We start from the raw sequence: 288358 nt of genomic DNA, 5'->3' as shown, positions 1-288358 counted from the left end.
TCTACTCGCTAAGTACAGCAGACCTCACATGTTATGTTTTGAATGAAGCACATGTAATAGCAAACATGTATTTTAATATATATATATATATATATATCTATCTATATATATCACATTGAAGTGTGTGCCAGGTATGATTTATAGAAGGTATTTTTGGCTACTTCACCAATCACATTTTAGCTGATTTATTAAGCGTTTATATCTTGCACATTTGCTCTGTACGATTACAGTAAATGAAGAGGTACATGACACCTTATTATTAGTTAAACTCTATAACAGTTATTTTCTTACCTGCGTATTCTTCTTGTTCAAGTGCTTCCTCCTCAGGTTCGGGGGCAACTATAAGGTGGTAAAGAAACTTGTTATAGACAAATTGGAAAATTAGTGAACAAATACCACCCTATACCAAGTCTAGAACAAATCATGGTTTCAAATGTAGAGTAAAATTAGGTAACAGCATGTGATATTTAATCAGTTATAGCTGAAGTTAAAGTTTCAAATGTTGCTTGACTTCAAACAAGAAACTAAATACAGTAAATGCAGATAAATCCATCAGATATGTGAGAAATGAACCAACAAATTAAGCTTCTGTAACATAATTATTGATAAAAGACCATTAAAATCCCAAGAGCATTTAAGAGTCGGCCATTTGAAGTTAGGAACATAGAGAAAAAAGAAAAGAGAGAGGGAGGAGACTTGGCAACCACCAAACATTTCACCTTCAGCCAAATTTTTGTTCACAGTAAGTTGCAGCAAAAAGATGGGACTCTGCTTAATTTTGCTGAAATAACACTTCTCAGGCAAGCCAAATGTATATTAAATCCCACTGTGTTCTTCCCCAAGGGTGATTTATTGACTCCCATTTAATAAAATTACTAAAAAAGAAAAGAGGTTTGCGTAGCAGGTTTTTCAAACTAAGTGGTATTAAGATTCACCACTGCTTAGATCAATAAAATAGGCTCCAGAGTATATGATTATTATTACTTATTTCAGTTCACGTATGAGCTGGTCTGTCTTGCATACAACTACAAATTCTGGTCCAGGTTCTTATCCTAATAAAACCGATTCGGCACACTACACCAGTAATTGGTTAGGTTTGATTTAATTCTTCACATACTGTAGTAGCATGAAACAATGGGCCTTTTTCCTTGCTACCTCTTTAAATTTTTGACACCCTGTACCCTGGCTAGTCCCATGAAGCTCTAGAACACTGGCCAGTTGGCAACAAAACTCTGACTATTTGCAAAGTGGTAGTGCTTCCTGTTCTAGACTTAAGAAAATGTATTCATGCAGACTTACGTAAATCAATTGCTTCATATCGTGTAAGTGTTCAGCTCTTTTAGAGATGTGGGATGGTTAAGTATTGTACATTAAAACAAATGTTAATAGTCTCATTACCTTCTTCACCAGTGGCTTCTTCCACAGGATCTTCAGCAAATGCAGTCTCCTCCACTGGTGCCGCCTCTTCAGTTTGCTCTTCCTCTGCATCTGCTTCCCCAATCTGTGCCTCAATTTCTTCATACTGTTCTTCCACAGATGCAGACACATCATCTTCCTGTTCCTCCTCTTCAATTCTAGCATCTTCCAAAAGGGTGGCCTCCTCTATCTCCTCCTCCAATGGGGCCTCTGTTTCTTCCTCAGCTTTTTCTTCCTCAGATGGAGCCTCCTCAAGCTCGTTTTTTTCCTCCTCTAATGGGGCCACTTCAACTTTTTCTTCCTCCACACTCTCCTCCTCTGTTGGGGCAGCCTCTTCCAAAGGTGCCGCCAATGTTTCTACCTCCACTTCCTTTTCCTCTTCCTGCTCCTCCACTAGAGGTATGACTTCTTCAGCTGCTTCCACTGGGCGCTCCATCTCCTCCTCCTGTAACTCCTCATATGGAGCCTCCTCCTCCTCTTCGGCCTCCTGGAATGGGATCTGGTCTTCCTCCAGCAGCTCCTCTTCCGGGGCTAATTCCTGCTCCACACTCTCTTCTACAAAGTAAAAAAAACAAGCATAAATTAAAATTATATATATATATATATATATATATATATCTGAAAAGCTCAGGAGTGTAAGTAAAAACGAGCAGCTTTAGAGTTAAGGGGAATGAAAGCAATAAATAGAGAACAATTGGTAAATCGGGAAATATGCAAATTTCAGCACTACAAGAGCATATTTGTATATTTCCTGATTACCCATTGTTCTCTATTCATTGCTTTCATTCCCCTTAACTCGAAAGCTACTTGTTTTTACTTACTCTCCTGAGCTTTTCAGAAGTCAAAGTACAGTTGTGCTTCAATGATGAGCCCAAACAGGGTGAAACATGTCTGCAGATACTGTACTTTGATTTTTAAAACGCTGTGAATGTAGAAGCAGTTAGGCAACTTTCATGCCATTTGATTGGCTCTTGTAATGCTGAAATTTGCATATTTACCCATCTCTCGCTCTCTGGTAACTAATTTACCTTTTATATTGTTTAATTTCTGTAATTCGCTTTGGATAAAAGCATCTGCTAAATAATTAAATACATAATTAATTAATACTTGGAGCTTGCTCATTTAACTGGTATAGCCATGATCAATATAAAATGAACCCACAACAAACTAAACTTGATACCTATAGTAAATGACCTGTATTTTAATTTGAAAATCTGTGTAATGTAGCTTATGCATAAGGTAGTTTTAGTTAAAACAAACACATTTGTTTTAACTAAAACTACCTTACTAATGGTTCAGTAGTACTAATATAATGTATAAAGATTGAATACATACCAGGTGGTTGTGCATTTTTCTGGGCCACGTTTGCAAAAATTGCTTCTTCCACTACATAAGAACATAAGAACATGAGAGTTTACAAACGAGAGGAGGCCATTCAGCCCATCTTGCTCGCTTGGTTGCATACAACTACAAATTCTTGCTTCTTGAAGGACCCCAGGGTGTCAGCTTCAACAACATTACTGGGGAGTTGGTTCCAGACCCTCACAATTCTCTGTGTAAAAAAGTGCCTCCTATTTTCTGTTCTGAATGCCCCTTTATCTAACGACCCCTGGTCCTTGTTTCTTTTTTCAGGTAAAAAAAGGCTTGTTACGGGCTCCCGAGTGGCGCATCCAGTAAAAGCACTCGCTAGGGTGCAGGATGCGCTCTATAGCCTGGACGTCGCCTGTTCGAGTCCAGGCTATTCCACAGCCGACCGTGGACGGGAGCTCCGAGGGGGCGGCGCTCAGTTGGCCGAGCGTCGTCCGGGGGGAGGGAGGGTTAGGTCGGCCAGGGTGTCCTCGGCTCACCGTGCACCAGCGACCCCTGTAGTCTGGCCGGGCGCCTGTGGGCTTGCCTGTAAGCTGCCCAGAGCTGCGTTGTCCTCCGACGCTGTAGCTCTGAGGCGGCTGCACGGTGAGTTCGCAGTGTGTAAAGAAGCGGGCGGCTGACAGCACACGCTTCGGAGGACAGCGTGTGTGTTCATCTATGCCCCTCCCGAGTCAGCACAGGGGTGGTAGCGGTGAGCTGAGCCTAAAAATAATTGGGCATTTCAAATTGGGGAGAAAATAATAAAAACTGATTGGCAACGACTAAATTTTAAAAAAAAAAAAAAAAAAAAAAAAAGGCTTGTTATGCTCAAACTCAGGCTCTAGTGGTTTCAAGAGAAAATAGACTGGCTCAACACTTTGGAGTAAGCAAACTGAATCACATGCATCAATGCAATCATATTTTACCAGTATTTGAAGAATAACCAGAATAAACAAAAATTAACTAATGGCAATATAGCAATTATAAAAATGGAACAAATTAATCCAAATAGAAGACACTAATTCATTTTTATATGATTTGGAAAGCACTGTTTTGATGTCTTAATAAAAACATTTTTTACTTTTACTTGTATATACTTACTGATAATCACACTTGTACAGCATACAGATAAGTTCTAAGCCCAACACAGAAGCAATGAACATGAGACAACACTGTCTTTATTCCCAGTCAGTATATATACCTCCATTTTCTATCCCTTATTGGCACTTAATTGCATCACTGGTCCCCCTCAAATTCTGTTGAAGATCTAGCAATGCTAGCTTTGCTTGCATTCATCCTATATATTCCATTTGCAACATGCAGATATTTCCAAAATTATACACTGAACTATTTGTCCCCAGTACCCAGCCCCTTCATGTATTGTAGTTCAAATTCATTCCAGTGTTCTAGCTGCAACCAGGCCATGTGACCGACAGCAAATTAACAAGAATTGTTTATGTAGTAATGCATTTGAAATATATGAATATACTGGATTCATATTTTAAAAAATAAATAAAAATTAAATAAAATCAGCACAAAAGAATGCGGACCACTTATGGTAATAAAGCTGATCTCAAAATGTTGGTTAGCATTTAATGTTACGCACTGAACACCGGACCTCTTCACTATATGAAGACATGTGCAGGCTAATGCAGTCTGTTTTCCTGAAGGTAATGAGCATTATTCATAAGCATTCAAACAAGTTACTTTGAACTTTGCAGTTAAGTTTAAAATATAATCAATTTATCTCCATTTGTTTGGTTTTCCATGTTAAGCGTACTGAATACTTCTCAGGTTTTCTTGACCCAGAAAAATCCCTCTATTACAACCATGAATGATCGACAAACATTGAGAGAGCTGGTCTGAATGGAAAGAGAGCTTCAGTCTCCAAGTTAAAAGGGACTAAATGAGTAGTGTTGATGGGGAGGGGGTTTCTTCAGTCAGTCAATGCACAAGGGTTTGAATTCATTACCAATTCTGCATACAAATAAATGATGTAAACAAAGTATCTAACTTGTCCATTTTAATATTCATCCTAAATAAAGTTTGCGGTAAAACAGTGTTATTGTTGCATAAGTCTGCCATGTACATTAAAAAACTCCTTACTGTAGTTATGTATAATGCAAAAATAAAATATTTTTCCTAAGATGTGTTCCGTATATTGGCATGTCTTCAATAATCATGACCCACTGTAGTGGAATAAAAATAATACTAGCCTGAATTCAATTCTTTCAACTCTAGTACCACATAACTCCACTCTGTCATTCAGCATTGTTCATAAATTATTCATATTTAGGGTACCAAAGAACGTGAGATGGCTCATTAAAATCCTTAACCTATTTAACAAGGAGACAATGATCTATTCAGGGGTACCAAGTAAGGAGCAGTCAGAGCGAGGAAAAATGGACAAGAAAATCACCACTCCTAGTCCTTGTAAATCATTTGCTCTTTCAATAATTTTTGTCGGTACTGTACCTCAGTCACAACACACTGAACATGTGCTAGATCTCAGGTGTGCTGGCACACAGTAATGTAATGGGCTATTGGTCAGTATAAAAATAGCTGCCATGTATAACAAAACATTGCGAAGAAAAAAATCTGTCTGTAAACTACATTTTCATATTACCTTCGTCTTCAAGTGGCTGAACTGTCTCTTCAGCTCCTCCAGCAGATGTTGAGTCCAGAGGAATAGGTCTTTCTTTTAATCCTGCATTTTTTAAAAAATTTGACATTGACCCATGAAGGCATTATGGAGTACAGGTGTAATTACTATACAGTCTAGCTGTAAATCATACTGGTAGCGTGAGGTGCATTGCCTGTTTTTTTTATAGTTTGTTACATGAAAAGGCTTTTTACAGGCCCAAAATGTGCACTTGGGTAAAAACAATAGTTATAAAATGTACACTGTTGAAGAATACAGTGGAATATCAGTTTCCTTATAGATAAGCCAGTACTATCTCAAGGCTACAGCACTTGTATTGTCTGGAGTATAAAACATAGCAAAAGATAAAACATGACTCAGAATATGTAACCGTTATTTTGCATCATGGGAGTGTTTAGGCACATTCACAGCACCGCTAATAATAAATAAATAAATATGGAAACAATGACAATTGCATTGTTTTTAGCTTGGCAACTTAAATGGATACTAATTGCACAACATATTGCACACTACACAATACAACACTTTGATTGTTGTCCTTTTGTAAAATAGATGGAGTAAAACTGTAAGTTTCTAGTGGGTAGAAACATGTAGTAATTTGAGTTAAGAATAGATGCTCTGAAGATATCTGCTGCAAAAAACACAGGCAAGCCAATTTGTATTGCAGCTTAAAAATAATATTTTTAAAACAGCATTTTAGGCATGTGTAGTGTTTCCATAATTTAACAATACTGTATATTCTAAAATTTACAATATACAGTATTGTAAAAATACAAAAAATGACTGACTTCGGTTCACTTCTTTTATAAATTGACATTATGGTATTGATATAGTTTTTGTTTTTTGTAGAGAAGCTAAAATATGTCCACCCATTTTAATGTGAGAAATACAGTGTGTGTTGTAAATCGAACTCTGACGTTATCAAGTTAAAATGCTTAAAAAAGTGTAAAATCTGACAAATTTCCAGTGTAAACATAACGGTAAATTAAGGAAAAAAATAAATAAATCCCACTGTCCAAGAGAAAAAAAAAAAGGTTTGAAAACTATGTTAACACTATCTATGGCCTACTCACATGGAAATTATATATATATATATATATATATATATATATATATATATATATATATATATATATATATATTAATTTGCTATTGGGGTTACAATTTATTAATTACATTGCCCAGCTTCTAGCGAATGCAGCATGTAGTTTTAATCAAAACTGTACATGACTTTGCATAGCCACTTAGATTTGGATTATCTTCAGTGAATACAACTATATCGTAATTTTTCCAAACAGTACTACCCATTCCTGCAAATGAACATTCCACAGCGACACATTCTCCGGTTGATAATTTTATTTTACATCGCCATACTTGAATATGTAGAATATCTCTCCCACAAGTATGTGGATTTATTATTAATTGATTTAGCACGTCACAACGTTTCAGCCACGTGGATTCGCTTACATACATTACCAAGCCCTACCTATTTTATGACGGTGAAAAACGTGACATGGAGCGTAAAAACTATCTATCTATTTTGTGTACTTTTACCCTGCACTTAATTCCAATGAAGTTATGTGTACCGGTCCATTTTCCTGATGTGATTATAAGCTTGTTTCAATTAAAAAAAAAACACACACACTGGACAGGACTTCTTGATTGACACGCAACAGCAGCCAATAACAACTCTGGGCTCTCCTCAATGATTGGTAAATATGGGCATCCGGGCCGGGTTTAGTATCCTAGGAGATCTCAACTGGTATTGTAAGCGACTGTCCAAAATGAATTTAAAAAAAAAAAAAAAAAAAAAAAAAAAAACAAACAACCTGCAATAATTACTGGATCCGATGGCGTACAATAATTTTGCATTCTACGTGGTGATGGTGCCAAACTATTTTGTACAACCTGCAAACTCGGAAAGCAATTAAAAACGAAAAAGGTTGCGGATAGTGCATTGCTTCAAAACGAAAAGGTTAAAAAAAAAAAAAAAAAAATTCTGAAACAGCGGCACGTGACAACGTACTAATGTTAAATATTATTAGTTCCGCTCAAGACAGACGGCTACAGTTGGGACTGATTTAAAACGAAATATGTATAAAATAAATTAAAGCAGGTTACTCTTGATCTCTGCATCATCATCTCGTATTTCTTCACAGACGCACTCAGTGACTTTAGAAGCAACAACACAGATTACGTTCTTGACAGTAAATTAATATATACGAGACACGTTTTTAATTTCATGGAATATTCGATTTCATTAAAATATTATCGATTTGTTATCTTGGGGTCCTAATCAATAGATAATTTGATTATTATCGTTATCGTTACAAGCCTAGTGTTAATGGGCAACATGCAAACCAATTTCTCTCATACCTCACAATAGTCTGGGGCCCAAATCTTAAAAAGAGGTCTGGAAAATGTGTTACACAATAGATTCCAAATGATTTTGACCTGCTGAATCCAAAAATGCTGCATACCATGCTGAAATTTGTATTCTTGATCCTCAAAATTAGGAAAAACAAAATGGCCACCAACTGTACTGTATACCTCTACAACTTCTGCACTAACTGGGATAGAATGATGATCAAAGTGTCTTTTTCTACATTTTAGGCATCCACCAATCCATTAAAACTAAAATTAAAACTATATGAACATGTCAAAGGGGTTTCTAGGTATAGTCAAAGTTATTTTCAAAATGGCGACCATACAAATATTGATTATCTTGGCATTTACGTACGGCGAGAAGTATATAATTATTACTGTGGATCAAGCCTTGTTCTGCAAGTTGATGCAACTTAAATTGGGAAGTAGAGTATCAAGAGTTTCTGATCCCTAGACTTGGTGGTCTTCCCACTGCAATGCTCTTCATGAAGGCAATAGGCCAGCATTTGCAGTCTACAGGACCTTTGGAGGTTTGGACTGAGTGGCCTACTTTCAATGTCCCCCCCCCCCCCAGCAGGCCTTGGACAAGAAGTTTACAAAGTTCTCAATGTGGCCACAACAGACAAAGCAAGAGTTATACTTTTCAATAAAGCAGTGCACCCTGAACTTCTACCCCTAACAACCAATGCTGTGAGGCACCATATCAGAAGGGCACATTTTCAAGCCTTAACTTGGTTTGAAGCCTCCAACTGCCACAACAATGGAATGGGAACTCAAGGATGATCAAATGACACCAGTTCTCCTCTCTCTTCCACCTGTACCTGTATCCTGTAAACAACTCATAACATGTGGCTGCACCACTAGATGCTCTTCTCTGCGGTGCAAATGTAGAAAATCCAGACTACCTTGTACTGGTACTTGCAAATGTGTAGGAGACTGTATGAACAAAGATAGCAATTAAACACTTATGCTGATATAATTTGCAACAGAAAATTTACTAATACGTTATCTTTATTTTGTATTCTTTGGGTGGTGCATAACCTTATGCATGTGTTAAAATGATCATGTATTCATTTTTATGGCCGTCATTTTGAAATTAAAACAATGTAATCATATTTACAAATTTAGAAAAATAATTTCCTAGGTACAGACGTTTGATAGACCTGGACTGATGCAGATTTGGCTATTGTCATATTCCTGAGCAGTATTGCTTTATCTCTGCAGGATCAATGAGGCAGTGCTTTCATTCAAAGTTTTTCCTAAACAACCCCTTGAGTTGACTCTCCAGATTGATTTTTAAGAAGTTGTATTTAAAAATAAAATGTATGTAAGTAACGCACATACGCCCCTCAGAAGAATAAGAATAATACAGGTGACCCAGGCAGGGCTGAACACTTTGCTACTGTGATGTGTTGGATAGTCAAATCTTTGTATATACATTTAATATAGGTTATTGATCATAATAGAGTATATGAACAGCAAGTTGAAGTAACTTGTTACAAATGTACAAGCAAAGTGAAATTGAGGCAGGCAGTTTTAAAGATACCAAGTAAATTCTGTTGTGCTAAGCAATCACATGCCAGAATTCATGATTAAAAAGATATGCTAAACCTCTGAAAAATGTGTGCTACTGAATGTTAACAGCCTACAAAGTTCTATCACAGTTGTTTGTCCAGTTCTCTACTTAGAAAATCTCAAGTGTGAAATATTTAAGACATCTTCACTAATGATTCCCCTGCAGATGGGAACTATAGATTTCTACAGAACCATCAAAGAGCTGGTAGAGTGAAACACAAACAACTTTAAAAAGTTACCAAAGAAAAATGACATCCATGAAAATCCTGCATGTTTATTCAAGACCAGTACATACATATTTTTCAAGAATTTACACATATGCCTTTTCTTCTGAACCACATCTGCAAGAATTGTACATATCTGCATATTTAACCTACGTCCCAATGCATTATACCAGCACAATAAATATTAAGTATTTTTTCATTTTTAAACATTGTGGATAGTAAAGTAAAAGACCAGTTACCCTCCTGGTTATAAATCAAGACAGTTACAACTTGAATATACTGATAACTTACAAATCAATAGTTACAGGACTGTATTGGCAGAACTTACACTGTATCCTAGTTTAAAATTAATTCAAAGCTATTACACTACACTGTACAAACTACAAGTTTTTACTTTATTTTTTTGTTTTTACTTTTTTTTTTGTTTTTTTTTTTTGTTTATGAACACATCATCTTTGCTTTTTTGGGACAGCGTCGATGAGAAGCAACTATCGAGGCACTACTGGGCACTATGCTTACATTATTAATATTATGCCAACCAGTTCCAGGAGGTGCAGCGCAGCTCTGAGTGTTGATTCTGTATCCGGTTCAATCTTCCAGACTCCATTCTCTATGCAGGTCAAGCAGTCTCGCCTCCACTTGGTTCTCGTTTCCACTTTGCTTATGGTTGCTTCATTTCTTATTTCCCTTCTTTTCATTTTCATTGGGAGACTTTTTTTCCAGCAACTTAGGAGAATTTTTTGCAGATTTTTTGTCATCTTTGTTCTTGGCATCTTTTGAACTTTTGTCTGCTTTTTCTTTTTTACTTGCGTCTTTAGTATTCGTATTGGGTTTCTTATTCACATCTTTAGAGATTTTGTCGAATTTGTTTGTATCTTTAGAGTTTTTACTGGAAGGCTTCTCCTTCTTCTTCTCTTGAATCTTGTCCTTCTCTCGAGTCTTGTCCTTCACTTTCAGATTAGCCTTTTCTGTTCCAGCTTTCTCCTTGGTCTTCGCTTTTTCCTTTTTTACTGCGGCCTCCTTTCTGGATTTTTCTGCCTTAACTGCTTCCTTTTTCTCTGCCTTCTCTGCTTTTGCCTTTTTCTCTATTTCTATCTTTGCCAGATTGAGCTTCACCTTCTTTTTTGCCTCTACTTTCTCTTTTACGAGCCTCAGGTGTTCTTTTAACACGTCTCTGAACTTTTTCCCAAAATCATTTCTTGGTGGAGGAGGAGCTGAAGGTTTAAAATGTAACCATTACAAGAATTTCAAAGTTCACAATTATGAAATCACCAACATCACTCCAAACACTCACACTGCTTTATCCCAGCTGGTGAGTTATAAAATGTGTGATTATCCTCAGCAAAACTTGGAAAGAAGAGATTAGGAAGGAATGTAATAGCCAAGGTTACTGAGTAAATTTAATTCACCTTGACTAATTAAATTGGGTTTACTTTTTAGATGAGATGACTTTTTTTTTTTTTAGTGATGTTAAAAAAATAAAAAATAAAATTAATAATAATAAATCTGGACAATTAAGAGGCAGTGAACAGATATTTTACAAATATACATCTAAAATGTTTTTTAAAAGTGGTACAGTATATGAAAGGAGAGTCACTCCGGCAAAGAAGAAAATATTCAAAAACATCCAAATGTGGTAAAAGGTCTGCTGAAAAATCACATAATATAGCAAAAGCCATTTCAGTAAAGCAAGTAGTGTTAGAGAAAATAAACGGCACACAGCAATTGTTCTGAATCAGGCTTTATTAGTATTATTATACTTGACATCACAATACAAAATGTCTTTCTACACATTCCTCCACCATGCCAAACCTACTCAAAACGGCATTCCCAAGCATCTAGGTCTTGAAGGCAAACAAAGTGAATCTTTAACACGAAGCAATTATTTTGCTTCCAAAGGCACACATTGCAGTTGCCCAAAATAATGAGTGAAGCCCAACAAACGCTTTTCCGATTCCTAGAAGCTGACTGACCCCAGAACTTGATCTATTAGGCTCTTATAGGATCCCAAATGACATTTGTTTTTCCAATCCAGCATATTTACCTTATTTATTTGGAAAATAACACATTATATATTATATATGCAAGTCCCTATTTACAAAGCTTTAGCTCACATTTTATTTAAAAGGAGAAAATCAAGAGCGTTTTACGGTAACAATACCCTATAATAAAAGGTGTTTCTTTTTTTTTTTTTTACTTTGTCAGTGTCTGTACAAAACACCCTCCCCATTTCCTTTTAACTTTACTGCTAGGCAAGTGTTACATTGAACATGATTAGAATATAGCAAGATGAATATTACTATTGTAATAATTATAATTATTTTAGAATGTTTGTAAATGTCTATTAAAACTGAGTATTTTGCAACATTATACAGTACTTCAGGCCTTTAGAATATAATTGATAGGTTTCATGATACCAAACTTTAAAATTAGAATCAAAATAACACATCTGTACCATGCAAATCATGCTTACAAAATTCAATCCACACAGGCTTTGCAGTCACTTTTTCCTTCAATACAGCTTAAAGTGATATAGCAAGTTACCTTTCGTTGTGACTTTTTTCTGAGCAACTCCTTCCAGATTTTCGTCTGGGGTTTTTAAAAGAAAGTCGGTTACAAACTAGTAAAATAGGGTCATAATATCCGAGTATATAGAACTGTTGCTGTGGTTAGTTAACTTGAGTGAATTCTAGTCATTCCCAATGTGCAGAACCCAAAGGTGGATGTTAACAGAGTACTGTTAAACTGGCAACAAAACAGGCTTACTGAAATGAATTGCTGTTCCACAACTTTAATGTAGATGCTGAATTAGGTTTACTTACTTTAGCAGTTCTTTCTTTTGTTTTTTTACTTTGGAAATCCAAGTACTATTCAATTTTTCATGTGAAATCAAACAACTTTGCTTTACATAGTTTTACAAAAAAATAAATAAGAAAAACAAAGTACAGAGGCCAGAATTAATGGTGAATCCCTTCAACCATTACAAATAATCTTTATAATGCAAATCATGCTTATAAAATTCAGTCCACACTGGCTTTGCAGTCACTGTTTCCTTCAATACACATTAAAAAAGCGATGTAGCAAGTTACCTTTCATTTTGACTTTTCTCTTAGCAACTCCTTCCAGCTTGTCGTCTGGTATTTTTAAGAGAAAGCAGGTTACAAACTAGTAAATAGGGTCATAATATCCATGTATCAGTAACTGTTGCTGCGGTTTGTTAACTTGAGTGAATTCTAGGCATTCCCAATGTGCAGAACTCAAAAGGTGCAAATGAACTGTGTACGGATAACTGGCAACAAAACTGGCTTACTGAAATGAATTGCTCTAGATGATGAATTAGGTTTACTTACTATAGAGGTTTTCTTTCTTCAGTTTTGTTTTTTACTTTGGAAATCCAAGTACTATTCAATTTTCATGTGAAATCAAACAATTGTCTCAAACAGTTTTACAAAAAAAAAAAGAAATAGGAGGCCAGAATTAACTGTGAATCCACTGCAACCATTACAAATAAAAATGTAACGTGAACAAAATTGTTGGTAGTTGCATCTCTAATTTGCCTCAAACAAGTAGTTGCCAAGGTTCTTTTATAAAAAATTAAATCCAGATACTTGGGTAGGCCGTTTAATTTCAGAAAACTAGCAATAGCCTCATTAAATCATGAAAGGACTACATGTGTAAATGTAGAGTTTTTATATTTGTGAAAAGCATAGGGCCAAACAGTTATGACAGATACAACCAACATGTTCCCTATATTAAGAGGAAAATAGCAACACACATTAATCTACATTGGAGTGGACAGGTCTAACAATCCATGGTTTTGCATTCTACATATTGACATAGTGGGCGCGTTAAGTAAGTGAGCCGCTCAGAGTGAGAATGCTCAGAAAGCACACTGAGCAGATTTAAATGACTTAACGCTCTGCTCCACGAGAGCGCTGAGCGACTTTTAAAAATGGTGAATAATAATTATTTGCTTGTTTGTGTTTCTTAGGTGATGGTAGATAAAATGGCCCCGTGTGAAGTTACTGTCCCCTGCTGTACCTCGCTGAGTTCGGCGCTCTGTTTGGACTGAACCTCATATCTGGCTGTGTTTAATACCAGCAATACTGACATTAATAATGATAATTATGAATATTAATACTACAAGCCTAATAATAATACATTAATAACTATAAAACAGCTCTACATTTAAAAAAAATGATACAAATTCGAAAACAACTTTTTTTACCATCTTATTTAGCCAATTAATACATAACTTCATAAGTCGAAACCAGTTCATCGTTCTTGACAAACGTATTTGTCAATCCTGCCTGTCATCTCCACTTGTTTCCTGCAGGTGGCCATTCCGTCCGCTCACTCTCATCACTGATGAAAAATGCTCAGCAGCGCTCTGAGCGGCTCAGCGAGAGCGGAACTGAGCGAGTCGTTAAGTTGATTCTTTTACTGAGCCGCTCTGAGCCAATCACTTACTTAACGCACCCACTGTAACACTTAATCACCACACTGGAAAGCCAAAAGGACACAGTACTGTATTTGAATGGCTTTACAAGCACACATTGTCTCTCAAGATGCTACAGGCAGATGCAAATATTTAACTGCCCTTCCTTTTTGTACTGGAATTTGAGAAAAAAAAAAACAAAAGATTAAAAACGTGAAAAAGAAGAAAACTATACCACTACTACTTGTCTAATTTAAAGACATTGTGTTTAGTTGTCGCTATACTAAATGACCAACTAAGCAGCCAAAATTATTCATGTGCTGTATTTTGCTCCATCTCTATAGTAGCATGCCAACTACAAATTCAGTGAACTTAGATTTTGTCTCATTTGAATAAGTCATTGTACAGTTCGAAGTAGATTGAAAGAAACTAGGCCAGAATATGCATCCTACAACTAGCTGAACTAAAATAATGACTATTCTACAGTAGATGGCCAATTGCCACAGATGCTCCGTTGTACTTTTTTGATGGTATATATATTTGCCCGCTCACCTTCCACCAATACACATCACTAGTAAATAATTTTTTAAATAATCTAATGTTGAAGGCCGCCACAGATATCTGGGGTTCAGGTTGCGAATTTACAACATCTTTTATACACGATTAAAAAAGTAGTGTCATGAATTGTAATTTCTGGGAATGACAAACTGGTTGGTGTCCAATTAGTGACCATTATTAGTGAATTTAGATTGCAGTTTATCAAGCTCATGCTTAGCAAGCTCTACACGTTGTACCATACTACCTCACACCATGCAACAGAGGCACAAAAGTCAAGCTGAATGGGTTCAAATGTCCCTGTATTATGATTTTATGTTCACACAAGTCATTTTTTTTCTAAATGACAACGTGATTTTTTGGGGAAAAAACTCAAATGTTTTCTTTTAATTGCTTTGGCTTAAAACAAAAGAGTGAAAGAGGAATACTTGAATTCTACACTTGCAAGTTAAAAAAAATATTTTAGGAAAAAGCATACACAGATTTAACTGCCAATATACTCTGTGGTAAGAAGACCAGCACTCGCTTCACAGCTTCAAAAAAGATGATTTTTTTTTATTTATTTATTTTTTTTAAAAAACAGCTAACACGTAAGCACAGACACATAGCGGTTAGATGCCTTCCTCAGTGTGCGGCAATATACTACAACTCGCTGGCAAGCACCAATTATCCTCACCAAAATTAAATTATCTATTTGGCCCTGTATAAAAATACATAACAGGAAATATGAAAGCCCGGATAAGCATGTTTTATTTAAGCAGACTAACTGTATTGCTGCTGATTACATTCCAAGTGTATGTCAAAAGCCCTTGACGCGTTATACTGAAAAAAAAAAAAAATGTAACAATTGCTCAAGAGACTTATTTAATAGATTCTTAAAGACATTAGTTTCAGTGTGTTCGTACTGGGAAGTCCACAATACAGCTCTAAAATGGATATAGTACTACATGAAATTAAATAAATAAAAAGACCATTTTATCAAAGTATTGATAAAAATAAGAGGTATAAATATCTACCAACGAAAGGAATTTCAATATAACCTAAAGTTTTTTAAATACATAATAAATAATACAGAAGGTGTACTAGACACTTCTGTTCATTCTTTCAGGAATGTAATACAGTAAACTAGAGGTGGCTTTTCTGTTTATAAAGTAGAGAGGTCAAGCAAGTTTAGAATACGTGAAACAAGAACATACATACAATTATATTTATTAGTCGCATTCTACAGTTAATTGTTTTGTGGGGAAAAAAAATGCAGACAATAAATGCAAAGCAGTAAATACATAAGACTGGCTACACACACACACGGATTACACCAATGTGTAAAATGTTAATGCTCCCTATTGCAAACACCACCGGCAGAAGTCCCCAGTAGAATTTACTTTTCTCCTTATTTCTCAACATTAGTTTCCTTGACAGGAGTTATCAGATTTTTACTCCTTGAAGACAACATGGGCTTGTTCGTGAAGCTAAGAAAGCCAACTAGGTCTTCTGGAAGTTTGTGGTGGTTTTTATTTTTTTAGAACAGGGAGGGGGTTGGGGCAGTTTACTATTGGTTTTGTAAATCTAAAATCACACAAGTCTTTTTTCCCTGAACCCCTGTGTTCTGTGACGTACCAGCAACATCCTCTGCAGCTTCACTCTCTTCATCTTCTAGTATTTCAAAAGGAGTCATTACATCATAGAGAAAGGTGAGGAAGCCATAAAACCAATCAGAGCCCTCCTCTGCTAAAATATTAAGGACTTCCTCAAAGGAATCCAAATTCACATTACTGCCATCTTTGCTCAGGCCTACATCAGAATAAAAAGGAAAGAGAAAAAGGAAAGTGGTAATACAGGAAAGGGGATACAGGACAAAAGTTCTAAGCCAGATATCAAAGTTAGCAAGAGAAAAAGTAGAAACGGATGACAATACACTGCAAGTGCACTTCACAAAGAACACCATGCCAAGTTCTCAATAAAACACAACTCTTGATAGCTTGCATGCTTGTTTGTTTTTTTTCTGAACTGCAGACCCCTGATTATTTGGTAGGTGGCTGTAAACTCTGCTAGCTATGATTCAGGACAATGTAGGGCAGGGCATTTTCACATATCTCATACTAGGGTATTACAGTGCAACAGTATAATTGTCTGCTTCCCATTTATAATGTGTATTACTTTGTGCTGGATATATTTCTACAGTGTACAACTACCGTAGTTTTTGGAGTATAATGCACAGATATTTACATATTATTGAGGATGATAAAAAGGGATGCGTGAAATACATCAAAGCATGTTATCTATGTTCTGTTTTTCAAATCTGCCATGCACAATAAACTCTCGAGTGCATGAATATGTCGCCTGCATAGTTCTAGTGTGACGCGTGTATGTTGCCAGAGCAACGCTGAGATGAAAGCAGGAGGAACTCAAACTTTAATATTGAAATATACAAGCTTCGTGGAAAGCGTGCGAGAGCTGATGGTAGTAAAAGCACAATTGCATTACTGTTTTGATTTCGGTATAAATATAGCAAAAAAATGCTTGATGCAGTCTTAAGGTTTGTAAATGTTAGAAGTTCAATAGTGAAAAAAAGTTCATATAAAATAAATCAACTATATTTTACATTGTCAAAGTTTATTTAAAATTTCCCAATTTGGTTCTATCCACATGAATATGCAGAGCTGATTTGCAAGCCTAAATAAAAAAACATCACAGACCTGCTAAATTATTTAAGAAAATAATTTAATGGTCATTTAAATGATTTCTTGAATATTGAGATTTAATGTTTTGACTACATAACCTCATCAATGTAAAATCCCATACTTTGGGAGATCTTTAAAACACTGATTTATTTATTTACAAGAAATGTTAGAAAAGTCTTTGCGAACACCTATGCGATATAAAAAAAAGGGATTATCTTTAAACTCACATTCGTATCATTGTAAAATTCAACAAGCTTGTGTTTTGAATTTGGCAACATAATACTTGTATCATTGCAATTTATTTTGTCCAAATATACTGATTATATTTTATTCGTTTTCAAATGTGATTAAAAAAAAAATCATAAACCTCTAACTATTTTTCATGAAATACGAATTATAAAATTGAAAAGACCTTACTATTACTTTCAAAGGGAAGTTTATTTTAAACTTTTTTTCAAACATATTTCACAAAACAAAATAAAAAAAAATCTAAATGCTCTATGTGTTGCAGAATTTGAACTTGATCAGCTTTTTCTTGCTATAAAAGCAGACGTAGTAGCCTTCTGTATACGGCTTGTTGTTATGTGAAGTACGCAGAGGAATAGAAGTGTGTTAAGAACTGATACCGGGGTCACTAAAACAGTGTGGGTTATCTATAGGAGCGTGTAATACTACAAACTCATTATAGGAATGAGAAAAAGTGCACGGAATGCATCAGAGCATGTTTTACACCTGCATGCAGCTATATCCGAAAATTATGGTACATATCTGAAAGTTTAAAATTAAGAATATTCACTTGATTCAGAAAGTTTGATCTCATGAGTTTAAAGGGGGGGTATAAAGTTTTGCTCGCTGGTATCTTTTGTAGACTGTTTGAAGAAATCAACAGCGTAAAACAGTTTTGATTAACTAACTTTATTAAGGACATCTAAAAGAGGCTTTTAAAAAAGCACAAGTTTACAAATTGGAGCCAATGGACCACATGTATCATGGTGTTCACACTAAAATGCAATCTATATCAGTTTAATAAAGTAAAATAAAACTTAGGATAAACTTACAAAACAAGTAAACTACTCAGTTATTTTAAAAGTACTCAAAAATAGGGCTAAATTGTTTGATGCTGTAACATTTCAGTAAAACTATCTTCATTTCACATAAATGGTACAAATTGCACTGTAGTGTAAAAGATTGTGAAAGCTGGCCCAATGCCGCTAAAATAATAATAAAAAAAACCTTCATAATGACACTTAATTAAAAATAAATACACAAAACACCACATGAGCTCGCATGCTGTCAGTTTAACTATTTTTAGTTGCTTTAAACTAGAATTCAAATTTAGAGTGATGTACTCATGCACATCCAAAACAAGAAAAAGCAATAAACTAGGTTGGCTAAATGCAAGCCACGCAAAACATTTTATTTTATATATATATATATATTTTTATTTCATTTTTTTAAATGCAGAAGTAAACCAAAGTCATTCATGCTAAAAAAAATAATAATAATTAACCCACTTTATCATGTGCAAGAAAAGGTCAAAATGAAGCACTTGCCTAGCAATACTTTGGCATCCTCCACATCAAAGTCACCATCTCCATCGGCATCGTAAACTCCAAGTTTACCTAATAAAAAGGAAATAAATATACAGTAAGGTTATAGTAAAGGGTGTGCTGTTCAGTCAGTCCTCCCCAGTCTCAACCCTTTAAAATAATGAGCCATTATTGATCATATTGGTAGCCTGAATACTGTACAGGTGTCACACAAGCCACCACTGTCAACAAGTCTGCCATACAGTAACTTGTAACAAACAATAGTATCAGAGATGGTTGACTATCCATTCCCAATATTTACATTTTATATATATTTTATATATTATATATTTATATATTTTTCTTTTAATATGTTGGGTGTTTACATTTGTCAGTACAGGTACCCCAAAAATCACGCTCCAAGGCACAGTTAGTAGCGTACTGTATACTGCTTGTTGCTTGATAAAAAGTGTGTGGAATGTATCGGAGCCCATTTGTGTGAGGCTGTATCTGAAAATGACGGTACATTTTTGAAAGTTTAACATTTACAGAATATTCAGTGGGCCCCATTCAGAAAGCTCTATCTCATGAGTTTAGACGGGGTTATAAAGCTTTGATTGCTGGTAGCTTTTGTAGACTTAAAAGAAACAGTGTTTTTTGATTATCTATTTTTTTTCAAATAATTTTGTTTTCTTTGAAAAATGTGATCCTTTGGTTTGAAAACTAGAATTATTGTTGTGGTCAACTACAGTACAGCCTCCATCAGCTGGCTTATTGTAGAGGTTGAAGTGCACATGAACAACAAAACAAAGGCAACTCCAGCAGAATGTTCTACACAAACAAAAATAAAGAACACTCCTGCAGACCCCCGAAGTTGAACTTACAAAGAATGAAAGAAAAGGTCAAGTACTGAAAAAGAAAATTGAAGTAACGTTTTGTTAAAGTATTCATCTGTGAATGTATATCCTACCTTGTAATACCTCTGATATGTTATAATGGAAGTCCTTTGCTCTGGCTGCATGCACAATAATAAAACAATAAAAACACAAAATATTACATGTTAGTAACACAGCAAACAACAACAACAACAACAACATTAGTATCAAACAGTTATACAAAACAATCATTTATATTACCAGGAACACCTAAAAATAAAAACATGAATTGTTAAGGTATTTTTCACAAAACAGGAAATTTATACTGCAACATAATATTTACAGAAACACTGAATGCACAAGACATCCTTCATGTTGCACAATGGTAAAAACAGCCATATTATATAAAACACATAAATAATCATAATTGTGAAGCATTTCTTTTTTCAAATACTTACCTAGGACATCTTCATAATCTACCAGGTCAAACCAAACTACTGCAACTGAGGTCCATACTCCCAATAATGTGATTATCATAAACCATGTGAAGAATGAGCTCCCCATCAGGCCTTCCCCTTTCTTCCCATTCTTGTTTCCTACGGGCTTCCCATCTAAAAAGAAGTGAAAACAGTATTATATATATATAAAATGCATTTTTACTTTGGTACATTTCAGTGGCAATTAATACAATGCTTTTGCAGATACACTTTTTTTATTTTATCTGTTTACCAATTTCTGCTATCGTGGCCTCAGCTATTGTACATTATGTACAGCACTATACACAATGACACAATGAATTGTTGTTAAAGTCTATCCTTCCCAAACCAACGGAGTTACAGTGTCTATAAAAAGTCTACACCCCCTTGAACTTTTTTCACATTTTGTTGTGTCGGTGCCTCAGTTTCATGCATTTAAATGAGGATTTTTTTCCCACTTATTTATTTATTTATTAGCAGACGCCCTTATCCAGAGCGACTTACAATTGTTACAAGATGTCACATTATGCATTATTTCACATTATACAGATATCACATTATTTTTACATACAATTACCCATTTATACAGTTGGGTTTTTACTAGAGCAATCTAGGTAAAGTACCTTGCTCAAGGGTACAACAGCAGTGTCCCCCACTAGGGATTGAACCCACAACCCTTATCTACACACAATATTCCACACTATTAAGGGGAAAAAAGTTTTTATTGAGAACAAAATTACACAAATACAAAACTGAAAGATCATAATTGGATAAGTCTCCACCCCCCTGAGTTAATACTTGGTGGAAGCAACTTTGGCAGCAATTACAGCTGTGAGTCTGTTGGGATAGGTCTCTACCAACTTTGCACACCACAATATTTGACCATTCTTCTTTACAAAACTGTTCAAGCTCTGTCAAGTTCCTTGGGGAGCGTTGATAGACAGCAATCTTCAAGTCATGCCACAAATTATCGATTAGATTTAGGTCGGGGCTCTGTCTGGGCCACTCAAGGACATTTATCTTTTTGTTCCTTAGCAACTCCAGTGTAGCTTTGGCTGTGTGCTTTGGGTCGTTATCATGCAAAGGTGAACTTCCATCCCAGTTTCAGCTTTCTTGCAGAGGGCAGCAGGTTTTCCTCAAGGACTTCTCTGTACTTTGCTCCATTCATTTTCCCTTCTATCCTGACAAGTGCCCCAGTCCTTGCCGATGAGAAACATCCCCATAACATGATGCTGCCACCGCCATGCTTCACAGTAAGGATGGTGTTCTTTGTTTGATGCGCTGTGTTGGGTTTGCGCCAAACATAACGCTTTGCATTTAGGCCATAAAGTTCCATTTTTGTTTCGTCAGACCACAAAACTTTTTGCCACGTGGCTACAGAATCCCGAGTGTTTTTTTGCATACTTCAAAAACGGGATTCAAGGTGGGCTTTCTTGAGTAATGACTTCCTTCTTGCCACCCTACCATACAGGCTAGATTTGTGGAGTGCTTGGGATATTGTTGTCACATGCACACTTTGACCAGTCTTGGCCATAAAAGCCTGTCGCTCTTGCAAAGTTGCCATTGGCCTCTTGGTAGCCTCTCTGATCAGTCTCCTTCTTGCTCGGTCACCCAGTTTGGAGGGACGGCCTGATCTAGGCAGGGTCTTGGTGGTACCATACACCTTCCACTTCTTAATAATCGTCTTGACCGTGTTCCAAGGGATATTCAAGGCCTTTGATATTTTTTATACCCATCCCCTGATCTGTGCCTTTCAGCAACTTTGTCCCGGAGTTCTTTGGAAAGCGCCTTGGTGCTCATGTTTGAGTTTTTGCTTTGAAATGCACTACCCAGCAGAACCTACATGAACTTTTGAATGTATCCTGAAATCATGTGAATCACTACAAATCATGTGAATCACTACAATTTAACACAGGTAGAGGACACTTAACTTGTTGTGTGATTTTGAAGGCAATTGGTTACACCTGAGCTAATTTAGGAGATATATTACAAGGGGGGTGGACACTTATCCAAGCTATTTCAGTTTTTATTTTTAATTAATCTTCCACAAATTTCTAGAATATTTTTTTCACTTGGAAGTTGTGGGGTAGGATGTGTAGGTAAATGGGAAAAAAACAATTTTAATGCATTTTAATTCCAGGCTATAAGGCAACAAAAGGTGAACATTTTGAAAGGGTAGACTTTCTGGAGGCACTGTATATGTAAGTCTATGCCAGATGCCCAGACCCCTTCCACATCACAGGCAAATGAAGATACTGTATCCAGATATGCCACTGCTGTAAAACTGAAATTTGAAAGCTTTCTGAACACTAGTTACAAAATTTAAATCTTAAATCTCAAGAGTTACTCATCACTGATGTGACATTTAAAAAAATTATTTATTGCCACACCAAGAGCAAACCGAATGCATTATATGAACCATGTCATGCACAAAATGAACAACTCGTTAATATTAGCATGCCACAGCATATAGAATAGGCTATACTTCATTCTTACAACTGCCAAGTGGCATACTTTTGTGTATAAACAAAAAGGCTGCTGGAGTGCAGGACCACCAGGACAACTCTATATTGTAGGGTAGAGGAGGCCGAAACAAAAGAAGCGACACAGAGAACACAGAGCCTTTATGCTCTTGCTGATGATGTGTTGGTTAGGGGCGGATTCTCCTTCCAGAAAAGCAACCAAGTTCACAATTCAGCACAGAGAATCCGCAATCAATGATTTATTGATTGCAACTGCAGATGATTTAATGAACTGTGATGGACCCGAGTGAAAGATAAATTTGGCCAGAGGCCTCGTCCATGGGTGCTCAACGGCTACCTGCGCGAGGCCGGCTGGAAAAACATGAACAGCTACGTGGCTATGGGCCACCTCCTCCCAAAAGACGAGACCGCCAAACCGTGAATGGAAATAATAATAAATGATTAACGCACCCCTCAGTGGCGCAATGCCACCTACCCCCCAAATAAGAAATAAGAAATTAAAGAAAATGAGCAGCTGAGACACAGCCCATCCCACAGAGCATGACTGCGCTGGGGGAAAAAGCCCTGCCTCTCCATCCCGACCACACACCCCGCAGAACTAAATATGAACCGCTCAGCACTCGGGTAAAGAAAAACCCCCTACTCGTATATATATATTTTTTTTTATTTGTGATGTAGGGGGAAACCTCAGGGAATCCGTGGCTGAAGGTAGCACTTCCTCCAGGCTCTAAGTGGTCGACTCCCGTTTCGGCTTCCCAGCGCGTGACAGAGACCGAAACAAAAGAAGCGACATTGGAGAATAACACACGGAGCCTTTATGTGCTTGCTGATGACGTGTTGGTTAAACCTTTGCGGTTCATTTATTCAGCGCGTCAGGCGCATCAGGTCCAATTTATTTTCACACGCGCAGTTTATTTTAGACGCGCCGTTTAGAAGTATTGTTTTTTTCACAGTAAAACAACACATATCAACAGGACACTCAGTACTGCATCTCCAGCACCGCCCCACCCCTCGTTCGCTATATTTTTCAAATAACTCGTAATAGTATTACATACCGATAAATCATCTCTTGATCACTCGTTTTATCACCAAACTCCTCAATAATGCGATCCAAGTCGTTATTTTATTACTATAACATCTCAAAAAGCTCTGCAAATGTCTGATATTCTGAGCGCTGGATGCGGAAGCAGCTATCTTGTTTGTGTATGTCCGTGTTATCTATGTGGTGTCGGGTCTATCAGTATTCATGAGATACACCCCTTTTTTTTCGGCTTCTCTCGGCTCCTATAGGTCTCACTCTGCCATTGAATGGTTCTCGGCTTTTTCCGGAGAAAAAACGACTAGAGACCTGTTTTTTGCGTCTTTTTGATGATGTCGGACAGGGTCCGACATTGGATTGGAAAGGGAAAATTGCGATGTCGGACTAGGTCCGACATAGAACACAAAGGGTTAAGGGCGGATTCTCCTTCCAGAAAAGCAACCAAGTTTACAATTCATGTTTAGTCGGGTTTAATGCGTACACACATTATTACTATTAAAATAGTTTGGTTACAGTTCCTAGCAGCGCAATGAACAGTGGAAATTAATATGATAGTATCCCACCATGCATTGTATTTTATTTTAAAATAATTAGCCTAATGTGTTATGCCCCATATTAAGAGGTCTATATTGCTAAGAAATAAAACAAGTATTTTGGAAAAAGTAAATGCGAACACACACACACACACACACACACACACACATATGGCTTGAAGTTTTCAGATTTTATTTTTAAATCGGGTAACATCTCTTTAAACAAATTTAGTTGATTCGGTTTCATAATTAAACTCAGAAAAAGCTGTTAATTACAAAACAAACTTTGCTCTTACCTTCATATCTTGCCTGCACCTAATTCTGGTCCCTTTAATTTTATTTCAATTATTTTCACAGCTGACAAATTACGTGAATTGTTCATCCCTAATCCTAATATTACCTTGCATTTCGTTTTTACAGTCGCCTAATTTAACATTGTGCTTTTGTTGCTTTCCCCACTAGTTTAACAGGGATTTCCTGACATTTTTTAAGCAAAGAAATGAATACCCAGTGCGGACAGTACTCGGATAGCAAGTCAGTTGTCAAATCAGAAGTTTTTTTGCTAAGCAGTCAGCATCTCCTCCATCTACTTCTGACTGTAGAAGTACTACAGTGACCAAAGCAGTAGTAATGCAGAAAAACGCAAACAAAAATATAAGTTCTTATTTTGAATGGGAGATGAAGCATCCATGGCTTGTTTATCGAGACGGCAAAATGTACTTTAGTGGGAGAAAAAAAAAAAAAAAAAAAAAAAAAAGACAGACACAGTGCTTCAAAACTGCACACAGAGATGCATACGTCCAGAAACGTCAGCCAGACCATCCCGCTACCATGCAGGCTGCCATAAACAGGTAAGCACAGTGCACTCCGTTTTATAAGAATCACATCCATCCTGGATGATTTGATTCTTAGAAGCGGCTGACTCTTAAAAGCGGACTAATATGATTACTGTGGTGAAGTGCTACAGAATCAGTAGGTTAGTTTGAGAATGAAATCTGTGTTCCCTGCAGTGTAATGGGTTGACCACTAGATGTCATGAGTTCCCACATGTATGCACAGGGACCACACAAAGTATTGTTTAGTCAGTGCTTCAACTGAAAGCTCGGTTTATTTTGTTGGTTTGTTTTATTAGCGGTTGTTTCCCCATCGCACTGTAAAAAAAACTAAAGCCAACACCGGTTTTAAACTGTAAATCTAGACTCAAGCCTGATCATTTACACTGCCCTCGGCCACGTCACATTATAATTAGCAAAAGTGCCTCTGTGCGACATCAGTTTAAATAGCGTATACAAATGTCAATGGTGTTCAATCACTGAAGACAATACATCAAAACAAGTCCTCGTGGGTAAGCAACTTGTTATGTGATCACGATTATGTTTACTCAAAGGCTGAAGAATCCTGTTTTACTACAGTATACTTGAGATGCAATAGTCTTGTGAGTGCCTAGTTTAACTGCACTGCGGTGTTACATGTAATGGCCTTTGAACTAATTACATTACAGTACAGTATTTTACTGTCAGGACTACCACTGCATTGCATCTGTGGCTTACTTATTTTCTGTTGCGATGCAAATCTCACAGATTTTCATTAAGCGGAGATGCAAAGGTCTGCAATCACCTCCCCGCCCCGCCCCGCCCCGCCCCGCCCCGCCCTCCCCCTCCTCCTCATGCCGTAACGCAACCCCACTCCCTCTACATGCATGTCACACAATAACACTGCTGTACTCGGTATATATTCAATGAATGCGTATTCACTTTATTGAAAACAAATTTTCACTAACAGAGACCACAAAAAACATGCCTGCAGAATGCAGTGGCGCAGTCACGTTTGATTACAAACAATGAGCGTTTCCTGCATCATTGCACGATCCACGCTGCGTATGTGCCCAATTCAAAAACAGCTTTATTGGTTGTACACGTCATTGCATGCGATACAGTATTATCATATTACACGTAGTCAGTTTGCGCCGAAATGATTCATATAAGCGGATGGCTTGATTCTTACAAGCTGATTGTAAAAATGCTACTGGTGCTACTGCATTCACATGCAAAACGTAAGGAAATTATTTTTGAAAAAATGTTCAGCATGTTATATTTCCATAAATTAAAAAGCACTTTAAAATTGTGACTAACAATGTTCTAAAATCACGCTACTAGGTTTGGATTAGCATTTAGTTTTTTTTATTTAAAATAAACCCATTACTTTAAATAAATTAGTAAAAATAGATTTAACTGTGCATTCCATCCATCCATCCATTATCATTAACTGCTTACTCCTTTACAGGGTTACGGTGAGCCGGAGCCTAACCCGGCATAAACAGGGCACAAGGCGAGACTACACCCTGGACGGGACGCCAGTCCATCGCAGTTTAACTGTGCATATACTTCAAAAATATAATTTTATATTTTTCACCATTATGTACATTTTCTGCTTATTAAACTATATATATATATATATATATATATATATATATATATATATATATATATATATATATGGTTGACGTTTAACTGTATAAAACATATGTTATGTAGAAAAAGGAGTTCAACATTTGTAGATGTTCAGCAACATAGAAATTATGGTAGTCTACTTATTTGAGCAAATGTTTATTTTTAACTGAAAAAATTTAAGTTGGAAAATGAAATTGTCCGGTATAATTTTGTTGATACAAAAGTATTAAACTGCACAAGTGTTATGATAGAAAGGAAGATATTCGATACATTTGAGTTTTTTTTTTTTGTTGTTTTTTTTTTTTTTTGTGTGCCCCTACATTTTTCATGTGCACCTAAAAGAAAAGATTGGTGTAGAGCATATATATATATATATATATATATATATATATATATATATATATATATATATATAATTAGAAGGCCTAAGACTCCAAACAAAACTCCATTATAGCCGAGACTGACAGGATCTACAGTAATTTCAAGACGAAGAACAAAGTAAGAGAGGAAAACAAAGAAAAGATCCACAAAGAACAAATTCATGGGACTGTAGCACACAGGCCTACCTGAATATAAAATGACTCCAACTAAATCGCCCACACATGTAAGTCAAATTAAGTCACAGAAAAAAAACACATTAAATCTTTGTATGCACATACAGAAGTGCAGTTTATTCTCCATTTCTTGTTAACTTTCAAAGTTTATTAATGTCTTCTGTGCAGACCTCATTGACTGTACATTCCCTTTGCTTGCAACTATTTCCTCTGCAAGCGAAATAGGCATGCTACTGCTATACTTGCAGCAGCTGGAGATCTCCAAGTTCTGAGGAAGCAGAACAAAATACAAGATGCAAACATGGTCATATTCATTAAGGTACAATACATTCTTAAATACAGTTCCATAATGTATATGTAAAAACAATTTTACAAATCATACAATGTACTGTAACAAACTATGCAGCAAACAAACCCAGCCCTAACTTATACGGCAGGTCTGTGTAGTTACGTATACAGCAAGCCATGCAAAACACATCTTTAAACCACATTTACAATAAGAGCCAGGTTTCAGCACAAACAGGGACACAAACTATAATAACCTTGTTCATTGACCTTGTCAGCTCTTCACAAATACAGCTAAACAGTCATCATTAAAATAAATTTAAAAAAATAAAAAAAGGAATTCTTCATGTCATGTTAAATAGTACATGCATTTAGAGATTGCTCATAAAGAAAATTACTCTACAGGCATTCCTTTACAGTTGTTTATAAAATAGGCCTAAATCAAACAATTATTCTACCTGTATCTTCTGCCGTATCACTAGACTCCCCCATCCATGCAGAAATCTCAGAGAGATATCCTCAAATGTAACCGTAAGAGACAGAAAAGCAAAAAAATGCCCTGGTCGCTGCCCCCAAGACCAAGCAAGCGTCAGCGGTAGACAGTTTTGCAAAGCTAACTCAGCTAGAACCTGAAACAGGAGCTGCATGCTCAACAGGGTATTTTTAGAGCAGCCCTCTTTACCAGCCAAACAAATTTAGGCACTCATATGGAAAGACTCTGTACCTCCCCCCCCCCCCCCCCCTCCTTCCCCAAACAAGTCCATTTGCTATCCCAAAGCCAGATAGGACAGACAGTGTGACCTAAATGCAAAAATGGCCTCTTTTAATCTCTCCGCAGATAGTATATCAGAGAATGGAAACAAAAGAAATCCAAGTGACAGATAATTGGTTATTTCGATAGGCTGGTACACCTCAGTGCTCTAGTTTATCTACTGGACAACAAGGCAAAGAACACAAAATCCTGAATGTGAGGGTCCTCTGTGTAATGCTAGTAAAAACTGGCTCTCCCCCAAAGCTACAGTAGTTTGCCTCTGTCACCAAGATTTTCTTCAACCATGTACGGGCAGTTCTGAAAAGTTCCTCTTGCTATCTATGGCCAATTGACTACAGCATACAGCACACCTTCTTATGTTTTTTAAATACCTTAAACTGTAATGCAGCACAATTCAGTAATTTAGAAGTTTTAATGACAAATAACCTTCATTCTTAACCAATAAGTATTGAGTCGGTTTTAAAAACTTATTTCTAGAAATCTCCCCCAAGAGAAATTTGGGAATCCAACACAAATCTCTGTACTTTATGTCTTATTCCTGTGTTTTCTTTCGGAACCTGAAAGTAAGAGCATACAGTATAGATGTCATAAAATATACAACAATTCAGGCTCACAAACTACACTCCTGGTAATGTTTAAAGTACAGTAACCAGACCTTGAAGTTGCACACATGCATACACACACACACACACACACAAACACAATATAAAGTGTTCTAAGGCTGTTACCAATAAATAAATAAATCAATCAATCAATCAATAAATAAAAACACAAATTGCATTTCCAATTCTATCTTACACATTTTTACACGTGATTCATACTGTAACACATGTGACACATTTGTGCTACAGGGTAGGCCAAACTCTTTACATGCCAAATTCCCAGCAAGCTTCATGCAAAAACAAGGTTTTAAAAAAACTTGTAAAACCCAAGCGGAACTGCATTAGTGGTCACAGCAAAGCCTCAAGGATTTACCAGTTAAAGTCCTCACCGGAAAAGCAATGTTCGTGTTGCAACTTGTGCTAGGGAAATGCACAGGTTTGTGCTGCAATGAATAATTCAGAGTTATTAAACAGGTATTGCATTTAAAAAATAAGTCAACCACATAACAATTGACATTAGGTACAAAGTAATTCACATGTTTAAATTAAAACTTAAAAAAAAACAACAACAAAAAACAAACCAATAATTAGCTTTTTTCATTGAGAATTACAGTAAGAGCTATGGTGAGCTGCTGTGCCTAATGGAGCACAAAAGGTGAATAGAAAATAAGTTTGGGAACCCTCGATCTAGATTAAAATGTAAACATCACATTCATGCCAGTGCCTTCACTGCTGTGTACCGTGGTTTTTGAAGTATAACGTACACCTATTTACATTTTTTTGAGGATGATGAAGAGGGATGCACAGAATGAATCGCAGTGTGCCATCTAGGATTCGTGTTTTAAATTTGCAGAATTTCCAGTGAACGAGCAAAATACACTGGAATAAAGGCACATGCATAGTTCCATGCTGTATGTATGTTGCAGAGAACCGCTGAGATGAAAACAGCAGAGACACCACTAAAACTTTAATAATACTGAAATATACAGGCTTCCTGAAAAGCGTATGTGAGCTGCTTGTAGTGGATCACAGTAAATCTGAGACTGTACAAGAAATACTGCAACCGATGACATAGAATAAGGAAATGCATTTTTGCGTAATGTTTTGCTAATAGTACAGTACCATATTACAACTGATGTCCAGTGCATCATACCAGTAACACTAGGAAAATGTGGTTTACGAAGTTTGCTAAATTAAAATAGATCAACTAAAATATATTTCACTGTATATAATTTGTATACACTAAGTTAGCTGTAAATAAAAGGGGAGGGTGACAAAAGGGAGGGTGGCAATGCATTAACCCTTTGCAATTCATTTGTCGGAACTGGTCCGACATTGCAATTTTCCCTTTCCGATCCAATGTCGGACCCTGTCCGACATCATCAAAAAGACACAAAAAACAGGTCTCTAGTTGTTTTTTCTCCGGAAAAAGCCGAGAAAACCATTCAATGGCTAAGTGAGATCGATAGGAGCCGAGAGAAGCCGAAAAAAAGGGGCTTTTCTCATGAATACAGATAGCCCCGGCATCACATAGATAACACGGACATAAACAATTAAGATAGCTGCTTCTGCATCCAGCGCTCAAAGAATATCTCAGACATCTGCAGAGCTTTTTTTTTTAGATGTTATAGTAATAAAATAATGACTTGGATCACAGTATTGAGGAGTTTGGTGATAAAACGAGTGATCAGGAGATGATGTATCGGTATGCACTACTATCAAGAGGTATGTGAAAAAAAACAACGAACGAGGGGGGGGCGGGGCTGGAGATGCAGTACTGAGTGTCCTATTGATATGCAGTGCCTTTTAAACCTATTTTACTGTGAAAAAAAACTGGACCTGACGCGCCCGAGACGCGCCGAATAAATGGACCGCTAAGGGTTAAACTTAAAAATCTAAGCCGAATATTCATTTCAAAAGGATCAGTTTATTTCAAAACTGAATATTTTTCAAACCTAGTACCCACCCCATGGTGTGTTTCAAACTTTGAACGTGATCTGCTTTTTCTTGCGCTAAATCAAGTTGCTGTTTCATTTTAATATAGCGATCAAAATGACAGCTCCGGTAGTTCTAGGTATATGCGTATGTCCGGTAGTTCTAGTGTTACTAGTATTATACAGGTGGTGTTGAGTAGTTAAAAAGTCACATGACCTCAATTTGGCAGCCATATTAGGTCAATATCATGAATGTATTCCAGGGTTAGAAACTAACGCTCGTCCGTTCGCCTGAGACAAATTAAAACTGATGACTAAATGTCTGTGTCTCAGTAGTCTGGTGGGCAAGTGCTTAAAAGTGTACAGATTAGTGTTCTCTGATACCTCATTTTAGGGAGCATCGATACGATATCATGCACAGTCCATTACATGTTAAATGGCTGCCAAAACTTTTTGCAAGTACATAAGAGGCTGATACACAGTTAATACTACAGCATGGTGGAATATATATATAAAATAATACTACTACATGGATGAAGGCTATATTTACATCCCGAGCCATTTGGGAAAAAAAGGCATAATACTGCAGTAGTGACATCAAAATGGCATATTCATCTAGAAGATTATACTTGACCTATGACCCATATTTGACTCCTGTGCACCCCGACCACTTTCAAACAAAATGTCTCATTTTAAAATCACTGGACAACACCCACAATTCGTGGTTTTTAGGCACTTTTAACCCTTTGCGGTCCATTTATTCAGCGCGTCTCAGGCACGTCAGGTCCAATTTATTTTCACACACGCAGTTTATTTTAGATGCGCTGTTTAAAAGTATTTTTTTTCACAGTAAAACAGGTTTAAAAGGCACTGCATATCAACAGGACACTCAGTACTGGATCTCCAGCCCTGCCCCACCCCTTGTTCGCTGTATTTTTCACATACCTCTTCATAGTCGTGCATACTGCAGCAGTGTGGAGTAGTGGTTAGGACTCTGGACTCTGGACCGGAGGGTTGTGGGTTCAATCCCTGGTGGGGGACACTGCTGCTGTACCCTTGAGCAAGGTACTTTACCTAAATTGTTTGTAAAAACCCAACTGTATAAATGGGTAATTGTACGTAAAAATAATGTGATATCTTGTAACAATTGTAAGTCGCCCTGGATAAGAGTGTCTGCTAAGTAATAAATAATAATAATACTGATAAATCATCTCCTGATCACTCATTTTATCACCAAACTCCTCAATAATGCAATCCAAGTCATTATTTTATTACTGTAATATCTCAGAAAGCTCTGCAAATGTCAGGGATATTCTTTGAGCGCTGGATGTGGAAGCACTTATCTTGTTTGTTTATGGCTGTGTTATCTCTGTGGTGCCGGGGCTATGTGTATTGCTCAGATCCGCCCCTTTTCTTTTTTGTTTTTAGGCTTGTCTCGTCTCCTATAGGTCTCACTCGACCACTGAATAGTTCTCAGCTTTTTCCGGAGAAAAAACGACGAGAGACATCGGACCGGAAAGAGAAAATTGTAATGTGGGACCTGGTCAGACATAGGACATTCCTGTAACACACACACACACACACACACACACGTGTAGTCAAAAGTTTACCTACCCCAATGAAAATTTATAATTTCAAGAAATTTCTCAGACAAATCATTTTAAGAACAATCTTTTGTAGCAAATGTTTTGCTTTTGTGGTTGAGGGAAAATACATCTGGTAGCCAATGTGTTGTTGCTAATCGTGCGGTTTGTTCAGTTTTCATAAAGTTTATTCAAAGTCTGCTGTTCTATAATGAACTACTGAAATCAAGTTGCTCAATGTCAGCATCCATTTGTTTTAGTTTTACAACTTGTCATTAAATCCACAGAGTAGCTGCTATTGTCACTGACTGCAAACACTGTATTTACGTTTTTCGGGCAGATTGATTTGTAACGGTGATTAAACACCAATATATTCGGGCTGGAATTACAGTGGATTAAGGCACGCGTATTGACCAAGGGGGGTGTCAAACAGTGATGTCACTATATAGTATTTTACCTGCCCTTTTTTTTTTTTTTTTTTCTTACGGCGACCACATTTTAAAAGCTAGGAGCCAGATGCCCATAAGGATTTTGCCCAACTTTGAGCCCTGAGGTATGGTGTTCTTTTTTTTGTATGCCTCACCAGACTTTCTATTTCATCACTCCACAAAACCTTTGACCACAACTCATATCCATCATTCAAATGCCATTTTGCAAACTTTAAGCAACTGTCCTTGTGACCATTGAGACCTTCACCATGCAATACTCGACCTATGGTTGAAATGGAAATCCCAGTCCCACTTGCAGCCAATTCACTTTGAATATCTTTGGCAGTCAATCTCGGATTGTTATTAACCTTCCTCACAATTCTTCTACTTGTTCTTGGTGAAAGAACCTTCTTTCTTCCAGACTGAGGGAGCATTGTGACAGTACCACGAGTCTTGTACTTCTTGATAATAGAAACAATTTTTGAAATTGGGATACTCAAATGCTTGTAAAATCTTCTTGGATCCTTCTACAGCTTTATGACAATAAATACTTTTCTGCCTAAGGTCTTCAGATAGCTATTTTCCCATATTGACTAATTCATAATGACAGCAATCATCCTATGCCTAACCCTTTTGTACTCTCTAAGAATGTTCACATTTGTTCACTTTTTTTTCTAGAATTAGGGTCTGCATTATCATACTGAAATTTCTACCACCTTGTAGACAATACTATCATAGCATCAAAGGGTATGAATACTTTTGAATTGGCAATTTGGAGTTTTGCAAAAAATAACAAATAAATAATTGTAGACATCTATTTGTTGTATTGTTCCTCATCCACAAAAGCAAAACTTTTGCTACAAAAGATTTTTCCTAAAATTCTTTGTTTCAGAAATTTCTAGAAATTATAAATTTCCATTGGGGCGTTGGTAGGTGGGTATGTGCAACACTTAGTGTAAGAGACACCATTATATATATATATATATATATATATATATATATATATATATATATATATATATATATATATATATATATATAAATAAATAATACGGAGGCTCGCCACACAGGCACACTCAGGCTCTTTTCCCTTCTATATCCACGACCCAACACACAGATTTGAAAGAAAAGCGCGGATGCGTATTTTAAATTTTAGTACAAAATAAAAAGAAACAAAAACGAAAACAAACACCTAGCTCCTTCAGAGTGCGAACTAAATACTTGGTCGGTTCTCTGACTAACTCGCAGGATGGCTAAGCCGGTTACCTGACAAATAACAAACCTACAGTTTTTACAAAAACAAACACAGCACAGTATTTAAAAATGACTGCTCGAACACAGAGCACCCCTTTCTGTCTCCTACTCAGCAGTCTCGAGTAGACTGGCTGCTGACTATTTATACCTGCCAGTTGGCTCTAATTTACAATAATTGTCAACTGGCAATAACAATTAACAAATAACAGTCAAATTAGGGTTCTTCAGCCCGTGACCTACTGGGAGGTGTAATCCTGCGTCGTGTCATCCCCTCCCTTTTTTTTGTGCCCGGCTTTGTCCCACAGTGCTGGGTTTTGTGGGGATGGGGGAGATATGGGGGTATGGGGGGGGGGGGATACTGGTGGCTACCTCAATATCTATTTTCATAACCGAGCTGGGATGGACAAACATGACTAATCGAGGAGCACAAGATTGTTATACTTCTTCTCATTGTCAGACCTGCTTCCTACCACTGGTCGTACTACACAACATTGTGTTCATGTGTCCCTGAATACTAAAATTGTTTTCGATTCCTATGACTAGTCTTCCTGTCCTAACCTGTTAAATGCACAGCCTGCCTAGATCTATTTTTTTTCTGCGCAGGAGATCTCCACGATACAGGAATCCCACCTTAAAACAACAAGATATAACTAGATTAGCAAATAAATATTTTTATGTGGTCGCTTCCTTATTATACATTTTGTAGTGTTACAACCTGGAATTAAAATGCATTTAATTGGGATTTTTACCAGTTGATTTACACAACATACTTAACACTTTGTAGGTGCAAAATATTTTTTATTGTGACACAAAAGTTAATTAAACAAAAAAAAAAAAAAAAAGACATTTGTTGGTTGCATAAGTATTCACCCCCCTGAGTCAATACTTGGTAGAAGCACCTTTGGCAGCAATTACAGCTGTGAGTCTTTTTGGGCAAGTCTCTACCAGCTTTGCACATCTGGATCCTGCAATTTTTGCCCATTCTTCTTGGCAAAATTGCTCAAGCTCTGTCAAGTTGGATGAGGACCGTTGGTGAACAGCAATTTTCAAGTCTTGCCACAGATTCTCAATCGGATTGAGGTCTGGGCTTTGACTAGGCCATTCTAAGACATTCAGGTTCTTGTTTTTAAACCACTCCAGTGTAGCTTTGGCTGTGTGTTTAGGGTCATTGTCCTGCTGGAAGGTGAACCTCCGCCCCAGTCCCAGGTCTCTTGCAGGCTGAAACAGGTTTTCCTCTAGAATTTCTCTGTATTTGGCTCCATCCATCTTGCCCTCAATCCTGACTAGTTTCCCAGTCCCTGCCGATGAAAAGCATCCCCATAACATGATGCTGCCATCACCATGCTTCATTGTGGGGATGGTGTTCTCAGGGTGATGAGCAGTGTTGGCTTTGCGCCACACATAGCGCTTTGCGCTAAGGCCAAAAAGTTCCATTTTGGTCTTATCAGACCAGAGAACCTTTTTCCACATGTTTGCTGTGTCTCCCACATGCCTTTTGGCAAAATCCATATGGGATTTGATATAGGTTTTTTTCAGCAATGGCTTTCTTCTCGCCACTCTTCCATAAAGCCCAGCTTTGTGGAGCGTCCGGGTTATAGTTGTCCCATGGACGGTTTCTCCCATCTCAGCTGTGGATCTCTCCAGCTCCTTCAGAGTTACCATTGGCCTCTTGGTTGCTTCTCTGACTAATACCCTCCTTACCTGGTCACTGAGTTTTGGTGGACGGCCTTCTCTAGGCAGAGTCGCGGTTGTGCCATATTCTTTCCATTTTTTAATAATGGATTTAACAGTGCTCCGGGGGATGTTCAGAGTTTGGGATATTTTTTTATAACCCAACCCTGATTGGTGCTTCTCCAGAACTTTATCCCAGACTTGTTTTGATAGCTCCTTGGTCTTCATGATGCTGTTTGTTTGGATATGCTCTCTAACAAACTCTGGGGCTTCCAGAAACAGGTGTATTTAATCTGAGATCATGTGACACTTTAATTGCACACAGGTGGACTCCATTCAACTAATTATGTGACTTCTGAAGGCAATTGGTTGCACCAGAGCTTATTTAGGGGTGTCACAACAAAGGGGGTGAATACTTATGCAATCAAGACTTTTCAGTTTTTTATTTGTAAATAATTTTGAAAAATATGTAGATTTTTTTCCCCACTTTGACATTATGGACTATTTTGTGTAGATCAGTGACAAAAAATCCTAATTAAATCCATTTTAATTCCAGGTTGTAACACTACAAAATGTGGAAAAGTCCAAGGGGGGTGAATACTTATGCAAGGCTCTATATATATATATATATATATATATATATATATATATATATATATATAAAATTGATCATTGGTCCTTAATTTCCAGAGCTTCGATTACATATTGGTGCATCAAATTAGAACCCAGTTTGAAGTCTCCTGTTGCCGGTTTGCATTAAAACCTTGAGTGTGTGAAGAGTATGCTTATTTTACTGCTAGCAAGATAGACTAGAGCGTTGCTAGGATACACACTTTAGGCCTCCTACCTTTGCGTTGGACAAGCCCAATCAGAAGTAAGCCTATTGTTTCTTGATTAAATAAATTAAGGCAATATGTTTTTTTGTTTTGTTTTAAATCTACCGATTTTACCTTATTTTGTTTCAAAGCATGTTGTGTTTGGATTATATGGCAATACTATATAAGAAGCTGAATTTAGTACGATACATAAATTAGTCAGGATTTGTAAGATTAATTCAAATGTTTTGCTTTGCTTTTGGACATAAAATGTTAACAGTAATGAACAATCATAGTTCAGATAGAAATTACTTCTGTTAAAATATAGTATTTTTTATTATTACAATGTTAAAAGGGACATCTAATGTGGACACATGAATATTGAAAATACAAATATGTGAGTATCTGTCAATTGTTTGGTTGTGTTTGCACGGAGCATTTACGTGTAGCTATGTAGGTCAGCGAATGAGATTTGTGTTTTGTAGCCGAGCGAGCATGTAAATGAACAGATTGTATGTTACTGTAAACTCTCGGTTGTGATCTCACACATACCGCGCTTGGTAATCTATTTTTTGAAACACAAGTGGGCTTGCATCTTCAAAAAATATCAATTCTTACTTTTTTTTTCATACAATGTAGTGTACCCAAGTAGCCTGCTGAAAAGCACCAACTTCTCTAAAACTAAACATTGTAACACAGCAGGGAGGGGGTTAAAATCCTCCCTGCGTAAAACACGTGTGCAGGCACATTTTTGTTAGTAACTGTTTTGCTTTATTGTTTAGTTAGCTGTGTTAATTGTTTTATTGTTAATTATCCCCTGCACCTGGTAGTGATTGTAAATTAGAACCAGGTGCAGGGTATTTAAAAGAGTGCAGTCAGTCTACTCGAAGCTGCTGTGTGGAGAGCCCGCTTGTCAGTGTGTGCAGGTGTACAAGAAAAGGTAGTGTGAATTTTTTTTTGTTGGAGTGTGCTGTGTACTTTTGTTTTTGTTTATTTTGCAACAGGTAAACGGCTTAGCTCAAAGAGAGCTAGGTGTTTATTTTTGGCTTTTGTTTTATTTTGTGTTTATTAAACATAGCGCATTAGCCCAGTGAAAATCCATTTCTCGTGTCCTGGGTCGGCGTTTTAAAAGGGGCAAAGAATCAGAGTGGGTGCGGTTTTGTTACAACGTTGCTAAACAAAATACTACAGACTGCCATTGAACTTTTTTTTTTTTTTTTATTTCCTGCAAACCGTAGATAAAACGAGAGGTTTATCTGTTTTATTTTTTTCTGATCTTTGTGATGCCCTGCTTCTTGGACATGGTGCCTGCCTGTGTGACTGATTTGACTTTTCAACTCTCTTTATTCTTAAAGGGTGGTCTGTAGGCTACTCAAACAACCAATTTAAAACATCAAATTCTTATTGAAGAAAAAATATATACCGTTTCATTTTGAACACTGTAATAAAAAAAATTGATATGCTGATTTTGTATATATGTACATTTACCCTGGACATGTACATAGATATAGGAACAGTTTTATTTGAGACACCATCTGTTTAACTACAAGACCAGTGTGAAAGCCTGCATCTTAGAGTACTGAATTCTTTAAAAAGAAAAACAAAAAAGAATGTTACATTGGCGTGAATGGAACTTTAAGTTTTGTACTCAAGTAACATTTAAACTTGTCAGCAGTCAAAAGCAAATGTTTTTATATTATTGGTTTTGGTGTACTATTTAAAAGCTCTTGTGTGTGTCGATGTAGCTAAAAGCTACATTATTTGGTGGCCTTTCCGTGATTTTTTTTTTTTTTTTTTTCCCCGCAATTTGCCTATGCAATGTAATAAAATCGTATCCTTAACTATCGTGCACAAGTGTTTTTAGTTATTGGATCTTCTGTTTTTAAAAAAAAAAAAAAAAAAAAAAAAAAAAAAAGTTTATTTTGAAAAATAAAACATCAATGCATCAATTATCGTTGATAAATGCCTAAAGGATAATCAAATAATTTGTATTCTTAATACAAGGGTGGTAAAACACGACCGACGTTTATCTGGGTAACAGAAATCTGAGTGTAAAATGCAGACACTACGTTCAAAGTGTTTCTCTTGCTGCAATACTGTACCAATACAAAAGTAGAACTAACTTATTACAGCCACACTCCTGTTCAGTGCATTAGGCCTTGGTTGCTCTGCAGCTAGATTGCTTATTTGATGTAAAGTGTGTTATTTGTGCAAATCGCAGTACTGGAATAAGCTCTTGCAGAAACTACAACCACACAATTACACACAATGCAGTTTCACATACAAATTAGATATGAATACAGAAAAAGCTAAATGCAATCCTGAACATTACTCTGAAATGAGCAACTTTAAGAAATGCCAATGTTGTCTTAACAAGTCATAACTTGCCTTTAACCAGTGTTCTGCGATTGAAATAGATCTGTGTACAGTAACTCTTGTAACTGTCTCCTCACTGTTTTACTACACAATATTCCACCCCAAGGCTCTGAGAATATTTGACAAAAACATGTTTATGGGCTGTAAAAGGAGAGATGAAAATGTGGTGCCAATTTACTTTCTAGTTTGTTCCTTCCCTCCCACTTATATGAACAAGGGGAAATCAAGCCAATCTTGGATACACACTTGCTGGATACAAAACCTGACCTGATAGCCATGATCAGGCATTTGGGCGAGCAGAAAACCACCCTGTTTTGTTGCCATGGTCAGCTGTAGCCGGGGGTGCCAGGCAGTAGAAATAGGGCACTAATTTACCTTTAGAGCAACTTGGTACATGAAGTATCACATTTTCTTACCTAATGTATTTCTCTGCCTGGTGACTTTCTAAAACATTCACTTGTGTCCTAAAAAGCGCCAAGAGAAACTAATTACAGCGAATACATCAGCGTACCCATTAACCTGCATCCCTGCAACACTACAAACATCAGCAAGAAACACCAGGTAGAACAAATGTAAATTAACTTCATGTTTCCGGGGGGGGGGGGGGGGGGCAGGTGAAATGGTTACACTCAGATCTCTAAAAGAGGCCATGGGGGTGTTTTTAACAGTTTAACTAACTGCTGTTAGTAAAACAAAAAAATATATTCCTGTAACTCATTTTATATACAGATGCTGCAATCCCAGAGGGGACAACAAGCTGCAAGTTTAAAGTACATATTTAATTCTGTGTGCACAAGTTGTTTGTGTATATGCGTAAGTTGTTGACATTTCTAACAATGTACCACTGTACAAATACCAGATACAGTGCAAGGGAACTGTTTCAATGAAACAGTTGTAGCACATGATATCCCCATCCATTAAATATATTAATACTACTGCCATGGAGAATGAAAGGAGCTTAAACAATAATAAAGTAACCAGATGCTGGTGAGGGATGTCCAACCACCACCAGCAGGCTCAATGAGATTTCATTTTGTTGGATGACATGGAAAGAGGTTTGAATGCAATATAAGATACATGTGTTTGCAGGTTTGTACACTGTTAAAAGGAGATTATCAGAGGAGGTATAGTAACTGGTAAATGCGAGATTACAAAATTTCATTTAATTGCACTGACTGCTGGAATAAACACAATCGCACAGGAACCTATGCTCTCAAGAGATAACACAGGAAGCACAAAAGATCAAAAGGGCCATACCAAGATAACACCATCAAAGGCAGTGTGAGCCAGAACCAGTTTTCTTTAGGACACATACATGAGACTCTCCACAGGGGGTTGGCTGGGGTGATTGAACCCAGAAGAGAAGGAAGAAGGGGGGGTTGAGATCAGTGGCTACTTAATCAAGGTGCACTCTGCTCACCTCACTTTTCTCTCTCATTCAGTATTGGAGACTTGTGGATCGAGAAGTCCTGGAGGATCAAACCTACTGTATTGCATTATATTATCTTGTTCTGTTTTGTTTCTAACTTAAGTTTTGCACCGTGCAGTTTGCATATTAAAGTGTGATCTGTACTGTTTTGCTTTGAACATTCTTTTTGTTTCTGTAATTAAGCCTATATATATATATTGAATAAACCAAACTAATATCTGAAGAAAAGGACTGTGCATTTCTTTCATCAAGAAACAACTACTCACTACTTTTAAAAACTACTTCATTAAATAACTCAATTTGTTTTCTCCATATGGCCAAGTCTTTTGCCCTGTGGCTACTGCAAAATGTTTCCAGCAGCTAGATGGAATTGTTGAATTCTAAAGCAATCTGCCATCATGCAAAAGCAATATGATATATCCATACAATCACATACTGTAGTTTATCATTTATTTATTTATGTATTTTGACACTGCTAAAAGTACTAGCATCTGGTCCTTATTCCCCTCAGAAATTAGGCGACAGTAAAATATAACTAACATGGTTGAGGATAATTGATCCATCCTGTCGGGGGTACTTTTTTTTTTTTTGTAAGCATTCGAAATAAGCCACGTGTAACCCCTCCCACAAATTCTCCACTTTTTGACACGTGAGCACTAGTGAAAATGGGCTGTCTGAAATTAAAAATAAATCTTAACAGGATTGTTGAATGACTTTCATTATTATTATTATTATTATTTTTTTTTTTTTTATTATTATTATTATTATTATTATTATTTATTTATTTATTTCTTAGCAGACGCCCTTATCCAGGGCGACTTACAATCGTAAGCAAAAACATTTCAAGCGTTACATACAAGTTTCATCCCGCTGAGGTGGCCTTTTGTTGTTTTATTCACCCTTTATAGTAACAGATCCAATCAAAGCTTGCAGACCACTGGGCTTAGCTGTTTACAGTGTTGCGATTGAATAAATACGTTAGTTGTTTATCTACAGTAATTCACTGGCACAAAGTGGATTTTGCAGAACTTGATCCAGGTATCTACTGTGTCTGTACTTACCTATTAGTACTTACCTACTAGTATAATTAACAACAAAAAAAGTATTTTGATAACTTTACAACTTTAAAATTGCGCTTTTTTGTTAAACATTTTATTCACCGTGTGCTCTGTCATTTAAGTGCCCATTACTGTTACTGTTTGAAAACAAGAGTATAAACACAGGCATGGGTGTTGTGTTGGCTGGTGAAGGCAAATATTTCTGCAGTTCAAACTGTTATCTTCAACATTTAGCGAGTGAATGAATGAATCGACATTGTATCAGCCTGATTAACTTTTAGGCCATACAGTATTATATAAACAATGAAGGAAAATGCATGCTTGTTACCTACCTTTTTTTGACCCCGCATTGTGTCCTCTTGCATTTTTCTTTGGAGCCATGTTATTTCAACACTAATAATGAATTAGAACTTATTGCACCACAAGTACCAACCAAGATAAACCCTGCCCTGCTTCCTCAATCCTAATAAATCCTAGGAAAACCAAATCCGTAACCCCTCTTCAACCAAACACCCCAGCACGCAGTTTTTTTTTGTTTTTTTTTTTGTTTTTTTTTTGACTGGCGCTGGACCTCTCCAGTCAAAAGAACATTTGTCGGTGTGATAGAACATTCTGCCCAATCACATCGAAGAGGAGGGGTTTTGGTTGAATTGTATTTTTAGAAATTACACAGGTTAGCACCGCCCACCTGCCAGCACTGGAACGTGGCAACATGGAAGAGATTGTTCTCGCGAGAGCATAGTTGTTGCTTGCTTTGTGTGTTGAATTTACGACAAATGAAGTATTGAATTCGGTTGTTTGTGGTTATTAATATTAGTCGGATGAGCTTGGACATGGCAAGGTCGAGCTAAGAAAACTTAAATGGTAATATTGCTTTGAGTCGACCATAAAACAAGTTACATGTATCACCACTTAAAGACACTACAGGGACATTTGTTTTGAACAACAACGAGAAGTCTTTACACAGGCAATTAAACATTTTATAAAGTAGTACGTCCTCTTCATACATATTGGTAGTGTTTTATTTATTATTAATATTAATACTACTAGTAATAATTAATAATACATCAAATAATTCTGTTAATTGTCGTTAAAAATACATTTACGTTTTGGCAGTTTTCGTTCTTCCTTTTTTATACTCAGTCACTGCGTCAGTATAGCTCTATCTATTGACGTTGTTGATGTGGTTTAACCTGGTGGATTTGGATGCTTGCACTCTCTTGCTGCGTTGCCTAGTGCCTGGGTTAATCCGACACAAATGAACAGCTACGGAATTCCCGCATTACACAATTGTAGATTAATATTGAATATAAACTAGATGAAAACGCATGGCACACTGAGAAATAAGCACGTATGTATGTCTGTGTTAATCACTTTATAAAAAATAATGTTCTTGATTACCCTATACCCTAAAAAAAAATGTTTTCATTGTAGGTGCCAAAACAAAGTTATATAGGAAGCAGTTGTACTATTTTGACAAAAGGTTGTGGCTGAAAAACAGGAATTTAAGGTTGGTTGGTTGGTTGGTTGAGAAATTTTGTAACACCAAAACCCTCATACTTGCAGAGGATCTATCCTTGCTTTTATACATGTGGCCACTCCCCAATTATCATAAATAACCTAATTAGGGAAGCCACACCTGTGGTTGCCGGCAGGGACAGATTTAACCTTGCATTCCCACACACACTCTCTCTTTCCATTAACGTTTTTCACCCTGCCACAGCCCAATCCTGATTGTTTCTAGTTTTTTACTTAATATATTTTTTTGTGTCTTCAGAAAAGGGGGTGCAAAGACTGATGCAACCCTGTTTGAAATCAAAGCTGATACTACTGGTCCAAAGTACATATGAAAATCAGTTTACTTTGCTTGTCACCACCTCACCTCCAGTTGGAAGTATTTTGTTTAGTAGAGCAATTTAAGCAATTTTAAGCAAAAGCATACTACAGCAGATTATTCTTGATTTCGCTTCTCTGAAACATGAGTGCTAAAGTGTGCCAATAATAGTTTTTGAAAATGTCTCTAAATTAATAATGTAGAAAACACCAAAGCATCAGCATTCATAGCCCCCCATGTGGTTAACAGGAAAGGTATCACAGACGGGTGTAAGTTCTAAAGAGGTGGACTACTACAATGTAGAAATGCAAGGCAGAAATAATTTACTATCTCCCACAAGATGTTTGGTCATTTTTGGTCATTTCTGCAGTGTGGAGTAGTGGTTAGGGCTCTGGACTCTTGACCGGAGGGTTGTGGGTTCAATCCCTGGTGGGGTCACTGCTGTTGTACCCTTGAGCAAGGTACTTTACCTAGATTGCTCCAGTAAAAACCCAACGTGTATAAATGGGCAATTATATGTAAAAATAATGTGATATCTTGTAACAATTGTAAGTCGCCCTGGATAAGGGCGTCTGCTAAGAAATACATATTATTATTATTATTATTATTATTATTATTAAGACAGGGGTCAAGTACTTCCTGGGCAATTCCTGATGTTTAACTAGGTCCAGTTTCAAAAGGGATTACTCTGAGATCCATGTTGAAGAACAGACTTCACTGCAGATATCCACTACCGTAATCACAGAGAATGATCTGTCCAGAATAAAAAGTGAACTTCTTTCATGTCAAATCAGTGGTGCCCTGGCTGTTCATGGTGGCCCAGCAGCCTTCTGCCTGCCAATTGATTCTATTTTTTTGTCTAGCTCTTTTAGTATATGCCGTTAATTCAGAAACTTGGTATGGCAGTTGTTTGCACAATTCATAGAGGGCAGCATCATCATCATCATCAGTACTGACCTGTGATTGGCTGGCCTTATGAAGGATTGTGACAGAATTAATCCTAGTCAACAATCTCCCTCCTGACCTGTGAGGGCACTTTATAACAGGAACAGTGTGCCCCAGACTGGATGGTTTTGGCAATTCATTCCAGGGTCAGTCGGAAGTCAACCATCCAGAAAGGGTGTGGAGTCATACCAGATGTCATCGCCTTAATGTGGTAGGCGATGTGTCAGTCATGGATTGGAGGATACGTGATTGCACTCAATACCGAAGGGGGCGTGACTGAAGGTATATCAGGGGATGTGGCCAAGCAATTTGTTCCTCTTATGGTTACAAAACGACCGTGAGGAATAAAAAGAGACTGTGAGTGTTTATTGTTGTTACTTGTCATTGTAGATGGCTAAATATCCATGAGCTGTCGCTGTTAAGCCAGCATCAAACCCGGACTGCACTGCACCACTGCTATTACTGTTTTATGTATTCACAATACCACTTGCACCTGGAGCACTCACTGTTGGACTGGTAATTGTGCAGGTGTTTAAAATGTGTGTGTGACGAAGTGCCCGCCCCTGTGTGTATTTTGTGTGTTATGTGTTGTATGTTGTGTGTGTGTGTGTTAATGTTGGTGTATAGTCATTGGTACACGGGATATAAATGGGTGTGTGCAGCACGAGTATTTAAATTGTATATTTGTATTTAGGCACGTGCATTTAAAGTATAGTATGTGAGCACGGGGTTGCACAGAATTAATTCATGTGCTGGGATTCAAGTGAATAATTAATTAGTAATTGAATCCTAGCACAACATTATATATAGATGCACGTTTGACTCACTCGGGGTTGGGTGTTCGTGAGTGGAGAACGGGTGAGAGAGAGAGGAGAGAAAGAAAGAAAAAGAAAGATCGTAACGTTTGTTTTTGCTTTACTCACCGTGTTTGTTCGTTTTGTTTGTCTATTTATTTTGGCTTAAAGTGCCGTGTCCTGTTTTGTGTTCAAACCTTTTTATTTTCTGTTCTGTCTGTTAATTATTAAATGCTGAGCGCGATCATGCGCTCAGCTTCACCAAAACCCCAAGTCTCTGTTGTTTATTTCCTGGCTCTGGTCTGACGCCACCCACTCCGGCCGTCTTTGTGACAGTGTGTTATTATTATTATTTCAGGACTGAACCCCGCTGTGTATAGCCATTATTATTATTTAGTAATAAAGCTTATTTTTTCACCATTGAATTGTTGTTGGGTTGTTATTACTGAACACTGCACCACCTCTACACCTGCGCCCTGCAAACAAGGATATAGCTGATTTTTTTTTTTCCCAAGATGTTATTTTACATTCTCTGAGTGGTGATTTAATTGTGTTATTGACACCTTCAATGTGTTATTCATGTCATTGGCAGGAATACAAAATACCTTGAGAAACAGGATAGACACACTTTATTAACACAACCATTTTACTGTGTCCCCAGTACAGAAACTTTATGCAACCCATTAACTTGAACAATTAGCTTAAGGTGAGATGTACATACTGATATGGTAGTCTGATAAAGTGATTGATAGCATACTGATGCACAAAAGAAACGCAGTACTCAGTTCTAATGGATTTAATCAAATATTTTAAACATAGATATCAAACAATCACAGAAAGGGTGAACAAAAATACAGATCAAATAATCATGATAAGTTTTCAGTATGAAACGTGACACACTGTCAGAATGAAAACATTACAAAGTTAGTATCGGGTATGACCTCCCTGAGCATTAACACAATTCTGGCAGCGTTGATAGACCTGATCAGCCTCTGGATAGACTGCTGTAGGATGTTCTGCCCATCTTCCTGTGCAGCTGTAACCAGCTGGCGAAGGCTGGCTGGTCATGGTTGTCTCCTGTGGGTGGCACTGGCGATTTGGTCCCACAGATGTTCTATTGGACTCAGGTCAGGAGAAAAAGCTGGCTACGACAAGACCTCTGCATTGTTTTCTTGAAGTCATGCAATTATAATACTAGTACTGTGTGGTCTTGCATTGTTCTGCTGGAAAATCGACACTTCCAGATTGGCTTGCAGGAACAGAAAAACTGTTGCCTCAAGGACTTTGTCAATGTATCGCTGAGCAGTGAGGCTGTCCTCAATCTGCACAAAAGATGTTCTACTGTTAAAAGAGATTCCTCTCCACATCATCATACTTCCACCACCCCACCGGTTGGCTTGAACAATGCAACGTTAGTCAGCATAACGCTCATCACGATGTGGTGGGCCTGTGTGGTGACCCTCTGCCTTCCAGGACGTGGCCTGTCCCTCACAGAACCGGTTTCCTGGTTCCTGGTTTCTCTGGACTAGTTGTTGAAGCAGAACATCTCATTCTCTGGGCAACTTCTCTTACAGACAGGTAGCCTTCAATCATGCCGATAGCAACCAAAGCGGTATGGAGAAAACCACATGAGTACATGCATCCAACATGCCGCGTGTCAACATTGCAGGCTGGTGGTGGTGGTGTGATGGTGTGGGGTATGTTTTCATGGCACACATTGGGCCCCTTGATAAAAATGGAGCAACATTTGAATGCCACAGGATATCTGAACATCATTGCCAATCAGGTGCATTCCTTCATGGCAGCAGTGTATCCATCTGCTAATGGATTTTTTCAGCATGCCACAAGGCTAGGATTGTCCAGGAATGGTTCCACGAACATGACAGTGAATTCAGCTTACTGCAGTGGCCTGCCCAGTCACCAGATCTCAATCCAATTGAGCATCTGTGGGATGAGATGGAAGGAGCTATTCGGAGTAGAGATCCACTACCAGCCAACTTGACACAACAGTGGGAAGCATTGGAGTCAACAAGGGCCAGCATCCCTGTGGAACGCTTTTGACACCTTCTAGAGTCCATGCCCTGATGAATTGAGGCTGTTCTGAGGGCAAAAGGGGGTGCAACTCAATATTAGGAAGGTGTTCCTAATGTTTTGTACACTCAGTGTGTGTGTATATATATATATATATATATATAATATATATATGTGTGTATGTATGTATGTATGTATATATATACATATATACTGTAACCTGATAACTCATCATCATCATCAAACTCAAATGTATTAAATCTTTTCAAAACTGAGAGTAACCTAGAGCATTTAACGTGTGTAGGGGGGCTGTGTTAATAATCCCTGTGTTAAAATTAATTCTGGTATTCATAATTACTGTTTAGAGTCGCACCTGCATTTTTACCATATATAGGGATGGAGTGTTTATTTAGTTTGTTAGTTAAATTATTAACGTAGTTGGTCAGTTAGTTTATTATTATAGTTTATTAACATAAGCTTGCCTATTGCTTTTCTCTTACTTATTCTTTTCATTTCATATGCTGATGCACATACATATTTATTGATTCATATCACAATTGGCCTTGGCATATTGTGCCCGGTGGTCAACTCTATCTTAAAGAACACTTAAGAGAACACTTGAGAGAACACTTCACTTGCTTCCCGAGGGGGTGTTCTTTTAGCCTGAGATTACTGTATATATAAATAGAATAATATATAGGTCTGAATATATTACCACACAATAATATGTCTTGAGTTGGTTTTCAGCAGAGATAGTTTATTTTGTTTGTGTCACTTTTTCTATTGCTCTCTAATCTTGTTAGCAAGCCTATGTTTTCTCATTTGTTTCTTTTGTTTTTGGTAGTTGAGAGATTATAGTATGTGATACTGTTACCTTTCAACTCAACAAAGCTGGTTGAGCCAACAATAAAGGTCACAATATGATTTCTCTATATGGCCAGGAACAAAAAGCAAAAAAAAATGAAGGATGGCAAAATATTAGTCACGCCCTGTAACATGCAGAGTGTATAATAAGCATGACTGAGCAGCCCTGGGTTACATTCCTTGTATAACATGCAACATTGTGTACTATATAAAGGACTACAACCTGAGTTACTGCATAACTTAGGTATATAGCATGGAGAGATTATACCTACATTTTTATTTTTTCAACAGTGTATGTTATAAAATTGCAGTATTTATTTTTCTAAAGTGCTTGTATACCTCTTGTATACAACACTCTTGTATATATTTGTTAAGAGACATGTTCTCTTAATACTAAAAGTTATTAAAATAGTAACAATGTTTTAGTATTAAAAAAAGGTAAAATATTTCGAAAACTATAACCTGAACAAAAATTCAAAAGGGTTGAATGAAAGGCTTCTGGCTTCATATATGGAATTCATGTTATCACTACCTATCATTGCCCTGTGATAAATGATACCTGATTTGCTTACTTGAGTCACATTTATAGCAGATAATACTCTGCATGACTGAGTGACTGCATCATATACTTGTAAACAGTCAGCTATCCATACCAGCTGAAATTCCTGGCCTTTTTCTTTTTTGCCCTGGGGACTTTTAGTTTTACAGATGTGTTTGAGTTCGTAAACCTGAATAGGCTATGTAAGAGTTAAAGAGAAAATGTTTTTGTTTGTTTAGCAACTGGCGTGTTCATGTAGCTTTCTACTTGATTGCTTTAGCAGCAAGACACGATGGGACTACTTCCAACTGGACTTGCTACATTGCACTTTCATGTTACTTGGTAGAGAGTGCAGTGGTCACTAGAAATCTTTCACAATTTCACCTCCAATGTTGACTTAACACGACTGGGTGATGTCGATGATAATGCTGTGAAGATGGTTCTCTTGCAATCCAGTTTACACTGTTCATTAAGTTAATTGCAGCAGATGCATGCCCTTTCAAGCTGACAGTACAAGATATTGTTTTATTCATCTTAACTTGGTTAACACCTTCGAAAGCAATCTTCTTTCTTTTGTAATTTCCTTTCTAATTCAATTCTGTTCCTCTCTTTTCTTCACAAACCAATGTGATGGCCAAGTGGCTTTATTACATTCTAAAAATAAAGATTTGTAATATCTTGGAGTTGTTCTCTTCCACTGAATATTACCTGAAGACCACGCTTTAGCCTGTAAATCACAGTAGTACACTTTTTGTTAACAGTTATATGGGGGGGAAAAAAACATACTGTAACATTACACATTGTACAGCATATTCCCTAAAATGATGATTGCATTTTAATTATAATTAAAAAAAAAAAAAAAAAAAAAGATTATAGCTTTTGGACAGAACAGTGTAACCATTGGAAAGTGAATAAAAAGTAAATTTACTTAACAATTTGATTAAAAACCTCTCGGTTAACATTAAATGTTGTACAGTGTGATCACTGTCATTTTGAGCTATCTTACTGGTACATTTAAACATGTATTGAAGACCAACTCAGACAAACCCCATGTTTAACCACCAAAATATACAGATCACCTGTCTATTGAGATCACTTTTAGACAATTTCTCATTATAGGTATGACAATAATGTATATTCAGTTCAGGATTGTTCTTTTAAAAGTTTATTGTGGTATACTGTGGTAATGCTAGTAGAAGTATAGTAAGGCAAACTCTGTCTGGCCACTTTATTAGGACTTGTGCATAACATTGGATAGGCCACTTTTTACCCTGATTACAGCCTTGAAATGACATTAGCATAGATTCTTGAGGGATGTAAATCTGTTCAGTGGTTATTAGTTCATGCAATTATCCAGAGACAGGCAGAGGATCCTGATGAGGAATGTGTTGTTCATCCCAAACATGCTCAATTGGATTGACATCTAGGGATTGTGGTGGACATGGAAGATGCCTGAACTCTCTGTCATGCTCAACCAATCGTGAACAATTCTGGCATTGTGGATGGTTACATAAGTAAACTGCAGCATGTGTTCGCCCTTCCAGAACAATGAAGGGAGCAAGGGTATACCAGAACACGACCCACACCAGGGCGATGCCAAATTCAGTTGGGTAGACAGGTCTTAATAAAGAGGCCAGCTTGTGTCCCTTGTGTCCCTAACAATGGCTGACTAGAGTGGCAGGTACCTGGGCACTTGTGCCATCTTCCCTCACCAAGATGGCTGCCTCCTAGTGTGATAGAGATCACGGTCCAGTGTATCCTGGTAAGGGAAACCTCCAGCTGGCTCAGCGCCATCTATTATCGGGAGGTCGAATTACAGACCGGACTCTCCTTTGTCCATCACACTGTTGTGATGAACAAAGATTATGATTTCCATTACAGGAGAGTAGATGTTAAAACTTCATGCTGATTTGAACTCGGCTCTCGCCAAGATAAGCACCAACAAAGACGTAGCTTTACAGTAAACTAATGTGATCCATATGTGTCTCCATCCATTTACGTTTCCTTCCATATGATGATGTAGATATCCTTCTGTCTGGTGTTAATGGCTGAAGTGTAATGCTGGTTCCAGGGATCAGCTTATTTTTCCTCCCTGGCGCATCAGCACACACAACGGCTGCAATGCTGGCTCCGGGGATCAACCACAGTGCGGCCTCCCCAGCGCATCAGCATGACAACCGTCTGGACTGAGCTAAGTAGGGTACCTTCCATCCTCAGTGTTTCGTCGACTAGCCCACGACACCTCAAGAGGGCTCAACGGTGATTCTGGCGTCCCAGCATCACCCCCCTCCGTCCCCCACTCAACTCAGCCCAGCTTACTTACCTGTACATCAGCATTTCTTTCTTTCTATTGTGCTTGAGATCCCCAGCCAGAATCTTTCCGTCTCAACCACAGCCAGTTGCTGCTCCTCTCTGCTGCTTCAGATAAGTTCTTCACTGTGCGACGCAACTCTTGGCCACTGAATCCGACGTCTCTGGGAAACCGGGTTGTAGAGTGTGCCACAAATCCTCGACAACCCACTTCCACTGGGTAAACCCGTACTCTCCATCCTCGCTGTTCCGCTTCAGTGGCTAGTTGAGCATACCGCAGTTTCTTCCTCTCATACGCCTCATCTACAGCATCCTCCCATGGCACTGTTAACTCTACCAGGTGAACAAGGCGTGCTGATCCAGACCACAAGACAATATCTGGTCGAAGGTTAGTGGTGGCAATCTCAGGTGGAAAAATAAGCCGTTGACCAACATCTGCCAGCATTTTCCAGTCTCTAGCAGCTTCCAGTTGTCCTGGGCGAGGATTGGTTTTAACACCTTTTCTTGGTGGTTGCTCTCCTGGGCCGAGGAATGTTGTCTTTTGTGTGTAATGTTCTGATGGAACAGGTGGCAACTTATTGGTCATGTTACGCTTGTCTTCCAATGCTAAGGCCAAACATCGCAGCACCTGGTCATGGCGCCAAGTAAACCGTCCTTGGCTAAGAGCCACCTTACATCCTGTCAAAATGTGCCTTAATGTTGCAGGTGATGAACACAAAGGACATGAGGGATCTTCTCCTACCCAGAGGTTTAGGTTCTGTGGTGATGGGAGAACATCATATGTTGACCTGATGAGGAAACTGATCCTGCTCTGTTCCATTGAACATAGGTCTTGCCAGCCAATCTTGCGTTGTTCCACACTCTCCCATAATTATTTCCCATCTACTATAACAACCTAGTATAATAATAAAACTGATTTATCTAGAAAATCTCAAAGCTTTCCCAATCATGTCTGACTTCCATAATAAAGTATTCACGGTTGCTGTTGTTGTTCCTACTATTGATTGTTGCTCATTTCTTTTAAAACACCATTCTGATTGTTTGGATATTTTAATAAAAAAAGGCTAATTTTTAGAAACACACTCTAGATTGGGGGACAATTAAATACAGCACAGCAATGCTACCAAGAGGGAAGAGCCACCACACTTCTTTATCCTCTCTCATCACCTATTGCAACATAATAATTTGCATAAGCAAATACTCCATACCATGAAGAGAAACAAACATTATACATCTTAAATTGCACAAGAATAATACATTAATGCAATTATACAAAACTTACATTAAAAATAATAAGAAATCAGATGAACTAATCAAGACAATTTTATTAGCACTGGACTGTGGCATTATGGTAACGGAAAAAATTGTTTGGAAATTAGTTCTTAAAAATTTGTTAATTGTACAATTTTGGGGCTCAGGCTTGTATGGGGCTGGCTAGCAGGGTTATAGGACTCAGGGCTGAACGAAGGTCTTTGGGCAAACACCCAAGTGAGCTCCGTCAAGTAAAGCATTTAGACATCAAGTATTTCCAGTTCAGCCGCTTTTAGGAGAGTTCGGTTCTGGGAGGAGCCTGTTGGCTGTATCCTACAAAAATGGCCGCTGGCCTAGTAACCTGAATCTGCCTGGAGTGTGTCTTAGGGTTGACATAATATAGCATACCTAGTGGACATATGATTTAAACATTACCACATACAGTACAATAATTTAAGACAACATCTGTACACTAATGCCACCTTTTGGACATGTAACATATTACAGCAAACTATTTGTAATTACAGATTTGTAATCGCTGAAACCGTTGGGAATGTGAACGAGTAACAATTAATCACATCTATCTGTGAATTAGCAGATGACTCTCTTTGCTTGTTCTTTAGCCACCTTTGTTGCTGGTAAAGAATACCGATGTTGTATAATTGGTAATGAATGATGCAATATTTTTTACTAATAAACTATCTAAGAAAGAATACATAAGCAAAACCTTGACACCTACTACAAAATCAGCAAAAAAAAAAAAAAGTTATTTCTTTCTCAAATAGCAAAGTCCTTTACATGGTAACTAATACACCCTAACTCCAGTGAGCCTCAGAAGGCAATGAAACAAGGACAGTTGAAAACAACAAATATGACAGAGCCTTGAATGTTTAACACCAATGGTAACATTTTCACTATGAATCAAGATACACTTCAAGAATCTGTTTGCCAAACACTGATGCTAACTCCAGTTTATCCCAGTCTGTGAAATGAGACATCGAGACGAAAAACTTTGGCACCAAGCACAGCGCTTTCAAAATACTTCTACCAGGAAACTGGCATTGGATTCAGCTGAACTGCAAGTCTATAATTACTTAGAGATACCAGTGTTGGCTAAATATATGACCTGTTGGCCACATAGTAATTCTTCACAGGCTTTAGCTAGCAGGAGACAAATTCACTCAACTTGCATGCCACACTTCATAAATGTATTCTAATGTTACATAATTATCAGTCTGTTTTGCATGTATCATTACAGTTTAAAGTGCTGACTGGCCTGTTCAAATATGTTGGAGTGTACAGCTATGGACAAAAGTTTTGCATCACCCTATAGAATTAACTAATTTTGCTTCCTAAAGTCGAATGAAACCTGCTGAATAATGTTACGTTAACATATTGAATTACATACTGCTTTGTAGTTTTCCATATACTTAACGGAAATTTTAAAATGACAAAAATGGAAAAATTTGACATTTTGAAATCTAACATTAACTACTGTACTACTATTATGACTTCCGGTAGACTTTTGCGATATCATTTTGTAGTGTCTTTCAATACATAATTTTCATATAGTGGTTAGGGCTCTGGACTCTTGACCGGAGGGTTGTGGGTTCAATCCCCAGTGGGGGACACTACTTCTGTACCCTTGAGCAAGGTACTTTACCTAGACTGCTCCAATAAAAACCTAACTGTATAAATGGGTAATTGTATGTAAAAAATAATGTGATATCTTCTAACAACTGTAAATCACCCGGATAAGGGTGTCTGCTAAGAAATAAATAAATAATAATAATAATCTTTTAATTGTGTTGTCGAAGCTTGTATCAAATGTTTATTTTGGGTCACAACTTGTTTGGTTATCTCAACATGTGTGAAAATTATCACATTTCAGAAAACCTTTCATATCCCCATCTTAAATTGGGGTTTGGCATGCCATCAGCTTTGATATGTTGAGATATTCCAGCAGGAAGCTATTGGTATACACCACAGGTCATTGTAAAACTTGGTGTTGCAGAGTAGGAATGTATTGATTGATTATTATTATTATTTATTTATTTATTAGCAGACGCCCTTATCCAGGGCGACTTACAATCGTAAGCAAATACATTTCAAGTGTTACAATACAAGTAATACAATAAGAGCAAGATTGATTGGTTATTTTGGATTGTTCTAGAGAGCCTGTTACTCAATAAACTGTAGAAATGTAAAGATATCCAGGGCAATATCCACTTGAACCTGTACTTTTTATATCTGCTTATATTTGCACTTAAATCAGTCCATGAGTAATTGTATTAGAACAGACTGGAGACAATTAATTTAAAAATAATAAATACAAAAAAACCCTTTAAATTTCAACACCTACAATATACTGCCCATTAGCAGTAAGCAGACACACACACAAACACCTTTAGCACTATATTGCTAAAAATACAGTTGACCTAATTAAGAAAGCAAAGGGGAAATAATCAAAGTCCCAATTAAGGTGTGATTGCCTATCATTTGAATCAGAAACATACAAGCTCAGACAATGTAAATGTTAAATATATAAAAACCAAATATGACTCAGCCTAAGTTTATGTGTTTTTTATTTGGAGCAAAGTAGAAAATAATATCAAAAAGGAACATGTACTGTAGATCCTCTTCATCCTGTATCGGCAGGTGGTTTCTAACAAACACGTAGTAATCCTTGAAGTGAAATCAACACAGTCACTGTTTTCTTTTGGTGCTTTAATTGTTGGTCTTCAGTTTCTCGTCCGAGAAACCCAAAGCTATTAGATTAACAATTGAAATTTGCTGAGATGTTTCCAATACTCTTTACATTGTGAGGACCATGACCAAATGTTCTGATAGAATGTATTCATTAAAAGTGCTGATCAAAGATTCCAGATACAGAAACAGGCTGGGATCCTGTGCCTGAGTATAAAACAAGCAGCTGAGACTAAGACCTAATCCAGATGAAGGGTGATAGGAAGAACCAGAACTTTCTCCTACCAGTATTTTGCCACTAAAACTGAATTACATCAATACCCCTTGGTCACCAGGCATCAAACCATCGGTCTATCACCTCACATTTCACATACATTTATTTTATTTATTTTACAGAAGAGTTACTACTTTATTTCATACTATCCTTTGTATTTAACCGAGAACCTTCGTTACCTCAAGACCATATATCCATGGTACATTAACTCTCTAAAACTTATCAGATTCTAGTTTCACATATACAGCATAAAATATTATTAGTCAGCTTGTCTTAATGACATGTTAATTTTGGGCCTATGATACTACAGTATTTATCTGCTAACATATTCCTGCCCGTAGTTCTGAAGTAATACTGTAATACTTTAATTAACCATCAGAGGGCGCGCTTTACTTTGTTTGTATGTTGCAGTAAGAGTGCTGCACTATGAGCTGTTGTTTTTCAGAATTCCAATTTTCAACATTTTCTAGCAACAAAGGATTACTTTGCTTTGTTTTATGATCATGTGCCCCATGTCATCTAGCTATACATCTCCAAACTGTTACTGTAGCTAACAAAATTGTTTCCTGCCAAGCATGTCTATTCACTATATATGTCTCAACTGTGCAGTTTTGAAAGAAACACATGGTTTAGCAAACATGAATTTTGATTTTAAAACATGGTATGTGGTACTACACTTGGTTGAAAAAATCTCTGTTTACAAGACATGCTTTCAGATTGTCCCTACCCTTTCAGAGCCCTCTTTCCGGTCTGTAACCAATCAGTGAGTCTTCTGATGTTTGATCTCATTACTGTACTGTATCGTATAGTGCATTTGCAAGATACTGGTGACCAAATAGTGTATAGCAATTTATTATTTATAGTATGTCAATTTAAGCTCCCAATAAACCTGTGTATAATGAATCATAAGGGAGACGAGACGTCCCAGTTTGACCAGTACTGTCCCCGTTTCCCATTAACTGTTGCCGTGTCCTAACATTTTTCCCAGTTTGCAACCTCCCCAGGTAGCACTCCTTACATAATTTACACAAACAAGTTGCTAATCATATTAAAATATGGCTCCAGAGGTTTAAGAAAACGTACTGGCGTATTTAGGAATACAACATTTAAACAAAATGCCATAATATAGTTAAAGTTATATTCTTGAGTATGCTACTATCATTTCTTAAGTCTGGAGTAGAAGATAGAAAGCAACGAATAATTAGGGACCGTCAAATCCTCTAGATGCGAATAAAGACTCAGTATTAATATCAAAGTACCGATTGCCAAGAAAGGCGCTAACTAATCTGTGCAATTTATTAGATCAAGAAATTAGCCATAGATGGATCTTAAGTACCAATTTTGTCCCCTGCTGTGAATGAGCACCTGTACATAATTCAGGAAAGGCTTTCATTACATTAATATTCAAGCCATCTGAGATGTCAAAATGTAATTTGATACCCTGGGAGTAAACAACAATTTCATTTGGGCAAATTGTGGAAGATATTGGTGATGGATGGCTTTCGGGAGACAGAGGGTACGATATTAATAATAATAATAATAATAATAATAATAATAATAATAATAATAATAATACATCTTATTCTTACGCTGGGTAAATGGTGGCAGGAAGAGGTTTGCTATCTGCTTTTCTTTTTCATCTTATAATCCAGTCCTCTCTCAACAGCTTCTTCACCAATTATATTTAGAACCATTTTTCATCTCCCTTCTTCTTTTCTCTTCTTTTAAGCTAAGGCAAGTGATGGAGGAAGTTAACATCAATGAAAAGGAATGGATGGCAAAGGTAAGTAAACTAGACTGGGTTAGGTGGGGGATGGAGTGGGAGTGGTGTTCGAACACCAGCATCACTGTTGAGTCTTCCTGAGGTGTCATTAGCTAGTCGTTGAAACACAGAAGACGGGAGGTGCCCACCTGAAGATCCCTGCAAAGTTTTCCACCCAGCTCATTCCAGATGGTTGCCATGCTGAGATGCTAGGGAGGAGGCGCTTTGATTGACCATTGTGTGGGCTGAAGCACCAGGGAGGCCGCATATAGGCTGATCCCTGGAGCCAGCATTACACTTCATCCATCAACACCGGGCCAATAGAAAATCCACGTTATCTGGAAGAAAAGCGCTGAAGGCTCATATACTATAGTGAACCTACGTCTTGGTTGGTCCCCACCACTATTATCTAATTTTATCTTGGTGAAAGCTGGTCTAATATTAGCATGAAGTAAATAACAGCTACTCTAATGTAATACAAATAATTTGCTGTCTCCACTTGCAATGGAAGAACTTACCAAAAAAATCCACTCTTCTGTGATACTCCGGTAACCAAAAGGTAGGCCAAGCTTATATATATGGGAAACATTTTAATTTATAATTCATTACATATGTCCTACAAATGTGTAAACTATGCTCTAGAATATTACTATAAAATACTACTTTAGTATACAAAATGACAAAAAGCATATGGTTATAATATAGTTAAATTTGGTCACAGATTGGAAAGGGAAGGTGTGGTGGTTGTGCAGCAGTCAGAAGTTGTTATTTTTGTTAGTTTAATGTGAAAACAGTAACACCATAAAAAGTACTTTAAAAAACGTTATTTTGAATAAATGTGGGTTCTGAGCTTTGGAAATCTGGTCATCCTAATAATGAATGTAAAGCCCCTTTCAAACTGGCACTTCTACCTGGGTCAGAACCTACCCGGGTCAGGAACCAGTGTCATGTGGGTCAGGTACATGATTTCACACTGCAAGTAAATAATATGCATATCAATGCTCCGGAAGCAGCTTGTTACTGACGCTTCCATCCAAGCTTCTCTGGATTGGACTGTTGGCCCAAATGTTGATTAAAGCAAAAGTTTCTTCATCCCTGCTGTAATCTGGCTCATGGCGTGTCTTAAGGAACAAAAATATGGCTAAAGAGAATAAACAGAAATGTTTCTTGCGGAAGTGAAACCTTCACGAGAGCGTGGCTGTTTGTTATTGTGTCGGCTCATGAATGGCTGTCAAGCATATTGTCTTGCTCAACCCGGGTCAAAGCATGTAGATCCACATACTGAGGTGGGTCGCTGGGACCAGGGTTAACCTGGGTATGACCGAGGTATGACACGCGTCATAAAATTAATAATTATGCTGAACACATAATAACTCAATTCTACACTTTATGATTTCCTTGATCAAACTCCTGATTTTCAATATAAGGATTTATTTTGGCAGATTGTCTCATACTTTTCAATTTAACTAAATTACAAGAGTGGTTATGCATGACGATTTTATTGCACACAAGCAACATATTTGATTTGTAGTGAGCGACAGCAGAGCATGCTAAATCCTTCCAGAGCAAGAATATAATGTAACCGTACTGGAGTCTATTAACTAATACCGTATTCACACTAACATAAAAATTCACGACCACTGCAAACGTTATTGTGTTTTCCACGTGTGTTGATCTCACATTATTTATGTAGAGTGAATACTCTAATCGGGTGTTACGAAACAAAGGTGTCTTTAATTCAGGTTCTGCTTGTGCCAGGTCATTTTTTCATATCAACACTTGGTGGATCAGTGAAACTGTGTGATGCTCAGTAAAGAGAAATGCTCACACAGAAAGGCTGACTGCATAGACCACTTAAAAGGTTTTTTACTCCAGCTATTTTCTAAAAGATAAAAAAAGAACACCCAGTTGAATTCTAAAACAAATAATGAACAGCTAAAGACAACTTACTAGCCTCTATAAATAAAGTGTCCAAAATGTTTATTTCCAGTTTGGCAGACTCATAATGTGTGTTTTTTTCTTTATGAAAAACTGTGCTAATGATGATGTGGAGTAAAGAGTTACATAACCTTAAATGAACGTTTCAAATTAATATGTGTTTAATGTAAAATGTATACAATGTTACAAAAGCACCATTTTAGAAGGGTGATCCCCTTTTTAATTTCTGTTCTGTATTCTTAGCAATAATTCACCTGAAGATATCCTTTCAAACACCCCACAGCTGAAAGTAGTAGTATACCTATGCTGCAGTTGTACGTCCCTACCTTTGTACTGGAGATAAAGCTTGTAACAATGGTCTTGTTGTGCTCCATATAAATTGTGCCCCATATAAATGATCTGCCAGCACATGTGTTAGGTAGAGAATATAAGTCACAAACATTATATATAACCCCATTAAGTGGCATGAAACAGTGGTCCCTAAAGTATACATATTGTAAATACACATCATATAATTTGCATGCCAATGTATTAATTACCCAGTGGTCTTACTGTCAGAGAATATGCACAGAAAGAAAGCTTGCCTTTGAATGTCAGTTCCATCACTTTCAAGTGTAATTGTTTGTCTGACATTTTTATCAGTAAGTGTCAGTGAAAGAGGATTTAGTACTTGTAATTCATCCATGGTTTCAGTTTTTATATGAAATGCATCACTGGATTTATAACTGTTTTTGTATTGATGGTTGGCAAGGTTTACAGTCGCCCAGTGGGTTGGTAGGAATGACACTGAAAGAATATACTTCATTCATGTCAAAGAACTCCAATTCTGAAACCATGCCTCTGTGGAAGAAGCCTGTAGGGCAGATTAAGCATTTTCAACAGCTGCTTATGACTGACCTGTTGTTTTCTCTAATGGAGAACGGTGACTCATTTTACTAAGCTAAAATATAGAGATGTTCTCAACCTGTCCTAATACTCGATTCTACAGTATATGGTATATAATAATTTGCATTAGTTATGAAGGCAATTGTGTGTAGTTTGATGAACCAACACGTCGGCAAAGTGGTGCTGCTTTACAAGGTCTTCCCCAGTAAAGCATATCAGATAAGTTGTGGGCAACTTGTTAAGAACGATTGAAAATAATGAACATCAGATGTCATGTAATCATCAGTACTTTATACAAGGCCTACATCAATTAATTGCTAGTTATTTGGCCGGTATAAGCAAAGAAGTTAAAAGGGGACATGATTGCGGTGCCCAGTTAATCACAGAATCTATATCCTATACTGCAACTTCAACTGTGAAAAAACAAAACCATTGTGTCACATGTTTATAGGGAGAGGCAAATTTTCTAGAACTACTAATCAGCCAAGAGTGGCTATAAGTGTCCAGTAGGGTAAGAAGCGGGTTCAATATGATTGCAACATTTTAAACAACAGTGTAAATGAATGACCAAATACCCAAAACACTGAATGCATATGCAAGCAAGTTGTATCAGCCAGAATAGTGTGTGATAAATATCTATGATGAATGTGTTTTTATTCTGTAGCTACTGTAAGGCAGGTAGCTGTTTTTATTATATGGTTCTGTATCAGTAATTAAGGCACATAGCTTCAATTATGTTATGTGCTACAGTTATCTAGCAGTAACTAGGGCAAATAGCTATGGTTCTTGTTAGATGCTACAGTTATGTAGCAGTAGTTAGGGTACATACAGTGCCTTGCGAAAGTATTCGGCCCCCTTGAACTTTGCGACCTTTTGCCACATTTCAGGCTTCAAACATAAAGATATGAAACTGTAATTTTTTGTGAAGAATCAACAACAAGTGGGACACAATCATGAAGTGGAACGAAATTTATTGGATATTTCAAACTTTTTTAACAAATAAAAAACTGAAAAATTGGGCGTGCAAAATTATTCAGCCCCTTTACTTTCAGTGCAGCAAACTCTCTCCAGAAGTTCAGTGAGGATCTCTGAATGATCCAATGTTGACCTAAATGACTAATGATGATAAATAGAATCCACCTGTGTGTAATCAAGTCTCCGTATAAATGCACCTGCACTGTGATAGTCTCAGAGGTCTGTTTAAAGCGCAGAGAGCATCATGAAGAACAAGGAACACACCAGGCAGGTCCAAGATACTGTTGTGGAGAAGTTTAAAGCCGGATTTGGATACAAAAAGATTTCCCAAGCTTTAAACATCCCAAGGAGCACTGTGCAAGCGATAATATTGAAATGGAAGGAGTATCAGACCACTGCAAATCTACCAAGACCTGGCCGTCCCTCTAAACTTTCAGCTCATACAAGGAGAAGACTGATCAGAGATGCAGCCAAGAGGCCCATGATCACTCTGGATGAACTGCAGAGATCTACAGCTGAGGTGGGAGACTCTGTCCATAGGACAACAATCAGTCGTATACTGCACAAATCTGGCCTTTATGGAAGAGTGGCAAGAAGAAAGCCATTTCTTAAAGATATCCATAAAAAGTGTCGTTTACAGTTTGCCACAAGCCACCTGGGAGACACACCAAACATGTGGAAGAAGGTGCTCTGGTCAGATGAAACCAAAATCGAACTTTTTGGCAACAATGCAAAACGTTATGTTTGGCGTAAAAGCAACACAGCTCATCACCCTGAACACACCATCCCCACTGTCAAACATGGTGGTGGCAGCATCATGGTTTGGGCCTGCTTTTCTTCAGCAGGGACAGGGAAGATGGTTAAAATTGATGGGAAGATGGATGGAGCCAAATACAGGACCATTCTGGAAGAAAACCTGATGGAGTCTGCAAAAGACCTGAGACTGGGACGGAGATTTGTCTTCCAACAAGACAATGATCCAAAACATAAAGCAAAATCTACAATGGAATGGTTCACAAATAAACATATCCAGGTGTTAGAATGGCCAAGTCAAAGTCCAGACCTGAATCCAATCGAGAATCTGTGGAAAGAACTGAAAACTGCTGTTCTCAAATGCTCTCCATCCAACCTCACTGAGCTCGAGCTGTTTTGCAAGGAGGAATGGGCAAAAATGTCAGTCTCTCGATGTGCAAAACTGATAGAGACATACCCCAAGCGACTTACAGCTGTAATCGCAGCAAAAGGTGGCGCTACAAAGTATTAACTTAAGGGGGCTGAATAATTTTGCACGCCCAATTTTTCAGTTTTTTATTTGTTAAAAAAGTTTGAAATATCCAATAAATTTCGTTCCACTTCATGATTGTGTCCCACTTGTTGTTGATTCTTCACAAAAAATTACAGTTTCATATCTTTATGTTTGAAGCCTGAAATGTGGCAAAAGGTCGCAAAGTTCAAGGGGGCCGAATACTTTCGCAAGGCACTGTAGCTACGGTTCACTTATATGTCACAGTTATGTAACAGAAGATACCATAAAAAAGGTTTACAATAGTAAAATCATGGAAAAGTATAATAAAGTACAGTGAAAGCATAGGTTAGTATTATGTTATGTAGCAGTAACCATGGCAGATAGCTACAGTTCTCTTATATACTACAGTTATGTAGCAATAGCTGGGGCAAATTTAAACTTCTGTGAGACTCTCTGGAGGCTCACATCTTCTTAAACCACAGTATAGTCATGTGAAGGCATTACAGTGGATCGCGTACAAATCCCATTTGCACTCCAATAGCCTGAGTGCAGGCAATTGAAAATGAAACTTTTACAATTTTTATCAATACCTTATCTTCAATGAGCTTTTACAACTTTTATCAAGACCTTATTCTCTGTGTTATAAAACGTAATGGTTGGGGATTTTCAGTAAGGTTGATGTAAGGTGGCTTAACAATACCACCACTAATAATAATAATAATAATAATAATAATAATAATAATAATAATAATAATAATAATAATAATAATAATAAAGTTGTATATCCAGCACTAATGTATGTTGGTTCAGCTTTATTATCACACTTAAAGTAGTCTAAGATTGCCGTGACTTGATATACAGTATGGACTAAAATTGCTACTAAATTGGTAGCAAAGCAAATAGAGTTTTAAAGTATGTGTCCAGTTGTGGTGTCTGATTACAAAAAGGAATTAAGTACTCTGTGTACATCATTTCTTGTCAGAGAGGACTTGTTTATATATTAATGACAGTCCTATTTCTAGCCAGGTACAATATGCCATTCCTTTCTGGTTGTAATAATAAACGCCTCATCCAGGTAAAACTGCACATATACATAATATTTAAAAAAATGTTGCCATACAACTATGCTACACAATACAGTACTTTAAATATACTATTTGTTTTGGGTTTATAAAATGTATTTATTTTATTCTGAAGTTGCAAAATTATGTGATTTGTGTATATCTATCTATCTATCTATCTATCTATTTTACAAATTCTTCATTATACTGGGTTGAAATAATACATCGGCTAATTCCGACTATTCTTTATATTGTCAGCGGGAGCTTTGATTGGGGGTTAAAAAGTCACTCCCACCCAAACCGTCAACCGTGCTTTCATGAATATCATCAAACCCTTGCTATTCCAGTTTCTATTCGGAGACACAGACTACCCATTAACCAAATCCAAGCACAATACAATTGAGTCTGGAGCAGCAACTAGATCACGCCGAGACTTGATCTGAGAACCTTCACACAAAACAACCACAACAGGACATGCACAAGGAGAAACACGGGGTCCGCTTGAACATTGGGTTTCAGTAACGTTTGCAATTTATTCACAAAAACAAACGCAAAACAACAACAACAACAACTATATGTACATGGAGCGTCTCGTGTCTTTATTTATGTGATTCATTTATTATTCCGATTACAGAGCTGAATTCACAAGAAAGGGACAGCACGTCTCCCAGGTTGGACTATTTTTATATTGAAAGACTTCCAGTTTTTATTTGCTGATCAAAATGGGTTGTTGCACAGGACGATGCACGTTGATATTTCTTTGCACTTTGCAGCTGGTGAGTAGAACGCCTTTGTTTGATTATATTGATTGTTACATGTGTAAAATAAACAAGCAAAGAAGTCTGTCTTGTAAAGACCGTACACCCATTATTCAGGAAAGGGGTTTATTTCTCTGTTAAAGCGGTATGGTTTTGTTCTGAGTTGAGGATGTTAAAACATACATAGATTACATAAAATGGATAAAATCCAATGTTTGAAAAAAAAAAAATAATTATGGTATTTGCATTTATGAAGTATAACATAGTGTTTCGGCAGGTACATTTTGTAAAAGATTTTGTAACAGTATTTGAAAAGATCGTTTAGCATAGAATAATACTACAATATTGTACAGTCAAAAATGTATATTATACATTACATTGATTATTTCATGTTATTGTTTTTTGTATCTATCTATCTATATCTATCTATCTATCTATCTATCTATATATATATATATATATATATATATATATATATATATATATATATATATATATATATATAGCTATAGTAGCGATCTCAGTTAATGCAGGCAGGTGCATCACACAGGGCAAGGCAATCCACACACAGGCAGAGGGCAGCTGTGAACCCGGGACCTCTCATAATAAAGGAAGCATACCGCTGTACAAAAGAGCCGGCTTCCTTGCAAGGAGCTTATATCCCAGCCCTGCTGCTGCCATCCCCAGTGCACGCTACACTCTCCCCTGCCAGCCTCAAGTCCACCCTGGACACTCACCAGGCTACAGTCCGATGAGTGCGTGCCTGGGTACCTGCATCCCACTGCTGACACCAATGTAGCAATCTCAGTTAACGCAGGCAGGCGCATCACACAGGGCGAGGCAATCCACACACACACACACACACACACACACACACACACACATATGTATATATAGTAGCGTGCACAGGGGAAGGCAGCAGCAGGGCTGGTAGGTGACGTAATCACACACAAAGACATAAGCCCGATATACACTACTTGCAAAGGAGCAGGCTCTTTTGTACAACAGTGTCTGCGCTATGCTTTAGTGCGAGAGGTCCCGGGTTCATACCCACCCTCCGCCCATGTGTGATGTGCCTGCCTCCATTAACCGAGATCGCTACAATATATATATATACTGTATATATAAAAATATTAACAAACCCATTCCTGTTAATACCACAAATTTCAAGTTTCTATGTAATGTGTCAGGCACAAAAGAAACCTCCCTGTTGATGTACCATTTGCAAATCATTGTAATTGAAAAAAAAGACAAAACACATTTCATGTACTTAAAACGCTTTAGTTTGTTGGTTCCCAAGAAACCGAAATTTGAAAGCTTTGGAAAATAGCTGTGCTGTTGCTTTAACATCATGTTTAACCACCTTGCATCTGAAAGAGTGTAGCCGACCACGCACAGAGAAGCCCTTCTGTTCCCAGAAATAAAATGAAGAATGTATAACTGTAAGTTATATATGTTGTCTTACACTGTACTGTAGTACCAATATTAAACTTTATTATTTTTGTTCATGCTGTAAACATCGATAGTGTATAAGGTAATATCCAGCTTAATTCGAGGTAACCCTTTTTAAGATAGATAGATAGATAGATATGCCAGTGCTGTGATATAAAGCTGATGCATAGCTATAGGATATCTGATGTAAAGCTACATGATGTATAGCTTTAGATATGGATACTTAATATGCATAACTCATAATCTCATTTAAACAATTGGGGAGGACTGGTGAGAATACCTCACTGCCACAGTAGTGTTTGAAATGAAAACCTTCATTCAGAAGTAATAGCAGAGATTTCATTTCATTTAAAAAACATGGGTGGGGGGTTTGGTGCAGGTTACAAAGTTTGTATATTTTTTTATATTTATTTTTGTGGGGGGGGGGCACTTTGATTTAGTACATACTGTAAGGACATACTGAAACCCACCACCCAATTCTGTCTTTAACAACAATAATGCATCTTGATAAAAGGAAACTATAATGCAACATTTCAGTCCTATAATTGTGTGAATAGAAAAAGACCTTTGCATAAGAGACTGATAAGTGATTATTTTTCTTCTTAATTCAATAAAATGCTTGGTCTAAGTTTGCGTGTGTGCGCGTGTGTGCGTGTGTGCGCGCGTGTGCGCGCGTGTGTGTGGTGCAGCATTTAGAACCTCTTGTAATTCCACCTATCAAATAATACAAAATAATCAAAAGTTTCCTATTTTATTGTCATACCAGGCACATTCAAGGGCAGATCTACTCTTTTTTGTCATCTACCTAATAAGGTAGAATTAACAGCCATTATTTTTAATTTATTGGAGGGGACAGGCTGTCATCCGAGTAAGTTCCCCAAATGCATGTATTAAAACAGGCATCTCTGTATGTTCCGCCTGCTGCCATGCAGAGGCAGTGTTCTGCGTATAGATTATAGTACTGTATCACTGTGCTCTGAACTGAGACACAATTTATGGATTGTTGTTCGTTTAGATATCAGCAATACAAGGCATATAGTCTTACGGTAGTAGATATGAAATCACAAGCTTTACAAAAAATACCTTGTGATTATAAATACATTTTAAACAAACAAAAATAGTTACCATGCCATCAAAATAGTACAAATATATAGTATTTCCAAGGTTTGTTTTAAAATACATGCTCCCTTGAGATAGATATGTTATCCATGCCAACATATTGGGAAACCTCTACAATAACATTAATAGGTTATATATTTACTGTATACATTTAGGGAAGTAAAGTGTTCTTTTCAGTGTTGTTATGAGTCTTGGAGTCTGGGTGGGGATTACAGACTCAAATTCTGTACATTATAGTGGCCAATTTGGCATGTGAACAACATTAATAATGTGAACTTCCTGAGGATTTATGTGTTCATGCTTTTGATAAATATTACCATAAATAAAACAAAGCATGACTATTGAAAAGAGAAGGATTGGTTTCAGTTACCTGGATTCAGACCTTTTTAAAGGTGTGAAAGCAAGTCATAAGACATCTTCCTTCAAACCTGTGGTGAGCATACTTACCCACCTGTACATGAGAGATGTGCTTTGCTTCCATTACCTTATCAGTTAAATCAATGCCATGTGTTTTTTGTTTGTTTGTTTGTTTGTTTGTTTTTTTGTTTTAAACTAGATTAATTTAACAATTAACTTTCTTTGGTTTGAAGGGTGAATTAATCAAGTGTTCTTAATATGAGAGAAAGCCTGCTTTAATGGATATGGTTGAATGGAAGCGAAAATTGTTTTTATTATTATTATTCTTGTGACATCTGGGGTACTGAATTAATTCTGAGGAATTCCAGTTGTATTAACTAATATAATATAGTTTGTTGAGTATTTGACCTACCAGAGCACTTGAAAAAAGAGTAGCAATTAAAATACATTATTTTAAGTGCTAGGAGTGTGATATGGTTAACAGAAGCTCAGAAAAACAAATGGAATTGCATTAGATTATTGTGGTTTGATTAAATGCTCTTAAGCAGGAATTTGAAAATGAATTTGCGGTGGTTGTTGTTCGTAGTGTCAAAAGACGGCAAGTTGCCATTCCTCTCCCTCATACACATTGTGATCCTTTAAAAGGCTATATTCCATGCTATTACTCATTTATCTCTGTAACTGTCTGTATCTAATCCTTTCAGTCTGACACTGCACAAACTGGTTCTTTTAAACCCCTTTAACTAATGTAAGCCATCACTTACTGTATCTTGGTGTGTGGATGAAGGTTCTGTAGATTAATAACATTAATGTTGTTTTATATTATCATCTATCCACAATTGTGGGATGTTTACACTCAGTGCTGCAATGGTGTAATGTAGCATTCATGAAAAGAATGGAATACAATACAGATTAAATCAGTTAGGGTACTAGTCAATTGCACTGCCATGGAAGGTTTAATACAGTAACTCTCCTAAAGAGGTTTACTAAATACAGTCACAGGCTAAAGTATTGGCACCTTCCACTTAATATAAGATCATTCAAGAAAACATTTTAATTACAAGCATTTAGTGAAAATTAGCCACTAATTAATATGACAAAGACCAAAATACACAATCCTTACAAACAATCCTTATAAAATAGTAAAAGCATTTAAGCAATTTCAAAAGTACTGGCACTCCTGCTTTAGTATTTTGTGTGTACTTCTTTTGCTTTTATTATGGCTTTCAGATGTGTATGATAATTCCTAACCAGTATGTTACATCTTGTTGGTGAATCTGGGCCCATTCTGTCTTGCATATTTCCTTCAGTTTAGCAGATTGGAAACACAATGCTTGGTTACAGCCTTTTCCAGATCAGTCCAAAGCATTTATATTGCATTGAAATCTGATGATTGCGAAGACCATTCCTTTTATTTTCATTTTCTTCAAAAACTCCAGTTGACTTAGCCGTATGTTTTTGGTCATTGTCGTGTTAGAAGATAAACTGCCTGTCAGCCTACGAGCAAATGGTATCACACTACTTTGTAGAATCTTTTGATACATGGCTGCTGCATTCATTCATCTTTAATCACATGAATGTCTTCAGTCCCTGAACTGCTAAAACACCCCTGTATCATGATCGAACCACTTCCATGCTTAACTGTCGGTACAAGGTTTTCTTCATTGAAGGCTTTCCGCTTTTTCCCCCAAACATACTGTGGTCAATGTTTGGGGGAGTATTTTGTTGAAGAATGTTTCCGATTCCCATTCATATTTCTTGGCTTATTTAAGATGGTTTGTTTAACGAATTATCGTTAAAAGTGGTTTGCAGGGAGGTCTATGTGTATACAACTCTTCTGTGTTCTGTTCTTTGTACAGTTCTTTCATGCACAATTTTGCCTGGTGCTTCTAAATCTTTCTTTAAGTCCTCAGCTTTTAATCTCGCTGCTTGGATGATTCTCCTACCTGCTGTGCCTGCAATTTTCTTTGGATGTCCACTTCTTTCAAGCGTTTCAGTTTAATTTGTTCTTTGGTACTTCTTGATTATTACTGATTGAGGATTTTGAAATTCCTTATTTTTTTATACTGTTCTGTAGCTATTTGCTTTGTTGTAGTTTGCTATAAGTGTGTTTCTCAAATGAGAATACAGCTTAGTTGCTGTGTAATGGTTTTCAATCAATGAATATATTTTAAAATGTGTTTTATTACATCTTCACAGACTTTTAATGTAAAGGGACCAATACTTTTGTCATGAACAGATATTTGAAATTGCTCAAGTGCGTTTGTTTTTTTATAGAGATTGTTTGTTAAGCTACCAGACATTTTGTATTTTGATCTTTGGCATATTAACTAGCGGCTATTCAGAAAATGCTTGTATTTAACATTTTCTTGAATTATCTTATATAGAGTGCCAATACTTTTGTCTGCAACTGTAGTATGAGCCTGTTAATAATGAGTTGTGCTGATAGGTGTTGGGTTGAAAAGAAACAGACTCGGCCCATTGAGTGTGGCATCAAAGCATCTGTCCACTGGGGGATGTAAATGAGGTATAAAGGGTCCATCTATGACAAAGGCTCTGATTACAGAGGAAGGGAATGCCTGCTGCTGTTTGCTAGAGAAGCAGGTGCAGCGTGACACTTTCAGTGAATCCTCCAGCACCTGGGATGAGAAACTGCAGGATGATCACAACCTTTGAAAGTTTCTGTGCTATAGTACAGTAGCTTGAGGGCTTGAATTTATTTATATTTCTAGTAAGCTTAAGAAGATATGTGTGGTTTAGACAGCATATGAAATTCATCATATTTCACACTTGTCCTCTGCTTTTATGCAAGATGATAAAATAGTACTGAAATCATGAAACCGACAATCCAATCTGAGTAAGAATGCTAAAAAATATGTAAAGATGCTGTATATCCTTTAAATCTACTCTCCTTTGGGAAAATACATTTTTAAAAAAGCGATTCCAAATATGAAGCAGTCTTTTGGAACGTTTCTATATTCAGAACTGCCTTGGGTGCCTTTTGAGCCGTAGAGTGAGAGAAGTGTGATCCTGGCTCTATGGTGTGTGTCATTCCGGTCAACTAAGAACTAGTCTGAAAAAGATAATCTCATTTCACCTTCAAATATGTCTTATACAGCAACTTGACTGCTGGCCACTTCCTGAGGTCAATAGCTAAGGAGATTTTTTTTGGCTTACTTATCGCACACTGTAAAAATAAAATAAATAAATAAATAAATACAAAAAATTAATAATTGAGTAATTACTGGTATTGATATTACAATACTGGGCAAAAACCTCTTCCACTTCAAATGAATAGAAAAGAAAAAAAAACTACTGTATCTACACAAGACCGGAGAGCTACTGTGTATATCTGATTAAATTCAGTATGTTTAAATTGATCTGCCTATGGCAGTACCATAATTTAATTTAGATTTTAACCAGGTCTGCATCAGGTATATAAACTTGTTGTATGAATGGTGATGCAACTCAGCTTGCATCCTCTTTTTTATTAGGAATGTTACTTGTGGAAATATGTAGTTTATGAAAACCTACAAATAATTAGGTTAATATTGAATAATACTGGGTTGGGAGTAGAATATATGTTTGCAATGACATTTTTAAAAAAGCCATAAATAAATTTTAATACACTTAAAAGTAGTTTTCTTCCCCTCATATTTCCCAGTTTCAATACATATTAATCAATTTGAAAACCCTTGATGTTCAGTTGTTTGCTAGACATAGTGGTGTGGAGGACAGAAACTGGAAGTCTATTTCAAGGCTTAGTCAGATTCTTTACACCCATCAAACATGAAAGCTGTAAGATGTAAATTACATTCAACTAGCAAGTGGCAACTTCACAAAACTACACATAGCCACCATGAACAATTTCAAGTAGGTATAAGTGTTCAGTGAACTGCCTGCTGAAGGTCTGGTGTGAGTATTGGATTATGTGTACATAACTGTATCATACTGTATTAAACTTAAAACAAAGGTTTTTAACATTAACCTACTTGTAGTATTTGTTAACTAGTTTCCATAAAAATAAATAATAAAAAAATAAAACTCACTAGACACCTTCCAATAGACTGCTATGATATATACTGTGGCTTTTTAGGAAGTAACTACTTTATTTAAGCAAACTACTTTATTTAACATTTAACACTCCTAATATGTTGTAATAAACTCAAAATGGTATGTCATTTAAGCTGCATGTGGCTGGTTGTCCATTCTGGTAGACCAATTCTAAAGATTATTTTAAAAAAGAGTCAAAAAGTTGAAAATGTTTATAGCCCATATGTGTAGAATAAAGCAATTACAGACAGAGCAAGGCCAAAGGGCATGTGACAGAATCCTGGAGCATTCAAACCTAGGACCTCAAAGTGCTCTGTTACAAAGCAAGATGGCTTGGTGCCAGTACCATCTGCTAGCCTGCTGAGACATGCACAACATGCGCCCTAGAACCATGTTTCATCATGTAGTGCTTTGTGTCCCAAATTTTGCCTACTGTATGAGACAGCAGCAAAATCAATTGATTTGACTAAATGTGGTGTACACTTGAACAAAAAAAAAACACTGTAGTAGATTAAAAAGGTAAAATAAATAACTAAATAAATAAATGCAGGGATTCTCGGTTTTGGGTAAGCCTGATCCAATCAATTCTGAACATCTGTCTGCACAGCTCCCATGTCTAGTGGGGGTCCCAGATCTACCTACGCAAACAGTTAGCTCTTGTGTGACGACCCTACTGTAGGTATCAAGGTCAGGAGTTCAGATCTCCTTGTTGTCAGCATAAAAGAAATCTGATGAGATCATGAGACCCACAGATCTGGACCATATTTTGGACTTGAAGTAGGACTAATACATCCAATATTGGTACTATAATAAAATATTAGTTAGTTTACAAATATTTGACTTAGATTAATGTTATTTTATGTTAAAGGACAAGTATTTCTGTAAAACATATATTATCTGTTAATATGGGCAAGACCCATTGCTGCAAATAATTAATTTCCCAATTTTTGCTGCTAGATATCTTGGATAATATTGTGAAAGGAACAGCAAAGCATCTCATCTGGGTATTTAAATATGTGTTTTATTAAGTTTTACGTGAATGATTTGTTATTTCCATATGTAAAGTGTGATAGTGTTGCTCCCAATACTGCTGGGAAATCATTTTTGTTTTGTTTTGTTTTGCAAACACATACAATAAATCAGTGTAGTGATTTAATATAATTTTATTTTAATTATATTTTCAACTAATTCTCTGTGTTTGGATGCCCTAAATTAAAACTTAAATGTCATTGTTACAGAAGAGGCAATGACTTATTGTACAGTGTAGTAAATTGTTACGTTGCTGGGAGCTCAGTTGGATCCATGTTCTGTTCTGTGTCAAAAGGCCACAGATTTAGATCACTTGGACTTAACCCATCTGCTCCTGTCTGGGCCGAGTGTGTAGAGGACCATATTGTACATATGTGCGTTGACTGAAATGTGAAACCCAGACCATATATAAAAATAAAAATGTAGCTGTTTGAGTAGTTAGTTTTTCCAATTCTTTGAAGCATTTTTTTTTTTTTTTTTACAATATTGGTATTAGATAGGTGTTGTGTGGCGTGAATATTTGAAAATTAATCTCCTATCCCAGTAATTGATAAGGGGTGATCATTGACAGTGCAGTTTGAATTGGATTGTCCTACTGCAAAGCCTCTTTGGCCTTACCCTTCCTAAAATGCAAGAGGTCAGAGTGCTTGAGTGATAAGATTGATTGGAACATTTTGAGGCTGACCAATTATCACAGAAACCAGGAAAACTCATCAAGTATATGGTCAAGGCAAGAGGTTTTCCTCCTTCCTCCAAAAGTGTTTATTTGCAATATTCTGCAAATGGGAGGTTTATTTCTCAAGAGAAGATCTACTTTCACACATGTTGGTTTTGATAAAACACCAGCCCAGGGTTTTTGCATATGTGAACTCAAATGCAACATATAGCCCGATTTAAATGCTCTACTTTACGCTAGCTTACCATGGGATGTGTGTAATGTGCTGATTCTCAGGTTTATTTCCAGAGTTTTTAACATTGCCAGTTACCAAGCTACCCGTGACTGGCAAAAAAAATAAAAAAAAATAAAAGGTAATCTAACATTTTAGTAGCTTAGCAGGCTAAAGTGTATCTCAGTAATTATCTTGACTGAGGGCTGTCTTTACTTAATTGCCAGATGAGCATTGTAATTGCCTTTTAAACTATGATTAATTTATTGCAGATTGAAAGAAAAACATGTTAAGTATTAAGTTGAATACCCCACCAAAACAATACAAGTAAAAACTACCCAACCATGGAGTGGCTAACCTTTGTACTGTGCAGTGGCTGCTTCTGTTTTCTACACCCAAACCAAAACAAGAAGATTTTAATTATTATAAATTATTGCCAGCTTATCTAATCTCTAGATTCAATTATTTTAGCCTGTCTGCATATGACATGCCTTTTAAACCCGGAATGATTCTGGTCGCTCTTCTTTGCACTCTTTCTAGAGCAGCAATGTCCTTCTTGTAGCGAGGTGACCAGAACTGAACACAATATTCTAGATGAGGTCTTACTAATGCATTGTGAAGTTTTAACGTTACATCCCTTGATTTGAATTCAACACTTTTCATTATATATCCAAGCATTTTGTTGGCCTTTTTTATAGCTTCCCCACATTGTCTAGATGAAGACATTTCTGAGTCAATATAAATTCCTAGGTCTTTTTCATAGATTCCATCTTCAATTTCAGTATCTCCCATATGGTATTTATAATGCACATTTCTATTGTCTTAAAAAAAGTGCAGTACCTTACACTTTTCTGTATTAAATGTAATTTGCCATGTGTCTGCCTAGTTCTGAATGCTGTCTAGATCATTTTGAATGACCTTTGCTGCTGCAACGTTGTTTGCCACTCCTATTTTTGAATTTAGATTAACCCTTCTACTCTACAGCAATATCCTAGCATTTGATTGCTTGGATTGACAGTGTTTGGAATCATCATTCATATTTTCAGAACTAATACCAAGATCAATAGTATGACAAATGAAGTTTAATTGAGACATATAGCATGGCTGTTAAGTCCTCTGTGGTAAATACAAAAAAAACAAAAAACATATTTCAATACTTTTGTATAAAAAGCACTATATTAATGCAATAAGTAAAATATATAATATATAACAAAAATGTGATGAAATAAAATTGTGCCTGGCTCATTTTTCACACCTTTCTTGAACATGTTATTAATAGCTACATTTTACATGTAAATATTTTTCAGTCTAAAAGAACTGAGCAGCGCTGAGAGTTGCTGGAAATGAAAAATGTCTTTATATTTTCTTTAAAATATGCAGCTTACATTTTTGTGATGATATATGGCTTCCATTTGTTCCCAGGTGAATGTTAGTGTGTATCGAAACCAGATGGGAAAATATCTCCAGGTGTGAAATATGACCCTTTTCTGCTGCAGCCACAGTGTACTATAGCAGTAACAAGTAGCAAGAAAATGTATTGCAAAAGAAAATTATTCAATTTAAAAAAGAGACTGGAAGAAGGAGGTAGGATATTATTGAACGCATTGGAAGTTTTTGCTTTGGAATTGCTCTTCGGATAAGTCATAGAAGGATCATTCAAATATAGCTGTTTCAACAAGCAAGTAGAAGCAAACCTTGTCCCTTCCCTGGTAAAAATGTTGAGGAAAGGTTTAATCAGATTTTCTTTTTAAAATGAAGACACACACAATGACAAACTACTAGCATGGTAGCCTTCAAAATAAGCCCCTGAGGCAGTTCTGCAGTCTTGATATGATTACAAGCAAACTTGTCCACAACAGCATCAAGGTCCAGTTGTTTAGCCAAGGCACTTTCCACAGTAAGAATGGCAACATCAGAAAGACGTTCATTTCCCATTTGGTTTTGCAGATATGTCTTTAAACATTTTATGCATGAAAAGGTACACTCAGCAGCAGCACTGGATGGAGGAAAGGTAATAGCAATGACACACAATTTGTACAGCTCTTGGAAAGCAATTTTGTGGCTATGCAGTAGACTTGTAAACTTCAAAAGTGTATGAACTTTTTTGTGCTCTTTGTCTTCATATCTGACTTTCAGATGAACCACAAGTCTAGCTTCAGCTTCTATACTGTCGATGTCACATTTATAATTCAGCACTGTACTGTTGAGAAAAGTATCACGCCTGGGATCCAAACTGCTGATGCCTTTCAGAATGCTATGGTTTTCACTGAATCAGTTTCTCAGCTCAGTTACAATTATGTCAATAACTTGTAAGTACAAGTTGACACTGTATTCCTCTGAAGTCGATAGTGATCCCTCTTCACTGGTTACATGTTCTGTAACACATTCCTTGAAATGTGCAGGATAGTAGACATCATTTTTGGCTTTGTTGCATTGTATAAGACTATTCATCAATATCATCTTCTCTAGCCAGAGAATTAACTTCCTTCCACAATGCTTCAAATTCAGAAGTCTCCCATAGTTTCTGAAACCCTTCCAAAGTGCTATCTACCTGCATACACGCAGAGGCTAAACTGGATTCAGGATCTTGAAGGTAGTCAGACACTGATTTCAGATCTTTAAGAATTATTGAGAACAAGGTCAAACAGAAGACAAACAAAGTTAAGCTGAAAAAGGAGACCCTGTGCTTCCACCTCCCTCACGCTACCTTGGCTAGCTGTGGAAAGCTCAGATAGCAACTTCCTAACAGGTGTGAAGGTTTTCTTAATTGCACTGCAAGTTGAGCTAAGCACTTTAGCTCTGTCACTCTTTTGTGAGGATTCAGTGACCTTTGCCCTAGAAAATGGAGGCTGTGTGGTCCAGTGGTTAAAGAAAAAGTGGTTAAAGTGCTTGTAATCAGGACGTCCCCGGTTCAAATCCCACCTCAGCCACTGACTCACTGTATGACCTTGAGCAAGTCACTTAACCTCCTTGTGCTCTGTCTTTCAGGTGAGACATTGTTGTAAGTGACTCTGCAGCTGATGCATAGTTCACACACCCTAGTCTCCTGTAAGTTGCCTTGGATAAAGGTGTCTGCTTGTCACAAAGACGGCCAGAGTGGGTTGCGTCAGACCAGAAAGGAATTCAAACACAGACAGGGGTGGTTGTGATGAGCTGAGTGCAATGGCTGCACTCAGCGTTTATTAACAAATAAAAGGTTTTAAACGGTACACAAAACACAGGACACGGCACTTGTAGCCAAAATAAACAGACGAACAAAACGGACTAGACAGTGCACAGACAGACGAACAAAACACGGTGAGCAGATAACACTAATATTTACGTTCTTTTATATTTACTCCTTCTCTCTCTCCCGTTCTCCACTCACCGAACACCTAACCACGAGTGACTAAACGTGCATCTATTTATACTGTTTGTGCTGGGATTAAATTACTAATTAATTATTCACTTGAATCCCAGCACGTGAATTCATTACGTGCAACCCCGTGCCACACATTATACACATTTTATCTGCACGTGAAGTGATGTGCCATCCTCGTGCCTAAATATAACTATACACTTTAAATCACACGTGAAACACAGACCCGTTTATATCCCGTGTACCAATCTATACACCAACATTTACACACGCACGCAACACACAACACATAACACACAAATACACACAGGGGCGGGCACTTTGCCACACTGCTAAATAAACAAATAATTAAAAAAAAAATTAAATAAAATGGGAATGCACAGCTGATCCAGAGATGAAAACGTAAAGTTTCTCCAAAAGTACAATCTGGATGCTTCATTGAATCCACAATTGATCAGTTTAACTGATGATTGAAGCAATGAAAATAAACAGCGTGCTGTACAATCGGATGAAATAAAGCTTGCACACTTTTTATAAAAAAAATATGCTTTTTTTAAATATAGCTTATATGCACATGCCTTCCTGAAAAATAACTGTAACCACCAGAAATGTAATGTGTTGTCACAGTTCATGATATTGTGGCATTTTCGGGAAAATGAAGGAGACTCACTCAGGATGTGCAGGTTCTTGAATTCACGGTTTATTTAGCAGGGGCTCTACACTGGGCAGGTAAAAGCGAGCTGCTTTACCAGCCAGTGGTACAACTACAACAGGGCACTGTAGTGCTACTCAGACTGTGACAAATAATTCAAGAAAGGCCAAAGCACACTGTTTTGGCCATGTGCTACAGCCAACGACGTGCAGTCTCCGGTTCCTTTTTAGTCCTGCTGCAATTGAACTGCTGACCCTTTGGTCATAGAACCTTCCTGAATGCAGTTACAGTAGCCCCAGTGTCGATACAATATTTTACTTTTGGTTGAGAAAAAAAAGGATCCTCTAATGTTAGCACACATTTTCTTTTGCAGCGCACAAGAAAGTTTAGAAAGCACTTGAGCGTCAGCAAGCTCCGGTTATTTTTCTCAAAATATTACGTTTAAAACTTGAATTTGATTGACAAATGGCACAGAAAGAAAGCACCGCGCAGTTACATTGAAATACAATTAATTGTTAAATGACAGAAAAACAGCCCATGCTTTTATTTGTTAATGTATTCCCTCTGTTTGCAAATATCTGCACATTGCATTCAAATACAATACATACAATAACATCTCTAATCCTGTTTCTCATACAGTACACCTTACCACACAAAAAGCTTATTTTAAACTAAAATAAATAAACACAGCTAGATTGAAAAACCTTGCCCATCACACAATACTACTCAGTCTCATTGCGAAATTGGATTAGAAAACGCTGCATATGTCCTACAAATTTTTTGTAGTTACTAAAACACAACTTCTTGAACTAACTAACAATCCTGTTTGACATGAATAAGTATTTTTCAATATACAGCTATGGCCAAATGTTTTGCATCACCTACTATTTTAGGATTGAGACATAACTAAAAAACCACTATATGAACATAATTTACATTATTTAACATCATGTAATCAAAGAAACTACAAAATGATATTGCAAAAGTCTACCGGAAGTCATAATAGTAGTACAGTATTTCATGCTAGATTTCAAAATGTTCAGTTTTTGTCAGTTTTTCGTTAAGTATATGGAAAACTACAAAGCAGTATGTAATTCAATATGTTTACATAACATTACTCGGCAGATGAGATGCTATGAAGAGTATGTAAAACTAAGTTCTAGCTTTCTGCGCACAGCAGTGATGAATATACTGTAGAAACGAAAAATTGTGCAACATACTTAAATATACTTTGCAAAGAAAAACAACCACAACAAAGTAGAGCAGGAAGTGTAAACTATAATATAAAATATGTCACATATTGCAGTAACAAAGTGCATGTTAAACACACTGCTCCAACCTAACTGAACTATTTAAAACAAACAAACACAAACCTAAACTGCATGATACTATGATAGTCATCACACATAGGTTTGTGTGGCTCCAGAGCCGGAGCACTGACACACCTAACGAGAGGTACAGGATTACAGTCTTGTAAACCAGCAGCAAGCTATTTGATTATACTCAGTTTAAACTTAAGCATAACTTAGTGAGTTGGGTAAAAAGTATACAAATTATTTTATTGTAGAAGACATGAAAACAAGTTTCCTGATTAAAGATGTTATTTATAATGAATAACTATGTTAGCAGTATATAATAATATTATGATTTATTTATTTAGCACCTTTATCTAAGACAACTTACAGAGGCTAAGCTGTGAACTATGCAACAGCAATCACTGTTGCAGGGTCATTAGAATAGGACCTTGTGTTCACACCTCATCCTAAAGACACAGGAAGTTAAGTGACTTGCTCAAGGTCACAGAGTGAGGCAGCGGCTGAGCTTGGATTTAAAGCCAGGAACCTCCTGGTTCCAAACCTTTTATTAACCACTGGACCACACAGCCTCCACAAAATATAACTATGAACAGAAAATAAAAAACTGTTGTATAACATTTTCAACTTAAGTGGTCTGCACCACCACACACAAAACAAAGCAAGAAAATATATTCACAGTTGGGCATTCACATTGTAAGAAATTTAATTTAATACACTGCTTCAAGCAACTGCATTTAAAATTAGATGATTTCAATGCAGTGCACAAAAATAACTTTGGTAAAGGTACAGAAAGTACAACATGAATACACATGTATTTACCTTTGTATATGTTGCCCTTTGTGAAAGAAAGAATGCTTTTAGTTGCTTGTAGACCCATAGAAGAAGAATAAACACAAGTACAAAATAGCCTCTTATTAATGCATGATGTCATAATAGTTTTTTGTAAATGAACTTTAGCTAGAGCAATCTGATTTTCAAGAAAAACAGCACCAGTGTTCACAAAAATCTGAGTTTCTTGTTATATAATTGTAAAAATAAATAAATAAATAAATAAATAAATACTATCTGCTGTCAAATTTAAAAGATTAATTATTTCACATCAAGAATAAAATCTGTGCTTTATAAACTGGGAAATGTAAGACATTTCTACACCAAACTTCCTGAAAAGCTGTGTGCTGTAAACTCTGAGAGCTTGCATTGTTTTAAGACTCCTCTAAGCAGCCTGATGTTTCACCATTTTACATTTACAGAAACTCACTATAAATGCAGTGTTTTTTTAAACACCAAATATTAATAGTTTTGTATTACCAGTAAAAGCACCATCTTTGGGCCATCCCCTTCCTACCCTAAAAATTTCAGGCTAAAACTCCAGCGCTAGGCCTCTTAAAAAAATAAACAACCAAACAAAAAAATTATCTCATAAACTACATATCTGACTGGAACGAATTCGGCCATGTCAAGAGACATTTTCACTACAAGACCATTCATGCAAAATGTCATGCCAGTCCATTTAACAGTCTCGAAATTATTAAAGTGCAAAAATTGGTGTTTCACAATAAAGCCTACTCAACCCTAACTGGTGGTACCGCACCACTATAATTAACAGTTCAATTTATACTGTAATACCCGACACACTCAGTTGTATTTAGAGTAGCATTTAATCTGTGAGTAGAAGCTGCATTTTATAAATGCAGTAGAAAGGTAAAGCACATATATGTGCACATAAATCAGCTGAAACAACAACATCTAATGTCAGCAAATACAGAGTCAAATTATTTTATCTAATAAGGTTGTCTGATATGTGTGAGTTCTTTAACGTCGTACTGCCTTTCTGTTCCTGTAGTCTGCACTACTGAACGCACAAGTTATTTCTGCCAGCGAAAATGGACAGTCCTCCCCGCCTTTGAGCAGGACAGCCAGCGTGTTATCCTTTTGATCAGCTTGGTGTGCTTTCCAATAGCTTTCAAAAACATTATTTCATCACCCGAATAGATGACTCCTCTGTACTACTGCGTACCACTAACTGACAGAGTTAAATTATCTTAATATTCATTTACTTGCCTGGTGCCGGGAGGGTTCCAACTACCATTCATCTAACTTTTTTTTTTTTGTAAATTCAGATCCCAGGAGGAGGAGAAGGGGGGGGGGCATGTTCCCCCCTTGCCCTCCCCTGCGGACGCCCATGATCGACTATGTCGGTGTTCATTTGGAATTTACCGACTTTCCCGTCCTCTGCTTTTGACCAACTCGGAGGACATCTGGTTTATAGTCCCGTGCAAATCATGTTTAAATGAGAGATTTTCTATTTCAAATCTTTAACAAATTCAGTGAACCACTTGTGGCCATCTGGAATACTGGTCTTAAGTATTCCTTAAATTTAGGTCTACAGTTTTAGTTTTTTTTTTACAAATACACAAAGCCATAGACAACAATTACAGACATCCATCTTAACATGTACAGATACCCACATAATAAAGCATCTGAAAAAATTATTCATTGTTTAAGGTGAGCTTAGTTACCACATTGAACACTCATAAGTGTAAGATTGTGGGTTTTGTCTCCAAATGTGCTTGATTTATCCTACAATGAGTATGCAGTGAGAAACGCTGTCTCACTCTGTTAGGTAAGTAAAGCCTGCTGGCTTAGTAAAAACTAATTCCCATGGGAGATTGCAGATTTGCTCTAGGTTTTTCACTACAATAGTGGTGGAAGATGCTGCCAATAGAAAATACTTTACCCACAGCAACACATGGCATACACTTCTGTTGAACCTATATGTCCATCACTTCTGACATTTTGGTCAGTATGTTGCTTTTGCTGTCCAAGGACACCCAATGCCAGATTACAATGTCAATAAAGGGAAATATAGCTGGTTTGTGTTTTTTGAGTGAACTTGTTTCAAATGATGTAGCTGAATTGTTGGAGTTTTGTCATTCTGGATAACAGATTTAGGAGGTATGGTGAAAGTGATTGTGAAAACTAGATTTGTTTTCATGATTTGTTGTTGTTTCTTTAGCCTTCATCCAGTACCTGTGTATTATTATGATACACATTGAGAACTGTCAAATGAGAAGGCCACTTGCTATAGTCTCTTCCTTTAGCAATAATTTACCTTGATTGGCTCAATATTCCTGTCAGGTTATGTTTTCAGAGTGATGGATGCTCTGACAGAAGGGTTATCAGACATGCTCTCTTACAGTAAATGGAAGACTGATGGATTAGTTCATTGTTCCATGCTAGCAGGCCCTCATCACACCAGGACTGTGCTAAATGAACTGTGGTGCTTCAAAGCTCTTTGTACCACAGTTTCCCTGTGAGACCGATACAGCATAACCAACCAGAAACAGACAAAGCCAATGTAGAGTCCTTTCAGTGTGTAAGGTCTTTTTAACCACCTTATCTCTCATAGTAAAAGTTGTTTTGTGTTTTTAAATTTGAATTTATTTTCCCTTAAGTAGTGTGGTGAATTAAAGTTTGCTCCCCGAAAGGGGCACTTACTCACACGAATGGACAACCATGGGCAGCTGCAATCTAATACATTAGTAAGTTCTGAGGTAATAAAGTAATAATGTATTTTCATTTGAAGTGTGACCTGGACCTAGCTCAGTTTCACAGTAAGTGCAGACCTCCTCTAACTGTGGCTATGAAGAAGGAACCAACTGATCCCCTTTCAGGGTAAAAAGCATATTTGGGTATTAGCGCCCACTCTACCCAGAGAATTTCTTTCAGACACATTTTATTATTTTTTTTTAAATAGTCTTTGCGTTTACATTATGATGTACACTGATATGAAGGAAAATTGGTGGTTTAATTGTTACATTGTATAGAACGTTATGTCTCTTGGTGTCCTGTAATGTTATTAAGCTTTCCCACCGAATTTAGGATAAAATCTCATTGGAACATTTCAGTCATCGGACCTGTATTTAGCAGAATCATCTAAGTGTCTTTGACCCTAAGGCCCTGTAAATGGGTGACCCAAGAATTATCTCTCAGACACAGTTCTCAATATTTTATGAATGAATTCAGAATCTTGTGTAAATACGGTAAGTAATTAATCATCCCAGGGTGAGGGGAGCTTGTATGAGTTTGTAAATCCAATACAACTGCTAATATTTCATAAACCATTGATTTCAACCTGAAACCTCACAATTCCCTTCACGTTGACCTGTGATCTGCCATATTAGGGTCATTTGACTTTTTGGTTTCCAGATGATAAAGTCCTAATGTTTGGAGCTATTGGTTTCATATTTGGTACAAAACGGTATAGTAGTGTATTATGAGTATAGAACAAAGACAAATCTGGCAGTTACTGTCTGTGGAATCCTTTGACAGCTGGCCTCAGACTTTTAAGAGCAAGGTACTGTTAAGGTAAGCCCATAATTATTTTTTGAATGCCAGGAAGCTGAGTACTCAGTTTGCTATTTTCTAGCAGCCTCATACTGATTTAAGTTAGCCTGTTGAACCTGTTAACCAGAACTGGTATGGAGGTGTTAGAAAATAACAAATAAGAGTGCTTTGCTTCTACTGACATGGAGTCCAGGGAAAAGCCTGAAGCCAGTGAACACTTTGGGCCAGTGAACACTCTGTTTGAAGTAATGGAAGCTGTGAGGGAAATGCCGTTTTTGTGGCAGCCAAGGGACCTATAAAGTACAAAAAAAAACGTCAAAGAAGCACACATAGTAATTAAACATGCATGATGGTTTAGGGTCTAATGGTACTTAAATCCACAGAGCCAAAAAAATGTCAAGAAGGGCAGTGGGCTGTTAGAAAAACTAATGTTATACCATTTTTGATACCTCATTTATTTTTTTTATTTAATTATTGGAACAAAGAAAAACACAGATGCAGGATTAATGAGCTGTTTGGAAGGGAAATTAACAGATCTACTTTAGTATAGAAAATATGGAAAATGGATAAGATGAGGTTTACATTTCTCATTTGACAATCACTTGTCTTTATTTAAAACAAAAAAATAGACCCTATCTTCTATATGGACTGCTGTTTGACAAAAATGCCCTCAACCACAAAGAGTGCCATCATTAGCATATGGAACATGGTATGCAAGGTTGCTAATGGTGTGCTGCTTTGTGCTCAGGTGGCCAAAGATCAGAGGCTGTTGGTTTTAATTGGGCCTGTGAAACATGAAAACTGTGTGACAACCAACCTATTAGTCATTATAGATAAACACGCAACAGCCGATGCCCAGCTGTGCATCAGAAGCTGTAATGAGGGACCCAACCTTCCACCGCGTTTTGTTACTCTGGTACTTGCTTTATCCATTGTTACCAGTGGATGCATTTATATATCTTTTTTTACAGTCATTTTATCGGCAATTTAAATTGTTGTTGTTGTTGTTATTATTATTATTATTATTATTATTATTATTATTATTATTATTATTATTATTATTATTATTATTATTATTATTACCACACATTTAGAGCCCTTCTTCCTTATAAACATGTTTTGTTTTTCATGTTTAAATTCATAGAGAACATTAGGAATAATGTTCTAAGGGGTGTATGGAGGCTGTCTGTCCAGTGGTCTGTATGTACATCTGTGGCAAAGTGGTCTGCATTGTGCATGTGTAGAGGTGATTGTTTAGAAAGATACAGGGTATTAATGCTTGTGACAGTAGCCGTCTGCCATGTGGGTGCGTGCATTCGGTGCTGAGTGACAGGCAGGAAATCGAGATGGAGGTTGAAGATGATACGCCCCGCAGGCGAACAGGATGTATTTACATTTCAAGACACTGAACAGCTCACGTGACACTACCAGCAATGGCAGCGTATGGAGCACATACAACACAGTGTATGAAAAATATTGTAGGATCTACAATAGCTGAACTAATCTTCTAAGTTCAATAATAAACTAACCAGCCAATCAATACTATGCATCGACGAAAGCAACCAATCCTGTACCTGCATCTGCCGAGAGCCAATCACAGACTGTCAGCTCGACTGGAGCACAGACACAGCATCTTTCAGCAACAACAAAGCGAGACACGGACAGTTCAGTAATATTGCTCCATTCATACGTAGATTCAGGAGAGAGAGGTTTTGGCTGAAGGTAGAAACCTGGTGAGTTAGGAGGCATTTTAGAGTGGTATTTAATTAGAGATTGTATTGGTAGTTCAGACTCCGTCGTACACTGACTGTCCAGTAATTGCTCCGTTCATTCCTCAGGCAATGTCCAGATTATAAATAGGGGTGTGGCAGAGAGAAGGAAGCCCGGCACATATAAAAGGGGGCAGGGCAAAGCCCTGCTGGTAAGGCCCGCCTCATGCCGTTAAATGTCCCGAGTCGAAGGCAAAGGCATTTTACATAACAAGAAGGGCCTTACCAAATGGTAAAGCCCGCTTATGAGGGTTCTGTTGCTATTCGAAAATGTATACATTAAAAAAATAACATTTAAAGTCTTCCCTGCTTGTTTTTTTGTGAGTTTATGCAGCACTATTTTTTGTTGCTACTGAATACAAACGTTTTCCTCATTATTCCATGAGTAATGCAGTTTGCTCAGAATTCCATGTGTGCTCTGGTAGCCTTCAGGCTTCATTATCCCAGCAGTGGATTATGTTGTGTCATATTTCCAATAGCTTAATAATACCTCATACTAAAAAGAAAATTATTCTACTTACATAGAGCAATTCAGGGACCTTGTACACAAAAGTGAACATGGTTTGTGAACTGTTTGTAAAAGAATAAAAGTACAGCTAACTTTTGTTTATTTTTAAATAGGATTTGAGTACAGATTTATGTATTTATGTAACTTTCAGTATTTAACTACCATTAGGTCTTAAAATGTATTCGTGAAAAAAATGATAATTTAGTAATTAAAAATATTCAGTAGTCTGTAGGTGCGTTGACATTTCTGGAATGAGCAGTCTACAGGACGTATTCTGGAAGATGTTGCCAGTGTAAACGCAACCGAATGCGTTCTCAAAGGTTGGGGTTCGATTCTGGCACAGCCAGAATATTTGCTAGTGTAACCTCACTGAAGACACATTCCAGAACGATTTGAGAAAATTCCCAGCAGGCACTGCTTGCAAGGCAGACAAGTCATCGCCTTGCTGCCTTCCCGTGATTAACTAGATGGTAGCATTAAGTACCGTGATTAAATATTCACTGCGTTATACATTACACTAACATAGTAAAAATAAAACAAAGATGAAATATCTGTTGCTTACCTTTCCAAAAGTGTTTCTAATCCTCTTCATCAATGTCCACCACAAGCACTGAAGAAAGTAATATTTTCAAATGATGGCGTTTGATACTGTCGTCATCACACCACAGTGTCAAACGTCCCTCACCTTACAAAGTGTGCATGCTTATACATGTTTCACCATTTTAAACAATAATTTTTGCCAAGGAAAGTTTGTCCTGAAAAGTGACAAAACAGTAAACCTTATGGTTTTTTTTTTTCTCTCAAATATCCCAACAAGTACACGTTAGACCACAAAGCAGACTCAGAAATATATATATATTTTTTATATACAGTAGATTACACAACACGTTTTTTTTTTATAATCAGCTAATACCTTAGCAACTATGTTTTTTTTTTTTTTTGTAACTTTACTTGATTTATGCATTTAAATGTCAGGTTAATTTATTAAGAAAGCAGTACAATTTATTTGCTAATTTACAAAAAACGTAAAAAATACCTTAAGGTGCAAAGAAGAAGAAAATTAGTCAGATTCTTGCCATAGGGTCTCTTGGCAGCCCTTTTTGGTTTTCTTTGTAACCAATAGATGTGCCTTTTCCACAGCAAGTCAATCAGAAGTGATAGGGGTGGGACGTAAACACTCCCTAGGTCAGATATCTCGGAAAGAAGAGGTGACAATTGAAACAAAGACCAGCATAATATAGTTTTTAGGAATGTATCACATTCAGAGTATTACTTTATTTAAAATAAATAAATAAATAAATAAGTCTCAAGTGTCGAAAGGTGCATGGGTTGCAATTGAATATTGTTGATAGAGGTGTAGTATTTATCCATGACTGGAAAGCTAGTTGTTTGTGCACAAAGAAGGATATATAAAAAAACAGCAAGGGGCAGATATAACACCTTCTACTGTGTGCTCTCGTCTGGCTGTTAGCAAATTATGAGAAAGTGTTTTTATCAATGCGTTTATCTTATTTCAGTGCTAATGCTCTTCTCCCTTGTGTTCAGTTTCATAATAAGAGAAAACATTTGTAAACTGCTGTGACAGGGAGACCCTGTCACTGGTTCTTGAGTGCACATGTGTTACCATGTACCTTATTGTTTTGCTGTAGATTTTTTTTTCTAAATTTTAATTTCACTTTTTAATTGTTCCTGCTGGAACACTGCAAAACCCTAATGTATTTAATAGCATAGCCCCTAAGTTAAACACCGTACTTGTGTTTTATGGAGCGCTTCCAAAACAATAAATTAGAGAAATTAGTTTAAAGCCTTGGGTTTTACAGCTTTAGAATCAACAAATAAACACAATAACTACCAAGTAACTCTGTATTAAAGCATTTATAGGAACATCTTGGTGCATCAAAAGAGATGGTAAGCAAGAAAGACATATTTCCCAAAATATGGAATCCAGCTGCATAAAAAAGATGCAGTATTTTTTTTTTTCTACTCGTTTCAGCCATGGCATCGGTGACAGATGCATGGTTAAATGACTGAAATGAATTAAAGTGCTGAGATGTCTTATCCATAGAATAAACTTTGAGCAGTTTAATTTGCTGAGGTTGTGACAAGACTTCTGAAATACGGGACACAGCTGCGGATCTAATTTCCTGAGTGTTCTGTCCTACCTCATACATTTTTAATATAATTCAATTGGAAAAGAAAAACAAAATGATGTCCTCACTAGGACCTGTCCCCAAATCTATTTCCCCGATGCACACAATTTCCTGCAGACATTCCTTATTTTCTCCAGGTTCAAAGGTCCATGTGATGACACAGCAGGACTGAATGATTGGGAAACCAAATTGAGACTTTTTCTGAATTAGTACCTGTGCTTGGGGGAAAAAAAAGGAAATAACACACAGTAGCATGGCCAGAAACTATTCAATATCGACAATGAAAATTTTGCAATAAAGAAACGTCATCTGTGAGTTATTGCTTTCAATTAAATTGGAGTGTTCGGTAAATGCTGTAGAGAGGAAGAGCATCCTTCCAATCTCGCAGGCAGCTTTTGATAACCTGTCTTTGATATGTCTTTGATATGTTTCCATGTGCTTGCTGCTAGGAATCTGATGTCAACTGACACTCATTCTGTTCTGTATAATTATTTATAAAGTACAAGCATTGAGTTAGAGATGGGAACATGTTCTGTCCATTTATCTGTACTGAGCTACTGGATCTTCTAATTAAGCTTGCATGGACATCATTCTCATTGATGGCTGGCTAGCAGCAAAAATGTAGCTCTTGGGGTTTATGATTCTATCCTGCATGGATGATTCTTAAAGGTATTTTGTTTGGTTTTAAACTGATTTTGTTTACCTATTTGGAAATACAATTTTAGACCTCCCAATCAAATGGTTAGCTTTTTTTTTGCATACACACAGACTTATTTTATACCAGTACAATGCTTTCTCCAGAATGTGTGTTTATTTACAGTGATGTATTTCCTTGCTGTATTTATTCTGTACACATATTTATTTAATCTGTGTGGGTTATTCTTACAGGTTTTCACAAATGCTTTTTGTCAGACTTATTCTAATGCTAGGGTGACCAGGCGTTCCCGGGTTCCAGACATTATATCTTAAAAAAAGTCCCGGTTTTCAGCCACTTCCTGTAGCACGACACATTTTGTCAAAATAACGTAACGTAAACAACCGCTTCCATATAACTTAATTTATGGAACCTGCTGTGAAAACAAAATAAAATAAAAAAAGGTACTAGGGTAATCAAGAACATTATTTTTATAAAGTGATTAACACAGACATACATACGTGCTTATTCCTCAGTGTGCCATGCGTTTTCATCTAGTTTATATTCAATATGAATCTACTATATTACAGTGTAATATGGTTATTCCGTAGCTGTTCAGTTCTGACCGGACTTAGCGCAGACACAAGGAAGAGCAGGAAGAGGGTGCAAGCAGCCAAATCCATGAGGTTAAACCACATCAATATCGTCAATACAGCCACCCTGACGCAGTGAGTAAAAAAAGAAAGAAAGAAAAATGCCAGAACGTAAAAAAAACGTTAATAACAAACCCAATAAAAAAGTAGCAATACATATATAACACAACATGGCAACTAATTAGTCATAAATGATACACCCAGGAGTGTACTGAAACTACCTAGCTTCTTAAAAAAAAAAAGACAAAAAAAAAAAAAGATAATATTGAGAGTGAGCGGCTGGCTATTTAAATAACCAGCAAATAGCCTAGATTTAAATAGCTGAATTAGTCTTATCAGTTATTTAACAATGTGTCCCGGTTTTGAGCTTTGAAAATCTGGTCACCCTATCTAATGCTCCCCTGCGCCTGAAAACCCTAAGAGGCTATTGATTAGACTGGGGTCTGGAATCCTATTTGGTATTGTGTCACAATGACTGTGACCTATGTAAATGCCTTGCAGCTTACAGTACTGTAAATCTATGAACTACTGCCTTTTGAATTTGGCACACAAGCAAATGTTCAGAAAATCCTGCTCCCAGTTGCACACGCTCTGTAAATGTAGCTATAATGGAATAAATTATGAGGGAGTTCACCTGGTAGCATACAGTACAACAGCTTACACGTAAAATACTGCTAATTCATTTATGAAGTGTCGAACATTTGCACCAGAGAAATATGCCATTCTGTCCATCAGTGCTTATGCTTATTGAGCTCAGAATGTTGTCTTGTAAATTCTTAAAGGATCCCAATGATTCAGCAATTTGTTAGCTAGACTCTTTCCAAAGCTGAAATGTAATTTTTATAATGTGGGGACAAGTATTTTAAGTGCAATCTCATCAGTGCATTTTACAGCTTTATCATATCCTCCCTTGGTTTTCAGTCAAAACCTTTCAGTGCACTTCTTTATGCAATTAAAAGCTATTTGTATATTTGCATAGTACACAATAAAGGAATCACAGTACATCATGGTACATTTGTTGCAGATTCAGTCTATTCTATTTCCAGTCTGTTTTAAGTTTCACTGCTTTCTTTCATCATGCATTGTGATTCACTATGCATCATGCAGTGGTTTACCGGTATGCTTTTAATGAGTTTAACATCTTGGGATTTTGTACTGTTACCGACTCCTTTGTAAATCTGCATGTATAATAGTGTCAGAATGCTCCGGAGGACAGGCAGGCAGCATTTGTTTCAATAACTATCTTAAGTGCCTACACTCTTTCTAGAAGCCTTTGTTTGGTGGGTGTTTGGTTTAATGAGCTGTCGTGTCAGGAAGTTCAGTAAACCAATTAGTTGTATAGTTATTCCCATAACATGCACTGGGATTGAGCCAAGAAGAGCTCTGTTCTGAGAGTTCTTTTGACTGAGCTCTGATAAATCAGCTTAAGCCCCCCTTTGTAAACCGAGGGCTTACATTTCTCAGGTCCTGGAATTTTTCCAAGGATCTTGTTAGATTCATCTGGTGTGGCTGGAATCTGCTCAACCCCAGTTAGACAGGAGCATATATATATATATATATATATATATATATATATATATATATATATATATATGTTTTCGGGCTGTGTGATCAGGTGGGCTTGAGTGGTGTGTGTGGTGATGTCACAGACCAGGAAGAAGTGCAATAACAAAACGAGTACAGGGCTGAAACTGAGCGCTCATTGTTTTTATTTAATTAAACAAACAAAACAGTTTAAACAAAACCTCAAAGAAAAGGCACATTGGCCAAACAAATAAATAATAACAAATAATCAACGTTCACAAAAATGAGTACCTTTTACTCTGCAGTCGTGGTAGCATTCGCTCTCTTTTTCTCTGCAGTTGCGTGTTCTCTTACGCTCTCCTAAGCTCTCCACCTAATGAGCCAAGAGTGGGTCCTTTTATATTTGTGGTTGGAGCCTTAATTACCCATTAATAAATTACCTTATTATGGCTCCAGCCACATTCCCACGAGAGATTTTAGGGATGGGCTATTAGCCCCATCCACACTGGCTATACATTACAAGACCAGCTTTTCGCCGGTCTCAAATAGTAAATAAAAATGACATACGGCTTTCGTCCACCCGCACACAAACACACTATATATATAGATATATAGATAGATATAGATATATATATAAATACTACTACTACTACTAACAACAACAGCAGCAGCAACAACAAATGAATACATACACACAAGGGGAGGGCACCCCGTCACAGGCTGTCAATCGATTAAGATTTTTGATTGGTTAATTCATGAGCATTAGTTGATTAATTGGTAAATTAATCGGTAGATTAGTCTGTAATCATTTTCGTAAATGTAACACATTTTCACAGAACAACCGTTCTTTTGGGTCACTGTCAGTCACATACCTGAAAACACAAGACAGCTGAGCTTCCAACATCGGTTGTTTAATCTACCATTACAGCTACTTACTTGGCTTCCTGTACTTCTGCATTTAGAAGAACCTGAGGCACCGAAGAGATTAAGACATTCTGAATCTTATTAGAGGTACCCTCGAATACTGTGGCTATTGACAAGTGATTGCTTAACAGTCTGTCTAGTCAGAAATCAGAGAAAGTAATTCCATATAATTACCTGTATTTGAGGAATTGGCCAATTCTTCCTTGCCAAAGTAAACAACAGAATCAATCAAGCGTTTAAGAACCTCACAATTTTTTCTTACTTACTCATTGTGATGTGTCTCTACGCTTCTGCTCATTCAGTTGAACATCAATCCGGGTTTGTCCAAAAGTTTTGAGTGTTACAGTGGCTCACAAGTGACTTTGGGAACGCTCATGTTTTTGTGCTGACTTCGATAAACATCCTAGATTGCTGTAGCCAGTGCTGTTCCATATCACCTTTTCTGTACTGAACAAAAGACAGTTCCAGCAGCATACTTTTTTAAATTGACAGATACCGGTAACCCACAGATAGTTTTTAATAATTTTAATTTTGGAAGTGGCGAGTATATCCCTTCCCTTCCTATGTCAGTTCAGGTATTTGTGATGTATACCTCCCTTTTTTCTGAGAAAGTTCTTCTCGAAAATTGATTTGTAACCAAATTCACTATGATGTCTCCATTGTCTGATGACATTTATTTTTGATAATTTGTAGAAAGCAATTTGAAATATTACTTTGAAGTTCTCAATATGATTCTCAATAACGGTCTCTATAATAAGCAATATTGTGCGAAATTCAGCTGCTATTACACTGCTTATCCAAGCATTTTTATGTCCCGCCTCTGTTCACTAATGACTGGACAGCTGGATCATTCAATTTCAACTCAACCAGAACTTCCCACCTCAAGATTTGGATTTTGCTTATATTTTGTGTAGTGGAAGATACAGGTCAGGTATTAAACCAGGCCAAATGCTCAATGATGAAGATTTGCTCAGATACACCCTCTTTAGTAAGGGGGGGGGGGGGTGGAGATAGTCATACTTCCATACTTGAAACACATCTCATTTTGGAGTGATTTTGAGGATCTAAAAATGATATTTAGAATGTCAGTGGCTCTATGAATGCTTCTGTACAGGTAGCCAGGTAGGTCTTCTGTAGAATTCAAGTAAGTACCGCTTTAGTATTTCTATGTTGCTGGGGGCCTTATAATTGAAAAATTGTCAAATTCCTGAGTGGTTTTTAAGTGCATGTTTCTTCTAAAGTAGAAGAGTTATCACTTTCAAATTGCTTAGGTGTGCTCATAATTTAACTGACTTTCTGTATGTAGCTCTGCTACTGTCTACCTACTTTACGGTCTGATTTAATGACCACACAAAAAGGCTTCAGGATGAAAGTATCGAAAATGGCCCCATCTTTGATCAATGTATCTGCGATCAACTTTTTAGTTAATGAATCGGTCTGATTAATCTGTTAATCGGAGCAATCCTAATATATATATATATAGTAGTGGTAAGCAAATGAGAAGGAAGAGGCAATGAGAAAAGACCAAAGGAGAAAGAGGGGTCAAATTGATTTTCTATATTTATGTGGTCCAGGGTAACAATTAATAGATTTCAAATATCTATTTTTCATATAAAATGGAAGCATGTCTGCTTTAAGCATGTCATATAGATGTCTCTTTCCATTTCCTTGAAATATTGATATATACTGTATCTTGATACATGCCCTTTTGAGATTTATGTCTTTATCAAAGCCCGATTTTCAGGGACAGAAAAGCATAAGGATAGTCACTTGGTTTTTGCCTTCAATGTTTTACAAAAGTATTGAAAAATATGTTTGGGGGGTTTTATTTCTCAACTTTCCACCCTTCAGTGCAACCTGTTGAGTGAGATTGCTTTATTAAGCACAGTGATAAAAGCAAACTGGAGCCTACAATTCTGTCAAAAAGGGTGGACACCAGGGTTGTGTCATAAATGAACCACAGAATGTCTAATTGATGATTCTCCTTTAAATACCAAATTCATTACAAAAACTGATGATAAGTTTAATAGGTGTCCTATACAATATTGTGCTCCATGAAGTGTGGAAGTCCGTAAGCAAAGATTTTTTAAGAACAACCAATGTTTTTTAAAGACCAGAAATTGCTAAGTAAGTGTTATATATTGTGGGTTCGGTGAGACAAACTACACACACACACTCTTTATTTAGGGGATATTAAAAAACTGCTGAGGGCTTCTTTATTTCCTTATTGCAGGCACTCATTATCTTAACAGGCTCTTGGCTGGGTCTTCTATATACTTCTGTGTTCCCCAACTAACACTTCAGGGTTCCTACCTTATTCACTATACAATACAACAGTAAGGAAATTTGATTTTGTAGCATCACATCAGTATAAACTTGTTGTCCTTCAAAATAAAGTAGTAAGATAAATTATTGACTACGCAATTCAATGGCTTTAATTCACCAAAACATTTTAGTAAGTAGCTTCAAATGTAATGGTGTTTGCATAAAGTGGTTTGGGGTTTATTTACTCATATATTATGATTTGTCTCTAAATCAGCCTTTACCTGGCTCTGACCTTGTCTAGGATCAATGAGACCTTTCAAACCTACCAGCCCCACCTACTCTACATATAAATGCACATGATTGAACTATCAGGAGAGTATGCCAAACACTCATTCCCACTACTGTACATTGACATAACATATTGAAAATAATATTAATGCATATACAGCATTCACTGAACATGTAAAGTTTGCATAAAGCACATGAACGGCAGTAGACTGTAATTAAAATATGTGACAAATCAGATTAAATAAACATATTTTCTGTAAATAAAAAAACAACACCAATTTAGACTTTATGAACTATGAACTATAAGTCATTAAATAAAAAGTGCATTGCTGAATAAAATATGTTTAAATGGTCCCAAGGAGAATATGTGGTTCAATTGAGGAAAAGCAAAGCTTACATATCGCAAATAGGTGACATAGAACTAGGCCCACCAAGAGAAAGACTTTGGTGATGTAATACACTGATTGCTGTCAGCAATCAGACAGCGTGAAGAACAAATAACCTGACAACATACAACTAAGCCATATTCTTCTGCATACATGTAAGTCAAAACAACTGAACTTAAAATCTTAGCTTTCATTTTCTGATCAAAAAAGAAACACTAAGAAACAAACCAAGGATACTGGTTTTAAACTATTTTAAGAACATAAGAAAGTTTACAAACGAGAGGAGGCCATTCAGCCCATCTTGCTCGTTTGGTTGTTAGTAGCTTATTGATCCCAGAATCTCATCAAGCAGCTTCTTGAAGGATCCCAGGGTGTCAGCTTCAACAACATTACTGAGGAGTTGGTTCCAGACCCTCATAATTCTCTGTGTAAAAAAGTGCCTCCTATTTTCTGTTCTGAATGCCCCTTTATCTAATCTCCATTTGTGACCCCTGGTCCTTGTTTCTTTTTTCAGGTCAAAAAAGTCCCCTGGGTCGACATTGTCTATACCTTTTAGGATTTGGAATGTTTGAATCAGATCGCCGCGTAGTCTTCTTTGTTCAAGACTGAATAGATTCAATTATTTTAGCCTGTATGCATACGACATGCCTTTTAAACCCAGGATAATTCTGGTTGCTCTTCTTTGCACTCTTTCTAGAGCAGCAATATCCTTTTTGTAACGAGGTGACCAGAACTGAACACAATATTCTAGATGAGGTCTTACTAATGCATTGTAATGTTTTAACATTACTTCCCTTGATTTAAATTCAACACTTCTCACAATATATCCGAGCATCTTGTTGGCCTTTTTTATAGCTTCCCCACATTGTCTAGATGAAGACATTTCTGAGTCAACATAAACTCCTAGGTCTTTTTCATAGTTCCCTTCTTCAATTTCAGTATCTCCCATATGATATTTATAATGCACATTTTTATTGCCTGCATGCAATACTTTACACTTTTCTCTATTGAATGTCATTTGCCATGTGTCTGCCCAGTTCTGAATGCTGTCTAGATCATTTTGAATGACCTTAGCTGCTGCAACAGTGTTTGCCACTCCTATTATTTTTGTGTCGTCTGCAAATTTAACAAGTTTGCTTACTATACCAGAATCTAAATCATTAGTGTAGATTAGGAATAGCAGAGGACCTAATACTGATCTTAATCAGCTGGGCAATTTGGTTTGAGATCTGTGGTAGGACTAAGAAGCAGTGATCAGCTGCTGATGAAGATTGTAAATGTAGGGCACCCAGTCCTTGGAAGTAACCGTTGGGTAACAATGCCATACAAAATGGTTTTGGTCTCGGTATCCACAATATAGGCTTAAACAATAAAATATTGATTAGGTAGGCTTGTGTTTCAGACCTTCACTTTCTTAGGAATAGTAGATAGATACAGAAGGGAAGGGCAATTAGCCATTGATCCTTTGCTCTGCCTCAGCCCACGTTCGGTAGGAATTTAAATGACTAGGCAACTTTTCAGACGGATGAGAATCTGACACATGTGCTCCCAGTCATTTGACCCCTCCATTGCTAGGGATGATTTTGGATTCGAGTCGAAGAGCTTGCAGCAGAAACAGAAAACCTTATCAATTGACTGTGTAAGCAGCTAGCGCCACTTCAGAACTTCGCTATTTACAGGCTTTCTGTTTTAAAATGCCATAGAAAAATGACGATTCTGCTCATCCAGAGGAAAATCTATCTCCTTTACTTTTGGAGGCCTGTTGGTCACTAGCAGATCTCAAATTTTAGGTATTAGATTGGGCCATAAAGCAGGATCAGAAAGTACATCACTAACACCTATAATAGGAATCATCTCATCTCTAGCTCTAGGTAAGTGCAACATTTTGTTTCCTGTTATGGTGTTTTATGAAATAAAATAACAGAGGCCTGCTAATGTAATGTAGGCTAATGTTGTCCGCAACTTTATTCCGAACCAGAACGAGGCGATTTTTTTTCTATTAAGAATAACTGTGTGGCTCACTCTAGAGGAAAGAAAATACTTAAGGGACAATTGCTTATTCAGACGTTATCACACATGCTGTTATATGGGCATCAGTAAGTTACACTAAACCCTTTGAAAATGCTTTTTTTTTTTTTTTTTTTTTTTTTTTTTAACTCATGGCGTGGTGCCCTGGCTGTGGCTGCCCCCATCGCCCACCCCTAAGGCTGGCCCTGCTGGTCAGGTTTGTGTGGATTGCAAAACCACTCACAAATCTTTCTACTTACCTATAGCAAAGTATTAGCTTACTAAAGGAAGCAACCTGCTTCTCAAATCCAATGAAAGCAGTTGTGAGTAAAATAATTAGACATTTTTTCTTCTAATACCCTGTTGCATATCTAATCAATAGGGATTACAGGGATCACAGTATGTATTTCATCTTTATTCATTGGACTTTCAGCCTCCAGAGTGTTAAATGTTGTTCAGAGACTGCATTAAACATTGCTTTAAGCTTACAACCCAGGTTAACTGTGGTCAAAAGTTTGCATATTAAAACATCAATAGCAGGCAAAGAGCAGTTTGTGTTGTAAACTGATTTTCCCCCACTAACGTGTCTCAACCCTGTCTTTTTGTGCCTATTTTTGTGATAGTGTATACCACTGGCTCCCATTCATCTATAATTTATTTTAAAAAGCACAATAAATACCCAATTAAACTGAATATTGCTGCCTTAACTTTGTTTTGTCACAACTTGTCAACAGCTCTAGAGAACACAATTAAAAGGGAGTTAAAGGTATAAAAATGAAACTATAGTTAGAAGTTATGCCATTTAAAGATGCTTAATTTAACTTGCTGCAAATGCAAAACATATTTTCTCCTTGAAAATTAAATAGTCAAATCTTAAACTATTGTAAAAAAAAAAAAAACAAGCAAAGAACCAACAGATTTTCATCACAATGAAGGTAGGTCTGCTATTCATGAAAACACAGTGGCATGGCTAAACCCAATATTTTCTTCAAAGGTTTTGATGCCCCATTGTTCTGTAAGGGATGCACACCCTCTTAATAGTACAATAATTAAAAAAAAAAAAAACCCACATGTTTTAACTAAGAACTTCTTATTTTACTTTTTTTTTTTTTTTACTGCAGAATGTTCTAATTTGTTATTATTGCTAATTTGTTACATGCAAATGTGGTAATGCGTAAATCACACACATTAAGCATTTTCACACATTTACTACAGCAATAACATCAATTATCATCATGTAATGACCTTGTTTTGTTTGGTGAGAGTGACTATCATTGTTGATGCTTATTGGGCCACCAAGCTGTCTATTGTTATCCTAATACAAAAAAAAATAAAATAAAACATAGTGAAGTAAAGAGACAAACAAAAGGCAACAATCGTATCATGCAAGTGTGAAGAACCTAGCACCGCTGCAAAGATCAGTGTTTGTATTGTCAAACAATGTTTTGTATCAGAAGCCCTAAAACCAGCGATTATGCAAAGAAATGCAGTTGCCTTATTACATTCACTGAACCATTAAATGAAAGACTTGCAGTGCATTAAAATGAATAGGGCAGTCTGGAATCTGGCGTGGTTATTATAAACTGGGTGATCAGCTATCAAAATATTGCAAATGTAACAGTGATGTGTGATGAATCTGTGACAGCAGCTTGCAGTGTTTCCTTGATTTCCCCTAGTAAAAAATCACAGCTGGGTGGGTCCTCTAAATAAATAAATATATATTTTATCACTTATGAAACACAGCATTTGTCATATTAGTAATTTATATGAAACAGCACTAAGTGTTAATACAGTATGTTGCTTTAATATGCTAGGTAGTGAAATATACTTTATGTTTGTATGTGTTATATGGATATTTTATTGTCTAGATTTAAGAGTAAAAAAAAAAACACTGAAGAGACAACATTGGATTTATAATAAAGGTACTGTGTTACAAATATGGAAGAGAATAGGAACCAAATATGTTCTTAACAATTTATGTAAGTAAAGTAGTACTTACCTTTTTTAATCCCACTATAAACTGAAAAACACATATTTTTGCTTAATAGTGTTTGAATGTTTACTTATAGAGCACACCCATGACTGTGGTTTATGATAAAGTAGACACTGGTTCCAGCTTCCTCAAACATCCTCTAGTAGTTTATTGTTAGTACATAGTATATTATTAATATAGAGTACACTCACACTACACACACACAATACACATACATATATGTGTTGGGTTTTGTGCCCTGTATTTGACTGATACATGCTGCTAAATTCAGAACAATCCAGACCAGTATTTTGCTGATATTCAAAACCAGAGATCCAAAGTTTGGTGAATGAATGAAATTATGGGAGAGGTCTTATATGAACTCCAAGGATTACTTCCATGGCAACATTGACAGACGCAAAGCAGCACACAATGGCAACACAAGGGCCTCATGAATAATGTGGCTCATCAATACTTAATCAAATCCTGTCACTACAGAAATTGTGTTTGCTAATATAATGATCAGAACTGGGTTAGATCAACACAACAACAATGCATATCAAAAGGTATTGATCAACATTAAAAATTCAGACCTGTTACCATGGGCGTCCACAGAATTAATTCTAGGGGTGGGGCAAGGTGTTTGAAAGCAGTCGGTTGACGTGGTTTTGCATAATAATTCTTCTAAGCCTCAATTACACTAACTTAACCAAAATGGTAAATGTGCCTCCATTAGGGTTGCTGGCGGGCGGGGGGGGGGGGGGTCTGTTTGTAATTTTATTTAAATATAGATACTCAGAAATCTTATCCAGTAAATAGTAAATGAAAAATATTGAGTGAAATAGCTCGCATCACTCGATTTTCAAGGTGTGGTATCCGAAGTATAATAAACAAGTACAGGGAAACATCATCTGTAATTGACAAACTCAGGACTGGAAGACCCATAAAGCTGTCTAACAAGGATGGGTAATACTTGAAGATAATATCCTTAAGGAATAGAAAGAAGACAAGTGCTGAATTGACAACAGAACTGGCAGAAGGCACAGGTGACCTTGTCCATCCATTAACAGTCCAATTTTTCCATAGTCCAATTTCTGTGTTATTGCGCTTATTTGATCCTTTTGTCTTGTTCCCCTTTCTTAACAGAGGTATTCTTACTGCAACACATCCTTTAAGTCCTGATTTTTAAGAGTCACCTTCGTACTGTTGATTTGATGGACAACGACAAATAGGGCGTGACACTTTGGGAAATACCATGTGCAGACATCTCAATTTTCCTCCTGTAAGTCTGGCCAAATTACCGAAGAAGCATGTGGTTGCTCTAGTAATTTACTGTATTCCCTGTTTCCTTTACATGGAATGATTTGGATGGATGGATGCATGATACTGCTATATCAAATTAATAGATTGCTTGGGGAAGCATATCACATCAAACCATCTGGTTGTGTGGGCTTGGTAGACTCAGTAGCAGTACTGGGAGAACTTAGTCAGTCATGCATTGTGGTTTGAGTCTGGGATTGATAAGTGTACAGTAATCCCTTAAGTGTACAAATGGTCTTGTACACATGGATATACTGCAAATATGGCAAGGAAAATATACAAGTATAGATAATTGCTGGGGTAAAAAAAGACTGGGTTGTTTAACAATGTTACAACTATAAGTAGACAAATGTTTTGGCTTATGCTATTTTCAGTGCTTAACAATGGACGAAAAGTTTGTCTACTTGACTTAGTTTCTTGTATTTTTTATCTTAGATTTTTGATTGAGATATTTTAAGTTAAGGATATTTGGTCAAAGGTAATTATAGTTTATGTATTCTCTAAACAATAATTAGTAGAAAACTAAACACTGATGTTTATACATTACAAAGTGGCAGTTTTAATCAGGTATTAGTCTCCCAAGGGGAAAATGAAGAGAAGGATAGTGGATACATTTAAGAAGACTAGAAGTCGCCCCAACTAACAAGGAATACCTACGCTTTGGGAGATCGGTGCAGCCGGACCTCCGAGACAGAGCCACGCGGGGCGACAGGAATTCTGAAAGAGAGAAGAAAATGAACATGCAAAAAAAGGGCTAGAGAGGAACACGGGCATAGATGAAAGCAAGTTGTTAATAAAGAATACAGGGTTGCCCCCTGGCTCATGGAGATGTTGCCCTCTTCGAGGTGAGACCAAGCCGATTGGCCTCCAAGGCTGGGAACATGTATGCTGCCCCCAGGGGGAACCTGGAATGATAGAAAGATTTTTAAGATCGATTTGGCCGGGGATCCCCTCTGGCTCTCGGAGAACCTTCCTTTCTGAGGTTGAGGCCAGTTCGATTGGGCCTAAGGTTGGAAAGTGAACATCACTTGTCCCCAAAAGAGGACCTCTGTGCCACCAATGCAAAAAAAAGCAGGGTTATTAAAGAAACATAGGTTAATTTGTGACAATCAATACAGGAGGACTTTTTTTATTATATAATTAAGGACTAATCTCATCATTGCTCAGCGGAGTGCGTCTATACAAAGGAATGTGTGTGTGGTGGGGCGGGGGGCGGGGGGGGGGGGGCGATTTGAGAGTTCCTGTTTGATGTAGTGAAGGAGGAACAGCCAGTTGCGTAAGAGGAGCAGGTGGATGGAGCAAGGGCGGCGGCCATATAATCTTGTGTGAAACGAGGAGATTGCGAAGAATTTAGTTGAGTAACAGATTACTGAATAGAGGAACAGGGGGAAAAGATGAGCTGAGGGAACCGGGTCTGATCTGGGAGATCTGTAGATGAGAAAGAGCATCGGCAGCATTAGTTATACTTGGAAGATGACAAGCTTGCAAGATGAAATTATGGATAACAGAAATCCAGATAAGCTGGCGGAAGAGTTGCATAATGAGGGAAGAAGAAGCAAGGCCTTTATTAAAATTATGCACAGTAGATTGATTATGAAATTATTTATTTATTTATTTATTTATTTATTTATTTATTTATTTTTAACACTAGAACTGCCATGGCATTCATTTTGACGATTTGAGGTTTTCAAATTTAAATTGCTTTGCGTGTCTGAAAGTTATGCGTTTGTCCATTCATGACTTTTCCTAAATAGATGTATTAAATACCCTGACGGCGTTTGAAAGGCAGGATCACGAAAATAAGGAAGTTATAATCCCGCCCACCTAGAACCGCCAGAGCAGTCATTTTGACAGCCTTTTACAATATATGTTTTTATTTTGAATATAACCTACAATATTCTATTTTTTATATACAAGCCTGTTGCTATCTCTACTGGACCTGGCAGCCATCAATTCCTTCGTTTTGTACAAGGAATGCACCAGGGAAAATAGCAGTAGGAGAGATTTAATCTAGAAGCTAGCCACAACGCTTTGGCAGAAACAGAAGCAGCAGGCTGCTACAGCTCAACATGGATTCAGTGCTGCACCGAGTGGCACACGCAAAGAGAAAACATATCTTACTTTCGTTTTAAATAAAAAAAAAACTTTTGTTTTTACAGTTTTGTATGAACATATACATGTTTACACCTATTTACACACTAGGTTCTTTTCAAATGTTTACTTTAGTAGTGCTTTATATGTGGTAAATTAGAAAATAAACCCTTTTATTGTGCAGAATCCCAATCGCATCATACACATGGGAGACACCAACACCACACGACCATCATGGCAGTAAAAATACACATGATGAAGCGTTCTTAGCTTTGTATAAGTTAGTGATCAGCAGATGTGTCAGCCGCACGAAGAGCACAGTGTGTGGTTTTCACTCTACTCTACTGTGCAGAATAAATGATTTTTTTTTTTCTATGGGTAAATATCAGGACTTTCTTTCTATGCACCACATTTGCTAGGAAATCGGGACTGTCACGACCATATAGGGACTTTTGGCATGAATGTCCCAGTAACTTTTTTTCTGTGCATTATATATATATATATATATATATATATATATATATATATATATATATATATATATATATATATACTGTTTCTACAAAAGCTATCTTTATGGTTTGCTGCCTATCATTCTAAATAAAGAAATACATAAGTAACGTGGGTGCTGGGTGGGTGATTTGTTCTTGAATTTTTATTTTACTTCAGTAACTAGAGGAAAGTGATTTACACTGCAGGCAAAAGTTTTATTTTTCAGTAGGTGGTAATAATCTTTTTTCTATTTCCTATACTACAGAAAGAGAACGGCCTTTTACGTTGATAAAATCACCAACTTTAGTATTTATAGGTCACAGGAGCTAAGGAGCATATAACAGCTATCAAATTGTGGGTAACAGAATATTACAGACATCGGCAAAAGGAACCAGTTGTTATAATAATAATAATAATAATAATAATAATAATAATAATAATAATAATAATAATAAATAGGTTAGGGAGAAATTAATTTAGTTTATTACACATGAATGATGTTATCATTGAAAAGGCCCAATACCAGTGGTTGTTTTATGAAACTGAAAGTTTGTTTTACTGAAAACGTTAATTAACTTCTCAGTATTCCTGTATCCTAACAGAGCATTAAACAGACTAAATATTCAGTAATTATCAACATGATTAAGTGTTCAGTTACATTTTCTTTTCCCCCGAGAGATGATTCATATTCATTTCACAGTTGTAGCACAGAACTAGATCAAAACATCCATTCTTAAAAACAGCTAAATATTGATGTATTTTTAAACAATAATTGGGTGTAATTCCTTTTTGGTCCCATCAGAGATTACATATTATTTTAAATGTTAATTGGAAACACAGAGTTCAAACATTCGTAATTTGCAACCACTTGGCTGATTTAGATCATCTTCAGTGCTTCGGATTGGCCTTTGCAACAATGTTCATTAACCAGTCTGTGTTCTGTTTTTCAAATCCTGGAGTTCAAACTGTCAACTAGGTGAAATGCAATGTGCCTTACCAAAGAATTTGAGGATTTTTCTTTCAAGGGGCATGGGGGCTAGTTGACAAGTATGAAAAATTAATAACGTATCCTTGTTTCTTTTGGTAGTTGTTCTCACCGTAACACTTTATGAGACTGTTCTATTAGAATTCTATCTCAGGTTCCCCAAAAATGTCAAAGAATCCATGAGGGGTCAAAATGGAACACACTATTAGATCTAAGGAATGTACGGCCCGTAATTCACAAAGCTTTTATTCATGTTATTTTAAGACTGTTTCCAAGTGTCCAAGTCTGGTTTGATGTAGTTGAAATATGTTATCAATAATGCTGAAATGGTCAGTTTACCACAGTCTTGACGAAGCAACCCGATGGACAGGCAGAGTTTAGGAATTAACCAGTGATGAAGCACTTCCCAGCACTGCCTCTTAACGACTGCACAAGAGAGCCAGGATTGTTTCAGGAGTTATAGTTGAAGTGTGGCCTCCTTTCCACCACAGCAGTTTTTCTCATACCAATACTCACTAAGTTTAAATAGGAATTCAACAACAGAAAATAAGAGTTTTATGCATATCAAACCTTTACTAGCATTTTGCAATCTTTGGAGAAACAAAACATTGGATGAGCAGGCGGAGGGCTCTGCGGTGAAACTCACACTGCTGTAGCCTTATTGTTTCTGCATTATTTTATTAGCGTGACAAACACGTAGATAATCGCATTAACTTGCAAACATTTTGCACCAAAAAAGTCTCCTGAAATGTATTCTGTGGCAAAAATGACCATGTTCATATTTATTTATATAATATTATTTTACTTACTGTAATATGGCACAAAAGTTACTAATTAATTAAAGAATAATCATATATTAATTTACTTTAACAGCACAACCTAATAATAACAATAATAATAATAATAATAATAATAATAATAATAATAATAATAATAATAATAATAATAATAATAATAATAATCCACTGTATCACTAAATCATTTTCTTTGTTCCCTGTAACAGTGTAGCTTTCATGGAATGCTTTCAGAATTAAGTGGTTTTGCACTGCAGAAAACAAAGAACATTTTCCTGGATTTTCTCATTGTGCTTTGTTTGAGTAATGATTCTGTGGGTGTTAATAATTTGAGTTACACATTTAGTTATTATTATTGTATAACTGGGTTTTATTTGTACAGGTTTATGGAGGTCTTTGTCTCCCTTTTATTAAAGCACAATGAACACTGGGGGAACTATAAGGATGGAAACATAGGTCACATACAATAGATCGAAGAAGAGACATTCTTCAGTCTGCTAAACTGTATTTAGATCTTGGCATAGTCATATTATAAGAAAATATAAAAAATGTAAAAAAATCAACTAGCATACAGGGCGGAACACAAAATGTAAAATAGAAAACACTTTAATGGGCTGAACAAATATTAAAAAATAATTGGAAGAAAAAGTGTATAAAGAAGCAGTGCAAGCACATACACATGGTCTTCATTATCCCACAATAAGCGTAGGGTTATAGTGAAACGCATACTGAAACTTCTATAGGATGCTAGGCGTGTATAATAATTTCTGCTTCAATTTAACTCTGACCTGAAATTCCTGTTGGTGTCAACAAAGAGAGACACTGCTTTTTAGTGAATCCTCCACTTCCCAACTGATGTTTTGATTTTTTTGTGAGCGTCTTTTTCTAGTGCATTGGAACCCAGCATAATTACACATTAATTACAACATTAAATGGTGTGCACATGTTTTAAATCAGGGAGTAACGAATGTTTTGCTTATACAACACATTTCCCCTAAGTGGACAAATGTCCATAATGGCACAGAGTTAAAATGGGACATAAGAAAATTAGGCACTACTAGTGAATACAGTAATTATTAAAATGATATGCATTATATTGTTGGGTATTTACAGTGTGTGAAAACATCACTGGCAAGGCTGGTTACCAGTAGGAGAGAGACTGAGACACAGCGAGCTGCAGTCAAGCGCACATTTATTAATAACAAAGAAACAGGGGCCACAATGAAGGGTTTAAATACCCTGACAGGTCAAAATAAAAGATGCCTGTAGGCTAGGCATTGGCCACTATAGGGTCAAAATCACAACACAAACACAATTCCTAACTCGCCCTAAACTCCTCCAAACAAAAGGGGTTTCTCTCCCTTTATATACAGGTGGCCATTCCCCAATTAGTACTCAATTACTCAATTTTTTGTCGGCATACTGTTTGAGCAACGCATTCATTTTCACTATTAGGCAATGTTTTAGCTACCGATTGTTGTTCCACTGAATTTATATAAAAAATCCCCCAAATTCTCTATGCATGGGAATATAAAGTATCTTAATGGATAGAATCAGTGTTCTATAAACTAAAGTACAGTATTCAATATGACTTGTCAGGTATTACTATACTTTTAATTATACATTTTATTTAACTATTTAACTGCCCCACATGTCTGTCTGTCACTCGCTACATGGTGAACACAATAACTACATTCATTTGGCACCAGGCCTCCTCTAGCTTGTATTTTATTATGCACTCCTAGCCTCCTATAAAAGCTTCAGATTGCATTTCTCTATAAAGTTTTGCTTATTATGGGATTATGAGGACCCTTTCTATTTTATTTTTATATAATTTTTTTTTTTTTATATATAATTGATTTATACCAGGAGATTTTCCCATTGAGACCTCATTTACAAAGGGGGTCCTGGAAAACAATAACAATACAACAGTTATAGCGTAATTGTCTTTTTATTGTGTTTAGTCTGATTATTGGTAACGCTCTTAAAATAACTAATTTACAATTAAACTACTTGTATACTGTGTAAGGGTGGTGGGCAATTCACTGACACACACGTGAGACAGAAGTTTTATTTGAAAGCACCACACTGGTGCCCAGTTTTATTAGTTTTGGAATATTTTTTTTCTTTAAGCCCGCAGAGGGTGCTGTTGTCCGTGGCCTGAGTACCGGCAACGGGACACAGGACCACAGGAATACCAATACCGGTAAACACTGGCGCAGTCACAGGTGCTCAAACTAATAATGAAAACCAAAGCGAAAGAAGAAAGGAAAATAAAACACAGTAATAAAACTACAAAACAAAAGTGTTGTTTACGCAGTGCCCCCACTGCCACTAAGCCGGTCAGAACGGGCCTCCGACATATGCTCAGCTGTCCTATGCACTGGGGTGGCCAGAGTCCCCCGTACAGCTAAACACGACCCCTCGGGAACGTAATTATTTATTTTATTTTTCTTTAAATTATTTTAAGGCAGGTTGTCTCCCCCAGCCGGGCTTGCCTGTTCCTTGATTTACACTGACATTTTCTGTCAGTGTCACTGGATATTTCCAAACACGGCCACCCGAAAGCACAACCAAGCACAGTTCTTATGGGCCGAGCAATCTCCCAAGGTCCGCCTCTCAGCCACTCAGAGAGAGGGAAATCCCACACACCCTCTTCCCCACCTCTGTGTCATTGCCATGACTAACAGGCGGATCCTACGAGACTGCTGCCCTCTTCCTGCAGTACCACGCATGTGCCAGATAGTCAGTCCAGATCTCCCCTGTTACATATATAAACTCCCATTTATAGGAAATGGAGGAGTGTTCCACACATCTGATGGGTATATTCTGTGAATGCACATTTATACTTTACAAACATTTTAATTGTCCTCAGAGCAGTTTACAAATAGAATATTAGTGCAGTTAGATAGACATATTACCAGCTGGTACACAAAAGCATGGAAATACCTCTACAAGTGGTTAATAAGAAGCAAATGGTGTTTATTATATGTTCAGACAAAAAAGGATTGTTTTTGATGCAACAGTCTAGTTGGATTATAACTGGGAGAAAATCAGCTGTCTGTCTCAACTATAAATAACATCGCCTCATATTGTAGTTTCACATTCAGCTATACTTTATTGGAGCATACGTAGGTTTATGACTGAGGTTATTGTGAACTTCCTCAAGGGATGTGACTAGATCCATAAAACTGCCAACAATGCTTTAATATGCCCAGTATTTACTGTGGTAGGGTTTTAGCAAGCAGGGATTCAACACAGATATCATAAGCTTAAACAGTACAGTACAATTCATCAAGGTCTGTCACCCTAATCAGGGAAATTGATTGTTGGTGCTGTTCCAACAAAGACTATGCTTGACATCTTAACTATTATTTTAAATCAGAGTTTTGCTTTTAATTGGGCAAACATGTTTTCTGTTTATAAATGATGGCATGCAGTCTAAAGCAATAACATGCAATAGGTTCAATTCATCATTTCGTTCTTGCCGCTGTGAGTTTAATAAAGGCGCTCACAATATTTCCATTTCATGATGCAGGTCCCTCCTAAGGTTTTTCAGTACATAGAATTTACATTTCTATCATCAAGCTGGGCTAAAATCTACTATGTATTTTTTGCTGACACTCTATTTATACAGTGCAGCTCTGTATGCATCTCAGTTCATTTTCATACAGACTTGGTCCCTTGCTGGGTTCGGTATATAAAGCTGAATTAGAATCCATCTCTTGTTCAGTAGTTCATGTAGTCTGCTCAGCCTCTATACATAAGACAGATTTAAATCTTTCCTTCAGGGGTTAAGGTCCCTATCACCCACCCACCATGGCAGAAATTTAAAATATTGAATATTTAGGCTTACATATTGCTTTCCCCGAGCTGAATTCCAACCGTCGAACCATTGCCTTCTAAGGCTCACGTCTCTGTAAATCTACATTGCAGGTATGATGGTGTGCAGTACTTTTTTTTCTTTCTGGAATGTGCTGATATGTGGCAGAAAATTGCAATGGAGCTTTTCCCATAAGTCTCAGTTATACAGCATGCAGAGCACACTTCAGGATATCTGATAATTAATAAATTGGGGATTTAGTTCACCAAACTACCAGTGTCTCAACCTAAGGGGGAAGTTTCTCTAGGTATCCCCTGTCCCAGATCTTACTCACATAGGCAGGTGGTGGTGAGGAGGATTATTGTCAATAATTGTCAGATAACGTAATCCTTATGGCATTAAGGTACTCAGAAATTTGAAGATGCACAAAATGAATATCTCCCCTCCCTTACTTTGCCCAGGGGTGCAAATTTGGCACTATGGTGCTAGATTTTTGCTCAAGGGAACCTCATATAGTTCCAGCAACATTACATTCTGGCACCAGTATTTATGTATTTATTTTATTACTTCGCAATATAGATGATGATAGTTTCTCATTGGGTCTGGACTACTCATATGACCTAAGCACACTGATCGACATACACAGGAGAGAAGGTTTGTGTCATGTGGGAAGTTAAGAGGGGAGCTTGATTAGGGTGGGGTTTGATAATTTAGCACCAGTAGGTTCTCTGGTGCTAAGCTTTCAAAACAGTTTAGCACCAATTTTCTAAACGATTTGCACCCCTGACTTTTCCCCAGAGCGTTACTCAAGCGTCTAAAAATCCCTATAATGCTGTTCTGCTTAATGATGATGCTGTAGCTATTTAACTAACATTGTAATTTATGGCTAATAAAGGGGATTCAGATTTAATTCTTTCACTTCAATTATTTCAGGTTTGTTTTGATGTCATGTGTTTTTGATGATGGTATGAACAATTACCACAGATATCTCTGGGCTATGGTTTCAGCTATCTGTTAATACTGGTCAAAGAGCAGCAGTTAGAAGCCTTAGGCAGAGATAAGCTCTCATCTAGATAGGGTTGTGTTGAAATTAGGCTCATTTGTCACAGTGGTGATGCCTTGGAAGCCTGAGGCATCTAGGAGGGACTTTCAAACAGCAGGCCATACATACGAGCAATCAAGATAGGTTTGTGATTCAAATGGAATATGCTGCTCAGCCATACTGTTTTGTTTTCTTAACAGATACCACTGATCAAAGACTGTGAGATAAAAAGAAGGGATTGCCATGGGACATTTTAGATGTGCCACACTTATCTTTCTCACATGGAAAGTAGCAACTAGAAGACAAAAATACATAAGTCAGTGCAACAAAGAAAATATGTATAGTTGCACAGCCCTCAGTAAATTTCCACAGTTATTTTACAGTTTATTATACATTTACCATGCTGATAACTGTGCTTAATCGTGTTTTTTAGCAACTACACACACTTTAAATTAGCTGGATTATTCAGGTAATTTAGAGAGTTATCAGAAGAAAAAAAAACAAAAAAACAATTAAAAGGCTCCCTGTAAAATTCATTGCTAGTATTGAACTTACTGCACAACCTGGGTTTCTGTTTTGGGAATTATGTTTTGGGTCACATTTGTTGTATTCTGATACTATCAGCTGGCAAATGTTATATCTTAACTGATAGTATACCTCTTAATGTTTAAGTCTACCTGTTTGTTTTAAAGGTATGCTGTGTTTGTTTATTTTGTATTTGTGTTGTAGTATTATTATTTAAATGTACTGTTTTATGTGTGTTTGCTTCTCGCCTCTGCCAGACTATATCTTAGTGAGAAAGTGTGGTCGGCAGCTAATGAATTATTGACAAATTGGCTGTTGGCCACACAGATGAGAAAACCCGTGTAGAAGGTGGTTGAGGGATAAACTAGGTAATTGATGGCCAGTTAATCCCTCGACCGCAGTATACTGGGGTTGGTTGTTCAGAGGAGGAATGTAAGAGAGAGATCTATAAAAAGTAAGAATAAAAACAATTGCTACTTGTGCTGCCTATAAACCAGCATATTACTTGTTTAAATTTACGGTCTGTTTATTTAGTTTTGTATCATTGTTCTGTTTTGTTCAAACCTTTTGTTTTGTAATAAACAAGCGCACCAGCGCTTCATACCCCGCAGTACTGCCTGTTGTGTATCCATCATTTCCTGGTCTGACATCACCAAGTTGTCTTTGTGACATTATGCATAAGTATGTTTGTCTCACTTTTGAGTTTTACATATATTTGAGTTTATGCTGTATACTGTGGCTTGTTTCTGCTATGGACAGTGTCTTGAAATATATTTTTTAATAGCTCAACACTATATAAATACACAGAGTTTATAATTTAAGAATCTGTATAAGTGTGTATGTATTTTGAAATGTGGATGGGATCTAACATTTAGTGTAGTCAGGTGTACAGTACATACAGGTTTACAGACCATATTCTACAGTTCAACATCCCATGGCAGGGATTTTGTATTTGCTTTAAGAAAGCTGACTTGAATGATAATGATATTTTTCATCATCTTTATTTCTGTCTCCGTTGTAGTTAGTAGGACCTTGAAGCAATCCCTGCCTATCATAACAACTAGGTAAGGATGAAAAAGCATCTTCTTATTTTCATTTGAGTTTCATATCTCAGAGTCTATAGTCTGTGATGGGACTTTGGCTATTAATACAGGTTTCTTAGCCAGAAATGTGTATCGATGACAGACTGAAACACCCTGAGAACATTGTGTAGAGCTACAGTAAGAGGGTGGGAGCAAAGAAAATGCGACAAGATAAAGATTGCTTCAGGGTCCGTCTTTCTTTCTTCCCCTCAATGAGGATATTTCAGCTGAGATCCACTGAGGTTTCTTGCCTGACCAGTCAGAACAGTGTGTCTGCTTTATCACTGGCGGCGTTTACATGCACAAGTCATGACAGTTTTCCTCACGATGTGTTTGTTGTACTTTTCAGGAAATGCGTTGCTATGCAGTTCTGATTTAGGAAAAAAAATCATCCGTACCAATGCAGATTACTCAATTCATAGTCATTTAGGGGAGGGGATATTTAAATGCCCATGTCTGCTTACTAAGTAGGAAACGAACGACTCTGAATATCGCGAGGAGAGCTTCATGCGTTGCCATGAAGATAAAAACATTTAACAAGAGAAATTAATTCACTTGTTGTCGTGCACATTCTGAATTACACCGTGCGTTAGCTACTTGTCTGGTTACCTCTCCAATACACACACAACCCCACACACAACACCCACACCCACACACACACATACACAACATTATATAAAATATAATTTCTACTAAGTACAAGTTTTACTACTTAGAATTTATATGTGTGTGTGTGTGTATGTTTGAACATCTAAAAGTTAAATTTCATTAACACTAGAACTGCCTTTTACAATACATGTTTTTATTTTGAATATAACCTACAATATTATATATATATATGTATATGTGTATATATATATATAGTATATATATATACACACACACAAGCAAGAGCAATCATATGTTACTTTCGTTTTAGATTATAAAATACTTTTGTTTTTACAGCTTTATATGTACATAAACCTGTTTACACACTAGTTTCTTTTGAAATGTTTATTTTATTATAGTTTTTCATTTTTTCAAGTAGTGCTTTATATGTGGTAAATTAGAAAATAATCCCTTTTATGTTTAATTGTTCATTTAAATACAGCATTTCGGCTGTGCAGCTGTTTGATATGATGTGCTTGAATAAAACTTTTTGTTGTATCCGATAGTCTTTCATTTTAATATTGATGATGTTTAAAATGTACCGTGATAATGACTGCCATCGGCGGTTGTAGGTATGAGTATAACCGCGGCAGTTCTAGTGTTAAAGTAGTCCATAAATGTACGTGTGTGTGTGTGTGTGTGTGTGTGTGTGTGTGTGTGTGTGTTGGGGTGTGGAGATTATGTGAGATTAAGTCAGAAGAACTGGATCTTGACTGCTCCGGTTTACATGGCTTTTTACAGCTATTTTTTTATCGTGGAAAGCGATTGACCCTGCCCTTAAAGTCACGCTGCCAAAAGGACGTTCTTTTGCTGTTTCACGATGTATTCACGTGACAACGTCACACAGTCATGACTGTAAAGTCGATTTTCATGTGCATGTAAACCCAGCCACTGTCTCTGCAATGCATACATTTTATGAAAATAATTGCTGCTGGGCACACATTAAAGGATTTGTTTCTTTTCAACAGAATCATTACATTTATTTCTGAGACCAACACAGATACTGTAGAAGCTGCTATGCTAAATGCAGAAATCAATACCTTTCTCATGTAAGCTGCTTCATTGCGCTCAATACTTTTAAGGCCATGTGCACACTATGCATTTAAACTGTATTAGTTGCTTTGAAATCGGCTTAAAAGTGCTCAATACAGTTAGAATCTACACTACAGAGCGTTTAATACCGTACTTGAGAACCAGACTCAAGACCAACTTGTGGGAAAAAATAACAAAAGCACAATGATAAATTAGGTGACTGCAAGAATGAAATGAGAGTTAAAAGTAAGACTGGGGATAAGCAATTAATGTAATCTGTCAGTTTTGTTTGAAATAAAAATAAGGCAAAACAGATTGAGGCTCATTCAAGATATGAAATAAAAACAAGTTGCATTGTTTTGTAATTACTTTTTCTGAGTTTAATTAAGAAACAGAATCAGTTCAAAATTAGTTTAAAGGGACGTCACATTATCAAAAATAAAACCTGAAAATGTCAAGCCTTACTTATATAGAGATATGTGTATCTCGTGTGTGTGTGTGTATCTGAAACAAGTTATGAAAAGTGCCCAGCCATTTAAAGTGGAGATATTAAAAACACAAGCCAAGTTTCAAGAAACCATTGGGGCAACACAAAGCAAATAGGCATAACTATAAAAAACCGATGGGGGCCAAGGTTGCCTCAATTGTTTCTTCTAACTTGTATCAAAAACACAAGCTAAATTATAAGAAAGTGTTTGTATGCATTAAGCCAGCCTTAACATGAAACGGTTCTTCGTTGTGGGCGCTTTAAGCTGCATTAATTCGAACATTTTCGAGTATGGTTCTCGAGATCGGTTATGTAGTGTGAGCATGGCCTAAGAGTATTAGAATAGCCATGGGTTATAGAGCCTACAGTAAGTGTACCGCAAAAATATGAGCATTGCAAAAAAAATCTTCAGATGCAGAAAAAGGCTCTCACTCTTTTCCTGGCAATTCTTCATGTTGTTTAATTTGAGCCTCTGCCGTTTGAGAGGCCCTCTTTACTCCATAGTTAAAGGTCATGGTCTCTAGATAACTGTTACCCTAGAGATAGTGTCCTAAGCAGCTTCAGCTGGAGACAAAGCTTTCTGCATTAGCTGATAACAGGTTCATTTTTATCAGGCTTCTGACTTAATAATGAATGTTGAAAATATTACTATGTAGTCAGTGCATTTCTTTTCATTTCAATAACTCCCTTATTCATTGGTATTTTAGTTCTGTCAAGCACAATTTACTAGACACGGGCAAAATGTTTTGGTCATACAATATTAGCAGTATTTGGGAACAAGTTTTCAATTTCAGATATTATTTTTTATTTTTGTCCATTTTTTGTTTTCAATGTCCATTTTTTGTAATGTATTTATATAAATCTGCACATCTACTTTTTTTTTTTTTTTTTTTTTAAACTAATTCCATGATAAATTGAAATTTCATGAATTGTGCCTTTTACATGAACTGGTAACAGGAACACAAACGCTGGTTGTCTTAAATGAAATCAGTTTCAATGGACATATGACAAAAATGTATACTCTATTGAATTAACTTGAATTTTTACTATTAAATCTTTTATAGGCCTGAAAGAAATTGTTTCTGTTAGAAATAGCTCTGCACTGAACCAATTGCACTGAACTCTCTATTACACTGTAGTCCCTCATTGTTCAGTGTGCATATTTAGAATGTTATGATGAATTTTCACACGTGGGGCTCTGTAATGTAGAAACCGTGTCTTTGAGCAGTGGTGTGATGATCCTATGCATCAAAAGGTTTTGAGTTTTTGAGTTCACACCTGGATTGGGATTGAAGTTCAATACAGAAACGAGACGCTCAACTGTGCTTTGCAGTATGACCGTTTCTTGTCAGTGAGGGTTACATGTTATTAGCTGAAAAAGCATAGTTAATTTATCCTGGACCAAGAGATGGTTGCCTTGGTTGGGAATGGATACAAGGGATTTTTACTTCACTGCACTGCTTCCTATGTTACTGTAATTGTTGGCATGTCTCCTGTAACTCCAGAGGAATTATTATTTATTGGTTAGGAAAACTGAAGAACAGTATAGCCTGTGCCAGTGTCAGTTAAGAACAGGTGCCATGCAAACTTTCTCTTGTAGCTCTGGGAGCACATCTCAATCTTGACCTGAACCTCCTGAGTTGTGAGAACCCAATTTATCTCGATCTAGATTTGAACCCTGGCCTCCAGACAGATTTTGACCTTGAAATAAAAATTTATGAAGTGTTTTCTTTCTTCAATCATCACTTCTTTTACTAGTCTTACTGAAACATCTGTGTTTTCAGTTACTGGTATTCCAAATATGCCCCACGAGGAAGAGCTAGGCTTGAGGCCTGCTTGAATATAATGCTTTTGTTGATCTGAAAGTGGCGATTAAAGACAATGTTGTAAACAGTTATTCCATCACTGTAGCATCTGTTTCTAGCATTATATGTAGCTGCCAAGCTAACCTTGTTTGCTATTTTGTAGAACCATCATGCATTGGAATTATATGCTATTTAATATGTTGTCAACAGTGGTCACTATGTGTTGCTACTATTTGGTGATGATAAAATTCTGTGGTTGCACAACACACTATCAACAGTACAGAAGCATTTAGTGTCAAATTAAAAAAACACTTCAGGATGTGTGCTACAAAACCATCCTATATCTCTACCAAATGTGTCAGAAAGGTTTTTTCTGAACCCTTTATTTCCAGTTATATTGAATAACTGAATAACTAGAATTGGGAATTATTGAATTGAGAAATAACAAGGGAGCAATGTACTTGGAAACTGCACATCTGAAGGTAGCAAAAGACTAAACAGTGTATTCTCTCCCCAGATGGAATTAGCAGTTTTAAAATAAATATATTAGTATACATAATTGCATTGCCATTAAAATGCCAGCAAATTACCCTGAAGTCAATTGCAGCATAATGCATTAAGAACAGGATTCAGAGACCCAGTAATCTTGGACAGACTCTGAGTATCACTAAGTCTTGTGCTAATCAGGGTCTTTCAAACCAGGTTATAATGTACACAGTCATGCTGGTAAAATAGAACTACGGTTACTGGTATGATGGTTTTTCATGGTTTTTCATTGGATTACCAATATGTAGTGGTAGGTTCATACTGTACCATTGTGATTACCATTCTACCAATGACAATTGTAGCTGTCCTTGTCCTATTGCATGTCTATACCCATTACATGGCACCTTTCTTATACTGTTTATTTTTCATACAACAGTGCTTTAGGTAATGGGTCTTAGGTGCTAGGTATGGAGGCTGTACTGGACTGTCGGTGTGTGGGTTGGTGCCTCAGTATGCATGTTACCATTTAGAGTTTTACATTTATATAGAGGACCACTTATTGAATGTTGCTTCAGTCTTTGAGTAATGTGCCCATGTAAGTCATACTATGTTGCATTTTTACATTTACTGTACATACAGTAGATGTAGGTTATAGTTATTTACTTTTCCACAATACTGATACATCTAGATTTGCATTTGACTACAGTTTGAGGCTGTACCATGGCTTTGGCATAACATTCAACAAGAAACTTAGTGTTGGTTCAGAATACCATGGCATACCTTTATTTTGGTAATTTCAAAGCAGACCAGACAAACATTTCCCTCCGTTCTTCCTGAAGCTGAGAAAGCCTGAACTGCTGTAGTTAAATTGTCTGTGTCAAAAAAACAAAAAAAAGCACTTGCCGAAACACACAAGAGGCTCATGTTTCAAGCAGATGGCACCTGTCTTTAATGGATTACAAATAAGAAATCTCAGAACACTATACAGAAAGTATGTGAAATTAGTGCTAAAAGTAGATGTTAATGCTTAATTAAAACTTAGCAGCCTCTTTCTCCATTGCACAACATATTTCTACAACTGACGCATTATAGATCTATATTGAATGGAGAAAAAGGCTGGTGAAAAAGGCTGGTGAGTTTTAATTAAGCATTTACACATACTTCTAGCACTAATTTCACATCCTTTGTGTATAGCGTCTTTTAATAGGGTGAACATTTTCTATATGTTTTATAGCAATGGGGTGAGGACCCTTTAACAGTGTGGAAGCCCTGCACATGTAAATAGTGTTTTGTGTATTTTGTAATTTAAGTTTGGCAGGGATGGGTTTAATTAAACCCATCCCTGCCAAATACATGTGTGGAATGTGGCTGGGTCTCAATTCAATAATTGATCCCAGTCCCAGCCACATGGTATATATGTTATGTATGTTTGTTGGAGGTAGTTTAGGAGAAAAGAAGGGAGTAGCAGACGGTGCTCTCAGCAATCGCACTGAGATAGCGGTTTGCTTGGGTGGTAGTTTCTTTTTGTTTGTATTGTTGTTTTTGTTTGTTTAATCCTTTTATTTTTGTTTAATAAAAATGTGTTTCAGTGCTTTAACTGCAGCTCTCTGTCCCTGCCGGTAACCGGCCTTGCCAGTGACCCTATCCTTTCACATAACCTTATTAAAGTTTACCACAGTAAACATATAGTAAAGTTTAATAAAGCAGTGAAAGCATGTTAAAAAAAAAAAAAAAAAACGAAAACATGGCAAACCATGTGGAACTATGATGAAAGTATAACCAATAGGAAAAGCATGGGAAAACTTCCAAATCACCCTGCGGATTTACTGTTGTAAACTTTTTGTAAGGGCAACATGTTACATTAAAAATGCAATAACTCTCTGTATCTATGTGACCTTGGAACACTTCTTTTTTAAAAAAAACAGTCACATTTGGTCAATTGCAACAAACTTCAGAATTTAGTGCTTAGTTCTGTACTAAGCTGAGTAGTAGCTAGTAAAGCTCTGTACTATCTTAGTACCAATTGCAGTGCTAAGTACCGGTATCTAAATAAATGTAATTGTATTTTTTATTTACATGTCAGAATTATAGTAACTCAATGCTTTATTAATTTAAAAAGTAACCGCTTTGTTTAATACGCTGAAAATATACATAAAAAAGGTTCTGTTCATATGAGTAATAAGTACAGCTCGTCGTCAAAAGAATCACTGGACTAACTTAATACCTTGTTTTACAATCCTCTAGGGGACAGAAGACTGATAAATTATGTTTATTGCAATCGAGAACATCTTAAAACCTAGCCTGCAGTCTATCTGGAACCACGAGATTTGTTGCAATAGATACTATCGTGCAGTCTATTATTAGAACTGTCCTCTGTACATCCCCAGTTAGTATGCTAATTTTAGTTCATTGCAATTCACCCATTATTAGGATGTATTCAGTAAATGAGATTTCATGTTACATTAAAACATTTCTGTGACGTCACCCTTTGATCTTTTGATTGATTAATTCTATGACTCTTCTAACTAAAAGTGGCTGCGTGGCTTTGAAGAGAAGGGGATATTGTTGATTAACGAGTCCACAGTTTGTGTTACGAATCCACAGAAAACTGTTGATTCGTCAACGAAACCACAGTCAGAACAGTTCACCAGAAAAGCAAATACCATTTCATTACGCACTAATCATTTTAAGCACTAGTTAATTATAGGATTACACATTTCAAACTTGGAAAAGGGCTTGAGATTTCAGTTTAGCATTTCCCATTTCATATAGCTTTTGCATTTCTTTCATTTAACCATTGTTCAAACAAGCTTACATCCCACTTAGACTGAGTACATCTCAAAAACCAATTGCTAGCAATGATATTTAGTTCTTCATCTGTTTTAGGTTCGACAAAACGATCAATAACTTTTCCATTCCTGATTCACATTCCTTTGTTTTTTGCAGTTTTATTTTTCTAATGCCACTTTCATGTTCAACATCGAAAACATAGGCCTCACTATTATCTTCAGTTACAACAGACGCTTTTGTTTGTGTAAGTGGGATTTCAAACTCAAAATCAGAGGAAGTCATGACAACACTCCCAAGTGTAACAAAACAAATTACCAAATGAGCAGTCAATTGAATCTCATTATTGAACAAGTATCTATTAAACAACTCAGTGTTGAGTTGGTAAACGGCACTAGAAACAGTTAATTATTTTCACAGATTTAACACTTATCGTAGTTTATTCCTTACGTAAGTCTTGCCTTAGCCATGTGTAGTTCATTCCTGTTAAGTTGGCTAATGGCAGAAGACATGCCAAGGATCTTTCACAGAAAAGCATTTATTCTTTTTCTCCTCTTGTTATTGTTGTTGTTGTTGTGCTATTGAAGTACAGCAGGTTGAGTATCTCAACAGGAGAGCTATTCTACTGAGAGGTGTTACAAGTCTTTGCTGTGTGGTAAAGTACCCTTTCAGAAGCTGGGCAGATGCCCTCACTTGTGATTTTGTTTCTGAAAACTTTTTTCTTTCAAAGGCACTTTACCGAATGATGGCAAACGAGTCATTTTTGACACTGAGCACTTCTTGATATTTCACAAATGAACAGAGGACCCCTGAGGGATGTAGGACTTATTCAGATTTACCAGCTGCTAAACTTAGTGATGTGTGCAGTCACATTAAAAATGTATTAACTGGCTCTCAAGCTTCCCATGAGTGAAGGACCTTGGGAAATGTGGCACTCACTGTATATAGGTTGTTGAAATACTTCGTTTAGGCTGTCACATACATTTAGGTATTCATATGCACACATGCTGTTTAAAAGGGCTTTAATGATTATGCCAAGAAATGTGGAGTCCCATTGAAGCCAACCTTTTGACAGAGTTGTGGTGTAGCCAGCTATGAGATATGGGCCATGTAGTCTTACTAAAGTACAAAAGAAACTTGGGGGTTAGAAAACACTTAGAACTTGATTTCAGACTTATGTTTTTCTGTTGGCTAGCAAGAATTTACTCATGGCTGCCTAGCAAGAAGTTACACATGGCTAGGATGTGTAAAGCAGATAATGGCTCTAATTAATTACTGGTGAATGGGAAATGAGGATCCACTGGTACAAGTGCTTACATTATAAAAACAAATTAATAAATTGTGTGCATCACTGTTACAAACATACTGTATTGCAGCCCTAAGGACCCAATTAGAAGCCAAAATACATATGGAAAATGCAATGTAGTATTGATGCCACATTTAGTACATCTTTGCCCTTGTTTTCTCAAACTATAATCCTCGAAATGTTTACACTAAACATAAACATTGTGTAATACCCAGTAAATACTGTATAACTACACTTCCTTCCTGTGGTGGTTTGCAAGCATACTTATGTGCTTGTATTCTGGATAGGGTCATGTTGCAGACATCCATGTTCTGTGTGCCTTTTTCTGTGCTTTTTACATTTTCTACACTAATCAAATTGTTATTGATAGTTGTGACAGAAACACCTCAACTAGATAATCATCATGTTTAACAATTATACTACTCACAGAAACTAAAATGATATCCTTATTATCATAATTACCAACAGTGTTTAACTAAAGCTACCAACATCCCCTAAACTAACCTTTTGCTGTTGCTCCCGAAGTCCCTGCGACTCCGGGTCGTTGTGACGCTCCTGGCTGAGCAGCCTTCACAGGGTTCCATAGTAGTTTTCCTGCAGAGCGCACACTCTCCTCTTGGATGTAAACAAAGGGGCTTTCGCACAGCGCCCGCCAGCCAATCTGGACTTCCCGATCAGCTCAGAGCTGGGCTAGCCCACTGCTCAACTGGTTGCTTAGCAACGCGTCTCCTGTTGCGCGTCACAGCTGCTTTCATAAAGGCACACATACACTCCACGAACCAGTGGCAGGGCTCTCCCTATTTTGTGTTAATTGTGTACTAAGTAGGCTATGATAAAAAAAAAATGCACAAAAATGATTTAGTTTCACTTTAAAATAATCTTTTATTATTTTCACATTGTACAGTAATGTGTACAATGCAGCAGCAATTTTACCACTGGTCTGTATAGGCCAGCTGTACAGCTTTATCTTTTTACATAATATAAATTGTACAAAGAACACATTAATGCAGTGGTACCTAAACTTTTCAGCTGTCAACAGACAACAGGATGCCATAATGCATGTGAAAGTGCAGCCAATTAGTGTTAGTGGGTGGTGTCATTAGCAATGAGTTTGAACAAGCTTGGTAAATATAGTTGTATGTCTTAAAAACTAATGGACCTTACAGTGAAATTGAAAACAAAATACAAAAATACAGGAATGTGTGCATAAAAAAAAGCATTTTGTATTATTAGATTTGCTTTGCGGCCTATCCTAAATATCATAACTCAGCCCTGCATGCTGTTAATAATGTCTGCATTTTCTGTTCAATTTACCAGCAGAACAAACTAGCCTTACAAAATAGCACAAGTGTATGCATACTCTGGTATGGGTATATGTGCCAGTAATTCTTGACAGCGGAATGCTGCAATAAGCTGCTTTTTTGGCTCTTGCTTGCTCTGTTGTTCATTTTTCATTCTGGAGACTGGAGCTGAGAGATGAAGATAAAGGATGTTGTTACCAATGGGAATTACCTTGAGAAGGGTCATAATTTGTAGGCTCCTTCTGCTTCTTACAATTTAAGTCCTGTTGGCGGTACTAGGAATTTCAACAGTGCATGTAGGGTATTGGTTGAGATAACTTTTTAATTAGAAATCCATGTCCTTTTTTAAGATTTAATTTAACATGGTGTGATACTAAGAGGATGCATACACTTTTCAGGATGGACACATTGATACATTTATGCGTAGAAGACATTTGTGAAAAATAAAACCTGGCTCAAAAATGGACTGGAGTTGAGGTATACAGTGGAAAACTATTGTTGTACCATTTTACTGTTTTGGATTAAAGCTGTATTCCTCAAATCCCCTTGCACCTGCTGTAGAATGCAATACATTGGTTTATTTGGTTTATTGAGAAGCCTTGGATATTTTATTATCCTTATGTTATCTGGAAGTAAAAAGATAATAATCCAATGAATTTCAAATAGGAGGATAAAGTGATCATGCTGTGATTTTTTTCATTCTCTGGGGGTAACACCTATTTCAGGACCAACGATGTTCTCTCAATTTGTTTCTGATAGCTACATTCTAATCTTTTCAAATACAATATTATTTCTTTATTTAGCAGACGCCTGTATCCAAGGCAGTTTACAGAGACTAGGGTGTGTGAACAATGCATCAGCTGCAGAGTCACTTACAACAATGTCTCAACCAAAAGGCGGAGTACAAGGAGGCTAAGTGACTTGCACAGGGTCACACAATAAGTCAGATTTGAACCGGGGACCTCCTGGTTACAAGCCCTTTTCTTTAACCACTGGACCACACCTCCTATATATATATCTCTACAGCTATGGCCAAAACATTTGCATTACTAATTTCGCTTCATAAAGTCGAATTAAACCTGCTGAATAATGTTAAATTAACATATTGGATTACGTACAATAATTTAGGTGGTGGGTGTTACGTCAACTGAATTACTATATGTACTCATACATTCTTTGTTACAATCACAGTTTATCAGCCTCACCATTTCAACTTGCTTGTAGACAATGCCAGATTAAGATTATGCTGATCACTTCTGGCAGCTATCTTTCAACACGAGCTGAAAAAGACACGAGCTGCCAGAACATTGCCTCCTCCATAGGCACCTGCTGTCCCATCTTCTTCTGTTTGAAGACCAGAATCTTTGTGCAAGATACATGTTGTATTTACTTCTATTTAATGCATTTTTAGTGTCCAATTTGTTACATGTTTCATGTGTTGCCCTGTATCTAGCATTGTCCTGCAAAAAATCCAGATTTTCTTATTTATCTCTGTGGAAGGGTGCCCCTCCCCTGTGCGTATTTTGTGTTTTGTGTTTTACGTTGTATGTTGTATGTAGTGTGTTATTGTTGGTGTATGTATTGGTGCATGGGTGATTTAAAATGTATATTTATATTTAGGCACAGGGATTGCACAATCACTTCACATGCAGAGTAAAATGTGTAATTCCTGGCCTGACATCACCGCCAGCCAGCCTGTTCACAATCCCACATAAAAATGTCAGCACCACATCAACAGCAATTATATTTGATTGGTCTAAGGCAAAAAGCAAGTTCGAGTTGAGCAGTCAATAGATTCCATGTAAGTGTGGATGGCTGCAGGTCATTGCTAATGTAGGTCATCATGAATTAAGAGCTCTGCTTCTTCCAGGGAGTGATGACTCAATTGACAAGCCTCTCATCAATTGGAGGTGGTCAAGTTGTTTTTTGCAGGCTAAAATCTGTATGAGTTTTAATATTAAGATGACTAATCTTTGATGAAACAGTAATAAATAAACATCAAATGAATTATGGATGTAAACAGACTGTCCTTCAGCAGTGCTTATGATAATGTAAGACCTCAAGTCTTTTCCTTCCAGCTCTTTTCTTGCTCTGATTCAGAGTTGCTTGTTTGTGTTTCACAGGAATTGATACTGTCTGACTGTGCAGAACAGTATGGCTTTGGTGTGTTTTAATGTGCATTATAGGTTATAGAGAGTGAAAAATTATAGTTCCAACAAAAGTACTGCAATCTAAAATGAGAAACCTGAAAGCAACACTGGGTTGTTTTGGATTTTTGAAGGTTTATAATAATAGACTTACTAAGACAGCACATGGCTGTTTCTGTGCATGGCTTGCACAGGCACTGGTAGTTATTGTGGCATCTGCGTTCTGTGTCACACAGGCTGATTGCCTGGCCTAGAGGAAACCAGGTGCATAACGACAGGGAACAAAAACATAAAATGAATGAAAATGCACCAGGGATGTCAGCCTTGGATGCAAGCTTACCACAGATGTGCTGCTTTCTGCTAACACAGAAACACAAGATGGCCTTTAAAAAAAAAAAAAGTGTGTATATATATATATATATATATATATATATATATATATATATATATATATATATATATATATATATATATAATATATATATACAGTGCCTTGCAAAAGTATTCAGACCCTTGACCAATTATCTCATATTACTAAATTACAAATGGTACATTGAAATTTCATTCTGTTTGATATTTTATTTTAAAACACTGAAACTCAAAATCAATTATTGTAAGGTGACATGGGTTTTATGTTGGGAAATATTTTTAAGAAAAATAAAAAACTGAAATATCTTGCATGCATAAGTATTCATTTGTAATTCAGTAATATGAGAGAATTGGTCAGGGGTCTGAATACTTTTGCAAGGCACTATATATATATATATATATATATATATATATATATATATATATATATATATATATATATATATATATATAGGGATTTTTGTGATTACTAGGTTCCACCGGACAACACAAGACAATACTGTGCATTGATTGTGGATTCCTTTAGACTTTTCCTTTAATAGTGATTTTGTAAATCCAACTAAAAGTTCTACATTCCGCAGTTCACCTTTGGTCTCACAAGAGTGTAATTCAAAGTAACCAAGCCTTCTGTGTTTTTTTATTTCTCACCAGGTACGGTACATGTGTCTTGATAGGGATGTCGTTTAAAGTTCAAACACTGCCCTAGAACCAGTGGCTTTCACGTGTTGCTTCATTTGCGTTAGCTCTATATCATGGAAGGCAACAGTAAATAGCTCAGATGGAACATCACTGGTTCAGCAGTCACCTCATAATGTATTGAATGTTACACCTACATCTAGTGGCCTGGAGTGCTGTGTTACAAGCAACAGTATACATCATGGATGAGCTTTGTTGCAGGTGTAACTGTACTACTGAATGTATTTTTATTATTTACAGAAAACCTGGTCAAATGGAAAGGGGAACAGAAATTAATTTAACTAGGATATGGCAGTATGTGTAGATGTTGTATATAGTACATTAGGTAGCAGAGAATGCTAATCGAAAAATAATAATCCTGTTTCTCTAGCTGTTTATACCCAATCACAAAGTCTGTGAAAAAGAAGAAAACTGCAGCACTCAACATGTAGGTACTGTAACAAATAGCTTTCAAATTTATTACGGCCAGATAGCTTTTCTGAGTGTGTTCAGAAGTGATAGAGGATAGTATTCAGCATCCATATTTTTTAATTTCTACAGTCTGTGGGAGATACATCTTTTTGGTAATATTTTATCGATATTGTTTATATAATACATGTTTACTGTGAGAATTATTTTTATATTCAATCTTTATTCAAAGTCCCTTCCAAATAGGTAGGTAAGTGTTGTCGTAATAGTTGCAAACCAGTTGCAAACGAGTCGGAGGTCTAGGGTGAAATGTACTAAACAGGTGCAATGCTGTTTGCGACTTTTTTAGGAAATGCTTTGCGGCAGCAGTTTTTCTTTGTGGTTCAAGCTCAGATGTATATGTAGTTATGGGCTTTCCTGCATGTATTCGCAAAAAGGGAGTGGTGATCAGGGTTCTCAAATATTATAATGAGATGTACGAAAGATGCAGACAGTTGTGACACTTACAATTGCATCATTTTTTTAAGAACTTTTGAAAGCTTGTTACAACTGTTGCTAGCATTTCTCAGTCCGCCTTTTCTCGTACATTGCCAGTTGTGCTTAATGCATATTGCGAACAGCGAAATACTTATTTTTCCCAAAAACCAGGGAGTAATAGACTGCACACATGTGCCGCTAATCCCTCCAGCTCATTCTGAGCATCTGTATAGGAATAGGAAACACACCTATTCTATTAATGTGCAGGTGGTTTGTAATTGTGCACAATTTAGCACTGCACCCCTGACTAACTTAAATAAATCTGACAGTATACATTTGGCTTGTAGGCTACTCATGATAATACAAATTAGTGGTATAATGCAAAATTTGTTGCTGGTCCCTTGAAATTCGTATTAATGAGAACTGACTGTCCTCCTGTAAGTATCATAACTTGTCAATGCGGCACCATCATCTATTTTGTGTTAATTGTCTAGGCTGCCAAGTTAATAATAATAATAATAATAATAATAATAATAATAATAATAATAATAATAATAATTAAACAAAAAACTAATGCTAAAATCATTTAGCTTCAATTTAAAATTATATTTTATTCACATTACACCAATGTGTGCAATGCAGCAGCATGATTTATTTTTTGATGCCATAATGGTAGCCTACAGGCTAAAGTAAAAAGAAAGTGCGCTAGGTCTTTTGATTTTACTGCAGTACTGTATACTGTATAGACGTACTGTACAGATTTATATATTTTTTCATAATTATTATTATTATTATTTATTTCTTAGCAGACGCCCTTATCCAGGGCGACTTACAAGATATCACATTATTTTTACATACAATTACCCATTTATACAGTTGGGTTTTTACTGGAGCAATCTAGGTAAAGTACCTTGCTCAAGGGTACAGCAGCAGTGTCTCCCGCCTGGGATTGAACCCACGACCCTCCGGTCAAGAGTCCAGAGCCCTGACCACTACTCCACACTGCTGCCCTTAACGTAATGTATATAATGTAACGTGTAGCCTACCCAAAACACATTAGTGTTATTTCAGCGCAATGATTTATACATTTAAAATACATTGAGCACTATAAATATGTGTGTGTGTGCGATTTTTAATTTTTTTTTTTTTAAACCCGATACTAATGTCATATCCGGTTTAGTGAGGGTCTACTCCTGTATGACTATGAAAAGCTTTTTGATAAAAACACATTTTTTATTTGGGGGTGAAGGTGGGGGGACCCACTTTAGCTTCGGATGGGATTAAACTACCTTTCATTTATATATATACAGTATTAAAATAGGTAAAAAGAAGACGGAACAGAATGTATTGTACAGAAGACATTTACATTTAACAAAAACAATGTTATTTTGATTATTATTTAAACATTATTTGTCGTATGGCTTTCACAATGTATAATACGAGAGATCTCGCTAAGAAGACACAACACATATTTAAATTAATATATTGCGGCTCTTCATTAACATATTTTCTCTCAGTAGCCCCATTCATTTTTGTGCACGGTGCACCGAAGGTTAAGTGCATATTACTGAGGCACCGTAAAAGCCACCTACCTGGTTCATGGCTTGTTTAAAAATACAGACTCTGGGTTTTCCAATGACATATTCAGTGACGTATGACGTATTCAGGTACGCCTAGTGCAGCACACATGAATATCCCCTAGAAAGTGTCCAAGGGCATCAGATGATTCTTAATGGTTAGGTTTAGAGTTAGGTATTGGGTTTGAGGTTAGGTTTTAGGGCAGGGGTTGCTTAAGGTTCGGGTTGGGTTAGGGTCACAGTGGGTTGATTTCATAGAGTTGCCGAGCTCTGGAAGTGAAAGGTGGGAGTAAATGGCAAATGCCCTCGAATCATCTGATGCCTCAAGGACACTTTCTAGGGGATATTCCTTTATGCTGCTACTCCTAGCCAGAACTACGGTTGCCTGAAGGGAAGCCTCTCATCATGTGACAGAGTTCATTTTGAGTCGGTTGTGCCGTCATTTTAACAGCTAGACTGAAAGGGGCGGTATCGTTGGAAAGCTTAGAATCTCAGCAATACATAGTTCAGTGAGAGACTTGGAGACACACAGTGTGAGAGCGAGAGAGAGTTTTATCCATTGTGTCTTGTGACAGACAGGAACTGCTTTACAGAGTGGCACAGAAAGTAATGGGACATGGCCTGAGCATGTACAATTGTAAATGGTTCTCTTCAGTGTTTCATATTTGGTTTTGTTCAAAAGAAAGTTGTGATTATGCTTGGTTGGTAAAAGTGTTACTAAAACAATAGTTTTTCACCCAATCTGCTTCATTTTTTCCCACATGTTCATTTCACATTGAAGTTCAATGGTGCAGTGTTTTTGAGCCATCTATGATTACAATATATAGCATATATTCTCATCTCTAGCACATATAGTATGCCTGATCCTGTTGCAGCTTACATAATATGAAAGGGAATTGTGTGGCCTTTCATTTGGTATGTTACATGCATGCAATACAAACTATCCAGTAGTTAAACATGCATAAATGAAACAGTGAAAAACAGGCGGAAATAGGGCAACGAAAATACAAACTGCGGTATGTTTGCGCTGCTACTGGCCCATCTTAGTACACCTACCCCATAGTCTTATACAGTATTAATTTTAAAGTATGTTGTAAAAAACATTCTAATACAGAAGATGATTTTTCTGTGGTTCCAAAGATTCACAAAATCATTTAAACATTTAGAGAATGAAATAGCCTCTAACATTCATGGTTTATATTCTACTGTGCCCAGTCACATGTGAGAATCATGTCCACGACAATAGTAAATAACCATATCATCCTTTGTTAAGCCTGTTTATTAAGTAACCTCTTGTCACTAAACAAACACATAACTGCTACAGCTTTCTGCATGGGCTGCCCCCACTGGCCAGCAATGTATCTGTTCTTGCTCTTTCCACTGATATTTCCTGAGGTCCACAGCAGCAGTGCATGTTGTTAGGGGAGATAATGACAAATTAACCATTAAAAGTCATACAATGTGCGAATGAATGGGACACCGGTGGCCATGTTGCTTCGAGCTGCAGCTTTCTTGGTTTCTTGCTGTGTCTAATTGATGGCAGCTGTTGTCCAAGGCAGATATGAAGCGTACAATGGGAGAGGCTGGCTGTTCAAGGTCCCTGAGGGGAACTGGAAGAAAGATAAGGTTAATAATTGTAGCTAATTGTATTAATGGCTCCAATACCACCAACTTCTCAGAAGCCCAGGAGCCAAATGGGCTTGAACCTTGCACCTCCTGTTGTGAAGAGGGAATATGACAGTACTGTAAACAGCCCCCCACTCATTCAGTAGTTCAACTTTCAATACATTTCTTCACTTTGCAATGTTTTGTAAGGTACTATAGAGCTACTCTTTCTTCCATGTCGGTCACCAATGCTTTCTATGCTAGACCAAAAGAGTCACTGACCATTTTAGGATTTTACAAAGAGAAACAAACATCAATCATAATATTTTTTCTGGTGCTATATCTGTAGGCTGTTGACAATTCATTCACTGGGGCTTTTTTCATTTTGAATCCAGAGTCTTAATTAAATGACAAAATATGTTAATCCTACAATGCAGTATTTTGACAGGAGAGGATTTTTGTTTAGGAATGGGGCAAGATAAATACATTTTTAGTTGAGCCTTGTCATAATAACTAATTTAGAAAGCATGTTTGTGATGACAGTATCATAGCTAAAGCTCATTGCATAAACTGTGTATTCTCCTGGTACAATACAAGCCAGACTATGGACATAAACGGCAGATATTAACCCTCTCTCTCTCTCTTTCTCTTGTGTTTCTTCTTTTCTAGCTGGCAGCGTTAGAGAGACAGATTTTTGATTTCCTTGGTTACCAATGGGCTCCTATTCTAGGAAACTTTCTTCACATAATAATTGTCATCTTGGGCCTGTTTGGAACCATTCAGTACAGGCCAAAATACATTGTGGTGGTAAGTGTCTTCATTGTTTGTTTGGAAGGGGGTGGGGATTGGCACTGGCATTGATACAAAACATGGCAACTCTTTGGATCCAATAATATATATATTGTAACGTAGCCTCTCTGTACTTGGCTCGTTTGCCCTTTAAAGTGTAGACCCAGACACAAGAACTGCACAGTGAAGCATTTTCATGCACTTTCATTTTTACAAAACAAAAATAAACAAAACAAAAGCCATGCTCAAACATAGAGACTAACTGCACTTTAAAACAGTCCCTGACTATCAGACTGGACAGCTAAACCATTTACCAGTCACAAACACTTTTCACACACAAGTGTAACTTTACACAATACCTTTCTTTGAAAATAACCCATAAACCAGCTCCCTAGTGATCTCTCTCTAATGGAGCTCGAAGCTCTCTTTTATAGTATGTGGCTGTTCCCAATTGACACCAATTACCTTGTTTGGGAACAGCCACATTCTCACATGTTTTTGGCGGGGACAGGAATTAACCCCGTCCCTGCCAACCACCACCAAAACACAAACAACATTCAGACTTTATTTACAAACAGAGTGCTAGCTCTGCCACTCTCTCTCTCTCTCTCTCTCTCTCTCTCTCTATATATATATATATATATATATATATATATATATATATATATATATATATGCAACTGTTCAAGAGCTGAAAACAAGCAAAACGGTCTAATTAAGCAAATTATCAGTTCAAATAAGGGTCTAGTTAAGTAATTGAGAGCTTGGTTGGAATGAAAACCAGCAGCCACAGGGGGGTCCCCAGGACCGAGTTTGAGAAGCCCTGATCTAGACAATGTGGGGAAGCTATAAAAAAAAGGCCAACAAGATTCTCAGATATATAGTGAAAAGTGTTGAATTTAAATCAAGGGTAGTAATGTTAAAACTTTACAATGCATTAGTAAGACCTCATCTAGAATATTGTGTTCAATTCTGGTCACCTCGCCACAAAAAGGATATTGCTGCTCTAGAAAGAGTGCAAAGAGCGACCAGAATTATTCTGGGTTTAAAAGACATGTCATATGCAGACAGGCTTAAAGAATTGAATCTATTCAGTCTTGAACAAAGAAGACTACGCTGTGATCTGATTCAAGCATTCAGAATTCTAAAAGGTATTGACAATGTCGACCCAAGGGACTTTTTCGACCTGATGAAAGAAACAAGGGGGCATTCAGAACAGAAAATAGGAGGCACTTTTTACACAGAGAATTGTGAGGGTCTGGAACCAACTCCCCAGTAATGTTGTTGAAGCTGACACCCTGGGATCCTTCAAGAAGCTGCTTGATGAGATTCTAGCATCAATAAGCTACTAACAACCAAACGAGCAAGATGGTCTGAATGGCCTCGTCTCATTTGTAAACTTTCTTATGTTCTTATGTTTATAGTAACAATATTTACAATAGTTAGTTACTTTTACAGTATCCCAAAATGTATTTTTATATAACAGGATTTAACACTGTTCTTCATATAGTTATCTTCAAATTTCATGCAATCATTGACATATCCTTATATATATCTCTAGTGTCAGATCTGTGTGTCATTGCAATAGTATAACTCTCAAGGTCATATGAAGCAATACAGCCAAAGCAATCTCATCTGTCAGCACTTCATACTGGCACATTCTTATTACTTCCCCAGTTTAATTTGTTAAATCTAGTCTTTCAGACTCTTACAGTCTTGCTTTACTCTATAAATCCACCTAGGTGCTCCCCTTGTGCTTTTAGTATTGCCGGAATACACAGGCCTTCCAAGGTGTAGAGAAAATAGAGTTCAAAGCCGTTATCATTGGGATCAAGGATCATTGGAAAATGATATGCAAATGATAAACTCAAAAAAATGTAGCCATGCTGCTTTTGTGAACTCCCACAAAAAAAGGAGTCACCTGGCTACATCTACAGTTTGGCAATATGGTTCTTATTTTGAAAAAAAAAAATCTGTAAATTATCTGTGCACTCTGTTCATGAATAGCATATAAGCTGTCAGGTTCCGTGACACCAAAAGCTAAAGAAGTGTAAGTTAAGTGAAAAGAAAGTTCTGCTCAGCAAACTTCAAGGTCTTTTTCGCAACACAGAAACCTGCACATAAATCAGAACTGGTATATTTTGTCAGGAATGAAAAATGACAAATTTTTAAGTAACTGTATTCAATTGTACTGTATGATGTGAAGCCTATTTGCATAGGGTTGACCAGGTAGTCAGAGTCCTTGGTCAACTGTCTGTAATAAAAAAAAGAACTTCACAGGTGTATCTCTTGTTCAATTAAAAAAAAACAAAAAAACGTAGCAATCTTCTTCAGTTTGTTTGCAGTTAGTTCCACTTTCACAGGCAGATTTCAAGGTAAGGTTCAGCTGATGCCAATGACATTCAAACATAAATCTATTGGTAACAGACTGATGGTGACATATGCTGTATGAACTGGCATTAGTGTTAGCTGATAGGTCATAAAGATGTGAACTTGGCTAACCTGAACTGTAGAAGCAATTCAGAAAGCAATGGTTAACCCTTCTTTCTTGTACTACAGCAAGAAATATCCCTCCCTCTTTAAAGTAATAATAAAAAAAATATCCATACCAAGCATTGTTTTTTACAATATGGTGACAATATAAATAAAGGGTTGAAAAAATGAGTTGCTTTTAAAATTTCTGGGCATCAAATCCATAATTTCTTCTACTCTGGATATAACAAAATGTAGTTGGAACATTCTGTTTTAGAGTCTCTCACCTTGTGGTCTTCCCTCTCCCATGGTCTCTGTATCTTCTGTATCTTTATCCTTCAGTTATGATCTAGTGCTAGCCTTGTTAGTAAAATAATACAAGGAAATCCCCACTGTATCAATTTATTTCATGTTCTTCCACTCATGTAGCCTGTTTACATGGTATTGATCAGGGGAAGTTCCAGTTGATGACCAATTATGTGTGTGGCACTGTTCATTTATGGATACACATCACTTTCTCATAGGAACCTTTTTGGCATAATTTCTCGATGAGTTATCACTGAACACCAATAAATTAGAACACATACTGACATGTGAAATGGTACATGGTGAATTGGGAGGGGGGAGGGGTCTCTATACATCCAGGACAAAGTGTCCCATATAAGGACAAGGACAGTTATTTAAAATGAGGTTTACAAAACCCTGATTCCCCTGCGAGAATATTCAAAAGTCTAATTTTAATCTCCTGAAATCCCACTCTCATTTATCACTGGTGTGTGGTGTAACCAGTAAAACAGAAGTGCCTGCATATCAAAACTGCATGATTGAATATCTGCATGGTGGTAGTTTTTAAACCTTCTTGTTCATGTCCTTATTACTGACACGTATTGAATGTCCTGTTACCTGCCAACCGGATTCCCCAGAGAAGGAGCGGTCAGCCTCATTGGAAAAAAAAGAATAACAACACAACAAAACTACTATGGGTAAATCTATTGCCATGTACAACCTAACCCTGACACACACTTTTTCCTCAAACTTATACCCCTCAAAATCAGGGTTCTGTATGAGGCTTGTTCCTGGTTAATTTACACTGCCTCATAATTGGCAGAATAAATGCAATAAAATAATGTCTGGGTAAGCAGAGCAAATTCAAACAGCAAGTTTGCTGGCTTATGTTTTAGGGAAAATAAAATCTAATTTTTACAAGTCAATATTGGGGGCAGGCGTGGTATGGATTTGTAATTTGCTGCAGGCAAGGGAGCTGAAGAGAGGGTAGGCTTCCCTAATCCTCTGTGTATAATGTCGCTCGCTCTGCTTAATGCTTCCCAATGGAGATGCAGTTATTGACGCTATTTTTACTTGTATCGATCCTCTCCATGCTCTTAGCTCTTCCTTAAGGGTTTCTGCTTCTTTCTCCTTCTCTCTAGTACTCTGTCTGGACCGCTTTGTGGGTTGCCTGGAACGTGTTCATTATCTGTTTTTATTTGGAAGTAGGAGGGCTTTCAAAGGTAAGCATGCAAATTCACACTGTGTTTGTTTTTTTCTCTTCACCAACAGTACATGGGTGTTTAAGCAATTATTTATTATTAGAAATGATCATACATTGCAAGCCGGTTTGGTTTATTATGCTGGTCTGTAATTCTGGTTATGTTCCTCGCCATTTGTTTTCAAACACTTAGACTGACATGCTGAGATGTTTTCACATTCCACAAGATAATAGGAATAGCCAAGACAAAAGTGCACCAGGGCCAGTTGAATCTGGTTTTACTGTAGCCATGTGCAGTCATACTGCCTGTGACTGGCAGTTGCATTTATCAAAATGCATTTTTAAAGTGGCAGTATCTCATAAAAAAATGCAGAATCTAAGACCTGAATGAGTCAATAAATGTAGAAATGTAATCACCTGTCAAGTTATGCAGGGTAATAAGGCAAGTGAAAACAACTGTTTCAGATAATAACTATGGCCTTTGGTGGCCATAGTGACTGTTAATCAGAAAGTCAATGCAATTTATAATGTGACCCCAGCTGGATATTACGAGCAGTGATAAGTCCTCTAATATAGTCTGGGTTATTAGTATAGTCTGTTTAGTGGAAAATAGAAGTTAACTTGTTTTCATTTGAGGAGCTGATAACCCATAAGGCTTGAGGTAGGGGCAGGAAAAGATGAAAGTCTACAGAATATGTACTGTATACAATGTACATAGCTTAGATCAATTGCCTGTCAGCTGTATTTGGGTTTGGAACTTATGTAGTGGAGATTTTTGATGGACTATTTGACAGTAAGGTATGTCAGTTTGTTTTGATACAAATACAGCATCATACAGGCTGTGTGGTCCAGTGGTTAAAGAAAAGGGCTTACAACCAGGAGGTCCCCAGTTCAAATCCCACCTCAGCCACTGACTCATTGTGTGATCCTGAGCAAGTCACTTAACCTCCTGATGCATAGTTCACACACCCTAGTCTCTGTAAGTTACCTTGCATAAAGGCGTCTGCTAAATAAACAAATAATAATAATACAGTATCACACACAACAGCTTTATACTTCCTCGATTTTAGTACTGCCAACATTATTCCACTTTCATTTTTTAACACTTTATGTGGACATTTTGTTTCTAATAATGCATGTGAAATGGGAAAAGGATCTTCCTTACATATCTTCACTTTGTTTGTCTCTGGTGCCTGCCACATGGTGGCCACATATCATCTTCCTGTACTAGCCTAAGGTTGTTTCTACTACATTGCCAATGGTTCATAAATAATGATAGAGTGTATAAACAATAAAGATCAATGAGCACACATATATTGTTCTATATTTAAAGAGAATGTGCCGTGTACTGAACTGAGGTGATTGTCTCAGTCACAATGCTCTAGTTATTTTAGTACACTGGCATTGAGGTACAATAGTGACCCCAGCAAATGTAATATTCATTGGCACATAATGAGCACAGTGTTGTTTTTTTACAAGATTGGCAGTATACTGTCTTCAAATAGTGGTCTTGGCACCTCTGATGTTAATGATTCTCTGGCACACTCTCACTACAGCACTATTTTTAACAGACTATCTTTGGAAAGCTGTCTCAGCAGTAAGCATCTATTGGCACATCATCCACAGAGCACTGTTTTAAATACATTGGCAGTTGGATTCTATTGGTTGGCCCATGGTGAGATTATATAATATCTTTATATAGCACCTTTCATAGTTGACCACCATCACAAAGTGCTTTACAGAGATTATATGCAGAGTCACTTACAATAGGACATTGATTTAACAGCTCATCCACAGGATGGATGGTTAAGTGACTTGCTCAGGGTCACACACTGTGTCAGTCAGTGGCAGAGGTGGGATTTGAACCGGTGACCTTCTGGTTACAAGCCCTGGACTTTAACCACTGGACCACACTGCCTCCTTAAATGTGGTTTGTGATATCTATGGTTGTATTCGTTTCCCCGTCAGAAGATAGGGCTGTGTACAAAATCTGATTTGAGCAGCTGAAAGAGGTAATTGAAAATAAGCCTGTAATGCTAATCCATGTAATTCAGACCCTGTGTTCCTGTCTCATGATGTCTCATTAGAACACTGCTCAGAGATTAGTGGTGATGTGGTCAGTGATATACTGTATAGTACTGTTGGTGGGAATATGGGGGTTATTTCACAGGAACTGCTAAATTATATTACATATTAAAACCACTCTTACTGGAAATAAAATATTTTTAGTAGTCAGTTTACCATACATATTGATCTGACACGTTACAACCAAGGTTCAGAAACCAAAAACATGGTGCAGGAGTTTCTAAACATGATTCTTGCAACAATTCCCCAAGTGCAGTGATGGAAATTGGAAAACTGAACCATTCCTGGTGGGTGTAGCTGGAAGACTGTAAAGGGAAGAGGTGTGGAATAACTTCATACTTTGGGGACAAATGAGCAGATCAAATAACAAAAGAGTGATGAAATAGTCACATATATTGTATATGAGTGGTATGAATAGTATATTTAATGACTTAAGTTAATGGATATACTGTAGTTTTAATACACCTTGTTTGTTCAATTTTCTGTAAACATTCTAAACCGAACCAGTCTCCATGCATGCAGCACTGGCACAATCAGGTGAGAATAGGTATGTTCACTGGTACCTCCTGATAAGCAAGAATGTGTCAACCCAAAAGCAGACCAATGACTGCTAAGAGTTATCCTTTCAGAAGATGAAATCCCCATGCATTCCCCTGCCACGGCTGTAAATTAAAAATGAAAGCCAGTATGACAGAAAAGGTGATGGCTATGACATTCTGTATATTAACAGTATGAACAGAACAGTTTTGAATAAGAAAGGGCAATACGTACTGTAGTTTAATGAAAATTGCATAAGTGGTATTTAAGGCATATATGTAATTAGGCAAGCACATGTTAATAACATGGTAAAGTGTATTAAAGTAAAGGACTAATTTACAGTATGTGAATTACCTTATTTTCTCAAGATACATGTAAAGATAGCTACATGTAGATAGAGCTATGTAGATATATGTACAAATGTAGGTGTATTTCACAGCTTGACACATATATAATAATTTATGCTAAATAGTGTTTTTACCAAGTTTGATCACAATTTAATAAGCAGTTCAAAACGTGTTTAATCCTTGTAGTCATCTTTTAGGTTCAAATTCCTTACATAACCCTTGCATCCCTAGCATCATTCAAATATAACCCATGCATTTTCTGTGCATGTATGTAATCATTCCTTATTCTTGTACCATCCTGGCATAGTTCTTGCTTTAAATCTGCCTTTAGCATAATACTTGCATTTTGTATTGGTATTTACCCAAGTGTGGATTTCTTTACAATTACACACTCCAGATGACTGATACTTGTAGAACATGTGAATTCAAGTGCAAAAGCTTTGCTTAACATGTTAAATATAAATATGATTATTCTGTTTCCCTGTGTGTTGTGTTTAGAATTAAATGTTCAAACTAGAATGTATCCATGTTCTTTGTTGATTTGCTTATGTATTAATTTTTGTTATTTTTAAAATGACAGTTTTATTTTTGTATTTTTCTTGCAAGCCCAGACACATTGGATAACCAGTCCAGATGTCATGGAATGAGGACTTATTAGGGAGTCTGTGTAATGCTTCTCGAGCTGTCTTAAGCTTGGCATATTTTTGTGCCTCCATACTACCTACCTTAGAGGCATCTGTGCCCTCTAGAGAAATAAAAGTAATTAACATATGCCACATAAAGGCTGTCATATGTTGTGCATAATATAATGGCATGATGGTCTTTCTTGTATGGTCTTGTCCATAACAATAATATGAATGTGTTAATATGTGCTGTTCTACAAGAAAGTTCTATGATGTTAAATTATATTTTGAACAAACTAAAAAGTAAAAGCATATCAAACACTGTGACATAGATGGGGTATTAAGGGTATTAAGGAGCTCTCTGTTTAGCAGAAATTTTGTGAATTACTGTTCCTTTACAATGGTACTACCCATAAAAGGAGGAGAATACAGCGATTCAATGATTCATAAATGTGGATATGACAAAGGCCATATTAACAATTGTCCATTTACTATACTATTTTATATGTAAGGAACCTTCATTAATCCACTACCCTCAATAATTCAATATTTTTTTATGTAGTGAAATACACTAAACATACTCTGTTGTATTTGTAAGGAATTTACATTTTTGTGTTAGAGTAAATTACAGGCCTTTTATCATTCCTATAATAGTTTTAAAGCTAGAGTTATGCTCTCAAAAAGCCATACAGTACAGTATGTATGTCTTGTTGAATTGTAAATGACATGAAGAAGTTACTGCACTGTAAATTGTAAAAAAACAAAACAAAAACAAAAAAATGTGTTCACTAAGCAGCTGAACGGCAGGCTTTCCATTGTCAGCCACAGGGAACCACACAGCTAGGACCAGTGCTTCTATTATTCAAGGAAGTAATGTCCCATCTGTTAGACTGATTGGTTTGTAATCTGGGGCACCAGTTTGTTTTCATTAACATAGCAAATGAAGTGGAACAGATTGTATTGTTTGAAATCAAAATATCTCTTCATCTCAGAAATGTGAGTTGTTGTGTTTTTGCTTAATTTCTTGATATTAAGTATTTATGGCATGTGGAGGTAGCAGTTTGACTCCATATTAATGTAGTACAATAAGCAAATGAAAAGCAAGACTTGCAAGTAAATAATTGCATCTTTGATGTCAAAATAGAAAGCAATGTTGTTGGGTGTGTGAATAATATTTATAAATGACTTGAAGATACTTTTTTATGCTTAAATACAGTGATGCATACAAATTATTTGCAGACTATTTTGTCCTATTAATTCCCTCAATCAGTTTTTCATGTTTCTGTGTTTTCATATCTCTTTCATGTTGTCTTCCACATGTGCATGTCATTTCAAAAACTGGAAACTGACAGCCAGTTGAATAGTTTGTTGCAAGGCACTTAGCTAAAGAATGCATGAAAGAACTGAGTGCAGTTCTGGCTGATATTTTTAATGCTCCTGAAGTGTGCCGACCATGGTGAGTTTAAAGTATGCAGCTTTTTCTGAAGCCAGGACAAACAGTGTTAGGGATGGTGGGGATTACCAATTAACTGCTGATATACACTGGCCAAAAAATGTAGAGAATAACCTTAATAGCCCACAATGCACAATGTTTTGAAGGTTTTGAAGGTAGCCTGTTTCTTGTCACAATACATTGCACACGTTTGTGGATCCTATCCGTCATGACCAACTTGCAACCTTGAGTGGTGCGTTTTTTTTGCAGACATTGTGTGTTTTTTTTTAAGACATTGAAACCTGTCCTACTGCTTTCTCGTGTTTTTTGCTGAATAGCTGCAGACAACTGACGCAAAGCATCTTTACAGTAGGTATGCATTGTAGGCTAGGGATTTTTTTTCCCTTTGCTTATATTCCTCAAATAATTACATTTATTAAAGAAAGTTCACACCTGTAATAAAATAGCCGCGTCTCTTTTAAAAAGAAATAAGTACCGGTATTTAATGTTACTTATATACTTATACAGGCAAGTCCACTGAAATGTAATCTTATTCACAGGGACATGGTGACCAGTGAACAGTGAATCAATAGTAGATAATGTCTGCCTTCTATGCCTAAAGCCCCCTTTCACAGTCGCATGCTCTACCTGACATGCTGTGTTTCTATCAACAAAAATATGGCTAAACAGAATAAACAGAAATTATCCTTGCTGAAGTGAAAATTTCACGCAGGCATGGCTGTTTGTTATTGCGTTGGTTCACGAACGGCTGTCATGCATTTTGTCCTGCTCAACCTGGGTCAAAGCGTGTCGACCCACGTCCTGAGGTGGGTCGTTGGGACCCGTGTTAACCCGGGTGCGACCCAGCTATGTGGTTTCACACTACGCCGGATTGTGACTCAGGTAGGAGTGCCAGTGTGAAAGGAGCTTTAGTTTCAGGAAATTATTTGTTAGCTAAAATCACTTTAATGTAAGCTCCCTTTTGTAGGGTGATCTTTGTATTAGCTAGTTTCACTATATCTGACATCTAACTTAAAAAAAAAACATGCTGATTGTGCTGTACTGTATAATACTAGGCGATATTCTTCTTTAACATTAATATAATCTAATTTAGAATTTTAAGTGTCTTGAAAATCCCCTGTATAAAAAGACGATATGCAATCTTAATGCCCGTCTGTTTGTCTGGTAAACTTGTTTTCTTTCAGACAATCCATGAGGTTTATAATTATGCTTAAAAATGTCTTGTTGGAGAATCAAACTTTTGAGTTTCACTATTGGGGAAGCAAAATATTGCAGCTACTATCAATATAAATTAACTTTATATATTCACATATTTTTTGTACTATGTATTTAATAAATTATTAACAACTCAGACTTATTGCTAATTTTTCCAAATTACATTATTTGCAGTATGATGTAAGAATGTAATTTATTTATTTTTTCTCTCAATTGTATTATGGGAAAGATGCATAAATCTTGATTAATTCGTACACTGCAGAAAAATCATTAGAGTTTCAAAGGTCAAGTTGATTAGGGATGTGAGGAGGAAAAGGCTTGCTTTATATGAATGGATTGAAACAGCCCTGTGTTCTATTAAAGATGGCCGATGGCTGCATGGTGTGCAATAGAACCTTGGTGACCATTTTCCATTGATTAAGAGAGGTTCAATACTGTTTAGCTGCCAACCCCCCACTGGAGTTACAGCTAATTAGCTTCTGTGGTTTTGATATTATTGGGTGAACAGCCTTTTACAATTTAATTAAATGAAAAGGGCAGCAGCAAGCCCAAATAATTCTTTTTATTTGTATATGTGTATTTAACCAGGAGATTTACCTGTTGAGACCAAGACCTCATTTAAAAAGGGGTCCTGGAAAACAATAATAAGTACAAGAAAAGCAACAAAAAAATAATCTAACATGAAATTAAATTCAGTAAAAAGTGTAAGCACCAGATACATGTTTTTATAAAAGACAATATAACCCAGTCTCTCAAATAGTTTAAGACTGCTACCCTGTTATAACGTGACATGTTATAATGCAGAATCGGTTATAACACAGTAAGGTCGTGGCTCCCATTTCCCCCATAATGCAATTTGACTCGCAAACGTTTGATGAACGTTCCAGATACTTTAAGTTATCCTAGTGATGTTATCGTGTTTGTTAGCAGGGAAGCGGTAAGCTTGCCTCAGCCGGGATTGGTGGGTTACGTCTGGGGAGGCGGGTACATGAAAGCATATAGGTAAGGCCTTGTGAAAATAGCAGAAATGTTCTTCAAAATACACGGCAGTGTCACAGATAATGTATTGTATTTTGCTGAATGTGCACTGAACTATTTTATAGAATATGTGTACAGGTAATTTTTTTTTTTTTTCATCAAATATAGAGATACATACACTGACATTAAAATCAATGTCAAAGTTATTCAAGCACTTTACAATAGCATGTGAAATGGTGTTGAACGATGCTGACCTTGTGCATCAGTCGACTCGTCAGTGACCACTGACAAGCAACCAGACTGTTTTACCAATTCCATAATCTCCTGCTTGTGATACTTGGCAACTAAATATTCATGTCACAACTGGGCTGATAAAGGAATCACTCCACCATGTGCTACACTCAGTCTGAAGAATTTACATAACTTTTGGTTGTCCAGTTTTTCAAGAGGGATATTTGCGCAAACAAACGCCTCTGTCAAAATTGAATGTGTTTCGTGCTTCACAGTTTTCAGTGGACTTTTTGAACATGGAAGTCACCGTTTTTGGGTTCTTTGCAAGTAAAGCAGTCGCAGTACTGCTCTGGATTTCCACCCTTCTCTTTTCGTGAATACTTGAATCTAAATGCCTGTCAACAGGAAGTACAGAAGAGCTTACCTCCATCGCTGTGTAAAACTCCTGCTGGATACTGCTTTACATGATCTGCTGCAGACACATTTTTAGCCTTTTTAGAGACATCCATTTTCTTGTTTACAGTGTGTAATATTTTAATTTCCAGCCTAGATTGCATATAGTCACATGACATAATCACTGCACAGCACTATGTGCATGGTGAATAGTACACGCAGGCACACAGCAGAACTGTACAGTTTCGTTAATGTGATTTTTTTTGTATGAAATACAAATAAAAATTATGAAATAATTTATTGTAATTTCTTAAGAATATTGTAAAAATCATGGTATTGGGTGAATTTCTCGATTACCACACAGCCCGTGAAATCACGATTTACACAGGGCCTTACATATAGGGAATGTGCTGTGCGAATGTGGTGCTGTGAGAGTGCAAGGCTGTTGTTTTTGGTGTGGCCCAGGGAATAAGCGTACCAATAAACCATGGATTCGAGTAACTGCAAATTGTGTGTGTCCCCTTCCTTCATTTTCCACCATGCGGGACAGTTTGGGACAGTTCAGGCTTTTCAACTCACAACCCAATGCATTCTGGTACATTTTACCTGTCAACCCAATGCATTCTGGTACGTTTTACCTGAGTTGAAAAACCTGAACTATACCAAACTTGGGGAGGTCTCCAGTGGCTAAATCACTAAAGCAGTGGTACACAACTCAGGTCATGGAGGGCCGGTGTCCCTCCTGTTTTTTGTTCTAACCATGCCCTAAATTAGTTAATTGGACCAATTAAGCTTCTAATAATGTCCAATAAAGTACTTAAGGGTGCAGTTGGAATAAAAACCTGCAGGGACACCGGCCCTCAAGGACAGAGTTGTGGACCACTGCACTAAAGGGACTTCCATAGAGTGCATGGTGAGTCATGCCATGAGGAGCTCTTAGGGGTTAGGGAAAAATTTAATCTTGGAATAGTTCAGTGCCTCCTACTGTTACTGGCAACTATCCAGACTGGACCAAACATCCTGAGTTTCAAGTTCAAATAGGGGATTTAAAAAAAAATCCTAATCAGAGTTTATCTCAACTGTATAATTAACTAGGAATTTTTGTACAGATTTTTGAAGAAACTATAACAAAGCAATTCACAACAATGCAGTAACAGACAGCAACAGGAAGTATATGAATACTGTTAAAGACAGGAACATTAAATCAGTTGATAAATGTAGGTGTTTGTGACAGCTTCAAGTTGAACAATTGCTGTATTTCTGGCAGTTTTTTGGTTTATTTGTCAAACAAATTAAGGTAACTGAGTATATATTAAAATAATAATACATTATTTCTCTTGCTAATGGACTGTATGAAATACTGCATTATTGTTTCTTCCTGGAATAGGCCTATCAGTCATTGTTGTGGCCAGTGTGCTCTTCATTTAATTATTTTGCTCCTCCTTTTTTTAGCTACATTAGTGGAAGCTGTGTATAGTACATTAATACAAAACACTCAGGATGCACCATGTGATTTTTTAATAGCACTACCCTGTTTGGATTCTCGCTACTGTCACATTCACAGACAAAGGTGTTTTTTATTTAAATTTTTTTTGTACATTTTTTTCCTTCAGTGTTATCCTTTCTATTGAAATTGGCAACTGTAACTACTGCTATTGCTGGTCTACAGGCAAATGTGCCTTCCTAAAGGCTGTGCTGTGTTTGACTGTTTCAAGACTTATTTTTATGAAAACTGAAACCGATTTACCGAAACATCCAGTTTTTACATAAAGGAAATCTTTAATGTTATATTAAAAACAGTTATAAGAACAGACTGGTGTTCAGTTACTTGATATTTAGCATGGTGGAGATTTTATTATAAAATTGACCATACTACTTTTGCTTTGGCAATAAACTGCAGGTGTAGTGACGTGGGGCCTACAGCAGTGAGGTGTTCTTAGTAATCTTTATCTGCTCACATTAAAAAAAAAACAACAAAACAAAACACCTAGCTAGTGGTTGTTTCTACATACAATTTGATCCCACAAAATCAACTGAAATGTCTGCTGTTGCTTGAAGATAGACGACTAGCTACTGAATTGATCAAAGCAACTGTGGGAGTGATAGAGACAAAGAGATAAAAAGAACATAGTCCAGGCGTCTTTTAATTCGTTAAATAGCAAGAAGGTGCTGTTTGGTCTTTATGAGCAAGTGTGTGCACTGAGGCAGAAAAAGATAGTTATGGTGGGAACAACAGGCCTTTGTTTATCAGAGGGGCTGCACCATTGACTGGTTAATCTCTTCTTTAGCGTGGCCACAAAGGGAATGGTCCCTGAGAAAACCAAGCTCCCCTTTTCAGTACACAACAGCCAGGCCAGGGATGAACACATTGTTTAGCTGAATAGGACCACAGCACAGAAAAACAACAAAGAGAAAATGGCATTGCTTTCTGTGGTTCTCTCTTTTTTGCCCACTGCTTTGTAACTCTTTTATTAAAAAAAGACACTTTACACAGTAGCCTAATATTAAGCTTTCTCCTGTAGAACGTTAATAAAAACGGGATTAGACACGTTTGGGGGGAGCATGAGTGGATTTTTTTTTTTTTGTTGTTCAAATAGTCAAGTAATTAAATATAAATATTAAAATAATGGTATATTTTGTATCTGTCAGCTGTTCCAGCATGGAGAAATCTACTTGCCTTGCATTCAGTCCGTTCTTCAGAGAATCAATTGTATCTGTTTTCTCCAACAAAATTACAAATGGTTTGAATTACGTGGTTTGAATTGCCATTTGAAAGAAGGAATTCAACACAGATGAATGAGAACACATGCACAACATGGGTTTTCTTTTTTGTTACTGGATTATTGGTGTAATTGTCCTCCCATGCTATGTTACTTTGTCTTAAAGGGATACTTTATATGATTTACATTTTCCTGATAGTTGATTTCTGACCATCATGTGTGTTTTTTTATGATTCTCTGTTGTTATTTCTCCTTGGATACTTGCTTATTTGCCATACTTACTGACTTTTCATGTCAAAAATGGTGCTGAAGATTCTCAAGGCTGATACTTTTGAAGGACCTGTATATGGGTTGCACCAAATGCTCCAAATGATAACTAGTCAACTAGAGCCAGTCCCTTTCGGTAGGACTGAAACCATTAGATTTACAGCCCAAGATTAATAACTGTTCTCGATTGAATGTGTGTAAAAAAGCACTATTTGTAGTGAAAACGCATTGATTGACACCCTTGAAAATACTGACATCCATTGTTACTTATTCCAGCCAAGCTCAACATTTGAGATATTTTAGACCTAATTGTGCCAAACAGTATTGCTGATGTTAAACTACTACTTTCTTGACCAGGTGACCTGAAGTGTACACTTCACAGAAGGGCAAAAGAAGGACTGGCGCTGTAAATACTGACCTGAACAACCAATGCCATTCATTTCTGGCCTCTCTCAAACAATTGTGTTGAATTGTGCAAAATTATCAACCATCGCCATGTGTGCCTGGGTCTGTCAAACCCTATGGCCTCAAACCCCTCTAACTGTATTTATCTTGAGTCCCTGAAAATATAGTACCAGATTTATTGATGGCAAATTAAAATGTGCCATAATCTACTGCAGACACAAGTTGGTGATATCAAAAGCAGAAAGGTTATAATAATTTAGCAGTCCTCGCTGTGCCCGAAGAAAAAGAGCTGTCTGTAATAAGGGTGCTGAATGTCAGAGAAGCTGAAGGTGGAAAAGGCAGCACTGTCATTTTCTGTGTTTCCTATTGCAGATTTCCAGTAGTCTTGCAGCATTATCTTAAGCGCTTTGTGATGGTGGTCCACTATGAAAGGCGCTATATAAAATAAAGATTGATTAATTGATCTTTGACTTGTCGGGAGTTTTCCAACTGGAAACCGTAGCATTGATCAGATGTAACTCAGTTTAGAGAATGCATTACAATTGAAAAGTTATGTAGTTTGTAGAAGTGTTCTTGTTGCAGTTCTCTCAGGATCTTCCAAAAGCATAACTACTGGCTTTGCTTCAGTTCGTTTCGTTTAGCTACATAAAACAAAGACCCGCTTTCCGATTAATGAGGTGTCCTGCTGTTAGCTGTTATCTGGCAGGACAGAGGGAAGGGCCCTTCCTCAGAAGATGATTTTAGCCATTCTTCAGGACATTGGTTCTTCCTTGCCTTCCGTGAATTTGAGCACTTATACTCCCATGACCTAAGAAACTTTCTTCAGAGCAGTTTAGCTTTCATTTCATTTCAGACCTCACCAATTCCCCTCAGAAGCACTTCTCATGATTGTCAAAGAGACTTGTTTCTCTGTGTAGAGCCTTAGGTCTCATGTCGGGAGCATTCTTTCTTGTGTGTGTCTTTCTTTCTCTTGCCTGGAGCGCTGTTCTTTGTGTGGAGCACTGTTTCTCCTGTGGGGAGTGCGCTTTGAAAGTTGCACTGGTTCTTTTTGTTATCCTCTCTTCACCCGTGTGATTGAATAGTTTGTTTATTTTGGGCTGTGCCCGAGTCCACGTGGGGTGTTTCCCAGACGGACCTTTGTTCTCAATTGGTCCGCGGTTTCTCCCCCCGTCGGCTGGATTCATGAGATGGACTGTTTTCTGTCCGAGGTGTCAAAGCACTCAAAACCATCTGGTTTGTACCCTCTGCAAGACACTGCCGGCGCCAAAAGATTCATTCAGCGATGGTGAAGATAAACCACTTGTCCAGTATTTAGTTTGCGACTCTTTTTAAAAGCATTCTTTGTCAGTGGGGGAGTTTGTGAACAGAAACTAAGTAGACACAGAGAATGGCTTAGGACCCCTCTCTGTATATTTCAATTCTGTTAATTCCATACACAGAATGATATTATTAACCACTCTGACGCTACCTCTGCAACAAAAGACGTGACTACCCGAGTACACAAACAGCAACGTGACTTACTGCTGAGAAAAGATGAACAAAGACGTTACTACCCGATCTTGAATCATCCATGATATACAGCACATAACTGTAATGCTCTGTGTGATAGCAGACTGCCTCCATATGCGTGATTGAGGTTGTATTTTTTGTACATGCGTATTTATTTGATGTTTTATTTTTTCCTCAAATTGAGGGTGGGAAATTTGGGCTGCGTCTTAAATTCAATGTTGTCTTAAATTTGAAGGAATACGGTATATAAGAAATAATTGATTGATTGATTGATTGATTGATTCCTTGCCTTATTTCCAATGCTATTTTGCATGCAGTGGTGTGGCGAGAGGTTGAGGCGGTGGAAGCTTGTTCATATGTTGTACTATCACAAACTGTAATAAGTCTCACGTCCACTGCTTTGTGTGGAAATGAACTTGTGAGTTGTACTGCTTTATAAAAACAAATCAGTTATGAAGGTTAAGTATGTTTAAAAAAAAAAAGTCCCTGGGTGGTACAGACAATTGTTTAAGAATAAAACTTACGTGTCACTCAATATTAATTTGTAAAATGAGTATCTTCTGGCACCCCTTTGGAATGTAGTTAAAAGCCTAAATGTACTGTCAGCAGTATTACATGAAAGCAAAATTGTGCCTACAATAACTTACTTCACTCCTGTCTAATTTACATACCGATAATCTTGTATCTAAGGGATAACCTAAATTATTTTTGGTCTGATGGATTTGATTGAAGGCCCATACAAAACTGCCTCTTGGCCACTATGATGATTGTCATAAAGGATTCTTCATTACCTTGGATAATGCTAATTGACGGTATGTGTCAATTTGCAGTTTTTATTTGACTTTAACCTTATTTATTTATTTATTTATTTATTTATTTATTTATTACTACTTTATCTCTCTTGTATTTCACAAGGAATACCCACATTTTTTGTGACACTGTTTTGGATATTTGCTTTAAGTAAGTTTTCAAAGCTTTGTTGGAGCATGAAGCTCATACCACTACTGGAGCCAATGAATGTCATAACTGTGTAGCTAGTAATGACAACAAATGACAAGCGCTGGCAAGTTTGTCAAACTTGTAATAAATTACAATTCAGAGGAATTTAATCTAACAAATTGCAATTTTCCCTTGTATGTTTGTTGCTGACTTTTCCTGGCAAACAAGGGCTGGAGAGTGGGCTGATTTTATTATTATTATTATTATTATTATTATTATTATTATTATTATTATTATTATTATTATTATTATTATTATTATTTATTTCTTAGCAGACGCCCTTATCCAGGGCGACTTACAATTGATACAAGATATCACATTATTTTTACATACAATTACATTATTTCTTTACACATTATTTTTACATACAATTACCCATTTATACAGTTGTTTTTTTTTTACTGGAGGAATCTAGGTAAATTACCTTGCTCAAGGGTACAGCAGCAGTGTCCCCACACCAGGGATTGAACCCACGACCCTCCGGTCAAGAGTCCAGAGCCCTAACCACTACTCCACACTGCTGATTTAAAACAAACAGCAAGTTTTTTTTTTTTTTTTTTTTTCAGTTTAACTTCAGCTCAGTCATAAGAGAAAATATCAACACACCTCAGTCATTTATCATGTTCTTTTATAAATTTAAAGCCCCTTTCACACTGGCATGCTGTATCCGGGTCAGAACTTACCAGAGTCATGCGGGTCGGATACACGATTTCACACTGCTTCTGATAAAGCAGGGTTGACCTGGGCGACAGACGCAGTGCACAATGTACTTCCATCCAAGCTCTTTGGATTAAACCGTCGGCCCAAATGTTAGAGCAAATGTTTCTACATCCCTGCTGCAATCTGGCTCATGCTGTGTCTCAAGCAACAAAAATATGACTAAACCGAATGTGCCTTGCAGAAGTAAAACCTTCATGCAGACATGGCTGTTTGTTATTGCATCAGCTCACGAATGGCCGTCATAGATTTTGTCTCGCTCAACCCAGGTACGACCCAGGTACTTGGTTTCACATTGCACAGGATTGTGACCCGGGTACCCGGGTCTGGACCTGGGTAGGAGTGCCAGTATGAAAGGGGCTTAAGAGTATCATACTTACTGTCATCAATGTATTTTAAAGCAAAAGTCAAAAATTGTAGTGATTTTATTTGCATGACAAGAAATTGACATAGGGTGCAACACAGCCTGCTACTGAAAAATGGTTGTAAATATGTTTTCAAGTCAGCTGTCCATTAGAATACAAGAAAAGTTATTCTGAAATATTTATAAAAAACCCTTTGATATATTTATATATGTTTAAATAGCATTTGCAAATGTGTAATCTTTAACTCAATTTAAGATATCTTAAAATAGTGTGAGCTAGCTACTGTTGCAAGGTCACCAAAATGGGACAGGAGGTGACAATTTAGGCACTGTGATATTAATAATCCTTGCATAGATTAGATTACTCCCCATTTAGCTGCCATTATAGAGCTGGGCTCTCTGTGGGGCTATAGTGTTGCTGTCATGTCTAATATAAAGACTGACACTGGCCCTTGCTCTGCCTGGAAAGTGAGTTATTTCCTGTGCTGGCTGTTTTGGATTCTTCAACCTTTGTTGTGAGCGATATCCTCTGCAGGTACCTTGCTCACAAGAACATGTGTTCAGGCTGATTTAATGCTTCACCTAGCAGTCTATTTCAGTCTGTCTACCCTGACTTTAGATGATTCCAGGGCAACGTTGCTGTTGACTTTGAAAGGATAAGGGATTTTACTAAATGCATCAGTAAGCTGATATATAGGGGGAGGGAGAGCAATCTATTGACCCATAGAACTCATCTGTCTACAAGCCTATGTTTACACAATATGTGATTAACACAGAGCACACAAAAAATGCACATCAAGTAATGACTTTCTGAGGGAAGTCATTTTTAAAAACAACTTCTCCTGAGGCAAACCTAATAGATTTTTTTGACTTTGAATGCAATTTTCAATGACCTTGATAGTAAGTGGCTTTTGAAAGTTTATACTTTACTTTTTCTTACTGATATACAGGATAGAAGGAAAGATGCTAGATTGCTTCACAATCCTTTGTCTAGAAAAGGTATTCACCAACTGTGAAGTCATGGTAACCTGGCTTAAGACGAGTGTTGAGCTGTTGGCTGAAGCACCCTCTATGACCAACGATGGTAGTCCACCAAGCATTCCCCTAGCTTTTCTCTAGTTTTGCCACTTCAGATAATGTCTATCTATCTCAACTGGGAATAGACATGTATTAAACATTGTGACAGAGATCGAATGATTCTTGGTGTTAGATTTCCCTCCCGACCTGTGAGGGCGCTGTGTAAAGGGAACAGAGTACCCTGGACTAAATGGCATGACAATTTATTCCTTGGGTTAGGTGGAAGCCGGCCATCTAAAAAAGGGGCGGAGCTACGGTACCCAAACTCAATGACCCGGACGGGAAACGGCATGGCATCCGCGGATTGGAGGAGTGGATGCGCTCGTTAACCTAGGGGTCAGGGGGGAGGGTATAAAAGGGGTTGTAATGTAAGTAATCTGTTCCTTTGTAAATGGTTAGATAGACCTAAAAGGAGACCCCTGTGATTGCTGAAACGATGAGTGCTTGTTTTGTGTTTGTCCGTGTTAGTAACTGTTTGTCTGTTAATTATAGACTACCCCTAACACGCTCCAGAGCTGTAGCGTAAGCCAGCACCAACCTGGACATCATCATTTTCACCCTTTTGTTCATGGAGGACTGTCTTGACCCACTAGCACTAATTTCACTGTCACTAAAAACTATGTTTGTGTTCTGTGTTTAGTGTGGGTGTGCTAAAAAGACTGGACTGGGGATTTACAAATACCGAGTGATACACACTGCTGTATCACTCCATCATTTATTATTTACAGGTGTTTGCCATAAGGCTCTGGACATTGTACTTATCAATAAACACCCTTGCACCTGGAAATCGTTGTCTGTCTGTTTGTATCCGCACTGCATTGCATTCACCTGTGTTCGCTTACAACTCTGTCACAGACATTTATGTACTTATGATATAGCAACAAGAAGCTAGAATGTCTTCTCACTGAGCAGGATTTTTTTTAAGCAATGGAGAAAATTGAAGCCTCATCACTTAAGGAGGGACGTCTGGGATCTTACATGTAAAATATCACAAGACATGTTAAACTGCTGGCTGAATGTAGGACTAAGAGCCAGGTTTGCCTTGCCAGGCACAATTACTCCCGGTACTTGAGTGAGTTATCAAGGTGATTATGTGAAATTATCCTGAGTGCTACAACTGTACAGTTCATGCAATTTTGGTTGAGGAATTCTGTTCACTTGATGGTTGTTGTTGTTGTTGCCTTTTTGTTATTTATAATTCAAAAAAACAATTATGCATTGGCATATGATTAAGTTAGATTACTGTTGATTGGGATAAAGTATTGTAAGGATACTCTTTTTATTGAAACAAATATGTATAATGCCCTAAAAAAAAAAAAAAAAAAAAAAAAAAAAAACCTAATGTTTCTGTACTATAATGAACCCAACACTCTCCTGGTGTTTTATAGTTTGTGTATTTTAACCCACCAACTCTAAATTTGACATATCACACACCGTGTTAAGATCTTGCAGTAGTGAAAGGATAAAAAAAAACATTTTCAGTGGCTAAAACAAAGGACTTCTTCGGCCCAGAACAAGGGCCTCTGACACTTTGCTGTTACACCACAGTGAACAGCTTTATATCTCATTTATCATGTGACGATTTGAGAAGAAACTGTCATTGTTATTAGCACCGTAGACTGGGTTAAATAACTACTATTTCCAATAATATTCAAAATGTATTATAATAAAATACATAACGTGGACCTTAACCTTGTTCAAATTCCCTATATTCATGGTAATCTTGATGAAGGTGCCCCTTGCTGGGAAGGAATTGTACTTGGGCAAAGCAAGCCAATGCTCCTGGGAGGTGTAATAGCAGGTTTCCTGCTTCCATCTCCCACTTCATCAATTACTCCAGTCTGGCTCCCGGCTTGCCATCTGTCTGAGCTCTGGGAGAGCTTTGCTATGATGGATGGAGGCACCTTTGATACAGCCAAATGTTTGGATACTGCTCTCACTATATTAACAAACACATGCAAGGAGAAAGACACTTTCCCTCTGCGACAACCCAGCTATGGTGGAGATGATATCTGGATAAAAGGAAACTGAACAAAAGAGGCTGATTTAGTTGTTTGATACAGCATATCAATATAGTGTTGACTATTGCCCGAGAACAATCTAAAGAATGTCTTCTGTGTGTTGCACTGTTTTGGAGCAAACATTGCACAATAGGTGTAGCCAGAACAATCTGAAGAATGTCTTCTGTGTGTTGCACTGTTTTGGAGCAAACATTGCACAATAGGTGTAGCCAACACAGACAATCAATTATTTGTCTGAAAAACTTACAGAAAATATGAATTCTCATTAAAATGGCTTTGGATTTCAGATGTGTAAGACATCAAAACGCACAGTATATGAAGCATTCTATAAATACATTGATTGTAGTGATCAAGGGGGGTTATTTATCTTTCTGTTGTGTGAACATAACCTATTAACCAGGTCTGGTTAAAGACAGTTATATTCATTCATAAAGTACTGTAACTGTGCTGAACAAGTCAATAGTATTGTTCTGCCTGTTACAAAAGTATCCTAAAGCTATCCTCATGGGACTCCAAGTACTGGAATAGTGTTTCTGTAGCCAGAGCTGCTACTGTCAGGTCAGGAAGTCAAGGAGACATGGTTGTCATCAATTGCCCTGTTCATGCCCATGTTGGCAGGTAAACTGCAGCCATGTGATCAGGGCATCGTACAGAGCCTAAAATACATTAGTTGCTAACAGAGTGAAATACTTGCTAATAGAGCACCATGGCAGAGTAGAACCTTTTAAAAACGCTTGACTTTTTTCCAGTCAGGGTTAATCTATTTGCCCTCAACACTCTTCCCTTGAATGAGTATGCTTTCAGCTGGGTGCTGACCTGAAAATCTGTGAATGTGCATACTGAACAGGCCAAACAAGTAAAATAAAAGAGATGTCAGCAATAAGATGTCTCTTGAGTGTACAGTAAGTTTTCTTTTTATTCAGAAACACAGCTACATTATTCTACTGACTAGAGTACCCAATATATAACAAATCAATACATAAAAGCAGTAATAACAACAGTGATACATCACAAATATTAGCAGTGTTGGGTATATCCAATCGTAGTGCTGGCTCGGTATCAGTATTAGTTGTGCATGTTTCTTTAGACTCAGTACACAGGGGTTTTATGCAATTATATTGTTTCTTTTGCACACACTTTATGAATGTAATCCACTTTAAGGTGTTGTACTGTAAGTTTATTTCTGATAGAGAGACATAAAATAGGGATATATAAGGTAAAACACAGAAATGTCACTTGTGTAAATATAAATGATTCAGTACTTTTTATGACATATGCATTTTCCAGTTAGCTTTTTAAATCTTTATTGAATACTAAGGGTCTTGAGTATTTAATTTGTGTAACTAAATGTCATTACCCTTAAACCTGTTAACCTGTTCTTCCCACTATTGTATAGTGATCAATTGATGTTAATAGGTGGTTCAATAAAATAGGGAAACACTAGCAGGATAAATGGTATTAAGATCCACCTGTGTACAGATCACTAAAACAGACTTTAAGCCCTACTGGCAACATTTTGGAAGCAAAATCAGTAGTTTTTTTTATGACTAAGACCACTGAAAATGGAGGGTTTTATTTAGAAATAAGTACTGGTGGGTGCCTGGCTTAGTGAAAAAATATGCATTTTCTGTTGGAATTTATATAAGAAATGAAGCAATGATTACACAATAATTGGGTTTCAGAAATACAATTGAATGTGCAATAAACTGAACTAAAATGAAACCAAAAAATAATGCCTAGTCTATGGCCTAAAGCCATTGAGTATGCAGGTACTGTATGGCCTGTGAATCCCTGCTGATTGTTTTTGATGACTTGGGCTACTATCCAGTCCCTTTACAGTTCAGTGTTCCGCACAATCTAGTAAATGACACTCTTGTCTTCGTTTTTGGCTGTAAGGCCATTTTTCTTCATTTTATTCTTCTGAGTGTTGTTGTCAACATTCTAGCTTGCCCTTGTTGCCTACACACCTGACTACTTTTTCTATCATCTCTTCTTCTGATAGAAACACTGCGCTATTGGTTTTTCCACATCCAAATCATGAATTCCCCATTCTATCATCATTCAGTTTGTTGTTTACACACATTGGTATGCCTTTCTGAGGAAATGTTTAGTTCAGAGAGTAAACTGCCAGGAGAATGAAAATAAATGGGTCCATAAGCTACAGAAGTAAAATGACTCCAAAACTGAAGGATAAGCTTTTTTTTAAGAATGACTGTGGTAATAACTCCCACTTAACCTGTCTAAGCTTCACAAAAATATCCTGTGATGGAAAACGTAATTCAAGCAGTTTCAGGGGGTCCACATTCGATATTTTTTGATGCCTTTTTACTTATCATTTAGATTGTTTCTAAATCACTTACAGTGTATTTTTTTAGAGGGGGGGGGGACGACTCTAACTACTCTTGTTTGATATGAACTTCAAGTAACAATGATCAAATACAGCATTTGTATTTGTTGGAAGTTGAATGTTCCTATTGTGACTTTTAAATTAAATGTTATAATTAAACAGTTATAACACCTGTCACCTAAAAAAATACCTAAAAAAATAAATATACATGATGGTCATAGATTGAGACAGTGATGCTGCTGACACAGTGTCACATTGCTATGACACCTGCCTACATTTTCAAGTCACAAAATAAATGTCAAGATTATGAACACATTCTCCACATGATTAAAATGTCAGCGTACATACCAGCAATCTAAGGATTTCCATACACGTTGTAAGTAATTATTGTGGATGTTCTAAACTATAGTAAGAACATTTGCAAAGCATTTTTAAAGGGTTATTTTGTTTTGTGGGGTCACATGTTCCACTGTGGGGTTCAAAATGTTACTGAAGGATTTTTACTGCAGTAAAAACGGCCTTGCATATATGCAGTAGAAAAATGCTCCTGAAGTGAATTTTAACACTATATCAGTTACTCTGCCTTCACAGCTTGCAAGGGGAAGTAAAAATAAACTAATTCCAACTCTTTGAGCTTTGGACTCCAGAGGCTCCTGCAAGTGCACTCACATAAATTCACTGCTAATTGTGGGTTTTCTATGGATATTACCTGGCCTTGCCCTCTGTCTGGTAGATGTACTCAATTACTCACTGCATGTTGTATTGGAAAAGTGTGCCTATTCTTTGTTGCTCACTTAAATATGAATTAGCCTGTCTGGAAAGCTGCTATCGTGTGACAAGCAATAATTACAGGATTTAGTGTTTCTATTGGAATGCATATAAGATTAGGAGAAAGAAATTAAACAAAGAAGAACATGAGAGAAGATTCTGCAATAATGTGACTGATGTGAATTTGAAAAACACTTTACAGGAACCATGAGTTAACACTTACAGAGTTAGTTATTGCTACGACATGTAGTCTGAAACAATTGTATTGTGTCTGTTCCCAGGATGCGGGCTGTGAATTTGTGTGCTGTTTTTCACTCTTTATTCTGGTCTCTCTTAAACCAGGGAAAGTGTGATGACATTACATGGTTCCATCCCCTTCAGTATCAGTAGGTTATTATTAGTTGAGACACTTATTATTTTATACTTCAGTGAAAAGATTTCCTGCACTCTGTTTGGCTGAGCTCGAGGGATATAATCCATATTAGAAAATGGATATTAGATTTCCTTTAACCTGATTGGTCAATATGAGGTCCCTAATCTCTGGTAAAGGATCTTGAATGTTATTGTTCAAACTATGTTCAATCTCTGTTCCAAATCAATCCACCGGAAAATACATTTAGAGCTCAATTCATGAGTTTATTTCTTTCAGTTTAAGGGCAACTTAGAAAACCCTGTCCCGTCCCAAAGTATTTCCTGAATTATGGGGCCAGATGGCAACCCTACTTACCGCACAGAAATTAGAAATGTATTATGTATCCTTCCACAAAATAGTCCCTGAATTTTATTTGCCATAAACATTACATTGAACATTCCCATTTATAGTAAAATTTTCGAGATAAAATGCCATTTGGGAATTGAAAGCAGACTGATTTTCCACATCTGAGGGAGGATTCACAGAACAGCCAAACACTAATAATAAATTAAATACATTCAAATAAATTAAATACATTATCAGAATATTTTCAGTATTTGTCTCATGAAGTTGACTGTACCAGGGAATGTACAGTTTTCTAAATTAAATGGATGTTGGACAGATTGTGCAGTAGGTGGCACTGTTTGGTGAGTAGGGGAGTTTGTTTCTGCCTTTTGTTTACGAGTTGACGACGGTACTGCAGAGAGGATGTAACTCCAGGACTTCCTGGTTTCTCAGCTGGTGCCCAATAGCTTCTTAAACTACGTTATAAAATGGGTTGGGCGATATCTGCGTCCTGAGTACCAGTGATTTTAAGTTTGTTTAAGTCTGTTTGGGATACAGCAGGGTGATGTTGTGACTTGTCTTTTTGTTGTCGCATGTAGATGAAGACGCTGTTTGCTGTTTTAAAGTGGGTATCTGAAATTAGGTTTATATAGATCATCCCACTGTGGAAGAATTTTAAAAAAAAACGATTCAAGCCAGCTCACAAGCTTGCGTAGCTGCTAACTGAATATTGTGTGCCAGCTGATGTTATCACTTCAGCAAACAACCTTCTTAAAACTGTGTTTATTTCAGTCTTAGATGCAGTTTTCCAGTCCATATTATTTTGTGTGTATGCTGACCAATCATTAAAAACTGACACAGCCCAAGCGGTTACTTTTTTAGTATTCCGCTCTTCTTTATTGGCTTCAGTTGTATTAATTTCAGCAGTACTGAGAGAGAGAGGTGTCTTGTAGTACTCGCGGTTTCATTTTTAAAAACAAAATTTAAAATGTTTACTGTCAGTTCCGTTACCGAACTGTTGCGGTCTAAATCCTCCTGGAATGTGTGGACATTGGAGTCACCAAACAAGTTAAAATTTACATGGAGGAAGTCTGACATTGTATTATTATTTTGTTTTTAAAATGGTGGCCAATTCAATTCAATTAAAAAAAAAAAAACGTTCTTAAACGCTCGGTGCAATATTTGTTTGTAAAGCGCACCGCATGCAGCCCGAGTCTGTCCCGAATGATCTCATCCGAGTATGCACGATTCTGCGATTAGTTGTGCTCAGTTTTGGTTTGACGTCACAATTGTTCCGGACTGGGTGTCGCGCACTGCTAAAACTGAATTACTGACCGCAACTAGATCCTGGTGATTACTATGTATGCAGATTTAATTAATACTGCCCTGTACACATTTTTGTATTAACTTAGCCCAACATAGCCACCCTCATATTATGCATAGCATCGTATGCTGATTAGACGGCGGAGACAGCGCCGCGAGGCAACCAAAAGAAGTGCTTAGCCTATTAATTTAGCTATTGACCATTTACACCGTGCAAATGTTTCAGACAGTTTGACTTTTTGTATAGTTTGTCTACTGCACTTTAGCCTGTGGTAAATAAAATCCAACCTGTTGATTTTTATTTGAATTTGGCGTTTTTTTCTCAGCATGTGGATCTAGCCGGGCTTGTTATTTGTGACCTATCGGTTACGTCTGTTTTAGCGCAGTAAGAAAATATAGGCTGCCAGTAGATTGATAATAAAAAGGTAAATTGATAATTTAACTTTGATTAGTAAACGCCTAAAAAAAAACGATTCAAATGTGCACATATCTGGTATTTTTTAAATTCGGAACACTCAGAGCAATTCAAGACTAATGTATTTTTACCTGTGGAACAAAAACTGTCAATATTCCATCTTGTATGACAAGTTACATGACAAGCTACGTCACTTAAACCTGCTTCACCATTGGTTGACACCCTTATGATTAATCGGTCTCAGTCAGTCTTGGTCGGCAACCACTGCACACAGACAGACTGATCACATCTGAACGAAACTGCGTCTGAAAAAGATTCAACATGTTCAATCTTCAAATCTGAAGACATCCCGACTGAAGTCTGCATAATCTTGGTTTTAAGGGCACGCACACTGATACGATTCATCCAAACTCTGTACGACCAGTTGAGATGAGATGAGTCGGGCTGTGTGCGGCGGGCTTTAAAAGTCTTAGTTGCTGGGACTTGTTTTTTCCCGTTGGTTGTACTGTAATAATTCAATGGCTTGGAATGCCTATTAGCCAATCAGGATGTAGATATCTCCTAACCCATTTTATAAGTAGCATTAAACCATGTAGGTTAATAGATATGTTTTATTAAGTTTTTTATTTTTTTTATTTTTTTATTTCATTAATACATTTTAGGACCCAATGGTAACTTAAATAGTGAAACTTGCCCAGAGTTCTTTTACATGTTTTACCCAAACAAGAACAGCTCCATGTAAGTAGGAGATATTTGTTTTAGTATTTAGGTATTATTTAGGCTATACCCATGACGCAGCATCGTCCACCGCTAGGGTACTAATGTCTGAAGGCTGCAAGACCACAGATGGAATTCTGAGCAAACCACATTACTCATGGAATATAGGAAAACGTTTAGTAGTCATTAGCAACAAAAGTTAGTGCTGCATTAAATCACAAAAAGAACAAACAGAAACCCTTTTTTTTATGTATACATTTTGAGATAGAACCCTCATAAGAGGGCTTTACTTTGTAGCAAGGCCCTTCTCATTATTTAATGGCATGAGGTAGGCCTTACCAGATGGTAAAGCCCTTCTTCAGGTTCTATTGATTAAGTTTATGCCCTTAGAATGTTTCTAACCACACCACAAAAACAAAAAATCATAACAACCCCCCGGACACCTTAAAATTAAACTACTGAGGGAGAATTATTATTATTATTTATTTCTTAGCAGACACCCTTTTCCAGAGCGACTTACAATTTTTACGCATTATTTTTACTTACAATTACCCATTTATACAGTGGGGTTTTTACTGGAGCAATCTAGGTAAAGTACCTTGCTCAAATGTATAGCAGCAGTGTCCCCACCTGAGACTGAACCCACGACCCTCCAGTCAAGAGTCCTAACCACTACTCCACACTGCTGCCCTGAATGTATGTGCCCTGATGATCCAAAATATCCCATCAAGTCACTGGAGAAATATGTAATGAAATATCTGAAGAATCCGCCAGCTTTCTAACTTTATCCACAAACCGGACTAGATCCAACCAATGTGAGCAACAAAAATATCTTACTATATACTTGCAGGCTATTAAGAAAAAAAATGATGGTAAAAATGTGTGTTGCTGCAGGTTTAAGCCATTGCTACACAAATCATTCATTTAGGTCCACAACAATCCAGTTATTGTTCAATGCTGGTTTACAAAGCAGGGAAATAATCTCTGTGACTAGTCATTGATGTGAAAGTAGCCTCAAAAGTTAATGGACCTTCAACAAAGAGCAAAACCTGGTCACGCATGTCTGCTGCAGGAGACGTTCACCATCATCTTCAGCAAGTAGCACCACTTCTAAAGGTCACATTCCTTCTACTGTCCAATTAACACTGAAGTATTAAAGCAATAAGACCCTCCACTTTGGGCATTACCAGGCATTATGGACCATCTCGATCGACCCTGAGCAAGTCAATTAACCTCCTTGTGCTCCGTACTTCGGAAAACTATTGTAAGTGACTCTGCAGCATAGTTCACCCCCAAGACTCTGTAAGTCGCATTGGATAAAAGCATCTGCTAAATAATAAAAAAAATAATAATATAGCACCCATGACTTTGTTTCGGGCCCCATTAATGCCATCTGTGTCAGGTCTTAATGTTTTTTAGGAGGATCATGTTTAACAGTAGGTCTAGCTCTACACAGCACTTCATGTTTCAGTTCTTAAGTTATCAAAGCTGATGACAGATGTTTTTACACCGCAGCTGCTTTCAACTCTAAGGCCTCTGAGTCAATAATGAAATGGCTGATGAATCAATTTTGCTTTAGGTACTTTACAGTCCAGACATGGGTCAATGCAATTGATACGACAAGCAATGATAAATAAAGTCCATGTCAAATTAGGGTATAGATATATTTCAACCTTTTTATATCAATGTCACATAGAAAAGTGAATTATTGAGGGAGTCACACAATTTAAATTAATTGCAATTGCAACATGTGTTGATCATGCATTATTTCCAGTAGGTAGTGTCGCATATTCCTGTAGGGTCTTTCCACAGTAAAATATAGTACATCTACCTTTTACTATCAACAAGGACGAAATAACAAGATTTGCAATTTATCAAACCATGAAAGAACTACAATCTGTGATGTTAAGCTTCTTTTGTTCTTTCAATTAAAAATGTAAAGATAAAATACAAAATCTAAACGCTTTTTCGTAGCAACACTCCAACACTCTGTGAAAACAACCATTGTGGTTCCTAAAGTCGAAATGACCAAACAGTTCTATTTTATCTTAGGATTGTTTAGCAAAGATTTTGAAAAACAACAAAACAAAACCCCTCATAACAGCCATGTTGCAAATGATCCTGCAATAAGTCTTGCTGACTTAAGCCATTAAATATTGGTCGAAGTGACAGACGCTACACATTTAGCACTATTTAATAATGCAATAAATAAAAACTTGAAGCCACTCAAATAGGGTATTTCAATGTACAGTAGCTGTTATTGACAGCTTTTCTGTGTATTTTGTTTAGGATGCTACAAATATTTTTTGTACAACTTGGCTGATGTACATAGAATATTTAAACAAAGGTTCTTATGTACCTTTTAGAAGTATAAGCTCTATTATTTTTGTCACATCACAGCAAATATTCACTTGTTGCCATGCATGTGATGTGTCGCAATATCTTAGGTTAAAAAGAAAAGTTTTACACATACAGTGTTAAACATGATCCTCCTAATAGAGATAAACAAAGTTATTTTAAAAAAATTGCAATGAAACAGAGAGATTTATCAAATATCAGAAACTTTAGAAATGTATTACTTTTTTCATTGATAATTATCTCTTTAATTGTATTTTTCCAGCACTTTCATCTGAAATATGCTTCATTATGGTAATGTATTCCAGGAGAAATCATTAGGTTAATGGGGTATTGTACAATGACAGCACTTTTGCATTTAATTGCCTCTTCCAAGAACACAATAAATGTATTAATTTATCACATTTACTTAGAATGTATTTTATAGCCAGTGTAATTGGATGCCTTTCTGTTGTAACAGTCCTTTTTTATCACTGCTGTCAGAGTGTCCCCACCCCCTTCTGTCTTTAATTTTATGATGTGATTTGTTACCAGATAACAAAATTAGAAAAAAGTAAGCCACTTGAGTAAAAACAATAAATTGTGCCGGATAGAAAGCTTTCCACATGAAAAGTGCATATCTGTGAACATGTACTGTACTGTTGATTTTAAATGCCTACGTTTTTGGACCCAATGGTCACCTGTGTTGTCCTCACTGTTGAAAATAATAAATCCATGAGACTCTTGCAAGTAAAGTAAAGGTCCCCTTTTATTTGTAGGTGTTGTTAAGATGATCTGAGTGCAACCGCAAATATGACAAAGCCAAAGAGATACTAAGTAATCGCTCAGTACAACTCAGCAAATATGACAGTGACAGAGAGATGCCAAATGCAGAAGTTATGACAGAGTATACCAGAGTACTGGACTGCTCTCTAGCTCTTCTTCTCATCGCATATCCCCAACAGGACACCATGCCTTGAACTCTATCCACTACTTGGGTGTAGATCAAATGCACGTAATGTCAGTTATTAACTCTTAAAGAGGTAGGCTATGCATTAGACAGGGGTTCATTATAATCCCTTCACAAAATTACGAAGACAAATGTTTCTGCAAATCCCTTACAATTTCTAATGAGCTACATTCATATATTTTAGGTATGTAAAATGTGTGTTTTATCCTCAAACATGTGTTATGCTATTAAAGATTATAACGTGTGAAATACAGTGACCCAGAATAATAGTTGTGTAATCATATATAGTAGGCTATCCAGGATTTCATACTGAGTCACATTTCATACTGAGCCACATGTGTGGCCCAGTGGTTAAAGAAATGGGCTTGTAACCAGGAGGTCCACGGTTCAAATCCCACCTCAGCCACTGACTCATTGTGTGACCCTGAGCAAGTCACTTAACCTCCTTGTGCTCCATCTTTCGGGTGAGACGTAGGTGTAAGTGACTCTGCAGCTGATGCATAGTTCACACACCCTAGTTTCTGTAAGTTGCCTTGGATAAAGGCATCTGCTAAATAAACAAATAATAAAATAGTAATACTGCATATACAGTCAAATATATGAGTGTCTAAGTGTTGTCTGATTGTACAGCTCTGGAAAAAATTAAGAGACCACTGCAAAATTATCAGTTTCTCTGGTTTTACTATTTATAGGTATGTGTTTGGGTAAAATGAACATTTTTGTTTTATTCTATAAACTACTGACAACATTTCTCCCAAATTCCAAATAAAAATATTGTCATTTAGAGCATTTATTTGCAGAAAATGACAACTGGTCAAAATAACAAAAAAGATGCAGTGTTGTCAGACCTCAAATAATGCAAAGAAAATAAGTTCATATTCATTTTTAAACAACACAATACTAATGTTTTAACTTAGGAAGAGTTCAGAAATCAATATTTGGTGGAATAACCCTGATTTTCAAGCACGTCTTGGCATGCTCTCCACCAGTCTTTCACATTGATGTTGGGTGACTTTATGCCACTCCTGGCGCAAAAATTCAAGCAGCTCAGCTTTGTTTGATGGCTTGTGACCATCCATCTTCCTCTAGATCACATTCCAGAGGTTTTCAATGGGGTTCAGGTCTGGAGATTGGGCTGGCCATGACAAGGTCTTGATCTGGTGGTCCTCCATCCACACCTTGATTGACCTGGCTGTGTGGCATGGAGCATTGTCCTGCTGGAAAAACCAATCCTCAGAGTTGGGGAACATTGTCAGAGCAGAAGGAAGCAAGTTTTCTTCCAGGACAACCTTGTACTTGGCTTGATTCATGCCAAAGCTGCCCGATTCCAGCCTCGCTGAAGCACCCCCAGATCATCACCAATCCTCCACCACATTTCACAGTGGGTGCGAGACACTGTGGCTTGTAGGCCTCTCCAGGTCTCCGTCTAACCATTAGACGACCAGGTGTTGGGCAAAGCTGAAAATTGGACTCATCTGGGGGTGCTTCAGCAAGGCTGGAATCAGGCAGATTTGTCTTTGTGAAGGACACATGAATCAAGACAACACTGCATCTTTTTTGTTATTTTGACCAGTTGTCATTTTCTGCAAATAAATGCTCTAAATGACAATATTTTTATTTGGAATTTGGGAGAAATGTTGTCAGTAGTTTATAGAATAAAACAAAAATTTTCATTTTACCCAAACACATACCTATAAATAGTAAAACCAGAGAAACTGATAATTTTGCAGTGGTCTCTTAATTTTTTTCCAGAGCTGTATATGCTGCATGTTCTCCCAATATAATGTGTGGAATTATACTTAAATGGCACTTAAATTGATTAGATTAAGAGCTCCATGCATTGACAAAATATGTATTTTTTTGTAATACTGGATGATATGGGAAACGGTTGCCTTGTGACTAAATGTGCTTAGTTCTGATGAAGCATTCATTCTACAGAATCCTTTAAAAATCACCTGGGATTGTCATCATTGTTTAAAAGTGATGTCTGATTACATTCCAGTGAAGTGCCCAAACAAAACATCTATCTGTCAGTCTTACAATACGTACAATATGGTTATATAAGTAAATATATTGAGAATTCCTTATAAATGAAATCCAAAACATGGTCTGCATCATATTTAATTTAGGAACGTTACTTAGCGTCTTATATGTTTTACCCCTGTTTGTTTACTTGCAATAGGAAGGTGTTTATTAGTACCACTGCCTCTGAAGAAATTCCAAGCCTTGTGTTGCTGGACAAGGTTCAGATCCCTGCTATTCGTGGTGTCTTGCTGCTCTGGCAGAAAGAGCAGGAGCCCAAATAAATTACCCACTGACATTAGTGACAGTCCCATGATAGGACTGTCCCTGCAGGAGATGTCAGTGCATGAGGCATGTGACAGCAGAGGGAATTGTACGCTGGACAAAAGCCATTATCTCCAGAGCTATCATGCCAAGGCCAGTTGGTAACCTGACTAAACTAAACCCATCAATCATGGCAACTGCCCTCTGAGCCTGTTCAACTTTGACATGTATTCCAAAAGCTCCCTAAGGACAGCACAAGTAACAAATGTAAAAGGGATTGTCAATTTTTTAGTTTTGTTTTAATACATCTCCTTTAGTGTGTGTATAGAGCAAGTTAAGTGGTTCTTGTGATCAGTTTGTTATCTGGGGTTGTAAATTGTAGATTATTAGCGCTGCAGTATACTAGGTGTTTTACCCATTGAAAACAATATGAATTACGTATTTTGTTTAAATTTTGTGCGTAAGGAATATGCATGGATTTTGCTGCACAGCTTGAGTTTGCATGTTATCAAGCTTCTTGTACTTCGTTGGTTCCCGGTGTCTCAGTGGTCAGTTGTGTATATGCATGAGGTAGCTAGAGAGTGGATCCTAGAACGTGACCATTAAGTCCAGGTTTTTAATGAAATAGCAGATAAGTAAATACAATAAAATAAATAAATAAGGTGCGATTGAATCCGCTCATTTGCAATGTGTGTTTGTGACCGGTTGAATAAGCGACTGGATTATTGATCCCCGACGCTGTCTTCGTCCTTATCAACCTAACCTACCAATTTACCTCTCTGTCAACTGAATTTTTGGAAGGTATATCTATTTAATAAATACAATATTCTATGTTTAGAGTGAGTCTGGATGCTTTATATTGCTATAGCAAGATGAGCAATAAGGAACACAATATTATTGTTTCTTTATTTACATTAGTGCAGTATCGGTACAGTTTTTAAAAAATATATTTTTGGACAAATTTGGTGGTTATACATGTTTAGTGAATGAGTCAATCAACGTGGAAAGGGAGAACACAAGAGAGTGAGAAAGGAGCATTTACAGAAAATAACTGTAAAAACTGTAACAGCCTAGAACTAGTGAGAGGAGACTTGGTGAATGCAGTAGCAAGCTTCATCGAGAGTAGCAACTTCCTGATCTATAATATTGTTAAGGCAGGACTAAATAGCTGTGAAAAAGACACTGTTTAATTTTTTTAGGTGGAAAATAAGGAACGCCATATGTACAGTATATATAAGGTACTCATGACTTCAAGGATTACTCACATAGGCCCATATGCATAAAAAATGGGCAGTATTTAACACACGATTTATAAAACTATTGCCTGGCTATTTTACCAGCCAGTAATGTGATTTACCATCACGGATTGTTACCAAGAGATTTTATCTACCAATTGTCAGAGGTATGCAAATGAGCCGTGTCCCCAATGGCATAAACCAGGGCTACGGGACATGTCTGAAATATCGAGATGTCAGATTTAAAACAAATTAATAAAAATTGCACACACAGTTGCTGTACGTGACTGAGGGGTTAGGTTAGGGGCAGTGTAAGCTTTTCAATTAAAAAAATGATGACATTTTTATATAGCTTATATGCATGTGCCTTCCTGAAAAAGAACTGTAACCACCAGAAATGTATTTTTTGTCACAGTTCATGAAATTTTACTTTTGGTTGAGAGAAAAAGAATCCTCTAATGTTAGCACACGTTTCCTTTCCAGTGCACAGAAAGCACAGGAGAGTCAGCAAGCTCTGGTTATTTTTCTCATGTTTAAAGCTTTCATTTGAATGACAAATGGCACAGAAAGACAGTATGGGTCATCGTCATATGCATCATACACATGGGAGAGTGCATACGCAAAAAACACTTATTATCATATAATAGTATCCCCCCAACTCAACACCACACGACCATCATGGCAGTAAAATAGACATGGTGAAGCGTTCTTAGTTTTTTAGTTAGTGATCAGCAGATGTGTCAGCCACACGAAGACTCTACTGTACAGAATAATTGATTTTTTTTTTCTATGGGTAAATATCAGGACTTTCTTCCTATGCATCGGGACGTGAGACATTTGCTAGGAAATCGGGACTGTCCCGACCATATAGGGACTGTTGGCATGTATGGTAAAGCTAAGTACTACCTGCTTTCTGCGCACAGACAGTGATCAATATAGGAATGACATTTTTTTTTTACCTGCAAATACTCACTCAGATTCAGATTCCAAATCATGCAGTGAGTTTGTAACTTTAATTGATACAGGAACAGCCCTGTTTCTAGCAGTTCAACTCTTCAGTTCATGTTTTAGTTAGGGTGAATAATTGTGCTCCTGTTAAGTGGATACCTGCTACGAATCACATCATCAGAGTAATCCAGAGGGTCAAATCTGCGGGGTCTTCTTCACTCTTCTGGGAGAAACAGCCTCCATGATAGCTCCCTTCTCTTGATGTACAGTCCACACAAGCACACCAAAGCCTGCCATTGTCTCCACAGAGCAATGAATAGGCAACAAACCTGATTTTCATGTTTTCCAACCAAATTTAATGTATGCGTTACAAATAATAAAATACTTAAATTATCTCATTATTGGATAATTAAACATTTTTATTATTACTATTGGCTTAAATACATGTTCCTAAGCGCAGAAATTATGCTAGGAAATTAGACCGTTAAGACACATCTCATTCTCCGCCTGGTCTGAGGCACGTTGTAATTATGATGCCAGTAAGGGTCAATTAACGGCACCATACAGCTTTATGAATCAGACGAATAATATGTTTATGAGAACATTGGTCTCCTAAGGCACGTTATTCTTACATGACGATGAGTGCTGTTTTTCACTGTAAATGGCTTTTATGACTCCCCCCAATGAAATACTGTCATGTTAAACACTATTGCTGGCACAATAAAGGAGACTAAATTGGATATTAAATTAATCAATGACCCAAAACCTTATCTGGAGCACATATTCAGAACAAATTCAGTGAGTGCTAGTGCTCACTTAAGGTTGACTTGTTAATGGTTGAGAAAAGACACAATCCAGTATGTCTCGTAGTATTTGTATTGCTGTGATGGTCCTTCAGACCACCGTTGAAGTTTCTATTCATTGGAATATTGTTGGCAGTCTCTCACAGGAGCAGAGGATCAGAAGTCCCCTGTGCATAGTAACTTAACTACCCAGTTGCTTTATTGATTCACTTTGGCAGGGACGTGCACTGCCATGCTTTTCGTGCTGAGTAAAAAAATGGTGTCCGCATACCTTTCTTTCTGCATGGAGATGTGTCAATATTAACCTGAACTGATGTTGATACTTTACTTGCCAATAACATCATTTGCATAGTACATTTGCTTTGTAAAAGTTAATAACAGTAAAATGTAGTATTTAGCTCTTGGATTATCTTTTTAAGATGTTTATGTAAATGTAAATATCATAAAACAATATTAAAAAGCATAATGGAAATGTGAGGGGGAAAAATGGCCTGCTTATTTGTGAATTAGTTTGTTGTTTTTCCTAGAGAGATTTAATTTTGCAGTTCTAAAATCCACATTACACCTATACTAAATTAGACCTTGGAAACGTGGTGATTCCGTGAAGTAAACTAATATTGATCGCCAGGCCATGCTTACAGTGATGCTGCGTTACAGCTTTGACAGCAGACTGCAGTAATGAGGGCTGACAAAGTGATTGAGACTGAGAGAAGTGTTGTGAAAAGGGTTGAGTGTATTATCACAGCCCTCCCGAGCTGATGAAATGGAGTGTAAAAGTTAAGGTTACTTTGGAAATTGTTGGCCCCTAAAAGCAGATGATGTTCTCCCTTTAGGGCAGTCTGGAACTCTCACAGACTCCCATTAACATAAGGGTGCTTCATTTGCATTTAGAATGAATGACTAGTTCAGACTTTAAAGGATGGGTAATTCGTCTTCTCATGCTAAAAAGCCGTACAATTGACCAAAAACTCTGGGATTTTTGCATGGAAACATGTCCGGAAGTCGTTGCAATAAACACATAAATAATGAAGCCATTTACACATACTTTCATTATCTTCGTGATTGGTCATTGGAAAGCTAATTGCTTTAGCCTTTTCTGTCCCTTAGCAATAAGATGCAATTCTTTGTACACTAGCTTTAAGTAGCATCTATAATGGGTACCTACAAAGGAAAAATATAAGTCACTGTGAAAGGATAGCATTACAGCCAAGGCAGAAGCAGCAGTTTAATGGTGCTGTTGCACACTTTTCTTTTATATAAAACAAAGAAACAAGCACAAGGGCCAAAACAAAAGGTTTAAACAAAACACTTCTCAGGCTGGGCATTCACCTTCACTGACCAATTGACATTTTAGCCTCAATACAGCACAACACAGCACAGCACACAGGTTACTCACCCAAACTCCCTCTCCCAAACAAAGGATTTCTGGCTCCTCATATACAGCAGTTACTGGAGCCTAATTAATCATCAATTATTCCATTATTCACTTCCAGCCACATTCTCATGTGGAGTTGACAGGGAGAGATTAACAAGCCCTGTGCAGGACCTCTGCCCAGCCAGTCAAATTTGTACCAAAATATGTATATTAGCATTGCTACCGACAAACCAATATACTGGTTCCTCTAACAACAATAATTATATACCACATTCTACTGGCCTTGCACTGTCACTGCAGGATGTGGATTCAGGTATTTCCTGTTATTATTATTATTATTATTATTATTATTATTATTATTATTATTATTATTATTATTATTATTATAAAAGTAACATGTAGTGAAAGGCGAGTAGGGTAGTCTGGTTTAGTAGTGGTTAGGGCTCTGGACTCTTGACCGGAGGGTTGTGGGTTCAATCCCAGGTGGGGGATACTGCTGCTGTACTCTTGAGTAAGGTACTTTACCTAGATTGCTCCAGTAAAAACCCAACTGTATAAATGGGTAATTGTATGTAAAAATAATGTATAAAAAAATAATAATGTAATTGTATGTAAAAATAATGTAATATCTTGTAACAATTGTAAGTCATCCTGGATTAAGGTGTCTGCAAAGAAATAAATAATAATAATTATTTGATCATTAACCTAATTTTTTTTTTAGCTCCGTTCATAGACTATAAGGATCAGGTCTGCTAAAGCTACAGTTCTGTAGGAAATCTGGTATGCTATAAATAGGGCTTCTGATTTTTGGTTTTAAACGATAAAAAGCAGTAAAATACCCCTGATACAAAAAAAAATGAAATCGGTGTATAGCCAATAAACACTGGAAATGGTTACTCAATTCATGCTGACTTCACCCCTTTGCCAAAAAAATAAATAAATACCTTTCCCAGTGCAGCTGGGCAATATGTTCCTCCTTCCTGAATTGTATATATCATTGATTCAATCTGAATACTTTAAATCCATCCCAGCTACTGAGTGGCAGCAAATTCCTACATTTCTATTGGAGACTCTGCTTGCAAGATTTAAAACGAGATTACAATTAGGAACAGAGACTTGTTCACAGGATTTAAAGCTATTATTATTATTATTATTTGTTTATTTAGCAGACGCCTTTATCCAAGGCGACTTACAGAGACTAGGGTGTGTGAACTATGCATCAACTGCAGAGTCACTTACAACTACGTCTCACCTGAAAGACGGAGCACAAGGAGGTTAAGTGACTTGCTCAGGGTCATACAATGAGCCAGTGGCTGAGGTGGGATTTGAACCGGGGACCTCCTGGTTACAAGCCCTTTTCTTTAACCACTGGACCAGACAGCCTCCTATATTACAGTTATAGAGGGATGATTTAAAATAAAATTTAAAATTGTGGCAAAATGCAAAAAAAGGCTAGACACACAAAAACCCCAGAAGAATGTGCCTGTGACAATAAGGATTTCATTGAGGAGGACAGCTAAGGAAGAAGGTTCAACTTAAGTGTGCAAATATTGTCGAGTTACTATACATATTTGCCCTGAATATCAAAGCTTTTTTAACCATCGGGGAGCGCTTTTGTGGCAGGGTTTTAACTTTCCGACTGTTTTTCATGTTCCGAGCAAAAATCAAAAATGGCCAGGAAGGATGAGAACAGTTGCAAAATCTCAATTCCGACTGTATGAGGAATGTTATGCAAATGAAGTGGGTACCTAATTAACATACCCCCAGTGCAAAAATCTAAAGGGTTGATGTGGTCGGAATGAGTATTTTCCATCTCAAATGGTTCTGCCTGTTTCAAAGAATCCTAATGAATCAAACAGGCTCCATCTAAAATAAACCACGTTTGGACCTAACAGAATAGCAAGTGCTAAAAAGATATCGAATGCAGAAGGCTACCATATTGCATTTATGTGATGAAGTTAAAGAGGATTTAGGCCCAGATTTATAAAAGGATTGCGCACGTTTTACGACCGTAAAATGGGCGCTGAGGGTTCTGAATTCTTGGATGGGATTTATAAAACACACGCAATGGCATAAACATGCAATTAATACGTGATTTGCACGGGCAATGTCTCTGTGCGCTTCAGCCCTTGATGCACATGTAATTCTGTATATGCATATGTAACTCTGGGGTGTTTCTGAATGAAACTGCTAAAATTGGGAGGGGATTTTGCAAATGAGGTCTATTAAATATTCTGTCTAATTTATTAAAGCTGCCGGTAATTGCGGACCTCGTATTTGCTTGATTATTTTAAGAACTCTGAAAAGCAGGCGTTAATTTGCCACAGTCAGATAGTAGGCTATATAAAAGGCAAGGTGATGTGGGAGAGTTGTCTGCAGCAAGAAGGAAACATCGTTTTCAAGGACAAAGAAACATTTAATAACATTATGCAAAGAGCACATTTTTTAACCCTTCTGATCAAGTCAGTTTGTAAATTATGGTTTTTAATACTGTATTGTTTTGCAAACTCTAATTTTCAATACATATTTCATAGCTTACATGACAAAAAAGAAAGTCTGCAAATAGAGAATATAGAATCCATGTAAAAAAAGGTTCTTAGAAGCACCTAAAAAGGTCTCTCCACAGTGGCAAAGCAAGGTTCTAACGAGAGCCTTTACTTCTAGGGTGTAGGCATTATTATAAGAACGGTGGAAGTGATTAAGAAAAGATGGAACAATATTCTGAGGCGCACTAAAGAAAAAGTCTCATATACATGTAATACAATGAGGGCTCCTCCTCCACCGTTATTTTAGTAATTCCTACAGAATTTATGTTTTGTAATATGGCATTCTGGTATTTAACAATACTGGTTCAGGCAGTATTGTTAAATTCGAGTTTGAAAGAAAATGGTAAAAAAAAAAAAAAGGACAGAAGGACAGATGACGCAGTTAGTTTGTAGCTAGAGCAAATACAGTACAGCTGGTTGAAGGCACATCTGAATAATGTAGCTATATTATAGACCATACAGATATGCTTTAAAATCATACAGAAATACAGACATACATAAGATATAGGAGAGTTGTAACTGCATAAGAGTTGAAGCTGTATGGAGTTATTGTTGTTGAACATATTGCTGTACAATGGAAGGATTTTCCACCCGTTTGACTACCATGGATGTAAGTAAATAAAACGTGATGTAAGTAAATAAAAGTTTGAAAAGTCTATACGCCTGGAATTATTCTATATGAAATAAGAAGTTTAACTAAGCACAGTAACTGGATAATGCATCATAATGTATAAGCAACCTAGAATACAAACTCTGAAGTGGTACATTTGTTTATTAAGAAGCCACCACACATTCCATGTTTTATTCCTTTGTCCTGGTGATGTATTTCGAGCTTGTAACACATCTTCATGTGTTACAAGTACTGCTTGTACCAAAATCTCCAATTCCATATTGGCTAGTACCAGGCTGAGGTCTTTGTGTGCCATTCATTTCCTTTTGGAATGTGTAGCCTACACACGCAGGGTTGACCCAGACCTGCTATTTATTGTGAGAGGTGTGTAATTCTCCACCGCTAATTACGGTGAGGGGTGTTTAAATGGTTTGATTGCGGAATCACCTGCTTTACCTAATTAGTCTTATAAAATAGGTTGTTATTTTGACGCTGAGTGCGGCCGTACTGAACACGTACATTATGTGGCTTTTTACAGTCGGTTTTTCCCCTTTATAAATTTGGGCCTTAAAGTTTAGCACCCTGAGGGGTCATGCATTGCCAGTATCACCCACAGCCCTGTCACTCTTTGCCGCGGTTGTTCGTGTGATATCCTATTATACACTCACGTGTTATTAATTTTCATATGTTTAATCAGTTGTGGAGGATATTTTATGCCAAAATGAAAAATAAATAAATAAATAAATAAATAAATAAATAAACACAGGTCTACATATGCCTCTGTAGTATGTAGGCAACATATTACAGCTGTCATTGTGTCACAGGGTTCATGTGACATGTACAGTTGGGTGCACTGTATTCCTTATATTATTTAGCACTGCTTGTGGTGTAGTATGGTATATCACAGTGTCTGATTTTATAACCACACAGTATCAAGGGGAGTATTACATTTTGTCTACTGTAATTGCCACTCCAGTACTTAATATATGCCTTGCCTTATCAATTTCAAATAATGATCATTTAGGCATGATAAAATGTGACCATTTATATTATGGACAGCAGTGTGGTGTAGTGGTTAGGGCTCTCCAGACAATTCTAAGGCAAGTTAAAAACTAGGTAAAGGCAGACTAAGAGAAAAATTAACCTAGAGCCACTCATAATGCTAGCAAACATAAGTCTGAAGTAAAAAGTTGTAACATCAATTACACCCACTGGTTCATCCAGTATAAGGTAAATACTTAATTTCTTGACAATGATAATAATCATTTGTCTGGAGCAAGACCTCCATTGTTGAGATTAAAACAGCAGATTGCAACATTTTCACAGGGACACACAGCACTTCTTGGCTGATTGATTTGCTATAACCTCCCTGTAACCTTAACTGTCCCCTATCTTTCTCTTTCTATTTCTCTCTATGTCAGGACACTGATTTCATGACCTTTAACATCTCTATGCACCGCTCCTGGTGGCGGGAGCACGGGCCAGGCTGTGTGAGGAGGGAGGTCCCGGCGCCAGCCACTCGTAGCCTTGACGACCACTCTTACATATCTGTGACTGGCTGCATCGTTGAGTTCCAATATCTGGAGGTCATTCACAGTTCCTTTCAAATACTACTGGCTGTAAGTATGACTTGCCCACTTTAAGCACTATTACCATTTTTGGAGTAACAGTACTGATTAGTAGGTCTGGCAAATTATGATATTTTTAAGGTGTATGTAACTTTTTCCTAAAACAGTTCCAAATGATCAGAGACAGATAATTAGGTTGGAGTTAAATGAGTCCTGACTGCAACACAAAATGAGTTGTCCTTTACTTTAGGTTTCTGTCCACTGGAAGTACTGGTGTTTAGACAGGCTTGCATATCATTCAGAGCTCATGTGATAATTCAAGATCATGTGATAAATATAAACAAGCTATATAGGTTTGTTCCCTCCAATATGTGTTCCCTCATTTTGTGATACCTCCTGCACTTCCCTCTGCTCTCACTAGATGGCAGCATCAGGCATCATAAGAACATAAGAACATAAGAAATACTCTTTTATTGAGATTTTACATTTTTTACATTTACACCCATTCGTTTTTTCATTCATTTTACATTTCTTTTAAAGATGACATTCATGCATACAGACATACATTTTGTTTTAAAAGCATTTAAAATACATTTAAAAACACCAAGACAATTGTGCTTTGTACATGGTTAAAACAGACACAGATTAAAATCAACATGAAAAAAACCTGTGCTGTTTTAAAAGTGACTGGAAAAAAAGAACCATCTATAAAAAACCAGTGCTTGTGAGGGCCGGGGAGTGCTCTCTAAAAAAGTGAACATAAACCTAGATCTAAAACAGGGACAGGGGAAAAGGGACAGTGTATAAACAGTGAGTTAAAATTCTAAAATTTTAAAACACTTAAAATGTAACTTTTAATAGTTTACATTAAAAATCTTAAAGATACATAAAACAAAACAAAACAAAATCAAATAAAACATTCAAATTAAATCAAAGGTCCATAAAACTGAAACAAAAAGACTACATAAAACCAGGGCACCGTTGAAAAACGGTCATGCCAGCTAAAAAGGGCGGAATGCTGGCATGACAAAATAAATAAAAGGCTTAGCGGTGCCCCGTAGTCCCGCTCCTAGGAGCTAGCGGTTCCAGTTTTTTCCTTTATTCCATCTTCACGTCCTGAAGTCCGGCGATCCTCCACTCCGCGCAGGCCTTGTCCTTCCCGAGGGTCCGGATGTCCAGAATTACAAAGTCCTTGATAAGAGTTTGTGCCCTTCTGGTCGTGGTGATAGTGTCTAGCTCCTGCTTGTGATAGACACAGACGTTACGGCCTTCCCACAGGATCTGCTTGACAACATTGATGACACGCCAAACGCACTTAGCTGTGCTGGTAGTGATTCCTCCCGCAGGCCCATAGAGCACAGTCTCAGCGGTCATCTTGGCCGTGTCAGCAAACCTGTTTAGGAAGACAGAGACAGAGAGCCAGACACTGCCAGCCACATCACACTCCCAGAAGATATGGGCTGGTGTTTCTCTCTTGCGGCACTTTGCATAGGGGCATGTTTCTACTTGGGCTAGTCCCCTCCTGAACATGAACGCTCGAGTGGGGAGTGCACTGTGGACGGTGTTCCATGCTATATCCTTCTGGACATTACTGAGGCAGCTGTGAGACACATTCTCCCAGATTTTTTGGCTTTGGGTGAGGGAGAAAGTAGCTACTTTTTCAATTTCCTGGGAACCGGCAAGATATTTAGTTACAGCCTTGTATTCCCAGGAGGCCAATTTTGCTTTATCTAAGCCCAATTTATATATAGTGTCCCTTAAGGTTCTATAATACAATGGGGGGTCCCAGGAGTACGGCACGGTGTTATCAATAGTGCAGAGGCCCAAGGCCCTGAGACAGGTGGCAAAATAGAAACGATTCATGTAACATACCTTCCTGTCCAGGGCCTGGATGTTCTTGATAGTTTGCGTGAGCCCCTGCACTCGGGTGAGCTGCACAACGTCCGGGACCCCCTTACCTCCCTTCTTGTCGGCTTTACTCAGAGTGGCTCGCTTTACCCTCTCCATCTTGCTGCCCCAGATAAAGCGGTGGATAATGCGGTCCACCACTTTTTTGGTGGTCCTGTCTGGGGGAAAGATTTTTCCTACATAAGAGAGGATGGGGAACAGTATAGACTTGGTTATTAATACTCTACCCGTCATTGTTAAGGATCTTGTGCTCCATCCGCCAATCTTTTTACGGACCTGGTTAATGGCCGCCGTCCAGCTCTGGGCCCCCGAGCTATTGTTCTCGAAAATGAGGCCCAGATTCTTGATTTTGTCCTTTTTGACAGGGTACATGTCCGACAGTTCCCTATCTACCTGCCAATTTTTAGACACGTAGACTTCGCTCTTGGACTTATTAATCACTGCCCCGGTCGCCGTGCAGTACTTCTCAAGGATATTACTAATCCGAGGTACCGACGATGTGTTGGTGCAAATGAGTGACACATCGTCCATATATGCTGTTGTTTTGACCTGGACCCCGTTGGATCCAGGCAGCTGGAAACCAGTTATATTGGTATCCCTACGAATTGCCTGCAGGAGGGGTTCAATGCACACGACATATAGCAGTGGGGATAGTGGGCAACCCTGTCTGACCCCTGACTGGATAGATATTTTACCAGTCAGGTGCCTGTTCACCAAGACTCGGGTACTAATGTTTGTATATATGGTTTTAACCCACTCCCTAAGTCCAGGAGCGAATTTCATCTGGTCCATCACTTTGTACATATATTCATGGCTTACCCTATCGAACGCCTTCTCCTGGTCAAGGTTGAACAGGCAGAGGGGATGGTTCCGTTCTCTAGAATAAGCCAGAATGTCCCTTGTTAACATTAAAATATCCGTGATGGACCTCCCTGGGACGCCACAAGCCTGGTCAGGGCCAATGACCAAAGGGAGGTGTACTTGTAGCCGGAGCATCAGAGCTTTGGCTAGTATCTTGTAATCCACGCAAAGGAGGCTGATTGGGCGCCAATTCCGTAGATCTTTAACTTCCCCTTTCTTATGAAGGAGAGTAATTACACTCTCCCGCATAGAAGGGCCCAACCGCTTCTCCCTGTAGACCGCTCTGTAGACCTCCGCTAAATGGACTTTTAGCGTGTCCCAAAAAAGATGGTAATACTCACCCGGGATGCCATCTGGACCTGGCGTCTTACCGGTGTTCATGGTCTTAACCGCCTGGGTGAGCTCCTCCAGCGTGAGTTCTGGGTCCTTCTCCTCCTCCTCGTCGTCCCGCACTGAGTCAGGCTCCAACTGGCTCAGGAACCACTCTATCAGGGTGTCATCTGTAGCTTTGATGTTATATAGGTCCCTATAGAAGTTCTCTACCACTTTTTTCACTCCCTCACTATCCTCTGCTATCCTCCCCCTGCTGTCGAGCATGGAGGACATCAAGTGCCGCTTCTCCCTCGTTTTCTGGAAGAAGAAGCGAGTACACTTTTCGTCTTCCTCCATTTTTTGCACTTTTGAATTGTGCATGACCTTTCGTTGTTCCTCCCTACAAAGCACTGAAAGATCTAGCTTGGTCTGGGCTATCTCGTCGCTTACAGGGAACCCCCGAAGCTGAAGCAGGCTCAGACGCTGGAGGGCAGCATTCAGGTATTTATATTTGGCCCTCCTTTCTTTTGCTTTCCTCTTGCCTGCTGCTATGAAATAACCCTTAGTTCTCATTTTGACCATCTCCCACCACTCTATAGGGGAGTTGAATAGGTCACGCAAAGTGGTCCACTCAACAAGCCTGCTCTTATAGGCTGCAGCTATGGAGGGGTCATCGAGTAAGGAGGTGTTTAATTTCCAGACCCCTGACCCCATCTGGGAGGTCTGAGGGACCTGCAATGTTACCTGCAGGAGCCTATGGTCAGAGAAGAAGACGGCCTGGGTGTCTACTGCCGTCTTCGTAAGGGAGTTGGTATGCAGGACGAGATCTATACGGGAGAAGGAGGTCCCAGATGAGCTCACCCAGGTAAAGGGAGGCACCAGGTCCTTACCTGCATCACACAGGGAGAAATCAGATATTACGGAGGACAAAACTCTACTAGAGCGGTCGTTGCGTGGCCTGCTCCGGTCTACGTCCCTCAGAGCACAATTGAAGTCACCTGACACGATGACGGGTACGTTCCCCAGCAGGAGTGGACGCAGCTGTGGAAAAAATTGAACTCTTTCGTTTTGGTTAGTGGGTGCGTAGACATTGACCAGTCTGAGGGGAGTGTTGTTGTATGTCACATCCACGCTCAGAATTCTACCAGGTTCTACCTCCCTGCTGCTGCGGGAGGTAATAAATGGGTTTTTAAACAGGATACCTACTCCGTCGGCTCTGGCTATGTTGGAGCCCGACCAGAAGGAGTCCCCCAGGGTCCAACTCTCCTTCAGGTCCCTATAATCAGGGCTCGACGAAATACCACACTCCTGCAGAAAGATGAGATCTGCTTTCAAGTTAGCTAGATAGTTTAGTACATCAAATCTTTTTTGTGTCTCCCTGATGCTCCTGACATTAACAGACACACATATCAGGGCCATCAGGGTAGCTAACAAGAAAAGGAGTCGCTGCGTCCACCCCATAGCGACTATGATTGGGAGGTCGGGACACTCTTCCTACTCTTAGCTCTACGCTTGCTTCGAGGGGGCTTGGGCTTATTTGCAACTCCCATCACCCCTGAGAAGGTACTCACTGCTGCCTCGTCCAAGAAGGCACCGTCTTTATATGCACAGTATGTGGAGTTGTTGGGGCTATTCAACTCCCCACAAGGTAAGTCTGGTGGAACTTGCTCAGGGCCCCTCGGAACGTGTGGGTCAGCTTTGTCCTGGGGGGGGGTTATGACAGACAGCATTCTTTGGCTGTTACCGTCTGTTGAATTGGAGCTGTTAGCAGACTTCTGGCTTACCGCGTCCAGGGGTATTCCCATGTCCTCCAGTGCTGTATCTAGGAGGACCTCTAGGGGGCCCCTGGTTTTGCCCATACAAGGGAGGGGGTCAAGGATGCTTTGAAGGGAGGCCCTTCGCTTGAAGAGGGTCATTGCTACCGAGGTACTGCTGGTCAGGGAAGGTGTTGACCCCGACCTCTCCCTCGGTGCATTAGTGAACACCTCTTCTGCGAGGTGTGCTAGGGTTTGTGCCAACGACTGGGAAGGCTGGCTGGGGATGCCCTGGCTGGCTGCTACCTGCCCACTAGGCGGCAGTGTAGCCGTCCCACTCGCCTCCGTCTCTGCCTGCGAGGGCAAGACTGGGGACTTTGTGTGGACATTAGCTGGTTTTGGATCTATGGGGGCCACCTGCAACTTGCTGTCTTTGATCCTGATCTTCTTTCTTTTCCCCCCCTCGTCTCTACCCTTTCTTTTCCCCACCCTCTGCTGGTTCTTCACTCCCTTCCCCTCCTTCTCACTCTCACTTTCACTGTCGCTTTCGCTTTCCTCCCCCACGGACTCAATCCTTATGGCGTCATAACGAGAGCCGAGGGGGAGTGCTGGCGCTGAGAGGGCCCTACTCAGGGGGGGGCCGCTGCTGGGTCCGGGCTCCCTCCCTGCCTCGTGTTCTGCATCAGAGGAGCTACTGGAGGAGCTAGTGGAGTAGCTGTTGTACTCTCTCTCTGGGCTGGGGGAAGGGGTCCTCGTAAAACGGGACATGTCTCGGGGGCGGGGGGGTGAGGGGGGTGCTGGTGATGATGGTGGTGCTGGAGTCTGGGTCTTGGATACTGTTGGTGGTGATGTGGACTGATCTTTGTTACTTGCTCCCTCTTCCTGCTCAGGCCTAGGCTTGTTCGTATTTGCCTTGCTGGCTCTGGCCATGTTGGCATAGGAAGAGGGGCAGTCCTTAAACAGGTGCCCCTTCTTTCCACACAAATTGCACTGCCTCTCTTCTCTGCAGTGGCTGGTCTCGTGGGGGGCGCCGCAGTTCCTGCACTTGACTACAGTACATGCGGCCGCCAGGTGTCCTAATTCCCCACATTTCCTGCAGAGTTTTGGCATCCCATTATAGAATACCAGCCCTCTGTTGGGCCCTAACACTATGGAGTTTGGAATGTGGCGGACGCCTCCAATGCCCGATGGATCAACATTAAGGCGTACCAGCCACTTTCTGGCTCCTGTCCAAACCCCATCTTCATCTGTAATTTTCCTCCCTTCTGATGACACCCTCCCATAGCGGTTAAGCCATGTTGTAATATCATAGTCGCTAACAGCCTCATTGAAAAATTGGACAGTAACAACTTTCATTTCTCTGTCTGTCAGTGCATCCACACAAAATTCTTTGTATGGAGCGAGATATTTATTCTCCCCCCAAAAGGACCACATTTCTTGTAACTTTTGGGGGTTCCTAAAACTGACCTCAAACACTTCCTTAAGCCCTGGCAATTTCACCAAACAATTCAAGTCAGAAGGGGAAAAACCCATACCCCTCTGAAGAATGGTCCGGCTGAACTCCAGTCTCGTCAGTCCTGGTTCCGTTTCCTCTTGCTGGGTCCTTGTGAAGCGCACCGCATTGTGCCTCCTAGTCTCCTGGGTTGGCCGGAACGCCATCCTTCAGCTGGCTCCTCCGATTGGGGTGGGAGAAGCCTCTGGACGTCCGGGTTGTCTCTCTCTACGGAAAAGAAACAACGTAAGCAGCAAATCTGGGCAGTTGAAGGAACTATTATTTTAGTCCCTGAGGAGATGGTCGCCTCGCAAGAGGGACCCCCTCCCCAGGTGAACGGTGTCCTTCCCTGGCGGAGTAGGGGGCGCTGCTTGGCACCGAGACCACGTAGGAAGAATCGTGGCTGTGACGCCTCCTCGGGGTCCGGGGCCGCCCTCTGCTCCTCCCAGATGGCGCCCTCTGCTGGGCGCCTGCTGCTCTCTCGGTCTGGATTTCGATTACAATCAAGGGCTGGGGATGAGGTCGTCTAGGTCATCAAAGGGTCCTCAAAGGTCGTCTGGATGGTAGGTCCTCCTTCTCTCTAACTCCAGGAACGTCTGGAAAAGCCTGAAAAAGAAAAAAAACTGGAACCGCCTGAAAAAGAAAAAACTGCTCTCAACAGTCAACAAAATCTTGAAAGACCCTCGGCCTGGATTGGGCAAGCCAAAACCAGACTGAGCATTAGTCTTCCAAAAAGTTGCCGAGCTGAAGAAAGCCAGTCAAAAAAAAAAAAAAATTCTGTTCCTCCTCACCCGAACAAACCTCTCACAGACCCTCGGAGGGAGCGGGCAATGCCACTACCCTCTAAGCCTTAGTCTTAGAAAGATTTATTCGAACTGAAGAGAAACCAGAGTATATAAGAAAGTTTACAAACGAGAGGAGGCCATTCAGCCCATCTTGCTCGTTTGGTTGTTAGTTGCTTATTGATCCCAGAATCTCATCAAGCAGCGTCTTGAAGGATCCCAGGGTGTCAGCTTCAACAACATTACTGGGGAGTTGGTTCCAGACCCTCACAATTCTCTGTGTAAAAAAGTGCCTCCTATTTTCTGTTTTGAATGCCCCTTTATCTAATCTCCATTTATGACCCCTGGTCCTTTTTTCTTTTTTCAAGTCAAAGAAGTCCCCCGGGTTGACATTGTCTATACCTTTTAGGATTTTGAATGTTTGAATCAGATCGCCGCATAGTCTTCTTTGTTCAAGACTGAATAGATTAAATTATTTTAGCCTGTCTGCATACGACATGCCTTTTAAACCCGGGATAATTCTGGTTGCTCTTCTTTGCACTCTTTCTAGAGCAGCAATATCCTTTTTGTAACGAGGTGACCAGAACTGAACACAATATTCTAGGTGAGGTCTTACTAATGCATTGTAGAGTTTTAACATTACTTCCCTTGATTTAAATTCAACACTTCTCACAATATATCCGAGCATCTTGTTAGCCTTTTTTATAGCTTCCCCACATTGTCTAGATGAAGACATTTCTGAGTCAACATAAACTCCTAGGTCTTTTTCATAGTTCCCTTCTTCAATTTCACTATCTCCCATATGATATTTATAATGCACATTTTTATTGCCCGCATGCAATACTTTACACTTTTCTCTATTAAATGTCATTTGCCATGTGTCTGCCCAGTTCTGAATGCTGTCTAGATCATTCTGAATGACCTTTGCTGCTGCAAGTGTTTGCCACTCCTCCTATTTTTGTGTCGTCTGCAAATTTAACGAGTTTGCTTACTATACCACAATCTAAATCATTAATGTAGATTAGGAATAGCAGAGGACCTAATACTGATCCCTGTGGTACACCACTGGTTACCTCACTCCATTTTGAGATTTCTCCTCTAATCAGTACTTTCTGTTTTCTACCTGTTAACCACTCCCTAATCCATGTGCATGCATTTCCTTGAATCCCTACTGCGTTCAGTTTGAGAATTAATCTTTTATGCGGGACTTTGTCAAAAGCTTTCTGGAAATCTAAATAGACCATGTCGTATGCTTTGCAGTTATCCATTTTCAATGTTGCATCCTCAAAAAAGTCAAGTAGGTTAGTTAGACATGATCTCACTTTCCTAAAACCATGCTGGCTGTCTCCCAGGATATTGTTACCATATAGGTAATTTTCCATTTTGGATCTTATTATAGTTTCCATAAGTTTACATATAATAGAAGTCAAGCTTACTGGTCTGTAGTTACCTGGTTCGGTTTTGTCTCCCTTTTTGTGGATCGGTATTACGTTTGCTATTTTCCAGTCTGTCGGTACAACCCCTGTGTCAAGAGACTGTTGCATGATCTTGGTTAGCGGTTTGTAAATAACTTCTTTCATTTCTTTGAGTACTATTGGGAGGATCTCATCTGGCCAAGGGGATTTGTTTATTTTAAGATTTCCTAGTCCCTTTAACACTTCTGCCTCTGTTATGCTAAAGTTATTGGCTCCATCTGGTGAACTGTGAGTTTGACATTTAATGTGTTTACTACCCCCATTATCTGTGGTTTTCATTATGTCAAAACAATGAGTGTGTATCAAATTAGGACAAATTAATACACATCAAAACACAGACCTGAAAGCAAGGTAATGTCCAGTTAGACAGAATAATGGATTGAAATTATGCAAGTTTTAAGCAAAATAACTCTGAATTATTCAAAATCATTGTGAACATAATAAAAGGGTAAGCCATATAGTGAATAATACATGGGGTAGTGTGTGATATGAGAATGTAATGCTACAAGATTATCCAAGCATGCCACCCCGAGTGTGGACATTATTATTTATTTTTTCTTATTATTTATTTCTTTAGCAGACGCGCTTATCCCGGGCGACTTACAATTGTTACAAGATATCACATTGTACAGATAGCACATTATTTTTTACATACAATTATCCATTTATACAGTTGGGTTTTTACTGGAGCAATCTAGGTAAAGTACCCTTCTCAAGGGTACAGCAGCAGTGTCCCCCACCTGGGATTGAACCCACGACCCTCGGATCAAGAGTCCAGAGCCCTAACCACTACTCCACACTGCTGCCCCATTACATTCTAATTTATCAGACGCTACCCCATGCAGTATTTTCTTATAATCGTGATCAATTTTTTTACCAGCTGAGAAGCGAGCGAGAGAAGACAGCAGCTATGTGAGGTACGATTGGAATTCCTTTCAGTTTGACAGCTCGTGCTGGGGTTGCGCTCTGTTGCTGGGGTTAATGAACGGGGAATATAAACTGGATGAGCCCATTGAAAAAATCTCTACTAATCACCAGTTATTATAAGTTCATTAACAGATGCTTGTGCCTGGTTTTCAAATGATCTTGTGAGCAGGAACAGACCTCAGACATTAAAGTGTTAAAATAGTTTAAGGGTTAAAGACAAACCACTTAACCTCTTCTTGCTGGAGATCTTGCATGCCATCATTGTATTTTAAAATGACAGAAGCAGAAATAGCTCTTTACAAAGTAATTAAATTAAAGAAGACAAAAAATCAATACATATAGCAGTTGAAAATTCAAAGCCTAAGGTAAGCTCCAGGGCAAGTGATTCTTTATGCATGGTTGCTGGGTGTTAGAGGCACAGCGCTGAAAACAAATTCGCAGTCCAAAGAGAAAAAAAAAACACCTGCAGCAGAAATACCCTAGTTTGAGAATCTCAAAGGGAGTAATACAGGAGGAAGTAGAATAATGTTTAGGGATCTTGGGTGTTGATCACAATTTTGAGTTTGTTTTGAGTTTGTTCTGCATCTCAAAATATGAAAAAGGAATATTCTTTTTCACCTATGTGAACATTAAAGTAGTGTGATTGTCAACACATTTCAGGACGATGGTGTTTCATTTCCATGTTCAGGTCCCTGTGGGTATATTTAAGATTTTCGACCTCTTCCCTGAATGAGGTCAAGCAAGGTGAAGCAGTTGTTTAAACAATTAACTGTTTAGGTAAGATATGGAACTGCAAAAATCTAGATACAGCATGGTGGAATTTTGTAATGTTTTCTCAATATTTTTGATTGGATGAATAAAAAGGTAAATATAGGAATGGGGCTGGTCAGGTCTGAATCTGGAGATTTCAAGTCTGACTACGCAAAGATAGAAAACCTTCACAGGCATGCAAAATCAAAAACGGATCCACAAATTATCGGTTGAATCTACCATAAGAGATGTTACAAAGCTTCTCTGTATTGAACCGTCGGCCCAAATGTTGATTAGAGCAAATGTTTCTACATCCCTGCTGCAATCTGGCTCATGCTGTGTCTCAATCAACAAAAACATGGCTAAGCAAAAGTGTTCCTTGCAGAAGTGAACATTAGTAACATTTGTTATCAGTATATAAATATATATATATATTGATATATGATTTATTTATTTATATCACAGAATGTATTCTTGGCGGCTTCAGCGGGATTCTAAAATAGTCTTCTCAGCAATGGTCATCTTCATAAATTATTGGTACATTGCTAATTTTAAAGAATCTGCATGACATTAATTATTCAATGAGAAAATGAAAAATGGCATTCAGAGGGCCTGAATATTATCTCATCAAAGGAAAGACATATTTAATTAAAAATCAGCTGTGGCAGAATAGCAGTTACAATGAAGAGCGCTGAGGAGCCTGTAAATAATTTATAGAAGCAATTCTAGTGTGTAGGCTTCTGCTGGAACAGTTTTGTGCTTAAGCTTTTGACCCTTTGGTAGTTATTACAGGACAGGGACAATGGTGCTCTCTTTTTTTTCATTAGGTATTATAAATAATGAGAACATTATAGAAACAAACCAGCAACTACCAATGGTTCATGTATACATTTCATTTAGAGTTAAAGGCTGTTAATAAATGTAGCAAGCAGTAAAGATTTCAGTTACAAAATGTGTGAATTACCAGGGGTGTGTGAAAATTTCGCTTTGGAAATCGTCTTTCAAGGCGTACGAGTCCATATTCTAATGATATAATGGAAATTCATCAGCACTATTGGAATGTAACAATGCTTACTGGTTATGCATGTTAGGAATGTCTTTCTGTTTCAGTCATAGCTTTACACCGGTGCACAAATTGCACATTTTCCCCTTTAAAAAGGTAAAAAAAAAAAATTAAAAAAAAATCTATTAATGCTGCTGAACAATACAGGCTCCTTAGTGCACTGTAAGTAACCTCTACCAGAGTCATTTTATGACAATGATGAATAATAAATACCAAAGATGCCAATTTTTGTCAGTTCTGATATGAAAAATGTGGGCTATTGATAGGTTATTTTTGAATGATTACCATTCTAGCAATCTTTATTCTATCACACTTAATAATGAAAAATAATGCAGATTTATTTCAAGAATGACAGGGAATACAGACAGAGAGGGGTTTACAGAGATTAATTGTAAAGTCATATTTTTAGATGGTTAATAACTAAGCTTGCTACTATTAGATTTTTATTTCTATGCCAAATCTATGACTAATATCGACATTTATTTTTTAAAGAATTTACCCTTTTTTTTCAATCTTTATTTTTCAATTCAAGCAGAGAATGGGTGAAATCAACCTTTATACTGAAAAAAAACCCCGGACTGTTTATTCCACCGCGAAGCCCCTTTATTATTCAACATGCAACAAAAGCATGGTCACCAACATTCGAATAGAACAACATTCTAATTAGAATGACGTTTGGTCAATGCAGAGCTATGCCTTGTATAGATAAAGATCCTACACAATTAAAAATAATGTCTCAAATAAACCGCAGAAAATTGAGCATATAAACATTTATTACACAGACTTTTATAGCATACATTTACTAGTAAAAATATGCACAGAACCAGGGCCGGCGTAACCATATAGGCAGAACAGGTGGCCGCCTAGGGTGGCACATTGAAGGGGGCAGCAAAAACGGTACATAATTATATTTTATACGTCACATTTCTTGTTCTGCAAAACTTATTGCTGATGTTACGGAACCATATCATGAGCAGTGGTGTAGTGGTAAATCTGGAAGTACGGGAACGCTGGCGGGGCAGGGTGATCGTGCCAGTGCGAAATCTAGTCTCCCCTATGAACACCAAAGTTACAAACTGACTGGCCTACCGGACACCCCACTTTCAACCGGAAGTATGCAATCACTCAACCATGAGTGCAATACAAACACATAGGCGGTCTTATAAGCAGAGTACTGGTCACAGAGAATGAAAAATTACTGTACCAACAAATGTATCCAGAAAGGTGATGCAGATTTCAAAGCAAGTACAGCCAATTTTATTGGAACATTTTAGTTTTAAACAAAGCACAGGCTTTTTTTTCAAGCCAAAGAAGCCATGCTGCATGAATGCATTTTGTTTAAACTATGCACTACCTTAACCGAGGTTTTCATGGACGTTTAAATCTGTGTTTTTGCTACAGTTACGATTTCAATGGTAACTTAAATGTAGCATTTTTTCTATTTATAGTACTTGAAGCACGCTAGGAACCTTTGTGGTCTGGGTCCCCGTTTCTGCAGGGGACTTATTTTCCAGCAGTACCAGGGCAAGTTGGGATGGGGGAGGGGTCCTTTCATTTAAAAGCAGGTGGCCTGTGTACAAACGGCGAAACCGACTGCTTGGGGGTACTACAAGAAATAGCTCTTACACTTTAACACTTTCCTCATGTGGCTTTGTATAAATAAACTATTTTATTTTGTTAAACTTACCCAGTGCTGTTTGTCCCACTTATTCATTTAAGTAAAATGAATAAGTGGGACAAAGGGGTGTCTCTGTGCTACATACTGTTTTAAAGACTTTAGAACCATAACAATACGAGTACTGTATTACTGTGCTGTATCCTTGTATTATTCGCCAGATTGAGGTGTAGAGAGCAGGTGTGCACATTTATTAAAACTCGTTTTCAGAGTTACAAACATTTCAGACTTACGAACAACCTCCTCAAGGTAGATATATAATACATGGATGAAACCTATATTTGCATATTGAGCAATTCGAAAAAAAAAAGTGATAATAGCACAGTAGTGACGTCATAAAATGATAATTCTAGTCTAGAGGAAAATATACTTGAACTTTGACCCATTCGATTCCTCGAGACCATCACTTTCAATTCAAACACAAAATGTCTCATTTTCAATCACTCGACACCCACAGTACAGAAATGTTCATTAATGATCAACAAAATGAGAATACATTAAAAAAAAAAAAAAAGATGTAAAACTGGTACATTTGCATCTAAAAAAAACTAACTGTACTGCTGAACCTCGTCTTCTTTAATATTAGCATCACAAGGGTATCCATGTATTATAAAAAAATAATAGATGGGCCTCTTCAGTGAGTTACAGGAAAACAATTCCATCTCGGGTTTCTGTGACAGTTTATGACGTCACAGAAACCATGGATGAAATTACTTTCTTGTAACTCACTGAAGCCCCTCTATTATTTATTCTCTCTCTCTCTCTCTCTCTCTCTCTCTCTCTCTCTCTCTCTCTCTCTCTCTCTCTCTCTATATATATATATATATATATATATATATATATATTTCTATGTTACCATGACAACAGACCCCTAAACTGAAAAAAAAAATCCAGAGATTGGTTACATTCATTCATATGAATGTGACTAATATTTTTTTGTCATGTACTTTTGTCTAGCACCAGATGCAAAGTGCAAAAGCTGTTTTGTGGTTTGCAAATTTAGTATTCCACCAACTGACTGAATGTGACTGAGGATAATACATTGCAATACTAATGATTCAAGCTCCTTATTCACTGAAAACCCTTGCTGAAAACACTTGACTGGCCATTCGAAAGAAGCAGCAAGTTTTGAATAACTTTCCATAAATCTGTAAAAGATTGATTATTGGCCATGTGCTCATACAGAAGGACATCAACTCTGTCATTCATATATATATATATTTTTTTATTTTATTTTTTTATATACAGCAAGCACTTATCCAATTATGATAAAACTTAATAATAACAGTCTTTAATGCAAGCCATTGAAAATCAGAATCTAGGGATATGCAGAAGGAATATATGGAGGAACCTGCCTGAATTGTACTGTATGTCACAGTTAAATATTTTACACTGTAAATATGGTGGATGTAGGCCATAAAGATCTACTCTTTTATTTAACTGATAGCACTAATTTTGTATTTAAACCTCTGTTAGGAAATATATATTACAAAAGTCTAGAGCTGTTTGTTTAAAAATAACTTGTATTTAGTGTAATGAAAGCTATTTAACTTTAATCCTGATCCTGTATGCAGCCATGTATATTAGATGCTTGATATGGCCAGTAGGCCACCATTCCTTGAATTCTGTAGAATTCAACATTTTTATGAGGACACACAACACCTCAATTATTTATTCATTTTTCTAGCAGGAACAGGCAAACTAATGATGGTTATAGTCTCCTTGTATAAGAACTGAAGTATCTAAGCTTTTGAGAGAAATACAACATTTGATAAGACCTAAAAGTAATCTGTAGCTATGTGGCAATGCGCCCCGCCCCTGTGTGTATTTGTGTGTTATGTGTTGTATGTTGCGTGCGTGTGTTAATGTCGGTGTATAGATTGGTACACGGGATATAAACGGGTTTGTGTTTCACGTGTATTTAAAAAGGTAGATTTGTATTTAGGCACGAGGAGGGCACAAATCACTTCACGTGCTGGTTAAATGTAATATGTGAGCACGGGGTTGCACAGAATTAATTCACGTGCTGGGATTCAAGTGAATAATTAATTAGTAATTGAATCCCAGCACAACAGTATATATAGATGCACATTTCATTCACTCAGGGTTGGGTGTTCGAGAGTGGAGAACGGGTGTGGAGAAGGAGAAACTAGAAAGTGAAAGAAAGTGAAAGAAAGCGTAAATATAAGTGTTTGTTCTCACCGTGTTTGTTTGTCTCTCCGTGCACTGTTTGTTAAGTGTTTAGTACGTTTTGTTTGTCTATTTATTTTGGCGCAAGTGCCGTGTCCTGTTTTGTTTTGTGTTCAAACCTTTTATTTTCTGTGCTGTTAATTATTAAATGCTGAGCGCGATCACGCGCTCAGCTTAACCAAAATCCAAGTCTCTGTGTGTTACTTCCTGGCTCTGGTCTGACACCACCCACTGCGGCCGTCTTTGTGACACGTGGTGTCAGAAGTGGGATCTACAGCGCCTCCAGGACTCAGGCCAGAGCAGGAACAGCATTTTTGGATTGAAAAAAAAAAGAGGAAAAAAAAAAAAATGGCAGAAGACGCCATCAAAGTGCGGGACTGGATGCTGGAAAATGCTGGGCTGGAGGCCCAGTCTATACCAGTAGTCGTCCGGTTCCTGCAGTTTATGGATAGGGAGCGATGGGAGGCATATGCGAGGGAACAGACCCTAAGCACCTGGGAGGAAGGTGTGGGGTTGGTCCTCAGCTACCTGGAGGGAGTTATAACTACAACAGCCCAGGTAGCAGGTCCACCAGCAGAGGAAGAAAGCCTGCTGTCCCCGTCTCCACCAGCAGAGGAAGAATGCCTGCTGGTTTTGCCTCCACAGCCCGAGCGGGAGGAGCCAGAGCGTCCACAGCCCGAGCGGGAGGAGCCAGAGCGTCCACAGCCCGAGCGGGAGGAGCCTGAGCGTCCACAGCCCAAGCGGGAGGAGCCCGAGCGTCCACAGCCCAAGCGGGAGGAGCCCGAACGTCCTACACCTGAGTGGGAGGAGCCCGAACGTCCTACGCCTGAGTGGGAGGAGCCCGAACGTCCTACGCCTGAGTGGGGGGAGCCCGAACGTCCACAGCCCAAGAGGGGGGAGTCGGTGCGTCCACAGCCCAAAAGGGAGGAGTCGGTGCGTCCACAGCCCAAAAGGGAGGAGTCGGTGCGTCCACAGCCCGAAGAGAGGGAAGTCGGGGCTTCCACAGCCCTAGGACCCAAGCTGCCAGCAGAGGGAGAATACCTGTTGGTTCACCTGCTGCTGCCGTCCTAAGAGCCAGAAGGGGAGGAATTGCAGGCTCAACCCCCTGAAATTTTCTGGGGGGGAGAAGGGCAGGATGCTGGTGTCCCCCAGCAGCCTCTAGTTATGCTGCTGAAGGGAGCACGGCGCATGCCAGCCCAGCCGCCACAGCAGAGGGAGCCAGCACCGCCACAGCCTCCCTCTGAGTGGCCAGCATCAGCCCCATGGCCTCTGCCTCCACCGCAAGGAGCAGAGCAGCAGGAGCTGCCTCTGCCTCCGCCACCTCCACCGCTTCCTCCACTAGGAGCAGAGGAGCAGGAGCTGCCTCTGCCTCCACCACCGCCAGGAGCAGAGCAGCAGGAGCTGCCTCTGCCTCCACCATCTTCACCGGCAGGAGCAGAGCAGCAGGAGCTGCCTCTGCCTCCGCCACCACCACCGCCAGGAGCAGAGGAGCAGGAGCTGCCTCTGCCACTTCCAGGAGCAGAGGAGCAGGAGCTGCCTCTGCCTCCACCACCACCAGGAGCAGAGGAGCAGGAGCTGCCTCTGCCTCCGCCACTGCCAGAAGCAGAGGAGCAGGAGCTGCCTCTGCCTCCACCACCACCAGGAGCAGAGGAGCAGGAGCTGCCTCTGCCTCCGCCACTGCCAGAAGCAGAACAGCAGGAGCTGTCTCTGCTTCCCGTACTTCCACCACAGGGAGTACGGTGGCCGGAGCCCCAGAAAGGGGAGCTGTCGGTCACGAAGAAAGGGGAGGAGGTCTGGAGACCTGCTCCCACTGCAGCAGTTTCGCTGCCGGAGATCGGGGGAGAGGTCAGGAGACCAGCATCCCCCGCAGCAATTTCGCTGCAGGCGTGGACCAGCAGGCTGTCAGCCGTGCCACTACCGGCAGGGGTGCTGACAGCATGGCCAGCCATGGGCCCACTAAAGCCTCCCTTCCCAGCCCGAGACTTTGTTCTGGACTGCTGGATTTTTAAGGGGGGAGGTGGCCATTGAGGCCATGTGTGCTGGCATATGTGGCAATGCGCCCCGCCCCTGTGTGTATTTGTGTGTTATGTGTTGTATGTTGCGTGCGTGTGTTAATGTCGGTGTATAGATTGGTACACGGGATATAAACGGGTTTGTGTTTCACGTGTATTTAAAAAAGGTAGATTTGTATTTAGGCACGAGGAGGGCACAAATCACTTCACGTGCTGGTTAAATGTAATATGTGAGCACGGGGTTGCACAGAATTAATTCACGTGCTGGGATTCAAGTGAATAATTAATTAGTAATTGAATCCCAGCACAACAGTATATATAGATGCACATTTCATTCACTCAGGGTTGGGTGTTCGAGAGTGGAGAACGGGTGTGGAGAAGGAGAAACTAGAAAGTGAAAGAAAGCGTAAATATAAGTGTTTGTTCTCACCGTGTTTGTTTGTCTCTCCGTGCACCGTTTGTTAAGTGTTTAGTACGTTTTGTTTGTCTATTTATTTTGGCGCAAGTGCCGTGTCCTGTTTTGTTTTGTGTTCAAACCTTTTATTTTCTGTGCTGTTAATTATTAAATGCTGAGCGCGATCACGCGCTCAGCTTAACCAAAATCCAAGTCTCTGTGTGTTACTTCCTGGCTCTGGTCTGACACCACCCACTGCGGCCGTCTTTGTGACAAGCTAACAAACTAATTTCATAAATCTTAGTTGCTTTGCAATTCTATTAGTTACATACTTCTCAAATGTTCATGTTATAGCATGTTAAAGAAACACATGTTATAGCAAATGTGTATTTTCATCTTATAACATAATACCTGATACTACTTTAGGCTAAAGAAAATTCCATGCTTTATTATCAGGATATGTGTTACGACTTGCACTTCCTGGGCCATTTATGTTACTGGCTGAAATGTTGTCAGTCATTAGAGGAAGGAGCTGATTTGTTAATGAAAGGGAAAAAGTAATTGAAAGGATGGGGACAATTTCACCCTCTGGGTGAAATGACCAAGCAAATTGGAGCATGGCTCGCAGACATTGATTTAGTACCAGATATCATGTTTTAAAATAAAAAGGTTTTTTTTTAGAAAAGGGGGTGGGGGGGGGGGGGGCAACAGAGGACAAGCATTCTGTATTAGTGTTTAAACTCATAGATTCATATTTTATTCCGCCTGCATACACCTGGGGGAGTGCTATAAATCAATGAAGTTTTTGAAAAGTTGAGAGGAGAGTGCTACCTTTTTTAGAACCCTGCCTTTATACTTGCATGAGTGATTTAAAAAGCCTCTTCAGTTGTCTCAAGAGATAGAGGGAGGAATGAGTGTGCCATTCACTTGTGGTTCCACCTATATTACTAGATTAAAAGCTACTGGCTGGTGTTTATGTGTATTAACCAAGCTGGTGGCATACCATCTGCTTTGCCTATCCAGCTGCCCCATCCCTCCCCCTCTACCCACCACCTTTTATATGAAAAACCAGACTATTTAAATGTAAAGTTCGTGTGGATATTCACTAGACAGTGCACAGTTTCAAAAACTGTAGGCTCATCAAGAACCCCTTTTGAATTTGTCCGTAATCCCAGAGCAATCATGGGGAGCATATGTTGGCTGCAATGTGCAGTCATACAGCTGCTCTGCTTCCTGATCCCTGAAGAAAACGGATTGCAATTCTGGAATTAGCAGATTTATAGCTTACAAGCAGAAATCCCCTAACAATCCATACTCTGCAAAGAAAACTGGGATATACTGGAAACCTTTTGACAGCAGTGTTGTACCAAGGATTAAAAACTTGGCTTTCGTAGCCGGGAAACCTGGTGCTTGTGACTGTATAGACACTGGAGCCATTGAGCAAAATGAATAGTATGGACCCTAAAGGGTCACCATGTTATTAGTTCCTGCACATAATTACTATTAAGACTGCCTTAATATTTACAAACAGATCACCACACATCCCATAGCTTCATCTGCACTCAAGGAAACATAATCTGCTAAATGTTTTGTTGATTGGAATTACATTACAACAGTACCCGTCAAAACTGGGACACTGTTAAATTATTGATAAGACTAATTAAACCATTTAAATATAAGCTATTTTAGCAGTTATTTAAATAGCCATCCTCTCAGTTTTAGTACTTTTTTTAAGCAGCTGGCTAATTTCAGTACACTCCTGGGTGTATAATTTGTGGCTCATTAGTTTAAGTAGCCATATTGTGTTATACATATTGCATACTTTTATATTTGTTAATAATAATAATAATAATAATAATAATAATAATAATAATAATAATAATACATTCAATCATTAAAAATACATTTACGTTTTGCCATTTCCTTTCTTTCTTTTTTATACTCACTGCGTCTGTATAGCTCTATTGATGTTGTTGATGTGGTTTAACCTGGTGGATTTGGATGCTTGCACCCTCTTGCTGCTCTGCCTAGTGTCTGCGTTAAATCCTGCCAGAACTGAACAGCTATGAAATTACCATATTATAGATAATTGTAGATTCATATTGAATATAAACTAAATCTAAATATATGGCAACTGAGGAATAAACACGTACGATAAACCATATTAGACACAATTGTGGCATTTTTTATTTTTATAAGTCTGTGTTAAGGTGCTTTATGAGTTCAGGAAACTGCACCTCAGTTTAGTTGCCTCCCATAGATGTATTGTAGGTTACATCAGCCAAAGTCTTCAGCAGCATCAAGATCACTGTTGTGTCTTGCCAGCAAAACAAAATAAATCTTGAGCCAAAGTGGCAGATCACTAGATGGCGCCGGCTCTTACTACACCAAATACACTTTGGCTGATCTAGCCTACGTTACATGTATCTATGACAAAGGCAAAACATATCTGAGTAATAATAAGAACCATTGCATCATAAAATGTTAATGGACAGTAACAAAAATAAATAATAATAAAGCTGCTTGCACGGACCTTTCTGTGTTTTTTCGACCCCAGTTCCTATAATGAGACTGAGGTCTTCATGCCTACTTTGTGTGCTTGAAGGTTCTCAGAATTATTATCGACTGGTTTGTCATCTACGCTGACTCTTGCTAGAATCCTGCTAACACCCAATTAAAATTATAAATTCATTTTGACATGCCCTTGAAGTGAACCACCACAGCTTCTTCTTCTTCTTCTTCTACTTCTTCTTCTTCTTCTTTTTTTTACTGAAAAAATATATTTTACTGCAGCAAACATACAGCATGGATTCTTTGAATTAGGGCTTTTGTAATGGAGTTACTGTGGAGATGCCCAATCATAACAGCTCAGTTGAAACAACAGCTTGTGATTTTAATTATGTTCTTACAACACAATAAAACAAGATCTTTTAAAATGTCATTATTAACAAGCTGATTGAAAAAAACACAGAGGAGGCTGCAGATGCATGTGAAGCAAAATCTACTTGACTTGAAATGGTCTTCTGCAGTACTTTGTTCAGTTATTTACTCTTTGGGGAATTATTTTTTCAATTATTTATTTATTTTCTTACAGTGTACAGCTTTGCATCATCCTATAGAATTAACAAATTTTGCTTCATAAAGTCAAATAAAACCTGCTGAATAATGTTATCTTAACATATTGAATTACATACCGCTTTGTAGTTTTCCATATACTTAATGAAAAACTGACACAAATGTAAAAATGTGACATTTCAAAATCTAACTTGAAATACTGTACTACTATTATAGCTTCCTTTGGACTTTTGCAATATCATTTTTTGTTTGTTTCTTTGATTACATGATGTTAAATAAAAAAATCTACATTATGTTCATATAGACCGCAAAGGGTTAAAGTATACTCGCCGTTAAAGATGTTTTCAGAAGTAGAAAATCAAGTTGTACCCAGATCTAATCCTTTCTCCAAGCGGGCTTTCCGATCTCAGAGCTCCCAACAACCACTCGTCAGTAGTGGAAACAGCTCAGCATCTTAGTGCAAGCATTTTCTCCTGGCTGGCTCGCCAACTGTAGGGGAACTAAAATATATATATATATTATTCAATTCAAATATATGTTTATTTGTATAGCTATAGCTCAGAAAAGAAAAGAAAAAAAACTTTAAGTGGACAGAGCTGCATGCTCTGGGCTACAGCAAGAGCTAAAACTGAGCAAAGAACACAACAATCCTTGCAGTTTTATAATTGCCTGCACACACCCTTGCAGTGACGTATTTGGGGTGTAATTTATGACGCCCTGTAGTACCTCTATTCAGTTGACTTGGCACTTTCTATTATGCCTGGTAACAGCCCCCAAGAAAAAACATTCCTGTATTCCTTATCCATGAATGTACTTATTCCCCTTCTGCCTAAAAGCCTGTTTTACATTCCTGAAATCAAGTACCCTACCAAGCTTGTCTGTTGTTGAATAAAACATTCTAAAGAATAGTTTGTTCAAATTTATAAACAACTACAAAATTCCTACAGACTTCATCTCCCTAGTAGTATGAGTTTCTGTACACCAAAGATTGGTAGAGATGCACCAAAGTTTTCACAGGAATTTGGACCACACTTTCCAGCGTTAAAAAGGTATTTCCTAGCATTGTGGCCCAGAGGAGATATAAAAGCTTTATCTCCATGTTGCAAGTCAGTTAAATCATGGTGGAAAAGACAGCAGATCTAAAAGCTGTTGATAATTAGCTATCACTGCACAAATTCTTGACATTTCATGAGGAACAGTCTCAAAAGTAATTACTGTACTTTCTAGAAAACAGACCACTGCAGATTTCCCAATGATGCAGCTGTGCAGTGACACTGTTGCTGTTACCTAAGAGCGTGCAACCGCAAGATTCAATATGTTATTGTCGTATGTCTATAGACTGCTAATGGAGAAGTCATTTATATAGTAGGTGTTTATTGTTCAACCCCAGTGGTTTGAAATTAATGCTTCTAGATGCCTGTGAATACTGGATTATCTCTATCACCACCAGACAGGGAGTCAGCAGGGACCACTCGGTTTAGAGAATCAGTAACTGTGCACTATGCTCTATTCAGCCCTCAACAAATTAGTAATTAACAAGACAGTCAGTCAGGTTTGTGGAAGCATTACATCATTGTGAACATGTGGGTTGCAGTGCGTAGGTGTAGGGGTGATGTAGGTGCTCCAGACAATGACAAACACAAAGTTCACAGTTCAAGTTATTTTTCTTTTGCTTTTGTGGTCTCCTTGACTGTTTAAATAATAATGCTGGCTTTACCCAACTATGGGTATGGCCAGTGTATAAACCAAGGGGTTGCAGTTCCGAAATAATAATACAAAACACAGACACACAACACAGATACAGACACTTCTCCAGACAGTGCGTGCTCTAGGTGCAGGTGTGGTGCTTAAAACAGTGGTGCTTGCTTGTGTACAGGTTGAGTGAAGTCCAGGTTTCTTACTGGTTTGAAGCGGCAGCTCCCAGATTTGTATTAGCCGTCTGGCAAAGACAAGTGTACACAGTTATGAAAAACAAACAAAACACTTCACTCACGATTTCATAGTCCTCGTTTCCTCCCATTAACCACAACAAAGGAACCGATTACAGTGTCACATCCCCCTAAAGTACCCTAATCCCAGCCCCCTCTGATAGCTAGTTCAATCACGTCTCCTCCAATTCATGACTGAAACTTCGCTCACCATACTAGGGCGAGGACTCCTGGTACTGTGATGCCGCCCCCTTCCTGAATGGCTGGCTTTCGATTGACCCTGGAATGAACTGCCCAACCATTCAGTACGAGGCACACAGTTACTGTTGTACAGTGCTCTCACAGGTTGAGAGGGAGATTGTTGATTCAGATTTATTCGCGCTCTGTCACAATTATACATTAAAAAGCAATTCTGTTAATCGAATTGGAAATACATTTTTTTGAATATATATATATTTTTTTAGTGGCACAGTGTAGAAGGAATAGGAAGTTATAATTGAATTTATTTGGGTCATTTTATTCATGCGGTGCCTGGCTTGAGAGGATGAGATTGAGTTGCACAACTCAGGAACATGCTGCCTTTTTGTAGATATGGGTATCATGCAATAGATAGATAGATCAAAATGAAGGAATATTCTCCTAGTCATAATATTGACACCTTGTGATAGAGAGCGAATGAATCCTAGTCAACAATCTCCCTCCCGACCTGTGAGGGCGCTGTACAGTATAACAGGAACAGTGTGCCTTGTACTGGATGGTCTGGCAGTTCATGCCAGGGTCAGTCAGAAGCCAGCCATCCAGGAAGGGGGCGAAGTCACAATGCCCAAAGTAATCGCCCTAAAGCGGTAGGCGATGTGTCAGCCTTGGATTGGTGGATACATGATTGCACTCGCTACTGAAGGGGGCGTGACTGAGGGTATATCAGAGGATGTGGCAAAGCAATCTGTTCCTTTGTTATGGCTACAAAAGGACCAGTGAAGGAGTACTGAGTTCTAAAGAAACCATGAGTTTTTGTGAGCGGTTTTGTTTCTCTATTAAACTGTTACATTTGTCATTTATAGAAGGCTAATATCCGGGAGCTGTAGTCAAACAGCATGTATAAACCCATAAATCACTACTTTCACTAAGTGTGAGCCCTCGTGTGCTCCACATCTATCCTTGTTTATCATGTATATGCATGTGCTGTATAAGGTTGCTGAATATTCTTTACAATCTATTGATATGCTTATCAATAAACTGTATTCCATACTTGATTTGTCCAGCTAATTGAAAAGCATACCAAAGCAGCGGTATGCAAACATGGCAAACTCTGCAGGAATTGTGCTTTATAAGAGGGAACTATATCCCAGTTGCTGGAAGTTCATGTCTTGAAACCAAACCTCAGGTTTGAACCCCATACTGTCAGCCTCATTGTCCAGTGGATTTTACATTGTGTGCTCTCCTGTTTCCTTCCTTTTAATCATTTAACCTCTGTATTGTATACAGCTTAGCCTTTTACTTTTACTTCCCAAGTCTAGACTTTTCCTACAGTACTTATGGCATTGGCAAACAATGACGAAGGTTAGAAATTGAATCATTCTTTGAAACCATTTTGACTCTTAATCAGTTTTTCCATTATCAATGCATTATTCTGGATTGTTGTAAAAATGTTTACAAAGGCATGAATCAGGTATCCCAGAGTCTTGACTCAATTGAATAATGGTGAAATGGGTTATCTGATTAATACAGTCATATTACTTCTGACACCTAGTTTTTCTTGTGACTGATGTCATTGTCATTGATTGCATTATTATTGATAGGTATGGCAGCCTTGCAGTCTTTATTTTGACAGCTGTTAAATATAAATATTTTTTAATCACTTATATTGTTTCTTCTTCTTCTTCTTCTTCTTCTTCTTCTTCTTCTTCTTCTTCTTCTTCTTCGGTAAAACTGTATACAATGATACACAAGGAGGATTCAAATGTAAATGTTTATGAAAGTTTTCTTAATATCTAGCTTCAAGTTATATATAACAGTGTAGTTGGAAGCCAACAATTATTTCTATGTAGTATATGAGAGACAATTAGAACCAAGCCCATTTCTACAGGTCTGGAAGTAGCGGTTAAACCCCAGGGCCACAATCTCTCTTGTATCCATCACTGAGTGCCCTCTCAACTCCTTCACAAGCCACATTTATAGAAGAACAGCATGCAGGTGGGAAATACAATGGCATTTTAGTTTAGGGTCAGCATTGTGACAGATATTGAAATGTTTAGCCATAATGGTAGGTAAGGAATATCAGCCTTATAATTTATGCCTGAATTAAATTAAAATGCTGTAGTGATATACATGATAAATGTGTTTTTCTGGCAGTGTTACTAAGATATATTATGATCTCATTGTATTTTCTCTTCCGGCAACTTATTTTTAGAGGAAATGCATGTCACCTTTGCTAGACACCTTTTAGTATTAGCAGCCTTTGCTACACAATACGCCTTTGCTAAATGTTGTAAAGGTTGAATGGATCCATATGTGAAACACTTATGCTGTTCTAGGAAATGTTTATGCCGTTTTATCTGAGGTATCATTTCAGATTCAAAGAGCCAGCCAACACAGATTTATAACTGAATATAAAAATCCTGTGGTTTTATCATAAGCTGTGGATGAAGATTTATCTTGTGCTCTGTTAACTTTTTGACTTTTCATTTTTTTAATAAGCACTCTACTACTCTCGAGTTAGAGAAAGCATTTCCCAATCCTCTCATGTGGTTGATCTCCTTGGTAGAATAAGTCACTGTGTTTACCCTGTACACCACTGAGTGTTTTAATGTTGTTGTCTGTTTTCTATAACCATTAGACAGAGAATAAAAAATGCATGAGTTTTTAACAGCACTCTTATTGCATTTTGACTAACTCCTCAAGAAATCATCCCTACAAATTTGGTTATTCAGCAAAAAGCAGCTTGGGATTAAATCACACTGTTCAGCTAACTTTTTTTAAAATGCATTTTTGCATTTAATTGTTAGGTATGAAATGAGTCAGAGCCAAACCGATGATCAGACTTTTTTTTTTACACAAAAAGTCAACAAACAATAGAAAATGTGTTTAACCAGACTATACAGCAGTTTCATATTTGTGTGCTCATTAAACATGTTTCATGATTACACACACACACACACACAAAATATAATTTTGTTTTTTACATTCTGACTTGTTTCTACCAGAATCTACAGATTGTCCAGGCTTAACCTCTACTGTATATCAAATATGTTATACAATCCTGAAATAAAATGACTCTAAATGTTTTTCTTTGCCTCTTTTCTCTGCAGCTGATTGGTTTTGTATATGCCTGCTACGTGATCAGTGTCTTTACAGAGGAAGAGGACAGCTGTAAGTACTGACACCCTCCAGTCCGTCTCTGGAGCTCTCCAGGGTGAGACATAATCTTGAACTAACCAAGAATAACCCATTTCAGCCAATCCATTAGTATTCTTTCACTCTTTTGGGTGCTTGGAATCTGAATTAGGTCATCTGAATTAGATAATGTCTTTTAAGAGCAGTAATATTCACAAGCATCAAACAATAGGTCTTCTAAATTTAGTGAACTCTTAGTCAATAATGTGTTAATTAAAGTTAGTCTAAAAGCACACATGATTTTGTCTGGTGTGTCTGGTGACAGGTTGCTTCAGGCAGTCCTTGATGTTATTGAACTGAATCAGGGAGCTGAGCCTTTGTCATGGTAATTTGGTGTGCTCATATAAACAGCAGTAGCTCAGAGATAGCACTGACACTAAAGGATCATGCATGAGGAGAATGCATTAATTGTCACCCGTAGCTTTTTGACTTCTGTTTTATGTCACACTGCTTTATGAAAAAGTTGTGTGCTTAGAAAGACCTAAACATACCAGAAGCCTGTGTTTATTTTACTTTACTGGCATGTCAGTTGTCAAGTCTGATTCATGAAGTTTCTATTTGCATGCAAAAGAAAATGTAGTGTTGCTTTATATGTCAATAAAACACCCCCACACCTGTACATGTCAAGATTTCTCTGTTGACAAAGAAAGAAAAATTAACGGAGATTGAAGAGATCATTTTAAAAAGCCACGTCTTGTAACCTGGCATGTGATAATTGAGCTTAAAAATTGAAGCATTTGGATGAAAAAAAACAACAAAATATGCCTTTTTAAAGGATTTTTAATACTATATATAAGGTGATGCTTTGCGATGCATCTGCAAGTTAAAGCCATGGATCAGAGGGGGTGTAGGATCTACCTCATGGGGTGCACTTTTTCATGCTACACCGGTTTTGGATCGCCTATACATGCTTTCCTATTTATAGTTAATAGCAATATTGACCATATTTGATACCTGTACAAAGTTATAAGCTAATATATTATAACTTACCAAAAACGGTAGCTCGGATTTATGGGCATGTATCGAAGAGGGAGGAAGTAAAGTCAAAATAATATCACGGTGCATGCTAATTTTGTGTAGGTAGCTCATCCTGAGCGGTAGCTCAGATTGTCAGAACAGCGGCCCGCTTTTTTTGGTTTGTTTGTTTTTTGTTTACATCAAACACATGGAGGGGCGTACTTACAACGCATTTTCAAAACTGATTCGCTGAGGGACCAGCAAATCAGATGCTAGTTAACACGAGCAGTAAAAGAAGAACACGCCCACTGCTTGTCTTGCAGAAATACTGGGTGCGTTCAGGGAGATCATTCTGCGCAGATTCTGTGCCCATGTTCACATCAAAATGTATGTTAAATATAAGCTCAAACATTGGTGGAGCGGGGCCCACGTTCCTGAACATTGGTGGAGCACGGGCACCACGGGCCCATATAACTCACCGCCTATGGTAATATCTACATAGTATATTGAATGGAAGTTGTCCTGCAGAAACTGAAGCTATTAGTACAGTATGTCTGGCTTGGTTGAGAAGATACAGCCATGCATACAGTATAGGTTTTAAGAAATTACACTGAGTCAAACACCTATAATAACCTTTTGAAAAATACAACCATAGAACTCCTCTTCAGTGTCGTTACATGTAGTGTTCACATTTGAGGTAGCCTCAAATATTGATAACACCTTGCCAACAATTAATTCATATTGTGGCAGAGAGAAAGCAAAGAAAAATCTTTAACACTTATGACTAAGGCTTTGTCACGGAGGTCACGGAAATCGAAAAATGTCAGTGAAATCTTCTAAATGGATGTAAAACAACTTTTGATTAGGCGCTTCCTTTATTTAAAAAAATGCAGTATGTCATGCACTGAAAATACAAATCTGCGAGTATCTGTAAATTGTTTGGTTATGTATGCACACAGCATTTACATGCAGCTTTGTAGGTCAACGAATGTTTTCTGTAAAGACAGAACAAGTGCACAGGAGAACAGAGGCTTTCTTTACAACATGCTGTTTATTTCAGAATCGTGAAAAACTGGTATTAAAGTCTGATTCATACAGTACTTCTGTTGCAGATGAATGCAATACGTCAGGCGCAGACAGCTAAAAGCTGTGCAGCTTCACTATTTGTTGTACGGGACACGTCGTGTTGCAGCCCTTTTGACTGCACAAAGTAGTCACAGCTGTTGTTCATACTTTAAATACAGACTGCATTTGCAAAATTGTATACATTTACATTTAAGTAGATGTGCTCAGTTTCTACCCCTTATACAAGAGGATTAAAAAAAATAAAAAGCGACATCGTTGGTACATGGGACCAGAAATTATGTTGAAGTATGTACTGTAAGTTTTGTACTCTAGATTAAACATTTAAACTTGTCAGTAGTCAAATGCAATAGTCTTTATATTATTGGATTTGGTGTACTATTTAAAAGCTCTTGTGTATGTTGATGTAGCTAAAACTACATTATTTGATGAACTTTCCACAAATTCTTGTTTTTTTGCCTCGCCTCACCTAGCATTATTTTGTGATTAGGCTTGCCTATAAACACATAAGAAAAATCCTATACCTTAAGTTTAAGATGTTGGAGCAGAGTTGGCAAGCTCGCATTGTAGCTGTATTACCTTCTGTCCTGATAAACAGATGAGGCTGTGTCGTCCAGTGTTTAAAGAAAAGGGCTTGTAACCAGGAGGTCCCCGGTTTAAATCCCACCTCAGCCACTGACTCATTTTGCGACCCTGAGCAAGTCACTTAACCTCCTTGTGCTCCGTCTTTCGGGAGAGACGTAGTTGTAAGTGACTCTGCAGCTGATGCATAGTTCACACACCCTAGTCTCTGTAAGTCGCTTTGGATAAAGACGTCTGCTAAATAAACAAATAAAAATAATAATAATAATATTTTAATTCTGATTTCCCAGACATTGGAGCTCTTTTCGCCTCATTATAGCTCACTTACTCTTCATGTTGATTAAGATATCCCAAACAGACAGCCACTTGCAAACACACCCTATTCTGCTCCATTAGACAGAATGGATGTTAGCTCCTGTCATTTGTTGTCAGGCTTTGCTCAATTAAATCAGCTTTACCTCTGGGACTATCATCAGGAGATTCATGTTTTATTTTATTTTATTATTACAGCAATATCTATAACACAGGAAGCAGTGACTACTGTACAAAAGTAGTGTTTTGCTAAAAATGTTATACACAGTCAATAACATTTTAAATTATTAAGTGCAGTTATTGCTGTTATTAATGGCTGAAAGAGTAGAATAGGTTTTGGTTGCATTAAAACCATTATCCTCAAACCACATATCTCTTTTTTTACACTAGATGTGTGAACGTTTCATATTAGATTTCCATTTGGTGGTTGGCAATATTGATTCAGACATTTATCAATTAAGTTCACTGTTCCTTAGTCCAGTACAATAATGCAATGTGTAGGCCACAAATACAAGTGGTGACAACTTTAATGTTTTGGTTGTACCTGTGCCAACAGCCCCCCCCCCCCCCCTACCCCCCCCCCCACAGCACACTGTTAAAGTGTGATATCTTTCGCATAGGAAAGGTTCTGCCTGATCATACCTACAGAGCATCCCTCCAAAATGTGCAGGGATAATCAAAATAAACCTCATCAGTAACTGACAATATATTTACAATAAACAAAATACATTATACGTTTAGGGTCCCCAAGTGTTTTTTGGCCTTCAATAAAGAACCCTTTCATTTAGTGGCATGTTCAGTTTCCCTGCAATTACTAGAATTTCACTAGAATTACTGGAATAAAAAATACATGGAAAAGTAATCTGCATATTTGCTATATATTTAGTTGCCTATTAATGTTAGTACCCTTTCTCCTAAGCAAATAGAGCACAATTAAGTGCTGTGATATATAGGTTATTATAATCCAGGGCTGGCAAATGAAACGTGAAACAAGCAATGTGATTGGTCTAGCAAGGTTCCAGCTGTCCATGTATTGGATGGATATGGACAGTTGGAGCCTTGTCACCTATTCTAAATCACTGCGCTGCCTAACAGAATTTAAAGTATCGGACGGTAACCATCTTGCTTTTACAGTTACAGATGTGCAGCTGTAACTATGAAACTGAGTGACCAATTACCTGCGAAAAAATCACAGATTAGTAAGTAGACATGCCTATTTGGATGAAGAACAATTAAATGAACTTGAAGATAGCAACTGCACAGTAGGATTACAGACACCCCGACTTTGTCACTTAAAATAATGTATTTTTTGTGGTTTGTAAATGCTACAGAAAAACACAAAAAGACACCTGCACGTTATCCACCCCTCTCAGACACATACCTTGAAAAATTACTGAAATCCGAGATGTCGTTGTATTTATTTTTATTCCTCCCGTCTGTTCTGCTCAAATAGTGCGTCTGCACTGTCAGTGACAAGGGAAAAAAATAACTCAGTGCTGTCTCAACTCTGCCCCTTGGTGTATCTTTTCAATGGCAATGTCCACAATATCATAAATACAGATGTACTTTCTTTTGCATGTTCCAATAAAATTAATTTACTCAGCTTAACTTAGTGTGTGGTTCAAAGTTATAAATGGGACTACTTTATTGGTGTAAGGATATTTAATAAAAAACAAAACTAATAATTTTTTGCCCTAAACATGATTTATGCTTTTTTTTTCTTCTTCAAATCCACTGTTTGACCTGGATTATAAATGCAATAAGGCCTTTCAGGGTGTCCGTATATGTTGACTATATGGACTTCTCCGAGGCCTCCATATATATTCAACGTATACGGACACCCTGTTGGGCCTTATTGCATACATATACGTACTTACCACAGAAGTACTCAGGTAGCCATAACTGTTTTGTTATGCTTGTCAGGATGTAATCCTACTGTGCAGTTCCTGTCATGTGCAGTGAAAGCGGGGGGTTGTTCAGTAAAGAAATAAAGATGGCAGTAAGTAAACTCTGTCTGTGTCCCCGAAGATTATTACTAAGAACCAGATTAACAAATGTATTTCAAACATTCAATAGCTATAAATCAAGAAAAACAACAAATCCACAACCTGTATCCTCTCTCCTATGCTCTATCAATCAATCAATCAATTTTTTTTTATATAGCGCCTTTCATAGTGGACCACCATCAGAAAGCACTTTACAAGAGGCAGTAACAAAAAGAAAATCCATAATACTTTAATTACAGAGAAATGCATGATACAAGATATACAGTAGAAAACAATGCATAATACATTAAATACAGTGGAAAGTGCATAATACATGATAGTAGCATACTATATGAAATAGTAGCAGCAACACAGCAGATAGTAGTAGATATCAGGTTTAAAGATCACGGAAAGCTAGAGAGAACAGGTGGTTCTTGAGGGTTGATTTAAAGAGAGCGACGGTGGGAGCATCACGCACCAAAGCAGGGAGAGAGTTCCAGAGTCGTAGCCATGAAGCTAAACGAGCGTTCTCCAAGTGTGGTGCACTTTTGCTTGGGGATAACAAGCAGGCCAGAGTCGGAGGACCTCAGCTTGCGGGCAGGGACATAGAGGGTCAGCAGGTTGAGGAGGTACTCGGGACCTGTGTGATGAAGGGCATTGTAGGTGAGCAGAAGAGTTTTGAAAATAATCCTGAACTTTACAGGTAGCCAGTGCAGATGGGCAAGACAGGGGGTGATGTGATCACATTTTTTACATCTAGCAAGGGATCACGTTTTTTACATCTGATAAGGAAAATGAAAGGAAAACACACGCCCCTAACATGGAGCTTGAACCAACTACCCTGGGAATCAGAGTCCGCTGCTCTACCAACAGAGCTAGCCAGTGAAACTCCTGTGCTCTACTCACATTACTTCACCTGTTTCCTCTCCCCGACCCTGAAACTATATCCTGTTTTCAGAAAGTGCTGGCATCAACTAATTAAGAAACAGGATCGTCTTTTTTTAAAGGGATACACACCTAAAAACAAACTTAACACAAAATAAACAGTAAAATTGGCTTAAATAACGATACAAATTAAACAGCAGGTGGAACATTTATGTTTCCACATTATGTGGTACTCACCACAAGGTACCATACGCTATTTGCATGCTGCATTAAGCAGTACTATTGACATTATTTTGAGATATGCACATGTGTCAGTAGTTCACTGCATATTGTCTGTGTGATTACTTACGCTACTATTAATGTATTTTTAAAATGTGAACTTTCGGTATTATAAATGAGATGTACTTTTAAAACATCAAAACAATAATGCACAATTCAGCATGAAACCGTACTTAATACTTTTAGAGGTGTCGTAAGTCAGCATTTATACGCAGAGAAGATTAAATTACTTCCGGATTGGCTAGTGTGTGCGCAGTGAATTATATAAATATTTTGGTTTGGAGGTGGCTGATGATGGCAACAATATAACAAGACCTTGTTTTTCTCCATGGATATTGTGAAGCAAAGCACCACTATGTAAAAGTAAGTTATTGTTTTTCATATGTAAACATCTATATATGTTTCATATTGCAATTGTGTTATTATATTTTTCTGTTTTTTCGAAGACTTTGATATAACTGATATGGAAATACATGCACAATATCGATTTACAATTGTCATTGTTAACCACCCCTAATAATAACAACAGAGAGTGAAAGAAAGCTGTGCTGTCATTATACCATAGCAACAGAGTTTTTATGACCTTACCCATGTGATTTGATGATGGAGAATGGAATTGAAGGATCAATAATAAAGAATGTATTAAACAACAAATGCCTGGCCTCGCATTGACACAGTCTAGTCCATTTACAGTTAAAAAACGGAAGTGCGCATCAGATAATGATGCCATTGTTTTAGGTAAACCCTACAGCTGCGACGACTATAGCACCACTTCTGTTTTTGGTCTCACAAAAGTCATGTGCTAGTTGTTTGATGCAATCTTAATGAAATTCCATTTCTGTCGTTCCCTGGGGAGGTGAATTCAACTTAGAGCACAGTGTTCAGCTGGATAGACATCTGCAAATTCCTTATCTGGTTCCAGGGCAGTCTTTTAACCAGTTGTAACCAGAGCTATCCGATACAAGCTGACAAAAATAGTGGAGAGAAGAATGATATACTGTATCTATTATAACAGCCACCACTGAGCATTGATAAGATTTTCATACATTATCGACATTAAACTACTTTTTGCAATCAATGACCCTGGTCTTTGCTGCCCATTGCTTTGTTGTAGCAATTTTTTAATTTTATTTTTTTAATTTAGAGTGACCAATTATTATTTTTATTATTTTTCCCCCAATTTGGAATGTCCAGTTATGTTTCTTCTCCTCACTGCAGTGTCCCCACACAGCACAGACATTCCTAGGGCGTGTGACTGTCCTCCAATCTCACAAGCCTAAAGCCAGAATGGCTTTTATGCCGAGCAATCCAGAGCAGAGGTGGGTGGGCTGCTGATCCCAGAGAACAGAGATCAGCCCTGCTTTTTATCCACTCTGAATGTGCTCTGTGTCTGGCCAGTAGTGTTCGCTGTTGCGCGATGAGGAGAAGGAGTCCTTGCCGGTTTCCCATCCCGCACTCCGGAGTGTCAGAACCAATGTGATGCCCCCCTTGGGGTCCCCAGTAAAGTTTGGCCTCTTTGCACAGCCTGGACGCGAACTGGGGTCCCCCAAGCTGTGTGACTCATCCTGCGCTTGCAGCGGCAGCACATTAACTGGACGAACCACTTGGGGGACCCCCTATTGCAGCAATTTTGCAGCTTCTGTAACCTCTTTGGGATTTGCATCTCATCCCTCTAAAAGAGAGAATATGACTCCCTCAAAATAACCCTGGATATTTCCTATGTAATACCCATTCTTAATCTTACTGCTCACACAAAAGACAGCAAGGCACTGAGAACAGCCCTATTGTGAACAACATTGAAAAGATAATGCAGATCAATCAACTTGCAGACTATGTGGCTAGCGGATTGGCTGATATCAATGGAACTTTTTCTGACTTACTCAGCCTTCTAGATTGTTCCATGTAATACATACATTTTACAATGTAAACAATAATGTTTTTGAAAAAGAAAGGCATAAACTACTGATTCCAATATGCATTCAGGACAGAAATTAAATAAATTAAACTTTTTTTTTTTTTTAAGAAATGTAATGAACCAGGGAATGTGACAGTAAAAATATAACATTTCGCTTAAAAAAAAAACTGTCAGGATTTCTAGCCTTCGAGCACCACTACTTCTGTCCATAGCAGGTACCCATAAATTATACAGTGAAATGGAATGGATGTTTAAGGAAAAGCATTAACCCAGCATGCCACTTATATAACAGTGAAACCAATTCTGCTGTATATCTACAATACCACAGACCTACCAGCTGTTGAGAAAGGGCATAGGATAAGACTAATGCAATGACACACAGTTCAGTAACCAGAAACAGTGGGGAAGTCTGTTTATCATATTTAATAAAACTCCTAAAGCAATTCAAATCTATCGCTCCACGCTGTGAATTCAAATGAACTGTATATACATAACTTTATTATGAATCTTGTGACATTTGTTCTACTTCCCAGTTACCAAAGTACCAATATATATATAAGATATTTCAGTTTTTTATTTTTCTTAAAAATATTTCTCAACATAAAACCAATGTCACCTTACAATAATTGATTTAGAGTTTCAGTGTTTTAAAATAAAATATCAAACAGAACGAAATTTCAATGTACCTTTTGTAATTCAGTAATATGAGAGAATTGGTCAGGGGTCTGAATACTTTTACAAGGCACTGTATATATATATATATTTAAAGTTAATTGGCCACTTTGTCACAACAATACAAACTTCCACACAAATGCGGCCTATTAAGCCCTCCTCACAACGAACATGGGGTTGCACCAGGGAAAGCAAACCAGTAATTAATGTAACTCCTTGTCCATTGCTGTTTTTACACACAATCCTGTTTTTTGCCTGGTCAGTTCCAAAGCGTCTGGGGAGAACGAGAAGAAAAAATAAATAAAAAGAATCCATTTCAGCAGCCAGTGTGACTGTTGCCATTCAGATATACTCTAGTATTTTTCACCACACGTCCGATGAGAGGAGGGCTTAATCATTTTGATCAGTGTGAATCATTTGTTTTCTACAGTTCAGTGGCATGCCATTATATTCACTCTGTACAGGTCTTCAAATAAATACAAATGGTTTTAATAAGCTGTCTTAAATAAGCTGTGGTACCCCATAATGGCATCCATTTTGTAGGAATGAGATTGGCTGGAGGTGGGATATTTATTGCCCATTAACCCCCTCAGAACCCTTGTTTAATAACAATTGTAGTATAACTGAATAGATAACCACTTCAAAAATAGACAGTTTAAATGAATAACTAAAACACACTTCCCAAAACGGACTTCCACAATATTAACTGACAAGTCAGGTATTATCCCAATTGTTGCACCATTGTAGAACTCACCTTTCGGATATCTATTTATTTCTCGTTGAAATTCTAGAAAACATCAAGTTGGAAGACTTGGATATCTTTTACCGTATGAGTGTTTTTCTTTTTGTTTTACTGGATCTTATTTTGGAATTTATCTTGCAACACACAGAGTGAATGTATGTGATACTGATAGCTTTATATTTGTATTTAAAACTGGGTAAGGGGAATATATTTTACCAACATACTTTACATTGCATTCAGGTGCATTTGAGGACCCATGAGTCTGGGTTTTCAATTTAAAAAATAAATAAATAAACGTACGATTGAATCCACTCACTTGCAATGCTGATTTGTGGATTTCTCCGCGCCATCTTAGTCCCACTCAACCTAATCTACCAATTTACCTTTCTGTCAACCAAATTTTTGGAAAGTAAATCTATGTAATAAATAAAATATTCTGTGTTTGGAGAGAGTTGGGATGCTTTATATTGTTAGACTACATTCTCCCAATGAGTTAAAGGACTAATAATAAGCAACAGCAATTGTCCCTAAATAATTATATATAGTTATTTTATACATTGACCACTGAGCTGGTAAATCTACACATTTACCGGTTAATCTATAGATTTACCAATTTTACACATGAACTGTAACATATATAAACGTAATTCTTTGTAGACCCACGATCAACCCAGTAATTATTAGCCTATTATATGCCTCATATGGTAAAAGCTCCTCACTGTTTAACTGAGATGAACTCACTGGTGGTTAGGAAAGAACCCCTTTCTCTGTGTCCAGTTAAGCAGTGCACTGTGATTGTGAATTAAAGCTCAGTTTGTGAGCTTTAATTCATGTCTGTCATTCTGCCTTGAAGACACCCATCCTATTTTTTAACCGGTAGGGTGAAGCTCTTACATGCACCTTATTCCACCTTTTAGACGGCTTCACTTATTTAGGATGAAAGCTCACTTTCTTGTAGGTCAGCGCGACCACATTTAACTAAACCACGCCGCCTTTCACATGTGACCCTGACATTCCTCCCTATGCTCTGAATCTGTGCCGAGAATGCACGTAGCAGTTCAGAGGGTGTGTAACTTACGCATAAACCAAGTGAGACTAGGGCCCATTGTGTCTAAATTGGAGAATAAATTACTCAATGACCCAAAACCTTCTGTGGGACACTGCATTTACCTGTACTGTAGCGCATGCATTAAAATAGCAGGTTAATTGCTCTATATAATGAGTGGTATTATATAGATCAATAACTAAGATTAATTGTTATTTTAGAGAAATAATACATTTCTATTTTAAATACATGTGCTACTGTGTTAAGTAGTTAAATAATTATTGTAGCATTATTGCTGTGTAAATATTAGTAAGGATGGAATCTGCTGCAATTCATTGTGTTGAATGTGCTTACTTTCTGCTTAGTCCTTGGGTGACCTGACCTTTGACCTGTTGGAAAGGGAAGAGGCCATGCTTTTAGACAGGAATTGAGTAGAGAGGAAGTGCTGGTCTGGCAGCAAGCACATGGCATGAGTGTTTGTTTATTCTGGGTGGTGTGGTGTTTCTTAAAGAAAGATTCAAACTAGATATAGTACGTTCAAGGAGAACTATTGTAAAAGGAAGCATGTCTATGGAATGAAGACATCAAACATGAGGCTGGTGTGCAACTTTATTTAATTTAAAAGCACTTTTTTTTAAAAGGACTCTTTGTTTCAGTAATCACTGTTACTTGGAAACACCAGTAAACGTTCTCTTCTGATACTTACCAGTTGGTTGCCTGTGAAAAGAAAACAATAGAGAAATTAATTACTGAAGAACCGAGGATTCAAAAGTGAAGAAATGAAATCATAACAATACTCACCTGAAGAAAGAGTGAACACCTTGGAAAAGCTTGTGTTAATTCCTCTCAGAAAAAGAGTTATAAAATTGAGTTGCAACAACCCAAAAGTTCACCGATATGTTACGTCACCTTTGACCACTCACAGAAGTACATGCTAGGTTATATATTAGAGAAGCAAGTTCTCTATTATACTTTAGTTAGGGAGCCAGTTATGTTTAGTTAGACTCCAGGGGGAGTAGTTTCTTGTTTTGTTTTTGTTGGATTTGTTCCTTGCTGGTGGCTTTCCCTGTAAAATACGGAAGTTAAACTTCATTAAAAAAAAAAAACAGTTGTTTTACTGCACATTGCTCAGTTTGGACATTCTCATTATAGCCACTCGTTCATATTGGTTACAATACCTATTGAACACATTAATATACACAAAGCAATTATACCAGTGCCAAGGTTGCAGCATGTTTTTGTAAAAGGGAGAAAAAACACTGTCGTTCCAGAACAACTAAGATGCATATACTGTAGAAGCTCTTAAATCAACATTTAGTTTTCATTTTATAAAAAATGCTAGTGTAAACACTGGGATACATGCGTTGTGAAGATGAGCCTACAGAATGGACAGTGTCGTATATGTAGGACTTTATATTTGGAAGGAGATCAATTCATATTTTAGCGAAGAGTAACATAAAATGTTAACAGTGATCTTAACATGGACTAAAATACCAAATCACAATTGGCTTTACATATCAATTTGCATGACATGTCGTTTTGCATGCTGTACTGTTTGTGTGTTTGATTTCCCCTTTCTTTCCCTTGTGTTTCATCATTGTGTTTTCTGTGTGGTCTTTGTGTACTTATTGTTTTGGTTATGTTGTGATTTCAGTTGATTTTATAGATGGACTTGATTCATACACCTACCACCACCACTCACCCCAGAAAGCTTCCCCTATCCAGTTAAAGCCTGTTTACCTGTAAGTAAAGGAGCTGGTGTTTTGAACAATACATCTCCTTTTCTAACTAGACTAAATGACTAACCCAATAAGTAGTTACTGGTACTAACTACTGCTGAACAACCTCTTAACATAGTGTGAACACACTGCTGCTTCTGATACATATCAGTAATTCACCCAATATTTTATGTTCGGAAATAAAGGCTGACCACATGATCAATTTCAGTGCTTTATTTGGTAATGCATACACATGAATAATTACAATTAATTACTTTATTATCAGCCTCATTGGACTGCCAGTGCTAAATATGTAAAATGATTTAGCAAAGTTATTAGCGCTGGTGAGACATGGGCTACCAGCGCTATTAGATTGGTGTCTAAGCCACCCTCCTCCTGTTGAACGAGGCGTGCAGCATAGTGCTGGATTGGGAGGTAGAGGTTGATTGACCAAAGCGACAAGAGTATAGAGAAAAAGGGGGGTTATTGCTTCAACACACAAACTCTTTCAAACCATCTTGGATTTTGGAACAACAGTCAGTACTAATGACTAATTATACAAGTCACTGGTATCTACATATCTGTAATATCTGTAATGTCTGACAAAAAGCGTAGTGGGATACTGTACTACTTTTCTGTCGTTGACAAAAAGCCTAAAAACAACTTTGACAGGTAAGTTCAATTTCCATATTAGTGTAGAATACAAACAGTGGGATGTGACTGTTACAGTATGTACACTTTAGCGCTGTATGTGCATGTTTGTTATATAAATTCATGAAGACCTTTTACACTACAATGCACTGTTTACTACACTGTTTATACATATATATATATATATATATATATATATATATATATATATATTGTAACACAGCAGGGAGGGGGTTAAAGCCTCCCTGAGTGGAAAACATGTGCAGAATGCACATTTGTTTAGTTTAATTGTTTTATTATTAATTATCCCCTGCACCTGGTAGCTATTGTTAAATTAAAACCAGGTGCAGGGTATTTAAGAGAGGCAGCTAGTCTGCTCAAGGCTGCTGTGTGGAGAGCCCGCTTGGTTGTGTGTACAAGTGTAAGAAGAAGAAAGGTAGAGTAAACCTGTGTGGTTTGTTTGTATCGGTAAGCAGCTTAGCTGCCCGATGGTCAGTCAGGGACTGTATTCTGTTTAGTTAGTGCTCGTAAAGAGCTAGGTGTTTATTTTGTGTGTTTGTTTATTTTTGTGCTTATTAAAAATAGCGCAACCGCGCTGAAAACTCAATTTCTGTCTGCTGGGTCTATTTTTAAAGGGGCAACGAACCCGAGTGAGTTGTGCTTTGTCACATGTGGTGGAGAATGCGGGCATGAAACGCGCCCTACTGACCCAGCACAGTAAAATAAATAAATAAAAAATGGAAGCGCTGCACGAGATGATCCGGGCAATGAAAGCGGCCACCGCTGTTCAGGAGGAACTGAACAGAAAACGGAGACAGGAGCGGGGACTTCCGGACCCAGAACCAACGGAGCTGGAGCTAATGTTCCAGAGATGGGTGAGGTCAAGAGAAGCCCCGCTGTCTCCAGCGCCCGAGGGAGAAGCCCCGCTGTCTCCAGAGCCCAGAGGGGAGGAGCCGCCGCTTCCAGAGCCCAGAAGGGAGGAGCCGCCGCTTCCAGAGCCCAGAGGGGAGGAGCCGCCGCTTCCAGAGCCCAGAGGGGAGGAGCCGCCGCTTCCAGAGCCCAGAGGGGAGGAGCCGCCGCTTCCAGAGCCCAGAGGGGAGGAGCCGCCGCTTCCAGAGCCCAGAGGGCAGGAGCTGCCGCCGCCCGATCCAGAGGGGGAGGAGCTGCCTGAGCTGCAGCAGGAGCTGCAGCTGAATGAGGAAGAGGAGCTAAAATGCCCAGCACCACCACAACCCCGACCTCCACCCCAGCAAAGCAGTCCGGCGCTGGTGGGTACGGTCCCTTGCTCCGTGCTCGTGGACACCATGCCGGAATGCATGGACCTCCCTGTGCTCGACCTAGTGCCCAGGTCGGGGCACCACCAGGCACAGTTGCTCACCTGGTCCCTTGCTCCGCTCCCCCTGAAACCTCAGACGTCACGACGCGGTCGTGTGACGTCACTGGCGTTCCCCCTTCCTCCCGCTGTGTTCCCCCTGGAGTCTCAGAGGTCGTTGCGCCGGTCCTGTGGCTCACACCTCTGCCTGTTGCTGCACCGTCCAGGGTACCAGCCTACGCGTCGGTCGCCCCTAGCAAGCCGTTTGGGTCCCTCCTTGCTGGATCATGGTCCCTACCCTGAAGCGCCGGAGGACTCCATCCATCCTCAAGCCCACCCGAAGGATCGGGAGAAGGTGGAACTTTGTGGACTCGAGGGTGGGTGGTTGTGTTTTAGGGGAGGGGGTGGCCTTGGAATGGCCGATCAGTGTTGCACACTTAAGGGGGGGGAAGTGTAACACAGCAGGGAGGGGGTTAAAGCCTCCCTGAGTGGAAAACATGTGCAGAATGCACATTTGTTTAGTTTAATTGTTTTATTATTAATTATCCCCTGCACCTGGTAGCTATTGTTAAATTAAAACCAGGTGCAGGGTATTTAAGAGAGGCAGCTAGTCTGCTCAAGGCTGCTGTGTGGAGAGCCCGCTTGGTTGTGTGTACAAGTGTAAGAAGAAGAAAGGTAGAGTAAACCTGTGTGGTTTGTTTGTATCGGTAAGCAGCTTAGCTGCCCGATGGTCAGTCAGGGACTGTATTCTGTTTAGTTAGTGCTCGTAAAGAGCTAGGTGTTTATTTTGTGTGTTTGTTTATTTTTGTGCTTATTAAAAATAGCGCAACCGCGCTGAAAACTCAATTTCTGTCTGCTGGGTCTATTTTTAAAGGGGCAACGAACCCGAGTGAGTTGTGCTTTGTCACAATATATATATTATATATATATATATATATATATATATATATATATATATATATATATATATACTCAGCAGCTTTGACTCAAGGCTTAGATGGCAATTAAGGAATCCTCAGTGCATTAGCTCTGTTAAGTACTACACCAAATTTATCAGAGGCAGGAGAAGCCGTTATGAGTGTGAATGAGATCATGATGAGGATGGATGTGGATGAGGATGCGTCATGCTGAAGTATGACTTGTAACAGTGTGGGGCAGCAGTGTGGAGTAGTGGTTAGGGCTCTGGACTCTTGACCGGAGGGTTGTGGGTTCAATCCCAGGTGGGGGACACTGCTGCTGTACCCTTGAGCAAGGTACTTTACCTAGATTGCTCCAGTAAAAACCCAACTGTATAAATGGGTAATTGTATGTAAAAATAATGTGAGATCTTGTAACAATCGTAAGTCGCCCTGGATAAGGGCATCTGCTAAGAAATAAATAATAATAATAACATGTTTATTACGGTCATTAAGCTGCTCGCTTGTTCACCAACTGTTGCTTGAATTTAATACTGGAACATTAAATGACACAAGTTATATGTTAGCTATTGAACATGGCAGAAAACATTTCTAAACGCAGTATAGATAACATGCATCATCTGTTATGAAGTGTGGTTTTAGGCAATTATAATCTGTGAAAACTTTGGTCTTTGGCAATTAATAAGTACAATGTAACCCGGTTAATATCCCAACCCGCTTATTATCACGTTTTTTTTTTAAACCACTTGCCACTCACCGTAGGTTTCTATGTTAAATTAACTCCTTTAATATCACTAGGACCCCCACTTATTATCCCCTCAGCACCCACCAGGCAACATTGCATGACAATACATTTTTCAACCGATGTTCTCTTTTCACAATCAAAACATTTAAGGTGGGATCTGTTCTACTGTTTTATATCGTAAAGTACACTATGTTGCAGTGTTACCAAGCCAACCACACACATTGGTTTTAAATGTGTTTAACGTGAGTATAGGCTAATCATTTTCACTAGCAACAGCTAGCTAGGAAATTGAAAGAAACGGTAACTAACGTTAAATATAGTAACTGAAGCTGGCTTTGTTGTTCCTGATTTTATTAGATTGTACACATAGCGTTGTTTGAGTTATTAGCTACAGTAATTATGTTACGTTACAGCAATACACTTAAGCTTATGGTGCGGTGTGTTTTAGTGGACTGGTTTCCCCCTGCACTGATATCATGTCAGCTAGCTAATTAAGTATGCAGCAATTGTTTGCGTTTGTTTGAGTTATCTAGACATATAATTAATTTCTGCTATTGTTTAATTAAAGTAAACATTCTTTAGAAAAAACTATTTGATGTTACAGTACTGTCATAGTAGTACAATATTGCAATAAAAGACTTACAGATGTGGATTATATTCAGTTCTCTTTGTTTATATGTAAAACGGTTGAATATGGAGCCCTTAAATGTCCCTTACTTTCTACTGCGTGGTGGCACCATAGGATAACATGAGACCCTGTTTATATCCCGCATAATATCCCCAAATAACTCTGCACGGTAATGGGGATATTAAGCGCCTTACATTGTATCTGAAACCTCAAGCTTTTTTTATTATTCTCTTGTAATAGACTCCAAGCCATATAGACATTAACACATATCTTTTTCCTATGTAACTAGATAGTAATCCAGTTGCCAAACTAAAGAAAAACAGCTCCAGTCAGCAGAATGTATGGTTTTGAGCAGCACAATACCAGTATGCTACAGAGGGTTGCAAAGTATTTCTTTAATATTGTATGTTTAAAAGCAGGCAATATCTCTTATCTCTGAAGAGAATGGCAGGTGAGGCCAGATTAAAATGTCATTGCTAATGAAACAATAAGTTGCTATTCACAGGACAGGAAGCAGTTTTTATATACATATAGTTTTCCTTTTGTATGGAAAGGGCTACCTAGACATGTTGTTGAGGCAGAAACAGCTTCTTTAAGACCCAACTTGGTAAAGTTCTGAGATCAATCAGCAACTTGGAATGGGACAAGCTTAGATGGGCCGAATGGTCTACTCTTATGTTTCTTATGGTTTTTTTTTTAAAGAAAACTTTTTTCAATGACTTTCACCATGCACCATCATTTTAAGTGATATTTTGTGTAGCACAACTATTATTCTGGATATGTAATCAGGAAAATCAACAATAAGTATATCAGTACTGTAACAGTAAACTGAAAAGTGTAATTGCTATTTTCATGTAACCTTATATTTGCTTCCATGGGTCCAATTTCAGTGTCTTTTTCTGGAATGTGTTATAATGGTATTGACAGATGGGGCCCCCAATCAGAAATACAGTAAAACTTTCCTTACAAACCACATTTTCCCATTCATGTGACATATATTTGTGGTACTATATCTCCTGGTTTCTGTCAATAGTTGTTGCTTTAAAAATGCATTTTGGGGATGTCAGTCACCTAGATTGTCAAACAACAACATTAATTTTATGAATTTTGAAGCTTGCTACTTTATGTATTTCTGATTTCAGTAAACACTAGTGGTTACCCAGTAACTTGCAAAAACCTGTTTTTAGCTGAAAGCAGAACCTGAGCGAATATGATCTCATGAAAACACGTACTGGTATCTGTGTTACTAGGTATTATTCAAACACACTCACAAAAAAAAATAAAAAAAATCCTAAAAGTCATCATCTAATTGAAAGAAGTTGTAAAGGTTTATTATTTTAGTATTAATGTTTTTCTTGTTTCCTTTTGTCCCTGACAGATCGAAGTAAATGAGGAAAACCAACTGACTCCAGTTGAACAAACATGCTTCAAAAGAAAAGACACTTTATGTTACACAGTTCACTGAAGAGACAAACGAATGGAGATATATCTTGAATACTGTGTGTGCGTGTGTGTGTGTGTCAAATATATGACCAAATTTCCAAACTGCTGCTTGATTATGGCAGCCCTTGGTAGCCCTCGGTGTTTTTTTTTATTTTAATATGAAAGTTGTGTGTAAAAACATGAGAAATGTGTGATGACCTGCTGTGGAAATATTAAGAGATCTGTTTTTTCAGAGAAAAGCAGAACAGGTAGCTGATCTACTGACAGTAATTATTCATCACTGCAGCCCTCAGAAGATATTTACACCAATGCAGATTTTACAGGTTTATTAGCTGGTCATTTGTAATATAATATTAGCATTAATTCATTTTTAATGTCTTGTGATTGTTAAATAATATTTCTATACATGTAATTTGACAAGCTTTCCTTTGCAGTAGCTGAAAATTGTAATTAACACATTATACTGTAGTAACTTACTTTTGTTTTTTAATGGAGATAATAGTGGTAAGAAATATGGGTCACGTAATTCAACACACATTAGTAAATACTGTAAAAGACACTTGGCAGTGGTGATTCTTTTTGTTTTGTTCTTTGCTAAAAGCATCAGAATACTGTTTCCTTGAGTGTTAGGCATATTCCTTTAAAGACTGTGTCTAATTGGGATTGTTAATTTTGTATGAATTCAGATCTACAGAAATACATATGCGTAGTGTGTATATACAGATAAAGTCAGCCAATTGTATACTGTATGTGTGAGACTATAAAAGCGATAGCGTGACAGTACTACTGTAATTGCATTAAAGCCCATTTACTGTCATGCGAATACTTTCGAACACAGACCACTGTGAAAATGTCAGTTACAGAAATTAGAGGCATTGTGCTGGCGATGCTGCTCCTTAAAAGTAGACCAGAATGCTACATGCCATAATTGTAGTATGCAAAATTGAATTCCTAAAACCATGACTCAACAGATGTCATTGTGCTAAAAAATGTGTCAGGAAAAGTTATTATTATTATTATTAGTTTATTTAGCGACTTGCAGAGACTAGGGTGTGTGAACTATGCATCAGCTGCAAAGTCACTTACAACTACACCTCACCTGAAAAACAGAGCACAAGGAGGTTAAGTGACTTGCTCAGGGTCACACAGTGAGTCAGTGGTTGAGGTGGGATTCAAACCGGGGACCTTCTGGTTACAAGCCCTTTTCTTTAACCACTGGACCACACAGCCTTCTATAAAAAAGTTGACCCTTCCAGTCCAGTTCTTTATGACAACCACCAAATTCAAAATTATTCTTTTAAACGTTTTGGAGCTTTCCAGCAGTCTCATTGGATGACAAACATTCCAGGCTCTCTGCTTATCTCAGTACAACTGGACCGCTGTGATGTGATTGATTATGTTACCTATATTAGTGTCACATGAGAGACATAAAGCGTGTATAAAGAATTAGACACAGCTAGGAATGCTCAGCCTACAGACCATAAATACAGTATATACATATTTGGAAATTTAAAAAAAAAACTTGTATTGTGATTTAAAATAATAAATACATAAATAAAGTATATTCTTTAAATATACCGTACTGAAAAGCCGGCATATTTCTACTGTATGAAATGTAAAGTTAAGACATTTTCTATGTGTACAGTTGAGAAAAAACTGCTGTTTGACTGTTTAGTTTTTTATGCCAGCAACATTTAAAGCATGGGGGGAAAACAGATGCATGCTTTAAATTAGGCAACATAAGAAGTTACAAATGAAGTGTTTTCTCCAAGTTTTGTAAGGCTCCAAACAAAACATTTCTGTGTAATGGAATAGCAGCTCCATCTGCTGGACAACATAAAGTACTGAACAGTGAAATATATAATTTCTTATAAATTCAGATTTTTTAGAGATCTGCAATACCATGCTGCTTATAAGTTAAAGTACTGTGTGATAAAATAAATAATAAAAAAGACAAAACATAAAATATGCTTTCAGATCAAAAGCTCTGTGGCAGAGTGAAACTGCAAATGACAGGTGAAGTGAAACTGCATTTGCTTCAGGTTGTCAGGTTGTTTCCAGCTCAGGTCATTAACATTAAACGGACACTTCAATCTGCTCTCAGGGGCCTGTTTAATATCAAACAAATTCCCAGGTGACCACTTTAGGAAAATCACTATTACAGTATGAAGACATCTGCAGGCAGTGTGGACACAAAGGGTGGGGTGAGTAGTATAGGGAGGCAGGGGCTGGTGCATTGTATGCAGATTGTTCTCTGTATGCAGATTAATAGATAATCCGAGTCTTCAGTGCTGTCAACCCAGTGCGTTTCAGAGCACTTTGGAGGCCAGTTGTTTTGCATACTATGTTATTATTATTTTATGTAATATGGTTGAACAGTCTTTTTATCAGATACAGTGACCAGAGAGGATGAGAGGGTGAGTGTAAACATGCTTGTTAAACTTGCCCACTAACAGGTGATGTGCATAAGTGATTCTCGTCAATATTGTTTTTAACCAAGAGGTATATACCCCCTACCCACACCACATGGGAAAACAACATGACTAAAGCTGAGATTTATCTTTTCCCTTTGAATATTGCTAATATACTACCCACCCATGAGATTTTGAATATTCATAAACAACACTTACGCATTAGTGTTCAGCTCATTTTAGTGTGCAAAATTACTACATTGGCAACCCTCTGCCAACTTTGTATTGCCTTTTGCTGTTCTGAGGTTAAACACTCATCACTCCGTAGCATTAGTCAGTAGGTGACTTCCTCCGAAGACAGAGTTGGAGAGACCAATTTCTGACAGCCATTATTATTACTTGGGCTGATTAAATCTCAGTTGAAACTGGTTTATTCTCAGTTTGCTGCCGATGGAAATACATATAAATTGTTTTAACTCCCGGTGGCAGATGGAAATGTGGTATTTGGAAGCACACACTTACAGTGAGCACTGAATCTGACTATATAAAAGTGAAAATAACATGTAATTATTGTAATTTTGTAAGTTTCTCAGGGAAAAAGGTGAACCATACCGCTGTATCTCCAGTGGGAGATACCATTTAAAAATGTGAGTTCATTTTGCATCACTGGTCCATGCTGTATGTACCTCCCAACACTGTCGAGTTTATATAGATTGCAGTAACGTAGGGTTCATCTTTTTCTTTTCTCTTTTATTTCTGCTTTAATTCAGGAAATGTATGTGTGAAGGTTGTAGTCTGTGAATGGCATTTTGTGTAGAATGGTAGATTTTATGCATAAACAATTTTTACCTATGTACATATTATACACATTCTTCTTATGTGATCTGACATAGATAGATAGATAGAAACTCAATGTACACATCTTTCTGATATAGAGGACCCTCTGTGTGGGGTATTGTGTACAAATTAGTATTAATAACAGACAGTATTTGTCATTTATTAATAAATATGTAAAATGGAGTAGCAGAGAATGGTCTGATGGTTTAATTTATTAATGTATGAATTTAAATACAACCTTTGCTTTCTAGTAAGCCAAATGGCAATCTCTTACACAAATTCAGCTATTACAAAACAAATTATGATTTACTTTAAAAAAAATAAACAATAAAATTGAAAACTCTTCATATTCAGTCTCCAATCAACTGTCTCACTAATTAAGTGATTAAGTGCATATGCTTCAGTCATAGTCACTCAAGCGTGTCATGGTCAAGGATGAATGATCGAGTGATTAAAAAGAAACCAAAAACATTTCATCGATGTCCATCATTTACATACCTTATTTTTTTTTGGGAAAATAAATGTGTTATAATAGTGATATGTTTCTTTTGATGCTTGGTATATCTATAGACTTGCACAAATCACTGCATTCTAACTGAATGATTGTAGCCAAGAATTGTGACTACTTTGTAAGTGCTACTTTGCATCCAATAGTGCAGTTAAGCACAACCAGTATTCACCTTGGATACAAAATGAGTTCAGCCAGTTCTAGATGGATGGCACTACCAGTGACAGTTATTGGCTGCAGTGCCCATAATGCCAGTCATTTGTTTCCTGGGATATTTCATACAAATTATAAAACATATTTAACTTTTTGAGCGAACACAGAATTAATCTTCCGTAATTTTCAGTTATTGTCTTTTTTTTTAAACACTCCTCCTGAAAAAGCCTGATTTTAATCTACACAAATAACAATATTATGGCTTAATTTGTTCTGTGCTGCCTCAAAAAACAAAACAAAATGGTAAAATTGTTATTTTTTGCTGCTGGAGGTACAGTAAAAGTTTCGTTTTAAATTGAGTTATGGATTATTTTTGACATTTGAGGGGATTTTAGCGTGGTTTTTTTGATGAGTCATACATAAAGTAATTTTCGGATATCCCTTAACAATCAGAACTGTCTGTTGATCTACACAATAGTAACATATAGTGCATCTGTAAACCAGAAAATGTGGCTTTTTAACATATCCATTCAAGAAAGAAAATTCTGAATTTAATAATTCCAATTCCGAATAAATGTTAATTGTATCTATTTTATTATTTTTTAAAATCTGGCATTGCAAGCTTCAGAAGTCACTTTAAAATATAATTTGAATTAAGCTACAATATTACTAGAGTAGATTAATCCATTTTTAAATTAACAGCACAGACAACAACCTAGTTTGCTGGGTGTTTTTTTTTTTTTTGGATACGGCTTAAATGTGAGCATGGGAGTTCAAATACTTACAGTATCTATGTGATGTAATTTGCATTGCAAGGAAAGGCTACAGCAATGAAGATGTTTTGGAGAATATTCTATCAATTTGTAACAGGAACAACTGTTTGGTGTGTTGAAGTTCCCCTGTACTTGGTTTAAAAAATGAACTTTTAATCTAGAAAATATAGTGACATCTCCTGTATAAGATGGACTGTACTGGTAGATCAGCGATCTTCTTTCTTCCTCCTTGTCTTTAAATTCGTGGACATTTTTTCCTCGCTGCAAAATAAAATAATAATAAAAAAAATTATTTAGATTATAAAAGCTGATGAAAATCAGAAACACACCATACTTACAGATTGAAATATAATGGATATTAGTGTTTTTGTGAACAAAACATACATGCATACATACATACATACATACATACATACATACATACATACATATGCTTTAAATTATATATAAATGAAAAAGCCACAGAATGACAGCCGTGCTAGGTGTTTATATAACCTGCAACCTAAGTCTGCAATTCAAATTGTTCAATTGTAAGATATGTTACAAATGAGGTGCACCAGGTCAAAATAAATCTGTTAATTGTTTAAGACAAATTCTCCTTATTAAACTTGACCAAGATTTAAAAATCTTACCTTCATTTACAAAGAAATCAGGCATATAAATGCCTGGCTTCACAGCTGATGGGGAGTGGGAAATAATTTCCAACCTCCACTCAAAGAGATTTTTCTCTGGATGCCACTGCATTCCATAAAAGGGATACTTATAGTCTGTATCAATGCAAAAAACAAATGCAGTTTGTTAACCTGCAACTATCAATTAAAACATTTAAATAAACATATTATTTTTTAAATTGCATCATGTTGATTTTTGCTTTATTTCTTGAATAGATTTAACTTATTTGCTCTCTTTATACCAATACAACCTATGTGAGACTATAAAGTTGCGTCTTGAAAAGATACATTTTATAAGGGTTCATGTTGTGGTGCTGTCTCTACCATTAAAAGATCTACAATGCCTGCCTGTACTGTACAAATTATGTTACCTTCCACGGAACTCCTTTATATATATATATATATATATATATATATATATATATATATATATATATATATATATATATATATATACACACAAAAATACCAGCAAGGCCATAGGAGGAGGACCTTGCCCCACTGTCAGCATTTCCGCTGACAGCATTGCTACTGGCAGCATTGGCGCTGCCAACATTGCCACGGGTAGAATTTCCGCTGCCAGGATTGCCCCGGCTGGAGGAGCCAACCTTGGTGCTATCAGCACGTCTGCTGACAGGAGTGCCACTGTCAGCATTGCCACTGCCAGCATTGTCCCTAGCAACATTTCTGCTGCCGGAGTGTGCCTCCGTGCTGTCAGCCTTTCCGCTGCCAGCGGTGCCACTGGAGGAGGACCTTGCCCCCCCCTGTCAGCGGAAATGGGGAAGCAGCCTCACCTCACCTAATTGTTGGTGTGTATACATTGTTGCACAGGGTATAAATTGGGAATGTAGCACAAGTGATTTAAAATCACTAGAGGCACAAGTCACTCACTCTGGGTTAGTGTGTTCAGAGGCGGAACGAGAGACGTGAGTCTTGAGATAAAGAAACTAATATCTAAAAACAATTGCTACCTGTGCTGGTTTTACACTAGCACAATACTTGTTTTGTTCCGTGTCTGTTTGTCTGTTTGTTTTGGCCACCGTGCCATTTTGTTTTGTTTTGTGAAAGTCTTCTGTTTTGTTTAAACCTTTTATTTATTATAAAACGCGCAAGCAGCGCTTTCATACGCTGCAGTACTGTGTGTCCATTCTCTTCTGGGTCTGATGTCACCACCAGCCAGCCTGTTCACACATGCCTTGCTAAAAAGTCACTGGTATCTACATATCTGTAATATCTGATAAAAAGCGTAGTGGGATACCGTCCTACTTTTCTGTCGTTTACAAGTAGCCTAAAAACAACTTTGACAAGTAAGTTCAATTTCCATATTAGTGTAGAATACTGTATTTATTAACAATAAATAAAAACAGCAGGGATGTAACTGTTACAGTATGTACACTTTAGCACTGTATGTGCATGTTTCTTATATAAATTCATGAAGACCGTTTAGTCTTTTTTTTCTTCCAGTGGCAAATGCATGAATCCCATCCTGTACAACAACGTTCCTCACAAACTATCAATATGCAAAACTTATATATTTGGCTCCCAAAAATACAACATTAACAACTGCATTAATAAGACCTCATCTAGAATATTGTGTTCAGTTCTGATCACCTTGCTACAAAAAGGATATTGCTGCTCTAGAAAGTGTGCAAAGAAGAGAGACCAGAATTATTCGGGGTTTAAAAGGCATTTCATATACAGAAAGGCTAAAAGAATTGAATCTGTTCAGTCTTGAACAAAGAAGATTATGTGGCGATCTGATTCAAGCTTTCAAAATTCTAAAAGGCATTGACAATATCAACCCAAGGGGCTTTTCTGACCTGAAAAAGAAACAAGGACCAGGAGTCACAAATGGAGGTTAGATAAAGGGGCATTCAGGAGAGAAAATAGGAGGCACTTTTTTACACAGAAAATTCTTGGAGTCTGGAACTCACCAGCAATGTTGTTGAAGCTGACACCCTGGGATCATTCAAGAAGCTGCTTGTTGAGATTCTGGGAACAATAAGCTACTAACAACGAAACGAGCAAGATGGGCCGAATGGCCTCCTGTCATTTGTAAACTTTCTTATGTTCTTATCTTCTTATGTTCTTAACTACAATTATCACACAAACAATGACCTTCAAAACCCATGCATTTAAATTAATGACATGAACATGGTGAAAAAGGAGGCATTTCCATGCGTTTCCGAGTTATCGCGTGAGTTGGCAGAAAATGCTACTGATTTAGCCCAGAAATACTTGCACTTTAAAGGTCAAAACATGAATTAGCTGTAGACGGTATTAGTCAAATTGTCGATGATTTAAACGATAAATCTGTCCAGATAGTTTTACACATTTGTTCACGCATACGGTGTCCATTTTAGGACATCCTCAGTCGTCACCCCTCCTCCAGTCAATCCTCACCCCTCCTTGAGTCTGTCCCTCCTCGAGTCAGTCGTCGTCTCTCCTCGAGTCAGTCATCACCCCTCCTTGAGTCAGTCATCACCACTCCTCGAGTCAGTCGTCACCCCTCCTCGAGTCAGTCGTCACCCCTGCTTGAGTCAACCCTTATGCAAATGGATACCAGGCTTAGGACACATCCCATTTGGATGCAACCAGGACCAATGGGCACAGACAGACAAACAACAACCAATGAGGATGCAAAGATAACAACCAATGAGAACAGACCAGGGCAGACAAACAAACAGCGGGCCACATGGTACGGGAATACACAAACAAAGGCAAACAAGCAGTGGCGGAGTACAACGGGGAGAGAATAACACACAGCGTGCAAACACAAACAGACAGCAGGGTACATAAACACAAATGCACGGATCGCTACAATATGATTGCCAGCATTGCACCAAAGCCTATGGCCCTACTCTGTCAACATTTATTTTTAGGGTTTAAAATATACAAAAACAATACAAATACATGTTATTTGATTTGATTCAGGTCACTCCCCTTTATTTAGCAAATCTCTGTAACTGCACTACAGGGATTGAGGTTCTTTAGGGTCATCCTATGACAGATTGCACCGAAGGTTGTTAGGATGACAAGGTTTACTCAAGGTATAGGACTATTTGTCATATTACGAAATCAATAAATGAGTCACAGATTTGGCAAAATTCCAGTGCAGTGCAGTTTTTAAAATGGGTTCTGTGTAGACACACATCATGTTTTACTTTATAGACTGTGAATGTTTTTGAAAAGTAATTTAAAAACACATATTTGCCTTATTGGTACAACTCTAGCTCCAGGAGATTCCAGAAACTTCACATATGATGCAGCAATATGAGACTGGTTTTGATATTAATATTTTTGTGCCAATACACCTACAAAATACAATTATTATTATTATTATTATTATTATTATTATTATTAATAATAATAATAATAATAATAATAATAATAATAATACATACATACATACATACATACACATCATAACCGTGTGTTTCCATGCACATAAAGTTATGGAAATATATGTGTGGGATTTGATCTCTATCGAAGGAAGGTTTTGGGATTTCACCTGACAGAAGACACACCTCAGTCTTTCAACATGTACCATTACTACCTGAATCAGAAGTAGATGGAAGTTCCATCTTCTGTACATGATTTGCATGAGAGGCTTGTATCTTGCTAGCAAACCATTTTTCCACATAGCTACTAATTGCTATAAATAAATATATGTAAAGTAGTTTTATGTGCTTAACTTAAAAAAAACAATATGTACAGTATGTTTACATTTTGTATATGATGTATAAGTAACCAATTACATTTTATACAACATGTACAGTGCTACAAACAAATAAGTCTTATTATCCATAGTTTTATGAAACTATTTACAGTAACTGCCTACAGTTTTGTAACCTCTATAAAACACTGCAGTCTGATGATTAAAATCATTGAAAATTGGTAGGCTATGTGAATGTACAGTATTGTCTTGTTAAGTTGTTGACTGGTCAAGAACTGGACAAGTCCAAATGGACCCAGATATGGCTTTAAATTGATTTTAAAAAGTAGTAATTTTCCCTCTCATGGGAATATTCCATTGCAAATGACAAAAATGTCCCAGGACCGACCTGTACCAGGGCAATTTAAATGCAATTTAAACCCCGGACCTGAATGGGATTGTTAAGAATATAAAGTCACGTTCTGACGTATTTTTGTCACGTACAGTAGAATGCTATAGATTGTATTGTACAAACATGTGCAAACATTAGGGTAAACGACTGATGGGTCTTAAATGCCATTTTTGTAAATTACCGGTACTTTCCAATAAAATATTCATTTCACTTACCGATGATTGGTTTGTCGTTTATTCTTATCAGGTCAGAAGGTGAACATATGTCAGTGCTGGAGATTGTGTATACAAAAATCAGTCATGCATTTTTTACGTTTGCATTTTTCTCCAGCTACAAAGAAAAGGTCACTTCACCCATCTCTAGCACTGTTGAGCAGCCTTGCATGGGAACCTTTTTTTTTTTTTTTTTTAATAACACCAACATGACTGCCATCTGTGACATACAGTATCTCAGGTGTCAGGAATTTGTAAAAAGCGAGCCATAATCACAAAGCTTTAACTTGTGAGTTATTTACAGTTTTTTTTTTGTCTGTTTTGATTGATTAAATAGGGTTGCTATTAAAAACAAAACAAACACACAGTATATAAACTTGAATAGGGTCCACTACCTTTTAGGTGGAGGTGCAATTTTAAAGGGGGAACATCATAATGATGCTTTAAATATGAAATTGAAGCCACTTCAGATCACATACTGCATATATTTTTAATGAGGTACAAGGAATACAAAGAAAATATATTATAAAATAAAAATTAACCAAAATCCAGTGTGTCAGAAATGTAATGAACACATGAGATGAACAAGGACAACGTCTCTATGTCAATAACATAGATATGAACTTACTGCAGGAACAACATGTACAAAGGTTATTTCTACCACAATCATGTTAATTCGCTGGACCCAAGAGCTCTGCTTTCACACCCTTTCCATGTTTTCTTTTGTTTCATTTTTTTATCTTAAATGTTTAAGGCACTATAGAGCACATATTAACTTTTGTTTTTCTTTTTACTTTTCATGATGTTTACAATCCGAGTGAGGTTCGGTTCTCCCATTATTCAGCTTTACTGAGTTGTGTTCCTTTTCAACTCTTTAGGCTTCTCCTCTGTACTTTTCTATTGTGAACATTCAGCATATATCATGTGTTTATGATTCGCAATTACTTATACAATTACTAGAGTATAAACATACAATACATTGGTGAAATTAGGCTAACCATGGCATCATTATTACAAAAATCATTTGTAAGGTAGAAATTAGATACAATGTCTCTGTCCGCAAGTGTACAGTATATAAAAATACTTGATAAATCTTCAGAAAAAAAACACAATAAACTTACTACTTGGTGTCTTTTGCATAATGGGTTAATTTATACATATACAGTATATAGATGTTTTATTTAACATCACGTAGTCAAAGAAACTACAAAATTATATTGTAAAAGTCTACCATAATAGTAGTACAGTTCATGTTAGAATTCAAAATGTCACATTTTTCCTTTTTTGTCAGTTTTTCATTAATTACATGAAAAACTACAAAGCTTAATGTAATTCAATATGTTTACGTAACATTATTCAGCAGAAAAAAAACAGTGCTTTAAGTTGATAAAAAAACAAACAAGTAGTCTTTTAAGTCAGTTTCTGGAATTTTGTTTAAATGACTACTTGTCTGTTTTTTTGTATTCAGCCGATGAAGGACTTGTAGTCCGAAACGTCCTGATAATTGATTTGTTATCAATTATTCTACCTTTTTAAGTACCTGAAATATCCTTTTCTCTTTTTTCTTATTGATTTTATATATATATATATATATATATATATATATATATATATATAACCTATTTTCTGTAGAGATTCCAGTCCCTGAAAATAACACTTGTAATATTAGAAAACATGTATTACATTTTTCCTTAAACCCTAGATCCCAAAACAACGTGTGTGCCTATCTTGTAGATTCACCTGCACCTCTACCTCTAATTTTATAACAAAGAAGCCACTGATCATTCTGGGATCTAAAGGACAAACAATTAAACTACTGTAATTTCTGCTCATTCAGATGTTGAATCTAAATAATACTGAAAGGCACATGAACAGCTGTATAGTGTTTGAAACAGACCGAGACTACTTAAAGTGTCTAAACCAGGGGTTCTAAAACTGGAGGTCACGACCCTCTGGAGGGTTTCAGAAATGTGTCAGGGGCGGGAGGCTTACGAATCAACCACATCACAAGCAGACTGACTCACCTTATTGTTTTACCTGCTCAGGGAACAGTACGTATTTTAGACAGTGGTTATTAAAGTCCATTTGGTAAAAAAAATTAAAATGTCAGAAATCTACATAGACAAGTTCTATAATATAGTAATAAGGGGTGTAGATCCAAGTCACTTCAAAGGGGGTCTTGGTTATGAAAGGTGGTTTACAACACAAATTTCCCTTTAAGAATTTAAAGATATTCCACAGCAGCAACCTACAGTGGCTCTCAAAAGTATTCACCCCCCCCCCCACTTTGGACTTTTCCACATTTTATTGTGTTACAACATGGAATCAAAATTGATTTAATTAGGAGTTTTTGCCACGGATCAACACAAAAAAAGTCCATAATGTCAAAGTGAAAAATGAAATCTACAAATTGTTCTAAATTAATTACAAATACAAAACAGAAAATAATTGATTGCATTAGTATTCACCCCCTTGAGTCAATAATTGGTAGAGGCACCTTTGGCAGCAATTACAGCCATGAGTCTATTTGAGTAAGTCTCTACCAGCTTTGCACATCTGGACACTGCAATTTTTGCCCATTGTTCTTTGCAAAATTGCTCAAGCTGCGTCAAGTTGGATGGGGACCTTTGGTGAACAGCAATTTTCAACTCTTTCCACATTTTCTCAATTGGATTGAGGTCCAGGCTTTGACTGGGCCACTCCAGGACATTGACATTTTTGTTTTTAAGCCACTCCAGTGTGGCTTTGGCTGTATGTTTGGGGTCATTGTCCTGCTGGAAGATGAATCTTCTCCCAAATCCCAGGTCTCTTGCAGACTTGCAGAGGAGGCTGTGTGGTCCAGTGGTTAAAGACAAGTGCTTGTAACCAGGAGGTGCCCGGTTCAAATCTCACCTCACCCACTGACTCATTGTGTGACTCTGAGCAAGTCACTTAACCTCCTTGTGCTCCGTCTTTCGGGCGAGACGTAATTGTAAGTGACTCTGCAGCTGATGCATAGTTCACACACCCTAGTCTCTGTAAGTCACCTTGGATAAAGGTGTCTGCTAAATAAACAAATAATAATGTTTAAATTGCACAACAATCTGTATTAATAAGACTTCAGCAGGATTTCTCTGTACTTTTCTGCATCCATTTTGCCCTTTATTTTCACAAGCTTTCCAGGCCCCGACGCAGAGAAGCATCCCCATAGCATGATGCTGCCACCACCATGCTTCACGGTAGGGATGGTGTTCTCAGGATGATGTGCGGTGTTAGGCTTGCGCCAAACATAACGCTTAGCATTGAAGCGAAAAAGCTCTATTTTGGTCTCATCAGACCATAGAATCTTCTTCCACTTGGTCTCAGAGTCTCCCACATGCCTTCTGGCAAACTCTGGCTGAGATCTGATGTGAGCTTTTTTCAACAGTGGTTTTCTTTTTGCCACTCCCCCATAAAGGCCAGTTTTGTGAAGCAACCGGGCTATTGTTGCCGTATGCACAGTGTCTCCCAGCTCAGCCGTGGAAGACTGTAACTCCTTTAGAGTTGCCATAGGCCTCTTGGTGGCCTCCCTGACTAGTGCTCTTCTCGCCCGGATACTCAGTTTTTGGCAGCTTTGGCAGGGCATGCAGTTGTGTTATACACAAGAGTAGCTACAGCTTTTAATGACAGGGAGCCTGTGTGTGTGTTTGTGTGAATCCAACTAAACATAGGCTGGGAGAAATCCTAGTGCACTGGACAAATGTGACACTGTTTTTACTTAGTAAAAAGACTGAAGGGACATAAACCTAAAAAAAAAATAATGATATGCAAACACACACACAGAAGATATGAATGCATCGGAACCCTGGAAGTCTTGCTTACTCCCACGATAGACACATAAAAAGATCTTTACGTACTTAATTGCAACTGGCAGAATAAATAACACATATTATTGCTATATGTGTGATCATCGCTGTACTGTATAATCCTGTATAAAAGGAAAGTAAGAAATTGACTGTTACTTCTTAATTTCATACACTATAGCTGTTACTCTTTTTGTTGTTGTGATTTGCAGGTTATTAAATAGGTTGCAGTTAAAGCTGAATGACATAGTTTAAAATAAATAGTTTATACTCTAAAGCTTTCTCCTTAAGGATATTTACTAAAATGTAGTATTTTGTATTTTATTTTAACTGTATACTATTTCATGTGTAAGCACAACTACCTATCAAGTTATCATTTCTGGACTTTTTTCAGAAATGATCATTTTCATAACCAAGTAATTCAGCAAGATGTACTTATTTCAAGTAAGTGAATCAGTGAATCAAATGAACAAATCTGTTGAATTGAATCACTGAACTGAATAAATCAAATGAATCCAGTCAGTAAAAATAATCAAACTGCACATCACTAGTTTGCAGTCCAGAAAAATAATTTTAAATAGCATGCCTATCAGTGGTTAAAGCCTGGTTTCCATACGCACTAATAAATGATCACTTTAATGCACGCACTAAAATGAATGCCTTTCAGTAAATGCCATGTGAATACAGCTCATCTCATTATTATTAGCTGGATGTTCATTTAAATACATCAGCATGCATTACCATAAAAAATCACATATTCATTCTGATTACCATAATGTGAAGCACTAAATTTAGTGCGCGCCATAATATGCCAAGTATCGCACGGAATAATGATTACAATTGCAATAGTAAATATGGAAATCATGAACGTGCTCACTAATTGCAATTAAAACCAAAATGTTTAGTGCCCTTTCGTAAATGAGGCCCATTGTACATTAAACACAATTTAATTTGTCACAATTGGTTATTTACATTTTTATATTTCTGTATAAGTCCAAACTCCAACGTTACAGGACAATCCTTGAGGACTGAGGGAAATGCACTAAGACTGTACATTTATTCACAGCATCTGAGGTGACCTCAAATCTATATCACAGGCTTCCAGTTTTATTTCGAAGTGCCTTCTTTATATCTTTAACTATTTTTGCTGTGGGACAATGGTATAAATAATGTGCCAATTAGAGAAATTCACTTATTTGCCATACAATGGCCAAAGGAATATCCATGCACACCTCATACCACGATTTAAAATCAAAGGATAGCTACAAATGTCTTGTTTAATCTGCCTGCTTGAGCTAGGCATATGAAGGAGAGTTTACAAATGATCCTGATACACTAAAGAAGGCATTATCCACAGCATTTGTCTGCTTGGTTTTATCTCACATGTGTTATTTTCTCTCAGGAATTGGTAATTAAAAAAAAAGAAAATTAAAATAATGTTTTATAGCTTCAAATTAATACCTATTGGCAAACGAGTGACTCTGATCTGTGCCCTCGCTGTCTGAGGTATTGATTGAGAGTTTATGCAGCTGGTCCTCTGACTGAAGGATGAATTCCATCCACTCCTGACAGAGCTCCTCCATTGTGGGTCCTTGGCCTCCGTACTCTGGTGGGAGGATGTTCGCCGGAAAGTGCTGACACAGGGTTTGTTCGTACGTGCTGCCATGCAGGTGGATCTAAAAACAACATCAATAATAATAATAATAATAATAATAATAATAATAATAATAATAATAATAATAATAATAATAATAATAATAATAATAATAATAAATCACATTAGGGAGTCAAATATTCTTTCAAAATGTTTAATGAGCCAGAAAACAAAAGTATATTTCTTAACATAAGAAAGGAGATAAAAACTGTTCTGTACAGTAGAATATTTGTTATTTATTTCAGACTTCATTGATGCATTGGTATCCTTTGCATGGTATCTTTTTGATACAGTTAATTTAGCTATAGCAAACACTTTTCCAGTATTCCTTTTTCAACACTGGGTGTCTACTACTATAGAACAACTGGAGAGGGTTGTGGCTGGTTGTGCGTTGTGGTTAGCTGGAAAACAGCAAACGAGAAACAGCATACATACAAGCTGCTTGAGCTGACTGCTCAAAAGAAAAACCTTGCTCTACCCTGTGCCACGTGCAGTCCAACTGCTCACAAAATGGTGTGGCAAACTCCAAACTCACTCAAATTGGTTATTAACAAGTTGTGCTAAAATACTACAAGGATAGACCCAGCTTGTCTGTAAGATGCTGCATAATGATGATTTAGACAATGGTATTTAGATTGTTTTGTTTGCAATAGGGCTCAGTGTTCAGTTACAACAAACTACATGCTTGGCATGCAGTAGAAACTTTTCTTCCAGAAATAAAGGTGGACAAAGGTATTTCTAAATTGGGAGTCAGTGGCTATTAAGGAGTGAAAACTGTAATTTTAATTATAGTGCTGCATCACATCAGTCCAGTTAGTTACTGATAAAGGCGACTTACCCGCTCTTTTATTTTTTCTGACAGAAAGGGCTTAATAACAGCAAAGGCTGGGTGGAAGAATATTGGCTCATTAATCAGATGGATGCCACGCACTTTCAGTGGGAAGGAATCCTGGCAAAACAGCAATTCAAAAATATTTATTAGGTTTTAGTGTGAAGTATTTTTACCTAAGTTTTTATGCTCATAGTTCTTCCAAAAGATAGAATATAATATAACCATTTTAAATCCCATCCCATTCAAAGTGTAGGGTAATTGTATTAAAGGTCATTTACTTTGAAAGACCACCTTTATATATATATATATATATATATATATGTGTGTGTGTGTGTGTGTACAGTGGCTCTCAAAAGTATTCACCCCCCTTGGACTTTTCCACATTCTATTGTGTTACAACATGGAATCAGAATGGATTTAATTAGGAGTTTTTGCCACTGATCAACACAAAAAAAGTCCATAATGTCAAAGTGAAAAATAAAATCTACAAATTGTTCTAAATTAATTACAAATACAAAACAGAAAATAATTGATTGCATAAGTATTCACCCCCTTGAGTCAATGTTTGGTAGAGGCACCTTTGGCAGCAATTACAGCCATGAGTCTATTTGAGTAAGTCTCTACCAGCTTTGCACATCTGGACACTGCAATTTTTGCCCATTGTTCTTTGCAGAATTGCTCGAGCTCCATCAAGTTGGATGGGGACCTTTGGTGAACAGCAATTTTCAACTCTTTGCACATATTCTCAATTGGATTGAGGTCGGGGCTTTGACTGGACATTGACCTTTTTGTTTTTAAGCCACTCCAGTGCGGCTTTGGCTGTATGTTTGGGGTCATTGTCCTGCTGGAAGATGAATCTTCACCCAAGTCCCAGGTCTCTTGAAGACTTCAGCAGGTTTTCCTCCAGGATTTCTCTGTACTTTGCTGCATCCATTTTGCCCTCTATCTTCACAAGATTTCCATGCCCTGACGCAGAGAAACATCTCCATAGCATGATGCTGCCACCACCATGCTTTACGGTAGGGATGGTGTTCTCAGGATGATGTGCGGTGTTAGGCTTGCGCCAAACATAACGCTTAGCATTGAGGCGAAAAAGCTCTATTTTGGTCTCATCAGACCATAGAATCTTCTTCCACTTGGTCTCAGAATCTCCAACATTCCTTCTGGCAAACTCTAGCCGAGATTTGATGTGAGTTTTTTTCAACAATGGCTTTCTTTTTGCCACTCTCCCATAAAGGTCAGGTTTGTGAAGCAACCGGGCTATTGTTGCCGTATGCACAGTGTCTCCCAGCTCAGCCGTAGAAGACTGTAACTCCTTTAGAGTTGCCATAGGCCTCTTGGTGGCCTCCCTGACTAGTGCCCTTCTTGCCCGGATACTCAGTTTTTGAGGACGGCCTGTTCTAGACAGATTCACAGTTGTGCCATATTCTCTCCATTTCTTAATAATGGACTTTACTGTGCTCCGGGGGATATTCAATGCCTTGGAAATGTTCTTATATCCTACCCCTGATTGGTGCTTTTGAAGAACCTTATTCCGGATTTGCTTTGAATGTTCCTTCGTCTTCATGATGTAGTTTTTGTTAGGAAATGTACGAACCAACTGTGGGACCTCCCAGGGACAGGTGTATTTAACCTGAAATCATGTGAAACACCTTAATTGCACACAGGTGGACCATTCAACTAATTATGTGACTTCTAAAGACAATTGGTTGCACCAGAGCTTATTTAGGTGTGTCATAGCAAAGGGGGTGAATACCTATGCAATCAATTATTTTCTGTTTTATATTTGTAATTAATTTAGAACAATTTGTAGATTTTATTTTTCACTTTGACATTATGGACTTTTTTGTGTTGATCAGTGGCAAAAACTCCTAATTAAATCCATTTTGATCCCATGTTGTAACACAATAAAATGTGGAAAAGTCCAAGGGGGGTGAATACTTTTGAGAGCCACTGTATATATATGTAAACAATCCTGATATACCTGTCACATAAGCCCATCAGAACTACTGGCTATAACACAGCATGCTAGAGGTAATACAATACTCAGAAGACAAAATAAAGACCGCACCCAGGGTACTGGCAAACCCTTATCAGCAATTAACCACAACCTTTACATTCATATAAACTAAGTTTTTGGTTGTGCATTGAAATATTTTTTTATTGCTATTGATAAGTCCCTAACCCAAATCTAATCAGCACCTTTATATAAAGGGTAGCTATTCACAAAGGTTTGAAAGAAACCCATTCCACATGCAGTTTGAGATATTCAGTATTGGCTAGGAGGTCAAAGACTATGGAAGTCAAATTCCAAGAGAGTTATACCTACAAGGGTTAATGTTAGTGCAAATAATCATGCAATGCACAATAAACATGGGAGGTTTATGAAAAAAAGACTTTTATTAAGTTTCAAGTCTGAACTTAATAAAAGTCTCTTATTTTTTTCTCTGCCACTAGAGGCCGCATTTCAGTCAACAGAAAATAAAAATGACTTGCGAAAACAATTTTAAAAAATCTGTTATTAGTTTTACTATAGTGTTGACAAGGTGAACAGGAGAATGTTAAATTGTTTAGACTGGTTTTGTATCTGTATCATAGATTTGCATACAAGCAAGCTTGCACAGATGAAGAAGGGAGACTCAATAGTCTCTCTCTCTTAATAGAGTCTCCCATTAATAAAACAAAAAAGCCCTCGAGGGGAACTAACTAGTGGTCTTTAATAGAGAAAATGCTGGACTCAAACTTTTCAAGAATGTAATGACAAACAAAAAATAAAACAAATGCCATGAATGATAATTGGGTGAGAAATGTCTTAATTGTGTACACCCTATGTATTCTACCTTTTACAAAGATAGCACCAGATATATTAAAATAAGGTAATATAATTATTTGACAAACATTTTACCTAGATGTCTTTATCAATATCATCTTAGAAGAACTTTTTTTTTTTTTAGATATCTAGGGTTTTTTTTTTTTTTTGCAGTATTTTGCAGTATTATTATAAAAAATATGAAAGGAGTCCTTTTGTTGCATTAATTGAAAATAGCATACGTTCCAAAGTGTATTGGTTTTGTAGAATAGTATTACTATACATTTTTCTAATGCATAATAATAAGTTTTCATATTGTTGTTTGTTCTTACTTATCAGGTTACATCTATGTTTAAGTACTGCAAAAGATGCCAAACTTCTGTGACCCGACCATAATTACTTTACATTTGTACATTAACTGAATATTTTACTGGAAAATGTAATGTTGTTTTTTTTTTTTTTTTTTTTCTCATGTCAAATTGTCCTCATTTGCTTAGTTATATTTTTAAAGATAGAATACCAAAAGAAAAAGTATTATAATTTCTATTGATTTTTCTCTGTAAATACTAAAAACCGCCTTGATAAAAAAAGAGAAAGTAGATCATTGAAGATGAGAATTTAATCATTAACTGGTATCTAAATACATTGTGATCAGTTATCAACCAATAAAATTCAACAACAATTTTTTTTTTGTGTGTGTGTGTGTGTTCACAAAGTACAGAAACTTCACACACCTCCTGGTCTGCCCAATCGCCATTACTGTTTATGGGATGAACTGGATTGACAAGGTTACCTCAATCAAGCTTTTTGCAGAATGGTTTGCACTATTTCTATAACTAACCTTCTCAAGCACACACACATGCAAAACTGGGAAAGGCATGCATGACATAGTTTCTATAACAACAATAAAAAAAATAAAATAAAAGGATATACAAAAGAACATTTTATGATGGGCTCAAAATATAATAAAAGTGAATCTGTCTCTATCCAAATTCTAAATGACATAAGAGTGGACTGCTAAACAGCACATATATGTATACCACCATTAATTGGATATGTTTTTTTTTTTAACTAAAAGAGTAAATCAGGTGCCCAGGATAAAGTAATGATATATTTAGTTTAGAGCTGGAAATAAGATGCTTAATGTATAGCAGGTTAACCCATTCCAGGTTTTAACATGAGCTTAATTAGCCACAGTGCATAGGTAACAAGCTCAGTTGTGTCATATTAAATTCTTAGTAATACAGTACCAGGAATGGATAAAACTGCTATGCAACAGGTGCCAAATTTCAACCCCTGCTTGTTTACTTGTTTTTAAAACTATGAGTTTACAAATAAAAACCTACACATTAAGTTGGCTATTTAATGGTTTGGTAACTAATGTTGAGTATATCTCAAGCTCTGAAACTGAAAAAGAAAATCAAAGCAAAAACAGAATATACTTTTCATTTAATCTACAAAAGCAAATCAGGTTAATAGTTATGAAAATGACAATACGTTTTAAAAACAACCCTCTGCAAATCACATTCATTAGATTCAATGTTTAACTTGTTTTGGATATGTTATGTTATAATAAACAGATATAATAAACATATAGAAATGAACTTACTGTAAGTACTGCAGACATTTTTTTGGCCAGAGAGGGGGTTATCTGAAGAGCATGAGAAAATCGCCAGCCCTGGAGATCAAAGATAGCCTTCAGTCCATTCCTCTGGGTCTCAATCTCCTGGACAATCAGTTCGGATGTGATGAGACTGACACGAAATACTTCATAGGCTGTATGGTGTGTTGGGTTCCACTGGCCTATATATATATAAAAAGATTTACTCTATTACAGTTTATTTGGTAAGAAACATAAGAAAAGAACAGGGTATAGCACTGATCACAATTACTAAATTAATACAATACTGGTTATACAGCTCAATAGGTTGCTACAAACATAATTATGAATATTTATAAAATGGGTCTTTTAAATACTGATTGGTTAAAACAGGTCACATGGGGGTGTGAATATTACAGCATATTCTCATGGGTTGGCACTTTTTTTCAAAAATTGACAAATCACTGGCAGATATCCATACGCCACTAGAATTTAAAAACAAAAACGGCAGACATATTGGAATTTATCGCAATAAACATGACTGACGAGATTGATGTAAATGTTGAACTTTTGGGAAACCGAAGTGTACATGAGATATTGAATGAATCTGAATCAGACACCAATGATTAATTAAAGTAGTGAAAAAAAGCAAAAGTATTCAAATAAATTCAAAACTCGCCATTCTATCGCTCTGTTCCTTCTCCCTGAATTACGGTGTTTCCCTATCCCATTTTGAAAATAAATAGTTTAAAAGATATCTCTTAAACTTTCAGCTTTTCACAAAAGATTTGGGTCCCTCTTAAACGAGACTTTGGGTTTAAAAGATGTTTTGTTGCCGTTGCTCCCTGTCTGCCCGTTCTTCAGTCTGCCTGCCTGCTGCCACTGGACCCACCCCCTGCGCAGCTGTGTGATCTGATATATTTTAAATGTGTCCGGGTATGATGGTATCATGTCTTCTGCTGTGCCCTGCATTGTTTTTAATTGTTTCTTAACACTGGCCCAGTAGTTCTCCACGTTGCCAAGCTGTAAATTGCAAAGCCAGTTTGATAAGTAACTGGGTATTCCATGCAAATAACGTCTTTCTCACCACTGTGAAGCTGTAGCACAAATCTGGTATGGATGCCTCCTGTTACTACCCCAGATAACAAAGGATGATGAAAAAAAAAAAACGCACTCTCACCTGATACTATTGCAGGTCTTGTGAGGAAGGGTCTGTGTGATTTAAAGGCAGACTCGTTTGTGCTGTGTCATAATTAAAATGGATAGTAATATTTTACTTTCAAATGTAATGAATAAACCAAGAATTACAAGAAGTGTAACGAATCAAAACTGCACTTTCAATGGCAATGTTCAATTCAACATCTGAAATTATTTTTTAATTAATGCATTTTTGGTTTTATTTTTTTATGTTTTAAGGGACTATTTTTTCTAAGGTCGGGCAGAGGTGGAAGGATATTTAATAAAATTTTTTGTTAATTAAAACATGTCTTCGCCTTGTGACTTATAACGCACCCGGGGCATGTGGATATTAGAGTATATCCCACACCCTGTCGTGCCTTATTGCTTACGTATTCCACATGTAATGTTTTTCCCCTGACGCCAACAGTGCAAAGTGACTTTATAGCGACACTGGAGTACTGACAACAATAAAAATAAAAATACTGCAATCCTAAAACTTTTCCTGAACCTACAATGACTTGCCAAACAAATCAGTACCCCGGGACTGTTGCAAGGTCTCCTGATTCAACCATTTAGTCCAATTTTCATAGGACCAGAACTGAAATTAGATTTGGCAATTGAACAAGCCACTGCTGCGTGGCACTCATATCTGAATATTACGAGACACAGTTCTGACGGCAAAAAACTTTTTTCAGATGTTTTTTTTTTTTTTTTTTTTTACCAAGCTAGTTAAATAGGTCAGATATTGATTTGTATACAACAGTTGAAACTTCAAAACACTTCCCTAAGCTTGACCTACCATCATATAGTAATTCAAGTGAGTCTCTGTGGGATGAACTTGACAGTCATTGCAATGGAATGAAAACCTGGGTAGCCTGCCAGTTGCAGCTACACACATTTAGCAATTTATGTTTGAACCACCAAATGCTGATAAAATAATGCTTGTATTATATATCATCCACATACCATTGCATACTGTAACTTCAATATCTCTAGAATACTGTGCCTCAGTGCAAAATGAATCAAATATAACCAATCAGCAATTATTAGAGTTCATTCGATAGGGTGATGTAAAACTTTTGGCCATAGCTGTATTTGTTATTGGATGATACACATAAACAAACATGACAGTAAGAATCATAAAATACTGTGTATCAGACTGGAAGCCAGTATCTTGGCATTTGGTCATCATCTGGAAAACAAAGCCACAAGATTGTAATATAGTAATATAGCATATATATTGTAATATAGCAGTCATATTAGGTCAGAGATAAAAGTCGCTGGCACAGCTGTTTATATTGAAAGTTCAGCTTTATCACATGACTGCTGTCAAATGTTTCATTTTTATAATATGGTAAATTCATCCTCAAACTTGTCCAAGGCACCTTTGATGCTCCTGCAAAAGTGTGATGTAACAGAAAGACCAATAGAACATTGCACTTGTTGCCTCTTAGAAAGTTGCCTGTCTGGCATCAACTCTTCTGAGACACTATAAGAATACTGTTTTTCAATCAGCAGTAGGTTCCAGGCTACCAGACAATATATCACAAAGTATTACTGTGTTACTGTCATGCTATGTTTGTCTTTTTATAAAACAAGAAAAGGGTTTCATTTTAGACTGCAACATTTTAACCAGAAAAAACTATTTGAAACAAGTAACACATTTGAGCCACTAACTACACTTGAACCCAACTGATATTAGAGTAACCCCTCCCCAGTACAAACTACTGAGTAGTTACCAATTTACAGTATGAGCTTTACCCTATGAATCCTAATGCCAAGTATTTGTTGTTTAAAGAAATGATCTTCGTAATAGCTGGCAGCTCACAAACATATTATTAAGTTAATATGTCTCTCCACTTTATTTTATGTCCTGCTACAGCACAGAATCCAAAAAGTTTTAGGTTTGAAATTAATTGATTTATTAAACATGCTTCTTAGACTTGCAGCCAGAATGCCTTTGTACTTGAATCACAACCTTTTTGCAGATGAAAAGGGGTACTTATAAAGACACGATTAGTGTAGATGAATAAGTTTGCAGAGGTACTGGCTGTATTGGTTGCTGGTATGAATAGGTATGTGAACTTAATTTCATAACTTCTGGGGAGCACGATACACTATGACACCAATAAGACAAATAATCTTTCTAATGTCCAATGCTCCCAAGTGAAAGTTCAGAAATGTTACCAGTCTTATTCCCCAGTTTATTTATGACTCATGATGTGTGAAAAAAATATCAAAACATCCAGGATTAGGTTAAAAATATATTGCATTGATAGGTACAACATGAGACAAAGAATCACAGCATGTGAAATCTACATAACACATGGAACTGAACAAGAGTTAAAGGGTTATAGAATTACTTTTATTTAGATAGTTAGATCTCAAGATATAATGTCAGTAATTGTGCCCCATATCTCAAGAAACACTAAGCTTTTACTTCCAGTAAATGCCTTTTTTGTCAACCATGATGGCTTCATGACCACTACAAGCCATTGCCAGTAAAGATAGCAGTTACTATAGTAACATACCAGGGCTTCATCCTGCTTTCAAACACAGGCCACAGGCATTCCATGTTCACATGGGACATTATTTTTTTTTGCCCATGTGTGTTGCTCAGAGTTCAATATATTTTCAAACAGCAAATGCGTGGCAATGTTGCTAGGTCTCAGGTCAAGCTGGTTTGAGCAGCTTTGGAGCTATGTGAATGTGAAACTCATGGCACTCTTGCTTAAAAAGGCTCTTGATGCAACCTCAAGAGTACTCAAAGTGTAGTGTTGTGACACCAAAGACCTAAATCAAGAAGTACTCAGCACAGCTAGCACCAATTTGCAGGAATATGTACAACATCATCTACATTTTAAGAATATAAAGCATGCTTACCTGTTTATTATCCCCTTATGTGTGTACTTGATTGTTATTTCTGATTAGATCATTATTTACCATGATTTCTGCATGCCTGAAAATGTGGCAACTGAGAGTATTTAAATGGAAACAGAAATCACAATTGCAAACCACTCGTGGTTATTTTTCAAACTTAATAACTTTAGCTTTTGGGAGTGGTTGAAAAATGATTTTTTTTTTTTTTTTTTTTTTTTTTGCTGAGGTAAAGCCTGGTAAACAGCAATAGACAAAAAAATATTAGGTATACACAGGTTTTAAAAATAAAATTTGTGAAAATGTATATAATGTATATAACGTATATAAAAGTATCCCTTTAAAATAAAAGTACTAACCAATTCTATAGATCAAAACTCTACTACCGTTGACATCTCGTGACCTCAGCACACCATGGTAATTATTACGGAGCAAACCAAGCACTGCGGATGGATGCAGATTGCCACTTATTTCAGGACACTCTTTCCTCCACTTGTGGTAGTTAATCAGTAACTGTGAAGAGAATGTACAAGGACATACCAGTAAATATGTGCTGATGTAAAAACTAAACTGTATGTCTAAGTTTAAATGAATCTTTCTTTTTTTTTTACGTTGGTGAAATTGAGTTTACTCCACTTTCCTGGGACGCAAAATTGCCTTACAAAGAGGACATCTGCTCACATTGATTGCAATGCTTATTATATATGATTTACTGTCTTCTACTACAATCAGCCATGCTGTATCAATTGCCGCAGATTTTGGATAATGCCATGACAATTTAATTTACTACAGTTCTACAATTAGAATATTTTCTGTGTGTAGACTTAAACTTAGTGTCATGTATGGTCATTAGAGGAAGTGGAGCCAAAAAGCGAAAAACGTTATTCTTCCAAAATTCTAAGAATTTAAGCATCAAAGGTGAAGTTATTAACTGCTGTATGCAGCTTGCGATTGATCTTAATCTTAAACCCTTAATGTGCAGAACTAGTTGGTTGGTTGTGTGTGTTTGTGTGTGTTTATTGTAAATGTTATTGTTTTAGTCCCATTGTGCCATTGGAGTTCCCTCAAACGCAGCCCCTGCAATTTCTAATGATCACTTTGGTGAAAATTAATAAATAAAATGTAAGCTCTGTAAATAATGATCACTAAAGCAACACATGTACAGCTATGGTCAAAAGTTTTGCATCATTATAAAATTTTAGGATTGAGACATAATAATAATAATAATAATAATAATAATAATAATAATAATAATAATAATAATAATAATAATAATAATAATGAACATAATTTATATATTTTATTTAACATCATCTAATCAAAGAAGCTACCAAATTACATCGCAAAAGTCTACCGGAAGCCACAATAGTAGTACAGTATTTCATGTTAGATTTCAAAATGACAATTTTTAAAATTTTTGTCAGTATTTTTGTCAGTATATGGAAAGCTAAAATGTGGTATGCAAGTCATGTTAACGTAACATTATTCAGCAGGTTTCATTCGACTTTACGAAGCAACATTAGTTAATTCTATAGGGTGATGCAAAACATAGCTGTACTGTACAAATATAGTGAGATTTAAAAACACAATGTAAAGTGGTAATAACTACAGATAAAGTGTGTCCTTGAACATGAGTGTGTATTTATTTATTTATTTATTTATTTGTATTACAGTGTAGCTTCCACAAGGTAGGCTTGCAAATGTAACAGGCAGTGTTTTGTGATGCACTGCCATTACTGATCCTGTCCCCTGTCGGTGAGATGAGATGAGGTGAGTTTAGGTTAAAACCTCAATAACTTCAAATGCAGATGGTGCACATTTTGCATGGTGGCTGAGATCCAGTTAGCGCCCAGGCTCCATACTGATACACAATTAAATCTTGATCCAAGAACATTAGCACTAACACACGTTTCTGACAGGACCTAAATGTTTACTCTTTCACATTGTGAATTTAAATACAGTACTGTATTTAAAAAGCGTTAATGTAATATTGACTTGCACGTTGTCATATAACTATTAAATACAAAATATTTACTGTCCTGTGGAATACCTAAAGTCAATACCTAAAAAAATGAATATATGTCAGCAACAGAAATAGTGAGTAAAGCATTACCACCATTTCTTTTTATCATCTTTCCGCAATTTTCCAGAGTTTTTTCTTATCTTATTTAACTGTGGTGGCATACTGTCCACAGGTTACACGATTTAAAGATGTCATTCCTGTTGATAAACATTTTTTTCTGCTGATAAAACACTAACAATGACTAGCTTATTTGACTGGTAGGTTAGTTCATGAGGCGATGTCAATTTTGTTGGCGCATAAACTTAAAGACGCCAATTCTGTTTGCACAAATTCATGACAACACAAATCACACCGACACCAGCCTTTCAATCTGTTAAAATGCATTTCAATATGAATCAGACACTGTATTCTGGTTAAACCGAGCATTACAACGGCTTTGTCCACTGTATGTTAGAATTATTTTGTTGTTGTTGATGTTGGTTGTTTGTTTGTTTTTATTGGTATTGTGTTTTATTTATTAATAACCGATACAATGCTAGGATTCTTTTGTATTGTTATGCCCAAGAATTTGACATCTCCGTTGGGTGGGAAAAAACAAACAAACAAAAAAAACGTTAAAGACGTACGTTCTAAACTTTTTTTAAAAAAGGTGCCTGTTCTAAACGTGGCCATTCTAAACGTTGCCAAAACTTTCACTACAAACACCCCACTAAATCAAACAAATAGAAGTAGTGTGCGACACACCAGATTAAAAACATATTTTATATTAAACAGTACATACACCTGTCACTTGCTTTGTCAACTATAGCAAGGACGCCTATGAACTTCGTTTTTTCATAATACTTTTCAACTGCCCTGCCCCTCACCCTGACTGTGGCTACTGTTTAAAAAGTAGGGTACTATCTAGGGTTGAACATGTACTATTCATAATCTCTTAAAATGTTATGTTAGCCACCGCTTTCAGTCTTACTTACTTTTAGTGACAAGTCAACATCGAAATCTCTGGCTCTAAGAAACCTTAACAAGAATGTATCACTTAATTCAAGTTGCCGTTCACCCTCCTTTTCTGCTCTCCGTCTCAGTTTGGTCAAATAAGGTTGTACCACAGGAGAATCGTCCGGCAAATCATTAAGTACCACAGGCAAGTCAGACTCCCCTTCCGACATATTACCGGATGAAGTTTCAAGTTAGAGAATGTTGGCTAAAATAAAGACGCAGAACGGACGTCTTCAGAAACTGCAGTGAAACAACAGTCCCTGTCCTTCAATACTGCACATGAAAACTATCAGTGCAACAGTCTTTCAAAAGAACTGGGCAGCGGTCTTATGACATGCCAATCCAAAGTGGGCTTCCACGTACGGTTGTTCACCGCAGGGAATAAATAAACATTCGCATGTCGACGATGGCTGAACTTCAACCCAGAATTTAAGAATTTAGAATCAGTTATTCAACATTCAGCATGCATGCTGATAAGTTTCTGCATACCAATGAGATTTTCTAGCAAAATTCAAATAGGAATAACTTTTATTTCTGATTATATATAGTAAGAATCACATGCAAGTCACATGTTTTAGAATAATGTGTATTATATTGAATACTAGCTGAAACCTAGCGCTGCCCGGGGAAATTAAATATTTCAATATTTCATGCATGACAAATTGGGGAATGGTAGCCTTATGGTTTCCTAGAAGTTACCGATCTTGGGTGTCGCACAATGCGCTCGGACACCTTTCCTTTTTTTTTTTTGGTTTTTCCCATTTTAATTTTTTTTAAAATGTGTTATTATTATTATTATTATTATTATTATTATTGGTCTTGTGGGTTTCTTTAATTTGAGATACATGGCTATTGATCAAGTAATGGGGTTACTAAATAAAGTACCCCGGGGATAAACATTATGAATCCAAACATAGACCTCGACTTTCCCCTGGATGAAAGAGGAGGCCATGACAAGTTGTGGGGTCCCAATGCATAAATGAACAGACAGACAGACAGACAAACTGCCTTCTTTACATATTAAGATAAAGCAACTGAAAATGCATTACTTTTAAACAAACAGTTTTTTTTAAAGCACACATTATCGATAAATATAGGAAACAAAGCCATATACAAAAGTCCTATCATATCATTGATCACAGGCAAACGTAATTAAAAAAAAAACACGGGGTGAAATCAATCAAGAAATGTTACATTATACATTTACAAGCTAATACCATACACAATCAGAAAGACTGAAATCTTCACTTTCTAACTACAGGACTGTCATCATTTATATGTGGTTGCTAATAAAAACGATAGAACCTCTAAACTACACCCACCAATGCAATTGTGTGCGCATGATCACGTGGAGCAAGACCTGGCTGTTCAATGATTCTATTTTGTTTGCCATTTGGCATGTATCATACAGGTGGCTGGGCAACTGTTTTTACAAGCAGATTAGACCTTTTTACACTAGGCCTGTTTTTTCTTTCCCTATCTTCAATCTCAGCACCCTATACTACAAGATAATTCAAGAAAACATGTTAAATACAAGCATTTAGTGAACATTAACAAGAGCTAAAATACTTAATTGTTTGATTACTCTTCAAGTAACAATTTGTTCTAAAAATTCATAGCCAAAATTGGAAGGAAAAAAGAATGAATAAAAGCTTATATTTCTATATAATAATACAGGCATTCCTACAGATTTTAACAGACTAATAGACATTCAATTTTGACAATAATATAGATTGTATAGATTTCCACAGACAATATACAGACATACAATTTTAATGAGAACAATCAAAATCAGGACTTGGGACTTGGGACCCATTTAAATAATCAAAATTCACCCATTCAAGCCAGGGATGATGCATATGCTGCCCCAGCAGGTTTTAACATCTGAAAGAACAATACAAAATCTATTTTAAAAAAGGCCCAAAAAACAGTCTCATTATTGCAGTTGTGGTTTTTACCAGACAATAAACACTTGCGGTCTAATTTTGGGCTGAAATGTACTGCTTAAGTTCTTGTAGCATTTGACATGTTTCACCTGTCATGCATGGTAATAATGAAAGTGGTCTGTAGTGATGGCTTTCTGCATGAGGTATTAATTATGTTATTAATTACAAGTTTTACATTATGTGTATGTGTGTGTGTCTTTTATAGTTAAGTTGTTTTTAATCATTATGTTTAAATTGTGTGTGAATGTCTTTTTATAGTCGTTTTAATGTGCTTACTAATTCAGTTGCTTTAATATGCGTTCATATTAAGTTTCTATACAGTATTGTGTAAGTTTTGAGTTCTTTCACTTCCCATCGGCAAAACCAGCTACGTGCAGTTTTGCATAGCCTAACACGACTGAAAGTCACAGATAGGTGTCTGAGCTTAACGCCAAAAGGCAGGAGATTAGCAGAGATAGTGGGAGATGGGGAGGGGAACTGAAAGTAAAGATGGATGTGCCCTGCTAGGTATAACGTGGTATGCAACCCCGTTATACCTTAATTATCTACCTGGTACTACACTTCTACGACGGATGGCTCAATAAAATCGCTTGCATATATTTGAAGATGGGAGAATTAAGCAAGTAGTTCTGAAATTATACATCTGCCCCAATACGTGTTAGATTCAGCTTTCAACTGTCTTTGCACCATTAAAAAAGATTTCACTTCAGAAGTGTCTTCAAGGTCAGAGAATTTCACTATCCTGCTACACAATAACGGGACCTGAAAGTAAGAAATCCAAACTTTAAACTTTAAGTATATTGCCAGATATTTATTTTAAAAGTGAAGCTACATCATACATGACTGGTATAGGTGATTGTTTCAAACTGTCAGACCTACTTAGACCTACGTCAGGTAATATGTACGGAAGTATTTTGTTAGCTAACCCATTTAATCTTGGGCTGGCCAACTGAAATTCTGGAGTGAAACCATAACGATTTGATAATGTTTAATTGAAAGAGAGCTATTTGATTAGTGCATGTAATTCTAGTATCCAATCGGAACTTAGATAAGGCTGCATATCCGCAAAAAATGTGTCAAAATGTTTAGATAAGCTTAGCTTTGAAATCTGGTATGGTTTTAAAAATCGGTAGTTTACCGCTTAACTCGGTAAATGAAAGTAAGCAAAATGAGGGTAAAATAACAATTAACTTTTTATTACATCTAGTTAAACGTGACCATACATTGCAAAGGAAAGGTGCAGTTGTTGTGCAGCCGTCAGAAGTTGTTGTTATTTTTTATAATAAAAAGCATTCTTAAAAAAATAAACATGGATACATTATTTTATATCTATATGTCATAAGTGTTCCGTGTTCATAAGTGACGTAGCACGACTGGAGACGTTATCGGCGGAAGGTCACAGAGCCGTGGAGCGGAAGTGAAAGTGGATGCTTATCCGCCATTGTGGAAGCAAAAGAGAGCAAGAGTAAGGGAGATTTTTTTTATGAGACAGAAATAGTTCCAGTGAGTGTGTGTGAGTGAGAGAGTTACTCCCCCTTTCCTGCCGGAGATTCGAAACAAAACGAACGTTGACGTCTTTAAAATTTGGGAAACAAATAACACAGTGGAGGGAAAGAAATAAACAAAAAAAATAAAAACACCGCCTTTAATACGGACAGATTGAATACGGTAACCAGAGATACAGGAGAGAACACGGACAGCAACATTAATACAGCAATCCGCTCGGGTTTCTGAAGAATGTCTGCCGCCAGTGTCGATCAGGTAGAGTCGGATCTGAGGAGACACCAGTCTCTGATGCCCGGAATGGCCTGCTAGCTGTATTTTAAACTTTACACAGTCAGGGATAGCCAGGGATATGCATGCATGATACAACATACACTGACTAGGCCTAGCAGTCTACTCTCACTTTTAGTCTCTGCACACTCAACACCACACCAGTGATGTCTGCGCTACTGGGAGGTAGATTTGTGTATGGGATAGGAAGTTTATGACATTCGGTTAGTAATGCCATATGAAGAAGGATATGCAACAAGCTGGTTGTTTAATCTTTTCATTATGGTACTAGCAATTAGAAAGCCTGGTTGTTTGTTTTTTTTTGGGGGGGGGGGGGGGGCTGGTTGGTTGGTTGGCTGGCTGTGCTGGTTGAGTGTTAAACCAAACTCAACCTCGGCTACACATTTTTAAATGTGAGTGTACTGACAATAGTTTCTTTCTCTCCCCTCCCCCCCTTTGTATCCATGCGTGATTTGAAAGCAGAGACCCAAAGGACAAGGGAATAAAGGTATGTTAAACATAGATGCTGTTCTGTACTCCATTGTAATTAGTGTGCAAGAGATCAATACCGAGTAACATGATGCAGATGCACAAATCTTTAATGTTGTTTATTTTGTATATTTTTTTACAGAGATGATATTAAGTCTAAAATGTGTTTACTGTTGGACTGTGACTGGTGGTTTAGACATAAATGAGATGAGTGTTGTGCAGGTTTGTATACGTCCTTCTCTGGTGCTCTTTATGGTTTATTATAAATTTACTGTTAAGTTACTCTGCCACCAAGTTGCCCTTTGAGTAAATGAGACTCCATTAAAACATGCATGTCTGTGTCATTCATCCTCCACCACACTGTAAATCTAATATTAGAGCTATCGGTGGCATCAATAAGTAGATCACCGTTACCTGTATCTACATCATGTTTGTCATAAAGACAGATGCTTATGTATAGGTTACCCCCTAAATTCTATACACTCAGTAACTTATGCTAGAGAATGTCCAACCAGGTTTCATCACAACTGATTATGATAAGCTGCAGATATACATCCCTAGCGGGCATAATAAGCCTGACAAAATGCAGCAGGGTGCTACACCAATAAGGGTGCTACAGCAATTGTTTTCCAATATGCAGTTTTGGAAAGATCAACACAGTTGAGAAGTGGTCAAGTTTCCATGTGATCCTAACTTTATACACGGCCAAAATTGGTTGGAATCTACAATATTTCTAGGTCATTTCCAATTAATGTAAATGAAATTTGCCCTCATTGTGTCATGTTAAACAGTTGATGCCACCTATTTATAAGGCATTCGTTGTCCTCAAGCTCTTTTTGTAAATGTGTTGTTTTTTTGTTTTTTTTTGCATATAATCTATTTCGTTGTACATACTCACAATTTGACTTTGGTCAGTAATATCTGGATGTCTCCTCTGATGCCAGAATTATCCCTCCATCCTGGACATTTTATATTCAATCAGATTTGCAATGTTCTGTTTCTTTGCAAGAGGAATTTCAGACTTCACCCTTGAACATGTAACATTCTAGTCCACTTGTTTATCTGCTAGGGGCTTCCGTGTGCCTGTCTTTATCAATTTTGGGGTACCATGTTACAAGAACATAGTTTAACCTAGTTCCATTGGTGAGGTTTTGTTGTTGGGCCTTTTTAAAAAGGTCAAGAATGAACATTGGGGCTGAAGACTGCAATATTTATACGCAACTGTGTTCTATGATTCTCTGTCAGATTTCATCAAAAGTCTCGTACAAGAAAAAATAATCCTTCATGTCGGCAGTTTGTAAAGCTGATGCCACAGTAGCGTGTCACCATTTAAGGTAGTTATTTGCTGTAGGTAGTTTGAGGTATCTGCAGGATTAAATAAACTGTATACTGAATGTCTTACTGACCTCTGACTTATAATGGCAGCCATTTTGACTTTGACTTTTTTTGTCCAGACTAATCTTTTTGGCCTCGATGATACAGACCACATACTTGTGACAGTTTTGGCACACAGCAGTTTCTATTATTCTTTCTGTTAATTTCCCATGCCTTCGATTTCCAGCTACTATTTACAGTTTCAACACCTGGCCATATCCGTGATACATGTATAATATCCAGAGGTTTGAAAGATTTAAACTGTAAATTATAGCAAACAAATCATCTAATAAAATAAATAAAGATAATATTGCTGCAAAAAATACAAGAAGACGGAAACAGTAGCTCATTGTTGAAAGTTCTTGGGAGGCAGTCTGGTCCAGGGCTTGTAACCAGAAGGTCACCGGTTCAAATCCCACCTCTGCCGCTGACTGACTCACTGTGTGACCCTGAGCGAGTCACTTAACCTCCTTGTGCTCCGTCCTGTGGATGAGATGTTAAATCAATGTCCTATTGTAAGTGACTGCATATAATGCACAGTTCACAGCCTACCTCTGTAAAGCGCTTTGTGATGGTGGTCCACTATGAAAGACGCTATATAAAAATAAATATTATTACTCTTTGCAGGATTTAATATCTGTATATACATTGTCTTAATTTTAGAATTTCCTGGGTACATTTATTGAAGGTTGTATCTGCTGGATCAGATTTATTTCATTCTTTTTCAGTGCAAAACGGCTCAATGCATCAAAAGGATACAGTAAACGATGATGACTTTGAGCCTTATCTAGGCAGCCAGACAAATCAGGTAAGTCCCCGAGATACTGTAGTTTTCAGGAAAAATCTTTCTTAAAGCAGTCCACTAGTAACAATATACTGTAGGTCAGTCAACAAATAAAGGTGTTTTGGGAAAAAAAAAAAAAAAAAAAAGCTGATTGCTGGCATTACAATATACAGACAAGTTAAGTGAGGGGCATTATTATAAAAATATACAATTTTCATAAAATTACAAATGAAATACAATGTTCAGGACACTTCTCTCCCATCTGCAGGTTCATCTGCAACAACGCAGACTGGTTTATGCTGTACTTGCTGTAAAACGGCTTGCATGTGTTTCTCCTATACCCTGGACAGAGAGAGTTGTCTTGGTTAGAGCAGGGCTCTTCAACTATTGTCGTTTTTTTTTTTTTAATTTTAAGGGGGCCAGATTGGGAGAAAAAAGTTATGAGTAGGCGGGCCAGAGTATTTTACGCTGCACATTTTTAAGCAATAATAAATATTATGTAACTTAATGTTCATATGTTGAACAAGACTTACACATTTTACCATATGAATAGTACTTTAATAATAGTACAGTGTGAGAATTCAACGGAGTATCGTTACAAATATTAAGAGTATAACTTACGAAGAGATCAGCGCTTCTACTTTTGAGCTTCTAACCACTGTGCCGTGTGGATACATATTTCTAAAAGCTCCTTGCTTGGTTTCAAAATGCCTTTTCATATTGTGTTCCTTAACTACTGAAAATAACTAAAAATCACTTGAGTACGTAGTATTATTAAGGAGTTAATGGTAAATTAGAAATAATAAGTTATAAAACTAAAGGTTTCACCTGAACCACCGTGTAGTTTCTTTGTGTTGAGTGGGTGACGGAGTAACGGATTTGCTATAACTACTAAATACATGAATTCAGTTTTTTTAATCGGGGGAGGGGGAGGGTTGACGATCGTTTTTTTTTCAGGTACTTTTTACTTTTCTGTATATACTCCAAAATTATTCCACAGAATAGAACTCTTACAAAACAGCTAGTTGCTTTTTTACACAACTCGACTCGCACAGCACACAGGCAGTGCCGCAACAGACAGACAGTCCATCATCGTAACACCCACAAAACCACCTGTTTTCTCGTTATCCAATGATCCAAATAAACACAGTGTTTTTTCTACAAGCGTCATCGCTGGGCTTCTGGGTAGTGTAGTTTTCAAAGCAATCCATTATTTTTTATAGGAGAATAACAGCGTTAAAAGTTTTTTTTTTTTTTTTTTTTTTTTAAAGGTGCAGTTGCAAAGCAGAATTCCATTCCCAATGCCTAATTCAGTGATTCCGCGATCGTGGAAAAAAAATATATGGAAACTTAACTTACAAAAATATGAACTATTTAGTAAAATTAACTTAAAAGCTAAAGAAATATTCACGTGGGATAGATTTAGTAAGCTTTGATCCACTACACTTTTTCTGTTAGGAAAGAAACAAGCAAATAACAAAACAAATGTGCACCTAAGTTGCCGCTTAATACAGTATCCTTTTAAACATTAAAATGTTTTTTCCAGAAATTGTGATGGTGCTTTCCACTGGAGCAAAAGCTTAATGCGTCTACCTCTCAAAATCTCTAATTACATATCCAGTTTACTGGAAGAAGAAATTACATAGTTGCATTTTGTATTAACCCTTTTGAGGACCAAACATTTTTCAGTGGTATGCTCTCCCAGGAATTTTTTTATTTTTTATTTTTGCCTGTAGTTAACTTTTCCTATAAAAATTCACTTATTTTTTACAGTAGCATCTTAGCATTGGTGTTCTTTTTTTCAGAACTCTGGTGAACATTATAAAATACTTCAGAAACCATACAAACTTAACTTTTTTATTTTTCAACACACTTTTTTTTAAATGTTAAATATTTTTGTATTACTATGTATTCTGCTTGGAGATACATGTATAAAAACATTTTATTCTCTGACCCGTGGGACCTTACAATATTTCCTGAAAGTTTTGTTGAAAAATATGTTTGGGCAAATTACAAAACATTGTTTCACTTGAGTGACTACAAACAGAATACACGTTTATTCTCAGGGTTATAAGCAGTAATGGACACTACTCTCGATTTTTATTTTTTCAAAATAAATATTTATAAATAAAAATAGTTCTTCATTCCATTATTGTCAGTAATAAGGGGAAAAAAAGTACCTGATTTAGTTCATGAAATTATCTGCTTATGTCCACTCGTTTCTTGATATTTATAAATGTTGTAAAAACATATATATTAACACATAACAGAATACATGTTCTAATATAAATGTCAAATGTGTCGAATTTACAGTGTTTTCCCATTTTTCTTCTTGGCTTTAAACAAGTTCTTGTCATGTTTGTTTTCTGTGTGCTGCTGAAAATGTCTCCACCCTTTAAAAATGAAATGCCTTTCTGTGACGTCACACGAAAAAAAAAGCAAGCAGGCAGTGAAATTAAATCCCTTCCCTATCAAATTATGTGTGTTAACATGCTGTACTGCAAAGTATGGTGGCCCAGTAAGTCAAAGAAGCAAAGTGCGTTTAATGTGTTTACCCGATCACGGGCCCAGAATGACACTTCAGTATGATCTTGTTTTACACGATCACGGTCCTTAAAGGGTTAAGACTCCAATCTGATTCATATCAGTGTGGAGTAGTGGTTAGGGCTCTGCAGTCTTGACCAGAGGGTCATGGGTTCAATCCCAGCTGGGGGGACACTGCTGCTGTACTCTTCAGCAAGGTACTTTACCTAGATTGCTCCAGTAAAAACCCAACTGTATAAATGGGGAATTGTATGTAAGAAAATATATATATATATATATATATATATATATATATATATATATATATATATATATATATATTATAATGTATAATGTGATATCTTGTAACAATTGTAAGTCACCCTGGATAAGGGCGTCTGCTAAGAAATAAATAAATAAAAATAATAATAATTAAAATACTGATTAGTATCCTGGAATAAAGCAATTTCAGTTGAGATAAAATGTCAATTAATCTAGTTAATGTTTTGCAACAGCATTCAAAGTTTCATAGCACAACAAATAAATTAAGAATAGAACAGCAGATCTTTTCAAACACAGCTGAGAATGTGTTGCTTCATACTGATTTGGACATCCTGTATGATATTTCAAAATAGCAAGGGCAAACGCATCAGAGGCACATTCTTTTATAGCTTGACTATCTCTGGCAATAGGGATACAGTGAACACAAGTTTACACTTGTTATACAAGTGGCTGGAAGTATCTGTATCTGGGGTTATACAGTACATGGCTGTATATGTAGGCTTACTAATGTTACTTTTGTACTTTGAAACATGTTGCTTTTCCATTTTTGATAAAAGGTTATGACAAATACCACAAGTTAGTTGGAGTATAATTATCAAAGTATTTAGAGGAACCTTTGTCTGTTTGTAAATATGCTGGATATAGCTCATGGTGATGTACTTTGTCATCCTACTGATGGCATTAATTATGTGTTTAGAGAAGATATGTTACTTTAAAAAATCTCAAATGTTTTGGGTTAACAATTGGGACGCATTTTTAAAAAATCAATCCACATAGGCATTCTTTTAAATGTCTCATCTTTGTATATTAGTTGTATTCATTTTTTTTTTTTTTTCTTAACACAGAGTAACAGCTACCCACCAATGTCGGATCCCTACATGCCTAGTTATTATGCTCCTTCGATTGGATTCCCTTACTCCCTTAGTGAAGCAGCCTGGTCCACAGCAGGAGACCCCCCTATGCCTTATTTGACCACATATGGACAGATGAGCAATGGCGAACATCATTTTATCCCGGATGGTGTTTTTGGCCAGCCAGGGGCCTTGGGCAACACGCCTCCCTTTCTGAGCCAGCATGGATTCAACTTCTTTCCTGGCAATGCAGACTTTTCCACCTGGGGGACAAGTGGTTCTCAGGGACAGTCGACACAGAGCTCTGCATACAGCAGCAGCTATGGCTATCCCCCCAGTTCCCTAGGCAGGGCTATTGCAGATGGGCAGGCGGGATTTGGCAGTGACACCCAGCTCAGCAAGGTGCCAGGCCTTAGCAGCATTGAGCAGGGTATGGCTGGGCTGAAGTTGGGCGCAGACATGGCGGCAGTAACAAAAACGGTAGGCTCAGCCCTGGGAGGTGCAATAGGCATGAACAGCATGGCAGTCAACAGTATGCCCCCTGTCAGCTCCTCTGCCCCCAATCCCACCTCCTGGGCTGCCATCGCCAGAAAGCCTGCAAAACCCCAGCCCAAACTAAAACCCAAGGCAAACATGAGCATTGGTAGTGGTGCTGCTGTCCCCCCGCCTCCGATAAAGCACAACATGAACATTGGCACCTGGGATGATAAGGGGACCATAGCCAAGCCCCCAATGGCACAACAGGTGCTGCCACCCCTGCCCCTTGTGCATCAACAGCTCCTGGCGCAGCCACAGCCCTTGATGCATAACCAATTGCCCCCTCAACAACAGCATCAGCAGCTGCAGTTGCAGTCAGCTCAGCCACCTCAACAGCTGCCCCAAGGACCTATGCATCAGCACCATAATCCTCATCATCAGCACCAACACCATCAGCCCCAGCCGGGGCAGCCTCCACAGCTACAGCAACCTCCCCTACAACAGCAACCTCCCCAGCAGCAGCAGCAGCAGCCACCACCTCAGAATCGATGGGTGGCTCCTCGCAACCGGGGCGCCAGCTTTAACCAGAATAGTGCTGGAGATAACTTTGGTTTGGGGATGGGAGCGCCCATTAGCGCTCCCCCTTCTGGAGAAGTTCACCCAGTGCTGGAGAAACTGAAGACCCTCAACAGCTACAATCCCAAAGACTTTGACTGGAACCTCAAGAATGGGCGTGTGTTCATCATCAAGAGCTACTCTGAGGACGATATCCACCGCTCCATCAAGTATTCCATCTGGTGCAGCACTGAGCATGGTAACAAGCGTCTGGACGCTGCCTACCGCTCGCTCGGCAACAAGGGCCCCCTCTACCTGCTCTTCAGCGTCAACGGCAGCGGACATTTTTGTGGAGTGGCAGAGATGAAGTCGGCGGTAGACTATAACGCCTATGCTGGCGTGTGGTCTCAGGACAAATGGAAGGGCAAGTTTGAGGTCAAGTGGATCTTTGTCAAGGATGTTCCCAACAACCAGCTGCGGCACATCCGTTTGGAAAACAATGACAACAAACCAGTCACCAACTCCCGGGACACTCAGGAAGTACCCCTAGAAAAGGCTAAGCAAGTGCTAAAAATCATAGCTACTTTCAAGCATACCACCTCAATCTTTGATGACTTTGCACATTACGAGAAGCGTCAGGAGGAGGAGGAAGCTATGCGTAGGGTAAGAGTTTTATTTTAAATAAACAACCCACTGTATGTGATATGTCAAAACCTCTTTTGCTATGCAGCTAGATTGCTTGATCAGAATCAAAATGTATTTGAGGGAATACATTTTTTCTTGGTTGTAACATGGGACAGTTGCTCAGTTGTCTTACATTCCAATGCATCATCCATTTTGTTGACACTAAAATAACCAGTCCCATATATATATATATATATATATATATATATATATATATATATATATATATATATATATATATATATATATATATATATATATATATATATATATATATATATAATATTAAAGTAAGAATTCAGTCTGAACAAAGCTGTGACCAGCTTACTGGATCAGCACTGTAGTTCCTAGGTACTGCAATGGGGAAAATTAGCTACTCTTTGATATGTTTTGCTGAGCTAAAGCGCAAACGAGACCATTCATGAGCCTGCTGGTTAAATCGGCTCTTTTAAAATATTTCTAGAATATCATTTCAAATTCACTTTTGGCGTGGAATTTAAAGGCTTGTGGGGATATAGACAGTAGCATGATGATTTAATGTGATTTAATAATGTGATATCTTGTAACAATTGTAGGTTGCCCTGGATAAGGGCGTCTGCTAAAAAATAGTAATGATGATAATAATAATGATTTAGGGGTTGTAATCATTTAGAGTTTAAACGTTAGTAAAGTGTTAAACGTTTTTAATTTTGCTTAATAGTTTAAACTTTGTCAAACGTGTAGTTCAAATATTAAGAACAAGAGGGTGTCTGCAAATAACGGCTACTTAAGAGTTTTTACGTTGTCTACTTCCTACCTTTGTCACATGGCATCATTGTCACTGGAAATTCACCTCCCAATGTCCAGCATGCTTTTGCTCACGTGACCAGCCATGTCATCTTTTGAGAGTTTGAAATAAGCGAAGCCCTGTCTGGTAATACTTAGCTGTACCCTGCAGAGTTTAGTTACAGCAGCAGTACGGGAACAATGTTAAAGTGTCTATCCAGCAAAAATGCTTGCTGCCAGATGTGGAAACACCACCAAACGGGGTCTCTTTCTTTCAATTCCCAACTGAAACGAAACAAAAAAATGTGTAGGGAAAAAATTATAAAACTTAAAAGAACAAATTGGCACAACTGAGTTCTCTACACTGAGCTCAGCTCACTTTACCAATGATTGTTTTGAACAATCATCAGTAATGCGAAAACATTTAGATTTAAACAAGAGACTTAAATTGGTACCTGGTGCAGTGCCAACTGTCCATGCGACAGATCTGTCACAACCTCCAACAAAAAAGAATTGCAGTGCATTAAGAAAGCGTAACATAGCTGAGGGAAGGGTCCCCTGTAATGTGTTACTTGATATGGATGCCAAGAAATAAATAATAATAATAATAATAATAATAATAATAATAATAATAATAATAATAATAATAATAATAAATAGTCCTAACAACAAAATGGAGATTGCCTTACAAAAGTGTGGGTATGAGTGCAATTTAACACGGTACTATTTTGTAAAGGTACTTTTCATAAAAACAAGATGCCATCATAACTCACAATCACGGCACTTCCAGAGTTGCAGACGTAAGTATTGGCACCCCCTGTCTGAACTCAAATGTACCTGCAGTCTTTACTAGTACTTGCTAGGATGAGTGAGTGTTCAGTAAACTTAAAAAACGTATCGCTGTTAAATAAGTATAGTTTAATTAACAATGTTTGTTTGCAAACACTTGCTAGCTCCCTGCGTAGCCATGCTGCTTCTGTTCCACTTCCCTTCCCCTGCGCACGTTATATGGCAACGGGAGGAGTTCCATAGCAACCACTGAAGAAGACTTCCTGTTTACCAAAACACTGATTTAAAACTTAATTATACTGCTTTCCAGCAACATTTGAGTAAAACGGAACATTGGAAATTGTTTTGTATGTAAGCTAGTTATTTTTTATTAGTTGTACAAATTGCTGGACGGACACTTCAAAGCGCATGAAAAAAAGTATCCTACACATATGATGTCTGCTTCTCTTACTACTGGTGCTGGATGTAGCGCAGAGGAGGTGTGGCCCAGACAAACAACAATGCAAGCGCATGCTAGTAGTGCTAGGAAATGCGATAATACTCAGGGAAACATAACTGTTGATTGTAGACATATACGCAGTAATTAACAAGCTGTTTGTTTAAAAATAAGTAAGAACTTTTTTTTTAAACCAATGTTTTAAACTATTGAAATAGTTTAAACATTTAATAAATGACCCCCCTAGTGATGTCATTGGCACTTGTACTGTGCAATCTAAACCCACATAAAAAGAATAATATTGTCTGCTTCCAGTTTAACAGCAAGCTGTTCATCATTGTTTGTGTTGCTAAATCATTAACTCAAAAAGCTGTTGTGCTTTTGGCCAATCTGTGGGTCATTTTGGTAAACTAATATCAATGCAGTCATTCAGCAAAATACAGTAATTGCAAAGGAAGTAACTGTAAATGATACAGTACATGCTTGAGTGAGAAACCTGGAATTTATTGATGTGTAAAGAATCCTGGATACGTTCATGTGTACTGCCATTGTTGCAGGCATGCCTGACCTCTAGGTTATGTTCTCTGACATTTTATCTCTCAAATATGAAAGTAAAATGGAGCCTGAAAAAGGCAGAGGAGTGCCATCCTTATTTAACCTAGTGTTAAATTCTGTAGAAGTACAGAACAATCCAGCACTGTAGCAGACTGTTTTATTGCATTAAATGTCTACTATGTATAGCTACCAGTTTTTGTTTTTTTACAAAGTAGCCGGAACACTAATGTATAAGCCTCGGAACTGTTTAGTTATATTGCTTTCAAATGTGTTATTATGAACCAAATCAGATAATGAATGTAGTTTCCTTAATATACTTTATGTAGTCAGTTGCGTTAACTCTGAAGTTGCAATTGTCAGTTTCACTACCTAAACTTCCTTTTGCAAAAACAATTTATTTAAAATGTACAGTAATCCGGGATATGTCTGCCCTAACCGCTTCAGCTACATTAGTTTATTATTGAAGAAAGTTAGTTCAGATATTGTAGATCCTATCAGTTTTCATACACTGTGTTGTATGTGCTCCATGTGCTGCCATTGCTGGTAATGTCTCGTGAGCTGTTTGGTGTCTCTGTGTTTTGTAACCTGATAACACATTATCATCAAAGATACATTTAAAAATGGTTAATTCAGTCTTTTCAAATGCGACTTGTTATCGTGAGTGTCTTGAGGCACACACTGATTTGGTTTATTAAATCTTTCCAGAACCGCCGTCGTATCGCTGACACGTTTTGTATTCTGATTTCCATCTCTACATGGCATGTAAACAAATGCGAAATGTGCAGCTGTTTCTCTTGCTACAAAAAGTTGGAAATTGTTTGAGCTCTTGAAAAAAACCTGAATCAGACACACGGCACTGAACAATTTGGCGTTTCCCGTTCTGGTGAGTTGCTTCACCATTCAGTTAAATGGTGTGCATGTCTTGTACATTGGTACTGCATTTTCAACATGTGTAGGGGTGCTATGTTAATTTAATTTGACAGTTTATTAACTTTAGTTAGTCTGTTACTTTTATTATTATAGTTTATTAACATACACTCGCCTATTGCTTTTCTTTTACTTATTCAGTTCATTTCATATGTTGATGCACGTGCGTCATGACAAGTAATACATATTCATGTATTTGTTTATTGATTCGTATTGTCTGGTGGCTAACTCCGTCTTGGGGAGCACTTCGGCTATAAGAAGACTTCGCTTGCTTCCCGAGGGGTGTGCTCTTAGCTGGAGACTATGTACTGCACACAATAAATAAATAATAAATGAATTTTAAATGTACATAGAATAGCTTACAGTGTATGCGTGGCTGCAAGAAAAACACATAGCCTACCTGCTATTTTCTAAAATAGTCCACAATTGTCTTTTGTTGATATGATAACCTTAGTGTAACATTTTGCACATAGGGCACCTCCATTTTCTACATGATTACCAAAATAGATACTGAACGTGTAGCGTTTCTTTTTTTCACAACGAAATCTCGCAAAAGCCTCACAATCACTGGGTCATCGTTGGGGTGGAAGTGGCGGCTGCTGTAATACACTACAAGATGTACTTATTACTAGAACAGATGGAATACTTGGAATTACTTTTGGGGTAATTGAATACAAAATAGCATTAAAAATCGTCATAATGAATACAATATCGTACATTTCTGGTAACTCTATTTTTATAATGCAGTTTTTTTTTTTTAAATGTAGTACTTTGCAAGACTGAATTGTAGGTAATGTGTTTTTCGGGTGACATAATACCATGAAAGTTATTTACCAGTGTGACCCAGGACCTTGTTAATAAGTTTATAAATATTTTAAGTGTAATTCTGACACCTGTAGGATATAGGAGAGCTCTGAAACTTAACATGCAAGATGTCTGTATTCTGTTTTGCTACTGTTACCAGAGTTACCTGCTTTTCAGATGTTGGACTGGTAATAAAGACATGACATGAAGACCAGTGCAAACCGTGGTACTGATTAGAAAATGTAAAGTTCATAACAAAAGAATCCTGGACGATGTTCAGGGCTCCGGACAAACTTTTTGCCTAAGGAGCCAATGGCTCCTGAGCCAGAGATACTTAGTAACTTAAACTCTGCAACTGTTTAAGAGCTGAAAACAATGAAAAAAAGGTGTAATTAAGCAAATTATTAGTTCAATTAAGGGTTTAGTTAAGTGGTTGAGAGCTCAGTTTGAATGAAAGCCAGAAGACGCGAGTCCCCAGGATCTAGTGAGTGGGAGCGGGCATTGGCAGCAGCGGAGATGTGTAGAATGTGCAGGCTCCTTAATCTTGCCTTGATTATGCTGCATTATTAGGAGATGAAAAATCTACATTTACATGAAGTTCAAAATAGATTTATAAAATAGAGAACTCTTATTTATCCACAAAATAAGAGGATGTTGAGTAACAATACAGTACATTTCACTACAGTTTTAGCATAGTGAGAGCAGCTGTAATCTCTATGAAAAGAAAACATTGACTTCTATATTTGTGTCCAGCATCAGAACACCAATTCATTTGTTGACATTGCACACTACAACAGAAAGCAAGATTGCTGTTAATTTATGTTGTGCCCCTCACGTCTTGGAACATCCCAAGGTACAGTGTATTTTGTACAACCAGCGTTCCCTGTAAGATTTTTATATACAGAGAAACTTGCCGTTTTGACTGAGAAGGTAAATTATCAGTGAGAAACTTTCTGCCATGCATCAACTGTTTAATGTATTATTTTTGTTGCATTATATGATTTTGAAACAATATTCCAACATTTAGAATCTCAACAATTTTACAATTTGCTTTAATTTTAAACCTATACAATACATTTATTCTGGCTCTTCCTCTGATTCTGAATCCTCCTCTGATATACCGTATAACAGGACATTTTGGCGGGGAATTTATTTTGGCTTTATTGGTGGTTTTGATTGGATTGCCAGTAATTCTTCCACCAATCAGAGTGTGACATACAGTGAGTGGTCCCTGCCTCTGACAGACTGGTATGCAGCACAGGTTAAAGTAGCTCTGAGCAACGGAAAGCATGTGTCGGATGTCAAAGTGGATATGAGAGTGGCAGTGTGATGAAGCCAATTTGCTTAAAAAAATTAAAAGCAGACCGGACATTTACATCAATGTATTTAGAAAATCTGGAATTTATGATGCAGTCAGGAACTCCGAGGCAGTGTAAACTGCTCCTGCTACTGTGGTACCTGTACGACTGTTCTTTTTTATGTTAAGCAGTTTTGTGTTATTTTTTTTTACAAGGGGTTAATTAAGTATTGTAACACGACAATAGTTTATTCCAGACTTGTTAGAGTCTAACAAAAGCAAATTTGCTTTGGGTTGTTATTGTCCATTAGTTGTAGATACTACTATTAAGACGCCCACCATGCAGGTATCGCAACGTCCCTAAAAAATATTTTAAAATAAATTGGTTCTGCACCATATAAAAATTAGTTTTGCCAGTGCTTGCTAGTCTACTAACTAGTTTTAAATTTAAAGCATTTTTGTTTTGGCTTTATTGTTAAAGTTTTCACATGTGGCAATACTGTCCTACTAAATTATATTGTGATCGTTCCACTGTGTTATGTTAGTGAACCAGAGTGACGTTTTAAAACAGAGTTAGCAAATGCTTATCTAAAGTGTACTGCACCTAGTGTACTGCACCTACTAGACCTTGTGACAGCCTGGAGAGACAGCTGACAGGAGGAAAGAGACCCCATTGGGGCTGGTAAGGGTTAGCTACCCTTGTCGGCAGTATCCAGCTCTGTGTTTACAGGATGCTGGAGACACCCGCCCAAGGCTTCTAAGAAATTAAAGAGAAAAATACCCCTAGAGTCTGCGAGAGCGGGGGCGGAAGATGACTCAACGTTGGACAACACGGTTAACGACTTAGGAACGGAAACGGATATGAGTATGGAGAGTACTTCACAAAAGACTAGTTCAAGATCTGCAGTTAACAAAGACATGGAACTCCAGGTTTGTGTCTGCGGCTGGAGCAAGGCGACAACTGTCAGGGGTTTGAAGATTCATCAAGGGAGAATGAAATGCTTGAGGGAGAAGGGACAAGGGCCTCGCATTGATCAGTACTTCTTACGAAGTCAGTCAAGTCAGTCGAATGAAATCCAGCGACAGGAAGCAAACCACAGTTCGCAGGATATCAGCACCCCTGTCATAGATGTGAGGAGGACTTGCATGGACACAGTTAGTGATGAACCTAATGATCCTTGTGAACCCGGTCAGACAAACCAGCATAAGAGAGAAAAGAACCTCAACGGGCACAAGCCTGGAGTTAAATGGCCAAGAGCTTGTGAGAAAACTGCATGGGACACAGTAAACACAGATCTCTGCGTTGCATTGGAAAGATTAAGTGGAACAGTTGAAAAGAAGCTGGATAAATTTGGGGACATCATCTACGCATATGGAAGTGAGAGGTTTGGAGTTGAAAAAAGGAAGGAAAAAGTACAAACTATTCCTGGAAAGTCTAGACGGCAGCAGGAGATTGAACGCTTAGTTAGAGAAAGGAGACAGCTGAGGAACCAATGGAGAAGAGCAGAACAAAGTCAGAAGGAGGGACTCAATCTCTTACAAAGGGTCATAAAAGATAAGCTTGCAACATTGCGCAGAGCTGAGCGCCTACGGAAACGCTACAAAAAGAAGGAGCGTGCGAGAGCTAACTTTTATAAAGACCCATTCAAATTTGTAAAGAAGTTATTCACCAGTGAGAAGAATGGCACACTAAAAGCATCTAAGGTTGAGCTGGAGAGATATTTGGAGGAAACACATACAGATTCAAAAAGGCAGGAGCCTATGTCAATTCCGTCAGACATCCCACCTATCAATCCACCAGAATACCAAATGGAGGACTGTGCACCTAAGTGGAAAGAAATAGAGCAAGCTGTGAAAAAAGCAAGGGCTTCATCATCTCCAGGGCCTAATGGAGTTCCGTACAGAGTGTACAAGAGTGCTTCAGGAGTTCTACGAATTCTGTGGAAATTGATGAAAGTGGCATGGGAAAAACAGGTTGTACCAAGAGCATGGCGCCGAGCAGGTGGAGTCTTTATACCTAAAGAAAAAGATTCTACAAGCATCAGTCAGTTTCGTCCCATTTCCCTATTAAACGTAGAAGGCAAGATTTTCTTCAGCATTATTGCTCAGAGATTGTCAGCTTACCTATTAAAGAACTGCTTCATTGACACTTCAATACAAAAAGCGGGCATTCCAGGTTTCCCAGGTTGCTTAGAACACATCAATGTGATCTGGCAACAAATTCAATCAGCTAAAAAGGAGAGGAAGGAGCTCCATGTGACATTCCTGGATTTGGCTAATGCATATGGTTCAGTGCCACATGAACTACTTTGGGCAGCATTTGATTTTTTCAGTGTACCGATGACAATAACAAATTTAGTGAAAGCCTATTTTGGAGATTTGCAATTCAGTTTTTCAACTTCAGAATTCAGCACTACATGGCAATGCCTAGAGGTTGGAATAATGGCAGGATGCACCATTTCTCCACTGGCTTTTACCATGGCAATGGAAGTAATCATTAGGGCATCAAAATGGGTAGTAGGAGGAGAGCGCTTGGCTTCTGGAATGCGACTACCACCAATTCGAGCATACATGGATGACATGACAACCATGACTACAACAGTAGCCTGCACTAATCGATTATTGGGCAAATTAACCAATAACATTGAATGGGCACGAATGCAATTCAAGCCCACTAAATCAAGGAGCATCTCTATAATTAAAGGCAAAGTAGTAGATAAAACATTCTTCATTAATGGTGAGGCAATACCAACAGTGTCTGAGAAGCCAGTGAAGAGTCTTGGGAGATGGTACGACGGGGATCTAAAGGACACAGTTCGTGTGGGAGAAGTTAGACAACAAGCAGTGGAAGGGTTGAAGAGCATAGACAGCTGTGCTCTACCAGGTAAACTAAAACTCTGGTGCTTTCAGTTTGGTCTACTGCCGAGGTTGCTGTGGCCACTGACTGTGTACGAGGTTTCTTTGACAACAGTAGAGAAGCTGGAAGCTTTAATCAGTTCATACATCAGGAAATGGTTGGGAGTTCCACGCTGCCTCAGCAGAGTGGGACTTTATGGTAAAGGAATACTGCAGCTACCAGTCTCTGCTCTAACCGAGGAGTTTAAGTGCGCCAAGGTCAGACTGGAAATGACATTAGTAGAGTCACGCGATAAATGCGTAAGGGAGGCAGCACCTGTGTTGAAAACTGGAAGAAAGTGGGCGGCAAAGAAAGCTGTGGAAGATGCAAAGGCTGCCCTTCGAATTGGTGATATCATGGGGCAAGTTCAGCATGGAAGAGGGGGTCTTGGTTTCAGTTCAACTCCTCCTACATGGCACAAGGCGGCCCCAGCTCAAAGAAGGAAGCTGGTAGTCAACGAGGTGCAAAAGCAGGAGGAGAGGATGAGGTGTATAAAGGCCATTTCCCAGGCCAAACAGGGAGAATGGATGAGATGGGAGAGTGTGGAACAACGCAAGATTGGCTGGCAAGACCTATGGTCAATGGAACAGAGCAGGATCAGTTTCCTCATCAGGTCAACATATGATGTTCTCCCATCACCACAGAACCTAAACCTCTGGGTAGGAGAGGATCCCTCATGTCCTTTGTGTTCATCACCTGCAACATTAAGGCACATTTTGACAGGATGTAAGGTGGCTCTTAGCCAAGGACGGTTTACTTGGCGCCATGACCAGGTGCTGCGATGTTTGGCCTTAGCATTGGAAGACAAGCGTAACATGACCAATAAGTTGCCACCTGTTCCATCAAAACATTACACACAAAAGACAACATTCCTCCGCCCAGGAGAGCAACCACCAAGAAAAGGTGTTAAAACCAATCCTCGCCCAGGACAACTGGAAGCTGCTAGAGACTGGAATATGCTGGCAGATGTTGGTCAACGGCTTATTTTTCCACCTGAGATTGCCACCACTAACCTTCGACCAGATATTGTCTTGTGGTCTGGATCAGCACGCCTTGTTCACCTGGTAGAGTTAACAGTGCCATGGGAGGACGCTGTAGATGAGGCGTATGAGAGGAAGAAACTGCGGTATGCTCAACTAGCCACTGAAGCGGAACAGCGAGGATGGAGAGTTCGGGTTTACCCAGTGGAAGTGGGTTGTCGAGGATTTGTGGCACACTCTACAACCCGGTTTCTCAGAGACGTCGGATTCAGTGGCCAAGAGTTGCGTCGCACAGTGAAGAACTTATCTGAAGCAGCAGAGAGGAGCAGCAACTGGCTGTGGTTGAGACGGAAAGATTCTGGCTGGGGACAGGTAAGTAAGCTGGGCTGAGTTGAGTGGGGGACGGAGGGGGGTGATGCTGGGACGCCAGAATCACCGTCGAGCCCTCTTGAGGTGTCGTGGGCTAGTCGACGAAACACTGAGGATGGAAGGTGCCCACTTGAAAACCCCAGAGATGTACCCTACTTAGCTCAATCCAGACGGTTGTCATGCTGATGCGCTGGGGAGGCCGCACTTTGGTTGATCCCCGGAGCCAGCATCGCAGCCGTTGTGTGTGCTGATGCGCCAGGGAGGCAAAATAAGCTGATCCCTGGAGCCAGCATTACACTTCAGCCATTAACACCAGACAGAAGGATATCTACATCATCATATGGAAGGAAACGTAAATGGATGGAGACGCATATGGATCACATTAGTTTACTGTAAAGCTACGTCTTAGTTGGTGCTTATCTTGGCGAGAGCCGAGTTCAAATCAGCATGAAGTTTTAACATCTACTCTCGTGTAATGGAAATCATGAAGATCTGGATACGTCCAGTGACTGCTGTGAATAGTGCAGCTGGCAACAAGGGAAAGACCTTGTGACAGCCTGGAGAGACAGCTGACAGGAGGAAAGAGACCCCATTGGGGCTGGTAAGGGTTAGCTACCCTTGTCGGCAGTATCCAGCTCTGTGTTTACAGGATGCTGGAGACACCCGCCCAAGGCTTCTAAGAAATTAAAGAGAAAAATACCCCTAGAGTCTGCGAGAGCGGGGGCGGAAGATGACTCAACGTTGGACAACACGGTTAACGACTTAGGAACGGAAACGGATATGAGTATGGAGAGTACTTCACAAAAGACTAGTTCAAGATCTGCAGTTAACAAAGACATGGAACTCCAGGTTTGTGTCTGCGGCTGGAGCAAGGCGACAACTGTCAGGGGTTTGAAGATTCATCAAGGGAGAATGAAATGCTTGAGGGAGAAGGGACAAGGGCCTCGCATTGATCAGTACTTCTTACGAAGTCAGTCAAGTCAGTCGAATGAAATCCAGCGACAGGAAGCAAACCACAGTTCGCAGGATATCAGCACCCCTGTCATAGATGTGAGGAGGACTTGCATGGACACAGTTAGTGATGAACCTAATGATCCTTGTGAACCCGGTCAGACAAACCAGCATAAGAGAGAAAAGAACCTCAACGGGCACAAGCCTGGAGTTAAATGGCCAAGAGCTTGTGAGAAAACTGCATGGGACACAGTAAACACAGATCTCTGCGTTGCATTGGAAAGATTAAGTGGAACAGTTGAAAAGAAGCTGGATAAATTTGGGGACATCATCTACGCATATGGAAGTGAGAGGTTTGGAGTTGAAAAAAGGAAGGAAAAAGTACAAACTATTCCTGGAAAGTCTAGACGGCAGCAGGAGATTGAACGCTTAGTTAGAGAAAGGAGACAGCTGAGGAACCAATGGAGAAGAGCAGAACAAAGTCAGAAGGAGGGACTCAATCTCTTACAAAGGGTCATAAAAGATAAGCTTGCAACATTGCGCAGAGCTGAGCGCCTACGGAAACGCTACAAAAAGAAGGAGCGTGCGAGAGCTAACTTTTATAAAGACCCATTCAAATTTGTAAAGAAGTTATTCACCAGTGAGAAGAATGGCACACTAAAAGCATCTAAGGTTGAGCTGGAGAGATATTTGGAGGAAACACATACAGATTCAAAAAGGCAGGAGCCTATGTCAATTCCGTCAGACATCCCACCTATCAATCCACCAGAATACCAAATGGAGGACTGTGCACCTAAGTGGAAAGAAATAGAGCAAGCTGTGAAAAAAGCAAGGGCTTCATCATCTCCAGGGCCTAATGGAGTTCCGTACAGAGTGTACAAGAGTGCTTCAGGAGTTCTACGAATTCTGTGGAAATTGATGAAAGTGGCATGGGAAAAACAGGTTGTACCAAGAGCATGGCGCCGAGCAGGTGGAGTCTTTATACCTAAAGAAAAAGATTCTACAAGCATCAGTCAGTTTCGTCCCATTTCCCTATTAAACGTAGAAGGCAAGATTTTCTTCAGCATTATTGCTCAGAGATTGTCAGCTTACCTATTAAAGAACTGCTTCATTGACACTTCAATACAAAAAGCGGGCATTCCAGGTTTCCCAGGTTGCTTAGAACACATCAATGTGATCTGGCAACAAATTCAATCAGCTAAAAAGGAGAGGAAGGAGCTCCATGTGACATTCCTGGATTTGGCTAATGCATATGGTTCAGTGCCACATGAACTACTTTGGGCAGCATTTGATTTTTTCAGTGTACCGATGACAATAACAAATTTAGTGAAAGCCTATTTTGGAGATTTGCAATTCAGTTTTTCAACTTCAGAATTCAGCACTACATGGCAATGCCTAGAGGTTGGAATAATGGCAGGATGCACCATTTCTCCACTGGCTTTTACCATGGCAATGGAAGTAATCATTAGGGCATCAAAATGGGTAGTAGGAGGAGAGCGCTTGGCTTCTGGAATGCGACTACCACCAATTCGAGCATACATGGATGACATGACAACCATGACTACAACAGTAGCCTGCACTAATCGATTATTGGGCAAATTAACCAATAACATTGAATGGGCACGAATGCAATTCAAGCCCACTAAATCAAGGAGCATCTCTATAATTAAAGGCAAAGTAGTAGATAAAACATTCTTCATTAATGGTGAGGCAATACCAACAGTGTCTGAGAAGCCAGTGAAGAGTCTTGGGAGATGGTACGACGGGGATCTAAAGGACACAGTTCGTGTGGGAGAAGTTAGACAACAAGCAGTGGAAGGGTTGAAGAGCATAGACAGCTGTGCTCTACCAGGTAAACTAAAACTCTGGTGCTTTCAGTTTGGTCTACTGCCGAGGTTGCTGTGGCCACTGACTGTGTACGAGGTTTCTTTGACAACAGTAGAGAAGCTGGAAGCTTTAATCAGTTCATACATCAGGAAATGGTTGGGAGTTCCACGCTGCCTCAGCAGAGTGGGACTTTATGGTAAAGGAATACTGCAGCTACCAGTCTCTGCTCTAACCGAGGAGTTTAAGTGCGCCAAGGTCAGACTGGAAATGACATTAGTAGAGTCACGCGATAAATGCGTAAGGGAGGCAGCACCTGTGTTGAAAACTGGAAGAAAGTGGGCGGCAAAGAAAGCTGTGGAAGATGCAAAGGCTGCCCTTCGAATTGGTGATATCATGGGGCAAGTTCAGCATGGAAGAGGGGGTCTTGGTTTCAGTTCAACTCCTCCTACATGGCACAAGGCGGCCCCAGCTCAAAGAAGGAAGCTGGTAGTCAACGAGGTGCAAAAGCAGGAGGAGAGGATGAGGTGTATAAAGGCCATTTCCCAGGCCAAACAGGGAGAATGGATGAGATGGGAGAGTGTGGAACAACGCAAGATTGGCTGGCAAGACCTATGGTCAATGGAACAGAGCAGGATCAGTTTCCTCATCAGGTCAACATATGATGTTCTCCCATCACCACAGAACCTAAACCTCTGGGTAGGAGAGGATCCCTCATGTCCTTTGTGTTCATCACCTGCAACATTAAGGCACATTTTGACAGGATGTAAGGTGGCTCTTAGCCAAGGACGGTTTACTTGGCGCCATGACCAGGTGCTGCGATGTTTGGCCTTAGCATTGGAAGACAAGCGTAACATGACCAATAAGTTGCCACCTGTTCCATCAAAACATTACACACAAAAGACAACATTCCTCCGCCCAGGAGAGCAACCACCAAGAAAAGGTGTTAAAACCAATCCTCGCCCAGGACAACTGGAAGCTGCTAGAGACTGGAATATGCTGGCAGATGTTGGTCAACGGCTTATTTTTCCACCTGAGATTGCCACCACTAACCTTCGACCAGATATTGTCTTGTGGTCTGGATCAGCACGCCTTGTTCACCTGGTAGAGTTAACAGTGCCATGGGAGGACGCTGTAGATGAGGCGTATGAGAGGAAGAAACTGCGGTATGCTCAACTAGCCACTGAAGCGGAACAGCGAGGATGGAGAGTTCGGGTTTACCCAGTGGAAGTGGGTTGTCGAGGATTTGTGGCACACTCTACAACCCGGTTTCTCAGAGACGTCGGATTCAGTGGCCAAGAGTTGCGTCGCACAGTGAAGAACTTATCTGAAGCAGCAGAGAGGAGCAGCAACTGGCTGTGGTTGAGACGGAAAGATTCTGGCTGGGGACAGGTAAGTAAGCTGGGCTGAGTTGAGTGGGGGACGGAGGGGGGTGATGCTGGGACGCCAGAATCACCGTCGAGCCCTCTTGAGGTGTCGTGGGCTAGTCGACGAAACACTGAGGATGGAAGGTGCCCACTTGAAAACCCCAGAGATGTACCCTACTTAGCTCAATCCAGACGGTTGTCATGCTGATGCGCTGGGGAGGCCGCACTTTGGTTGATCCCCGGAGCCAGCATCGCAGCCGTTGTGTGTGCTGATGCGCCAGGGAGGCAAAATAAGCTGATCCCTGGAGCCAGCATTACACTTCAGCCATTAACACCAGACAGAAGGATATCTACATCATCATATGGAAGGAAACGTAAATGGATGGAGACGCATATGGATCACATTAGTTTACTGTAAAGCTACGTCTTAGTTGGTGCTTATCTTGGCGAGAGCCGAGTTCAAATCAGCATGAAGTTTTAACATCTACTCTCGTGTAATGGAAATCAGCTACTAATCCTTTCCAGTTACTGGTATCTTAAAATTAAGGACTATATAACGATAATGCTGTAACTCACTTTTAGAAGGCCTTTTTTATTCTTATCCAAGTTGCTGCAGTGACATTGTAGATGCTATAACGAGTTACTGTAAATGAGATACTGTTTTAGAAGTCAGATTTCATTAAGTAAACATCAGGGCTTGAATTTCGTTCTTGTGTGCTGGTGGGATTTTCCCACTATGCTGCAGCCAATCGCGGGAGGATTCCAAAATTTTAGGGGGGAATGACAAAAGAAAAGGCACTTTTGCATATATAAAGCTATATATTTTTTACTGCATTATCATTCACATGGTGTTGCCTTAAAATAAGCTGCTTTCAGGAAACCTACACCTGTTCATCACTGGGAGGGGGGGCAGATTATTAACTTTTCAAGACACAACGTAGAAATAACTGGAAATATAGCCATGCGAGTGGTATATACTGTATCTGAAGAATTGCTAAATCCTGTTGTGACGATATGTGAGAAGGATATTTTTTGAGCGTATTTTATTCTCTGGATTCAACATAGTTAACTTTATGTTATTTACTCTTGGTTATCAAGATCCATTGTACAGTAGATGGATTCTTTGACTATTTTGAGACTATTAAATCAGAAGTGTGTTGTATGATACTAACTTGTTTGTAGCACCACAGTGTGGAGTACATAGTCCAAGGGATAGAGGAAGACTCTTGCTGCAGAAGTTTGAGTTGTGCCATGTTTTACTGTCCTACCTGAAATTTCCCTCCCTTCCCTCCCATTGGTTTGTCTAATTAGGCTCATGGTAAAACTTGGAATGGTTCAAACAGCTCATGCAGTGACTATGGGAGCCTTTTCGAACTGGTGTGGAATATCTGTGCGGTACAGTCTGCTTCAGTGGACAGTTGTAAAACTAGCCTGAGGACTGGGTACTTGGATGCTGGAATGTTGCTGGAAAGGGATCCTTGATATTTATATTGAGCCAAGAATGTTCTAAGCTCTGGCCCACGTGCTTGTTGCTTCTAATGTTAGCTTTATTAATGTATCAAATAGGCCTAACTGAGAAAAGGTATTGTGTCTCGTTTAACTTATTGCACAGTAATATGTTTATAAAATGCCAGATAAGACAGTGAAACAAACTCTGTGTATAATGCTGGAAGAGGTCCAAGACAAACCAGACACAAAGCTGCTGTCAAACATTTACCGGTCTACTGTGACAGAAAGACAATAATCCTTGGTGGTAAATCTCCCTCTCGACCTGTGAGGGCGCTAAGTAACGGGAACAGAGTACTCTGGACTACTTGGCCTGACACTTCGTTCCGAGGGTTAAAAGGAAGTTGGTCACGTAGAAAAGAGACAGAGCTTTGGTACATTAACTCACTGACCCGGAGGGGAAATGATGTGGCAGCTGCAATCGTTTACCAAGGGGTCATGAGTGACGGTATAAATAGGGGTCGAAGCAATGTTATCTGTTCCTTTGTTTTGGTTGTGTCATTTACCTAGAAGGACCCGTACTGTTGGTGAAATAAATCATGAGTGTTTGTTTGTACTGTCTATTGAGTATATTCACTAGATGGCTAACACTTTCCGGAGCTGTCACCAGAGGCCAGCCCAAACCCGGAACAGCACTTTACGTGTACCACTGTATAACGGTATTGCACCATAATCACTAATTCACGTACTAACCGGACTTGTGTATGTGTGTTCTGTGTTTAATGTGGGCATACAAGAACAGGCCTATTATTCAGGGACCAGCTTGGGGAATTATAAATGGTAATTACTTACCATCATTATTATTTCCTGTTTGTTTCGCCGTCAGGCACTGGACAAAAACAACTAATAAAAACAAACCTTTTCACCTGGATTACAATTGTCTGTTTGTTCTTTAATCACCTGTACACAATTTAACCTCTTTGCCTCATCTAAACATTCCCTTCATCAAAAAATTGTGTGATTTGAACTGACTGATTTTAACTTCCTTTTGGCTTCTCTGTATCTACTATTTCTAAAGGTTCAAAACAAAATGCAAACATGTATGTCCAGTAACTTCAGAAACTTCTAATAGATAAGGCTCAACTCTTCCAGATATTTAAAATATACCTGCAGTCTAGGCATTTCCAATCCATTTTACAGTACATTGCCTAACTAACCTGTTAAAATAATGTATTTGGCCCTTTGTTTGACGCCAGCCACCAACAGTGTGGCAAATGTCCTGTTTTAAGTTCATCTACCCTTTCCAGTCTGCCATTTTTGCACAGTAATTCATAGTGCTCAGACAAATATCCGGATACTTGAATTTATATTTTTGGACATGTATTTGGATACAAAAATCAGATGTTTGTATATTCCTACTAATGACAAAAATACCTTGCACTTATTTACCATCTCACCAGAATTTCCATGACAGTTTAAAAAAAAATGGCAAATGAAAAAGAGCTCTGTGTGAAATCGGGAAATTAATTAATTAATTAAACAAACATATACATAGCAGCTCTTGAGCCTCTATTTAAAAGTTTTAGACAGCAAAAAGTAAACAAACCAGATTATGTGCACACACACATAGTGATCTCTATGGAAAGCCATCCTGCGACAAAAACGTGTTGTGCTGCTTTAGAGCGAGCCAGAATCTCATGGGACAGAAAATAAGGCAAGCACGTAATTCTGAAATGCCTCACTTAGACAGTACCCAACTTCCTGAAAATGTTGTGTAGTGATTTTTATATAGATTGTATATATTATATATGTTTTGTTGTGACTGTGTAATGTATTAAATGGGAACAAAAATGGTGAGTTTTTTCCCTTTTTTACAATGCCATTTATATGTTTAAAGTTAAATTTCAGTTATCGTTTCTTGTTCAGCTACAAAAAGGCAGTAGTAAACCTCATGTTATTACTTTATGTAAACGTGTCGATGGCCACTGTTTTCTGTGAAGAAACAGCAATGGCAAGGAATGAAAAAATAAGTAAATAAATAAATAAAATGCATTTTCAGCTTTATGTATTTTTTTCGGGAATAAACAAAACATTGTTTATCTTGTGTCATTTGGCATCCTTTGTTTTGTAGTTGATTCACTGGGGTAAAGTAAGTCCTACACAACTTATGCTTTACTCCTAAGGTATTTTTCTATTTTAACGTGTAACATATTGTAAGGTCTTATTGCTGTGAAATAAAGGCGCACACACACAGGGCCCCTGTCCCTGCTGCTGTGCTGTCTCTGCCTGCATTCAAAGCAATGTAATTACTTTTTGAAACACGAACGAATATGCAAACAAACATTTAAATTGAGTGAATATCAGAACATGAAAGTCCTGTGTTTGTCCCAGCACTAGTAATTCCACAAATGATAGTTAATATTGTTCAACCCTTAGGTTGAATCTTTCAACCCTATTCACTGGCACATGAACAAAAATAGTTTGCCCACAAACCGGCCTTAAGACACTAGTCAAAGAACTATTGCCCTCTCACACTGCCGTGAATTGTGAAAATGCTATTGCCCTCTGACATCACAGGTATAAAACAGATATTGACTGTAGTTTTCATATTGTAGTGGAAAAAGCTGCTTCCAGTGAGCATTGTTGTCCATTGTCTATCACTTTAAACTTCAGGGCAACATTTTTCCATTTATAAGCTTCTGTGTACAGTGCTGCATATCAAACAGTAAGGGGGCCTAATATGGCTGCAGTACTGCAGTCATGTCACTTAGTTAGTGGAAGATGGACACAAGATTTTGTTTTGGCTAGATCTTGGGAATCTGTGTTACTGGTACGTGAACCAATTTGTATTTCAGGAAGGTGTGCAGCACACCATTAAAAGACTTTTTGTCCTAGAATACCTCGGCAAAAATGTAGCAGTCCAAACTAAAAGTGTGGTGTTTAATCTCCAAGGATAGTTGTGGTCCTTGAAGGAAGGATGCTGTAATTGCCAGGTTATCCAGCAGGAAAGGGTGTTACTGACTTGACATACTTATGTAGCCTGTTTTGTATACTGTGTTAATCATATTCTTCTTTGCTTCCTTTACAGGAGAGGAATAGAAACAAACAGTAACCTTATGGAGATGTCACTACTAGAACTACAACACTAATTATGTAGACCCTTAAATAATTGCCTAACCTCAGAGGAAGAGGGGGTTCTAAAATGTTTTCTGCTGAAGACTACATCTCTGAACACTTGACACAACAGTGGACTCTGTATTGGTTCTTGATGCATCTGCCCTTAACTCCTCTCACACAAAAAAAAACACACTTGAACTGTATCTTTGTTACGCACTTTCAGTCCTTCTAAAGCTTCTACCAATATCTCCTGTCCTCTGTAACACATCCTAGTAATAGCACAGGAGACTTGAGCAATTTGTGAGGATTTCTTTAACTGCCTTTTGGATTTGTTGGTTTTGTTACTAACACATTAACCAGTGGGTTCCAATAAGGTGAGGTTTCACAATGCTTCAATCTTTGTGTTGTAAATTGATTTTTTTTGTTTGTTTTTTTTAATTTGATAAGTTTTAGTGCTTTCCAGAAGAGGGGGGGAAAAAAAAAATCTGCAAATCATGCCAGAATTAGATTGAAATGATCTTGCGCAAACTGTATCATTTTAAGTGGAAATCATGATGGGGAATAATAGCAAATCTATCTGCAATTTGCCAAATGAAAACCAACATCAAATTATACAATTCTTCTAGACTGACCTTTCCCTTGTTTAAAAATTAATGTACTACTAAGGAGAATATTATTATGCAGCTTGGTGGGTGTCACCAGTTAATGCACACATTTGTTTGTCCTGTAATGATGTAATAAGAAAAAGTGCATTTGTCTAAGGAGAAATTTGTTTGATGCTACCAGAGATCAAACTGTCCTGAACTTTGGAGTAAACGTACCTCAGTCTAAATCAGACTTTTTAAGACCTCTGTAACTGCATTTACAATGTAACTTTCTAGCTCTTCTATCAAGGAAGTGGCAATTTTCTCCTCTAGGTGATTCACTAGCTAAATAAACATAATACTTGTTTAGCGACAGTAATGCTTTTGAGTTGTTTCTGTTAGTTTAGTGGTGTTGTGTGTTTTTTGTTTTTTTTCTTGGGTGGGGTGGGGGCGTGTGTTAAGATCATCCATATTACATATTCTTAACCCGTATGTTCAGGATCCTATGATCAGGAATATTCTGCTTCTAATGAGGTACTCTAGTCCCACTAAAATCTTTGCATGATTAAAGAGTCGCATCCAACCTCAAAATTGATTTGAAGAGATTGTTTTTGCTGTTAGTTGTATGTTCTTTATTTGGAGTTGATGCTGTTTAGCAGATCAGCTGTTTGGTATAATAACTAACTTTCAAGGCTTTTGTGGACATTTGACATATCAGAAGATTAACTGTAAAAGGTCATATATATGATACAAACATGACAATTCTTATATACAGATGTAAAAGAGAACATCTGTTTGTTTTTAAATTTTCCATTTAAAACTGAAGGAGACCTTTAAATGTCTTAAACTAGTGTTTGTTTGTATGCAAGCTACTCTAATAGTAGAGTATCAACCCTTCAAGTCTGCAGTAAGTGTGTGTCTTATAACAGCAGCCTTGTTATTCTTCGACATCAGTGAATTATCAAACAAAATAAAAACATAAATGAATGATGCCCCCTTCTTGGACAGAGCGATCTTTAGTAGAAGTATTTCCGATCTTTGATGCAGTTGGTGTCTTTTTCATTGAAGACATTTTAAAGAAATTGTGCAGCTCTGTGCAGTGTTCAAACATTTACCAGTTCCTAAATGGTAACAATATAGGGCCCTATGAAATCCGCATTAATGAGAACACAGAGAAATCAAAAGAATAACACGGAATCCAGTGCTGTACGAAACAAAATGCATTTGGCAGTAGAGCATTAACCTTGAATTTTACATATTTGAAGGGAAAATGTGCACACATTTTGTACAGTGCAGGGCAGACAGTCGCAGCTACCATGTTGCAGGACGAGCATTAACTACATTGCTAAGAGACACAGTGTAGAGCTTTTTTTTTTGTTTGTTTTAAACTACACTTCACTCATAACAGCCTTTCAGAATGTCAAAAAGGCCTTTTACAAATGGAAAATACTCAGCTAAAAAGCTTAGAAATTAAAAACTAACACCAAACTTGCGAGGTATGGTAAGTCAGGTCCATAATGACTTCTACGAATCGGCTGTTATGATGTTCTGCAAATGCTGTCAACATTCAATTGACTGGATCTGAAAAGATAGCTGCAAAGATCCAGAGTTTAATTTAGGAGGCTGTGTGGTCCAGTGTTTAAAGAAAAGGCTTGTAACCACATTCAAATCCTGACCCACTGTGATCCTTGTGCTCTGTTTTGGGTGAGAAGTAAGTTTTTACTATATATTTTTTAGTACTAAATGTGCCACGTTCTTGTATGGGGATTCAGTTTGCTTCCGTATAACTCTTACCTTCCACATTTTTTGTGACTACCATGGCACAACTAGAGTAAAACAGAACACATAGCCATACAATGGCATCTTTTTAAAGAGTGGATCATAAAGTGATGGTAACATAATAAGCTGTATGCTTTCATGGCATTTTATTGGTTAGCAAATACCAAGCTGTCAGTTATTTGTTGGGTTGTGAACCTTATGTGATGGTAACTGTTTGTGGAGCGCAAGCTTATTCTCACAGTGCTATCCATGCAATTTTGCTGCATTTAAAGGTTTGTTAAGGCGTGTCTGCATCAGGTGTAATAAGTTCACCTAACAATGCTTTTGGCAACGGAGGAATCTGTTTCATTTGTGGGATTTTACCATTTACTTTTATTGCCTGCTCACACAATATGTAAAACAATTGCTCCCTCTTGTACATAAAGGTGTCAAGTGTCCAAAGTACTTTCTTTGGATCTCCCTAGACTGTACCACCAAGCGTTGTGGCTTCCTCTAGTGGTCTAAACAGCACAAGGTGAGTTTTTCGTGGATTCTTCAGAGCATAACACGGTGTCCTCACTATACTGAAAACACAGATCCTCTACAGAGCAGTCAGCTTTGTAAGTACAGCGTGTGCTTTGTTTGGACTCGTAAATATTTATTTTTATTTGAGAGCAGATTCTAAGGTGACTCGGTTAACTATAAGGATACACTGTGTGATTTTTTTTTTCTGATACAGTAATGGTATAGAAAAGGTAATTAATTGTTCTGAATTTGAAATGGTAAATCACTCCGGGTCTGTAAGAAAGTAGTTTTGAGTGAAGGCCAAAGATGAAATATTTGCTATGGATGCTGTTTCACCGTCAATGGAACTACCATGGGGTATTTGCAAAAATGTAATTGTATATTGCCACATTCTTATTTCTATATGTATCCAATCCTACCTGTACCAGCACTTTTTTCTGAATTAAAATCCTAGTTATGTATCTAATTGGTGAGATTATGATTATTACCAATCATATCACCTAGACTGTTTAAACCAACTTTATTGAATATATTCCTTTAAGTGTGAATCCTATAAATAATTTTTGAAAATCCATACAATATTCCATACGCGTGTATATGTAAATTTATACTCCAGGGCTTGTAATGGAACGTGAGACAAGCAATGTTATTGGTCGAGCAAGGTTTCAGCTGTCCATGTGTTGGATGGATAGGACAGTTGGAGTCTTGTCACATACTCTAAATCACTGCGTTGCCTCACAGAATTTAAACTAAGTATTGGTAGCCATCTTGCTTTGTGACAGAGCGAATTAATCTGAGTCAACAATCTCCCTCCTGACCTGTGAAGGTGCTGTATAACATGAACAGAGTGCCCTGGACTGGATGGTTTGGCAATTCATTCCAGGGTCAGTCAGAAGTCGGCCATCCAGAAAGGGTGCGGAGTCACAATACCAGAAGTCATCGCCTTAATGCGGTAGGCGATGTGTCAGTCATGGATTGGAGGATACGTGATTGCACTCGCTACCGAAGGGGGTGTGACCAAGCAATCTGTTCCTCTGTTATGGTTACGGAATGACCTGGAGGAGTAAAGAGAAACCGTGAGTGTTTAGTGTTGTATTGTCTGTCTAGCTATTAACTGTTCTTGTTTTTCATTGTAGATGGCTAAATATCCAAGAGCTATCACTGATGAGCCAGCATCAAACCCGGGCTGCACTCTACCACTGTTAACACTTGTTTCGTATTTACACCACCACTTGCACCCGGAGCACTCACTGTTGGACTGGTGATTGTGTTGTTTTAAAGTATGTGTTTGTTATTATTTCGGGTCTGAACCCCGTGGTTTTGACTGGCTGTCCACATCGTTGTGTATAGTCAGTCTTATTATTTAAAAGAAATTAATAAAGCTTCATTTTCACCATTGAACTGTTACTGAGCACTGCATCACCTCTACACCTGTGCACTACAAACCACTTTGTCACATGCTTACACTCACTTACAGATGTACAGCTGTAACTATGAAATAGTGACCAATTGCCTGCAAAATATCCCAATTTGGATGAAGAACAAACAAATGAACTGGAAGATCGCAAAACAGAAAAAAAAAATACCCCCCCCCCCCCCCCCAAAAAAAAAAAACACAACAGATCGCTGTCTTTATGCTCACTCAAATAATGTATTTTTAGTGGTTTGTAAATGTGAAAGAAAAACACAAAAAGACACTTGTGCACGTTATCCACCCCTCTCTGACACAGATCTTGAACAAATTACTGAAATCCGAGACATCATTGAATTAATTTTTATTCCTCACGTCTGTTCTGCTCAGTGTGTGTGCACTGACAAGAAAAAAAAAACTGTGCTGTCTCAACTCTGCCCCCTGGTGTATTTTTTCAATGGCAATGTGCACATAGCAAAAAAAAGATTTACTTTCTTTTACATGTTTTAATTTTAGTGTGCAGTTCAGAGACTACTTTATTTGGCGTAAGGATATTTAATAAAAAACACAATTATTTGCCTTAACCCTTTGCAGTCCATTTATTAAGTGAGCGTCAGGTCCAATTTATTTTCACACGCGCAGTTAATTTTAGACGCGATGTTTAAACGTATTTTGTCTGCAGATTTAACGAGTCGTGTCTAACTAACCTACTTGACTTTTTTGAGGATGCAACATTGAAAATGGATAATTGCAAAGCATACGACATGGTTTATTTAGATTTCAAGTCCCACATAAAAGATTAATTCTCAAACTGAACGCAGTAGGGATTCAAGGAAAATGCATGCACATGGATTAGGGAGTGGTTAACATGTAGAAAACAGAAAGTACTGATTAGAGGAGAAACCTCAAAATGGAGCGAGGTAACCAGTGGTGTACCACAGGGATCAGTATTAGGTCCTCTGCTATTCCTAATCTACATTAATGATTTAGATTGTGGTATAGTAAGCAAACTCGTTAAGTTTGCAGACGACACAAAAAGAGGAGGAGTGGCAAACACTTGCAGCAGCAAAGGTCATTCAAAATGATCTAGACAGCATTCAGAACTGGGCAGACACATGGCAAATGAAATTTAATAGAGAAAAGTGTAAAGTATTGCATGCAGGCTATAAAAATGTGCCTTATAAATATCATATGGGAGATACTGAAATTGAAGAAGGGAACTGAAAAAGACCTAGGAGTTTATGTTGACTCAGAAATGTCTTCATCTAGACAATGTGGGGAAGCTATAAAAAAGGCCAACAAGATGCTCGGATATATTGTGAGAAGTGTTGAATTTAAATCAAGGGAAGTAATGTTAAAACTTTACAATGCATTAGTAAGACCTCACCTAGAATATTGTGTTCAGTTCTGGTCACCTTGTTACAAAAAGGATATTACTGCTCTAGAAAGAGTGCAAAGAAGAGCAACCAGAATTATCCCGGGTTTAAAAGGCATGTCGTATGCAGACAGGCTAAAAGAATGGAATCTATTCAGTCTGAACAAAAAAGACTAAGACTAAGTTTCTGAACATTTATTTTAAATACACCTGTTATGTTTTTAGCAATAATGAAATACAATAGGGTCAGGTCTCCATGTGCCCATTTAATTTATTTAAAAAAAATATATATATATATTAACATTGATAGTTGAGTACTGTATATGATACAAAGTTTAAAACAATTATATATATAAAAAAATCACGTCCTTATTTAATTTGACCTTTCTTTTAAAAATATCAAAATAAGCTGCCTTAGAGGCAGGATAAATGTAATTTGAATTAGGTGACCCCTTATTTTTATTTCTGTGTTTAATGTTATAGAAGTAGTATATTTTATTCTGCAAAGTTTATGAAAAAAAAGAGACAATGGAGTTCTCATATTTAAGATTAATGCTATCTGTTGCATAAATGTGATAGCTATATAAGGTATTTTACTTTATCACTGCTATTAGTTTTAATAGAAGAAAAACAACACATTGATAAAAAAAAAAAACTGTTTTTTCCTTCAGGGCTTGAATTACTGGTGGGGGGTGGAGTCCATCTCTTTAAGATACTTGGAAATTTATTTGGAAATACTTTTATTTCCAAATTAACTTTTTTAGAGTTCCTTTTTTAACAAAGATTCTCTAAATTCACTGTTAGGCTAGATGGACCATCTTTGTTGTTGAGCAGTGTGGAGTAGTGGTTAGGGCTCTGGACTCTTGACCAGAGGGTTGTGGGTTCAATCCCCAGTGGGGGACACTGCTGTTGTACCCTGAGCAAGGTACTTTATCTAGATTGCTCCAGTAAAAACCCAACTGTATAAATGGGTAATTGTATGTGAAATAATGTATAATGTGATATCTTGTAACAATTGTAAGTCGCCCTGGATAAGGGCGTCTGCTAAGAAATAAATAATAATAATAACTAGTCTTTCTTAAACCGATGCCTCTGTGACCAATACAAGCACACACTTCTTATTTTATTTAACCATTACTAGGTTTGATTCCCACAACCTTTTTAAAGCAAACTATTTTGTGTTCCTAAATAGAGAAAGCTTAGAGACTTCTGATCACTACAAAGAAGCCCTCAACAACAGGACAAAGGCTTATTGTAATATACATGGTTGCCACTAGGTGGCACTGTTGATTTCTAAATCACAAAGCTTGAATTCAAACATTGAAAATTACACCTTTTCCAGGTTTCATCTACTGTGAGTAGGGTTCCCACCTCTGATTTACAAAAAAACGGGACACCAGAGTCATGTCGTACAAAAAAAAAAAAAAAAAAAAAATCATAAACTTTGATGACATTTAATGTCCCGGTACAGCTGCCTCAAAAAGAGAACAGTTGGTAACCCTAACTGTGAGACTTTATCATGTTGAAAAAAAAAAAAAAAATAATTGAAATTAAAACCTAGACCTCTTGTTGTTTCTTTAATGATTTTGTGTGGTCTTTTTGAATAATTTGGTTTCTAAAACATGCTTTGTTCTTTAAGCCAGATATAAAGTGTCTGCTAGCATCTTGTTTCATTCTACAGTCTTAGATTCTACAAGCAACAGGTTCAAGTTGCGTAGCTATAAGGTCCACATCATTTGCCACTTTGATACCGATCTTAGCCTTACAGGTGTTCCAACATAACATAACTTCTGTAGTTAAGTTGTTGGCACTTTAACAAAACAGAGTTATTTTGTAATGAATTAGGTTGAGATAAGGTTGGTTTGCTTTCAGTCACCACCTTTGAGGCTGCTGGTTTGCTCAGATCTCAGAAGCTCAAGCCTGGGTTGGTTGGGGTGCTCCAGTTCCTCTCCCACGGTCCCCAGAGAGCTGCTGTAAATGAGAACCAGTTTTGCAGGTACATATCAGAGGTTGGTCAGAAAAGCAACTCTCCAACACTTGTAAATGCAAACCGTGTAACGCTGGTGAAGTTAATCTATACTTAAGTAGATTTAACAGAAAACCCATATTACACTAATTTAACATTTTCATAAAGGCATCTACTGAGTGTGAAATCATTGATTTTCAGTATTTTTCAAAGGGCCAAATTTTGGGTGAAAATCGGTAAATACCAACCTATAGCTTTTGTAAAAATTGGTAAAACCTGAGAATAAAGGGCTTTGACTTTACTATACATGTACATTATATTACTTACAAACAATAGAAAGCTGTGAGCATGCATATTGCAGTGTTCTTTGTGCTAGATTGGGTTACTCTGTGTAAAAAGATTTCAGTTCTGTATGGTAACTTTCTAATCGTATGATTTTGTTTCCCCAATATGTCATTAAGTGGGGTGGAATTCTATGTGCTTGATATTAGCCAGAGTGTGATAATAACCAGTGATATAATCAGGAGCTTGTCCCAATGCTCCCTTTATATTCTGGCTTGGTGATAATAAACAGAGGGTGAAATTAACAGGTGTAATGTTCAACCAGCTTTCACCTAAACAGACTGCCTGCAATCAAAATAAAGTTACGCTGGCTATCAACCTATGCTGGAAACAGGGATACAAATCATTTTGAAAATTGTTGCTAAAAGGTGGCCGTGTGAGTAGTCCAGACCCAAGGAGAAACTATCATTATCTATGGTTGTTAAGGAGTAAAACTAAAATGTTACTTGTCTACTGGTGCCAGAATTGAATGTTGCCAAATGTACACCCCTGGGTGGACTCCAGGTTCATTTCATTACAGTCTATGCAATTATACATACCAGTAAATAATTGTCCACTGATAATGAACTCTTGCAAATGTTTAAGCTTTGTTATTGAAGCCTTTGCATTAATCCTGCGAGTAATTAGCTGCAACGACATATGCCAATTAGGCAGAATTATCACAACTCTAATAAATTATCCAGTTACAAAAGGAAAACAATTTTAGAAATATATATATATATATATACAGACGTGCTCAAATTTGTTGGTACCCCTCCACAAAAAAACGAAGAATGCACAATTTTCTCTGAAATAACTTGAAACTGACAAAAGTAATTGGCATCCACCATTGTTTATTCCATATTTAATATAAATCAGACTTTACTTTTGATTTTTTATTCAACATAATATTGTAAAAAAGAAAACAAATGAAAATGGCATGGACAAAAATGATGGGACCGCTAACCTAATATTTTGTTGCACAACCTTTAGAGGCAATCACTGCAATCAAACGTTTTCTGTAGCTCTCAATGAGACTTCTGCACCCAGTTTGGCCCACTCTTCCTGAGCAAACTGCTCCAGCTGTCTCAGGTTTGATGGGTGCCTTCTCCAGACTGCAAGTTTCAGCTCTTTCCATAGATGTTCAATAGGATTCAGATCAGGACTCATAGAAGACCACTTCAGAATAGTCCAATGTTTTGTTCTTATCCATTCTTGGGTGCTTTTAGCTGTGTGTTTTGGGTCATTATCCTGTTGGAGGACCCATGACCTGCGACTGAGACAGAGCTTTCTGACACTGGGCAGTACGTTTCGCTCCAGAATGCCTTGATAGTCTTGAGATTTCATTGTGCCCTGCACAGATTCAAGGCACCCTGTGCCAGGCGCAGCAATGCAGCCTCAAAACATAACCGAGCCTCCTCCATGTTTCACTGTAGGTATGGTGTTCTTTTCTTTGAAAGCTTCATTTTTTCGTCTGTGAACATAGAGCTGATGTGACTTGCCAAAAAGCTCCAGTTTTGACTCATCTGTCCAAAGGACATTCTCCCAGAAGGATTGTGGCTTGTCAATATGCATTTTAGCAAATTCCAGTCTGGCTTTTTTATGTTTTTCTGTCAAAAGTGGAGTCCTCCTGGGTCTTCATCCATGGAGCCCACTTTCGCTCAAAAAGCGACGGATGGTGCGATTAGAAACTGACGTACCTTCACCTTGGCGTTCAGCTTGTATCTCTTTGGCAGTTATCCTTGGTTCTTTTTCTACCATTCGCACTATCCTTCTGTTCAATCTGGGGTCGATTTTCCTCTTGCGGCCGCGCCCAGGGAGGTTGGCTACAGTTCCATGGACCTTAAACTTCTTAATAATATTTGCAACTGTTGTCACAGGAACATCAAGCTGCTTGGAGATGGTCTTGTAGCCTTTACCTTTACCATGCTTGTCTATCATTTTCTTTCTGATCTCCTCAGACAACTCTCTCCTTTGCTTTCTCTGGTCCATGTTCAGTGTGGTGCACACAATGATACCAAACAGCACAGTGACTACTTTTCTCCATATAAATAGGCTGAATGACTGATTACAAGATTGGAGACATGTGTGATACTAATTAAAGAAACTAATTAGTTTGAAATATCACTATAATCCAGTTATTTATTATCTTTTCTAAGGGGTACCAACAAATGTGTCCAGGCCATTTTAGAATATCTTTGTAGAATAAGCAATAATTCATCTCTTTTCACAGCTTCTTAGCTTTATTCTATGACATACCAAAGGCATGCAAGTATACATGATAAAATAGCTTTTAATTTCATCACTTTTCAGGAGGAATGGAGCATTATTTCAATGAGCTGTAAGGGTACCAACAAATTTGAGAACGTCTGTGTGTATATATATATATATATATATATATTCCAACTAAGAAAAATGTAATGCATAATGATTTAAAAAGACCAAAAAAGGTCAAAAGAAAAAAAAGTTGCCTGCCTGAACCCTGAACCTTGTTGAAAAGGATATATTTGAAAGTTTTCATATATTCAATTGACCGTTGTTGAGATTTATTTTATTTTTATTTCATAAGAGTCAGTATCTTTCTGGATAATGCCTGCCTGTTGGTTTTGTGTTAACTTGTGTAATTCTTAATTTAAACTTCCAGACAGATGTGAAAATAGAATTTTGGTGCAGCTGACTGTGTTTGTATTTTAAACTGTGGAATTAACAGTGCTGTTTGAATTGTTTATATTCTTAAATAAGACCTTTTGTGCAGCAAAGTAATGAAAGCCACTTTTTTTTTTTGTAACAATACCCGCCAGATTCTTTAGTGAATTTTTGTGTATATTAATGATGATCTTATGTGTTGGTTGCATTTAGATCCACCACAGTTTAGATAACTAAAAAGCATGGTTTGTTATTAGTGCTTTTTGGTGGAAATTGCTTTCTGGAGTCAAACGTTTTAATAAACAGTGGCTAACATCTCATCCCAAAAGTCCAATAAATATGAAATGGAATAGAATCTGTCAGAATCCAGACTAGTTTCACACACCTTGGAATACCTTGACCAGAAGCTGTTTAAAGTACACAAAAAGTGACACATATCTGAAAAGTACAGTGGTTAGGCTGCAGGTTACAGCATTATCAATGTGCACCAAAGCATGGCTACTGATGTTCGTGTCTACTGCTGTTTTAATGCCCTATTTATCTACAGTGATGACCCAATGCAGAAATTACATTAGTTTATCTTAACTCAAGCTGCTGTGCAGCTAAACTGTTATTTGCCCCATTCCAAAGAATTCTTACAATTTATTGTTCATATACTTTTGAATGAATAACACTTTGTCATATTTTTTTTTTCCCGCTGCAATCATAACAGAACCTCTAACTTCATGCTGTATGGTTCACTGTTACCATGTGCTGAAACTGCATTGTTGACTGATCTACAAAAAGTTTTCATTTACATACAGTAAAGTAACATCTTTTTAAATTGCTTTAAAAGGTCAGTGGTGGCTCAGGTACATTTGTAAAGTAAACTGACCGCACTATTAATTTCCCCCATTCTTAGAGCAGTTAAATGCAACCAATAAAGCCTGCACTCCCCCAGAAGCCCCTTGAAATGCAATTATGTCATGTTAGCAGGGCTTTTGTTGTACAAACTGCAGTTTTATAGGAGTAATTAATGGTGGCCTGCCAAGCGAGTCAGTACACTTTTTGAAAAGAAATCCTTCTTACACCTTTTGATGTTTAAAGAGCTGTAATTACATTGGTGGAGGCTTAGAATTCTGACTTTGCTGTCCTCTTCTACATGTTAATTTATGGACCAATCCCTGTTCTCCAGACAGCTAAAGAAAGGACCACATGTTTTTTTTATCATTTTTACAGCCGCACTTTATGTGAATAAATGTAAAGCAGTTAATGTTATAAATAGGTGTAATGATGAGTCTTCCCAATTGCTGGTTGTGCATGGCAGTGTTAACATAATAAAGGCTGCATATGCAAAGTGAATTTCAATTTTAATATCTTTTGTGTGCTTTAGATAATTTCTTCCTTGTTCCTTTTTAGATTGCATAGTAACAAGGGTGATCAATTTTAAAAAACAGACTTTTTTTCAGTTTTCCTGTTTATTTTATAATTTGTTTATCTGTTGCCTTTATCTATTTTTGATTAAGTTTTGCTCCCTTATACATTAGGTCACACATGCACACTATGACATTGTAAAAAAAAAAATACATACATACATACCTTATGTTTCTTAATTGTGTTGAGATCTATAAGAGTAAAAGAATGAAGCTGTTTGGGATTATGATCTGAATGCCTGGGACATTATAATAGCTGGAGCATCAAATACTGCTGCATTCTGTATAGACTACCTTCTTAAATTCAAGGGCCCCTCTGCCCTCCTGCAAAATTGACTGTCAGTTTAGAATATAGAAAAGTTACCTAATTGTATTTACTGTATGAGACCATGGAGAAGCTGCAAGCAGTGGGACAGAGACAGTAGGTTGTGAATGAAGATGAACAGAAGGCAATATGTATTGTTGGGGGCTGTCCCTCCGTCACTCTGTGCTTTGTGTCTAGCAGTACTTTTGTCTCTAAAACTACATCATTAAAATAATTATCTGCTATTAATAGGGTCTTGAAAACATAGGCTGATTCCTGTGATATCGGGAATAAGCTTACTTGATCTTTACAATTGCAGTGGGATGATTTGGTGAAAATCACATCAGTCACAGCCCTTGATTATTGCACAATTGATCTGAGATTTGCAGACACTTGGAAATATTGAATGACAGCAGATAACGTAGATGTACAGAGTTGTGATATTTGCAGACTAAATTACACTTACAAAGATTAGAGATACATATTTTCATCTATCACAGATGTTTGAATGGAAGCTGTACTCCAGGGAATTCCCAAAGTCCTTCACAGTTCCCATTTGTGAGGAGAGCAATAGATATTTGCCTGACTGGATGGACAAGAGAACAGTTTTAGCATGAGTTGCTAAAGAAGCTCCTTGATTGAGTGGTGATCCAAGGCTATAGCCAGCCTTAAGAAAACATACCTGCCCTTGTAACTTGTCAGCACCTTCATGAACTTCCCAGTCTTGAAGCAGGCTCCTATTGACAAGATATGTTGGGTGCCCCCAAGATGGTGTCTGTGCTAACATGTTTAATGAATACTAAAGGTACAACCTTTAACTCCTTCTTCTTGTTGATATAAACTGCTCTCCAACAAGTAATAATTGTAGAATGTCTGGGACGTGGGTCATTTATTATTATTATTTATTTATTAGCATACACCCTTATCCAGGGAGACTTACAATTGTTACAAGATATCACATTATTTTTACATACAATTACCCATTTATACAGTTGGGTTTTTACTGGAGCAAGCTAGGTAAAGTACCTTGCTCAAGGGTACAGCAGCAGTGTCCCCCACAACCCTCTGGTCAAGAGTCCACAGCCCTAACCACTACTCCACACTGCTGCCCCGTTTCTTGTCAGTTTTACCCATCTCAGTCAGACCTCTTGCTTACTAAATGTGTTGGGGAACCATTGCACCAGACTGCTCCTGAAATTCTTTAGCATGTATTTGAAGATAGTGTAATGATCTATTGAGGAATACCAAGATATTTAGTAAACAATGGGTTTGACTGTGGTAAAATGAGCAAAACATTCCCTGGACCAACTATTTCTACATTTCTAGAAAATTAATAACATTTGTGGCAGTACCACCGCTCTTGTGTGTCTTTTCTATTAAAATCTATTCTGTATGTCGGAGAATTTGATTATTTCTTTGGGGATAACAACATATAAGATACCAACATGTGCACCCTGCTCAGTCATTCTGTATGTATTCATCTACCCCTTATATTGTCTTAACCTCCAAAACTTTGTTTTCTGGTAAACATCTAATAACTATAAAAAGGTAATGTCACAGAAACAAAGAGTAAAACTATGCTTACACACAAAGATGATGGGTGGCCAATGCAGGTTGACTGAACAAATGTAAGAGTAGCATAAACAGAGCCATAAATACCACGGAAGTTCATTGTAAAGTGAACCTCGGACTTTGTTTGTGTTGAAGTAAAGAGAGACGGAAGCCACTTTCAGAATCCATAAACAATCGAGATGACCCAGCCTGCAGTTTAAGTTATTCCCAGGAGGAGGTGCAGTGTTTATCCAGAATGTCTGATGTTTCAGGCCCTGAGGCCAACAGAGCGCCTCTCTCCTTAATCATCACCAAGGTTGAAACTAGGTATCCACTGAGCAATTAAATAAGTCATCTTAATTTACTTTGCTGTATTAATTGGTTAAAGCCCTCCATAGTTAATATTAAAGATACAGTATGCAGGCTAATTAAACATGTTTCTTCCTAGTTAGTGGTGCTGGTATATTTTAGTGTTTTTTTTATCATAATCTTTGATAATCATCCTTCAAGCATTAAATCATATGTTCTAGGTACATATATGAGAAGTCAGATAGACATAGCAGTATATTTAAAATGGCCGTTATACAGTACTACTTCAACCAATTTAGGGGAACCCCTATAAAATACATAATGCAATAGTGATGATCTAGTTTAATAATTATTATTATTTAATAGAGAATTACAGGTAATAATATTGTTGTACAAGAGCTTGGCAGATGGCAGTGACTGGCATGTTATGAACTATATTATATTAAAATGTACAGATGAATAACCCATTCTTTACATTTCAGTGTAATGATAAATGCACTGATGTATTTAAACACAGGGAAGACGTGTTGTCATGAAGTAAACAAAATTAGAAACCGCAGGCACAGCAGCATGTTACATAATACATACAATATGTACTGTACATAACACCCACATTGAGCGTGTAGTTGAGACACATTCAATCAATATCACCTTCTAACCACTGGAGGGGGCATTTAGAGCAAGAATATTGCATTCAATTTGTCTGTTCCAAGTGACCGTTGAGTGCAGTGTGAGTTCCTTTTGTCTTTTGTACATAAAAGATATAGGATGAAGATGTATTTATGTATGTATTTATTTGTTTAGGACTAATCATCCTTCTTGAAGCAGAAGCTTGTTTATAATGATGAATGCATTGCTCTGCTACTATACTAAGGTAAAGGCATGGTTTAGTAAGGCAGTAGTGAAACCATGGTATGGCAAGCATGGTAGTACAAAGCAGTACTGAAAAGCATGTGAGGTAAATTGTGTAATTACAGTATTAGAATGGTAAACAAAATACACATTTAGCACAGTAATTGGGTTTTATAAGACTGTTATGACAAATAAGTTTATCCCTTTAGCAAACTATTATTTTTTTCAATACATGATGGCTGAGGACAATGCTGATTTTGAATTAAAATGACAATTTAAAGTTTTAAAATCAAACATAAATCAGCCATCAGATCTTTACTTATAATGTGTAATTCTGTCTTTATCCAAGTGTAAGAAGTAATAGTCGTATGTATCTACAATGGAGTGTACCCATATAACAGTCAACCAATGTACACCTGTAACATGTACTTTCTGGGATACAAGTCTAGATCTATCTCTGAACATAGGAGAAATGCTTTGTGTGCAGAGTAGTTTTAGTTGAGCAAATAAAAAGCACTACAGTTACAGTACACCACTCAGCAGTGTGCCATTATATTTAGCTAATTAATACATAACAACATGAACTTAAGAAAATGTACTAACGAGAGGCCATTGGCCCTACTATATCTAAACTTGTCTGGTTCCTAGAATGCAACTTTATCAAGTTGGCTTCAAGAATCCACGTGATTCAGCCTCAACAACATGAGTAACCTTTTCCATATCCTCACCACTGTCTTTGCTGAGAAGTGTCTCCATCCCTCTGTCTTAAGTCTGTCTCCACTTAATTTCCACCTGTGTCCTCCGCTCCTGGTTTCTGTGCTGTGCTTAAAGTATTGTTTAGGGTTAACTATGTCAACTCCTTTTAATATTTTAAAGACCAATCAAGGCTAAATAAATTCAGGTTTTCTAGCTCATTCCTTTAATCCCAGTGATCAGTCTGGGTGCTGTTCTGGGCTGTCTTAAGGGACGCAATGTCCCTTTGGTACTGTGGTGACTGAAATTGGACACAATACTCTCACAATCATTTGCCACTTCCACCATTTCAAGCTCTGTCACTCCACAACAATCTGTGGGGTTGTTCCAGTTGATACCTAGGAAGTTGGCCTCCTCTTCCTTGCATAAGTCTCTATCATTGATATCCATGTTCGACGGTCTGTAGCAAACTCCTAGCATCAGTCCTTTTGTTTAAATGGATAGTAATTTAATCATAATCCTAAATAGCAGCTAACTGTGCAATGCACTGTAGTACTGCATGCTACGTAATGCAGCCTATTTTCCCTGAATCACTAATACTAAAAGGAGGAGAGATGTGGACACCTGGACTCATTATATTATGAAACATTATTATTCTTCCATTGCCCAGACTCCAACTTACACTGAAAACATTGCTGTTAATAAAGCTGTGGAACTAAAAAAGGTGAATCACAGTCTGTCGACACAACATAATTTAACAACATAATTTAGCAAGACAAAAAGGATGTGTCAATTGAACGTGGAAATAAAAAGAGGACGCATATTTATACTTTTAAAAAAGAGTAACATTTTCTGGACCATGTTTTGAAAATCTCCCCCTTAGGGCACAATCGAAACTTGGGTTATTACCTGGAAACATATTGTGGGAAATTATTCATG

General features: G+C 37.7%; 4 protein-coding genes across 24 annotated transcripts in view; 2 read left to right on the top strand and 2 right to left on the bottom strand.

Moving 5' to 3' along the window:
- The window catches only part of unm_hu7910 (un-named hu7910), a 97700-nt gene extending 55710 nt beyond the window's left edge, over nucleotides 1-41990 (bottom strand). For 6 of the 13 annotated variants that reach the window (XM_034920531.2, XM_034920532.2, XM_034920541.2 and 3 more), the window contains exons 1-9: nucleotides 41762-41989; nucleotides 29255-29324; nucleotides 20146-20298; nucleotides 19783-19827; nucleotides 18837-18905; nucleotides 5390-5470; nucleotides 2752-2802; nucleotides 1399-1971; nucleotides 292-339 (exon numbers count right to left, since the gene is read on the bottom strand). In XM_034920531.2, coding sequence (XP_034776422.2) covers nucleotides 292-339; nucleotides 1399-1971; nucleotides 2752-2802; nucleotides 5390-5470; nucleotides 18837-18905; nucleotides 19783-19827; nucleotides 20146-20298; nucleotides 29255-29324; nucleotides 41762-41794 — 1123 coding nt within the window. In that variant the 5' untranslated portion in view covers nucleotides 41795-41989. Of the gene's footprint in view, nucleotides 1-291; nucleotides 340-1398; nucleotides 1972-2751; nucleotides 2803-5389; nucleotides 5471-18836; nucleotides 18906-19782; nucleotides 19828-20145; nucleotides 20299-27965; nucleotides 28161-29254; nucleotides 29325-41761 lie in introns of those variants that run through there. The other 7 variants (XM_034920536.2, XM_034920546.2, XM_034920542.2 and 4 more) reach the window with 6 other exon arrangements.
- Nucleotides 41991-63172: 21182 nt separating this feature from the next.
- Nucleotides 63173-217621, top strand: LOC117399764 (sodium/potassium-transporting ATPase subunit beta-1-interacting protein 3). 3 transcript variants are annotated; one of them, XM_059022265.1, is made up of 7 exons: nucleotides 63173-63619; nucleotides 127206-127343; nucleotides 131225-131305; nucleotides 170020-170217; nucleotides 196073-196133; nucleotides 208269-208356; nucleotides 213964-217621. In XM_059022265.1, exons 1-7 carry the CDS (start codon nucleotides 63566-63568, stop codon nucleotides 213971-213973), a joined length of 630 nt encoding a protein of 209 aa, XP_058878248.1. In that variant the 5' UTR covers nucleotides 63173-63565; the 3' UTR covers nucleotides 213974-217621. The 3 variants fall into 3 exon arrangements, with proteins under 3 accessions (XP_058878248.1, XP_058878249.1, XP_058878250.1); XM_059022266.1 differs by lacking the exon at nucleotides 208269-208356; XM_059022267.1 differs by lacking the exon at nucleotides 208269-208356 and having other exon boundaries at nucleotides 196073-196176.
- Nucleotides 217622-218742: 1121 nt separating this feature from the next.
- ttpa (tocopherol (alpha) transfer protein) lies at nucleotides 218743-241768 on the bottom strand. 3 transcript variants are annotated; one of them, XR_009328445.1, is made up of 7 exons: nucleotides 241430-241763; nucleotides 238792-238945; nucleotides 234386-234579; nucleotides 229974-230084; nucleotides 228943-229157; nucleotides 219343-219477; nucleotides 218743-218971 (listed from the first exon to the last, which is right to left on the bottom strand). XR_009328445.1 is itself a non-coding variant. In XM_033999141.3 (6 exons), exons 1-6 carry the CDS (start codon nucleotides 241619-241621, stop codon nucleotides 219471-219473), a joined length of 873 nt encoding a protein of 290 aa, XP_033855032.2. In that variant the 5' UTR covers nucleotides 241622-241763; the 3' UTR covers nucleotides 219327-219470. The 3 variants fall into 3 exon arrangements, 2 of the variants coding, with proteins under 2 accessions (XP_033855032.2, XP_033855033.1); XM_033999141.3 differs by lacking the exon at nucleotides 218743-218971 and having other exon boundaries at nucleotides 219327-219477; XM_033999142.3 differs by lacking the exons at nucleotides 218743-218971; nucleotides 219343-219477; nucleotides 229974-230084 and having other exon boundaries at nucleotides 228410-229157; nucleotides 241430-241768.
- A 2720-nt stretch (nucleotides 241769-244488) lies between these two features.
- Nucleotides 244489-272671, top strand: LOC117400665 (YTH domain-containing family protein 3-like). 5 transcript variants are annotated; one of them, XM_034000927.3, is made up of 5 exons: nucleotides 244489-244862; nucleotides 245654-245678; nucleotides 247762-247841; nucleotides 251468-253168; nucleotides 271684-272671. In XM_034000927.3, the coding sequence occupies exons 3-5, from the start codon at nucleotides 247776-247778 to the stop codon at nucleotides 271705-271707; spliced, it is 1791 nt and encodes a 596-aa protein (XP_033856818.3). In that variant the 5' UTR covers nucleotides 244489-244862; nucleotides 245654-245678; nucleotides 247762-247775; the 3' UTR covers nucleotides 271708-272671. The 5 variants fall into 5 exon arrangements, with proteins under 5 accessions (XP_033856818.3, XP_033856819.3, XP_033856817.3 ...); XM_034000928.3 differs by having other exon boundaries at nucleotides 245651-245678; XM_034000926.3 differs by lacking the exon at nucleotides 244489-244862 and adding an exon at nucleotides 244869-245158.
- The last annotated feature ends 15687 nt before the right edge of the window (nucleotides 272672-288358 follow it).

The sequence above is a fragment of the Acipenser ruthenus genome, chromosome 4 (assembly GCF_902713425.1).
Source record: "Acipenser ruthenus chromosome 4, fAciRut3.2 maternal haplotype, whole genome shotgun sequence".
NCBI classification, from domain to species: Eukaryota; Metazoa; Chordata; class Actinopteri; order Acipenseriformes; family Acipenseridae; genus Acipenser; species Acipenser ruthenus.
This window is presented reverse-complemented; position numbering and strand designations above follow the sequence as displayed.

What these genes read in the sequence shown, in the direction of transcription:
- LOC117399764 (XM_059022265.1), top strand. Translation starts at nt 63,566, where the DNA reads ATGGGTTGTTGCACAGGACGATGCACGTTGATATTTCTTTGCACTTTG. An exon ending in GGCCAAAATACATTGTGGTG is followed by an intron (nt 127,344 to 131,224) that starts GTAAGTGTCTTC and finishes CCTTCTCTCTAG; the next exon opens with TACTCTGTCTGGACCGCTTT. An exon ending in TACAGAGGAAGAGGACAGCT is followed by an intron (nt 196,134 to 208,268) that starts GTAAGTACTGAC and finishes TTGTGATTTCAG; the next exon opens with TTGATTTTATAGATGGACTT.
- ttpa (XM_033999141.3), bottom strand. Translation starts at nt 241,621, where the DNA reads ATGTCGGAAGGGGAGTCTGACTTGCCTGTGGTACTTAATGATTTGCCG. An exon ending in ATGTTGACTTGTCACTAAAA is followed by an intron (nt 238,946 to 241,429) that starts GTAAGTAAGACT and finishes TTCTCTTCACAG; the next exon opens with TTACTGATTAACTACCACAA. An exon ending in AAATGTCTGCAGTACTTACA is followed by an intron (nt 230,085 to 234,385) that starts GTAAGTTCATTT and finishes CTGTTTTGCCAG; the next exon opens with GATTCCTTCCCACTGAAAGT.
- LOC117400665 (XM_034000925.3), top strand. Translation starts at nt 245,135, where the DNA reads ATGTCTGCCGCCAGTGTCGATCAG. An exon ending in CAAAGGACAAGGGAATAAAG is followed by an intron (nt 245,679 to 247,761) that starts GTATGTTAAACA and finishes ATTCTTTTTCAG; the next exon opens with TGCAAAACGGCTCAATGCAT. An exon ending in TAGGCAGCCAGACAAATCAG is followed by an intron (nt 247,842 to 251,467) that starts GTAAGTCCCCGA and finishes TTCTTAACACAG; the next exon opens with AGTAACAGCTACCCACCAAT.